Raw genomic sequence first — 254124 nt, 5'->3', positions numbered from 1 at the left:
TGAAGAGGAACAGGCGGCAGTAACTCCAACAGGAACATGTTCTGCCGGTTAATGGATTCGAAAATAAATGTATCCCATCGCCCAGTGTGGATTATTTTCCTCAGACGGCATAGCATGTAGCGTGTTATTTACTAACGGCGTTAAATTTTCACCAAACTGTTCCTTTAAGCTGCAGGAAACTAGAAGAAAAGGGTGGCATAAATTCAACAGAGGCTTCAGAGAGAGAATGGTGTGTGTGTGTGTGTGTGTGTGTGTGTGTGTGTGTGTGTGTGTGTGTGTGTGTGCGACTGAACTGAATGTATGGCATTACCTCTCTCTGGTTCAGGATGGTGCTCTCACAGTCAGCTGGCTCAGCGCTCATCATTAAGAAGCGGTGCAGCTTGTAGGCATGTGCCAGTATTACCCTATATACAAATTCCTGACGGGATTCCCTCCTTCACGGCTCCTGCAGAGGACGCGGCTCCTTCAGACACTCCGAATCCGCGATGATAATTAGCGTGTTAAATATTTACTGGCACATGCCTGGTGGCCTGCGTTCTGAATGAATTCTCCCTTCGTTTTTATTTTTATTTTTTTTATTTTTTTTTTTCCCTCCCGACAGTTATTTGCCCCAAGAGACTGGAATCGTGTGCGTGTGTGTGTGTGCGTGTGTGTGTGTGTGTGTGTGTGTGTGTGTGTGTGTGTGTGTGTGGGAGAGACGTGTGTGTGTGTGTGTGTGTGTGTGTGTGTGTGGGAGAGACGTGTGTGTGTGTGTGTGGGAGAGACGTGTGTGTGTGTGTGTGGGAGAGACGTGTGTGTGTGTGTGGGAGAGACGTGTGTGTGTGTGTGTGGGAGAGACGTGTGTGTGGGAGAGACGTGTGTGTGGGAGAGACGTGTGTGTGTGTGTGTGTGTGTGTGGGAGAGACGTGTGTGTGTGTGGGAGAGACGTGTGTGTGTGTGTGTGGGAGAGACGTGTGTGTGTGTGTGTGGGAGAGACGTGTGTGTGTGTGTGTGGGAGAGACGTGTGTGTGTGTGTGTGGGAGAGACGTGTGTGTGTGTGTGTGTGTGTGTGGGAGAGACGTGTGTGTGTGTGTGGGCGAGACGTGTGTGTGTGTGGGCGAGACGTGTGTGTGTGTGGGCGAGACGTGTGTGTGTGTGGGCGAGACGTGTGTGTGTGTGGGCGAGACGTGTGTGTGTGTGTGTGTGTGTGTGTGGGCGAGACGTGTGTGTGTGTGTGTGGGAGAGACGTGTGTGTGTGTGTGGGCGAGACGTGTGTGTGTGTGTGTGGGCGAGACGTGTGTGTGTGTGTGGGCGAGACGTGTGGGCGAGACGTGTGTGTGTGTGTGGGCGAGACGTGTGTGTGTGTGTGTGTGTGGGAGAGACGTGTGTGTGTGTGTGTGTGTGTGGGCGAGACGTGTGTGTGTGTGTGTGGGCGAGACGTGTGTGTGTGTGTGGGCGAGACGTGTGTGTGTGTGGGCGAGACGTGTGTGTGTGTGTGGGCGAGACGTGTGTGTGTGTGGGCGAGACGTGTGTGTGTGGGAGAGACGTGTGTGTGTGTGGGAGAGACGTGTGTGGGAGAGACGTGTGTGTGTGTGTGTGGGAGAGACGTGTGTGTGGGAGAGACGTGTGTGTGTGGGAGAGACGTGTGTGGGAGAGGTGTGTGTGTGTGGGAGAGACGTGTGTGTGTGTGTGGGAGAGACGTGTGTGTGTGTGTGTGGGAGAGACGTGTGTGTGGGCGAGACGTGTGTGTGTGTGTGTGGGAGAGACGTGTGTGTGTGTGTGTGGGAGAGACGTGTGTGTGTGTGTGTGGGAGAGACGTGTGTGTGTGTGTGTGTGGGAGAGACGTGTGTGTGTGTGTGTGTGGGCGAGACGTGTGTGGGAGAGACGTGTGTGTGTGTGTGGGAGAGACGTGTGTGTGGGAGAGACGTGTGTGTGTGTGTGGGAGAGACGTGTGTGTGGGAGAGACGTGTGTGTGTGTGTGGGAGAGACGTGTGTGTGTGTGTGGGAGAGACGTGTGTGTGTGTGTGGGAGAGACGTGTGTGTGTGTGTGTGTGTGTGTGTGTGTGGGAGAGACGTGTGTGTGTGTGGGAGAGACGTGTGTGTGTGTGCGAGGGAGAGACGTGTGTGTGTGTGCGAGGGAGAGACGTGTGTGTGTGTGTGTGCGAGGGAGAGACGTGTGTGTGTGTGTGTGCGTGGGAGAGACGTGTGTGTGTGTGTGTGTGTGAGGGAGAGACTAGGGTGTGTGTGAGGGAGAGACGTGTGTGTGTGTGTGTGAGGGAGAGACTAGGGTGTGTGTGTGTGTGTGAGGGAGAGACGTGTGTGTGTGTGTGTGTGTGTGTGAGGGAGAGACTAGGGTGTGTGTGAGGGAGAGACGTGTGTGTGTGTGTGTGTGAGGGAGAGACTAGGGTGTGTGTGTGTCTAGAGTTCCGCTTCCCCTCCCCCTCTCTCTCTTTCTCTACTTCATTATTTCTGACTCTGTGAGTTGTCTGGCCTTGCATGTGACGTGTCCGGTGTGTCGTCGTTCAGGAAACTCACGGCAGCACTGCGACACTCGCAAGCGCACGACGGACGGACGGACGACAGGAGAGTACGATCGCACAACAACATAAACACAAGCGCTCGGGCTACGGAGATCCTCAGAGGGTTCGGACGCCTCGGGCCCCCCGTGTCCCGGACAGGGACCCCGGACCTCACAGACGCCAGGCAGAGGACCTTTTTTTTTTTTTTTTTTTATTCCCCCCTGACCACGGCACATTCGGAGCATCACCGACGTCCACTTCTGCCCTCGATCCCCTGCAGGCCCAGCTTACGGACAATGAACCTGAGATCATTGAATGATTTTGAACTGAAGTTTTCTTTTTTTATGACAAACTTTCCCTTCTGTTTCGTTTTTGTTTTATCCCCTTAATTTGTATTTTTCTTAGTGTGTTGTTTTATACTTCCCCCCCCCCCCCCACTGTCACTCCCTGCCAGCAGAGGGCGCTGGGCTTCGTTGGCACATTGGCGTTACGGCCAAAAGGATTCTGTATAAAAGTGGATTTAAAAAAAAAAAGAGGGAAAAAAAATAAATTAATTAAGAACTGTGTAGTGACCCTATGGATCCTGACGCGCTGTACCTAAACGTTTTCATCTCCTTTAGACCCGCTCATCCCCTTCATCCGGTTCAGGATTCTGCTGTAAATAAACGTGACTCTAACTGTAGAGCCTCCTTTCACTGTCTTCACTGAAACAAACACGGGCATCAATCAGATATCTTTTAGACAAATTCCTGAGCCACTTCCTTTATTAACCTTTATAATGAGCAGGTCATCTTTACCACCAGCAGGACTTCAGTTTCTACATAAAGACAGCGATGCAGCAGAGCTTTAATGTCTCACAGATCTCTAACTAGCCCAGGTTCCAGTCTCTGATGTCTGCTTCTACGATGGATTCCTCATGAATGTCACAGAAAAACGGTAAGTGGAGGGGGAACAGATGAGGCTGTGTTTTTAGGCACTGATTGTGAAGTCTTACTGATGATCCTTGTGTTTTAAGATCATATTTGTTGCATCAGAATGGCAGATAATCACTAATTTCTTAAAGGAAAAAATTAAATACCGCACGAACTAATAAATGATCACCATAATGACTTAACATAGCAAACATACTTTGTGTAATAATTAAATGTACAGTCATTTTTTTGTTTGTTTTAAAGGTTATTGGTTTTGATTTTCTTTCCCGTTTACTCCAAGAGCAGCAGCGCTACTGTTACCACATTTAGCCACAAGGCGTCGCAGGTGATGTTTCTCTAAATATGCCAGATTCATTTGCAGTTTTAATTGCGAATTGACGTAATTTAATTTGTAGACTTTTTTTAATCCTGATAGTTACTCTAAATAAACCACCTTACACTTAAGTGTTTGAGAAAATTCCCGTTTTTTTTGTTTTTTTTAGATGAAATTTCAAAAAGATGAGCTGCACATCCATGTTTCTCCATATAAACCAAGTTTAATGACTAGGGTGAGGGTTAGGGCTGACTGATACGTCAAAGTATCCGCCATATTGGAAAGGTCAAGATTATTCTCTGGCCTTCACGCATAAATAGCCTTTACATATTGTCTTGTCTGGAAGTGTTGTGTTGGATGTTTTTCTAAAATGCGACACAATATATTGTAAATATTTTTTGAACTAAAAGTCAATAAACTCGGCTTGTCCCCTTCAGGATGGCGGCGCGATAGTTCCTTTATTATACCACAAGGCTGCGCTATGGGTCCTCGCGAGGTCTTTCTCGCGCGCAGGCAAAATGGCCGCCTTCACGCTTCATACACTTGACAGACTTGACAGTTTTTACACAAAACACTAAAGAAGGAGGAAAAAGGAGCTGTAAAAGCTTCATGATGTCAAAAAAAAAAAATATTTTATACACGTTATAACGGAGCAATCAGTTTAAAACACACAAAGGTGCTCGGAAAGATAAATATACGAATCAGCTTATGAGGGGAAATTGCCGCCATGATGAGATTTCTGTGGATATAAAGTGTTTTTTAGGCCTGTTAAAATGACAGCAATTACAATAAACTTAAAAAAAAACACAAACAAAACATTGACGTTTATGAGCATGTTTATGTGACAAGTGTTTCAAATTACAACTCGGTTTCAGTCTTAAATTTAAAGGGTTTGTAAAATGGGTCTGTCAGAAGTCGGGGCTCTGGGTTGCCAGGTTGGTTGTAACGCCTCTTAGTCCACTTTTGAGTTGATTTGGGGTGTGTGTCATACATGGTCTGTTTCTCAGGTCTTGATTTGGTTCATGAGGTAGTAATATTTTCATTTTAATAAAACCAGGGGGTTTCAGGCACCCTGAAATATTTGGTATTGATGTTTTCACTTAGCGTGTGGTGTTCAGTGGTGTCCAAGTTTTTGTTTGTTGGTTTAAACTCCTTTCATTGACATGTTGGTGTATTTTAACTATCCTAAATGTCCCACAATGCCATTCGATAGTGGTGCAGTAGGATTTAGCCCTCACTTCATCTCTAATAAATAAAAGTCTAGCAGCAGCTCATTAGTCAGTCCATCTCTGTTCATCACCTCATAGATCGCTGACTAGATGAACCATAACTCGACTCTAACTACGTTTTCTACTTGCACTGCATTCTGGAACGTTCAGCTCACTGCTTGTACCAACATTTCCACAACATCTGTATTAGATTTCTCATTAATCTGACATTGAACAACTTTGGAAAATGTCGAACGGGCGGGGGGGGTAGCTCTTGCTCTTGCTCTTGCTCCGTTGCTCTAGGAGCTTACAGTGAAACGTTATCCCCTATGTTTTAGATTGTTGACATTTTTTCTCAGATTAAACACCAGTGTAACCAGTGAGCTAGCAATAACAATGTCTCGCAGCGCCATTGGAGCGAATGGCTCATGGCGATAGCAAAAAATACAGCGCTAACCAACAAACTGGCGCAAGAATCCTTTAAATGCATCACAAACATTTTCACAGCAATGAAACCATTTTAAGGGAAACTGGGTGTGAAGAGTTTTATTTTGTTAATCGGGGCCTCAAAATGATCTCCGAATATTATCTGAATCTTGCCATTAGAGATATACCTTTAAACATACATGGATATTTTGTTTGGCTGAAACAGCTAGCTAATAACCTGTGTAAATAATTACAGTAATCAATAGCAAAGCTAAAGCTACACATGCTGCTATATTGGAGCATCTTTAACTTAATTATGTAGGAATTTCTAAACACTCTGAGGCAAAGTGAATGTTTGAAAACAAACATACACAATGTGTTTAAGTGAAAAAAACCAAGGAAAACAATATATCTTGGAATGTCGGAAGGCATCGTAGCTACTAGCTGTTTCCGTGATTTATCAAATTAAAAAATTCCCAAAATATTTGAAATGATCCAATTGATCTGTCCAATTACAGCACAAGAGCTCAGTTCAGACGTGCTTGGCATTCACGTAAACTCGAAGGTCGCCTCTCAGGTGCTCTCAATCCAATTTAAACCACAAATGTGTTACTTTTATAATTAATTGGTCATTCTGTTATGCTGGACAAGCAGCACTCAAGGCAGTACTGAACCGATCCATTTTTGAGAAATCTGTGTACCCGTGATGCTCAGGAGCCACGGTATCAGGGACGGAGGGGGTTTGGGGTTGTCAAGGTCAAAGCAGAGCCACTGGGACTGTGGAATTTCTCGGGTCCACCCCTGATCACTTATTGGTTAAAGGACCAAAACGCTACTGGCTGGATGAGTGTACAGGAATTCACATGGTGCTGTGGGGAATGAAGCACTGCACCTTGGCACTCTACCTAACCTACAGTATAGAGAAGAACATACATGAAGAGCAAGGGTTTGGGCCATGGGGTTTTCAGAATCAGGAAATTTTATTTAACCATTAGTCACAAGTACAAGCTGCACTGAATTCTACAGACTCCACAAGTTTGTGCAAAACCTTATGAATCCATTTCAGATCAAATCCATCAGATTTTCATACAAACACATGCTTCAGTAGAACAGATTAGACATGAGGAACATCTGACCTTGAGCATGGGTCAATAGCACACATTTGAACAGGGAACTAGCAATAGTACAAAATTCTGAATATTCATATTAATATATGTACATTTACTTTCTGTTTTAATTTGATTTCAAAACTCTAAAGTCTTCCATTTATGTATTTAATTCCTATTAAGAAAGATTTTCAGCATGACCTCAGACTTTTGGACTCCACTGTATTTGATAATAATTTCTACAAATCTTTTTAAGTGGATAAATCACACTGAAAGACCATTTCTATACATATAACACCCGAAATCTTCCCTTTTTTAATTGTTCTAAGATAATTTAATGCTATCCTGTCCGTGTGTTTAATAATAATAATAAAATGTATATACAGATCACATATAATAATTTATTTCAGTGTGTTTTATTTAACCTTAAAAAGAAAATACACAATAAAAAAAAATTAAAATAAATATATGACAACAAAACAAATATTAATACAATAAAGGGGTTATGTTTAAATTGATGACAAATTATTAATCAACTTACAGACACATAAAACAGAGATTTCTTTAAGCTTCTTTTTTGTTTGTTGCCTTTAGATTTTTAGAAGGTATACAAAATCTTCTTAAGAAGTTCTTCCTAATGAGGCAAGAAACGTGTCCGTACGCAGTTATAAAACTCTGTGATTATAGATGACGGTGATATACGTGAGGAAACACAAACACACGGTCATCTTAGTGGGATTAAATGATTAACGATCAGATATCAACCAGGATTTTACTCACAAATCCTTCATTTCTCAGTTAAATCCTTCTCTAGCATTTAGAGAGCATTTTACAGTTTAAAGGGTTGATTGTGGTTTAAGGAAGTTACCCGTCACTTTCTTGTTAAAGATTTGAAGGCATCATCTGGTGATCATCTGGTTATCTTTAGACTCTTTAGGCTTTGTTATGATCCTAAAGAAGTTCTGCTTGGAGACATTGCTAAAAAGGTAAACATTATTACGGGTTTCTACATCAAAACGTTTGACTAGAAAAACCCCTGAAGGTTCTAGATTTTGTTTTTGAGAGCTAAAGGAGTTTTATTTGCAAGCAGCAAAGACTCTTGCCTCTATATTCATTTTCATACAATTATACCGATACAGATAAATTTAAGATCTCTAATTCGATAATGTTTACTACCTGATGAGTCAGCTAGCAAGAATGCTAGTTACCAAACAAGCTAATCTTCCCGCTATAATCTTTTTTCTACTCATGAAGCATTAGCATTTCTTTCAAATAAATAACGCTACTCCAGGTTTTTTTTTTTTCTGTAAAGTAACATTTCTATTCCTCATGCACTCTATTCCAGTGCAAATTCCTAGCAGTGTGTGTACTCATGAGAGTGCGCTGTTATTCCACAGTATGGAAATTTTCTATGCAAATCTCTTTAAGGCAGTTACAGAAATAATATACAGTATATTCCCAACTGTGCAGGAAAAAAAAAATGATTATTTGCATACAAAGATTAGAGATCTGGTCAAAAAGGAAGTAGAATGTGGGTGAATAAAGTACAGTGTTTAATATGTGTTTATTTTTAATAAAGGTTTTGTTATATAGATTTTGGTTATTAGCCAGAAATAAATTCCTAGAGACCAAAAAAAATGGAGTTTGCTCCTGCTTTGTTGATGATTGAGTGTCTTTGTCATGTCTCACTCCACAGTGGTGGTTAATATGATGCTCACATGAACGTAGACACTCAGGACTTTATAGTATTTCTGTTTTTCTCTAGCCTACTAGTGCGCATATATATATATATATATATATATAGAAAAGTTCCAGGGGAAAAACACACGTCTAAAACACACAGAAAGCCAGAACAGACTCGTTTTATATCAGACTCACAGCCAGAACATCATTCATTTAATTACACTGATTGAAAATGTCCCAAAAGTTCACCGGCCCAATGGAACACTAGTGTAAACTGGTAAACATCCAACACCTCAATTAATTTATTCCTTATTCAATTAAATTCAGAAAACTTTTTGTCCCCAAGGGACAAGGGATATTGGCTTAGCCTTTTACAACCAAGACTATGATTAAAAGATATATTCTTTAAAATATATATATATATATATATATATATATATATATATATATATAAAGATATATTCTTTAAAATTCTTAAAGAATTTTATATATATTTATATATATATTTATAACTTGTCACACACGTTAAAGAGTAGAATTACGTGAAATTATAGTGCAAAAAAATAAATGAACACAAAAGTTACATTATTGACAAATACAGTAATACCTTGACTTACGAGTTTAATTGGTTCTGTGACCGAGCTCGTAACTCAATTTGCTCATATATCAAATCAAATTTCTCCATTAAAATGAATTGAAATGCTATTAATCCGTTCCAGCCCCCCAAAAACCACACCAATTTTTTTTTGTTACATGTTTTTAAATAAGAAAAATGTATTTTATAAATAACAAATAATGTATAAAAAACATAATAAAAGAGAATGTAAAGAAATAAACTGGTTTTATTAAAGTGTATTTACGTTGAAGATCAGACGAAGATGCTAGCGGAGGTGGGAGGAGATTGGTGGAGGAGGGTGGCGGAGTTTTTCATTTCGTGCTCTATCGCTTAACTTAACTTACTCGCTACACACTTAATGCTACAATTAATTGCTAAATTTAACTTACACACTATGCTACACTTTATCGCTAAACTTAATTGCTACTTTTTAAAAAAAAATTTCACTTCACTTAATCATCTTCTTCACTGACTTCTGCCTTTTTCGCCACACTTTCCTCGCTTTCCCTTGCAGGGTGTTTCAATAAAAACCTGTTCAAGGAGGTTTGTTTCTTCCTCCCTTTCAAAATGTTTGGAAAATGAGTGAGTTAGTGTCGTTACACAGCGCCAACACACAACCTGGAGAGATAACCACGTGGACTGACCACTCGCTGGGCTACCAAGTGACTGGTGACGTAAGCTCGCTCGCTCGCTCGTTCGCAACTCAGATCTCGGCTCGTATCTTAAAGCAAAACATCGACCGAGCGACGGCTCGTATCTCAGAAAACTCGTAAGTTGAGTCGCGCGTAAGTCAAGGTTTCACTGTATAAGACACTCCGAAGCAACGTATCGCTATATCATACCCTGAAACTGTGTAAAGACTTTTACAGGATTGTAAAACTTTTGCTCACAACTGATCCTGGTGGTTAAATCAGTTAATAAAGCATGCGGTCTGTGAATCTTACAGATATAAAGGTCTTAATTTAACCGTGACACAAACCCCGCCAATGAGCCGTAGATTCCATGCCCGCTGATGAATATGCTTTTATTAATAAGGTTTGTCTTTTTCAGCACTTATCTTACTTTCCTGGGCTTGTTTAAATAAGAATTTCCTCGCCACTGCACGAGATTGGTTTTCCCCTTGAGCCTGTTGCCCTTTGACCCCGTGAACATTCCATGAGTAGGGGGTGAGGTGAAGTGAGGAATTCCTCTGAAGTCTACTTATGGCCTGTTCTTTTTCTTTTTCCTGCCACTTGGGTTAAAATTTTACCGAGAGATACCTTGACTTCTGGTGCTCCAAGGCAGTGGACTGGTGTAATAAACGGATTAGAAGAAGGAAGTATGCACACGTTTTATTAGCGACTGCTAAGAACCTGGTCCGTTTGGAAGGGTAGGAGCAACTCTTATGAGATATCTCACACAGGTGGATAGAGAGAGAATAAATGATGGGTTATATCATCAACCCTCACTCTGATAATGTTTCGATGGAGGTTGATGGATCTATGTTCAGCGAAAAAGAATGCTAATCCCATGCTAACTTTCAACAGAAAACAGAAGGGAACCAATTATTTATTCTTTGTGGAAGACCTTTGAGGATAGATCAGAGCATCTCCAAAACTGCAGCTCTTGTGGGGTGTTTCCGGTCTGCAGTGGTCAGTATCTATTAAAAGTGGTCCGAGGAAGGAACCAGGTGGACCGGTGACAGGGTCACGGGCGGTCAAGGCTCATTGATGCACGTGGGGAGCGAAGGCTGGCCCGTGTGGTCCGATATGATGTATACAGCACACCTAATTAAACCCTTTTAGAAATGTTACGATCATCAAAAGCTGATAATTAAGAAATAAAACACTCAAGTGAAGCCTGATGTTTAAGTCAATTCAATTCAATGGTATTTATATAGCATTTTAAACAATGGATATTGTCACAAAGCAGCTTTAAAGAAAAATATAAATTCAGGATGTAAATTCTGAGGAAGAAATCTTGAACTCAAAAAGGATCCCATCCTCATCTGTCACCAGAGAATCATTTCCTTTCTGTATTATAAAGACAAAAACAATGTGTAAAGCGTTGTTCATCTCATCCCTCAGCATTTAAAGAACGATGTGTCAAACATTTGGGAATATGTTGAGCAAAAACATGACGCAGAGGTTGAGACACGAAATTTTGTCAGGCTTTTTTTTGTAAAGTGTGTAAAGAAGGACATATGCTGTAAATCATTCCAAAATGAACTGTATATAAAGGTTCAGTTTCTCTCTCATTTGTTGTTGGTTTTTCAGATGCCTCAGTGACATTGAATACCACGAGCTTCTGTTATCATTTCCTTATAGCAGAGAGAACCCTCGAAATCTCCTTACCTGAAATACTTTTGAATTTAACGAGAAGAAATATCCAGCAGACCACAATAGCACAATTTCCTCCGTCATCTAACTTTGTCGGAAAATTGAAAGACAGAATCGCAAGACGTTTTTTTCTTTTCTTTGCAGAATATTACTTGGTGTAATTCACAGTCACAGGATTCTTCTATTAAACTCCTACTAGTAAAGACACAAGCAATGGCGTTGTATAAGACCTGCACTCGTGTGAATGGAAGAGAGCTTTGTGATGACGTCACATGAAAGTCTGTGCTAAATTTGAATAAGTGCAAGTTCCTCTAAATATCATGGAGTTTGCTTGATCCCGAAGGGACCGAACGTTGAACGGATTCAAAGGGAACAGCAGGTGAGAACCCACCCGGGATGGTGTGTGAGCATTACATCGTCACAGCTCCAGTAGTGAAATTGGTGCGAATTTACCTAGAGCTCAGGATCAAACTGGGAACTCTGGAGCTGTGAGGCATCCACAGGATCACCTGCACCACCATGTCTCCTTCCTTACTACTGTTTTATTTTATTTTATTTTTTAATAGGGCATTAAAGCATGAATGTTTATTCTATCATTAACTCTTCAATGCTCTTCATCTATCAGTAACTCTTCAATACTCTTTGACATTAGATTTCATCAAGTAATAGTACATAAAAATATTACTAGATGTAATAAATAAAACTAAAAATAATTTCTTCATTTTGAAATCTGAAATTTATTGTTTATTTATTTTTTTTGCTAGGATCAGAATCATTTCCAAAAGCAGCTCAGACATTTCAATCTTTATTATTATTATTATTATTATTATTATTTAAAATTTCTAGTATTAATCAACTAAATATTTAAATATTTGCCTAAATATTTGTTTTCCATGTTATTCCCAGTCTAAAATGGCTCTGAACGTCATCTCTGTATTCTCAAATAATATAAAGAAAAGACTTTAAGACTAACTTGCGAATTAATTCTGTTCTAATTATCATTATTATTACGCTATTATCGAAGAAGGTAGATGGATTATGAGCTGAACGGAGCTGAACACAACACACAGGTTAGGATGGTCATGGCTGAGTTGTTTAACTCTGTTTCTAGGAATCTGTTTGCATATTATGATCCGGAAGCTCAGGTCATGTGAATCGAATTTACGCAAGTGAAACTGGTTTATTCTGTTTTTCAGGTTTGAGTTTGCGCATCACGCCTCAGTCATTATTTCGTAACAGTTTTTCGGTCTTAATTCGTTCGAAAATGTGGTCGTTCCTCATAAGACGTTCTCCGCATTGTTCCTTGACGTCACCTCGAGCTCGAAGTAGTTTGTTTTAATAAACACAGATTGCGTAAGAAAAGAAATAAAAGAAAGTTTTAGAACTTATTTTAAAAGTCACGTCACAAACTCGATTTACAATTGGAACATCGTGAAATTTTATTTATTATTAAAAAACCTTTCATTTATATCAAATAAAAGTCAGTGGGAATTATAATTATTTGAAGAAATATAAAACAAAAATGGACATTTTTTTAATTTTCTTTTATTACTGTAACAGGTGTGTGTTGTTACATAATAAAATATACGAGCCAATCGGATCCTGATATGCAAATACGGCATAACATTTCAATTTGTAAGTCTTTTTTTTTTTTTTTTTGCAAACATCATTTTTTGCAAAGTAGAACATCTTTTTTAACCCCCTCAAAAATGTAAGCGATTTATCGTTCAATATGCAAATGAATACTGTGGATTTTAAAGTGAGGAACTAGTTAAACTAGTAAAGCTAATTAGGTAAGACTACTTCAACTGAACTGAAGTCTTTGCTGCTGTTTATACAGAGGGTTAAAAGCCTTTAAAGGCTTTATATCTACTTATACGTCAAGATCTATTTCAATTCCAGGTAAATATTACCTGTTGTTTATTTTTATTTTTAATTTCTTCTTCTTTTTTAACGAATTAATTTTAACCTCTCATACAATTGTGGCTTTCTAAGAGTTTCTGAGACTCTCTCTATATTTTGTATGAAAATATTTCCTAGTGTAGAATATGGAGTGTCGTGTCCATATCGTGATCTTTCCCCAAGACTAAAAACACATTGCGTAATATTTATTTATCCCGTGTAATATATTTCGATCCTTGTCATCCCTCCTCCAGCAGGGTGTGGGGAGCTTCACGCAGCCGTGTCCGGATTGCGACACTCCACCCTCTCAGTCACGTTCCTCTTGCGAAATTCTCTACCCCCCTCTATAACCCCTCTACCACCACCACCACCACCCCCCCATACTAGGAATGTAAAGCATGTGGTCGGGAGTAAAAAAAAAAAAGAAAGAAAAAAAAGGTGGTGTTCCAAATATAAGTCCAAGAGTCGACTTTCTCAGTCTGATTATCTGCTGCTGGAGCTCCAGGAGAATCCTCTGCTCCATATAAAGAAGTGATGGATGACACCACCGCCGGCGCTATCGATGAGCGAGAAACCTGAAGACGCGGGCAGCTCTGGAAGGGAAAAAGAGTGGGGAGGGGAGAGGTCAAAGGGCACAGGAAGAAGGGAGGAACATTTTTGGAGGAAGGGATAGGAATTAGGTTGGGGTAATAACAAAAGACAAAACCACCCAAGACTCTAATGCAGGATACACACGTAGGACTGATAAGAAGAGCAACAGCTACGAGTAGAAAGTCGATCTTCTGTTATAGACAATCTTCTTCTTTCTTTGTCTTTTTCCCTCTCGGGTTCTTTATTCATGGGGAACGTTTAAAGTTTTGAAAGGATCCTCTTTAGAAACGTTTCGACATTCAGTTCCTGTGTTACTAAAGCATTTCTCACACCCCCCCAAAAAAATCTGTATTTTTTTCAATGTCAAACTGGACATTTCACAGATTATAATTTTTAAATTAATAAATTAAGGATTTTTCATTCTTTAAAAATGAGCTAATATTTATCACTGACAAAATAATATAATAAGTTTTTTTTCTAAACATAATCACAATTTATTTAACATTTCTTTCTGAAACAAATCGAATTTCCCTACAGCAAAAAGATTTCTACTAAAACTCTTACCTAATTCTTCAGTTGCTGTTTTTGGTTATTTATTCTACTCTATTTATTCTTACTTCAAGAATATATAATAAATAAACGGACAGATTAGTCGTGATTTCTCCAGCAACAATCTTTGGAATTTATTTGTATATTTAATCATGGACGTTTTCCCAAAGCAGCTTTACAGACGTCTAAAAACATAGAATAAAAATTATAAGGTTTAAAATGAAGTTATTATTTCTCTCTGACATTTATCTGCTTTCCTTCTTCTAATTCGTCTGTAATAAATGATAAATATTTCTATTTTCTGAAAAGAATCATTTCTTTAGAAATGTGTGGACGTTTCAGTTTTCGTTAGAATCCTCTGTCCGGTTTAATTTCGTTGCTTCCGATTCAATGATTATAATTTTATTTCCTTTTAGCAATTAACGATTTATAAAAGATTCAATTGAATTGTCTCAGATGAATGATTAGAAGCAATCTTAGTAAGCGTAGAAATAATATTTCAAACGATGCAGATTTATATTAAGCAGATGAACTCGAGAAAACCGGTTTATATACGGAATAGTTTATGTTTATTTATGCAAAATCTTACAGAATCGGTGTAATAAGTCTCAGGAATCGAAAAATAATTGTGCACATTTTCCTGAGCTGGGAATTTTGAACGAATTCCTATATTACTCCTCTTCAGAAATAAATTAGAAATATAACTTATTTAGTAAGGTTAGATACACGAACACACATTTTGAAGTGGTGAAAAAGAAAGACCTAATTGAACAGATTTAAAATAAATAAATATTGGTCTTAGAAGAAGAAGGAGGAGAGTTTATTCATCACACATATATATTACAGCACCATGAAAGTTTATATCAGATTGTTAGGAATTTAGGGGAAAGATTACAAAAATAATTGTGTAAAGAAGTTCTCTAGGTCAGTATTTATTATTTTTTATTTGATATTAATTCTTAAAAGTGTGTGTAGGATTGTAAATGTCAGTGTCAGCAACCTTGTTCACAATCCTAATTTCACAATTATACTGGAGGCATTTCTTTCGATACTTCACAACGAATGGAGTGTTGGTTGAATGATATGTGTTCATGTGAAGAAAACGTTCCTCAGGGCTTCAGTGGAACTGTTAAAGGCTTATAGAAATCTATAAAAACAAATTCGTCAACAACAACAAAAACAACAATAACAACAACAACATGTCCACAGCAGAATGGTTTCATTTGAATAATCTTTATGTTTCAGGGACATTAAAATCCGTTTATGATCCATGTTGAGTGGCGAGATCTTTCATTTCATCAAAACTCTTATTTTCCAAATGACTTAATTTATAGTGTAACGTCAATCTATCTGTCCATCTATCTATCTTTTTCTCTTTCTCTTTCTCTTTCTCTCTCTCTCTCTCTCTCTCTCTCTATATATATATATATATATATATAGAGAGAGAGAGAGAGAGAGAGAGAGAGAGAGAACAAATTTATAAAACAATTTCAATTTCCTTTCCTCGTTTTTGTGCTATTTGAAACCAATTCTGATTTGCATTTTAAGTTATTTCTATAAATAAATTAATTAATAAAATAGTCTAAACTGCACAGAGCAACAAGGATATTTATCTATCTATCTATCTATCTATCTATCTATCTATCTATCTATCTATCTATCTATCTATCTATCTATCTATACACACACACACATATATATATATATATATATATATATATATATATATATATATATATATATATATATATGTATATATATATATATGTATATATATGTGAGAGAGAGAGAAAAATTATGAAAAGATTTCCACAGTGGATTTCTTTTCCTCTTTTCTGATTCAAACAGACTCTGTTTGCATTTTAAGCTATTTCTAAAAAATAATTTAATAAAGAAAAATAGTCTAAAGAAATGCTGAGAGCAAAGTTTTAAAAATTGTTAAATAAATTGTTTCAGAGCTTTTTTAGCTCATAAATGAAGCTAAACGAATTCAATACACAAAACAAATAAGTGACATTTAGTCAGCATGTAAGGTGATGCAGAGATACAACAAAAACTTATTAGCAATTAGGAATTCCTTATTAGGAAATTAATATTTCATTTCAAGCAGAGTTTTAAACTGAAAATGTCATTTGAAGATTTAGTTAATTGATGAAATTGAGTTCTATCTATCTATCTATCTATCTATCTATCTATCTATCTATCTATCTATCTATCTATCTATCTATTCCACTGATGTGTTTTTTAAATTTTAAATGAATTTTAAATTCTTAATACGTTTTTAAAATCTGATCAACAACCTGAGAGAGAGAGAGAGAGAGAGAGAGAGAGAGAGAGAGAGAGAGAGACTCATCCCTCCTCTTTTTCTTAGCAGCCTATTGAATTCCTGCACCAGTCTCTCACATCAAACACTTTTTTTTCCCCTGATTAACTGCACAATCAGATCCCTTCAGATGAAGGGAGGAAAAGAGGGACGGGGAATGTGGGCCCTTTTTCCCACCAGACAATACCATTATTTCAGCTCCCTTGGCCAGGAATGCTAGATTTCACAGCCCACTACCCTCCTCCAGCTGTCAGTCAAAGCACAATGAGGGGGAGTTCAGGCGCCACCCTCTTTACTTCGGCCCACCCTGAAGCTCTATAAGCCCCTGCTCGAGTGGACCAGACTGGACCGTCCACTGTGCTCCTTTTAATCACACGTGAATGGTGTTATAGTGTTAAATAATAATAATAATAATAATAATAATAATAATAATAATTATTATTATTATTATTATTATTATTATTATTGTTGTTGTTGTTATTATTACTATTATTATTGTTGTTGTTATTACTATTATTATTATCATTAATATTCCACAAAATATTTGGTTTTAATTCGACTTGTTTGTTTGTTCACTGATGGAGGGTTCCATATATATATATGTATATATATGTTATAAAACTTATAATAAATTGTTTTTAGAAATGGAAAAATAATCTGAAGTTCTGAACACACACACACACACACCATCATGTACCGATATGGAACTTAAAATGTACTTGTAGAGATTTATAAATAATTTGCTATGTCTGAATCCTGTTTATAAAGAAACTGGAATTTTAAATGATACTTTATTTTATCTTTAGTGCACCAGCCACTTCTTAACAAACTCATGTCGTGCATTAAGTGTATAAAAGTGATCATACAACAACATTACACCGACTTTATACCGACAATTACACCGATGCCCATAAATAGTAGAGTGTTTGCTCTGGACCGGAAGTCATGTCACACCGGTGATATGGCCGCTGTTCAGAGAGAGAGAGAGAGAAAAAAAATAAATTTGTGAATGAAACACTCGGCCGTGTTTTGTGTCGTCCAATTAAAATGCGCAGTGGCGCTTGTCGGGTCACGTGACTCGTCCCTGGCACGCCGAGGAGATGAGAATTCGACCAATCGGATCGTCGGGTGGTGAAGACTAGCGCAGGAGCTGGCCAATAGGCGTGCGGCATGCAAATGAGGGAATTCGCTCGGGCAGGGATCTGAATGTCAACTAGTCAAAGATGGAGTCTTAACGCTTTTTGGGGGAAAGGCCGTGCAGCGCGCGCGCAGAGAGATTGGTGCTTTCAACTTGTTTTTCCGACTCAACCCGTATTGGAGAAGATTTCAATGAAAATATGACCAGACTTGCTTTATTTATATAAAATGTTTGCGGTTGAGGAAACAGGCCTAGAGACGCTACACCTTCTCGCTTCTAACTTTTCTTCTTCTTCTTCTGCTCCTGCTCATGGCTCTTCTTCGTTTTCTCCCGTTACCACAGGGAGGCTGTGTCCTAAATCACACCCTTTCTCAAAGGTTTAGGTCAGCTTGAACCTGCTGCTGCTTTTAGTACCGTGTTGTATAGTACGCGGTTTCGGAGGCGGTCACGGTTTTCTTTCGGCGTCGTTTTCCAGTGAGTACGGAAGTGTGCGGTTGCGGACGGAGCCGCGCGCGTGTTCCCTCCCTAGTTAGGCAGCCTACCCCATTCAGGAGGGTGTGGGAGGGAGGGGAGGGAGGTTAGGATTCACTCGGCCCTATTTGTGCGAGCACGGTACACGTTTTTGGAGCGGGAATGGCGGGACCATGCGGGAACACTTTGGGGTACGAATCCAAAAAAATGCTTGAAAATACAGTCACTGAGGCGTGCATGGATTTTTATTTTTATTTTTAAAGAAAGCTGATCTTTTCATTTAAGGCGTGTTGCATGTGTCCAAAAAATATATAGGAGGGGACGAAAGGAAAAAAAGGGTTGTATTTGTAGATGTGTTGTGATCAGGTAAGGCTTTATGTCTAAGATAATCTCTTGAAATGTTTAAGATTTGATATTTCTTATTTATTTTCCTAAAGAGAATTTTTTAAATTGTTTAAATTATTATTATTATTATTATTATTATTATTATTATTATTATTATTATAACAATAGGCTGTGCATATGGTGTTTTAGAAAAAAGCTCTAACATTTGAGTTGCTAAAATTAGTGCATTTTATTTGTCTAATTAATTATAATAATAAAAATAATAATAATTAATTACAGAGCGCAAACAAGCTGTTACGCAAAACAATATTAGAAAAAGAAGCTGCTAGAAAATTGAACGGATTTGCATAAAGTGAGATAAAAATGCAGTGGGTGTTTTAATTTAAATGTAGTGTATATTAAGTACAGACTAAATGCGAGAGGAAAAACCTTTCATACACACACACACAGAGTCAGTGTTGACGCACAGTGACACGCTTTAATGTATTCACCGATTTTAGTTTCATCTAAAGTCACTAAAGTTTGTTTTATTTATTTATTTTCGTCTGGAGAGTGAAAGGAGGATGTGAAAGTGTTGCTCAACTCTTGAAAACGAACCACAGAGAACGTCGTGAGTAGTGGCTTTTCAAGGCTCGTGCCTGTGGACTGGTCTGTTTTCCAGAGTGTAAAAATGTCACCAATAATTTCGTCCTGTTTCATTTTTTATTTTTATCTTTTTTTGGATTGATGAGGAGGTGTGTGTGCTGGGAAATATATACATATTTATATAATAAGTCTGTCATACTGTTTAGAATAATAATATAGATGTGTGTACATGTAAAAGTTTATTTGCATGTCATATATGTATGGAGTTGAACTATGTTCTAACGTTACAGCACTCGTGTTTGTGCCCCCCTGACTCCACCTCCTCCTCTTCTTCCTCCTCCTCCTCCTCCTCGGAGTTGCTCAGGAATGTAAACCGCTGCGAGACCATTGGCTCGTGACAGCACGGAGTTCCAGGATTGGCTGGAGAAACGGCGGGGGCCCCGAAGCACGAGCCCTGTCTTCGTCCGTTGCCCTTTTTCTGTTGTACTACTGTGAGCGTCCAGAAGAGCAGTGCAATATTAAAAGGGCATTGGCTGGAAGATCAGAGACCTCCGAGTCCTCCATATTGCCGTGACCTTTCACCTCCGTGTGCTATGACACGCTGGAATGTGGAAGTGCAGCGAGGGACCGGAGGAGGCGGAGGGGCAGATGCATAGGGGGTAGATATGAAAGGAGGAGGAGGAAGAGGAGGAGGGGCACCTGTCAGGTCACGAGCTCTGACACTTTGAAGCTTTATTCCGTTAAAGACCGAAGTCTCGGATTGTCGAAGACGTCTTTTAGTATTTCTGCAAGAGTTTAATCTGAACCAGTGTATAATTTTTTTTTATCATCAGTAATATTACAGAGGCTCAAAGATAATGGATTACTGAATCCAAACTGATTATGAAGTACTTGAGTGGGTGAAAATAATGTTTAACAAAAGGTTTTCCTTTTTTTTTTTTTTTTTTAAGAGTTTAATCTTTCTATAATCTGAGAAAAAGAATAATAATGAATAATATTTTCTTATTTAGTTATTGAGTACTGGGTTGATTTGGGTGAAAATAATTTTATGAAAATGTTTTTAAAGTGTAAGAGTTTAATCTTAACATTAGGTTATAATCTTTGACACTAAGAATGGATTTGACACTAAAGGAAAATGTATAGAGTTAATTAAGAAAAGTAGTTTAGCTAATTAATGTTATTTGGTTATTGAGTGATGGATCAGGTGAAAATGAAAATGTTTATATAAAATGTTAATATAAATTTTATCATCTTTAATCTGCAAAGTGGATTTGACACTAAAGGAAAAAATGTGTGTGTGTATATATATATATGATTAATAAGTGTAGCTAATGAATAATGTATTGTTATTTGGTTATTGATTAATCAGGTGAAAGTAATTTAAAAAAAGAAAAACATGTGCATTAAAGTTTAATCTTAACTTTATTTTATAATCTATAATCTGCAGAGTGGATTTGACACTAAAGGAAAAAAAATATATATATATATATATATATATATATATATATATATATATATATATATATATATATATATATATATAATTATATATATATATATAATTATAAAAAAAAAATATAAGTAGAATTATAAAAAATATATATAATTAATTAGTTTAACTAATTAACAATGCTTCATGATTGTGAGAGAGGTTTTAAAAAAATGTTTATATATAAAATATATATAATTGTAATTGATACTTTAAAATTGATGATTATCCTGAATCTTTTTAAATAATTTTTGAATATTTTAATTTTATTTATTTTTATATATTTTTTTTAATCTATAAAGTGGATTTGACACAAAGGGTGAAAAACCTTTACACCATAATGTGCTTTAGAGTTTGATTTTTATTTATTTTTATTTTTTTTTAGCATTTAATTAACGAATCCTTGTTTGGGTGAAAAACACAAACGTTTGCTGGAGTTTAATGTTCGGATCGTTTTCATTTCTAATCGATCATCTAAACGGTTGAGACAGAAATGTAAGAGAAATAATGTTTACAGCCAGTGGATTGACGTGTCTATTATTGACTTTTAATTGAATTTATTTGTGATTTTAAATTTGTTTGTTTGGGTGAAAATGATTGTTTTAAACAGTTTAATGTGAACTTTCCGCAATCATTAATTTAGAATCAAGAGAATGGATTTGACAGAAAAGAAAAATACTGATTATCTAAACTTCGTTTAATTAAAAGTCTCATTTAGTTCCTAGATTTAGTATCGAACGTGTCCTCCAATGAAAAGTGTGAAACGTCTCCTGCAGTTTAATCTCCAGGTCCAGTTTAATCTGTGGAGTGGTCTGGACTCTAAAGGAAAAGCTTTTCTACTCAGAAGATTCCAGAGTTTTGGTGCCATATGATCATTTAATACCTCGCTCTTTCTCATTCGTCTCCCATACTTCATGAAAGTTCCCTGGAGTTTAATCTTGATTTTTAATTCATTTGTAATCTGTATAATGAATTGAATTTGACGGAAAACTGTAAAAAGAAGTAATTATATTAGTTCTTTAGTTTTATTTATTTATTTATTCATTCATTCATTCATTCTGTAGTTAAATAGTAAATCTTTGTGTGGCTGAAAAGCACAAAACTCCTCAAAGAGTTATTTCTAATCTACAGTCTATAAAATAAATGATCACATAAAAGAAAGCAGCTCTTTATCTGTATTTCTGAGCGTATTTTGATCGATTTTTTTTGCACCTGGTTTTTTTTTAGCGTTTTAGTCCCTGAGGGTTTGTTTGGTTTCAAGTCGAATCTTTTTTAACCAAATTTAGAATTTATAAAAATTGACTTTCTACGATTTTAATGACCTTCGGATGCAATGTTAAGTGTGTTTTTTTTTTTTGTTGTTGTTGAATCTTAGAAAAATATATATATATACGCTGCAGTTTTCTGGTGCTTTTTTTTTTTTTATTTTATAGAGACAGGAATAAGGATGTGAAAGTTTACTAGAGATTAACCTTCATCCGAATTGATCCGTCATCGTTATAAACTGTAAAGTCGACATTATGGGAAATGGAAGCTTTCTGTTGTGTTCCAGTTTGATTGCTTGATGTATTTGTTTACTTTTTTTCTTGAGCTGAATATCGGAATGTGTCGCTCGTGTGAAAAGGACCTCGAAGTTTCATCGAAATTTAGATTTAAAAGGTTTATATATCGAATTTTTTTGCTGGATAAGAACTGTTCACGAGGACACGATGAAAAGCCACGAATACAAACATCAGATTTTTACTTATTAATATTTAAGGAATGAGTGCAAAGTAAACAGAAGGTTTGATTATTTTAAATATATTTATCAAATATAAATATAAATATAAAATATTTAATATATTAAAAGAAGGATAGTTTAGTCACCTGATGGTTTGCTGTTGGTGTTTGGTTTTCATTTTTTCCCCCCACAATAATTTCACGTATTAAAATTTTTTTCTTTACACTCCGATTCTTTCGGTTCTTATGCGAGAGCCATGTGTTGCATTCCTGCTTTTCGTGTGTGTGTGTGTGTGTGTGTGTGTGTGTGTGTGTGTGTGTACACATACTTATGTGCTGAATCAAGTTTCTATCTCTGAGTTGGAGCAGAAAAACCTCTGTATTCGTAGAAGGGAATTGGGAAGAGTGCCCAGGGGGAAGACGGCGTCCTCCGGTGTTCACGTGCCTGTGTGCTGAGGTCAGCTGCTCTGACGATGTTGCACTACTGTACCATCCATTCTAGCAGTGCAATAGTATTGTCATAGCATTTAACCTTCCGGCTGCGTCCAGCTCGCCGCCCCGCAGGACGGGAGAGGATAGCAGAATAGCCCGTGCTGCGTGTCCTGTACTTTGATTTGGGGATTAATAAAAATTTGAATTCAACTCTCTGTGATTGTTGATTTTTGATCTGATCAGTAAACTTGATGCGTTAGCAATAACACTCTGTTCTTTAGATTCTGTAAGATTTTTTTAAAATGTGTTGGACGAGAACTTTTGGGGCATGTTTGTGTGATCTCATGGGTCATGTGATGACTCCTGGTGCTTGTAGGGAAACCCCGAGAAGAGCAGCGGTTGAGGTGTGTGTGTGTGAGAGATCCTGTTATGTTGCGGCGGTGGAAAGGGTGGGTGTTTTCAGAAGGAATGTGGTTAGGGAAGTCCACTCGGGCGGGCCGATGGGGGAGGGGACGAGGACGCGGCCCGGAGCGGGACTGCCAAATGCCTCACTGACAACCTCCATGTGCTCCAGTCTGCTTCAGCTATATACCCTGATGTATGTGTGTGTGTGTGGGAGAGAGAGAAAGCGCTAGAGGTGCTGTAACGATAAAACGCTGTGCCAGGTCTGTACTTGTCCTGATCCCTCCACTGTGGGAAGTTTAGGGTTTTTTGATGAAAATCTAGACGACTGAAAAGGAAGGATGTTTGAGCGTTTATTTTATCGTCTGCAGGAGAAAGTTAACGATTAGTTATATGGAATATAAGCATTAATCTGATCGATTTTAATAACGATCCTAAAGACAAAAATCATCTAAAGATATCCCAAATATCATGCTTTTGTGCACACTATTAAATACTATCTAATATAAATGACTGATTCTTCTTCATCTGTTTATTATTATGAAGATTAAATGAGGTGTAATGCAGCTGTTCTGTAGGATATTCTGCATTGCTCCTGGACGAGGGCCTGCTTCCGGGTGTGTGGGTTTTTTAAAATTTTTTTATTGATGTGCCTTTTAAAGAAAAAGAGGTGTGGTTCAGTGGAACGTCGTTCTGCGTCAAATCCTTAGACAGCTTTGGATCGCATCCTTAGACAGCTTTGGATCGCATCCTTCCAGTGTTTTTATGATTCATATCTATGAGTTGAAGTTGAAACTGAAACCGGCTCTAAAACAACACACACACACATAACAGAAACCTCACTAAATTATCCAAATAAGTTTAGGTGAAAAAGAAACATAGCTGGATGTAAATTTATTTTTATTTTGTTTCATTTTTATTTTATTTATTTTTTGGGTGGAGGGGGTGTTTTTTGTTTTGTTCTGTTTTTGTTTTGTTGTTTTTTTAAAGAAAAGTCTATGTCTTTATTGTAAATTCCTCCTAATGACTTGGAAAGTATCTCATTTGCATATCAGGTCATGTGACCTCTAACATTTAAAAATCAACTTATTTATTTTTTTAAATCATTTTTATATAACTATATAAACATTTTAACCAATTCCGTGAATCTTGGGGTAAAAATAATCAGGTGTTCTAGACGGCATCCAAATTATGAGCAAATACCTTATAGTTCTTTAATTTAATTTATAGTAACTTAAGATTTTAAAGAAAAATTTCTAGCTTTTTGTTTGTCAAATGAAAAAACATTTTGTTTGTCACAAAAGTGTACAAGGAGTAGAAGGAGCTATCGAGAACAGCAGGTCAGTATTTAGTACATTTTATCTGTTTCACGCTTAATTCATGTCGCCCTTCTGTGGGTTTTCATTCGACTCGCCCTCGACGTTTAATTTGGAAAATGTTCTGTTAAAATCGTGTAAATGAAATTCACAATTTATGAGCCGTTGAGACGATCAGGTGGTTTGTGTTGCAGTTTAATGTGAAGAGGACGGCAGCACAGCAAGGTTCGAGGATATGTGTCAGGTTAAATGTTAACTGGGTTTATCTATAGGACTGGAGGGAGGGTGGGAACGAGCGGAGGGGAGGGAACGCAGCAGCACCCTCGGACACTTCAGGAAAGAATGCAGCTTGTCGGGGCGTGTTTGAAATGGCTGCTGGGAAATTGTGGAATGTGAGGAATGGTCGATGGTGTGTGTGTGTGTGTGAGTAAGAAGCTGTTGGGTAGGACATGTGTAAGAAAACCTAGCATGCTGATAAGAGTGCTATTAATGGACCTTAAAGTGTTGTGTAGGGAAGTTTAAGAGGAAAAAAGCAGCTCAATTTTTTTTAATATCCCCTTACATTGAAATATCTGGTGCGAGTGTATATATTTTTTTAATTTTTCTAAATTTAAAACAGCCTAGGATGAAATTTTTGGTGTCATGTGTCTGGACTTTTTAATCTTACAGTGTAACATTTCTTTTATTTATTTATTCTTTAATTTTCTTTTCTTTTTTCATTTCTCTTTTCTTTTCTTTTCTTTTCTTTATTTTTTATTTTATTTTTTATTTTTCATGTACTGCTGTTACATGTAAATAACACAGGTTTAACTTTTATTTTAAAATCTCATGCATTAAATATTTACAATACAAATTAAATACTGATCAGTTAGCAAAATCTCATTTTCAGTAAAACAATAAGACAACAGATCCAAACTGCAAGGAAATATGCAAATATCTACAATTTTCTTTTTTTATTAATTACGCAGCATGATCATTATGTTTTAAAGGAGAAATTGGAGTTTAGTTCTATACAAAAGTTCAAACTAAAGTAAAAGTTTTAGAAGAAATACTTGCTGAAATTCATGCGAATGTCTCCTGACGGCTCAACAATTCATCAAAAGCTTATAAATAAAAAAATTTAAAGTACGAGATCTTAACTTTAATACACCTTTGTATAACCTTAATCAACTCTACAAAGTTATAATATAATATCTGATATATTCATTAATATCTATTTGTTTCGTTTTGTCTGGATATTTGTCTCATTTCTAATATTTTACAAGTAATTGGATTATATTTCTAAAAGACAAATAACGATTAATACAAGTGTCTATAACATGTTTAGAATATGTTTAGAATTTTCGCTTTCAGTTGGTAGCATTCAATTAAGTGTAAGAAATAATTTGTGTCCTAACACAAATCAAGTTTTTGGTCTAGTAATATAATATAAATACAGTATAAAATAATAAATAGTATAAAATAAAAACTTTGAGTGTATAACACTTTAATCTTATGTTTTAAGTAAATTTGTTTTTTGTTATATTGTGTACCCTTAAATTCTGGTATTTAGTAATTTTTGTTATATTTTTATTTTATTATTTATTTTGATTTCATTTCATTTGATTTTATTTATTTTTTATTTTATTTATTACCTTATTACCTATCTAATTGATTTATACACAAACCTTTAAATTTTTTTACAGAAGTCACCTCGGTTCTTAAATCCTGCATATATGTGCTAAAATAAATATTATATATAAAAAAAAAAAAATATATATATATATATATATATATATATATATATATATATATTAAAATAAAAAAGAACAACGTTTCATGAAATAAATCCAATAGGATCAAAAAAAATTTTTTTATTAAAATCTGGATACACGCTTAATTTTTAAGAAATGAAAACACAGGCTGTAAAAACACACACATGATCTGCTTTGGATAAAGTAATATATAAGATTATATGAATCGTGACATAACACACATCTGAACATGAAAAAATCCTGAGACTCTTAATAATAATAATAATAATAATAATAATAATGGTAATAATAATAATAGATTTATATAATGCCTTTTGAAGACCTGTAGTCACTTTTACAAGCATTAGCTCAAGCAATGGACAGGTTTCAAGATTCAGGATTTTATCTCTTTCTCTCTCTCTCTCACACACACACACACACACACACACACACACACACACACACACACATGCAGAGTTATATACAGTATTATACACATGCAGTTAAAATTGAAACCTCTTGCTTAGACTGTGCCTTTAAATAACTACATTAAAAATAATAAGTGTTCGTACAGGAATAGAAAGAAAGAAAGAAGGTTTTTCCTAATTATAGACCATAAAAGGCAGAACTTTTGGAATGTGGGCGTGTCTTTAAAGCTATATATGTAGTTAAGAGCAGCTGCGAGTGGGCGTGTCTTAAAAACCATGAGTGGAATGTATATATATATAGATATATATTATATATTTAAAGCAATATATACTCTTTTTAGATAGATTTCTGACAGGATTTCTTTTTCAGTCATATAAAAATAGCTCTACATATTTAACGCTAAAATACTTGACGAGAATCTGCGATTCTAAGCAGATGCTCATTCAGAAACGCTTCATAGACGTGTCTTGGAGTTAGCCTATAAGCCCGGTGTTTATCTGTGGCAGGTTCGTCTCTTGAAAAGCTCATGAAGGCGACGTACAATGCACACTCGGTCACCTAATAACAATCGGAACCTGAGAGGAGTGACTTAAGTGGCGCAGCTCTTGCTCGTCCTCGATACGAAGAACGACAGGTTAGAGATGGCTGCCGCAAAACGTGGAAGAAGTTTACTAGATAGAATTGGGAATTTTTTTGATTGCGATAGAGAATTTGTCTAAGATCGATCAGGATGATCTCAATAAAAAAGTCTTGTTACTTTAAAAACAAACAAGTACACGTCCATTTCGAAAAGAAAGATTTGGCACTTTACCTCAAGCTAAATACGCAAAATTCTGACCATTCTCACTACAGAACTTGTGTGCTTTTTCATCTTTTTTGGATAATTATGTAGGAACTGAAGGGAATTGTTTATATTCTTGAGTGTTTTGTCTGGTTTTGACAGCTACATGCTAGCTAACACTGCTAGATCTTCAGCTTCACTATTTAGCTAGCTCGTGCTCTGCAGCCCTCGAGAGCTCGATCCCGTGCTCTCACACCTTTAACCATTTCACTTCTGAGCTAATCAGGTCTTCACCTTCCCGCGTCGGACAAATTTCTTTTAGCATTTACGTCGACGTACGTCGTAAGAGACAGCCGACAGAGAGGAGGACTGTGGTAACGTCGTGTCAGAATAGTAACAGGACGGTATTTCCTTAACGGTTTCTATGGCAACACGCACACCAAGGGACGACAGATCTAGTCACGCTACACTATTCTATTTATCGTTAGAACTGAAAATGTCTGAAGTTGTGGGTCTTTTTCAGTTGTGTATTTTCTGATTGGTCAGAAGTTGTTGGGTAATTTCACCTTGTTGTTTCCATAGTAACAATAATACGGTGGAGTTTCTTAGAACTTTCTGGACGGCGTCTCCAGTGTCAGTGCCTTGCGACGTTCAGTTTTCAGACATCATTCTAAACATTGTTTTTTTTTTTTATTTTAAGAGAGACATAAAACAAAAGTCAATCTGGGCCGAACTGTTCTAGAGAAACGATCCGGAACTTTCCATCATGTGCCATTTGAAATGCTCATTAAAAGGGTTAAAACCTTCACATTCAAGCAGACAAAATGACCGCACAACAATCATCTAAAGAGCTCCAAGGATCAGTTCATCTAACAAGACAGCTCATCATTAACATTAATAATGAGTTATTAAGAGATATACAGCCGCTGAGAGATTCACTCCTGACAGGCTTAATTAGCAAGAGTAGCATTTTTGTATTCCTATAAGGTGGGAAAGTGCAGTTTATTGTGTGGGTTTAACGGTGAAATGTTAAATGTACAAAACGGCGCCGCTCACGTCTCGCCGGTCACGGCTGCGTTCTCCGGTTCTGTTCACAGTTCTCCACCCCACAGTTATCGCCATCACACGGACACCGCCGCTGTTCAGGCAGAAAAACAGCAGATTAATGTAGAACTGGGAACCAGTCGAAAGCATGGATTCAACAAATTATTTGGGTTTGGTGTTTGTCATGGCATTAAAATACTTTTTTTTAATGATTGTAGAATTAACGTGAGGGAAACTCGCTATTTCGCACCTTGATGGATGTGTTTCGGAGGATGGTGGAGATATCCGGGACGGACAGGTCTTTGGTGTGAAGGTCCACAGCTGACTCATGGGGCATCTGATAGAGCAAATTACACGCAATCAGCCTAAACATCCTCACAATGGACATTTCTCTTAACTTTTGAGTTCGTTTTTTGAAGCAGTCTTCTATCAAGTGGATTAGAACTCCGAAAAGGAAGGGTGTGATTGTGTCATAAAACGTAACAGCCAATCACGTCCGATATGCAAATGAAGCAGCAGTTTGCAAGGAATGGAGACTGGGAGGACATGAACGTATTTTGTTATATATATATATATATATATATATATATATTCACAGATCTTATGTTTTCAATTAAATGTGTAAGTTTATGTGGGCAAAAGTATGTGCACCCCTGACCATCACACTCATTATGTGGTTCTTCCTCAAAATGTTGCCGAAAAATTAGGAGCACATAAGGTTGTATAGGATGTCTTTGTGTGCTTGTAGTCTCACACAAAATGGAAAACAAAACAGAATATAAACCACAGTGTGAAAAGTAAAACCAGTGTAAAAACAATATAACATAACAAAAAATATTAATATTAATATTTACATATTTCTTTTTGCATTTGGCTATTTAATAAAAGAAGGGGGTTCTAGTTCATATGTAAAACATGTTCCTCAATCATATGAGATGTAATATACACACTACTTTAATTTTTTAAAGTAATTATTCATATTTTTTGCTTCTTAATTAATGGCTTTTTCTCACCCGATTCTGTCATTCTCTTTGTTATAAAGGTCATAATAAAGACCAAATAAAAACAGAATGAAAATATAATAAATATACATTATGACACTATCGTAGTAACAATTATACATTTAATAAAATGCTGCCAAAATTGTATATGATCAATTTGTTCATTGAACCAGATCAGAATATACTGTATTATCATTATTATTATTATTATTATTATTATTATTATTATTATTATTATTATTATTATTATTATTAATGATGGTGATGCTGGCTATTATTATTATTTTTATTTTTTCATTATAATTATTATTATTATTATCATCATTAATGATGGTTATCCTGGCAACTCTGATGATGATGATGATTATTATTATTGTTATATATTATTATTTTTGATTACCAGGACAAATGGTGCTCTGAACAGGTAGCTGAGTGGGTAGTGCAGCAGGTTGAGGCAGGACGCAGCGTAGAGATCTGCGTATCTCAGCAGCTGGCTGGCAAACAGGGTTTTTGTGGAGCCGCTGCGTAGCATACTTCCCATCTTTCCATAACACAGCTCCATCCCGTACGTCACCGTCTGTAAATCACACACACACACACAGGCTGAAACTCTGAAATTATCCACACTGACCAGACGAATCCCAGACTGTGAGTGATGCAGGACTCACCTTAATCTTACTCTGGATGAGATTAACATCTGATCCATTTCCGAAGTCTGAATCCCTGCAATGACAGTAAGGAGGAGATGCGCGTTAGACTTTCCTGCCATCTGCTGGTCAGTTCAAATATCAGCACTTTCATACTGCTGTGGAATCTGGTACGGAAAACCAGTGTGATGACCACCTACTTATGAAGCTCGGCGAGGTAAATATCCAGCTGCCTCAGCTCCTCAAACATCTCTGAAGAGAGCAAAGACAGGTCCACTGTAACTCAATACAATCAAATACATCCAAGCTGTCAAACAGACAAGATTTGCACTGAATCTATGTGGATTATTAGATTAGGACTAAGAACTACGTTTTTCAGGAAGGAACTTTTTTTCAGTGATCTGAAAACATGTTAAATCATACCTAGCTAGTTTAGCTCTTAATTACGTTAATGATAAAAGTCTTTCCTGCGCCTTTAAAATGGAGCACCGCTGCCAGACAGCTACTCTACTCGGTCCGCAGGCTTGGATTACATCCTGGCATCAGCTGAAAGTCAATTTCCTTAAAAGCGCCTGCCACAATAAACGTTCTTCTAATCACTTCCCCTGCCTTTCCACCTGTTTCGGTCCCGTCCAAAAAAAAAAACAAAACAAAACCACATCTAATAACAACTGATCATCAGATTAGACCTCCTTAGTCAGGAGGTGTTCGTTTTCTATAAAAGCAGCCGTAATAATAAGTAGGTAGGTGAGTTTTATCTATAAAGCACATTTGCAACATCAGTAGTTGAACAAAATGTAATGCATTAATCATACAGATCTGGCAACCGCTCGATCTAGTCCCAACACTAGATAAAAACTCAATCATAAAACTTTTCCTGTCTTCAGAGTAAACAGCAGTTGACAGACAGGGTATAATAAATAAATATTGATTCCCAAAGATAAAATAGTAAATAAAGATCCGAGCAGCAGTTATCAGAGTTTAAGCGCTTTAAGAGATTTAAGTGAATGAGTAAAAAGAATTAATATAATGTATTATTAACGTTTGTGTTATGGGAAGGATTATAATTATTTTTATTATTATCAAATGTGTAAATATTTTAATTGGAGATTATATACGGCAGTGACGCTAGCTGAGTTTCACCTAGGGTTAGTATTTAACTATTAGAAACTACACAGAGATACATAGTTTATGTTATTTAATAATTTAAAAAATTGGGTAATTGCGGTGGTATAAGAAAAATAAACCACTACAGGACTGGACTTTCGATGTGATGACCGAACTCCACACATATTCCTGTTACTGTAGTCGTTTTTTATTTTTATTTTCACTTATATTAATTGTTTGACTGTGATCACTGTTGCACTCACTTTCTAACCCCTCTGTCACAGCTAAAATGTAATAAAACTAACACTGTGTGAACTTTCTATCATCTACACGTCTACGTGAGCGCTCACCATGTTTGTCCGTCCACACCTGCAGCTCCTTGGTCAGCTCAGGCACCACCAGGAAGGTTTTCCAACCCTGACGCTTCTTAGACTTCAGGATGTCTCCGAATATGTGATCTCCTACGTATAGGATCTCTTTCCCCTTCACATCCAGCAAGTCACAGATGATATCTGAGGAACCTGATGTTGGAACACCGCGGAATGTAAATGTAAAAAGATTCATGGAGTCTGAGTTTTTAGTATGATCACTGTGATGCATTAATCATACAGATCTGGCAACCCTCAATCCAGTCAACACTAGATATAAAAAATTAAATCATGAACTTTTCCTACCTCCAGAGTAGACAGTGTCGTGCTGCAGGTGTCCTGTGTAGGTTCCTATCTTCAACTTCCCCGTGTTCTGATACACACACACACACATACATATATTTTTATACTATATATATTTAACAGCTATTTTTCCAGCGTTTAACTAGAACCAGAAGAGCAGTCCTACCGTGTCCACCTGTCTCAGCACCGTCCCCCCGGCAAAAAACAGTGGCTTCCGTGTGTCCACCACCACCAGGTCAAAAAACATCCGCCATGTCTTTTCTGGGTACTAAAAGAAATATATACAACCATTATTTCATTCACAGAACCATAAAGTTATATACTCTCATATATAAATAGATGGATGGATGGATGGATGGATGGATGGATGGATGGATAGATAGATCCTTAAAGTATCCTTAAACTCCTGTAAGTATCCTTTAAAGGACCTTACAGGATCTGCTGTTAACATTTTGGTGGGCTGTTTTTGCAGCCAAAAGGGGGACCAACACAATATTACGCAGGTGGTCATAATGTTATGCCTGATCTGTGTGTGTGTGTGTGTGTGTGTGTGTGTGTGTATATATATATAAAGATAATCTAATCAGTAAGTGTAGCAATTTTGATAGTATTAGGTATTCATGCATCATGAGTATATAATAAAAATACATAAAGGATGAATGGTGCAAACATTATAAAAAAATAATAAAATTATAAAAATATAAAAATATATAAAATGATTACGCACCTTTGAGCCATGTGGAAAATCTAACAAATACTTCATGATGGCCTGTGTAGAAAGAGAAAAAGACATGACATTATGTAATGAGTTATAGAGTAAGTGTGCTCGTTGATATGGAGAGTAAGAAGCTGATCCCAGGTCAGTTTCTCCTGGTTTAAACTAATCCCAGTCCCATGAAACACTGACCTCAGTGTAGTTGTAGTCACTGTTGGTGGCCAGGAACACTTTTGCAACCTCCTTTAGGCGGGTTAGCAATACAGAAATTCGAGGCTGGATCAGAGAGACAGAGAGAGAGGGTTGGGAGGAGACAGATAGACAAATAGAATGTGAGTGAGAGAGAGCAATTGTGTGTGTGTGTGTGAGAGAGAGACAGAGAGAATTTTGACAAGAGAGCGAGAGGGATAAATAGGCAGAAATACAGGCAAACAGAGGGAGAGGGAGTGAGAGAGAGAGAGAGAGAGAGAGAGAGAGAAACAAACAGAGAGGCAGACAGAATGTAGGCAAGAGAGTTAAAGAGGGCGAGACAGGCAGACAGACAGAGAGAGAGAGAAAGAGATAGGCAGAGAGACAGAATGTGAGTGTGAGAGAGCGAGTGTGTGCATGTGTGTGTGTGTGTGTGAGAGAGAGAGAGAGAGAGAGAGACACATACACAGACAGACAGACAGAATGTGGGCAAGAGAGTTAAAGAGGGCGAGACAGGCAGACAGACAGAGAGAGAGAAAGAGATAGGCAGAGAGACAGAATGTGAGTGTGAGAGAGCGAGTGTGTGTGTGTGTGTGTATGTGTGTGTGTGTGTGAGAGAGAGAGAGAGAGAGAGAGAGAGACAGACAGACAGATAGACAGAATGTGGGCAAGAGAGTGAGATGGAGAAACAGGCAGAAAAACAGACAGACATTGGGAGAGAGAGAGAGAGAGAGAGAGAGAGAGAGAGAGAGACAGACAGACAGACAGACAGACAGACAGATGGAATTTAGGCAAGAGAGTGAAAGAGCACGAGAGGGAGAAACAGACAGACAGACAGAATGTAGGCAAGAAAGTGAGAGACAGCGAGAGGGAGAAACAGACAGAGGGAGAGGGAGTGAGAGAGAGAGAGAGAGACAGACAGACAGAATGTAGGCAAGAGAGTGAAAGAGAGCGAGACAGGCAGACAGACAGAGAAAGAGAGAGAGAAAGAGAGACAGAATGTGGGCAAGAGAGCGAGAGGGAGAAACAGGCAGAAAGACAGACAGAGAGACAGAACGAGAGAGAGAGAGAGAGAGAGAGAGAATTTCTTAGAAATAACCTTTAATTAAATGCAACACTTAAAGCAAATCAGGAAGAACAATTAGACTAAGATTTAATGCTCCCTGATTCCGCGTGTCACCTTTGGCAACACCAAGACCTTGAGTTAACATCTACACCTCATTAAACACACTCCAGAGATCATCACTTACATCCCTGATCACGTATTTCTCCAGATTCTGCACCGTTCTCTCCTTCAGGGATCCCTGTGGTTCGGAAAAAACAGGAGAAAAATCCTCTTTTAGCCCAGTGAGGTTCAGCCACATGCCAGGTTGAGCAGAGCGGCACAGAACAGTAGCTTGGGAGGAGTGAAATGAACTGGTTTCACTGTAAATTTATCAGCAAAACTTTATACGGTGATACGTATGATGTAATCGAAGAAATGTCATGATATTGTTTGTCTGAACTGTCAGATAGCAGGAAACGTGAAATCAGAACGACGTCATCGAGTTCAGGTCCATGGAAGCACCCAAGAAAGTGTGTGTGTGCGTGTTGTTAGCAACATGCTAGGTATCTAATACCAGAGATCATGAGTGTATAATGTGAAAACCGTGAACTGGTTACTGTTAGAAGTTTAACCAAAGCATTACGGCCATGTTCATTGATCTAAAGTAAACTAACAACTGTTTGATTTGACGTCACATGCTAAAGGATACCTCGAGAAGGCAATTTCTTAGTCAGAGGTTGGATATGAAGCTATCGTTTAACAGCGGATCAGACAGACAACCTCAAAAACTACATGTTAGAGGAGCTCAATTAGTAACCAAGTCTGTTGCGGTTTGCATGATGCTAAACTGCTAGTTAGCGGCGCCTCCATTACCCTACTATAAGCTCCTGTGCAAAAGTTCTGATGCGAATGACAAGCACAAGGGACGTTTTATTCGTGTGTGTGTGTGTGTGTGTGTGTGTGTGGAGTCTCACCGTGTCATGGATGTAATTCATGGCGTCTCGCACGTCCTGAAACATGCTTTTGAACGACATGAACAGGTCACCGTGCTTAAATCCCTTACGGCAGCTGCAGGACAGACAGACACCAATTAATCCTACATATCTTTTCACTGAAGTGTTCAAAGATCTCAGGAAACGACTGTGTTGGATTTCCTGTGCTACAGAAAAACACTCACTTCTGGTATCTGGAGGTGTTGGTGAAGAAGTCCACGAGGCACGTGTACAGGTACGTCTCTGTTTAGAGAAAGCGTTTACACAGTAAGAAGATGTTTAAACCTTTTTCTTGACATTAACTGAACATTCCTGAAGTTAGTAGTCAGTTTATTCAGTACCCTGGGACTAATGGGACCATTATAAGACCTTCGGATGCCTTTAAACTCGCTGCATTTCATTCCACACTCCTACCATGTTGTTCACCTTGTAACTAAAGTGCATGGTGTGTGTTAATCATCCTCTGATGTGTTTTGTAACTGAAACACACACACAGGCTTTTCACACTGCACTAAACCCCGGATTAGCGTCGTTCCAAACACCTCTTTTAAACCCGGGTAAAGAGACGTTTCACACTTGTCATTTGAAAGCAATGTTAGCACCGGGGTTAAGAAACACTGCTCCGGAGCAGGGGTCAGCACCGCATTTGCGATTGTTATCCCCGCACTGCTTTGCTAAGTTTGTTCAGTGTGAAACGGAGCGGTGTTTGCTTGCTGCTGCTGGACGCTTGGCAACAGACAGCCAATCAGAAATTGAGCAGCGAGGCCCATGTCACGTCAGTAACCGGAAACGTGTGAACACATTGCCTGCTGTTCGTCCAATCAGTGACAGCGACACCGCAAATATGCGAATAGGAACATTAACCCAGGGTTTAGGAAGGTCCACTGTGAAACGTCTGGTAATGAATACCCAGGATTCACAGACAACCCCAGGTATAGTATGAGCAGTGTGAAACGTGATTAAGTTTATCCAGGGTTTAGGATGACCCAGGGTTAACAATTTCAAGTGTGAAAAGCCCTACACTCTATCATAGTGTCTCTCCTGTTCTGAGATCCATCACCGGAATAATATCTGCTCAGCTATGGTCCTGTATTAGATTTGTGGTCCTTTATTCTAACCTCTTTTCATCCATCCATCCATTTTCTATACCCACTTTATTCCTAATTAGGGTCACGGGGATCTGCTGGAGACACACACTCACCCCTATGGGCAATTTAGAATTACCAATCAACCTAATGTACATGTTTTTAGAGTACCCGGAGTAAACCCACGTAAGCACAGGGAGAAAGGTTCCGATTCGAACCCAGGACCTTCTTGCTGTGAGGCAACAGTGCTAACTTTTTGGAAAGTGTTGTTGGTACCTGAGAGGTTAAAGAGTGTGTTGAGGATGTAGAATCGCTCTGTGTCATCTCTCTGGATGAATCCATTGGGGTAGTACTCCTGAATCTCCACTCTGCACATACACACACGTGAGAAATCACATCTGGCTTCCTCATTAGGGAGAATTTTCAATTTAACATGTAGAATTTATTTCCTGAATTTATATATTCCTGTCAATGGCAGTTGTTATTAAAGCGCTATACCAGTTGCATTGAATTGAACTGCTCTACACTAATATTACACCCCAGAGACCAAAACCAAGATTTGTACTAATGACTGAAAATAAACATCTCTACAGTAAAGTTTTCAGCTGTATTCCTGTCCCAAAAGCCCAGAAACTGAATCTGACACATGCAATTCTCCAAAAAATAAAGAGCATATCCACAAGAGCTTATAAGCTCCATAAGCTCGCTCCCAGCTCCTGAAATAAGACTCAAAATTAAATAATAAAAAGAGCAAAGAATCAACGTGACGACTGCAAGCTTCTAATCCCAATAATTATTAATAATTAACTGTTTAAAGAAATTAATTAAGTGAACAAAGAAAACTATTCAATAAATGCTCAAATCAATAAATGTTGTGGAAATAAATAAATAAATAAATAAATAAATAAATAAATAAATAAATTTATGAATATTATTATGTTTTTGTTTAATTATTTAAAATATTTTCTTCTTTAAAATTAATTATTACAGAAAAATTCAATCATAGTCACATTAAAATCTGAAGCAGAGACCCCCCAAAAAACCCAGGAATGGAAAGAAAACCATTCTAATTCTTTACTGGGATTATTGTCTGTTAAAAAAAAAAGCCCTTCATATTGACTGCAACCTCAAACTAACCTTAAAATTCATAGTTGGTTCCCAAATTTGACGCTGGAACCAGTGACTGAAATGAGTGACAACTGTTTTCAAACTGGAACCAAAAATCTTTGCTGGAACCAAAAAAGCTCAGTTATTTGTCTCCTGAGGCTGGAATTCTCACTCTTAAATTAGGAATTTTATTTAAAAAATGTAATAATGGATATTATTTCTGTAGCATAAGATTAGAACTAAAATTAATTAATATTAATTAATTAATTATTAATTATGATTAGAACAGAACAAAAACTCAGATTGTCAGCAATTATAGTCAATTATTTATTCAAAATTAGGATTGGAATCAAAACCCCTTCAAGTCAGAAATAGATTATTATTGTTGTTATTGTTATTGATAATAATAATAATAATATAATAATAAATAATAATTATTATTATTATTGTTATTATTATTATTTATTTATTTATTTATTTATTTATTTATTTATTTATTTTTAATTATTTAGCTATTATTATTGGTTTTTTTTGTTTGTTTGTTTTTTATTATTTTTTTTATTTTTATTTTTTTAGAATTATAGTTCAGGCTGGGTTTGTAACCAAAGAATGAAAATTATAACGAATTGTTTTCAGATTAAAATTAGAAACCAAAAATTTTTTTAAACTTGAAATTAATCTGAATTAGAATTAGAGCAATATCTTTGCAACTTTTGAAATGTGAAACATCAGCACGTGGGAATCGTTAGCTCACACACACACACACACACACACACACGCTCTCATTCTCAAATCCCCGAGCAGCTTATCGGCTCCTGCACAGAAACCCATCTTACGTTTCATACGTTTCAAACATTTGATCACATCTGATCAGACCGGATAGGATTATATACGACGTAAACCCGAGCAGCTGGATGATTTCAAACACTTTGTGTTCCACAAGCACTTTCAGGAATCCAGTGATAATAAACCAGCTCGAGGCTTGACAACTACAGCACTTTGTTCCAGGTTTAACCTGAGAAGATCTTTTCCACACGGCAGAATGGGCTTTAATGAGCCAGTAAAGAAAGTTGAAGCATGAAAACCCTATGGTGCCTCAACGTTACTTCCCTAAACTCCACCTGATACACACCTCCTCTCTCGCGCTGCTCTGTTGCATCACTGAAGATCTGTTATTGCTTTCTTCACATGATTTTCCCATGAGCTCAGCACTAAAGTCTGACGCAGCTGTTACTCACACCGTGTGGTCATTCGGCACACACTCGGATCTCACTCACCCTCGCAGGTAAACAAAGCCGTGTGTGCACACCAGGACGTTTCCATGCGAGTCCACTTTGAGCAGATTCCCGTAGGTCGAGTCATACACCAAACCTCTGTAGAGCAGCAGGAGACACAAAGCAGAGGGGGGAGAATGAAAAGACAAGCAGGTCTGCAGTCTTTAAGGAAATAAAATACAGTGGTTTGTAGCAGAACCGCTAATCTTATCTGATCCATTGACATTTACTTTACATTTCTGGCATTTGGCAGACGCCCTTATCCATACATTTTAGCTCATTTTATACAACTGAGCAATTGAGGGTTAGAGGCCTGGCTCAAGGGCTCAGCGTGTGTGGACCTGGGATTCAAACTCACAACCTTCTGATCGGTAGTCCATCACCACTAAGAAAAGACATTTACGCCACATGGGATTGTTAATTAGATGAGAATAAAGGCTTGTACTTGACCTAAATGCGTCTATTTAAATAATCATTAAAGTGTGCTGATACATCTGCACATGATAACGAAATAAACGTTGGAGAAAGAAGAAACCTAGATCACCCCGCTCAGGATTTCCACTCATTGTTGTTATCAAGCCTTCAGCAGTGGCTAGTTTGCATAATCCCAGTTGTTTTTACAAGACTGAAAGACTGAAACACAGCCTAACAAAGCTCTCTCAGTACTCACCGCGTGGGGAACGTGGGGTCATACGTGTAACGCAGCAGCTCGTGCGGATAGCCGATGGACACCAGTCTGTCTCTCAGCATCTCAAAACACAGTCCTTCATATTCAGGGGATTTGTATACTGCATGAGAAAAGAACGGAGTCGGTCAGGGTGATGAAATAAGATGTCTGGCAGAGGATCTTACGTTCACATCGGTATTTACATATTCATCCACGAGGCACTTTAATAAAATTCAGTTCAAGCTGAGCAGGTTAAGGTTTTGAACATGCTCTAAGTACTACATCAACAACAGCTCTAAACAGACCTAAGCCACTGTTTGGGGATATATTTATGTCCCCTGCCAATTCTCTCTTGTGTCATATAGCTACTAATAAGAAGGCTACTTTAAACACACTCTGGTCTGCATACTGTACTTCCTCACAGAGGCACGTGATTGGCTAGTGTCGCTGTTATTGACAGGGGAGAGAAAGTACAACATCCCACCCAGAGAGTACCCACTCCCAGCTTCGCTCAAGTCTCCCAGCTATGAATGGCACTTTCTAGCCTAAGCCACATTACTGAGGGCTGTTAACATCACAGGTACTGGGGAAATAAAAGTCTACAAGGGTCCAGTTGAAAAGCCTAAAGAGCGCACTCACCAGCGAGAGTGTAGTCCATGTCGAAGCCATAGCACTTTATTTTCTCCAGAGTCACGCTCTTGTTAACAAACACCCTGAAATTAAAGCAGAGACAAAGTTTAAATCACTTCTATGGAGCAAAATTATTATTTTTTTTTTTGTTAGTTTATTTCCAAAAAAATGAACCATTTGGAGTAATGTTAAGTATCTTAAGTGCATGTTAGCAAACAAATGCTATCTTTTCCCAATGAAAGCTCAGTGCCAGTCTGAATACTGAATGTGTGAGTAGAACTAAAAACATTATTTACCCCTGTCTTCAGACAGACAAACGTCTAGGAAAACTATTTTAAACTATTTTGTGATTATGCTAGCATAACTGAAACTAGCATTAAAAGCCACCAGTGTGATTAAGTTTACTAAGCTCTCTTTTGTTCTACATTATTTGGCATGTACACTAGAATACGGATCATTATTTTCCAAAAAATGTAAATTAGCAAAATAAATAATCAGATCTGTCATATATGAACTTCTTGTCTGTCATTTATCGCTACAAATATTTCATGAAAATGACTGTTGACACTGATTCTGCAAAGACTGGCACTTCTGCTCGCTAATGCGCCTCATATCAGGACGCTGCAGTCATGTGGTCCTTATCAGCAGCTTCGCACACGGTGACGTCATCATCAGCTCGCATGAGACCAGTATTTACGGAATTGCGTCATGGAGGGAGGAGCACGTCATCTGAGCATGTAATCGATGACATAACTTCATCTACGGAGCTTCATCTGAGCTTCGATATGACCAAAAAGCGATAGACGGTGAACTAGCTTCTCCTACACAGACTCACACACCTCTGAAGGATTGTCGATGGAGATCAAGTGCACAAATTTTAACAATGAAAGATATCAGGACGTCTTTTAGACCGGAGTTAAAGACAGCAGCTGTGGAGCGGCTCATAGCATATAGAGTTACAGTTAATATTTTACCACACGGCTCCAGTGTCGTCAACCCGGCAAACTCAGTCGAGCTGCAGACCTTTGCTTGCACATGCAGAGCTAAATCTATCTCTACCGTTCAGGATCAGATCCCGTATTAAACCCGAGGCAGAACCCAATCCAAGCACAGGGACCCAACAGTGGCTCTGTGCACTCCAGGGTTTTGAACTTACAACCTTCTGGAGAGCAGAAGGAAATTGTACCCACTGCCAGTGTAATGAAGATGAATCACCTTCCTAGTACCATAAACGCTGTGATTAATTATTCAGGGATTTGCCAACTTTTGGACCAGTGTACACATTTATGCTTAGTATAGATTAACCACACCAGCTGGGTCAGAACCTCACCAAATCTCAAGATGTGTCTGTGGCCGGATACACAGGATGTAGACGAATCACATGAAAATTTTCTTAAAGAAAAATCAATTCTCAGAGGTGAAAGGTTTGTTTCCTTACATCCTGAGCCAAATCAATAATCCTTCTTGACCACAAAGCACAAACTGTGATCACCCTAAAGCATCAATAAGTATTAAAATATTATCTATTCAATAATTAATATTTAATTAAGAACAATAAGGAAATTAATCCAACTCTATATGTTCCTAAGCATTTTTAAAAAATTTCCAAAGTGCATGTTTTTCCTTCCTCATGGATTCTTTTGCTCCTTTAATACCATTTTACATCACGAACTAGAGAACGCATCAAGGTTCGAGCTCCTGCCTTTTTGTCTAAAAGTGTATTTATAGTGCATTTCATTTTCTATAAACATTATTGTATCTTATAGGATGTGTATAATTAAAAGGAAAAATAATAACTCAAATCAAACAGTACATATAAATAAACTGCAATGTGGACTAATAGATAATCTAGAAAAATTAATAATTAGTGTGCAGAAAGAAAATAAGTTTAAAAGAGGAGTAAATGGTTTTGTTTGTGTAGCTTCGTCCCTCATGAGGAGGTTTTAAAGGTTCTCTGTAGAACCACACAACAGTGTTTTCCATTTAATGCAATTAATTTGCAATTAAGGATCTTTAAGGAACCCTTTGAGAGTATTAGTTGTATTATTAATATTAATAAAGGTGTATTATTATTATTATTATTATTATTATTATCATCAGGTGAGTGATTCCATCAGAGGGGATAGTAATGTTCTCTATCTCCCTATCATTTTTCCTCTCCAGTTCTCCTGTTAACTCACACCATGACAGACAGACAGATAGACAGATAGACAGACAGACAGACAGACAGACAGGTGTCTTGTCTCTTCCTCACCTGTGCTGGAGATCTTTCCCCACGAGCACTTCCACGTTTCCATCCATGCTGCCCTGTCTCTGATGTGTCTCTGCCCACCTCTGCGTCCAGCTGCACTATTTAAACTCGAGCTTCACGTCTTCATCACGCCTGGCCGAGTGTTTGCAGTGCGCACGAGCCGCACCGCAGATCTGCGTGAGGCGCCCCTTTCCTCCCCCAACCCCTCCCCCCTCCCACTTAGCACGCGAAGATCGCGGGCCACGCCCACTGCCACACACTGTGTGTGTGTGTGTGTGTGTGTGTGTGTGTGTGTTTTCTCACAGGGAATCCCATCTTCCTGCGTGTTCTAAGCATTTCAAGTAAATCGTGATAAACTCTTAACCAGGCACGTTCACGCGGTTAATGTTTAATAAGGTGTCGATTGAAATGATTTAAATGTCGATGACAATGCAGCTTGACATGTAAAAGTAAAATAAACGTCTCCTTACAAACAGTTAAAATCGAGTAGCATGTTGTCTGTTTATTATCTAGAAACTAAAATAATTATAAGAATAAGTGATTTGATAAATACATATATACATGTACATCCAGTCACCACCTCCATCAGGAAGGAAGTCCAGGTCAAGTTCAGGAGACGTTTCTTCACCACTGCAATCACCCCGAAGAACCTTCATGCTCTAATACAGCAGGACATAGATATAGATGTACACCTGATACTGAGTGGGTCTCCCTTTTGCTGTTAAAACAGCCCTGACCCGTCCTGCACTGTGTATTCTGTCACCTTTCTATCAGAACCAGGATTAACTTCTTCAGCAGTCTGAGCAACAGTAGCTCGTCTGTTGGATCGGATCACACGGGCCAGCCTTCACTCCCCACGTGCATCAATGAGCCTTGACCACCCATGACCCTGTCGCCAGTTCACCACTGTTCCTTCCTTGGACCATTTTTGATAGATACTGACCACTGCAGACCGGGAACACCCCACAAGAGCTGCAGTTTTGGAGATGCTCTGATCCAGTGGTCTAGCCATCACAATCTGGCCCTTCGTCAAACTCGCTCAAATCCTTACACTTGTCCATTTTTCCTGCTTCTAACATCAACTTTGAGGACAAAATGTTCACTTTCTGCCTAATATATCCCACCCACTAACAGGTGCCTTGATGAGATCATCAGTCTTATTCACATTATGACCACCTTTCAGTGGTCATAATGTTATGGCTGATCAGTGTATATGTATCTGATATATATGTATATAGATATTTACATATACGGCTGGTACAGTACACAGTAAAATTAATAAAAACACCAAGCTACAGAAAACAACAGAACTAAGTACACAAATAGAAAAGTGCAAACGTACAAATCGACTTTTGTATCCAATCAGGTTTATGAACGTAGAAAAATCTCCAGAACTTGTCAGCTTTCGTGTCCACATATCCCCTTTTTATCTTCTAGAAAGCATGAGCTTTAGCTAATTTGAGAAAACATACTCAGATTTGAGTAATTTGCTAGCATTAGCCGGCTAGGTGTATTTGACCATGTTAGCCAGTTTTCTTTGCTAATACCAGGTTAGATTTCATCAATTCCTGTAGCTAACATAAACTGACAAGTCAAATCAGCTCATGCAAATCATGCAAAGTTACATGTTTGAGGTGGAATAAGGTTTTCAAGCGAAACATGACATGAATGTAATCATACCAGTTGAAGATATTTACTTTTTAATACGTGAGTACATTTAAAATGAGCAACTCTTTAACTTCCACTGAATGGAGTAAGGTTTCCACACAACATTGATTATAATTGAAGCAATAAGCCCTGATACATCTAAAACCTCCTATGTATATATATATATATATATATATATATATATATATATATATATATTTCTCTTAACAAAAAACTGCACCACATCAGCGAGTAAGTTTTCTAATCTGTTTATTATTTCGAATATGTAAAGCAACTCCTAGTGAGTGCAATCATATAAACACCTGATCTAAATTACAGCCATAGCTGCTGTTATTGAAAACTAATAAACCTTCTGACCAATCAGGTTCAAGAGTTCAGCATCACTGTGGTAGAATAACAAACTGTGCAGTACATCAACTAATCACAGCTCGCTTTATATTTCCTAATAACTCCCCGAATAGTAGCACTATTGAGCCAATATTGTGTTATATTGTATGTGTGTGTGTGTGTGTGTGCTATCAGTGTAGTGGTGACGCTGGCAGTGCGTGAGATGGGCGTGGGTGTGTGAGTGTAATTTGGGCAGAGCGCATGGTTTGCACGTGTAGATTGTGTTATCTGGAAAGCACAGCAAGAACACGCTATTCTCAACGCAGCAATGACACTCGTACCATGAACATCATGTACGTTAACCGTGAGAGTTAATATCACTGCTGTGTGAGAATGGAGTGCCAGCTCCAGCGACCCAGCTCTAGGCCCAGCTCCACGCCTGGTAGTGGTCAGGGTAAAGGTGGGGCTAAATATCATGCAGAAAAATAATTATTTAAAGTATTTTCTATCAATGAGTTTAACTAGTGATGAGCTGTAGGAATGGATTTGGGTACCTGAGGTTTGTTATTGAAAAGGATAAAAACAATATGCAAGTTTTTTTGTTCAAAAACATAAAGTCTTTTGTTGTTTAGCTGCCACCTAGTGGTCATCAGTTTATAATGACGTACCAAAGTGTGGTCTGTGTGAAAGTTTTGTTTTCTAAGAGTATGATTATACTGTCTGGAGTTTCACATGTTCTCACTGTGTCATTGTGGGTTTTTTCCCCCGTTCTCTCACTTCCTCCAGCCTCACAAAACCATGCCAGTGTGTGGACTGTATATACTAAATTTCTCCCTAGCTGTGAATCAGTGGAAGAATGTGTGGATGAGTGAGTGTGTGGAAGAATGTGTGGATGAGTGAGTGTGTGGATGAGTGGATGAATTAATGTATTAATGAGAGTGTGAATAAGTGGATAAATTAGTGGATGAATGAGTGGATGAATTAGTGTGTGGATGAGTGGATGGATGAGTGAGTGTGTGAATGAGTGGAAGAATGTGTGGATGAGTGAGTGTGTGGATGAGTGGATGAATTAATGTATTAATGAGAGTGTGAATAAGTGGATAAATTAGTGGATGAATGAGTGGATGAATTAGTGTGTGAATAAGTGGATGGATGAGTGAGTGTGTGAATGAGTGGATGAATGTGTGGATGAGTGAGTGTGTGGATGAGTGGATGAATTAATGTATTAATGAGAGTGTGAATAAGTGGATAAATTAGTGGATGAATGAGTGGATGAATTAGTGTGTGAATAAGTGGATGGATGAGTGAGTGTGTGAATGAGTGGATGAATGTGTGGATGAGTGAGTGTGTGGATGAGTGGATGAATTAATGTATCAATGAGAGTGTGAATAAGTGGATAAATTAGTGGATGAATGAGTGGATGAATTAGTGTGTGAATAAGTGGATGGATGAGTGAGTGTGTGAATGAGTGGATGAATGTGTGGATGAATGTGTCAATGAATAAGTGAATGAATGTGTGAATGAGTGGATGAATGTGTGTGTGAATGGATGAATGGGTGTGTGAATGAGTGGTTGAATAAGTGAATGAATGAGTGGATGAATGCTTGGATGAATGAGTGCTTAAATGTGCTGAATGAGTGGATAAATAAGTGTGTAAGTGGATGAATGAGTGGTTGAATGAGTGGATGAATAAAAGTGTGAGTGGATGAATGAATGAATGAATGAATGAATGAGTGGATGAATGAATGAATGAATGAATGAGTGGATGAATAAGTGGATGAATAAGTGTGTGAGTTGATGACTGAATGAATGAATGAATGAATGAATGAATGAGTGGATGAATAAGTGGATGAATAAGTGTGTGAGTTGATGACTGAATGAATGAATGAATGAGTGGATGAATAAGTGTGTGAGTTGATGACTGAATGAATGAGTGGATGAATAGGTGTGTGAGTTGAATGAATGAATGAATGAATGAGTGGATGAATGTGTGTGAGTTGATGACTGAATGAATGAGTGGATGAATAAGTGTGTGAGTTGAATGAATGAATGAATGAATGAATGAGTGGATGAATAAGTGTGTGAGTTGATGACTGAATGAATGAGTGGATGAATAAGTGTGTGAGTTGATGACAATGAATGAATGAATGAATGAATGAATGAATGAGTGGATGAATAAGTGTGTGAGTTGAATGAATGAATGAATGAGTGGATGAATAAGTGTGTGAGTTGATGACTGAATGAATGAGTGGATGAATAAGTGTGTGAGTTGATGACTGAATGAATGAGTGGATGAATAAGTGTGTGAGTTGAATGAATGAATGAATGAGTGGATGAATAAGTGTGTGAGTTGAATGAATGAATGAATGAGTGGATGAATAAGTGTGTGAGTTGAATGAATGAATGAATGAATGAATGAGTGGATGAATAAGTGTGTGAGTTGATGACAATGAATGAATGAATGAATGAATGAATGAGTGGATGAATAAGTGTGTGAGTTGATGACTGAATGAATGAATGAGTGGATGAATAAGTGTGTGAGTTGAATGAATGAATGAATGAATGAGTGGATGAATAAGTGTGTGAGTTGATGACTGAATGAATGAGTGGATGAATAAGTGTGTGAGTTGATGACAATGAATGAATGAATGAATGAATGAGTGGATGAATAAGTGTGTGAGTTGAATGAATGAATGAATGAGTGGATGAATAAGTGTGTGAGTTGATGACTGAATGAATGAGTGGATGAATAAGTGTGTGAGTTGATGACTGAATGAATGAGTGGATGAATAAGTGTGTGAGTTGATGACTGAATGAATGAATGAATGAGTGGATGAATAAGTGTGTGAGTTGATGACTGAATGAATGAATGAATGAATGAGTGGATGAATAAGTGTGTGAGTTGAATGAATGAATGAATGAATGAATGAGTGGATGAATAAGTGTGTGAGTTGATGACTGAATGAATTAGTGGATGAATAAGTGTGTGAGTTGATGACTGAATGAATGAATGAATGAGTGGATGAATAAGTGTGTGAGTTGATGACTGAATGAATGAGTGGATGAATAAGTGTGTGAGTTGATGACTGAATGAATGAGTGGATGAATAAGTGTGTGAGTTGATGACAATGAATGAATGAATGAATGCGTGGATGAATAAGTGTGTGAGTTGATGACTGAATGAATGAGTGGATGAATAAGTGTGTGAGTTGATGACTGAATGAATGAATGAATGAGTGGATGAATAAGTGTGTGAGTTGATGACTGAATGAATGAGTGGATGAATAAGTGTGTGAGTTGATGACTGAATGAATGAATGAATGAGTGGATGAATAAGTGTGAGTTGATGACTGAATGAATGAATGAATGAGTGGATGAATAAGTGTGTGAGTTGATGACTGAATGAATGAGTGGATGAATAAGTGTGTGAGTTGATGACTGAATGAATGAGTGGATGAATAAGTGTGTGAGTTGATGACAATGAATGAATGAATGAATGAGTGGATGAATAAGTGTGTGAGTTGATGACTGAATGAATGAATGAGTGGATGAATAAGTGTGTGAGTTGATGACTGAATGAATGAGTGGATGAATAAGTGTGTGAGTTGATGACTGAATGAATGAGTGGATGAATAAGTGTGTGAGTTGAATGAATGAATGAATGAATGAGTGGATGAATAAGTGTGTGAGTTGAATGAATGAATGAATGAATGAATGAGTGGATGAATAAGTGTGAGTTGATGACTGAATGAATGAGTGGATGAATAAGTGTGTGAGTTGAATGAATGAATGAATGAATGAGTGGATGAATAAGTGTGTGAGTTGAATGAATGAATGAATGCGTGGATGAATAAGTGTGTGAGTTGATGACTGAATGAATGAGTGGATGAATAAGTGTGTGAGTTGATGACTGAATGAATGAATGAATGAGTGGATGAATAAGTGTGTGAGTTGATGACTGAATGAATGAATGAATGAGTGGATGAATAAGTGTGTGAGTTGATGACAATGAATGAATGAATGAATGCGTGGATGAATAAGTGTGTGAGTTGATGACTGAATGAATGAGTGGATGAATAAGTGTGTGAGTTGATGACTGAATGAATGAATGAATGAGTGGATGAATAAGTGTGTGAGTTGATGACTGAATGAATGAGTGGATGAATAAGTGTGTGAGTTGATGACTGAATGAATGAATGAATGAGTGGATGAATAAGTGTGAGTTGATGACTGAATGAATGAATGAATGAATGAGTGGATGAATAAGTGTGTGAGTTGATGACTGAATGAATGAGTGGATGAATAAGTGTGTGAGTTGATGACTGAATGAATGAGTGGATGAATAAGTGTGTGAGTTGATGACAATGAATGAATGAATGAATGAATGAGTGGATGAATAAGTGTGTGAGTTGATGACTGAATGAATGAATGAATGAGTGGATGAATAAGTGTGTGAGTTGATGACTGAATGAATGAGTGGATGAATAAGTGTGTGAGTTGATGACTGAATGAATGAGTGGATGAATAAGTGTGTGAGTTGAATGAATGAATGAATGAATGAGTGGATGAATAAGTGTGTGAGTTGAATGAATGAATGAATGAATGAATGAGTGGATGAATAAGTGTGAGTTGATGACTGAATGAATGAGTGGATGAATAAGTGTGTGAGTTGAATGAATGAATGAATGAATGAGTGGATGAATAAGTGTGTGAGTTGAATGAATGAATGAATGAATGAATGAATGAGTGGATGAATAAGTGTGTGAGTTGAATGAATGAATGAATGAATGAGTGGATGAATAAGTGTGAGTTGATGACTGAATGAATGAGTGGATGAATAAGTGTGAGTTGATGACTGAATGAATGAGTGGATGAATAAGTGTGTGAGTTGATGACTGAATGAATGAGTGGATGAATAAGTGTGTGAGTTGATGACTGAATGAATGAGTGGATGAATAAGTGTGAGTTGATGACTGAATGAATGAGTGGATGAATAAGTGTGAGTTGATGACTGAATGAATGAGTGGATGAATAAGTGGATGAATGTGTGAATGAGAAACACACTTTGAGCATACAATGTTTTACATGCTGTAGGTTTAACAGGTTGTGGAATCAGAGTCTGGTGCATTTTCCATTCTGTGTGTTTGCATCTTGCAGAGCTTTGAGTTTGGTCTCTGAGTGTTTCGCTTTGCTGTGCATCCTCTCGAACTCAGCAGTGATCTCCAGTGCGGATTTGTTCCTCGTCTCGGGTACGTTGTACCAAAAGAACACAGCGTTGGCGAAGCAGAAGACGAAGAAGATGAGGAAGCAGAAATAGTCTAGATGCTCCTGTGTGGGAAGAAAAGAAAAGATTGGGGGGAGGTGGGGGTTGATGTAATGTGCAACGAAAACAATACACAATCACTTTGTCTGATCAATGTATGGCTCTGTCCTAATCACAGACGGCTTGCTTTGTTCAGGAAGCAGAAATCAATTCCCTGTCAATTCTAGTAACAAAGGGAAACACGAAAAGCTCTGGAACTGATGCTACTAATGTTCATGACCAGTCTCTCTGCGATCTCATATGTCATCTCTCACTGTGTGTGTATACAGATGTTAGGAAGATAAGTAAAGCTTGAAGGAAGCAGCAGAGATAGTTCAACCTCTGGTGAGTGCACATCGCTAATAAAGTGCATTACAGATTTGATAATCTGCCAAGGAGGTTAATAGAAACCCGAGCATGTAACACAAACGTAAATTAAATGATTTTCACGCTGGTTAGAGGGATATATGATTCAATATACGCTCAGATGAACTACAAGTCACACTTGTGTAGACATATGGATACTGAGGATACTGTCTCCTCTGATTCAGTAAGAATTTTTCTGCATTTCTAACCAAAAATTGAATACACCAATCAGCCATAACATTATGACCAGCTTCAAGTGAAGTGAATAAGACTGATGATCTCCTCATCATGGCACCTGTTAGTTGGTGGGATATATTAGACAGCAAGTCAACATTTAACAGGAAAAATGGACAAGTGTAAGGATTTGAGCCTTGAGTTTGACGAACCTGGACCACGGAGCACCATATTAGGCAGGTGGCCATAATGTTATGCCTGATCGGTGTATATTCTGTGTGTTTGTTCAGTGTGAGAGATTATAAACTCACCACTATTAAAGGAAACACCATTCCCACAAAGAACAGCCCCATCCAGTTGAGAGTGCAGGCCACAGTGAAGGCTGGTGACTGAAAGGACTGGGTGAAAAGCTCTCCAGGCAGGGTTGCTGTTATACAAGCTGTTTCACACACAGAGAGAGAGAGAGAGAGAGAGAGAGAGAGTGAGAGAGAGAGAGAGAGAGAGAGAGGTGAAGAGGGAAGTCTCTTCTGAGTGTTTACTCTGAGAGATTAAGTGACATGTAGTGCACTGTTAATATCTATATGATGCGGTAGAACCACGATGGACACAATTCCAAATGCATTACACACTAACGGTCATGTAAGTGCACTTAGTCCGCACATGGTCCGCTGCAGAAGGAGATGATGAAGACGAAGATGAGCACCATGCTGCAGTACGGCATCCAGGACACGTGCACCTTCAACAACACACAGAGTCACAGCGTGATGAACACAAAGGAGAGAGGAGAGGAGAGGAGAGGAGAGGAGAGGAGAGGAGAGGAGAGGAGAGGAAGTGAGATTAGATAAAGGGAGGAAAGAAGATGAGAGGAGATGTGAGAAGAGGAGAGGAAATGAAAGGAGAGAGAGAAAAGGAGAGGAAATGAGAGAAGAGGAGGATAGAGGAAATGAGATGAGAGAAGAGGAGAGAAGAGGAGAGGAGAGGAGAGGATAGGAGAGGAGAGGAAATTAAAGGAGAGGAGAGGAGAGGAGAGGAGAGGAAGAGAGAGGAAATGAAAGGATAGGAGAGAAGATGAGAGGAGGGGAGGGGAGGGGAGAGGAGAGGAGAGGAGAGGAGAGGAGAGGAGAGGAGAGGAAGAGAGAGGAAATGAAAGGATAGGAGAGAAGATGAGAGGAGAGGAGAGGAGAGGAGAGGAGAGGAGAGGAGAGGAGAGGAGAGGAGAGGAGAGGAGAGATGAGGAGAGTTGAACTGACCTGCAGGTACAGCGTGAGTGTGAGAAGGAGCAGTGTAACAGACATGCTCATGTAACCCCGAACCATCAATAACTTCTTCCCTGTGTGCTCAACCACCAGCCCCTAAAACAATCTCTTGATCAACATTTGTTGTCATTATATTACATAAGCTACCACCTTTCTGAAACGTGTGTGTGTGTATGTGTGTGTGTGTCTGTGTGTGTGTGTTTGATCAGCATACACAGACGACTGCAGTGGAGAATTCACACAACCCCGTCCCCAGAGTCACATAGCGCAAGTTGTGTGCTGGGATTCCTGCAGCGCGGAACACGTCAGAGGCGTAGAGATAAACCTGCAGAAACACGGCACATGCTGGACTGAGGTCAACAGAACCGGACCAAGACTGTGATGATCTTAGAATCGATTAGAATAAGCTCTATTATTATTTGAGAACTGAGAACTACATGTATCATTCCCTAGGATGTGGTAGCTTAGTGGATGGACTACTGATCAGAAGGTTGTGAGTTTGAATCCCGGGTCCATCAAGCTGCCACTGCTGGGCCCCTGAGCAAGGCCCTTGTGTAAAATGAGATAAAATTGTAAGTCGCTCTGGATAAGGGTGTCTGCCAAATGCCAGAAATGTACTCAGATGACATTCTCTATATCTTGTATAACCAGTAACACTGTCATTATGGCTCTGTGTGTGTGTGTGTGTGTGTGTGTGTGTGTGTAGGACTCACAGCATTGATGCCACACAGCTGCAGTGTGATGAAGGTAATTAAGATGGTGTATAGCTGCCAGCGGATGGAGCGGGCGAGCAGGAGCTCCAGCACGCTGTGGTTCCTCACACTCTGCAGGGCCACACACTCCTCCAGCATCTCCTCCACTTCTGATGTGAAGTCAGCATGAGAACCTCTCAGCTGCCGCAGAGCTAAAGACACACACACACAGAAGTCAATTTTAAACAGGCTCACCACACAATTCAGTGTGTGTGTGTGTGTGTGTGTGTGTCTCACCCTTCTCACAGGCAGATTTGTCTCCCCGGTTTAAGAGCAGGAAACGTGGAGACTCAGGCAGGAAGTAAAAACAGACAAGCTGCAGAAGACCAGTCAAGGCACTGAAGGCCAGCAAGAAAGGCCACAAAGCTTCTGTTCCCAATATCTCACTACACACACACACACACACATCGATGGTATACAGCAATATATCATTTACACTGATAGAATTTTGTCACGTTACAGAACATCCATGTAAGCACCTCTTGCATGACGATGTAATGATGACAAGAAACAAAAATGGCTAAGAGCGGTCATCTGTAATGGTTAGCTGCATTACACAATTAATGTTAAAGATTAAAATAAAACCCTTTTTTTTTTGTTGCAACAAAATATAATACCGTGATAGTATCAGGGCAGCATCGTGGCTTAGTGGTTAGCATTGTTGCCTCATAGCAAGAAGCAAGAAGGTCCTGGTTCGAATCCCAGGCCTTTCTGTGTGGAGTTTGCATGTTCTCCCTGTGTGGGTGTACTCTGGTTTCCTCCCACAGTCCAAAAACATGTACATTAGGTTGATTGGTAATTCTAAATTGCCCATAGGAGTGTGTGTGGTTGTCTGTCTATATGTGTGGCCCTGTGATGGACTGGTGACCTGTCCAGGGTGTACCCCTGCCTTTCACCCAATGTGTGCTGGGATAGGCTCCAGCAGATCCCTGTGACCCTAATTAGGAATAAAGTGGGTATAGACAATGGATAGATGATATTATCATATGGCAATATCACCCACCTCTAGCAAGACATCTTCAAAGGTTTCTTTCTACTGTAAACAACGATGAAGTCACATGACTCACCTGATGCCAAGCAACTGGCCGAAAAACTTCCCCAGTGCAACAAAACTGCCCACAGAAGCACCGACCATCCCTCTTAAATTTTTGGGGGCACAGTCCAGGATATACATGGTGTGGACTGACAGACTCACACCTTGCAACACACACACACACACACACACTTAGTAAAGTGCTATAAAACAGATTTACAAAAGTTTCTCTGATTTTCAATCACATTAGCCACGCCCATTAAACTCCATTTTCAAGCTCTGAAAATAACATGCTATCTATTTCAAACTGTCCACATTCTAAAACATAGCCCATCTTAATCATCACATTAGAAGAGATCTTGTTTTTGCAGCAGCCGACCTGCGTTGATGCCGTAGATGAAGCGTCCCGCCATGATCATCTCGAAGGAGTGTGCCGTTTTGCTCAGCACCATCAGCACGGCTCCGCAGATGGCCACCACGTTGTTCAGCATGAGGCATATCTTCCTGATTACAAGAGCAACAGGATGAGAAGCCGAATTCGAAAGCCGTAAACAGTAAACATGGAAATAGATACTAGATTCTGTACAGCAGGGGTTCTGGTCTTGTGGTGCAATATTAAAACACAATTTGTGGTGCTCACATAGTGTAGATGGAGGAGGATATTCAGTTATAATTTTTAATACTTTGAAATATGGCATATAGTAGAAGACATTTATACACTATACAGATACACTATATTGCAAAAAATTTTGGGACACCCCTCCAAATCATTGAATTCTGGTGTTTCAATCACTTCCAGGGCTACAGGTTACCTAGGCATGCAGACTGCGTCTACAAACATTTGGGAAAGAATGGGTCACTCTCAGGAGCTCAGTGAATTCAATTTCCTAAATATTCCATGGTCAACTGTTAGTGGTATTATTATTAACAAAGTGGAAGCAACTGGGAACAACAGCAACTCAGCCACGAAGTGGTAGGCCACGTAAAATCACAGAGAGGGACGGGCGCATGCTGAGGTCAAACTGGTCTGGTCAAACTGTGAGAACCATGACACCATAATGACCCTAAACTCCAGCCAGACAAATCCGACACACTTTGCCTAAGATTCAGAGATCAGCACCTGGTGGATGTTTCATTGTGCTCCTCCGTATTAAAATGCGATTTCATGCCACCGTGTCACGTCTGACATCGATCGGGAGAGCCGTCTCAGTGAATTACTCTCTGCTCAGCTGCCAGAATTTACAGCTAAACCGCATCCAAGTGGCTAAAAGATTCACAGATTAACACATCATCTTAATTATTACTTAATCTTCCTCTCATACGTACTATGTCTGTAACTTATCAATGCGACTGTCTCACACACACACAATCTCTGAGCTTCCAGTTTTATAGCTGCTACTATATCTTCCGCATGCATTATCTGCTTGATGGTTGCCATGCTAGTGATTCATTCTGAAATGGTAGGAGCGCTGATTAAAAATGCTACACCAAGAACGGTATTTCAATCATAAACCCCTAACACCAACATCCTTCAATTCCCATGACATTAAAGGTGCAGTTCAGCTGTATGCAGCTCAGGCAGGAGCATGTTCGGTGATGTTAGCGTTTATGTGTTGTAGGTAAAGCCATCAGTTTAGCAATATACAAAGTGCATGTGTTAATAATTACACGCTCATCAGTAGCCCAGGTCATGGTAGCTCTGGATCACAATGACCCACATCCATTGTACGTTATGGATATATGGGTTAGAATATAGAGTTAAAAAAAAAGAGTTCTTCAGTGGATTTTTAGAAGACACCACTCCCACATCACTGCAATCTCCAGTGCATGAGAATGAGATCATGGAAATGGATCATTTTAGCCGACTCTGGAGCTCGAATTCGGATGCATCATTTACACTCCTGCTCTAGACGTCATTATTTTTTTCTGTTAACAAAGTGAGTGTTCACCCATAACGGGATATTTTTACCTGCCATAGGTGAAAGCGATGTGCCCAGCACACAGGGAGCCCAGCAGACCCCCGATGCAGTACATGGAGACGATGAAGGACCAGATAAGCGAGAGCTGCCAGTGCTCCAGAGAGAGGCCATATCTCTGCACGCATGTGCTGTTCACCAGCTCTTTAATGTACTGACAACACAAGCAAAACCATTCATCAGAGCAGCCATATTTACTTTATGCCTCTTACATAAATTTAAAGCGGCAGTGTGTGATTTTTAACACCATCTGCTGGCTGAATTGAAATGATATAATAATAAATTAAGTGAATCTATAAAATTAGCAAATACCAAAAACCCAAAAAGTAGGTTTTAAGGATGCTTGACCAAATCCTTGAGCATTTCCCTCATACCCCCTTTAACGAACTGATAAAACAGACACAAACGCTACAGCTGTTTTCTCCTCTCCTGAACAGAAACACACACACTGATACTCACGGCTGACGGCGCAGTGAGGACAGAAATGTGGAAGCCATATTGGAACGTCCCCCCAATCCCTGTGACCAAAATGACTGCAACAAGCACAGGGCTCTTCAGCTGATCACAAACAAACAAACAAACAAACACACACACCTGAAGCAACAGGATTCGTGATTTTGAGTGAAGCAAGTGGAAAACTTACCAAACAAACTTACCAGAGATATTACAGCGTTCGTCATGGCACTGCGTAGGTTTCATCTGTGAATGCTGAGAGAATTCTGACACAGCACACCAGGGAATGTCTAACTGGCTTTGTTAAAATGTAACTCCTCACGGACAATTGGTGAAAAATTAGATAAGTCTGGTGTAACGATGGAAGATCACGAGATGAGATGAGACAGTGAAATGAACTCTTTACCTACTGATATGGTGGCCAAGAAATCATCAACCTGTATACCTGATTTTCTTAAAAGATCTCACAGTAGTGTTTTCTAATTGCAGCATTAGCAGCACACATCCAAACAATAGAGAGGGATGAGGTTACTATGGGTAACACTGTAGAGATGATATCCAAAGCTGATACACTTATATTGCCAAAAGTTTTGGAACACCCCTCCGAATCATTGAATTCAGGTGTTGTTTTTCAAGGGTTGGGCTCGGACCCTTAGTTCCAATGAAAGGAACTCTTAATGTCTCAGCTTCATACCAAGGACAATTTCATGCTCCCAACTTTGTGGGAACAGTTTGGGGATGGTTCCAACATGACTGCACACCAGCGCACAAAGCAAGGTCCATAAAGACATGGATGAGTGAGTTTGGTGTGGAGGAACTTGATTGGCCTGCACCTCAACCTGATAGAACACCTTTGGGATGAATTAGAGCGGAGACTGCGAGCCAGGCCTTCTCGTCCAACATCAGTGCCTGACCTCACAAATGTGCTTCTAGTTGAGTGGTCAAAGAATTCCCATAAACACACTCCTAAACCTTGTGGAAAGCCTTCCAAGAAGAGTTGAAGCTGTTATAGCTGTAAAGGGCGGGACAACTCTATATTACATTCATGTGCATGTAAAGGCAGACGTCCCAAAACTTTTGGCAATATAGTGTATATGCTCTTGCCCAATATGGTGTAGCCTACAGCAGGTTATGGTCACTGAACTACCTGGATGTTCAAGTGGTACTTCGAATACAAAGTGGACAAGGCTGGTTTGTTCGGGCAGGATGGGATCCATCTCACTCAGGAAGGTGCTGCTTTACTTTCTTGCAGCATAGCACATCGTCTCAGAACAGACCTTGTAAATCGGTGACCACCCACAGCCAAAGACAACAGGCTAAACCGACCGTCTGCTAGCTGCACTGAGTTCCACAATATCGAGACTGTGTTTAATCCCTGAGTTAAATAGAAACACTCAGAAAGTGTTTTAGTAACTTGATTAAAATAAAATGTGATTATTCTGACTGCACAGCCAGCACCTTTGATCAAAAACTAGGGCTGTTAAATATTCACATCTATTTTCAAGTGCTTATTATTAAAGAATTTATTATGGATCGGAGGTTAGAGGTACTGTATTTAACGCATCAAATGAACTAACTCTCGCAGATACATTTATTTACATGATTCTGTGTTTAACAGACAGAGGCAGGGATGTCATTTATATTCCGGGAATCACACAATTTATATATATATATATATATATATATATATATATATATATATATATATATATATATATATATATATACACACACACACACACACACACATACACACTGATCAGGCATAACATTATGACCACCTGCCTAATACTGCCTAAAACCTTTCTGCTGCCAAAACAGCCCTGACCTGACCTGCACTGTGTATTCTGGCCCCTTTCACATGCTGCAGTTGCATCACATGCTGCTCTAAAAGACCTCGGCGTGATTATTGACTCCAGTCTTTCATTTGAAACTCATGTAAAGCAGATAGCCCTTTCCTAAAAACAAAGACAATAAAAGTTAAACTTGTGTTAATACATTTATTTACAAATTTATACATTAAAATGAGACAAACCATGAAAAAATAGATGGACTTAGACACCAGTGGTGATGTGAAGGACAACTTCAGAACAAGTGTACAATGCTATTACAGGTGGAGCTTAGACTGAGCTCTAAAGATGCTCAGCTTGATTTTGAGCTCATCTGAGGAGCCTTAGGAGAACTCGAACAGCAGCAGTTGTTTCTGCACATGTAGACCCTAAACCGCTGTACGCCCCTCTCATAGATACAGCTCAGAAACAAGGACAGTGTTCTGACTTCTGGAGGATCATAGCAGCATGTAGCGTGTCAGACCACCTCCTCGCAGCTCCTTCAGTCTCTGGCAGTGTCTCAGCATGTTCAACATTCCCACAAAACGCTTATCCACCTTCAGCTGAGCCAGATCACGCAGGTCCTCCTCCACCACAAAGAACTGACCTGATGGAAGACAAGTGAGAGGAAGAACAGAAAAGCCAGATGAGTAAAGAATGATACAGTTCTTTATAAAATTGAGTATCCCCCTCCCACCCAGAGAACACTTTGCAACAGTGAGATACACTATACTGCCAAAAGTTTTGGGACATCTGCCTTTACATGCACATGAATGTAATATGGAGTTGGCCCGCCCTTTGCAGTTATAACAGCTTCAACTCTTCTGGGAAGGTTGCACAAGGTTTAGGAGTGTGTTTATGGGAATTTTTGACCGTTCCACTAGAAGCGCATTTGTGAGGTCAGGCACTGATGTTGGACGGGAAGGTGTGGCTCACAGTCTCCGCTCTAATTCACCCCAAAGGTGTTCTATCAGGTTGAGGTCAGGACTCATCCATGTCTTTATAGACCTTGCTTTGTGCATTGGTGTGCAATAATATTGAAACAGGAAGGGGTCATCCCCAAACTGTTCATGAAATTGTCCAAAATGTCTTGGTATACTGAAGCATTAAGTGTTTCTTTCACTGGAACTAAGGGGCCGAGCCCAACCCCTGAATTCAATGATTTGGAGGGGTGTCCCAAAACTTTTGGCAATATAGTGTATAAAGCTGTAACTAATGGCACGTCCCAAATCACATCCCTTTATCCATTTCCTAGTATAAATAGTGTGAGTAGTGAGTTCACACTAATAATTCCAACAAGAAGGAGTGCACTATCAGTACCCAGATGAGTGCACTTATTCAACCTGAAAGAACGGAGGGGCGGGACTACCATGTGCTGACGCTGTATTAGGATAAAATTTTAAGATAGCTGACGACACTTGGGTGGACAAGATGTCTATCAATTCAAATGTCTTTCAATCAGCCTACATTGTGATTTATTGTTCAACATTTACAAAGTATTATTATTATTATTATATTATTATTATTATCATTATTTTATTATTATTATTATAAACACACTGCTGTTATACCAAAAAATCACCTTGACAGAGAGAAAAAGGGAAAAATTAAAAGAAAAAAATAATCATGATAGATCACCACTTACAGCTTGTTACGGCATCAAGTAGAATTAATGACCTTGGTTAGGAGATCACTTCCACCCTTTCACGCATCTACAGTTTTTCTTTCGCAGGAAATGAAAACGCATGGTGGTCAAGCAGGCCGATCTGACCCCCCTGACACCACTGTGATACAGACCACTGTACCTGTGTTAGATTTATATAATGACCCTCATTAGTCTTGGGGTTCAGGTGATTATTAAAAGGGTACCTTTAGTGTCCTTGGTCTCCTGGTCTTTAAAGCGCTGGTGAAGTTTACGGGCTGCGTTACTCAGGCTCTTAACAGGCTGCTGAAGGATCTTATACTTTTCAGTGACGGCCATGTTGATGTTTTTTACAGCGGAGTTCAGCTGGTCGTAGGTCACTCGTCCCTTCATGTACCTGTCACGGGTTGTCAGAGAAGTGTCACTTAAAACTAAGACAGAAAAAAATATTATTTCTGTCGATTTAAAGAAAATAATCAAGATTTAATTTTTGTATAAGAGATGGAACTGCAGAGGCAGAGATAAACATAAAGATGCTACACATGTCATATCTCACATAATTCATTGTTACCATGGAAACAAAAACTCCTCGTTCTGATGGGATTTTCACTTCTCTGTATTTGTTTTGGCACAGTTGGTCTGCGATAAAACAAACTTGCTGTCTCATTGTTAGAGACATTTTAAGCTCAAATAAGATTCATTACATTTTTTAAAAACTTTCTAGTATTGATTTACTACTTAAACTCGGGAGTGTGTCCCTGGAGCTCTTATCGCGGTAAACACACTCAGGCCAGGATGTATTTAGTCCTGAATTTAAATCTGGTCCCGAGCTTGCTGTTTTTTGTTAGTGTGAGTTCAGGGCGCTCGTGTGAAACTCACTGTGGGATGTTGTCGAACTCCTGCACCGTGATGAACTCCATCTCTTTAATCAGCCTCCGTGGGGGCTTCTTGGACTGTTCTTGCTCCTGGGGGGCCGAATTCACTTCCGCCTGCTTGCTGGGAGCCGCCGTCTGTCCTCCTCTGAGAAAGCAAGAGTGAAACAACATATAGACCTGTACTGAGATTCCACTATTTAATCATCTATTATTCGTTCATGATACTGTAGACTACATGGGTGTAAGTATCAACTTATAGCATATACAGATACATGTGCCGTCCCATTAAAGAGTGTGTGATCTTACTGAGCTGTTGGCTGTCCTCCTCTGCGAGGCATGTGTGAAGGGATGTTCTTTAATAGGTGGAGTGCGTTCTGCTTGTCTTCCTGGAAGAACATATCCAGATCCTGCAACGACAAAGCACAGGCATGGTAATATATACGGCAAAGCTGGATGAAAGTGGAAATTCTTAAATTATTACGATGTAACCGGTGACAGTATTAAACCTGCAGATGCTTCAGCAGGTCCTTCTGCTGAGTGACGTATCTCTCGAAGTGGTCAAGAAGCCCGTTTATAGCATTGACATCCTGCTCGATTTTAACCAGATAGGGTCGCTTATCTGGATCTTTTGCTGAGAAAATAAAAAAGCCAGTAAGTTTTTCAAAATTAAAAGACAAAAAATTTATGCTATCCAATCCGTCAGAAGCATGATGAGCCATACCTACTGCTCGCAGCTCTAAGAGTCTCTTGACAAGTGAAATCTTGTCATTGATGTGCTTCGTCACCTCTTCCAGCTCACAGTGACTCATTGTGCTGAAAAGCAATATAACACTGAAGAGTGACTTATTAAAGCACAGAATTTTTCTCATAACCCACATGTAGGTGTCTCCTTCAATACACATGTCTCTTGAATCTATTCTCCTGTTATTTTATTAATGTATTATGTTGTATACCAGTGAATGCTTTATTTACCACAATTTATGAAGTATGACATTTTAAGACCTTGAGGAAAGTAAAAAAGAAAGAAAGAAAGAAAGACATACACCAGTCAGCCATAACATTATGACCACCTGACTATATTGTGTTGGTCCTCCTTTTTGCTGCCAAAACAGCCCTGACCTGTACTGCACTGTGTATTCTGACCCCTTTCTAGCAGAACCAGCATTAACTTCTGGAGCAGTTTGAGCAACAGTAGCTCGTCTGTTGGATCGGATCACACAGGCCGGCCTTCACTTCCCACGTGCATCAATGAGCCTTGGCCACGTGCATCAGTGACCACTGTTCCTTCCTTGTACCACTTTTGATAGATACTGACCACTGCAGACTGGGAACACCCCACAAGAGCTGCACTTTTGGAGATGCTCTGATCCAGTGGTCTAGCCATCACAATTTGGTCCTTCATCAAATTCGCTCAAATCCTTACTCTTGTCCATTTTTCCTGCTTCTAACACATCAACATTGAGGACAAAATGTTCACTTGCTACCTAATATATCCCACCCACTAAGAGGTGCCATGATGAGGAGATCATCAGTGTTATTCACCTCACCTCTCAGTGGTCATAATGTTATGCGGGTTTAAACTATTAATACTTTAAAATAGTAGGTGTAATATGACATTAGTTAATTACAAAACATTAAAAATGCGTGACGTTTGACTTTAAAAGCAGTTTGCAGAAACATTGTGATGATTTTTTTTTTATTCCAGAAAGACCTGCAGCATCAAACAATCAGATTATTGATAACAATTCTGATTCTTTTCACTGAGTCGGTTCAATCGGCTCGACTCACCTATAAGAGTCGACTCTTTCGGATAAAAATGACTCGTTGCTTTCTATCACAATACCGGACATAATGCCGTTTGTTATTTTTCACTTAACCGGTGACCGACTTCCTGACTGAACACACACAACTGTTTTTCTTGACCAAAAATCTAATTTATATTAATTTACTAACAGAAGAAAAACTGTAAAGCTAACACTAGCTATACTCGAGCTGCATGTTGTCATGGCTAATACTAAAGGTTACAGAGAATATTTAATTTTTTTTTTAAACAATGTAATCGCTGTTATCATTGAAACGACAAACATTACTTACGTTTATTAAGAATACTCCTGGACATAAAACCTGACAGTTATGATAAATAATCTTTTATTTTCTAATCCGTGTATCTTGTATCTGTTTACTCGGCTCGCGCCAACGTTCAAATGAGTCACAAAGACCTAGCATGTGTTTGGGTATTGCACTTTCGTCACGCCGAGTACGCGTTCTCCATTTATGATATATTTAATATTAATTATTATAATAAATAGTTTATAATAAACATAACTAATGTCTGCTAAAAGAAAAAAAATCAGTTTAATTCTTTAAAGGTTTTATTTTAAATAATGGTTAAAATTGAGGTTGCACTTGTGATCGATGGTGACACATTCGCCACACTGTATACGCTGTCTCTTATCATAGACTAGGGAGACTTTATGTTTTATTTATTTTTTTATTTTTGGTATATTTTGTAATAATTATAAAAACTTTCACCTTATGATCAGGGTTTTGCATTTGATTTTTTATTTATGATCATATTGAATACAGTATTGATATAGGATTGAGGTTTTTACTGCAATACTGTTAGTGTTTCTTTTGTACTACTTAACAACTCAATAATAAACGTTATAACTGAATTCAGATAGTATAAATTAATCCGGTGGTGTCCAGTCTTATCCGCAAAGGGCCGGCGTGGGTGCAAGCAGGAACCACACCGGATTCCACACATTTAATCAGTTGACCTTGGCTTTCAAAATGTTTCTGCATGGTTGGAATGAAAACTTACTCCCACACCAGCCCTTACTGGATAAGACTGGACACTCCTGCAATAATCACTGGACAATCATAGTGCAAATATGTATAAAAATACGTCTTGCATTTGGGATTGGATATACAACTCAAAACCTGTTTTCCCTGATATTTCACTTTCACATACAGATGATGATGATGATGTCTATTATTATAATTAGTAGTAGTTATAGTAGTAATGTAATACAAAACATGAGTGTGAAAAATTCATACTGTGGTTTTACTCTTTTTTAATACTTAAAGTTTTGGCAAACACAGAAAATAAAAACAGTACAATACTTGATAACATTCTGAAACGGATCCAAAGACCATGGTGCACTGTCTGCAGAATGCTGGAGTCTTCCAGAGCATGTGCATTTGTAAACTCAGATCTCTAGTATAAACGTAAAGGATCAGTGCACAGGATCTTTGTGTTACAGTACTTCAGTCAAAATGCAACAGAACACGCTCACAAACAATAATCTTCTCCATCTGCATCTCACAGTCCCAAGGAAGCTTTCAGAAGGGAGGCCATGTCATCCGGAATGGTGTCCTCGTCACCTGGACGGAGGTAGAAGGTTAATCCGGACGTCAATCACGTGGGCATTTACGCGGTTAAACAAACTCATGAAACTGTAACAGTATCCGGTCGATCAGAGGCTGTCCTCCGATATGCACTCAAATATAAAAATAAACACCTTCATATAAAAGTATAATGCTGTATTGGTGTTTATTAGATTAATCTGTGAGCTCACCTTCCTCAGTGGCAGTCATGTCCTGCTCTAGTTTCAGCTTCCTCTGACCGATGCGGAGCATTGCGTCCTCTATGGAGTCTTTACTTATCAGCTTGATCACCTTAACATTCCTGCGTCAGGTTAAAAAGAAAACGCTGATTATAACGCTTATTTATAATGAAATTGCTAATTACACAGGTAAGCTATTATTATGTACAGGACTTAATAATATTATAATAATAGGGCTAATAACCCCTAGTAGCCTTTATACAGTAGTTAGTATTTTGCTCCTTTTCAGTGTTTAAACGTCTCTTTTATCCTAAGATGTAACCATTGTAGGTATCATGTTAAGTATTCTCTGAACCGTTCATCACAGGCTCTGACCTGGTTTGTCCGACACGGTGACACCGGTCCTCTGCCTGCTTGTCGTTGTACGGGTTGCAGTCGATGTCGTGCAGGATGACGACGTTAGCTGAGGTCAGGTTGATGCCGAGTCCTCCAGCTCTGGTGGAGAGCAGGAACACAAAGATGTCCTGGTCCGTGTTGAACTGGTCGATCAGCACAATCCTGTCATAGTAGACAGAGGAGAAGAATCTTGAGATGGGTCTAAATGTCTGCTTAAAGTATCGAATGCTTTTCGAGCTAGGAGTAGCTGATATTTACAGGAAGCTCTCTATTTAAATCATCACACACGGGTCTCAAGCGGCTTTCCTCATCAGTTTAATGTCTAAATAGTTTACTAATGCAAACTAGTTGACTAATGTAAACTAGCATCACCACCTGAAAGCTCCAGTGCTCCTGAGCTTCATCCTGAGCTTGGGTTACAGTCTATTAGGAGTTTCTCTTTATCTCTGTAGGTTTCCTGCATGTTCTCTGGACTGGCTATAAGTCTGTGAGAGATCTGCCTGGACTGTCCATTCAGGGTGTATTCTCACCTCACACACACCTTACACACCACTGTCACTCAGATCAGGATAAAGTGCTTACTGAAAAATTTTGCCGATACTACTAATCACGATTCAGAGCCATCCTTTTAACTAGATAGTTGTAAATGTCATCATGTACGTGTGGCCAGAAATAGCTGTGGAGAAGGAGAGGAGACACAGCTGTGACATTTACTATAAGGTCTGAGGGCCACAGATATCGATGGTCTTTTTTTAATAGCCTTTATAAAATGCAAATTTCATATGAAGTACACATTGCAGCAGTGAGCCTGGGATGTCTTCTGATAGAGCTGTGTGATTGCGCTTGTGAAGAGACTCACCTGTCACTCATTGGCGTGGAACCGTCCATTCGGATGTACCTGTGCTTGTGGTGTTTGAGCAGCACCTCTAGGATGTCCAGCATCATGGTGAACTGGCTGAAGAGGGCCACTCGGTGACCCTGAGGAGGACACAAGCGGTTTGGTGGCAGATTCAAATCTTACACTGGGGATTGAGTTACATACAATGATAGCAACCACACTGGAAACTCCTACCTGTTCTTTGAGGTCTTTCAGAACATGTGTGAGAAGGTGGAGCTTCCCCGAGTCCAGCAGCTGCTCTGTGTTCAGCTGATGGTCGTGAAGCATAGGGTACTGCTGGCACAGATGATGCAGCTCGAAGTCTGACATCACCGCCATGTCCTCCTCGATCAGAACCGGGTCCGAATCACGGTGACTGGGCTCCTGTGTGTCCACAAAGCACCAGATAGATTTAGGGAGCAGGATATATCTGAAGTATACTGATTAGAGACTGGTAACATCACATATGTTATATTTTCACTTATATTTTCAGTTCAGTCAAAAATTAAAAGGTAAAAGGTATTTTGCCCAAATTTCAAACTCATGCTTGTCTAATTAAACCTTCCTCTATTGTCTGTTACAGTATTTTATGTTTATTTCAAGCAGAAAATCTGAAACAGGATTTATATGGTCATTCATATTATATATATATATATATATATATATATATATATATATATATATATATATATATATATATATATACGTTATATAATGAGTATAATAACTCAGTCCCCTGATCTGCATACTGCTTAAATTAAACCTGATGGATGGAAAGGCTGTAATCATCTTCCGCTACATGGCCTGGAGATATTCTCAGGTTAGGATTAATGATAGACCTGCGCACCTTGAGCATGAGTCTGCTCATGGCGGAGAGACGTCTGCTGGTGTAATACTGCCGGTGCAGGAGCGGGTGATTGGCCATCTTCCTCAGCTGCATCATGACATTGGTCAGTTCTCGTTCTGGGTGAGGATGAGAGACAGAGACTTATGTAGAGAATGAGGAGTATGTTTACTGTGTAGGTTTTGCCTCAATTCTAATTAATTACTGTGGTCAGGATGATGATTTAGCCTTCCCATTATTATTTTTTTCCTTTTAAATTGGTACAAATTACAAAGCAATTATATGCAGAACCCCGGTAACTCCAGCTCTCCAGAGAACCTCGCTCTTTTCTAATGAGGGTAATGATTTTAGGAGCACAATGTGAAGTACGAGGCGTAAATATCTGGTGTTTATCTAAGACCTATACAGACGTCCTCCCAGTTGAGGTAAAATGGGCGGGGCTTATCACAGGGAAAGCTTGCGTAAGCATCTTTTTTAATGTTAACATTGTAAGAAAATACAGCTTTCGGAAAAAAATCCTTGATGTTTTTCAGCACATTTTGTAGAAACTGAAGCTAATTCCCTTTCTTCATCATCATCATCATCGTCTTCCTCCAACATACTCTCTGTGTTGCCGGAGCTCTTTAGCTTGCTGAACAGAGCGTCATAAAGCTTCTGTTGTTTCTCGCTCATGGCACAGAACTCGATCTGCTCCTCCTTGGCAGGCAGCTGCTTCAGGACCTGGTGAGCAGAGCAGAACAGAGCAGAGACATTCACTAAGCCTCCTGTACCTCAGCAACACGGCAAAGATTCAATTTTTTACAGAAAATCAGGAACCTGTCATTTTTATCCATTTAGAGTTACATTTGATTTTGTTGTGGAATGGTCCAAGGCTAGTTCCTGAGCTCACATATATTATAGCAGATGTAAGCAGATGTCCTTCTAATAGTCTTTCAGTAGTTTCACTCTATTTAGGTTAAGAATGAAAAAGCTTTACAGTTTTACCTCGGACTGTTAAAAGTGCTGACACTGGAGACTCCTTCCAAAAAAGTTTTTCTTTGCTAAATCGCAAAACATTTATTTAAATCCTTCGATTATCTGATTATCTGATTAATGATGGCAGACGTTGTTGCTATAGAAATGAGAGCATGCTAAACCAATGAAGCCGTGGCTATTAAACGTTCATCGACTCATTCTGACCAATCAGCTTCAAGAATTCTAAAATAATATAATTAACAGCAGACACACAAGATTAGTCAATTACTCTCCATGAAGCTTCACGCATACACTGACATGAGCTGAATTGTGTATCAGAGATAATCTCTCACACACAGCATTAGCTCACAAGCACATAGCGGGCTGCACAGTACCTCGCTTTTGATACGCCGCAGGATGAAGGGTTTCATAATGAGTTTGGCGTGAGCAATACGGTCCTTCTCAAAGCTGCTCTGCTCCTCTGAGGATTTCTGCATACACATGCATATGCATACAAACACACACACAAGCTCAAATCAGCATTGCTGTTGTATTGCATTTCCATTCCTGATCCTGCACAGCCACATGTCTGCGTACATCTTTTCCCTGTTTAATTAAAGTCTTTGGGGAATCGGTCAGGTGTGCTGAAGCATGAAAAACATTACCCAGATTTATAAATCAACACAATTTATGCTCTATTTTGCGCTGAGGACGACAGGAAAAAAGTACACGCCCAAATCTTCATATAATCACTCCCAACCACATTGTTAAGCTACTTAAGCTGTTCAAGCTGCAGTGTATTAAACAAAAAAACAGAGCAAATAGAGAGAGTCTACTTTAAAGATTTCAGTTCGTGGTGGAAGAGTATATTAATATCTGAATCATTTTCTGGCCAGTTTTTGTAGTACAATTCTGTCCACGAGCTGCGATTGTACACGAGGCTTACGTGGCATTACAGCATTCAGTTGTTGGGTTTGATAAATGAGTTGTGAACCACCGTGTTCCGGCTCTGAAGAACTGCATGTGCTCCGAGGCAGAAACCCTGGGTTTTTTTGTGTTAGAATTCCAATACTTGGTGCTTACATTAGGCGCACAGCTTCAGTGCAAATCTGCTTATGTGGAAAAAGAGCAACTTAAGATTTATTTAAACATTTGTGGATGGTCTATGTTTAGCTTCTCACTGATGTGGAAATTGCATTAAAGTGTGATGCATTAGGAAGGCTGTGTAAGGGTAGGGCTGCGGTTCTCCAGAGATCTCCAGCTTTACTATTCGGTTCTTACAGCATTCATGGTAGTTAAAAATATCGGCGAGAATCAAGGGGAAGGTGTATAAGACAGTGGCCGTGCTGTATGGTTTAGAGGCGGTGTCGCTGAGGAAGAGACAGGAGTCAGAGCTGGAGGTAGCAGAGCTGAAGATGTTGAGGTTCTCTTTGGGAGTGACAGGATTAGGCACGAGTATATCAGAGAGACGTCTCATATTGGACGAAGTTAGGGAGAGGCCAGATTAAGACAGTTTGGACATGTTCAGTGTGTGTTTCCTACCATGGAGAACATCTTGGCGATCTGCGAGGTGCTGCTGGAGAACATGTTGGGCATGATGAAGTTAAGCAGAGACATCAGCTCTAGCAGGTTGTTCTGCAGCGGCGTTCCAGTCAGCAGCAGCCGATATTTTGCCTGTGGAGAACACACACACACACACACTTTTAAAGACGCTCTGGACTAACCGGCATAGTGGCCATGCCTCCAGGCAAACCTTTACACTTACGTTGATGCCCATGAGGTGGCGATAGCGCAGCGAGCTCATGTTCTTCAGCATGTGACCTTCGTCAAACACTGCGTATTCCAGCTTGAGTTTACGGAACAAGCTCCGATCGCTGGAGTTCCCAATGGTCAGGTTGTATCTGGAACCCGAAAACAAAAACACAACCAAAGCTTCACCTTTAAATGAAGAGGATCCTAATGAGCAGACTGTGAGAAACACCCACGCTTTATTAGCAGGTATAATGCACACCAAGGGCTCACTTTACCTCATCCTGATTCAGCAGGCATTTTAGTGTTCGAGCGTTATTACTCCTTCTTAGCACACAGCTAGAGGTCCTGCGTTGATGTGCGCGATTATTGAAACACATGCTTGCAGATCAATCTTACAGCCGTCGATAGATCGATCCCAAGCGCCGCACTGGAGTCTGCTGCTACGCATCATTATCTTTAAGCACTTTAGCAGGGTGCTCTTTTATAACAGCATCTGTTTGCTGAATTAATTCAACATTATTAATGTAAGTCATTGCTAGGAGCTTCTATATGAACCTATTCCTGATCCTTTCATTATTTTCTTCACCTTATTCTCCATTTTCCAAAACTTTAACCTACATAGCGACACATGGGCGGGGCTTTGGATTCATCGATTCAAAAGATTTTCTCAGATAGATACAGATTTCAACACTCACGTTGAGACAATGATGTTATAGTCCACTTCTTCGTTCAGGATCTCGTAGCGGATGCACTTCCGTTCCTCGACAGACCCTAGACAGACGCTGTGGGTTAGACAACTAGACCGCTCACAGATTCACGTCCATTATGTCACGACAAACCTTACCGTAGTAAACCAGCACTTTTAAACTCGGGCACCAGAGGTTCAGCTCTCGAACCCAGTTATCTGCAAACAGGAAAACATTCAGATAAAGCGCAAACGTCTGAAAGCTACAGAGGTATGCTTAGCGCTAGTCGCTCCACTCACCGAGCGTGGAGGAAGGCACAGTAATGAGATGCGGCCCTCTGTTTCCCTCCTGATATAAATGCGCCAGAAAAGAGATAACCTGGATGGTTTTTCCCAAACCCTGCAAAACAAAATGTGCATGACTGAATTTCGGTAGGTTCAGGCAAATCAACATTTTATTTATTGATCTGGAACTTTCTCAGCACACATCAGCCTTTTTCCTTCTATTTAACAACTAGAAAAAGAAACTGGTTTGTGCTGCCATTTTTTTAAATTTGATATGTATTTTTAATGCATCACACTCCAGCTGTTTTGTCATGGTGGTGTTAGACACTTTGGTGAAATAATCGTCTATCTGAACAAAAAAAAACTTAATTCTTTATCACTCAGATTTTACGTTATATGACTGTACATGGACGGAGAGAATAAATTAGAATGGTGAGAAGAGTGTGTGTGAGATTTCACCATTTCATCTGCCAGGATCCCACTCAGCTGGTTCTTGTGAAGCAGAGTCAGCCAGCTAAGACCAATCAACTGGTACGGTTTCAGCTTGAACCTGGAAACACACACACACACACACAAACATACACACAGAGCATAGAAAATTATGACATAATTCGATTAAGGCTTTATTTAGAAATTTTATGCACTGGATGTGTATAATACAGACAAGGCTGCTTTACTGAACACACACACACACACACAGTCAACGCAGTAAATGATCGTCCTGCAACAAAAACGAATAGGCAAACACACATGCTGTTAAGGATGTCTGGCTGCCTCATAGATCCCAGTCCCTTCTGCACTAATTCAGCCATCTTTCTGGAAATTTCCTCGCACTTGACCATGAGCCCCTGTACCACCTCTCGCTCCCTGAGGACCTCCCGACACCCGGTGAGCAGCTCTGCAGAGAGGCCGTTACCTCTGTGTAGGACATCATCCTGTGGAAAACGAATACGGAAGCATTCGTATAGCATAGCATGTTCTGCATCATTCACATGAAATGCTAGCGCTCTATAAACTCTAGATGGTTAACTGCTCGGTTAAACGAGCCGCTGTCTTTTATTCATTGTTCTGGTAGATGAACTGATAAAAGGGAGCGAAAAGAAAGAGGAGCCGCTCACCAGATCGCTCCACTTTTTATACGGCCTCAGCTCGATGATTTTCTGAGCCTTCTTCAGAGAGCAGCCAGCGATCAGCGTCAGCTCGTCGGCCGTGGCCTTCTGGAAGAAATCCAAGATCTGAGCCTTCAGCTTGGGAAGCTTCTCGTTGGCCTCGTCCGAATCGGAGTCCAAGTCTAAGGATCTGGGCGACGCCTCGAAGTCGCTTGCGTTGTCTTCTGAGCTGCTGTCTTTCTTCTGGATTTCTCTCGCGTGCCGTCTCCTCAACGTCTGTGTCTCCCGATCTCCATTTAGGGGTCTGTGGGGTAGCTGCTTTGTTGCAGACGTGCTGGGGTTTGGAGTCGGGTTTGTGCTTTTGCGTTCAGGCGATGGAGAGGGTTCCAAGTCAGAGTCATCAGTGCTGCACTCCACCACTGAGAGAAAGAACAAGGAGATAATTATGATGTGAAAGCAACTTATTTATTGTAGTATTGCAGTCATAAAGACTGTCCTGTGCTCATCCCAGGTCTTTTATTCACAATATCGTTTTGTATATAGATCAGTTTTCTGGATTTTGCATGGTAATGGACTTTGTGTATGTAGTGAAAATGTTTACGTTATGACAGAGTCTTTACGGCTTAGTCGTTATGACAGATTGCACCGTTTTTGCTTCACTATCACACGGTAAAGGAAACTGTCTACAAAATTTTATGGTAAGATATCTCTAAATGTGAAAAAATGCATATCCGCCAATTCCCGCTCTAAAAATGGCAGATGGTGCAATCAAAATCTGTCTATATAGCACAAAAAGAGATATCTTTTTTTCTTCTGTAGTATCTTCTACACTATCTTTGTAATTTTCTTTAACAGCACTGGGCTGGGATTGCATTCTGTTGAACCTGTACGTCACTTTGGATAAAAGCATCTGCTGGCTGAATAAATGTAAATGTAAATTTCTCTACAGCGCTTCCACACTGTACTGGAGGAAGCCAAGCCATCCTTTTTGTGCTGTTCCAGCACCAAACAAATCTTGGTCGGTTAATCAAAACTGCACGGCCCTTGATGACCTGCCTCAGGTGTGCTGAGAGCTGGAGCAAAACCAATTTAGAGCAACCGGGTTCAACACCTCCGTCCTATTATGGTGAAATACGCTTTATTAAAGTCCCTGTCAGGAAATGCTGAAACAGCAGTGCAGGTGCTGCGGGAACAGCTGAGCTTACGAACGCCGAGTCGGGCCCGACATACAAATTACAGCCGCTGCAAACGTTGCTCAAAAGTGTCTGTTATTACAGCGCCATGCGCTCTCAGATCTTCATAATGTAGACCGTTTCTCTTTCAGGCTGAAAGAAAGCAGCAGATAGTCTTTACCGTGTTCAGAGAACATGCGCAGTGCCTCCAGGGCGTCCTCGATGACCCAGCTGTGTTCATGAAGCACGTCCCTGAGCTCCTGCAGGAACGAGCAGCACACATATCACATTTAACACATTGATAACACACACATTAGTACAGTTCAAGCGTCAAAAGCACAGAGGCTAGGGGGAGGATTAGATGTCTGAAAGATACATCAGTAAAATACTATGTGATTGTATTTGTTTTAATTTTATTAAACAAAAAATGAGGACACAACTCCTTTATTAAGACTGTAACACAGAAGCCACACCTCCTTCACTGCAACTGTAATAGGCCACACCCCCTTCACTACGACTTCAATGCCAAGGCCACACCCCCTTCACTATGATTGTATTACTGAAGCCACAACTCCTTTAATAAGACTGTAATACTGAAGCCACACCCCCTTCACTAAGACTGTAATACAGAGGCCACACCTCCTTCACTAAAACTGTAATACAGAGGCCACACCTCCTTCACTAAAACTGTAATACAGAGGCCACACCTCCTTCACTAAAACTGTAATACAGAGGCCACACCTCCTTCACTACAACTCTAATACTTAAGCCACACCTCCTTCACTAAAACTGTAATACAGAGGCCACACCTCCTTCACTAAAACTGTAATACAGAGGCCACACCTCCTTCACTACAACTCTAATACAGAGGCCACACCTGACCTCCATCACTATGACTGTAATACAGAGGCCACACCTCCATCCTTATGATTATAATACTGAGGCCACACTTCCTTCACTATGACTGTACTACTGAGGTCACACCCCTTCACTACAACTGTAATACTAAGGCCACACCTCCTTCACTATGACAGTAATAATGAAGCCCCACCTCCTTCACTACGACTGTAATACAGAGGTCACACCTCAGTCACTCTAACTGTAATACAGTGGGCACATCCCCTTCATTAAAACTGTAATACAAAGGCCACACCTCCTTCACTACGACTCAAATACAGGGGCAACACCCCCTTCCTTACAACTCTAATAAAGGGGCCACACCTTCTTCATTACAACTCTGGTACCGAGGCCACACCCCCTTCACTACGACTGTAATACAGAGGTCACACCTCATTCACTCTGACTACTAGGAGCAGCAGGTCCAGAGGAAAAATGATCAGGTTCTACTTTACACTCTTTATATTTTCTCCCAGAGACACAATCCAGAGAACGCTTTATGATTCTGAATCATTATCATTCATCGGTGGAGTCAGAAAATCACTGAGACGTAACACAATATTCAGACAGCTCGAGAGTAATATTACTGTACTGCGATATTATATTGTGAAAAACAGCACTACACAGAGTCTCATTTCCCAGAAGATTCACACAAATTCAAACCTGCTGAGCAGATCCACGGTGAGAATAATTAATCGTGTGAGTTCGGAGAATTGAGTCGTCCAGACACACCGGTCACTCACCTCCTTGTTGAGATGAGGGAAATTACGCCGCAGCTTCTTCACCATGCTCTCCTGCTCCCTCCAGCTGGGCTCGGGTCCCTCATCGGCCGAATCGTCAGTCTGTGGGAAGTAAAGGAAACTGTCTTATAATGCACACACCGATTTAACTAATGATACCGTTCGGCCTGAAAGATCAAACCTGACTCCTATTGACTCATATTACTTTAAAACGTCTTCAGTGCTGGTGCTAGCCAATTTATTATGAGGTAGTAGAAGCAGCTTCCTGTTGAAGTGCGACCTTGGTGTGAAAAATTTTTTCAACAGCGTCTAGACCAAACACTATTTTAAGCCGGATAGAATTTTAAGGAGATAGAAAACGTGGACTGAAGTGGCAGATCACAATCACTCTAGATGTCTTGTTGATTTAAATTCAATTTTTTTAGCACCCTTCCATTTTGTTCTAATGCTGCATTCGTGGTACCTCGTAAGTGGTTATTTGCAAGTTGTAATAAAGTCATTTCCCACCATGTCACATTTGACTGGAGGGAAGCTTGCCTTTTCGCTCTGTCAGAGCTTGTAAAGCTCAAAAATACCTACTTTAACTGTGCTTTCACACACATGGCTCCAAGTGGCTATTCGTTCTGATCTACTGTCGTGAACTTCATGCAACATTTTGGGCAGAAATCGTAGCACAGCAACGTCAGCCACAAGCTAGCCACTAGTTATACGAGTGTTAAAACTAATGTGTTGATTACCTCATCAAAACAGTGACTAGTATGGTGAGTGTAAGATATCAGATTTAATAAATACAGTGTTTGTGTGTTAATTGGTTGCAAATGACACTTTAAAGCATAAGGGTGTACAAACTTTTGCACTCGCATTAAAAAGCACGCTGTGAGTAAGAGAGAAAAGCAAGTTTATAAATTCTGTCTCAATCCCATCGTTCCCATAGCTGGGCAACCGAAAACACACCCACACAGCGTCTCCAGGGTACTCAGAATGACAAGTAACAAATAAGCCGACCAGGCAGCCGTCCATCACCGCGAGGGGGAAAAGATTAACCGTTAAGCCAAGAGCTGACATGACGGAAAAGCAATAATGTTTCTGTCCTTGAGCTGTATTTTTTAATGCGATTTTCACATTAGCAGCTTTGTAGTGGAGCACTCGCAATTTATCTGATCAGGAAGTCCACCGTGACATGATAAGACATGGGGACGGAGAACGCTCTGTAGTCATGAAATTGAATCACAGGTTCAGACTGAAATACTAGTGGCTTTAAAAAATGGAAGCTAGCGAGGCGTGAAAATAGCCCCAGTTCTACGGAAGCCACGTTTAGGATTTCTCGGGAAATATTTTTCCAGGCCATATGACATTTGGTAGACATGAAGATAAAACCTGGAACACAGCCTAACTTTCAGCTATGAAAGATATTTCAGACAAATTTTCATGATTCTACTAATAAGTCAATCATTAACACGTCGAAATAGTGCTTGTATATGTAATCTGAATTTTGTTGATGTCTCACGTAGGGAAATGTCACACTTTCCACCATTTTGAGGCGCCCATAAGGTAAATAAAGGCCCTCTGTGGTACGATCGAAGCATTTCGACAGATAGAAAATAAGTCTCTCTTTACGTCTGCCAAATTTCACGTGGCTCGATGTAATATTTATGGAGATATTAGATCAAAAACTAAGCATAGCTTCCTGAAGAAGACGTTTTTTATGGGTGTTGGGACAAAATCGGAGATTTGCAGCAACAGCACTGTCTGAATTGACAGGGTATGACCCTAATGCGTTCAGTCTGGGGTTCTCCAGAGCTCTGATTTAGCAGTGAGAGCCTCTGAGGTGTATGTAAAGACAACACAGTAGCGTTAAGTGAGCTCACCAGTGACTCACGCCTCTTCTTGCTGCTCTTGTTGCTCTCTGAGGAATCGTCACACATCTCCTCCTGCCTTCTTTTACACACTGGATCTGAGAAAGAGAGAGAGAGAGAGAGAGAGAGAGAGAGGGTAAAAACAAACTTGTCAGTTCACATCCTTGAAGCCAATCCATTAACGTCACTGAGACGATGCTCGAGATGTTAAACACCACTTCTAACTAATCACAGTTCAGCATCTGGACAATATCAAGAAGGGAAACAAGCAGCACACAATGTATGAGCAACTGAGTGAATGAATCATCACCTCCGTTTCCAGATGTCTTTAAGGACGAAGGATGTTCCTGTTTGGTCTCCTGAAAGAACAAGAACAAGAACAACACCATTAACAGACACAAATGTTCACAAAAAGACTGTCACACTTACACTAGATTGCCAAACGTTTTGGGACACCGCTCCAAATCACTGAATTCAGGTGTTGTTTTTCAGGGGTTGGGCTCGGCCCCTTAGTTCCAGTGAAAGGAACTCTTAATGCTTCAGCTTCATACCAACATATTTTGGACAATTTCATGCTTGTGGGAACAGTTTGGGGATGACCCCTTCCTGTTCCAACATGACTGCACACCAGTGCACAATGCAAGGTCCATAAAGACATGGATGAGCGAGTTTGGTGTGGAGGAACTTGACTTCAACACCTTTGGGATGAATTAGATCAAAGACTGCGAGCCAGACCTTCTCGTCCAGCATCAGTGCCTGACCTCACAAATGCGCTTATAGAGGAATGGTCAAAAATTCCCATAAACACACTCCTAAACCTTGTGGAAAGCCTTCCCAGAAGAGTTGAAGCTGTTATAGCTGCAATGGGCGGGACAACTCCATATTACATTCATGTGCATGTAAAGGCAGACGTCTCAGTTTTGGAATGGCTCACAGTCTCCGCTCTAATTCACTGCTTTGTGCACTGGTGTGCAGTCGTGTTGGAACAGGAAGGGGTCATCTCCAAACTGTTCCCACAAAGTTGGGAGAATGAAATTGTTCAAAATGTCTTGGTATGAAGCTGAAGCATTAAGAGTTCCTTTCACTGGAACAAAGGGTCTGAGTCCAACCCCTGAATTGAGTGATTTGGAGCGGTGTCCTAAAGCTTTTGCCAATATAGTGTAATCATGTTGAAATAAAGAAAAACATTTTGAATCTCGCTCTGGATCTGTACCATCTGTCGTTCCTGTCCGTCCTGTTGCGACGTCTTCATCTTCACCACGTCCTCTTCATTGGAGAAGATCATGTCCAGAGTCAAGGTCGAGGTCGCAGTAGTCTTTCCCGGCCTGGTGAACACCACAACGGCTGTAGGTCATACGTAGATGTGACAAAATTTCAAAAGTGTTGACTTTAATTCACCATCTTACCCCAGTGAGATCATAGAGCTCCCTGATATCTCCACTTCTGAGTCAGAGGACGAGTCCACCGGGACAGAATCGGGGGCTTTGACAGGACTGGGTTTAGATGGACGCTTGGCCTCAGGAGTTTCCGGTACTGTGTTGTCTGAAATAAAATAAGATTTTCATTTCGGGCATATGTGGAAATCGTGTATTAGCTTACAGTCAAATTTACATCAAAATTTATCAAAAATTAAAAAATATCACTGGACGATGATAACTGGATGAGGTGAGGCTTTTGATGATCTTTGAACTGGATTAATTTTATTTTATTTTACTTAATAAAGAATAAACGTTTTTATTACCATTATCAAACACACACAAAAAATCGAACATACCCTCCATCACCACCTGATTTTATTAAATTGTATATTATTCAATTCAGATTTATTCAAAGCAGCTTTACAGAAATATAATAATTTAGAATATAATTCCCAAAGTTATAATAAACTAAACACTAATATAAGTATAAATCAACATGAAAAAACGTCCTTTTACATAAACCTGCAAAAAAGACCTCTTCCAGACAGTTAGCTGGGATTGAGCCAGGGGCTGTATCCCAATTTACTCCTCATTAAAACTCTAGAGCACTACATAGAGCGCACGCGCCCGTTAGGTTGTTCCCTTTGTAGTACACTTATACAGACATTCGCGCTCCATTTGGGATAGGGCCAGGGTCTACCTACCGGTACCATCCGCAAGAATTTCGGGTTCATCTTTGTTCCTCATTGTTTAAACTGCACACATTCAGGAAAAAATGCCGCGCGAATATTAGTAACGACACAAATGAAAAAAATGTCCGGACGAAAACGTCAAGAAAACGAACTTTAAAAAGCTCCTTATGGCCACAATCCACGGAAATTAGCCGGCTAGCTAACAAAGGCTGACATATTTGTAGCTTAGCCACCAAGCTAACCACCAGCCAATACACCTGGCAACCTAGCAAAAGCTAAAACCTTCTTATTTGTGCATGCATTTGTTTTATTCCATGCTAATATCATCCGTCACGCAAGGCCTTTTAGGACATACTGAACTGAGAACGTTTTATTGTGGAGACATTTAACTAGAGAAAGAAACTAACACACTATGAGCCGCACGACTGATTATGGCAAGGTTGCCAGATTGGGTTCAATAATCCACATCATTCATGTTGCAACCTTTGACGTTATAATATTCACACGACCAGTACATAGCTGGGGTTTATTATATGAGCAAATGTTTATGGAGTCCTGACTATCACAGCCATATATGCTTTTTTGACCATACCAGTCCAGATTTATTCCCCTCTTTGCTGTTATAATAAGCTCCACTGACCTGAGAATGCTTTCTACAAGATGTGGGATTTGTTAATATTTATCCACAAAAGCATTAGTGAGATCAGACACTGATGTTGATGATAGTGAGGAGGTCTGGGGTGCAGTCCCAGAAGGTGTTCAGTGGGGTTGAGTCAGAGTCAGAAGGCTCTGTGCCGGACACTCAAGTTCTTCCACTCCAACCTTAACACACCATGGAGCTCTGTGCTTTGTTCACAGGGGAATTATGCTAGAACAGGGTTAAGTTGTCTTTATTTGTCACAAATACATTACAGTGAAATCCTTTCTTCGTATATAGCCCATCTTTGGGGGTTGGGGTCAAAGCACAGGGTCAGCCATGATACAGCCCCCCGGGAGCCTTGTGGGTTGGGGGCCTTGCTTAAGGGCCCAATGGTGGCAGCTTGGCAGTGTTTGGACTTGAACCACGATCTTCCAGTCAACAACCCAGAGATCATTTTTTCCATTAACCACTTGAGCTACCAAGTTTGGACCTCTTATTCCCAGTGAAGAGAAATCTTAATTGTACAAGACATCCTATACCATTGTTTGCTTCTAACTGTGTGGCAACAGTTTGGGGAACAACCACATATGGCAGCGTTGTTGGTTACTTGGGGTGCAAATACTTTTGCACATATAGTGTCAGTTTCAGTGGGAGATGAGGTTTGAGTCATTTGCTAAATTAAAGCAACTCTTTAAATGAAATGTAAAGTTAAATTGATAAGAGAAGGTAGTGGGAGCAATGGTGGTATTAAATTATTGAATTAATTGAATAATTCAATCACCCGATAGATAGATAGATAGATAGATAGATAGATAGATAGATAGATAGATAGATAGATAGATAGATAGATAGATAGTTGATTTTACACATAATTAAAAGCAATTTAATATATTTTTTTATTAAAAGGTATAGTAACATTTCATCTAAAAATATTAATCATATTTTGGCCAAGAAAATGTGAAAATACAATGACTCGCTTAGGAGCCGAAAGAGTCGACTCTTATTTCTTACCTGAGTCAAATAAGAAAGGGGCCGAGTCTCATTTGAACAATGAGCGTGTAAAGTTCCCAAATCTGGCAACACCCGGACTAAAGGAAGCGAGCGAGTGTAACCTTGGTAACTACGGTGGCCGCGCTGACATTTTTTAACATAAATAATAATGAATACCGAAACAGACAGGCGAAGCAAAAAATACTTGTTTCATAAAATACTTTTTTATCTTTTCTGCACTTGCTTTAAAGCAATTTCTGCTGTATTTTTAATTTATGAAAGCCGTTACATAAATACACTATTTTTACAAAAATGGCCTAATGTGCCCCCCTCAAAAAACACAAAGTCCTTATTATTAAGATTTGCTATTCACCATTGTATAACTAACACTTCTGGAGCTTTTGTAGAAATATGTATAAAGAGGAAAAGAAAAAGAAACTCCATCCATCTTCTATACCCACTTTATTCCTAATTAGGGTCATGGGGATCTGCTGGAGCCTATCCCAGCACACAGTGGGCGAAAGGCAGGGGTACACCCTGGACAGGTCACCAGTCCATCACAGGGCCACACATATAGACAGACAACCACACACACATGGGCAATTTAGAATTATCAGTCAACCTAATGTACATGTTTTTGGACTGTGGGAGGAACCCGGAGTAAACCCACACAGGCACGGGGAGAACATGCAAACTCCAGGATTCAAACCCAGGACAGTCTTGCTGTGAGGCGACAGTGCTAACCACTAAACCACAGTGCTGCCTGTTCTGCAACAAATAAGTACAAGTAATCGTTGGCACATTACTGCGGCATAAGAGGAATAAAAATCCTTGACACATGATGTTATCAGGGAAAAAACTCCACCCCATCAGCGATTATTTTCCTACACCAGCACACCCCAAAGTCCTTACCTAATGACTTGTTTGGCCCTAAATGATAAAAAAATCTTTCAATCTTGACGCCTTGGCAGCCTGGTTTCATTATTAAGCATTTCATGATTAAATGATTGAACTCCTGGGCTTTGGAAATTGATGGCGCTTGTAGTTGCTTGTGTCAATAAGCCTTAGTAAGAGAATAAAGTGCTTTTGAGCGCGCATGTAATGCGTGTCAAGGGAGACGAACGGATGGATTTACTGACACACGCCAACAGAGCCGTCCGTTTCAGACAGATCAATTATAAGATATTGACTCAAAGTTCTGCAGAGGGGACGGGGGAAAGTGACAGTCATGTAGGTGAAAGATAATAGAGCTCCATATAGCCTTATAACATACTTATTATCTTGTTATTATCTTTTTACAGTGGTTAGTTTGGAAGAAAGGAAGCTGATCTGCATCATGAGTGCTTTGGAAGCATTATGAGTGCTTTTAAAAACATTGGAATAATGTTTTTTAAAAAGTTAAGAAATAGTTTGTTTGCATAGAATAAATCTGTCCTTAGAGTTTAGCATTTTGTTAGTTTGTTAGTTTGTTTGTTTGTTTGTTTGTTAATTGACTCCCTGAATGTAAAAGGTCCTGAGATCCTGTGGGCTAGACCATGCCCACTTGTGGTTTAAATATATCTGAATCAGAATCTTTAGGAATATGGAAGAAGAAGAAGAAGAAGAAGAAGGAGGAGGAGGAGGAGGAGGAGGAGAAAAAGAAGAATTAGGAGGGGGGAGAAGAAGAAGAAGGAAAAGGAGGAGGAGGAGGAGAAGAAGGAGGAGGAGAAGAAGAAGAAACAGAATAATTAGGAGGAGGGGGAGGAGGAAGAGGAAAATGAGAAGGAGAAGAAGGAGGAGGCGAAGAAGGAGGAGAAGAAGAAAAAGAATAATTAGGAGGAGGGGGAGGAGGGGGAGGAGGAGGAGGAAAAGGAGAAGGAGAAGAAGGAGGAGGACAAAAAGGAGGAGGAGGAGGACAAGAATGAGGAGAAGAAGGAGGAGGAGGAGGACAAGAATGAGGAGAAGAAGGAGGAGGAGGAGAAGAAGAAGAAGATATGTTAAATGTTTGATGATGATTAAAAATGCCCGAAAAAGCATTAAAGCCCAGTTTCATTAAGAATGATGTCCTAATAAAAATCCATATCTAAAGTACTACACTTCAGGGAAACACTTGAATTTACTGTACAGAAATAACAGCAATATATTATTTCTCTTTTAAACCACAGAAGGATTTGATTCAGTTTCTCAGTCAGCAGCTGTGACAGTAGATCCAGCTGGAATTCAAATCACAGCTTTATAATAATGTGTTCATTTAAATACTGTTTATTGCCATTTCTATAGTCACAAGGGACTAACATAAGTTTCTAACACTGTTGTTATTAAATGAGAAAAATGCACATTGATTAATATATGATATGATGCACTATATTGCCAAAAGTTTTGGGACACCGCTCCAAATCATTGAATTCAGGTGTTGTTTTTCAGGGGTTGGGCTCGGCCCCTTAGTTCCAGTGAAAGGAACTCTTAATGCTTCAGCTTCATACCAAGACATTTTGGACAATTTCATGCTCCCAGCTTTGTGGGAACAGTTTGGGGATGACCCCTTCCTGTTCCAACACGACTGTACACCAGTGACCAAAGCAAGGTGAGAGAGTTTGGTGTGGAGGAACTTGACTCCAGCAGAGACTGTGAGCCAGGCCAAAACTGAGACGTCTGCCTTTACATGCACATGAATGTAATATGGAGTTGTCCCGCCCTTTGCAGCGATAACAGCTTCAACTCTTCTGGGAAGGCTTTCCACAAGGTTTAGGAGTGTGTTTATGGGAATTTTTGACCATTCCTCTAGAAGTGCATTTGTGAGGTCAGGCACTGATGTTGGACGGGAAGGTCTGGCCTCGCAGTCTCCGCTCTAATTCATCCCAAAGGTGTTCTGTCAGGTTGAGGTCAGGACTCTGTGAAGTTCCTCCACACCAAACTCTCGCATCCATGTCTTTATGGACCATGTTTTGTGCACTGGTATGCAGTCATGTTGGAACAGGAAGGGGTCATCCCCAAAACTTCATTTCACTGTGTACTGCATCAGCTATATGTGGTTGAAATGACAATAAAGCTTCTTGAATCTTGAATCATCTGGTTTAAACCTCAGCAATGAGCTTTGATGGGACGAGACATCTTTCAGGCTCGCTAATGAAACATAATAAAGCTGAAAGCTTTAGGGTCACTTAATCTAAGAGCAGCAAAATCTCTGTATGTTGTGAAAAATCAATATTGTGTATGGTTTTAAAAACAGTATTATATTTATAATGCTTTACATGGTGGAGTGCACCGTGTCTGTTATGGTTTTCCTTTGTATAATTATAGATATATGGACAAATTATTCAGGACAAATCCTCATAGTGAAAATAAAGTGCACTAGAGAGGGTGAGAGAGAAGGCTTTATTTTCTTTATTTGGGATGTAGCCATGATTTTTTTTTATTTTATTCATTTATTTATTATTAATGGAAGGGGTTTTCCTTCCTTCGTGCTGCAGCTCGTGCTCAGTGTCCCAAGATGACGTGGCGAGTGACTGCAGTGCAGGACTGCGACGTTTCCCGCGCTCTTCTTCCAACAGCACGTGCTCGACTCGCCTCACTGTCCCTTAAGGTTGTAATTTTTATTTTTTTTAACTAAACCGACCCGAGTTACATGGCTCTGAGCTGTGATCCGCTATGGCTGGCGGGATTTACACAATAATAACCCAATAATCCATAAACCTCCTAGTGTTGGGATGCTGCTTAAGAGTTTTATTTACATAAAAATCCAGCCTTAGACAAATGAACACTGGACGAGTTGAGTCAACAGTTCCACTGAAAGCTTTTATTTATTTTTAATAGATGCTGTGACTAGGATCATTTAACCTGTGTTAAATCGCCATGTGGATTTCCTCTGGGATCTCCAGTTTCCTCCCACCTTCCAAAAAAAAAAAACACCAGTAAATGAACTGGTTAAGATATACAGATCAGGCATAACATTATGACCACCTGCCTAATATTATGTTGGTCCCCCTTCTGCTGCCAAAACAGCCCTGACCCGTCAAGCCATGGACTCCACTAGATCCCTGAAGGTGTGCTGTGGCACCAAGATGTTAGCAACAGATCCTTTAAGTCTTGGAAGTTGTGAGGTGAGGCACTTAAATGATACTCACAGGACTTAAAGGATACTTTTGATGGATACTGACCACTGCAGACCGGGAACACCCCACAAGAGCTGCAGTTTTGGAGATGCTCTGAGCCAGTGGTCTAGCCATCACAATTTGGCCCTTCGTCTAACTCGCTCAAATCCTTATGCTTGTCCATTTTTCCTGCTTCTAACACATCAACTTTGAGGACAAAATGTTCACTTGCTGTCTAATATATCCCACCCACTAACAGGTGCCATGATGAGGAGATCATCAGTCTTATTCACTTCAGCTCTCACTGATCATAATGTTATGCTTGATTGGTGTAAATTGCCAGAGAATGACTCTGTGTGTGTACAAAGTGCTTTGTAATAGATGGATGTCCCATCCAGGATGTATTCCTTCCTCATGTCTAATGTAACCCAGGATAGAGTCGGGATCCACCATGACCCTGATCAGGATAAAGCGAGTGAGAGTAAAGGACACAACCAGCCAAATAGCAAATAATCTTCATCAATCTGAATTCACTGCTAATTTATATTTCCACACAATAAAACAGATAAAAAAATAAAACAGTGTGAAAACCCTATCCAGAGCCTAATACACCCTCGATGCATCATGCACACACTCTTTCACAATAAGGCACACTTAAGTGTATCCAGTTCAATCCTGGCACGTTTTTGGGAGATGGGAGGAAACCAGAGAACCTGGAAGAAACCCAGACAGACGTAGAGCAGACATGTGAGAGCATTGGTACACATTAGACCACCATGCTGCCCAGAGAGAAAATATGTAGTTTCGATATACATCATAGACTAGTATTTTTAACTCAAAATCAAAATCCAATTACTGACAATGTTGTACAGACTCACATTAGTGTTCCTGAGCTTTTATACAGACGTTGATGCACCAGAGCAAATGCTTGTGTTTACCTGGCTTGAGGGCTAAATAAATATATTTACAGAGTTCACAGGTAAATGTGTGTGTTTCGTTTAATTAACTGCTGGAAAGACAGAATGTAACCAGCGAGTGAAATCTGTACACAGTCGAGCTCAGGCCTACAGCAGAAAACGCTCACCATTTAATTATGCTGTAAAAGTCAATTGAAAGCCTGTGATGGGTCAAACCATGCAGCTCGCCCTGTGGCCTGTGACGATATATTCATTCTGTATCTGGGATAAGATGAACGTCGGCGTATTTGCAGGCGGTTGGGATAACGAGATCATCTGGGAGGAGTTCTGAATTTGCATATCTATGCATATTCATATCTCTGCCTTATTTCTGGATAATTGACTACAATGGTGTAAACGGGGTACATTGGTGTACTAGGAGTACAATTGTTGTGTATAAAGATTGTAAAATTACGAAAAACTATTAAAGGAGGCCATGTGGCTTAGTGGTTAGTCACACACCTGTTCTCTCCGTGCTTCAGGGGTTTCCTCCAGGTTCTCTGGTTTCCTCCCTCGGTTCAAAGACATTTGTTGTAGGCTGACTGACATCTTTAAATGGTCTGCAGTGTGTGAATGGGTGTGTGAGTGTGTGTGATTGTGCCCTGTGATGGGTTGGTACCCTGTTCAGGTTGTCAATGCCTTGGATATTCCCCTGGGACAGACTCCAGGTTCCCTGCGACTTTGTGTAGGCTACAGAAGATGGATGGATGGATGGATGGATGGAGGGATGGACAGAAGGATGAATAGATGGATGCATTTATATAGCACCTTTCCTACACCCACGGTTGCTTCACGATTGAAAAATTGCACAGGGGGAAAAATGTAATTAACACAAACAAACAAACAGAACTGAGTTATATAAGATACTGTTATTTGCAGTTCTTAAAGTAGGATCCAGAGATCTCCAAGCGTAGCCAAGGGGTCTTGATTTTCTAATTTTGTTGCAGTGCAACCCACCATTACCAAAGTTATTGTGCTTATAAATAACACCAGCTGGAAACTGATAGCAATTGTAATAAAAAATAAAACCTATTGGGGGGAAAGTTCATAAATTAGAAACAGTATAGCTCAAATCAATAGGTAAATGATTATTGTATTGTATTTAAATAATGTGACTAATTTTTTGATAGTTTGTTTCTAAAATAAATTCCTTACATCCTGGGATTATATTACAGTTAATGGGCTTCCTGACTAAATTGTTTGAGATCCCCTTGTTATGAATATCCACCCACTGAGCACTTTATTAGGAACAATCCTAATACACCCACTCATTCATGCAGTGATCTTATCATCTAATCATGTGGCAGCAGTGCAATGCCAAAACAGACCAGGAGCTTTGGGTAATATTCACATCAGTCATCAGAATCGAGAAGAAGTGTGATCTTAGTAAATTTTGTTAGTGGCATGTATAACATCTGGGATTTTTTTTTACACATAACAGTCTGTAGAGTTTATTCCAAATGGACGGGAACGTTTGGTTGATGAGAGAGATCAACGGAGAATGATCAGACTGATTGGAGATGAGTTGGACTAATTATATCCAAGTTCTATGAAGCAAATCAAATATTAATCCCATAATTTTTAAAATATTAAGTAATTTTATTTATTTATCTATCTATCTATCTATCTATCTATCTATCTATCTATCTATCTATCTATCTATCTATCTATCTATCTATTTTATTATATTTTTTTAATTTATTTTTTATTTTTTGTTTTTAATCAATAGCTCTACAATTTCTCTCTGTTACATGAAGTTACATCAGATGGCTGTGCCCTCTGGGTAAATTCCTACAGCCTACAGTGAAGCTAACTTGATTCCTCATTTAATGAACTTCTAAAGTCATTTAGTCATTTCATCTAAAGTCATTTCTTTCAGAAGAAATGGTTCTTTTTTTAAATTATAGGTTTCCTAAAAAACGTTCCAGAGAAGGTTCTAGGTTCTGATATGGAACCCACTTTTTGTTAAGAAGGTAGTAGATGTCCTAATTTTGTTCATTAGATGGCCACCAAGTCGGCATCCTTCCCTTCTGGTTTACCTGGTGGCAGGAAAAAATTAAATTTCAGTTCCTCCTGCAGGATTCCCAGATGCTCCCAGCCCGGCTGTGTGATATAACCTCTTCATCTGCATCGGGCTCGAGGTCTCCGTCCAGTGATTCATGATTGCAAGGTCCCCCAACCACCTCAACTGACTCCTTCTCCGAGGGTCACCTGGATTGTCAAGCTTGTCATCCTATCCCAGAGAGTAATTCTAGCAACCCTGTGGAGTTCTCATCTTCATTGCCTGTACTCACAGCCTTTCTGAAAATGCAATTCTTGACTACGATCAGATTCTCGATTTAGTACTAAATTGTGCTTTTCCTTGTCCCTGGGGTGGTATTCCCAAACGTAGGGTACATCTTTTGCACCTATACAGGGTTCATGTGCCATTAAAATGATCTTGGATATGTAACTGGATCTTTAATTAGCTTTTAGAGTAATACCTTAAAGGTATGCTCCATCAAGACAAGTAGTTTTTTATTGTTATTGTAGATCAGCTATCAATCACCCAAGGAAAGTAAATACACTACATGCACCAAGTGAATGATTTACAATAAAAGTATAAAAGCTGTATCCTTGAGGGTTTTTATATAGTATAGTGTGGATAAAGGTGAACCTGATCGAAAGGTAAATTATACATTTATAAGCTAGGTGTAGCCTACCTAACAAAAGTGGCCACTTAGGTGTATTTCCTTTGCACAAGTTGGCATGCACGACTATCCCGTGGCTGTTTGTTTGCTCCAACCTGACTTGCTGTCAAAGTAACCATGGCAACCAGGAGCGCACTCAAGCTGGGAACGCCCACCAGCGCACACCGTAGCGCGCAGTCGGTGCGAAGCGGCGGCACTGGGATGGAAAGCCCATTACAGCCGCAGCGTCGCTTCCTCCTACAGCAGCGCCTCCAGCCGCAGCACTGCGCACCGCGAGAGGAGGAGGAGGAGGAAGAAGAGGAGGAGGAGGAGGAGGAGCGCTCCGGCGGGCGGCGCGACCCCCGCACCTGCACCTGCCACGCGCGCAAAAGCCTCGTTTGTCACGGGACGTCGTCTCAAACGCAACTCGGCACTTCAGTAAGGACGCCGTCCGTCTCGTCTTCCCCGAGGCAAGGGTGCCGGTACAGCGCGTGTGAGCTCACGCCTTCTAGTCATGGTAGTTCATCCAGGCAACATCACCACCGCCGCCACCACCACCATCACCACCACCACCACCACCATCATCCGCAGCAGCCGGGAAGCCCGGTCGGCGAGCCCCGCCGCGAAATAGCCGCCGTCGCGATGAGCGGCTGCAGATACAACGGCGGCGTGATGCGGCCGCTGAGCCGCGCCGGCTCGTCGCGCCGCAACCTGCACGAGTTCGACTCGGAGTCGCAGCCGCTGCAGCCCGTGTGCGCCGTGGACGCGAGGACGGAGAACCGCGCCGGCGCTCCGGTGCCGTACTCCACGGCGGACGGCGCGGGCGGCGGAGGAGGCGGCGGCGGAGGAGGCGGTGGAGGAGGAGGAGGAGGAGGAGGAAGCGGCAAGCAGGGCAAGAAGAAGAACCAGAACATCGGCCAGAAGCTCGGCCACCGGAGGGCCCTGTTTGAGAAGCGGAAGCGCCTCAGCGACTACGCGCTCATCTTCGGCATGTTCGGCATCGTGGTCATGGTCATAGAGACGGAGCTTTCATGGGGAGCGTACGGCAAGGTACAGAACCGCGGGCAAGAGCATGCCAAAGTGCGGCTGATGTTGATACACTCTCAGCAGGGACAAGCAGAGGAGTAGTTTCACTGCAGATCACACGGGCACACATTTTAGAAATTCATGAAATGTGATTGATCAGACAAGACATGTGGAGACAGTTCAGTGGGGAAAATCTTCCCAGAGAGAGAGAAATTTCGTGTGGGTCAATAGTTTGGAGCTTTAATAATGCAGTAAAAAAAAAAAAAAGAAAAGAAAAGAATGAAAGCCTATGACCACCAATAAGCACTGTACAAACTGCAACACTATCAGTGGCATGACTTGTTTAGGTAATTTAGGAAATTGTGTATTCTAAAATAACAACAATTCTGTATGGGAAGTTTCCGAAGAGGTTTGGTCTGTCAGTGCGTGTGAAACCTCATAACTAAAATCTGAGATTAGACTACTTTAGAACTGTGCATGATGCTGAGTGCTGGTCTTAAGCATTTATTAGTTGTTTAGAGATTTTCAACTTCAGTCTCAGGCACCCAAATCTATCTAATTAAGGTTGCTGCTAATTAGCTAATCCGTTGGATCTCTGTGTACACAGTTAATGTGCTGCTTCTTCTTCTTCTTTTTCCGCTACAAATGCCAAAGTGTCTTATGGGTTTTCTGTACCACTAAAGCCACGCTGTTTGGACATGAACCTACAGCAGTGTTTTGTAGCATGTCACGAGCACACATGATACCGACACTACACACCTTCGAGTGAATCGGATGTGATTTCAGTGCAAAATTAAAGAAGCAGCACCAAACATGTCTTGGCTGATTGAATACAGGTTTAAGCTTGAAGTATTTTCAAGTATTCCAAAGTGTCTCCATTCAGTCCTTAGACACCAGAAACCAGTCCATATTATGTATTCTTATCTAGTTCCTGATACACATGAGCATGCAATTAGCATTCTGTCACCTGTCACCTTTACAACCTGCTTAGCCGAGTCAACAGCTGGTACCGAATGAACACATGGTGTGTCTGAAGGTCTTTACGAACCTCTGGATTAAACTGCTACCTGCAGCAATGTTTACAGCATGGTGGTCTTGATGTTAGCTAGATTGTGTTTCGAAAGAAGCCGGCTAATGTTACAGCAAAGCATTGTAACTGGAGTTAACATAAAGTTATGTTAGCTAGCTATGATCATGAAAATATGAGGGTGTTATATGTACATAGATGCTTTTTCAGGAGTCATAGCTTTAGAGCAAGGTATTACAATTGATTGTGATTAGATAAACATCCGTCTAAATATTATATATAATAATGTATTAAACAAGCTGACATTAAACAGAAGCAGTGCTGCATTACAAAGCTAGCTTAATAGTAAGCCAATATTCTTCTCTTGTTGAGAAGAAACTCTATTTTAATAAACTACATAATTAGCTTCTTCTTGATTCGTGTATCAGCAACGCATCTGCATAAATCGTGTAGCTAGCTAGCTGTATTTTGTTCTTCAAGAGGCATCACAGCAGTAGCTAAACATGAGCAGCATAAACTATATTGCTAGCTAGCTTCATAGTAGACAATTTTTCTTTTCTACTATTCCAGAAGCAAAACATTATTTACGAAAGCCCTCTAGCTGGCTGGCTTGGTCATAAGCTACTATTTATCTATTCTTTAAGAGATATAACTGCTGTAGCAAAACATTATCGAGAAAAATTATGTCGCTAGTTAGCACATCACTTCACTAGCAATAAACTACAAACCAAGCCGTTTAGCTGGCTAATTTGGTAGTAATCTGTATCCTTCTGTTCTTGGAAAGTCCTCACTGCAGTAGCTAAACATTATCTATCTAAACTACATAACTCGCCAGCTAACTATGGTACGGTTCTTATATTTTTGAAGAATCCTCATCACACTAGTCAAACATTATGTTCATATTCTTACTAGCGACCTCGCTCGGTTGTAAGGCACTAATATTTGATTCTTCACGAGGCATCACTGCTGTAGCTAAACATTATTTACATAAACCTCATAGCTAGCTAGCTTCTCAGGTTGCAAAGAGACGCTGACCCGGTGTTTATTCGAGGACCAGCACTGGGCCATAGTTGAGCCTCTTTGGCAAAGGTGGACATTTCTTAACAAAGTCTTCTGGCGCTGGTGACCCAGTGTTGGCTCAACGGACAAAATTACATTAGCCGTCCAACGCTGAGTGACTGATGCTGGTCCAATAGGTGCCTGAATACCTATCAGACCTGCTGGCTTGATGTCAGTTTGCTTCAAGTGATAAGTAAGCCACCATTCCTTTCCTCCTCAAGAGACATCAATGCAATAGATAAATATTATTTACACAACCTAGAGAACGTAGTGATCAAGCTCAACAACTAAAGTGGGGTCCTGAAAAGTTTAAGAGAGCAAATCTTTCTCACCGCCATGTGCGACTTTGTAGGGGAAATTATCAGCTAATGTAAACAACAAAGCATGCTAATTAACCAAGTAAACATATGCACATAAATATTTCAGATCAGAGCATGGGGTAGCACAGCTGACCTTAACATAGCACATGCCACGGTTACCTTAACCCCTGAAACTCTCAGCTTTAGCTTTATCAAGTAATTCATTCAGAAAGCATATTATTCAGTAGTTTATGAATTATTCAGGCTACATTACAAAAAAAAAAAACTAATAGGAAAGATATGTATTTACAAGAGAGGGGAAATGTAAGTACAGACCTACAGACATGTCCTGGAAGTTTCTGGGGTTAAGCGACGAAATGTAAATGACTTTTCTTTTCTTCTTTTTCAGGAGTCATTGTATTCATTAGCTCTAAAATGCCTGATAAGCCTTTCTACAATCATCCTCCTTGGCTTGATTATCATATATCACGCCCGGGAGATTCAGGTAACCCACACACACACACACACACATGTGCACACACACACATTCTTTCTGTTTTGTATGAAGTCCACTGTAAATAGTTTTTTAAAAAATTTTTTATGAGAGGGCAGTGTGATCTGTGTTGCATCGTTCCTCCTGAAAACATGTTCAGAAGGGCACTTAATGTGGTGGTTAATAATACACAATCAGATTACATCGCCTTTGGAGTGTATCCCATCCCTTAATCAAATTATCCGCTGTGAAATCCGCTGGCCGTCTCGAATTGTTCACTCCAGAGGGATGTCTGCGAAATGAAGTCTTTTTTAAAAGCATCAGTCAAAAAATCCTATATAATTTTTTTGAAACTGGGAAATTTCGTGTAGGTCAGCCCCGGTGCTGAATTGAATTAGTGTCGTAGGGGAAACCCCGACAGAAACTCATTTCTAGTCGGAGAACGTGACCGTTCTCTGGAGGAGCGTCGCACTGTAGGTGCTAATTCATCACTGCTGATTTTACTGTACGCACCGCCACAGCCTCGGCATTCTCGTCCAGCGTAATCGTTTCATTTTCGGTCATTTCAGCTCCTGAGAGGGTTAAGAGAACACTCTGGACTCTCGGCTCGCCTGTGCAGTTCCCTGCACTTGGAAAAAGCTCAATTTTATGACCTTGCGTCAGAGATTCTGCGTTCAGTTTTTTTTCCTTTTTCATCACGAGTCCTGATTTTGTATATTGCTTCGTTCAATAGGAAAAAGAGGAGGAAAAAAAAGACAAAACAGAAGCAGGCTTATAAATGATAATATGATTACGGCATGTTTTTTTTGTTGTTGTTTCCTTCGGAGAGTAGTATCAGCTCTCATAGCGAGATCTCACTCTCTCATTTCATCCCCTACTGCAGTCACTAAGTGCCGGATGAACGCTCGTGTCTCATTCTGCTTTCTGTGATCTGAAGCAAATCAGGAAATGACTAAAAAATACTGCAACGCTGTCATGACGGAGATTTTATTTCATGCACACCGGGCCGGCGGTGTGAGGATCAATATCGAATCCATGTTTGCATCCTCAGCTTCCAGTCATGATAGGAGAAACTCGATGAGTTGTTTAAAGGTGTTACATTTCAGCAATTTACTCGATCACCAGGCCACCAAGCAGGTACTTCACCATAAAGCAAAAAAGCCTGTTCGGTGCAGTGCACACTATCCATGCATCATCATCATCATCATCATTTTTTTTTTCTCTCATTAGATGCTCAAAAGGTCCAATAACACGGCGCTAGATTGATTTAACATTCGCAGCACTGCATTATTCCAGCTACAAGTGAGCCTATTAGACCGTTAAATTAGTCCGGCGCTTCTATAGATAACTTATCGTTAAAACAAATTGATCACTTTATTAGCAGGACGGTTTCTTTCGACTTGCGTCCACGCGGCCACATGCCGCAAAGCTGACCCTACAGTCGGTCATCCGTGCCGTGATTAAGCGAAATCGCAGAGAAGGAGCTTTGATGTGTTCCAGAGATAAACCAGTCGAGGTGTTCGGAGACATGAGATTTCTCTGATAACCTCAAAATGTCAAGCGCCTGCAAAACTCATCTGACCTTCATCCATCATCACACTCGCATTTTCCGAGCGCCCCAGACAACGGATATGATTCGAATTCAGAACAGAGACGTGGATTTTGGAATTTTAATTAAACTGGAAATAATGAGTGGTGTTCCTAATCAGCCCAATATAAGAAGATATTAACAATAATTCTAGTACAGTAATTGGAAATTCTTGACTTTCTCTCCAGGTCATTGAGAGAGTAAAGTGAAGATAGAGGTACAAGAGAATTTTGATGTAAGATGTAGCGTACGTCTTTAATTTTGCCCTCAATCTACGTGGATTATATCGTGAACGGTTAAAGGAAGTGTATCGCTTATCGATTCAGCATCTAAATAATCGCAAACCATCAGCGCCAGCATGTGCTTCATGAGAATAAATCTATATTTATTAAAAAAATTTATTTATAACGAGCAGTTAAAAAAAAAGCATTATCACATAACCGAAAACAGCAGTTTTTGTACACAGGAGAAAAATGAATGAGACGCGCCAATAGATTTTAACCAATCAGGGCACAGAGGCGTGGCCTTTCAGAAAACTCCGCCTCTCGCTCTAATGTTCTCATGTTGTAACATCCAGAACTGTCTTTTTTTTCCTTTTCTTTTCTTTTCTTTTTCATTTCTTTTTGGAGCTCTGGAAGGTACAAAATTTCAGATGCCATTGCGTGAAGACAAGATTTTCTGAACAGCTAGCCATGATAAAACGTAATTTGACAACAAAAAATTGGTCTAAATTTCGATAATTTGTGTCAATTTCTTCTTAGATTTAGACTTTTCATAATGGCCTGGTGCATCAGTATAATTTTATTCAATCGTATAATTCCGTTAGATAAGTTAAGGTGTGAATCTGGCTGCTTTACATAAGTAAGCAATAAATAAACAAATAGAAATATGAATGTTCTTGTGTGTGTACAAAGATGGCCGATGTGACAGTAACGTGACGTATGAAATTTACGTTTATTACGGTAGTACAGGCGAGAGTAAGAGATAACATTCAAAGCGGTGTCCTGATATTATAAAATAACAGACGAGCCAAAGGGAAAGAAGATGATGATGATGATGATGAAGATGCAAAATGGAAATCATTCCATTTGAATCCTGCTTCACTTATCTTTCTTGTATCACTTCTGCAGAAAAACTATAAACGATTCGCTTTCTTATCACTGGATGATACGAAGAGAGCAAGCATATTTTATTAAGCTAAGATTCCCGGCCCCTCCCACCTTCCACCTATCAGTGAGCTACCTTTGTAGTTTTGTTGCCATGGTTACATCCCAGCAGAGACTTTTTCTCTCTCTCTCTTCTCTTTATTAGAAACACATCCTCGCAGTGAAGCCCGGATATAACTCCCTACTGTGTAACGTTGTCATTTTTAGCCTTTTTATTTATAAATGCGATAGTGTAATTAATATATATATATATATCGGCTTTGGTTAAACCATTATTTATCCACCGAGTCCATTCATTTAGACTTGGGGTTAAATTTTTGAGTGTCCTAATATAAGAAAATTCTAGAAACTTGACAGCCAATCAGAAATAGGTATTTTTCATGGCCATGCTACAAAAAAAAGAAGGAAATTAGCATGAATTCAAGCAATAAATAAGCTCCAGTTGTGCAATCGGTTAGTGTGTGGCTCCTTTAAGACAGTATGAAGCAGAGCAATGCTGAGGTTGGGAGTTCAAGCCTCACCTCGAGCAGTATATTAAGGATAATGGTGTCTCAGAAGACTTTGAGGTGTTAATCATGAGGTTTAGGATCAAGCCCTAATACTGCTAAGCTGTTACTGTTGGGCCCCTGAGCAAGGCCCTTGACTCTCCCTGCTTTAGGGTGCTGTATCACAGTGATCTGACCACAAGCTGGGATCTGTACTGTGATGTGTATGTAACTTCTAATTCTTTTAATAAGCATTTGGAAATATATCTCAAAATGGAAGGATCTGTAATGTTTTTTCTTCTCCTTTCTGTGATTGTTAAAGCCAAAAATCCTCGATCTTGCTGTTGGGGTTTTTTTTTTTTCCCTCCTCTTTTGTCCAGAATTTTTGCGAAGCAACTTCTTCATGCTATTTTTGTGCAAAACTGCTTGAAGATTCTTTTTAAACTCCTACCAGTGAAGCCACATATGTATTGACTTTCCGCGAGAGCCGTGCTCATGTTCCACACACGTCAAATGGAAGAGGGATTTGGCTGAATGAGCGATGTTGTGATGATTTCATCCCACACGTCTTCAGAAATCTGCTGGAAGTTCAGAAAAATCGGAAGCTGCTCTGAATATCAAGTTTGCTAGGTTTTGTTAATGACTAGAGGGACTGCTTAATGATCATCACATGCTCGCTGCTAATGAGACATGGCATGTTGGACAAGAAGAAAGAATTGGACATTCTCGGTCTCGTAGCGTGATTTTCAACCCCGCCCACAACGCAAGCCTTTAAGCTTTATGTCTTTTTCAAAGGCCAGTAGAATTGTTCCAAAGACAATTTCTCCACATATAACTTAAAGCATGCTAACAACCAGAAGCTGGGTGTGAAAAACTGAAGTGCTAAGAGAAATTTTTTCTTTTTTTTTTTCTAAATCGGAATGCCAGGAATGTTTACAATCTGGTGCTAGATCTCTAAAATAATACTAAAATAACAAAGACTCATAGAATTATAAAATAACAAAGGCTGACTTCTTGACAGACAGGAACTGCTGTTTTATTTTATTTTATTTTATTAATTTTTTAATTAATTTTATTATTTTTTTATGAGCATTTCCAACATTTCCTGCTTTCTTTAAACTGCATGTTTTGAGAGCAGCTTTGAAACTTGAGTCACTCTTTTCTCCTTCGTCATCTTCCCCCTTTTCTTTTAGTACTTTATGCTCATTATATCTCTATAAAAGCTTGCTCGAGGGCGAGAAAGAGAGAGAGAGAGAGAGAGAGAGAGAGAGAGAGAGAGAGAAATGAGCATCTGTAATAGCCTGCTTACAGACATGCTAGGAAATGGCATGTGGTGTCGTTTCCCACCTTCGACAAACATTCGCAGATAAAGTCGCATAAAGTCCCGCCTTTGAGAAATAACCTACACCCTGATAACTCAACAGCTCAACAACCTTAACTCCGTCTTGGACACGTTTGCTACAGATTAGCATTAGAAAACGCTCCGGGCGGATTCCCAGCGGGAGCACAAACACGTCTTTACGCATCATATTAGCGCTCATGTCATCTTTATCTTGTCATCAGGACTGTAAAATATATGCGGAAACCTTTCCAGCATTTCAGAAGCCCGAGTTCATGTGCAAGGGAATTTTTTTTCCCTCTTGTATTTAAGGCTTGCACGTCTCAAAGGAACATCGATCTTCTGAATGGTTTACCACAAGAAAGGTGCTGCCAGTGTAAATGGCACACACACACACAGACAGCACAATTTTACACACTGCATCCATCTCTGCTACACGGGAAATATTTCCTAAAAGCATTTTTTTTTGCCTGTTATTGTTACGAAATGTGACGAGTTAGCTGGCACATAAAGCGCAGCTCATTTCCAAGCTTCTCGTTTTTCCATCTTTAATTCAGCAAGCCGGAAGAACCCGAAGAGACCAGGCGCTCGTTCAAAATGTTTAGCGCATCAGGTTTGTTTATTATGTGTCAATAGCTCCCGTGTGAGGCAGCAGAGGAACGTTAGCGTGGCCTTTTTTCAGGACCGCCCCGGCATCACTGCTCGTGGATTTTCACCGGCAATCCGTGACTCTAAATTCTAATTTTATAGAATTTTATATCAAGACGTTATATCGAGCTGCTTGTTCCATTACTTTCTCATTATGTCGATCATTTGCTATAGCCGGTGGCTATTATTAGCTCGATTGTTCCTCTAATCTTTTTTTGATGTTATCACACTGTAAAGTTGTTACCACTTTATTACCACCAGCTCTGGCGGTTGCTGAATCATCTACTTTTCCACCAAGATGGAAGTTATTGGATTGTGTAGGCTTGTGACAGCTCATAAAGGCTGGGGGGTCAGGCAGGCTTCAGTGTAATACACTGTAACATACAACCCCGGTTTAAGACGAATCCTGAGAAGGAAGACGGCGCCGGCATCATTTTATCTCCAGGTCATTTTGATTGTGATGCATTTTGTGTTTGGTCAGGAAGAGCTTGTGTTTGGTCAGTCAGGGTCACACACACATGGCTCATTTCAAGTCTTTTCCGCTGTTCCCTCTCCGAAAATGACAAGCAACATGTGGAGCCTTGGAGAATTATAAGGTACTGTACTCTGTCCTGACATTTGGACTTTGATAAGAATCGTCAGGTTGGGGTTGTTGAATGAATGTCTCTTTCAGAGATAGATCGAAAGGACATGCCTCCTTTACTGAGAGACACAAACAGACGACACGCCTCCTTTACTGAGATATAGATGCAGAGGACATGCGTCCTTTACTGAGAGACACATACAGAGTACACACCTTATTTACTGAGATATAGATACAGAGGACATGCCTCCTTTATTGAGATATAGATGCATTGGACATGCCTCCTTTACTGAGAGACACACCCAGAGGAAACGCCTCCTTTACTGTGATATAGATCCAGAGGACACACCTCCTTTACTGAAAGACACAAACAGATGACACGCCCCCTTTACTTAGAGACACATACAGTGGACATGCCTCCTTTACTGAGAGACACATAGAAAGGTCACGCCTCCTTTACTGTGATATAGATACAGAGGACACACCTCCTTTACTGAGAGACACAAACAGACGACACGCCCCCTTTACTTAGAGACACATACAGTGGACATGCCTCCTTTACTGAGAGACACATAGAGAGGTCACACCTCCCTTACTGTAATATAGATACAGAGGACACACCTCCTTTACTGAGAGACACAAACAGACGACACGCCCCCTTTACTTAGAGACACATACAGTGGACATGCTTCCTTTACTGAGAGACACATAGAGAGGTCACGCCTCCTTTACTGTGATATAGATCCAGAGAACATGCCTCCTTTACTAAGAGACACACATGAAGGACACGCCTATTTTACTGAGATATAGATACAGAGGACACGCCTCCTTTACTGAGAGACAGACACGGAGGACACGCTTCCTTTGCTGAGAGTCACATACAGTGGACATGCCTGCTTTACAGAGAGACACATAGAGAGGTCACACCTTCTTTACCGAATATAGGTACAGAGGACACACCTTCTTTACTGAGAGACACATACATGGGACATGCCTCCTTTATTAAGATGTATATGCAGAGGCCACACCTCCTTGGCTGAGACAGACATTGACAAGACCCCTTCATTAATAAGAGACAGAAACAGAGGGCACACCTTTTTACTAAGAGGCAGATCTAGAGGCCATGCCCCTTTCACTAAGAGACAGACCTAGACAACACGCCCTTTACTGAGAGACAGACACAGAGGCCACACCTTCAGAGACCACACCTCCTTCAGAGAGGCCATACCTTCAGAGACCACACCTCCTTCAGAGAGGCCACACCTTCTTCCCTGGTGCAGCATCATGTCTCAATGCTGTTGTCCATGTTCTTGAACGTGTGTGTGTCTTCTCATGTGTGTGTGTATACTCAAACGTGTGTTTGTGTGTGTGTGAGTGACAGTGTCAGTCTACAGAGGATGTGTCGGATCTCTAATCTCATGGTGAAACGTTTCCTCACTGACAAGGCAGACAGGTGTCTCATTTCCAGTCTTCACCGCGACCTTTGTGTTTTCACTGCGCTGACGTCTCCGGGACAGAATTACAGTCCAGATACAACACGATTAAACCTACAACCCTTTTCCGTAAAGATTTACCATAGCGCTCGTGGGTTATCATTAGCTAATCTGTACCTCACGTCGAGCATAGGTTTACCCGTTAAACAGGACCGGCTATAACCTTTACGTCCCGCTAATGGACTCCGGTTGATGAAATACGCCGAGACCGTAGATCTTCTCAAAGTAACCTGAAAGCACAAAGAAACCTCCTACAGAGTCAGAGGGGATATAGAGTCAGAGTTCCTATTTCCTATTGCGTGCATCTATTTATGCAAAGTGGTCTTTTACCATCTCTCTCTCTCTCTCTCTTTGATATTATAAATAAACCATGGCGGTCATTTCTAATTGAGGCGAGCCTCTCTGGCTGTAATTCACTAATGAGACGGAGCGATTTCTTTTCCCAGTGACAAGATATATGCTCCCATCTCCGCATTACACAGATTAAATATTGAGCCCCGCTCCATTAGTTATATTGAGCAGGCTTGAAACCAGTAACCGGTCTGCACTGCCTAGCGGAGTGACAGATGCCGATGACCGTTGAGTCTCGCGTCAAATCCTCTTCAGCCTCGGCCAAAAAACTTCCAATCAATAGCAACACAAAGTCTAAACTCATAGGAAACAGAGGACATGGAGTGTCAGCATTTGTCAGACCCGTCAGCGTGATTGTCAGGCTTAAGGACGAGTGACGGCCACGCCGTCCGGCATTTTATCACCCGTTATCTTTTTTGCGAATCATTTTAAACATTTTTTTTTTTAAATCGATGCAGATTTCTAAATCATTTAATGTCGTACACGTCTGAGAAACGACTAAAAATAACATCTCTCCATCTTCACCCTCATTAAAATCCATGAAGATGTGAAATTATGCAGTTTGGAAATATTCCATCTTCGTCTTCCTGACTGCAGGGTTGCCAGATCCACAGCTATTTTTCCACGATTATTTTTTTCTGTCCAGAATTATTACATTTAATAGATCGCTACATCATTTTGAGGTTAAGTAGGTAGTTATGGTGCTGTTACGAGGGTATTAATGCTGTTGAAGACATCTATGACAAGCGCTGTTGTCAAATCTGATTGGTCAGAAGCTCAGCAGATACGACAACTGTCTTGATATATTTAACAACGGAAAATGTACAGGTTATCGGTGATATTGTGAGGTTTTCTGTAAGGAGATGTTTATATAACACTTATGGAAGAATCTTCAGTGTTAAAGCGCTTTGTAACGGACAAGACAAATCTCCAAGGCTGAAGTTTTTACTCTTTGCTGAGATGAAATGGTTTATTTGTCTGTTTTCAAGTGAAAGAGGCTAGTCATGGAATGGCTCTCGTTTACATGGACACCGGATATTAAATAAACAGATCAAGTGTACTGTTAAAAGATGTTATAGGAATATAGGATGTAGTTGTTATAGGAAGCTTCCAGGTGGAAAAATCTTCTGAATTCTTGCTTTGGTGACTTTAGGAGACTCTAGATCTAGAAGATCACCTGTCCAGTCTTGGCCTGATGCTGTATGATTTATTTATGCTATGAGCCTCCAGGAAATCCTCTTGACCCCTTGGGGTTTCTTTGATTCATTCGTTCCCGTGTGTTGCTCAGGTCAGCTTGGTTTGTTGGCCGTGTAACTTAACCTACACATGTATATGCGCGGTGGACAAACGCAGGAGCTCTACCCGCCCTGGCGGGTCTGACACTCCGAGCGGAATATCTGATGTGCGGAGGTGAAGACCTCTTGAGGATTGTGTTGCAGGTTGTCCATTACCATAATTAGTTTTACCTAGCGAGTAGCTTTCCTTGCGCAGCCCACTCTAAATGTTTAATCACCGCGCTTTGGAGTAACAGACTTTCGGAAAGCACTTTCGTGACAGCCGATCACCCCTGGTAAACAGACGAAAGCTTTTTATCCCCCTTCCTCGAGGACACTTTTGCTGCCTTGAGGAAGATCTGAATTTTTATTTCGTTTTTTTTCCCAGCTCATCTCTTTCTGTTTAACTCAGACTGAGCTAAGCGAGCGTGGCTCCAAGCACACAGTCGTCTGAGTCGGAGATGCTGCATTCCTCGCACTTGTCAGAATTACTGAGAAACTGGAGGACTCAGGTATTCCTGACACCGATCTCCGGTCTATCTTTGACGGCTCGGAGCCGTGCAGCATGTCTTATGAGAGATAACAGGACATGAAGTTCAGAAAGGGAAAATCGAACTCATTAATTATACAGCTCTGACATATTTGTGTTTCCTCAGGGAAGCAGATCAGGCTTTTTATGGCTTACTGTATCGAGGCATGTCCTGATATTCATGTTTGTTTGTATCACAACATGAAATTTATCATTCCTTTCAATCATTCATTATTATTTTTTAATACATTTATATATTGTTGCATCCCGGGTGTGTTTCCACGTCGCACCCGCATTTCCCACGATCCACCGTGACCCTGAGCAGGATAAAGTGCTTACCGATGATAAATGAATGAATTAGAACTCTAAGGAGTGACAGCTGAAAGAAGGTCAGATTCCTTAAGCCTCACTTTATCCAGAATATCAGGAAATTCAGCTCACTGCAATATTTATTTATTTATTTAACAATATAAATTAAACTTTATTAATTTATTTATTTATTTATCTAACAATATTTATTTATTTATTTATTTATTGAACAGTATTTATTTATTTATTTATTTATTTATTTATTGAACAGTATTTATTTATTTATTTATTTATTTATTTATATTAACAATATATTTATTTGTTTGGCTTTTTATCCATCCAGCATTATGGAACATTCATGATCCATCCTAAAGACTTGTTATAAAGTTTAAAGGAAAAGCTTTGCATTCACTACTACTACTAAGATGAAGAAGAAGATGAAGGACACCACATTTCTAACCTCAAAAGGAGTGCAGCACTACAGAATAAGAAAAAGCCTAGCAGCAGCCGTCTGGAAGATGCAGGACATGTTAGATATAAAAAGTCAAACAGACAAAAAAGAGGAGCCCTAAAAACTTTTAAGGATTACTGAATTAAAGTAGTTTAAAAATGCAGCGAGAGTATTTTTATATGCTGTGTGTGTGTGTGTGAGTAAATGGAGATTTGTTGTGTTATAACATGATTATGTGTGTATGATTAGTGTGTGTAGGTGCAGTCAGGGAGCTTTAATTTTGTTCCCTACGGCATGTCCTTGAGTGGAACGCATCGCCTTAAAGCCCCGAGATGTGTGTTTCTGTTTGAACGATTCGTGGTTTTGTAACACGCCACTACTAAATATACAATCTGGGTCATTGATCCCATTTCACTTCCAGTAATGGAACAGAGGCATTTTTTCTCTTAATGGAGGGGAAATATATATATATATATATATATATATAAATTGCTGGCAGAGAGGCGTTTCATAATTTGAGATTCTCATTTATTTACCGCTGAGTTTTATATGGTCCTTACGTCCTCTGAATTATTGAAGCATATCCGGGGCCTTTTTCACGCTGATGACGCTCAGCCGAGTGGCAGGGAGCAGAGTGAATAATTAACGGCGGAAGGGGACGGGACTTCTCTGAATCGGCTCTGAATCAGAGTGCTTTGCGTGAGTGAAGGTTTCGTGCAGGCGATAAAGGCTTGAGGTATTCGTTTCATACCCTTCACGCCCCGAACTGATTTCACTAATGAGCTCTCGTGCCTAACAAAGGAGGGGAGTTAACTAGTGAAATCAGGCATTGTGCCGCAAGGTTGGATCAAATGCCCCGTAGCCTGTGACGAATGGCTGCTGTTTAAGACTCTGCATCAGGAAACCATGTGGACTTTTTTTGCAGTAAATCAGTGCTGGATTGAACCAAAGCAGTGTGGAGGTGGAACACAATGGCGCTGTTTCTATCTGTATCTTAGGTATATCTGTATCTGGATTTAAGAGGACTTTAACCTTCTTATGTTTTTGGGTTTTTTTAGTCCAAAATACAAGCAAACTACTAACTAAATTTAACACAACCCTGACCAGGCAGTTACTAAGGATGAATAAATGCCCAGTGTAAACACTTCAAGCACTACATCACGTTTATGCTAATAAACATGGTCTTTATTTGTTCCACAGGCTGCCTATCTATCCATTCACTTGCACTTTATAGAAGTAAAAACCAAAAGGTAAGATAAAAGTCTCACCAGTTGCTCCATCAATCTTTCCGGAAATGTTTCTATAATACAAATAGGGCGGCTTCTATTTATTTCTGTAATTGTAGCCATTTAAAGCACAAGGGAGGACGGAGAAGGGTTTGTGGTTATATTCTTGAGGGAGAAAACGTTCCATGTAGCACCTGAAATTCCCCCAAGGGAAAGAATTAAGTGTTGCTTTTCACATTTAGGAAAGCTTTTAACCAGAACCTTGATAGAAATTATTGATAGATTATCCAAAGACCTTTCGAGGACCACATTCTGTAATATGGAAGGATTAGGTTTTTTCCCCTTACAGATTCAGTTCAAAAGCCTGCGTTCCCATATATATCAAGCAGTTTAAGGATCGCTTTTTTCTACCCTCTAAGAAAGAAAGGTTTAATCTGGAAAGATTCTTTGGTTTGTCCCCAAAAAAATGGTCTTTGTGGAACACATGAATGATCCAACGATGGCTTCCCCATTCATAAACTGTACCAAGTAGAACCTTATTAGGCAGACAGACCCACTGACCAGCCAAAGAAACTTTAAGGAATGCATTGTTCCACAAAATATTGAAAGGTCCTTTGGTTTGCTCCTTAAATATTGTGTGTGGAACACCATAACAATGACTTTCCCATTCATATAATGTGTCACATAGAACCTCATTAGAAAGACTGACCTACTGACCTTCCAAAGAACCATTGAGGAACCCATTTTTCTACAAAATATTGAAAGGTTCTTTGGTTTGTCCCTTAAATACTGTGTGTAGAACACCATAACAATGACTTTCCAATTATAAAATGTATCAAGTAGAACCTCATTAGAAAGACAGACCCACTGACCATCCAAAGAACCTTTGGGGAAACATGTTTTCTACAAAATATTTAATGGTTCTTTGGCTTGTCCCTTAAATATTGTGTTTAGAACACCTTAACAAAGACTTCCCCATTCATATAATGTGTCACATAGAACCTAATTTGAAAGACAAACCCACTGACCATCCAAAGAACGTTTGGGGAAACATGTTTTCTACAAAATATTGAATGGTTCTTTGGTTTGTCTCTTAAATATTGTGTGTAGAACACCATAAGTATTACTATCACATTTATAAAAAAGGTACCAAGTAGAACCTCATTAGAAAGACAGACCCACTGACCATCCAAAAAACCTTTGTGGAACCCATTTTTCTACAAAATATTGAATGGTTCTTTGGTTTGTCCCTTAAATATCTAGTGTAGAACACTATAACAATGGCTTTCCCATTTATATAATGTATCACCTCATTAGAAAAATAGACCCACTGACCATCCAGAAAACCTTTGAAGAACTCATTCTTTCTACAAAATATTAAATGGTTTGCTGGTTTCGTCCCTCTACATCACTGACATTCAAGTAGAATCACATTCGACAGACTAGTGAGAAATGTTGTCTGTTAAATCAAGAATGTTTCTTTGGTTTGTCCGTTAAATATTCAGTGTAGAACCCTGACCCGAGGATCAGGAGAATCTTCCATATCTGCTAGTGTATTTACCTTGCAGATGGAACTACAGTCAGAGCTGCTATTCTAGAAAATGTAGCACCTTCTGACCAATCAGAGCAGAGAATACAGCCGGTCTGTTGTCGAAAACACTATAAAGAACAACACAACAAGAATTCCATTTGAAAAGAGCCCGTAGTCTCGTCTGCCGGTTGAACAGTAAACCTATTACTCCGTGAGAGCCTTCAGAATGCACAAGCCTCATTGAAATTCATGGCGTCAGGAGTTTATGCTTTCCTCCTGTCGTATCTGAGAGTTGCAGACACGCCGGATAGAGTTGAGAGCCGAGAACGAGAAAGAAAGATGAAGAAGGGGAACGGTGAAATATGTGGCGCTGACAGAGAACGCAGAGTGGACCTTGAGGTGACAGACAGCTCAAGGAGGAAGCAGTGAGGGAAGTTTATCTGCGCAGATTATCAAGGAGGGGAGCCGCTTTGACAACGCACCCGTTTGGGCGGGAGTTATTTATCGAGCCCGAGGTGGAGGCGAGTCTTTTTTTGATGGAGAAGAAGGAGGGGGAGATGTTGAGTGGTTCCCAGGCATGAGCCAATTGCAGAGAAACATGGTGGCAGAGCCTGAAAGATGGGCTCGAGAATGAACAGTGAGGGATGAGTGCTGGCACGGGCTGCTGAGCCCAGATTGAAATTGCAATGTATGTGAGTGTGTGTGCTGAAAATCGCAGAGTATTTTTCTCATCCCGGCGGAAACAAACACGGCGCTGAAGAGAAATTCCCGTAAGATTACAGCACAGAGATCAGAGTAAAATGGCAAATATTAATATGGTGATGTTTACACACAAAGATCCACGTCGACCTATTGCGAACTTCACATAGCTGAATAATCTCAACCTAACTTAACAGCCATGAAGGTGTCGGCGTCTTATCGTGTCTTTATCAGGATGATGTCAGTTTCAGCAAAATCTCAGGTGTTCCCCATGTTCTTATTGAAAAGACAGCGGGAGAGACGTTATTAGATTCCCTTCCCCAAATCCAACCTCGCAATTGTTTTTAACCTTGTAAAAGATGCACTATTAAATTTGTTTCTTCTGCTTTTTTTGAGCTTGCTAAATTGCTCGTTGTGTAACATGATGAAAACGCTTCCATAAACAACGTAAGGTGAAAGAAATTCTTGTCTGTAATGGATTATTAAAGGAGAAAGTTAACAGTAATGCCCAGTGTGAAAAGATCACCTGACTCCGCCCCTTTTTTTTTAAAAGAAACAAGAGCAGATGCTTTTCATGGAACATTTTTAGAAAAATAAAGGGTACTAATCTGTACCTTACTTGTCACTGGAATGGTTTAACTTTTGTGTCTTTAATATGCATATAGTGTACATTTTGAAAAAGATTTAAGGTCCAGAATTGTTTTAGAGTAAAGCTTTAAAGGTAAATCATGTGGACTTTTTTCATGGAAACGATACCTACTTTCTTTGTCGTCTTTGAAATGATATAAATTATTATGAATATACTGTAGAAACACTTCTCAAGTTTGGAGTTAAGGAAAGGAACCTTGAAGGACAGATGGTAGTGGACTTTTCTAAGAGGATGGACATGGCTGTGGTTAACACTTATTTTCAGAAGAGGGAGGAGCATAGAGTGACTTACAAGAGTGGAGGTAGGAGCACACCAGTAGACTACATCCTATGTAGAAGAGGCAATCTGAGAGAGATTAGTGACTGTAAAGTGGTAGTGGGAGAGAGTGTAGCCAGACAGCATAGGATGGTAGGATGACTTTGATGGTCTGTAAGAAGAGGTCAAAGATAGAGATACAGAAGAAAACCAAGTGGTGGAAGCTGAAACAGGAGGAATGTTGTGAGGAATTTAGACAGAAGTTGAGGCAGGCTCTGGGTGGGCAGGTAGTGCTGCCAGATGACTGGGAAACTACAGCAGAAGTGATCAGGGAGACAGGAAGTAAGGTGCTGGGTGTGTCATCTGGAAGGAGGAAAGAAGATAAGGAGACTTGGTGGTGGAATGAGGAAGTTTAGGATAGTATTCAGAGGAAGAGGTTAGCCAAGAAGAAGTGGGACATGGACAGGACTGAAGAGAATAGATGGAGAGAAGGACTTGTACAGGTTAGCTAGGCAGAGGGATCGAGATGGGAAGGATGTGCAGCAAGTTAGCGTTATTAAGGATAGAGATGGAAAGGTGCTCACAAGTGAGGAGAGTGTACAGAGGAGATGGAAGGAGTACTTTGAAGATCGGATGAATGAGGAAAATGAGAGGGAAAAAAGAGCTGAAGGGGTGAACTCAGTGGAACAGAAAGTAGATAAGATTAGAAAGGATGAATTCAGGAAGGCTTTGAAGAGGATGAAAAGTGGAAAGGCAGTTGGTCCTGACGACATCCCGGTGGAGGTCTGGAAGTGTCTAGGAGAGGCGGCAGTGGAATTTTTAACTAGTTTGTTTAACAGGGTTTTAGAGAGTGAGAAGATGCCTGAGGAATGGAGAAGTGTATTAGTGCCGATCTTTAAGAATAAGGGTGATGTGCAGAGTTGCAGCAACTATAGGGGTTATAAAGTTGATGAGCCACACAATGAAACTATGGGAAAGAGTAGTGGAAGCTAGGTTAAGGACGGTAGTAGAAATTTGTGAGCAGCAGTATGGCTTCATGCCCAGAAAGAGCACAACAGATGCAATTTTTGCTCCGAGAATTTAGATGGAGAAGTATAGGGATGGTCAGAGAGAGTTGCACTGTAGACTTGGAGAAAGCGTATGACAGGGTGCCAAGAGAAGAGCTGTGGTACTGTATGAGGAAGTCAGGAGTAGCAGAGAAGTATGTCAGAGTGGTGCAGGACAGGTATGAGAGGAGCAGGACAGTGGTGAGGTGTGCTGTAGGTCAGACAGAGGAGCTCAAAGTGGAGGTGGGACTGCATCAGGGATCGGCTCTGAGCCCCTTCCTGTTTGCTATGGTGATGGACCAGTTGTCAGAGGAGGTCAGACAGGAGTCTCCTTGGACAATGATGTTTGCAGATGACATTGTGATCTGTAGTGAGAGCAGGGAACAGGTGGAGGAAAACCTGGAGAGGTGGAGGTTTCGCTGGAGAGAAGAGGAATGAAAGTCAGTCGTAGTAAGACTGAGTACATGTGTATGAATGAAAGGGAGGGATCTAGCTCCTCCCACCTTGGCGAAGTTGAACCAGAAGGTTGAGACGTCTCTTTGTTTCAGGATGGATAAGTGCGAGTGTTGTTATGTTTATACCACTAGTCGCTACCACAATCGCTAGTCTAGTGCTGTGACTGCTGGTCGCCATAGTAACAAAGCATCAGTGGTTAGGTTTTAGGATTATAAGAGGAGTTGGATGAGGTCCAGGTCCAGCTCCACCCCCTGGAATATTTGTTTAAATATTACTTGTGTAAATATGTGAATTATAAGTTCTCAAATTAATTTGAATGATCTGAAATATTAGTCTGTGTTCAGATTTGTTTTTTTCCCCCCTCATCACCACACAGCTGTTTATGGTAGACAACGCAGCGGACGACTGGAGGATAGCCATGACGTACGAGCGCATCTTCTTCATCTGCCTGGAAATCCTGGTGTGCGCCATCCACCCCATCCCGGGCAAGTACACCTTCACGTGGACGGCACGCCTGGCCTTCTACTACACGCCGTCCAAGACGGACGCCGACGTGGACATTATCCTGTCCATCCCCATGTTCCTGCGCCTCTACCTGATCGCCCGCGTCATGCTGCTGCACAGCAAGCTCTTCACGGACGCGTCGTCACGCAGCATCGGCGCCCTCAACAAGATCAACTTCAACACACGCTTTGTCATGAAGACCCTTATGACCATCTGCCCCGGCACCGTGCTGCTCGTCTTCACCATTTCCCTGTGGATCATCGCTGCCTGGACTGTCAGGGCGTGCGAAAGGTGTAGCAGCTCACACACACACACACACACATGCACACAGACACACTGTTTAGGCAGGGTTTACACTCCAACACATATGGTTACTGTTCGTATTTGTCATTGCACCCTGCAGCGTAGCGGAGTGGCATTAAAATTCTGTTTACGTTCCACGCTAGAAAGAGCAGCGCTAATTAAAACAGCATTGATTGGGCCTACAGCGGTGACACATCTGCTGTCGGAAAACAGTAGCATGTTCGCTTGTCAGTAATTTTTGTTTTCCATCGTCAGTCTGCAATCTAAATTAGTCGTTCCTCTTTCTCCCCGAGGGACGCTGACAAAGTTACAGACAGGTACGCTGAGACGAAGGTGCTATAACGCTGTTTAGTATATACAGTATAAACACGCCGCTTCTCAGGCTCACTCCTGGGAATTCCTGCACTGCAGATATCTGGTTTTTCCTACACCTGACTCATCTAACGAAAGCCTTGATAATTACCCGATTAAGATAATTAGGACTACAGCAGAGGTGCTGTGCTGCTACGGAGAAAAAATGTCACACTCGTCTGAAGTGTGAGTCACGGCACTGTACGGCACGAAATATTCTTTTCTTGGGGGGAAAAAAATGTGTGTGTACACTGCAGTGTTTCCAGTTTATTAGGTATAGGAATTAATAAACAGTCGTCTTTAAACATTCGCCTGAAAGGGAAAGGCAGAGAAATTTCCATCACTCTTGCCACACTTCTGTCTTCTGTGTTGTTGACAATTATTAAAAGATCAAGGCTACTATCTTGCTAACATGTTTACTGAAGCTCTATAAAACTTTACTCTATCTATTTTATATCTGTTCATATGCTAGTGTAAGAAATTTTGCTAATGTCTTTACCTACAGCTGACAGTTAGCCCTTTTTTTTTTTTTACTGTGGGACAGGACATAGCTGAGCGTAACGTGCTATCTTAGTAATATTTCAAGCACTGGCCTGTTTTTTGCTCTCTGACCACTATGTTTCCTCTAAAATCAGATCCATGCAGTTGAGTTCAATTCGGTTTGCAGTGCTTTATCCAACAGGAGAGGAATTTTAAATTTAAAAACACATCCTTAATGTACGAGGAATCCAGAGGCGACAGTGGTGAGGAAAACATCGCCGAGGTGAACAATATGAGGAAGAAACCTTAAGAGGAACCAGACTCCAAGTGGAACCCATGTTCATTTGACGTCATTTCCTCTTCTATAACTGTATACTATAAAAAGCGTGATTGTGTACCCAGTAAATTCATTGCAGTTGAAGTTATCAAAGCAATTGTAGCAAAATTGTTTGTATCAAGTGCAGTCCAAAGCCATCTTCATGGTTTCTAAGTAGTACAATCCACAGGAATCTCAGGTATGTCCAGGATGTCCATGTGGAGCCATCCTCAGCTAGAGGTGTTCAGGTGATGTGTACTCCAACCAAAAGTAGGGCATCAGGATTGATCAGGCAGGTCTGGAGAGGTCACAGGGATGTCAGGAGTACAGAGTCGCCAGTCGCTGTAGTATAAGTCACAAGTAAGAATTTGACTGCAGGTAGCCAGAGTAACGTAGCATTAGTGGTTAGGGTTCAGGCTTATAAGAGGATTTGGATCAGGTCAAGGTCCAGGTCCAGTTTCACCCCCTGGAATATTTGTTCTGTTGTGATCTCGATTATTAGACTGCATGTAAATATGGTCATTATAAATTCTCCATGTGGAGCCATCCTCAGCAGCGAGAGGTTTTCATGTGATGAGAACTGAGGGCATCAGGATGGATCAGGCAGGTCCACAGAGCAGAAAAGGTCAGGATCACTGGGACCTCATGAGTACAGAGAGTCGCCAGTCGCGGTACTATAAGTCACAAGTAAGATTGCGACTGCAGGTTGCCATAGTGACATAGCATTAGTGGTTAGGGTTCAGGCTTATAAGAGGAGTTGGATCAGGTACAGGTCCAGTTTCCCCCCTGGAATATTTGTTCTGTTGTGATCTCGATTATTAGACTGCTTGTAAATATGGTCATTATAAATTCTCCAGGATGTCCATGTGGAGTCATCCTGAGCAGCAAGTGGTATTTATGTGATAAAAACTCCTATCAGAAGTAGGGCATCAGGATGGATCAGTAAGATCCAAAGAGCAGGAGAGGTCATGAGAGAGAAACATTCTCATATAATGGTTAAAGACACTGTACATTGTGTACAGAGCGAAGCAAGGACTCCAGCAAACTAACTCTAAGAAGGTAACACTGACATGAAGGAGCCCTGGGATATAAATCAGCCAGCCAGTCCACCATCAACAAACCCTGAGTGACTGTGTGAGAGACACAACATCCGGACATCCCACACACTGTGTCCACGAACCCTCCAGATCTGCTCCTTTACCTAAGAGAGAAGACATTTTGGCTCCACCCCAAAGAAGAAAATAGTGAAGCAAACATCAGTGTAGTTCCTAGTTATTCATTACCTTGAGATTTTATTTATAGGGGAGCTGCAGCGTAGCCAAGTGTCAGCTGGTGTATAGACTACATTTCACCGAGCTGTGTGCCTCAACCACTCGAAACCGTGGTGTTTGCTTGTGTTTTGTAATACCGTTAAGGCATTAGCGGCTTGTTTGTATTCCTGAGCGATTGACGACACCCAATATCCTTCTGTATAATTAAAAATCATTCAGCTTTTCATTTTATTATAAGCAAATCCAAATGATTGGCTCCTGTAAAGGTGGATATATATAAAGTCCCTCCATTCTCTACTCTAACAAATTCAGCTCTTATGTGTGTCCGGAATCCGTTCCAAAAAGTAAGAAGAGCATAAAACGGTGATGATTACTGAAATATATGTGCACAAGCATCAACGGTTGCTGAGACAAGAGACAAACTCGGAGCAACACTAATGACTTGGCACTTGCAAAACGTCGGATTAGTCACAGCGGCAGTAAACTAAAGAAAAATCATCTACAGTCTTGAAAATGCGTTAAGCCGGACTTTGAAGTAGCCCTGAATTCTGAAATCTGTATCTTTTTAGATAGATCGCATTTTCAGTATATAACTGGATTGTTTAGATGCATTTTGTGATGTCACTACATAAACTCTGATCAGTAATGTTTGACCAATCATATTTAATATGCAAATTATTAGTGGATTATGATGCCTGTGAACTTTTAGCCACAGAACTTTTAGCCTGCATGCTAAGCTACATGCCTGCAAATGCAAGCTAGTTTACTACCATAGCACTCGATAAGAATGAAAAAAAAAAACATATTTTTAGCACAAAATGACATGAATTTTTTAGCATTTTATTCCTGGAGCTACTTTCTGATGATCGTTTCGAGACACAGCCTGTTTAGCAGGACGCTCAGAAAACCAGTACAAACGTCTGTCCAGTCACCCTGATGCTTTCACTTAGCGTTTTCAAAGCACACACTGGCGATCGGATTAAACAAATCGGATGCTACAGATGGCAGCTCATATCTGCACCACGCATATTAAATGTTTTAATCTAATCTCTCTGGTTAGCTTCTCTTTTTTTCCCCAATATAGCCGCATTCGTTACGAGAGAAAAGCCCGATCCTCGAACCTTAAATCAATACAACGCTCCAGAAGCACGTTGCTGCCGTCCATGAAGAGAAATCTCAATCAGTATTTCATTCATTTGAGCAAACTTGCTTTTCTTCTAGCAGAAAGTCTCATGATTACAAGAAAAACATCTTGTTATTGTGAAGACCTTGCAGTCCTAACAGGAGAAAATCTCATTTAGCAAAAGAAAATCTTGTTTCTCGAAGAAAATAGCTCATTGTTATAAGAACATCTTGTTAGTATGAGAAAACATCTCAGTGTTGCGAGAAAACGTGTTCGTAGCGATTATTCTAAACGTATCTCATCGTTGTTATGAGAAAGAAAAACATGTTCGTATGAAAATGCATTTTGTTACAACGACAAACGTTGCATTAGAAGGAACTTTCCTGGTACCATCAGAAAACATCCTATTATCGAAAAGGTTTCTTGTAATAACGAGCCATGGCTTGTAGTAAAGGAAAGGTTTCTCATAATAACAGAACGATTCATTGTTGATGTTTTCTTCTAGCAATGAGATGCTTTCTCATGACAGTGAGATATTTTCTCATAAAAACAAGATGCTTTCTTATAAAATGAGACATTTCTTATAAAATGAGACCAAGATGCATTCTCATAAAAATAGATGTCTTATAATAAAAACAAGATACTTTCTCATAAAAACAAGATGCTTTCTCATAAATACAAGATGCTTTTCTCATCAAGTGAGATGTTTTTCTGATCAAATGAGGTGTTTTGTCATAAATTCGAGATGCTTTTGTCGTCAAATGAGATGTTTTTCTCATAAAATAAGATGTCTCATAAATACAGGATATTTCTTACAAAATGAGACGTTTTCTCATAAAAACAAGACGCTTCCGCATAATAAGAGATGTTTTCTCATTTAAAAAACGAGATACTTTCTCATAAATACAAGACGCTTTTCTCATCAAATGAGATACTTTCTCATAAATTCTAGATGCTTTCCTATAAAATGAAATGTTTTTTCATAAAATCGAGATACTTTCTTATAAAATGAGATATTTTCTCTTAAAAACAAGATGCTTTCTTATAAAATGAGATATTTTCTCTTAAAAACAAGATGCTTTCTCATAAAAATGAGACGTTTCTGCATTATAAGTGGTGTTTTCTCATAAAAGCTGAGATGCATTCTCATAAAATTAGATGTCTTATAATAAAAGCGAGATACTTTCTCATACATACGAGATGCTTTTTCTTAAAAAACTGTTTTTTCATAAATACAAGATGCTTTTCTCATCAAATGAGATGTTTTCTCATAAATTTGAGATGCTTTCTTAAAAAATGAGATAATTTCTCTTAAAAACAAGATACTTTCTTATAAAATGTTTCCTCATAATAAGAGATAAAATCCAAGATGCATTCTCATAAAATAGATGTCTTATAATAAAAACAAGATACTTTCCCATAAATACAAGATGCTCTTCTCATCAAGTGAGATGTTTTTGTCATCGAATGAAATGTTTTCTCATAAAATAAGATGTCTCATAAATACAAGATATTTTCTCATAAAAACAAGATGCTTTCTTATAAATTGAAGCGTTTCCTCATAAAAGTGAGATGTTTCCACATGAAAAGAGATGTTTTCTCATAAAAACTGAGATGCATTCTCATAAAATTTGATGTCTTATGATAAAAACGAGATACTTTCTTATAAATACAAGATGCTTTTCTCATTACATGAGATGCTTTCTCATAAAACAAAATGTTTTCTCATAAAAATGAGATGCTTTCTCCTATAAACTAGATGCTTTCTCATCAAATAAGATGTTTTCTTATAAAATGAGATCTCGGGCTCATTCTCAGTCTCTTCTTATAAAATGAGGTCTCTTAAATACAAGACGTTTTCTCATAAAAACGAGATGTCTTCTCTTAAATACAAGATGTTTTCTCATAAAAATGAGCAGCTTTTTGCAAAGATACGAGAGGCTTTCTCATAAAAACAAGACGCTTTCTTATAAAAATGAGATGTTTTCTCATAGAATGAGATGCTTTCTCTTAAAATCAAGATGTTTTCTCGTAAAAAATGAGATGCTTTCATATAAAAAATGAAATGTTTTCTTCTAGAAGCATGCTGTTCATGTAATCCCGAGACACTTATCTCGTTATAACAAGACTCTTTTCTTGAGATGCTGCGTGGGCTTTTTCGTGTTTCCCTACAATACCAATTCCAGATGAGTTTTGCAGATTTTTTTCATCCTGTGTGTTCCTCATGTGCATGCTGTAGGTACCACGATAACCAGGATGTAACCAGCAACTTCCTAGGAGCCATGTGGTTGATCTCAATCACTTTTCTAACCATCGGATACGGGGACATGGTCCCTAACACGTACTGTGGCAAAGGGGTCTGTCTCCTCACCGGGATCATGGTGAGTCTGATGAGTCTGGTGAGATTACTGTTTAGTGTGTGTATATTTTTCTGTTATGTTCCTTTGGGATTCTAAAAGCATCTCTGTGCTTCTATAAAGGTGTGTATCTTGCTGATATACCGTTACGGTGTTATAAAATACAGCGGATAATGTGATAGTACTGTTTATTTTGCTGCAGGAAAACAAACCTGAGGCAATATTTAATGTTTATTCTCCGTCTAACCCATCTTCCTCCCCAGGGTGCCGGATGCACTGCTTTGGTGGTGGCCGTGGTCGCAAAAAAACTGGAATTAACCAAAGCCGAAAAACATGTACATAACTTTATGATGGACACGCAGCTGACAAAAAGAGTGAGTACATTCAATTCTATCCACATTTATTCGTATAGACGTCGCCACAAAGCAGCTTTCCAGAGAATTTAGATTTACAACATTAGAATGCTTTCCAGAGAATTTATATTCACAACATGTCAGTAAACTGTACGAATAAAACCAAAGGCAATATTGAGAGAACTTGTCTTTGTTATACTATTGTTTTATTGTAGAAAATGTTTGTTTGGATCATGAGTCGTTCTTAACTTCTCAAAGGTTTCGACTCACTTCATGTCAGGTCACATGATGTGATCCCATCATTGATTACTTTTCTATAACAACACAACCCAATATCATTTACCACAATTTTATTTATTTATTTATTTATTTATTTATTTATTTATTTATTAATTTATTAATTCATTCATTCATTCATTCATTTAGTTATTTATTTATTTATTTTTAATCATTTTTAATTGGTTTAATTTATTCATATAAAGTTTCTACTTTTTATAATAAAATAAAAATAATCTATATTTATGTTTTTATTTCTATTTCAGTCACTCAATAAGTTGTAAATAGAAAAATAAGTGATAAAAAATTATATATATATTTTTTAAAAGCACCAAATATTACGATTTATAATTGGATATTTTCACATATTAAATGGATTTTTTTATTGTTGTTTTATTTCAGAATATTATAGCCACTGCTAAATAATAATGAATACAGCGTTTCGCAAATAAATTAGTCACATTTCAAGGAATTCTGATGGGAAAATTCTGGTATTATGATCATTATAATAAAAAATTCTAAATTTTCTACGAAGCGTTTACATGGCTAATTTTTTTCCTAAATAATCAGATCATTTCAACACTACACCCAGATATATTGAGGTGTTTCCGTGAAAGCTTTTCAGTCAGATTGACCACTCAATCCAGTTACAGTACGGATTCTTTGGTTCCATGTAAACCTACCTATATAAAACATGTAAAATTCCAACCAAGGATTTCTAACATCATACTCCACACACAGTTGTTAGTGTTTTGCGCTAGAGCTCTGAGGCTAGCGTATCTCACAAGTCGTGTAAGTCTGCCTCACCCCGGAGCCACGGAGCTGCAGTGTGAGTCACTGTGTCTTCTCTGTCAACTTCAGGTGAAGAACACTGCTGCAAACGTTCTCAGGGAGACCTGGCTCATCTACAAGAACACCAAGCTGGTGAGGAAGATGGACCACGCCAGAGTCAGGAAGCACCAGAGGAAATTCCTCCAAGCCATTCACCAGTACGTACCGTCCCTGTACCAGTACCAGTGTCTCACGTCAGTCTGCAGTTGCGTCTTCTCTGTGACGGAACTACGTTCTGAGCTCTGAATTGTTTGACACCTGTAGCGCAGGGTTACAGCCATGACGGAAGCGTTGTTTCTAGAGGACAGCTTTGTTTCAGTATCACCCTTGATGAGTTTGAGTTCGGTGGTTGGACAGGACAATGGCTACTGGTTCTGCACTGGGGGTGGGGTTATTATCTGTACGGGGTTGTGTTTTCTCTGCTCTGGCACACTTATCAGGTATTGTTGATGGGTTTCACGAGCTGAATCGCGTGTTAGGAATGAAAGTTTTATTAGCATTCGGTACAAGACTCCCCTGACCCACAGTGCTGAGGTTTGAATCCAGTCCTGACTCTGGAGACAGCTATACAGGGTGTCCCAAAAGTCTGCATACATACTGTGTGCCTCTGTCAGTGGATGTTCAGTTCTCAGTTTGTTCGAAACACTTCTAGTTTTCCAGTCTTTTTAATTGGTTTGTGAAGTTGTGAAGATAACGGCAACAGAGGCATGTGTGATGTGTTTGCATTGTTAAATGTTGAAGTCCATTGCAAGCTTTACACTGATAGCTTCACAAGAGCAATGAGAATGATTTCAATACCTTCTTTCTTTGTTCAAAAGCATGTGTAAAGATGAGCTATAGAGAAGGATCAGGCATAGCATTCTAAGCACTGACAGGTGAAGTGAATAAGACTGATGATCTCCTCATCATGGCACCTGTTAGTGGGTGGGATATATTAGGCAGCAAGTGAACATTTTGTCCTCAAAGTTGATGTGTTAGAAGAAGGAAAAATGGACAAGTGTAAGGATTTGAGCGAGTTTGACGAAGGGACAAATTGTGATGGCTAGACCACTGGATCAGAGCATCTCCAAAACTGCAGCTCTTGTGGGGTGTTCCCAGTCTGCAGTGGTCAGTATCTATCAAAAGTGGTACAAGGAAGGAACAGTGGTGATTCGGAGACAGGGTCATGGGTGGGCGAGGCTCATTGATGCACGTGGGGAGAGAAGGCTGGCCCGTGTGATCCGATCCAACAGACGAGCTACTGTTGCTCAAATTGCTGAAGAAGTTAATGCTGGTTCTGATAGAAAGCTGTCAGAATACACAGTGCAGGATGGGTCAGGGCTGTTTTGGAAGCAAAAGTGGGACCAACACAATATTAGGCAGGTGGTCATAATGTTATGCCTGTATATTAATATATAGACATATATATATATATATATATATATATATATATATATATATATATAGTGAGAGAGAGAGAGATTGAGAGAGAGAGAAAGATATAGATAGATAGATTGAGAGATACTTATAAACTAGTTATGAAAAATTTCCCCTACATAGACTTCTGGGACGCCCTGTAATGATGTGCAATGATGCAGTGATGGCTGTTGTTGATCATCAGTAAACCACATTAGAGTGATAGAAACAGACTACAGAAAAATGTTCACACATTTGACCCACATTTTGATCGTGCTGAATTTTAGCTGCTCAAACAAATAGAGCTGATTTACTTCTTTCAAAAGTATATTTTTTTCTATATATCTTATCTGCTTATCCAGCAGTGGAGCTTAGTGGTGCTGGGGCTTGAACCATCCTGTCGATGATAGCATTGACCCGGGCACGCTAGGTTAAAATCGATTGTGTATTCTCATACTTAAAAAAAAAAGAAAAGAAAAGTTGTGAAAATCTGAACAAAATATGTTAAAGGTGTGAGAAAATTTTATCTTCAGTAGATACCAGGAATAGGAATTTTAGGAACACTGGACGGTAGATGGGAGTTCATTGCAAGGCAGCATGCACACACACATTCACTCACTCATTCACACCCAGGGACAATGAAAAGTTGTTCATCCGCTGCATACATGGGAGGTGAAAGGAAACCGGAGAACGTAGAAGAAACCCACACTGGTAGAACATGCAAAACCTACAGGAAGTAACCTGAGCTCAGGATCAAAATGAGGACCCTGAAGCTGGGAGGCGACAACCTCCATGCTGTCCCCCTAAGAATCCCACCTACACAGAGTTTACACCTATACAGTTGCGTCACAGCTAAGAAAACACTACTTAGCAAGAACTTTGAGCTGAAATCTTGTTACATCTCAGTCTTCCACAGAGTTATCACTGAGCATGCGCTTCCCTCGCCTGTCTGGACTAAAAAAAATTTTAAGTGGAAAATACCCATTGGCCATGGGATATGCTCCATTTCTACTCTTAATTTGTGCTCAGGAATCGCAGTGGGAGCCTGAAAGTGACTTCTAATGTGTAAATCCTGCATTAGTCCTACTGTTTAGCACCAACACACACTTTACTTGACATTTATAGGACATCTAAAAGCACTGGCGCTCCCTGTAAATGTCACTCTGTTAACTCGAAAGATCTAGGATGTTGTGTGTGTGAATCTCTGTGTGTGTATTTCATTTACTTTTAAGGAAGATAACCGAAACCTTAATTATGAGCGATGTAAAAAAAATCTTAATAAGGAAGCCAGACTGAAATGAAAAAAAAAGATGGATCTGGAACAGGGAACATTTTATTTTTTTTTTTTTTTTTGGAGAACATCCTGAAGCTCGTCTCGTCCTCTCTTTCTCCTTTCTATTCATAAGGGACCATTTTCACCTCCTTTTATACACACACTAAAACATTTTTTTCCTCTTTTTTTTTCTCTTTGCATGCTCCATGATTCCTTTTTCTTTCTCTCCCTCTCTTTTTCCATCTGTCATTTTTTTCTTGTCTTTTTTTTTAAATCTGTTTATTCATCTCTTGCCTTCTGTTCATCTGCCATGCACCACTGGCTTTATGTTTAATGTGATATTATCAGCAAACACCGTGGGATTGTAAATGACTTGCATTTGAAGTTTACTGTGTCTCTTCTGACCCTGGTGACAGATGTTTAAATCAGTAAACGTTATGGTAAAACGGTCAGAATATCAATTTATGACAAAGCCATTTCCACAGTACGCTAACTAGTGTGTTTGTGGTGGTCTGGGAAATCCCTACACAAGTTTTTAGTGCATTTCATGACTGAAAGACACATGCTGATTTTTATAAAAGCAGATGAATTTAATAGCGTTTAATTGCCTGGTGTTCTTCGGGTCTCCTCTCACCTCCCAAAAACTAGTGTAAATGTCTACACTGTGAGTATGTGTGTGAATGGTGCTATGATGGACCTTATCATTACTTCAGGCGAATAAATAAATATGACCACAAACCTTTTGTTAAAATCTATATACCCACCTTTATTCATATTATACATGTGTTTATTAAACTAGTTCCTTATCTACTACGATATAAACTATATACACACCGATCAGGCATAACATTACGACCACCTGCCTAATATTGTGTTGGTCCCCCTTTTGCTGCCAAAACCCGTCCTGCATTGTGTATTCTGACACCTTTCTATCAGAACCAGCATTAAGTTCTTCAGCAATTTCAGCAACAGCCTTCTCTCCCCACGTGCATCAATGAGCCTTGGCCGCCCATGACCCTGTCGCCGGTTCACCACTGTTCCTTCCTGGGACCACTTTTGATAGATACTGACCACTGCAGACCGGGAACACCCCACAAGAGCTGCAGTTTTGGAGATGCTCTGATCCAGTCGTCTAGCCATCACACATTTGGCCCTTCATCAAACTCACTCAAATCCTCGTTCATTTTTCCTGCTTCTAACACATCAACTTTGAGGACAAAATGTTCACTTGCTGCCTAATATATCCCACCCACTAACAGGTGCCATGATGAGGAGATCATCAGTCTTATTCACTTCACCTGTCACTGCTCATAATGTTATGCCTGATCAGTGTATATAATATGGTAGCATTGTTTTGGTGAAATATACAGTATATATATATAAATAGTATATATGTTTTCTTAAAGTAAGGGTGTCAGTGTATGTTATAGGCACACTATTTGGGTCTCAACTGGATTTGTCTGTTTTTTTGCTGTTTTCTGGCCAGAATTTAGCCGCTGTAAGATCCAGAGGGTTTTCACAGACCACCATACATCACTATAGATGTATAACTGTCTAAGTCCATTTAGCTACTTTATACAGTGATCAACCATAAAATCATTAAACAAAAATAATCTAATTAATCATCATTTCAATCAGATCCTCATATCAAGTTTAGATGTCACTGCTATGCTTATTTTCATTTGTAAATTGTGTACTAAAATAACTTTTTGGCCTAAAATGGAGTCAATCAAGCTAAATATTTCTGGTGCCCATGGTTTGTTCTCTTTAGCTTTGCAGTACAGCTACGAGGCTAATGCTGAAACATGGTTAGGTTAGCACAATTAGCATGTGTGAATAATCACCTCAGACATCTTTATTGAGTCGTTCAGTATCTCAGACTGACTTCCTGTGTAGCTTCAGTCCACTGTTAACTATAAAAATGTTCAAAAGTTTTAGAAACTAGAAACTTAGCTAATATCAGTTGTTTCGGGTCAGACTCCTAGGTGGAGCTGCCTGCAGTTCTAATTTATGTAATATATAATATATATTACATTATTATATAATAACTGTGCAGTGATATCGTATTAATGTGTAATAACTGAAGCTTCTGAAACGAGTAAACATTCAAAGTCACCGTCAACTACAGACGTTCCATCCATCGATTCCATCGTGTTTTCTAAAAGACATGTCGCCAACTAGAGGACTCATATCTCCAAGTGTTTCCCAGTCGTAATTACAACTTTTTGTTGCCGTCCACGTGCGTTCAACTCGTAGACACGATCTTAGCGCCTTGACTTGAATGCACCCGGAGTATACCGTGCCAGGCAAATGAACAGACGACAGAAAGTGACTGCGATGAGGACGTATTTCGTGATTAATGATGGCAATCAGCGCAACGCAGACAGCACACTGTGCTCTGTAAAAATACCAAGCAGAGGAACTGCAGCATCTTCATGCAATACAAGTAACCTGATAAAAACCCATCTTTCTAGCCTTTTAACAGTTTTATTTAAATGCAGAGAAGCTGCTGCGCGTGTGAGTGCTGAGACCTGCATGCTTCATTAATACCAACAAAAACAGAGAAATAAAATGTTCCATGCTTTGCTCTGGAAACGTGCCAGGTTTTGATTTAAGCACAAATTCTGCACAATGCTAAACTTTTAACAATATTAGCCTCGTGAGCAAAACCAAAGAACTAAACACCAGACACCAGACGTCTCAGCTGCATTTTGTGGTAACAGGAGATATTTGTGTACGATTTTTCTTGGAATAAACTGTTCCTTTAAAGTCAGCTGTAGATGATGCGATACGACAGGTCCTGGAGAGATAAACAGCTGACAGCTACTTAGCGTTAGCATTCCATTTCCAGTTTATTTTCTTTTTATTAGCTGCCTTCTGTACTGCTCATTTGGTATGTAAAGCTGCCGCTGGTTTATTCAATGTCATGCAAAGTTATGCTAAACCTGACGGACTGTCCTTCTGCTACGGGACAGATTTAGACCTCTTTAGGAAGTTAGTTGTCATAGGTTAGGAGTTGCTGCAAGGCATGTGCACACGCACACACACACACACACACACACAAACTATGATTAATGGGAATAGTTAAATTCTGTCTGGAAAAAAATTATCTTTCTTTAGTGTGTGTGTGTGTGTGTGTGTGTGTGTGTGTGCGTGTGTTCACGTTCATACTAATCGATATGGTTAGACAGTGTGTATATATTAGCCTTATGCGGCCTTTCCATGATTCCTGGTAATGGCTTTTGTGTAAAAGAAGAAAAAGAAAAAATGCCTTAGATGTCATGCAGATTGTTCATACTAACAGATGCTAGCTCCTCATTTGCAATGAATGTAAATTACAGCATGCTTATTAGAGGCTATTAGCATTCACCTTGTGCTAGTCATGTTAGCCTTCTTGATTTTATTTATTTAATTTCCACACGCTTACACACAAACGCCAGAACACTGTAGTGAAAATCTTTTCAGATCCAAACTCCACAACCCTTTTTCATCCGTGCAACTTCTAGACTAATAGACATTGAAAACTTTAAAAGCTAAATATTTTGATGCATCAATACCCATGCCACATTAGCAGGAAGCTAATTAGATTAAGGCAGTGCACATAAGCTAACACAAGTCTACAGAGAGATGTCTTTACTATGATTAAATCAGCAGTAGCTCAGTTTCTGTTTAACCAAATTGAACTTGTTACAGATGTCATTAATGGGTACATATCTCATCCGATATACAGTATCTGCACCGTTGATCATTTCATCACAGCGCTAGAACTGCAGCAACGCAGCAATACCAGGATATAGTTTGTGACATAAAACCACCAAGCCTACAATTTGCATTAATTATATAACATAATGTTAGCTACAGATAAAGCTAAACCTTGGTTACAACCAGTCACAACAATAACAAATATTAAGAACACCAACTGAGATCGAGGTAGAAAAATGCTACACATTATTATATGGTGTATGTTATAATAATTTTCTAAATCATTTACAAGGTAGTTATAGTTTGTGAATGGAATTCTTACCACTGATTGGACGAGGGGGCAGCATGGTGGCTTAGTGGTTCGCACTGTTGCCTCACAGCAAGAAGGTCCTTGGTTTCAACAGACAAGGGCCTTTCTGTGTGGAGTTTGCATGTTCTCCCGGTGCTTGCGTGGGTTTACTCCGGGTACTCCAGTTTCCTCCCACAGTACAAAAACATGTACATTAGGTTGATTGATAATTCAAACATATTTATCTTTATAGGAAAATAGAATAAACTTTGAGGAAGGACGTTCATATGCTGGGATTTTGGATATACTGATAGCTTATTGTGGCATAAAGATTAGTTTGCGATTTCTAAAATCACTCCTAAAAAACGCAGGTATGTTTTGAAGACCAAACAATTCCAGATTAAACGATATAAGGAGCATTATAAGAGCAGAGCTGCATTCATATACACACAAATGAACTTTCTACTCCCGCAGCCTGCTGTACATCCTGTATGTCTCGAGTGACAGATGTCTTGTCCAATCAGCTGTAAGAATTCCATTCGCAAGCTATACCTACCTTACACTAACAAATATTAAGAAAACTAACTGAGGAAAAAGCTACACAGTATTATATAGTGTACGTTATGAGAATTTTCTCATTTCTATTGTCCAGTGGTGCTATTTGAACAGGGTTAGAGTCTCTGGATGACGTCTGTGGTAAAACATTTCATGTCTAGACGGCAGGTTCGTTAACACAGGACGAGTTTGTTTCCACATGGTAATTCTCCTACAAACCAAGATGCTTTACCTCATTTGCATTTCCAGCATTTGGCAGACGCCTTTATCCAGAGCGACGTACAAAAGTTCGTGGTCATAGGTTGTTTTATAACGTGTGGTCAAAAGTATGTGGACACCTCGATATTGAACATCCCATTCTGCAGTTCTTTCAGGTTCCAGCTGGAACAGGATTAGAGGATTAGTTAGTTATTTTAACACTCTGGGAAAGATTGTCTCACATATGGATGTGTGGGTCAGGAGTCCACATGCTATATAGTTTATTTGTCACATATGCATTACTGCACAGTGAAATTCTTTCTTCGCATATCCCATCCTTGGGGGTCAGAGCGCAGGGTCAGCCATGATGCGGCACCCCTTGGAACAGAGAGGGGTTGGGGGGCCTTGCCCAAGGACCCCAACAGCTTGGCGGTGCTGGGGCTTGGACCCAGATCTTCCAGTCAATGACTCAGAGCCTTAACCACTTAAGCTACCACCATGCTACCACGAATATTACTGGGTCATATACAGTTATTTGAATTTATTTGGCAACGTCTAACGTTATATGTTTAAAGAACTGACAACCACTCGTTCATTTATTTCTAAAAACAAAAATAATCTCGAAGGATACCTGCTATTGTGGCATAAGTCAGGACCTGTCAAGTCATGTGATGCGTGATGTCATCACCACACACGTTCAAGCCAAAGCCTCTCTAATTCATATGCATCGAACATGAGTACAGCTATCATAGACATTAATGTCTCATGTGTCTTCACTGGTAGAATCCTGTACTTGCAATTTTATTTTTCATAAAAATCTGGAGCAAAATCAAGCAGAGGCAATCACAAAAAAACTCCCTAAATCCCTGACAGGATTGTAAAGCGGCTTTATACCTGTATCTGTCATAATAATAGCTTATCTAATCAGCCTGCGGCTCATGCGTTTCATATTTTGCTATTTCTGATAACTAGATAACTATATACATTAAACAGCAACATTTTTCCAGTGGTGGAAAATCAGGAGTAAAATGATCACAACACTACCGAATAAGTAGGCAATTTGGTCAGGATGGAAATAAAATCACAGAGGAGCATCTGCAAAAGATGGAATTATTCCCAGGTACCCCTTTGTGCAAAAGCAAATCCTATAGTAGTAGGACATTTTCTCTACAATCTCTGAGAAAATACACTCTGTTTTGGTCATTTCATTGTAGTTTGAATAGATATCTCTGTAAAAAAAATAAAAACAAGCTGCTGTATATATTCATCTCCAGAGATTACTTAAAATCTAAATGCTTATTTCTTCTGTTGCTCTAATCGTTTAGGAGCTATGTCATTTACAGTGTGGGATTTCAGCTTCAGGGCCGGCTGTGGACTCATCCTTCACTGCACAATCCGGTGTTTTCCCTGCTCTTACACAGCTGACTCAACTTATCAGCTCATTAACAAGCCCTTCAGGAGGTTAAAATGTGTGTGTCAGCGCAAGGAAACACTAAAATCTGCACTGAAACAGGGACAATATTGCAGAACACTGGTGTATGTTATTGTTCTGGACTGGCATTTGCTAAAATGGGTTTTAATTCGACGTTTATATTCTGTCTCTTTTTTTTGTTTAGCAGTGTTTTACAGATCCGCTTGGCATTTGGCTCCGAAACGGTTTCAAAATGGCGTGCCTTGTTTCTGCAATTCAGTTTATGTAACAGAATCTTCAAATGCTAAAAGTTCAGCACTCACAAACAGGTCAGAAACATGAATTATGTATGCGTCTTCCTCTTTGAATTCTGTAACACCAGGCCAGATTGAAATGAACTGTTTCTTTAAGGCAGTTGGCACATTTCCATTGCCATAAAGATCGAGTGTGGGTTACGAGTGCGGCAGCGTGCAGGGATAAAGCCTTCAGCATTTTGATAATTTGTTCAACTCGGCCCTTACCAGCATTCACTGCATCACTTCACGGAATCAAATCCATTGATTCTGATTGGTTTTTGTCCTTTTTGTCTGGCGAAATTGCCTCATACAGGCAGCGGAGAGCGATAAGAGGATGTGGAATAGCACAGAAACGGGTGCATGAGATAATCAGGGGGAGAATACAGCAGCTGTTCTCAGATCAGTGAGGCACCGGGGGTGATGGAGCCGAAGGAAAATTTCTAGACCTTTGATTGAGTCTTTAGATGAAGTCTAGATTAGCTGACCTTAGATCAGTGTGTCTTCAAATGAGTGTGTGCATACAGGAGCAGATCTCAAATCAGTCAGTTCTGAGAAGGACCTTGTAGAAGCAGTGAGTTATTAGGGGCTGGTGTGTACTGTGCATTAGCTGACCTCGGATCAGCAAGTGCTTCAAGGCAATTTGAATGCAGAAGCTGATCTCATAGTAATGTGTCATGAAATGGACTGTGAAGCAGCTGATCTCAGATCAGTGAGTTCTCAAATCGAGTGCAACAGCTGATCGCTGATCAGAGAGAGTGCTTAGGAGGTGTCTAAATGAGCTGATCTCAGATCAGTAAGTTATAAAATGAGCCGAGACCAGTGAGTACTCAGAGTGAGTGAATTTCAGACATTGCCGGGGAAGTAAAGCAAGTGTGCTTTATCAGACCTTAGATCTGTGAGTGCTCAAATGCACAGAACAGCTGTGGAATGCTAATGAGTCTAGAAATTAAGTGGAGTAGCTGATCTTAAATCAGTAAGTCCTTAGAGCATATGATGGGTAATACGGCAGCTGAACTCAGCACAATAGCTGATCTCAGGTCAGATGATTCTTCATAAGGTCAGTATAGAATAGAGTCATGGTTTAGAGAGTCATTAGGAGAGAGGATAATCAGATGAATAAGTACTCAGATGCACAGATTTGAATGTAGAAGCTGATCTCATGTTAGTAAGTTGTAGAAAGTCAGGAATAAAAGGGGCTGACCTCAAATCACTGAATCTTTACGTCTTAAAAAACATGTAACAGCTGATCTCAGATCAGTGAGTCTTTAAGGGGAATGCTCTTTAGCTGATCTGAGATCAGTGAGTCCTCAGATTAGCTAATCGGTGAAACCTCAAGACAGTATAAAAGCTGCTGATCTGATATTATTGAGTCTGTAAGGGTGAGTAAGATAACATTATCTCAGTGTCCAGCTTGTCTCGGTACTGTAGCTGATCTCAGAGCAGTCATTTCTCAGAGTATGTGTATTGTAGCTGACCTCAGATCAGCAAGACCTGAAATGGTGTGTACATCCTATAACGACATATACATTAGCTGATCTGGGATCAGTGATTTCTCAGAGAGTGTGTATTGTAGCTGACCTGGCTCCACCAAGTCTCAGAGAGTGTTTATAACACCTGACCTGAGATCAGTGATTCCTAAAATGGCCCAAAGACAGATCAGCATGTCCTCAAAATGTTCTGAAATGGACAGGAGCTAATCCAAGGTCTGTGTACTTTTTGGTCATTCTATTTTTGTGCGTCAGAGAGCTGATTTAAGCTATGTTCAGCACAAAATCTCCTAATAGTCCTTGAGGAAAAAAAGGCTTTTGCTTCACCACCATCATGCGACAAAATCTGATATCTTTGTGGAGGACAATCCTTTCCAAAGCCATTACCTAAAGCTAATTAAAAGCAAGAGCCTTAGGTGTATTGGCTGGCATTGACCTTAATGATTTACAGCCCTTATTCTAATTTAGTTTTGTTGACGATTCCAAACCAAATAAGCATTCAAAGAAACATTTCCATGGCATGAAAACAGAACGAGCAACAGATCCAAGATCAGCAAGTCCTCGGATGGACCTTATACATTTGCAGCTGATCTCAGACCAGGGATTCTTCAGACTGCATTTGATCTCAGATCAAGACAGGAATGGGGTGGTGCAGATGATGACAGCAGGATGCAAGGACGGTGACGTTCCAGGGATGAAGGTTACCTGTCACATTGTTTGCATGTTGCCAGAGCAGAAAAAAAAACTGTGAAAGGAGAGTGAATGAAGGAGTCAAAGACAAGAGGATGTCAGGTATCACTCTGAATACTCAAAATTCCACCGGGCCATTAATATTGCACAGTGACACTGTAAAGCCGTGTGTGTGTGTGTGTGTGTGTGCGATTCTGCTACTCCACTGCTGTTAAAGTGTGTGTGTGGCTGTAACTGATGCCTGTGTGTGCAGCGGCCCATGCACCACCTGCTGTGTCTCTAAGCCTCGGAGGAACATTAGAGAAAGCTCCAGGATACGCGTGTCTCATTTATCCGGTAAAACAACTGCTTCTGTTTTCGGTTTTCCGAAGGTCACGCAGAAACACTCACACGCTGATCCATTTTTATATCACTTGATGCCGAATTGTAGTTTTAATGGTATTGGCTGGGGTAAAGTGCGCTGTGCCAAATTGGCAGCCAGGGTGAACACTGCATCTAATGCCAAAGAGCAGTTAATATTAATGTAGTATACTATATAAAGTATGTGTGTGTGTGTGTGGAATGAATTGAATGAACGACCGAACGATGTGATGATTCATTTGTCTGTTTTGTTTTCCCTCCTTTCCTATGTGTGTCAACCCAACCCAATAGAGCGCGAAAGTAAGTGCCTCGTGCCTCCAGATAAACACCTGCCGTGTGCATGCGTCTGAAAGCTTGTCTTTCTACCCCGACAGTCTGAACACACCGCAAATGGCACTCCCTCACTCATTTGATAAGTGAAATTCATCCTGTTTCAAAAGGTTTGTTCACAATTAATTCTGTAACGGACACCTCGGCTCCCTTTCTGTTGCGCCATCCCTATATTCTATATATTCATCTGACACATTCACGCTGCAAGAACCGACCCTTCAACACATTTCTTAAATGTTTGGTGATAAATCTGCACAATTCCACACACTATTATCCAAATGGAATCCAATTAAACAACCAAGATACATTACAGCAGTAATACGGCTGAGGGAATGGAAGTCTATCTAAACCAGAATCTTTTTTATTTTGTAAATATCCGCCTCCAGGAAGCCCCCTAGTTGCCACCTATTGCAGTTTATATAGGAATCCAATAATCATCAATTGACCAGAGACACCCTAGGACGTCAGTTACTTTGCCAGCTAGGGCCTGACTTAAATCAGTCTACAAAATGAGATCCTGAGGAAATTGTGTCTCACAGCGACTCTAGGCATTCCTCAGAAGCTCATGTATGTGGAAGAGGGCAGAAAATTTATATTTTTTTAATTTATTCGCTAAATAAATTTTTTCTTTGGGGCCGCACTGAAAAAAAATCGATCTTAACCTGAGAAAAAATCTTGAATAAGTGCAAATTGATCTAATTCGTCTCATTATGAGATTATAATAAATCAATCAATCAAATCTAATATTTCTCAGCTTGTTTTTCCTTTTTAATGGTCTTACTATTTACTGTTTTATGCTTTAAATGTTCTTAATCTATTAGCAGATATTTTTGCGTCTTTCCAGAAAGAAATTTTTAAAATGATACATTTTTAAAAAATTTATGTGCCAATAGAACTACACTTTAAATAGCTAATAAAAGTAGAAAAAAAAGATTTAATCGTCATATATTGGGTTTATTTTAATTGTATAACACTAAATAGAATGAATTATTTATGTTTAAGATACCTTAATTTTGCAGTATTTTCTAAGTTTGACATTTTGAAAGTAATTTATTTTCTTCATTAAAGGGCCGAAACTCGGACTAAATTTTGTAAACACAACCTCTCTCTATTTCACACATGGTCTCTTTCAGAATGAGGTTACATTGCTTAAAGAAAGTATTTACAGAAAAGATTTCAGGTGAGATAAACTTCCATTCCACTTGAGCGCAACAATAAAGAAGAAAATAAGATCGTATAGATTTCATTTTTTTCTCCACAGAACCATTCCATTCCAGTACCTCCCAGTCCAACACACTCCACAGACCACACTATTGACCTCACTGGTTTTTATTTAAAAAAAAAAAAAAAACATCTTTACCAAATGAATTTCAATTATTAATGACGGAGGGTGTTTTTCCTACCATTGCTGCATGAGTGTGATGATCTGAATCCTTTAATCAGGTAGCTACTGATTAAACCCGGGTTTGCTTCCATGAACCGAAGGATGACTGCTATAAAGCTTAAGCTCTACTGTTACCCATCCCTCTGATTACACACATTTATCCACCTTACAATCTAAGAAACAAAACAACAAAACAATACTATGGTGGTTCATCTTTGGGCTCGTGGAACCAGATGTGCGCCTGGAGCTCCATCTGCCTTTGACTTTCCTTCCATATTTTCCTCCTCGGCAGCCCCTGAGAGCCAAGAGAAGGGCGCCTTAATGATGTGGAGTTTTGTAACTTCCTGGAAGTGCTGCGAATTGTAATGTTGTATTGAAGGGCTGCAGCACATTTTATGGGCAGACTATCAGATGAAGGGAATGAGGTCTGGAGGCTCTATGACTCAGAGTGTGTGTGTGTGTGTGTGTGTGTGCATTTGAAGGTCAGAATATGCCTGAGGGTCACCCCTGCATGTCTTCGTCCATTTCCCAAATCCACACCATTCTGCTTTCGAGCCAAAAACGAACAGCTTTCTCTCTCAGCCGGCGGGAACCAGCTCACTCAAGCAGCTCTATAATTTATATTCCGGATCAACTTGGATAAACGCAGCGCATTTGAGCGCAATCTCACCGCATTACCGTCCCTGATTTCCATTGACTCAACCGCTACGTAGTAATGTTTTATGCTATAAGACCACGAGATTAATGGCCCTTGAACTCCAACACCTATTAAAGCGGGATATAAACCTTGTAGGTGGTCAGTAACTCCAAAACATACCTAATGGTCTGTGAGAGCCCTACTCTTCCATTCAGGAGAGGCTGTTGTTTTCACAAACACAACAAATTCAAAATGGCTGCCAAACAGCAGGATTAAAGAACAGAGATCAAGTCGCAGATCAAAACGTATGTTACTTTACGCGATGTCTAGCCAGGCAGAACCTCAGAGATGTTTGCAGTCCAAAGTATGTGAGACTTTATGTAGCTAGCATGTGATGTCACACAGATCTGCCAGTGTGGTTTAGGACACAGCAGGGAAGTTAGACTCCACTCTATAGAAATGAATAGGACAAAACTCTATAGCGACAGCCACGTAGGATAACGGAGGATGTCAGTCCCTCCAGAATTTTCCAGAATTTTTATAATTCTTCAAAATTACCAGATTATTCACAGATTTTGTCATCACAACACACATTTAGCCAAATCCCTCTTTCATTCATGTGTATGGAACATGAGCACAGCTCTCATTGAAGCCATTATATTTTTTTTTTCACTGCTAGGAGTTTAAAAGAAGGATCCTGTGCTGATGCAGGTAGTTTTCTGCAAAAGAGGCACAAAAAACCCTTGAAATATTGGAAAAAGCCATAGCAAAATCGAGCATTTTTGGCTGCTGTGTCTCAAAAATTTTTAAAACAAGCGGTAACTATTATAATTATTTGCTATTTTACAACAGTATTTATTTGAAAGTGTGATTATTTGCATTAACATTGTCGTTGTGGTAAGTACAGGAAAATTCAAAGACAGATTTATGGAGATTTATGGACAGGTTTTTTAGAAGAGTATCCCTTACTTGTTTCCCTTACTTTTAAATCTTGTCAGTGAATTACCAAGACTTTTGCTGTGAATTTGCTATAAAGTACCAAAACGTTTGTTATAAATTGATTACAAATTTTATATACTATAAATTTCCCCCTCTAATTCAGCTTCCACAATCGTCCTGGATTTTATTTTATTTTTATTTATTTATTTAGCATTATGGTGAAGTTGGCGCCCACTGCTGGCACTTCCTGTCATTACAGCTCAGGGGGTTTCTGCAATCCAATCTCTCAAAAATTGCTCCATCTGGTCCAATCCACCCTGTATTTCCCCCAGGCCTTGACAGCGGGCTCTCTCTGATCTGTGTCATCAAATTCGCACGCACTAATTAGAGCAAATCTCTCTCCACAAATCAATCCCGGGAACTCGCCTTCAATAGAAAAACACGAAACATGTAGATGTGTTCCAGCCCTTTCTCAGCACCCCCCACCCCCGGAAGCTGTGTAAAGGCCACTTAAGCAGCCAAGTGGCTGGCAAACTCTCGCTCGTAACTCAAAGCGCATTCCAGCGCTCTGCTCGCTTTTCTGCTTTCCATGCCCTTGAGGATGAAAGGGGACTGCACTTGCTTTAGTTAAGATAAGGAGCTCAGAGGAAACGTAATTGAATGGAGGATTTGAATAATTTATGGAAGCTTTATGGATCAGGCTGAGTGGGGTTGGTTTAGCAAAGAAAAAGAAAAAAAAACTGAATACAAGCTACCTGAAAGGTTTCGTAGAATCATTGATTTTCTTTCTTTTTTTTTTTCAATCAGACGTCTTAGAAAGGTATTAGGAGTTTTCGTTTCGGATAATCCTAGATCTGCAGTGTGATGGCTATGAAAGCAGAATCTGTGCTCTAGCGCTTGGTCGAAAAATGACACAGTATTCACTGTGAATGCACTACTTTAATATTTTGTGGTAATATTGTGAGCGGAATTTAGCTGTAGACCAGAATTACGCGTGTAATACGGTACCGCTATCTATTTTTGAGCTCCAAAAGCTCATATCGATACCTATAATTCCAGATTTAATCTGGATTCGAAGTGGGCCTGGCCTGAGGAGGAAGAAATGTCAGCATGGCATGTCAGCAACTCTGACTCTGACACTTTTCCGTTACGATTTTTAAGCAAAATCTCACACTGTTTTTTATTTTTATTTGTCTCACGCTATATTTAAACCAGTTTTATTAGCTCTAGTTCCACTGATAAAAACCTAGTTTAAACTTGTCTGATACTGTGACATCACCTTTTCTGTATCTTTAGACTGCATTATCAGGATTAATGTATCTGGTTTTGTTTACATATCGAATAAGAACAGATAGTGAATAGGAAGTGAACTAGTCATGAACTTCTGCCACAGTCACTAATTATATAATTAAAGGATCCTTTACACATTAATTATGTTTATATCGATATATTAGAGGCTGATGCTAATTTGTGGCTTGATGTCATCATTTCTGTGAGAATTTAGCACTTGTCTGTCTCTCTGACGTCGCAATACGAGGATGGAATTATCGCTAACGTAGTTACCGTGATGTTACATCGGAGAAAAACTTCAAGAACCTCAGACATTAAAGATAAACAGCAAGAGCTTCTTTTCTTGCACTCCACTTTCCAGCAACGTTCAACATCATGTTAATGAGAAATAAAACATAGAGACTTGCGAAAAACATCGGGCTCTTTGAGTCTTCTGCTCTGAGGCGATGAGCAACAGTTGCATCGATGGTGGGATTAGTCAAAGCTGTGGAAGCTGCTCGGTTACAGCAGCATGTATAGATGAGGAAATGAGAGAGCTGGACAGACTAAAGGACTAAAGCGCTGCCACATCGCTCTTTTTAGGTGGAGATGGGGGTGGAGCCTAAATCCCACTGCACCATTAGCATGCATGGTGAAACTGCATTATGGGTCATTTTTGAAAGCTCAATGAAAGAAGCTTAAACTTAATGTGAACTTTATATGAAATAAATCTTGGTTGCTGTTGATGTTTTCATTTAAAGTGTGAAAATATGCAAACATGTTAGTGGAGGTTTTTCTCGTTGGTCATATTGGCAAGGTCCCTCGATGACTTTGATCTTTGTGAGAAGTACAGGACAGTCGCTAGGCTGTCTTACAGATTAGGGTTTATGGGTGAACTCTGCCGCAATGGATTCAAAAGTGGACACTTGCATGCTCTCAGGCCGCCATGCTCCGCCCCTTCCTCCATGCAAGCCTTGCATCTTCCTTCCATTTCCTTCTGTGCATGTCCCTGGACTGCTTCTGCTGCCTTCAGATTAATGCACCGTGCCTTGAAAGTGGAAACCTACAGATTATGAAAGTATTGAAAGTATATATATATATATATATATTTAACCTGATGATCACTGACCACTTGCCTGTATTGGGCTCAGATTAAGAAGTGTTAAAATGGAGCAACGGAAGCTGAATGACCAAGCAAACTCTCTAGTGGACCTCGCAAAGGTAAGCGTGACCACAAACCCCGCCTTCCCTTCCTGCCACACCCTCCCCCAATGATCCAGTTAATGTCCGATGATCTGTGAGTCGGTGTTTCTCCTGCATGCTGTAGAGACTTTCTTTTAGGTTTATAATCAAAAGATGTGTGAGTCTACAGGTGTCAAATGAACAGCTCTTTATGTCTCTTATTGTGGTTAGTGTCTTAGTGTTTGTTTGAGGTTTTCACTTCCTTTCTCTCTTGTTTTGTTCCGTCGCGTACCTTTCGTTGTTTTGTCTCCGTCGTCCAATACCGTGACGCCAACACGGCTCTGAGGGTTTTTGTTTTTTTGTTTTTTCAAAAAGATGTGACCCAACTCGCCGAGCAGCAGGCACGCTGCCCACCTGACTCGGCAGAAATCGCACGACAAACTGGGAAAGCAGACGCTCAGCGAGCTGATGAATCAGCTCAAACACAGCCACCCCCACTCCCTCTTCCCCCACACACCTCTCTTTTTCTCTCTGAGCTCTGACATTCAGTCGACCCCATCGGTCACGTCCCAGTTAGCCGTGTCCAGCATCTATGCTGTGTGAGTCATTAGCTAATGTTACCCTGTCGTCTCCTTTCTCGTGCCACACGTCCCGGAGAAATGTAAGAGGGTGACATTGAGTGAGCGAGGCAGCGAGGCGGAACTCAGACTCCGACTTCACACCATCTTTTTCTCGCTGCCACGATCGCCTCTCTCCATCAGAGGGCGACGTAGCATTAATCCTGACAGCAGATGCTGCCACCGGCAGAAGCCTTGTATAATGAAGCTTAAAATAACTCTGGCAGCTGCGCAACTTCAGACTCCTTTAGTCAGCTTTCTGCAATATAAAAGCCTCCCTGATGAGCCGAGCGTCCTCATTCTCTTATAACCGGTGCGGTGTAATTTACTTTTAAAAGCCAAAAAAGTGCTACGAATGCCAATAAATGAATAAGGTAAGTAACAAACTCGATCGCCTGCCGAAAGTCTCTTTTGATTTCTTAGGCAGCGGTCATGCTCATAGTCGTGACTCTAAAGACCTCACGGAAGCGCACGGACACCTGAACTGAGCACCGACCACGAATAAGAAGAATGTGGTGAAGGTTGCACAGTTGTTGCGCGGGTGCTGCAAACCCCAGTTGCTGCGAGTTCTGCAGTGAAATCCGTGTCCTGTTTTGATTTCGAAGTGGTTACACAGAGCCTCTAGAGAAAGATCTATCCGCAGATTCGGCTCCGTCACGTCTCTGTAATTATTTGATTGGTGAGGAGTAATCGACTGATCAGACTCCACTGCAGTGAGAGGTAATAGAACGAGCAGGCAGGTTGGGCAGCAGAGCGTTTCTCACTGAAACTCCATTAAAGCTGCAGAAAACGCGAGCTGAATTGTTTCCTGGGTTTGCCGAGCGTCAGGCTTCGCCGGGTCAACGTTCAAATCCAGTCAGTCAATCACAAGCGTGATGATCCGGCATCAATACAGTCATGAAGCTAGTTTTAATTACTACTTAGACTCAGATACCGCTGGACAGAAAACACGGCTAATTAAGAGGATTATTTATCGGACTGAAAGTGATATCAGGTGAAAACGTTCAGCTTGTCATCAGAGAGACTGCGAGCTCCAGTCCAGGGAGAGTAAAATTCCCCATGTTCTCTGGATGTACTCTCACTCTCCTGTCAATCACAGAGAGTGTATGTGGAAGAGGGCAAATAGCTCTTTCCTCCTTAAGCTGGATTCACCTGCCGTGTTTACCGAGTTGTTCCCTTGTTACCGAGTCTTGTCAGATTATTTTTGTCTTCTGTCTAGAAATCCAAATGTCACTAACAGACACTGCGAATGATGATTTCTAGAAGGAGGAGGCGGTTTTGCAAGAGGGTCGACATTTGTTTTAATCAGAGGCCTGGCGTCAGGCCTGTGATTACATCATAACTCCTAATTTGCATGCACATAATGATTCACATAATGACCACTGATTAAAATGACACCCTTTAATAATTTACAAGTTGTGATTTCAAAAATAAATGAATTTCATGTACTAATCGATTTCCTAAATAAATGTATTTCATATGTAAATCAATATTTGAAAGTTTTAGCTTCTCTTACAGTAGTTTGTGAGTGGCTGATAACCTAAACTCCGCCCCCTGGTTATGACAGGCACAGACAACAACAAATCCAAACGATTTGATTCAGGGGTTTTGATTTCATTACAAGATTTGTGAGATTAGCCGTCGGAAATGGTGTTACTGTGTGTTGCATGAGTCTAATCATGGAACAAAAATAAAGAAATAAGGTTTTAACCAATCACAAACGGCTAACTGACTAATGCTTCTCTCTCCTCTTCCTGCTCTCCCCGTGGCCTCAGACTCAGAACATCATGTACGACCTGATCTCGGACCTGAACGAACGCGGCGAGGACACGGAGAAGCGCATCGCCGTGCTCGAGACCAAGCTGGAGACGTTGCTGAGTAACCTGCAGGCTCTTCCGGGCCTCATCAGCCAGCTGATCAGCCAGCAGCAGCGTGACTTCCTGGAGGTGCAGCTGCAGCCATACGAGCGCTCGCAGTCTGTGTCTCGACGGCGCTCTTCCTCCACGGCGCCCCCTACGTCATCAGAGAGCAGCTAGAGACCCTCGGAGCCCCCTCGCAGAGACCCTCCGCCATCCTATGGCCGACGTGCATCTTACTGTAAAGCCTTACGGTGTCTCAATAACGCGTCCTCCGCCTCCTGATGACGGTAGCTGAAATGGCGTACAGCTTTTAATTTGTACCTCAAGGTTCTCTTTTCTCTGCTGGCAGGTTCTCAGAGAATTTTTTTCCTCAGTATAGAAGGCGGGGCTGTCCAGAAAACCCGTCCTCACACACTCATCAGGAGAGCAGTGTCACACAACCTCCATGGCGCAAAATAATACTGTGCCAGAATAGTGCTTCCCAACGGACGTCCTGCTCTTCCTGCGTGTACGAGACTGTATGAGACTGAGTAATTCCTCAAACCAGCAGGTGTTAAGACTTTTTGTTTCATCCAGCAGTCGATAGGGGACTGACCCCCGCTGACCCCTCACCCCCTCACCCCTGTCCAGAGCTAACATATAGATTTACACACCGGAGGAGAAATATATCTATATATATTTTAGGTTAGAAACAGCATCAGATATTTACGGTCTTCTTCTTCTGAAGCCGCCCCTTCCGAGCTATTCTCTTTCCGGGGGCCAAACGAGATAACAAAACAATTTATTTTATTTTATTTTATTTTTTAATTTCCAAACGAATGCATCTAAAGCTATACTTGCACTTCTTATGCACTTCAATGCTGACTGACTATTATATGAATTTACGTTGCTCTTTTAAAAACAAAAATAAAAACACATTTAGTCATTAGATCACGGCCAGAATGTACGACTGCGTAGTCTTAAAGCAGGATACGTTAGCAACTAAAAGCCCCTCCTTATATTTAAACGGGACCTCAACCTAAAACTGTGCTTATTTCCTAGATGTTAGACCGCTGCTATTACTGCTGCATCATCCTCAATCTTTCAAGCTCTTCTTAAAGGGATCATTTGGTGAGGAATGGAATTGCCTTCTCAACCGGTGTTTGATATCCACTTCGTTTAGCTTTGCACTGTAGCTAAATCTGTAACTATGATACTTCACACACTGTATGGTTATGTTAAAGAGGCGGCCATCTCGGTGAACCGTAAATTTCCTTCTACAGCGCAGTTTGGCGATCCCGTGGTACTGGTGGTTCGACTTTTCTTCATTTCCCCACTCAGAGCTTCAGTTCCTACCTGCAGTTTTATAAACTTCTAACCATGGTCTCATCTAATTCTGTCAGATTATACTTCTCAAAGTTTGAAGATGGGTTTTCCCATGAACTAATAAGACAATGGCTCTCAATTTGGCATAATGTTCCAGGGCACGGGTTCCAGATCTACAGCAACCTCATACAATCAGTGTATTAGTATAGAGATGTTAATTAAAGCATCTTTGAATAGACTCTTATTACGTCCATACGAGCAAGAGACAAAGCCACAAACACAAATTAGGTTCAAACGATCATCCGAAATGATTCCTCTGGACAATCCCATGGCGCCTGATGTCCGACTTTTCTTCAGTTTTCTACACAGGAACTTCAGTTCCCTCGTTACGCTTCAATATGCGGAAAATACTAGAGAAACTAGTGGTTTCATCTTATCTTGTCCTCTCCTGGACCTCTCATTTAAAGTATACAGAGGTGTTACAAAGCTAGGAAGGCTGTAGTGGAGATGCTTCACACTTAATACAGTTAGCTTGCTTTTGCTAATCTGGCACTGGAGCTAGTACCAAGCCTAGCATGTAACATGGAAATCAAACAAGTTAGCTTTAGAAGCTGTGGACATGATGCGGTTTCCGATCAGGAATGTTTAAAAAAGAAATAAATAAAAGTCACAGGTTTGTGCACGCCCACAAGAGACACGGTGTTAGCGTGACTTGTTAGCTACGTTGAGCCTCATAGCTGCAGTGCAAAACTAAAAAAGCAAGTCTTGAACGATCGATTGTTGAACAAATTTTGGTGTAACTGGAAAAACAGTTTCTTGCCAAACTATTCCTAGCAAAATGCATCCCTCTCTCTCTCTCTCTCTCTCTCTCTCTATCCAGCAGCCGAGAACAAGTTGTCAGCTTAGTGTTCTGTTCGTCTCCAAAATCTCAATGAAACCCACATTCACCACCGGATGCTATTTCTGGATGTATCACATCTGTCTAAGAGCAGCAAATAACTTTATTCGGAAATGCCTATTTTTATACTCGTGAGGACAAGCACACCACCGAAAATCCGTCTCTGTCAAAGAAACACGAAACTGTGGCCGAGAGCGAGGCTGGCGATCGGAACCGAAGCTGTGAAAACCTGCGAGAGCTCGACTGACCCTCCGACGGCTTCCTGTAGGGATCCCGGGGAAGACCATCCCGAGCTTGTGTCCCAGTGTAGCAGCATAACACCATGACACTACTGTGACTTTAACCGGGACGAGTCGCGTGAGCGTCACGCAGAGATTCACGCGGCACATGACTGCCGCAAGCCGCTGCGGCTCACGGGATGGAGGAACAGTTTTCCACCCGGGTTCGGTCTAGCCTCAGACGACAAAATGGAGCGGATCTCGCGTTTGTCTTTGTGTGGTCAGCGCAGGATAGCAGTGATGTCAGATGTACCACGTCTTTAACGTATTTTTGTGTTCTTTTACATGAGTGCAAAAGTTTGCGTCCCCTGTGTTTCATACATATCCAAGAAAGACAAACATACAACTTTTTTACTGTCTTCAGCCACAGAACCTTATTTACATTCCAGGCGTTTGGTAGACGTTCTTATCCAGAGCGACATTTTCTCTCAGTTTGAGATTTATAGTTAGATTTAATGTTGTGACGCGTCCATGAGAGAGTGATTCTGTCAACACTTACCTTATAGAAAAGATAAATATTAGCTTCCTAACCAGATTTCTGTCTCTCTCTCTCTCTCTCTCTCCTATTTTCTCTAAACCTCTCTCTGTCTCTCAGTCTCTTTTTCTCGCTGTCTCTCTCTATCTCTCCCTCTCTCACTGTTTCTTTTTCTCACTGTCTCTGTCTGTCTGTCTCTTTCTCTCGCTCCCTGTCTATTTTTTTCTGTCTCTCTCTTTCTCTGTTTTTCTCTCTCTTCCTTTTTCTCTTTCTATCTCTCTCCCTGTACCTTTTTCTCTCTGTCTCTCTCTCTCACTCCATCTCTCTCTTCCTTTTTCTCTTTCTCTCTGTCTCGCTGTCTCACTCTCTCTCTCTCCTTTTCTCTCTTTCTCTCTCTCACTGTCTTTCTATTTCTAACTCTGTCTTTCTCTTTCTTTCTCTCTTATCCCCCCCATCTTATTCTCTCTCTCTCTCTCTCCCTCTCTGTCTCTCTCTCTCTCTCTCTCACACCCCAAAAGTCTTTACATGAATCTTAAACAAACATCTTCTAACACCGAGCTTCACCCCAGCGACAGTTTCTTTATTAAACATCACATTATATTTAATCTATTTATTATTCCTCTTATATTAAGTGGAACGTTCACGACAACAACGCCTTGGAGGAGCGTATTAACATAAACGCATCTCAGTGTTACAGACAGAACGACTCCCTGAGCCGTTAAATATAACTGAATTCACGCCAAACGTCTAACCAATCAGATCAGAGAAGTGAGCTGTAGCGTAAAGACTCGTAATGTCCGTGTCTCATGATGTTCATGTGCGTCTTCATTAAGCTTAATATTCGAGAATGTTTACATCGTCTTCAGAAAAACGGGAGGGATGCAAACTTTTGAACTCGTACCATTTTACATCTTTAACTGTTTATATTTTAAACCACACCATTTCTTCTTTGTCGCAATGAAGGAGTTTATTCCAGTTTATCCGCCGTATCGATCTGTCTCACAATAAAGACTTTATATTTGCTTTACATTTGTACAAAAACCCCGGACGGCTGAAATGATGCTAAATTTCAGCTCAGATGGCTTAAAGGTGCGGTTTGTCATTTTCACACAATAATTCTAGACCTGCTTTAGTCATGATACTTTCAAGAGAAACAGTACAATCATGATGTAATGAATTTGGATGGTTCATTTCTTCCAGGATTTTATTTGCCATATTTCTGAACCTAGCTCCTCTGTAGCTCAAACGTCTCAGCTTCGTTTCTACTGGTACTAGCATGTTGTATTTGTGTGATACGGACGGTACAGAGAGGGGGATAATGGGTAAATCATAGCACACAGGGGCACAGTGACAAGCCAGACATGCACAACAAAATCTTTACAGCGTAATCTACGGTGCTGTGCTTCAAACAGACTTCAGGTAAACACAGATCGTTCGAGGTGAGCTCGCGTACCTGGAAACATCACCACAAGATATCGTCATTTCATTGGAGGAGAACTGTTTTGATCCGTTTAGTTTTTTAGTGCTTTTTTTATGCTAGTCGAATCGGTGAAGGCGGAAGCACAGATCATTGAAGACACATGCTATGACTTTCTGTGAGAGCTGAATTCATGCGCTCATGGAAGAGGGATTTGGATGAATGTGTATCGTAGTGATGTCACAAATCTGAGGGGAAAAACGTGCAGCCATTTTGGAAAACCTGCAAGCTTGTGTGAATATCATTGAGTTTGCTTGGTCGTGAAATCCCGGAAAGACTATTTGCGGCATCTGCAAGTGCGGCGAAAATGATAAAACGATTGTTTATCTCAGATCTGGATAGCGCTTTTAGCAATGGACAAATGTCGCAAAGCAGGTCTATAAATTCAGAATGTAAACTCGAAAACATTGCAATTGATCACATTTAGTATTTTCTGCCTTCGATCAGTGAAATATAGACTCATTGAGAGAAATATCATTTATCTCTTTAACATATTTTTAGCTTCACGTCCTCAAAGCCGTTAGCTTTCTGTTTACTGTCAGTTTTGCTTGGATTCATGCAACACTGCCCCCTAGTGCACACACTTAGAATGACATCCTAGAACGCACGCTATTAGACACGTGTAAATACGTTATTAAACACGTGTAAATACGTCATTACACACGTGTCAACACGCTGTTAACGGTACGTTAATGTGCTTCGATGGGGGGGAATGAAAATTTCCGAGATGAAATGAAGATTTTGTACTTGTGCTGTAATGTCACCTCACATCCACCAGAGGGCGCTGATTACACATTACAAACCGCACCGTTAAGATCACGACTGAGCTTTCCAGATTTCAAATCCTTCTTAATCACTTATCTAATTAGGTTGAAGTAATGTAGGTCAGACTTTCATCGTCTCCTATCCCAAATCCATCCATTTTGAGTCTAAGGCTAGATCTAATCTGCAAGCAAGCAGCTGGGATCTGAGAGCTCTGTGTATTTCACTTCTTTCCAAGAGACTCCTGTTGTCTGATTCCTGGTGGTCTGTTGCAAGTTGCTCGCATGTTACGGACTGTGATCTTTTTTTTGGATGCCCACTCATCTGATGGCCTGAAGCTGGATGGATCAGAGCGAGAACACGTCCGACCTACGAGATCGGTGCTGGATCCAGCAATTTCACCAACATTTGAGTGATAATAATGTATGCAAAATGATTATGAATAATAAAAAGAAACTATTTACCAAACAAACAGCTTGTGAATTATTATTAGTAGTAGTAGTATTATAACACTTTTTATCATTATTATTGTTGTTGCTGTTTCATTTATCCAAGAGGCATTAGTGGTAGCTCAGGTGGTTAAGGCTCTGGGTCATTGACCGGAAGATCAGGGTTCAAGCCCCAGCACGCCTGTGAGCAAGGCCCTCAACTTCCCCCTACTCCAGGGGTGCTGCATCATGGCTGACCCTGTGCTCTGACCCCAACCCTCCAAGGATGGGATACGTGAAGAAAGAATTACACTGTGCAGTAATGTATATATGATAATTAAAAAGAACATTTTTTAAATATTTCGGTCTCACATTCAAATTAGAAGATTTGGTATTTTATTATCAATTTATTATCAGTTTATTAATAGCAGGCAAAACAACTTAGTCACACACACACACTTCGTTTTATTCCAAGTATAAATAAATTATACTGTCAAATATATATATATATATATATATATATATATATATATATATATATATATATATATATATATATATTAAAATGATAAAATAAAGAAAATCGCTGTTGAAATTATTATTTTAAATTTTTTATATATTTTTTTAATCTATACATATCAAATTTATATTTTTATATAAGCAAAATAAAGTATTTTTCATGCCTTATAATTGTATTTTTTATGCAAATAATTTATTATTAAAGCCGCGTGTAAAGACCAGAGAAACAGCCATGGTGTTTTTCTGCAGTGTGACTCCTCACCAGCAGGCGGCGATACGTGGCTCGTTACTCAAGCACGAGACCGCTTTTTCGCCAGGAGCCGCTCGCGCGACGGCATGACAGCGGTGTGCGGAATTACATTAGCATTGAGCTAACGACCAATATATAACTAAAGACAGGGGAGAAAAACTCCAATTCGTCTATATTATTCCTTTTACTTCTTGAAATACTCCTGCGGAAGGACCAACCTCGGAAAAAAAATGAGTTTACTGGCCAAAATCGCCGAAATCGAGAACGAGGTTTGTGTGAATTGCTTGTTAGCTTGATAATCAGTGGCTGAATCTCAAATCGCTTCTAATTCCCTAGAGTCGCGCACTTCGTAGGGCGTTAAATGAACGGGTACACTGTCCTATTTAGTGCACTTGGTTACTAATACGAAGGCGTTTAGGACACGCTTCTGGTTTGAGCTCCGACAACCATTGAAACCGGGGCCGCGATTTAACGTTAGCGATTCATTTTCACAGTTTACCAATAACTCCGGTTTATGAATTAAAAGTAGAGTCAAACAACATGCCCACCAATTTCATTCGGCTCGATTCGCTACTTTATTTTTAATTGACTTGTTTAACATGAGAGTTTGGCCTAGTGTAAACTTAAGTTAGCTTGCTTAGTTGGCACTGATAGTCCAGATGCTTAGCGCCAAACTCATTTATACTCAAAAAAACAATAATAAAACAGGTCAAGAGCTTACCATACGAACATATATAACATAAAAATTTATAGAAAATGAGTACACGAATCAGACAACCTCGATTAAAAACAGTACAGATTGCAAATGTACATGAGACTGGGGGTTGTCAAAAATATCATCTCGCGATACTTTTCACGATATACGGTATATCGAAAAAATAATAATGATGTGACAGCTAAACATCAGCTCTCTATACAATAAATCTTTAAATCTATATATTTCAGTAAATGTTAATTTCCAGTGTGTCAGACATCGTCACACACACACACTAACTATATATATATATATTACACACTATATTCATAACATCTTTGGGATAAATTAGAGCTGAGACCAAAGCTGGGTCTCCATATAATATGGAGTTGTCCCGCCCTTTGCAGCTACAACAGCTTCAACTCTTCTGGGAAGGCTTTCCACAAGGTTTAGGAGTGTGTTTATGGGAATTTTTGACCCATTCCACTAGAAGCACATTTGTGAGGTCAGGCACTGATGTTGGACGAGAAGGTCTCTAATTCATCCCAAAGGTGTTCTATCAGGTTGAGGTCAGGACTCTGTGAAGTTCCTCCACACCAAACTCACTCATCCTTGCTTTGTGCACTGGTGCACAGTCATGTTGGATAAATATATATATTGGATCTGAGGCGATACCGGTCCAAATCACCGTTGTGTCTGATACTTTCAGATTGCCATGTTGTCAGATCCTCTTTATAGTAATGAATACCTTTTTTAAGAGAAGTACTGTATTAAGGCATTGTGTTTTGTGTCCTGGTGGACAGATGGCTCGTACTCAGAAGAACAAGGCCACGGCGCATCACTTGGGCCTGCTGAAGGCTCGACTCGCCAAACTGCGTAGGGAGCTCATCACTCCTAAAGGAGGCGGCGGAGGAGGACCTGGAGAGGGTATGTCATACAGGATGAAGGAACAGACATGTTTAAAACAGACGGACTGCTATAAAACGTAGCAGGTCTTGTATTAGAAGGAAATATTTTAACAAACTATTGTTCATTATTTGTCACATTTCTGATTCACGTGGATACATAACATATTTCTTATGTACATTTTTTTGGCTACAGCTCTCAGGCTGTTGTTGAAGCAAAACTTTCGGTCCAGAATGCATGTTTATGTTTGGAAGCACCTTAATAAAATGTACATTTTAGTGAACATACTGGCTTAATGAGACTACTGTCCACACTACTTCGTGAGAGTATTAGCATTTCCAAAATATGCATTTTAGACAGAAGACGTTTTTGCCCTTGCTGCAAATTCTTTCTGTATTTCAGGTTTCGATGTCGCAAAGACAGGAGACGCGCGTATCGGCTTCGTGGGCTTCCCCTCGGTGGGTAAGTCTACCCTGCTGAGTAACCTGGCTGGAGTGTACTCCGAAGTGGCCGCTTACGAGTTCACCACTCTCACCACGGTGCCGGGAGTCATCCGCTACAAAGGAGCCAAAATCCAGGTTCTGGGAAAAAATCAGTCGCACTGTTTTATTTAGATTTTTGTTTATTTATGTTTGGGATCATATACAGTTATAACAGACAGGTTTTATAGTTTTTAAATACAAATATTGCGATAAATAAATCCCAACCTGTCAGGAATCATCACAGAATTAGTGAGATTTGATTGAAAATAGTTTTATATTTCCCTATTTATTTTTAATTAGTATTGCTATAGTTTAAAGTTGTACAGTTGATGCTGACGTCTTCTCTCACTGTCTGCATTTCAGCTTTTGGATCTCCCAGGTATCATCGAAGGAGCCAAAGATGGTAAAGGAAGAGGTCGGCAAGTTATAGCAGGTAGAGATAGCGAACTTTCTTCCACACACACTCACGTTTTATGCCTTTGTTCACATTCAGCTCATTGCTCTTGACGTGTGTGTTTCAGTGGCTCGTACCTGCAACCTGATCCTGATCGTCCTGGATGTTCTGAAGCCTCTCGGACACAAGAAGCTGATCGAGCACGAGCTGGAGGGCTTCGGCATCCGGCTCAACAAGAAACCTCCCAACATCGGCTTCAAGAAGAAGGACAAAGGAGGCATTAACTTCACCACTACTGTACGGCACACACCATGCACTCACTCGCTTTTACTTATCAGGCTGCAAACTATTGTACTTGGAACTCTAGGAAAATAAAATAAAAGATCTCTGACACAGAAAGGCGTTGAACTCATTGGGAAGAGTTATTGATAAGACTTTGCTTTGGATATCCATGGTTTTATTTTTTTCTGAGATGAAGCTGAAGCACACATTTAGATCAAAACATGGGACACTGAAACATTCAGTAGATTGCAGCATAATTTCTGGATTTTGTGTCCTTTTGTTCTGTTTATAGAGCTGTAAAAGGCCAAATCTCAGACTAAAAATATATTATCGCTTCAGAAAAGTTTCTTTTATCCCATATAGCCTTGGTGTTGTGTTACAAACACCATCTCACCCTTGGACACAATATTCATGACACATTTAAGTAAGAAATCCGAATGACCGGCTCGAGTAAATTCCCAATTCCTATTAATTGTCAATGCTCCAGTCACCACTAGGTGACACTGTGGAGACATTCATTGTATGTTTTTTCCTTTACCGCTCTCAATTATTTGGTTTTGGAGAAGCAACTGCTCTGGACGTTGTGTATAGAGTGTTTGTTCCCTGCTCTAACACACCTGATTCAACTACACAGCCCTTTCTGAGCTGAACCGGTTGTGTGTGTGTGTGTTAGAGCATACTCTATCACTCAGATGTTGGTGAAAGTGCAGGCTCTGTTCTCTAAATATAGACATTCAGGGGTGGGAGGGTGTCTTGTATGGTTCCTAAAATGTGGTAAAGGAATACAGCCGTTTGTGCGCTTCTTCAAGGGCAGGTTGAGAGTCTGAGTTTTGTTTATGTTGCACTCTCTTATCTGTTTTATTTCCATCATCACCGCTTCTCCTCATGTTTCAGTGTGCACAGAGTGAGCTGGATGGTGAAACTGTGAAGAGCATTCTGGCTGAATATAAAATCCACAACGCTGACATAACGCTGAGGAGCGACGTGACGGCCGACGACCTCATAGACGTAGTGGAGGGAAACAGGTACATAATGACTGTAAAGCAGTGTGGGAGAGGTGACTGACCTGCTGTGACCTGCTATTGAGTCCTGAATACATAGCTTTTATTTCATTTATTCAACTCTTTCTTTCATTTCGTTCTCTCTTTGTTTCTCTTTCATTCTCTTTCTATCTCTTTTTTTTTTTGTGCGTGTTTCTCTGCCTCTTTCTCTCACATTCTCTCTTCTTCCTTGTTCTCTCTGTTTCTGTCTTATCTCTCTTTGGCTCATTTTCTCTCCTGGTCTCTTTCTTTCTGTCTTTATCTATCTCTGTCTCTCTTCTATTTTGCGCTTTTTCTGTCCTTCTCTTTTATTCTTTCTCTCTTTCTCTCCTTCTCTCTCTGTCTCGGTTTCTCTTTTTATCACACCATCTCTTCTCTTATATTTTGCTCTCTCCTCTTTGGCTCTCTTGCACTCTTTGATTCCCTTTTTAACTCTCTCTCTCTCTCTCTCTCTCTCTCACTCTCTCTCTCTCTCTCTCACTCACTCTCTCTCTCTCTCTCTCTCTCTCTCACTCATGCTCTCTCTCTCTTTCTTTTTTTTTTCCCCCCAGAGTATACATCCCCTGCATTTATGTCTTGAACAAAATTGACCAGATCTCTATCGAAGAGCTGGACATCATCTACAAAGTCCCTCACTGCGTGCCGATCTCCGCTCACCACCGCTGGAACTTTGACGACCTGCTGGAGAAGATCTGGGATTATCTGCACCTCGTACGCATGTAAGGAAACCACGTAAGCTCTCAGAGCAGAAGCCATACGGAGGAGTGCTGGGGTCTCTGCTTTAGAGTAAAACGTATCGTGATACAGGCTTTTTAAGACCTCGGCTCCGGCCAGAAAAAGCAAATAAAATTCACGATTGTAAAGCATTTAAATTTAACAATTCAGTAAGAGAGATGTTTTATAGCGTTTCCATCTGTCCTTCCCTGTGACTTGTGATATTTACAAGACTGACAGCTTAAAGAGAGTGAGAGAGAGAGAGAGAGAGAGAGAGAGACTGACATGATGATTGATGATATTTCACTAAATATCTGTTGGCAGTAATGTTAATACTGAGGGAATATTTCATGAGGTACACAATCGTACATGTTTGCTTAAATTGTGTTCTCAAGGCTCTTTTATTACACAATTGTTTCTTTGTTTATTTACAGTGTTAATTAGAAAAGGCTTATATCTGATTACCTGATAGTGATTGTCTTTTTTGTTTATTTGTTTCAGCTACACCAAGCCCAAGGGTCAGCTCCCTGACTACACAGCTCCTGTGGTCCTTCCCGACGGACGAACATCTGTAGAAGATTTCTGCCTGAAAATCCACAAAAATCTCATCAAGGAGTTTAAATAGTAAGCAAACCCACATATTTGTAGTGCAACTTTACATTTAGGGGCACAAATTCGCTCAGGACATGCCTGAAACAGTGGATAAGTGTGAACACACTATATTATATACGGTATTGTATGTAGATAGGGAGATCTTTTTCTATGTAGCTCTTATTAAACAAAATAAGGGTTATTTGTAACACAAGCACTAGAATACCATGAGAGCTGATCCGGTAAGTGAGGTGGCCACTAAATGACTAATCACTGGGTAGTGTATACAGCATGGGTACATTTCTTTCATCCCAGAGAGCACAGACCCGGTTAACATTCTTCAGCGTAAGGGAATTTTGAAGAAATGTCCCCAATGCTGAACATCACAGCCTCAGGTCCCCTGTGATGGGTGGGAGGGTGTTTGGCGGGGGTGTGTGTGTGTAATGAAGGATGCAGGAAAAGCCATTATCAGGTCTTGGATCAGAGCTCTATGAATAACTTGTACAAACTTTCCTTTCTGCAAGCTGGTAGATTTCCAGCAGTAGTGCAGGACCTCTCTGATGTAATGTATGTGAAACACCAATCATAAATCACAGCTTTAATGGAACAGAGCCTGACTTTTTCCCCAATCCTTCTTTCCAGCGCGCTGGTGTGGGGCTCCTCCGTGAAACACAACCCTCAGAAGGTGGGCAAAGACCACGTGATGGAGGACGAGGATGTCATTCAGCTGGTCAAGAAGTAAAAAAAAGACTCAAACACTTTGCATGAACAACTTGCTTTTTACAAGCGAACGGTGAGAGACGGCTTTCGAAAGACCAGACGCCGTCCATGACATCGAACCTCGTTGGGGGCTTCTCGTTCTTTCCTTTGGACGTCATCAGATTATATATGAACACTGATACCGCATTTCGCCTTTCCGACACGTGTTGAACCACGCATGAGGTGAATGCTGTTAAAAAGGAAAACATATTGTATCTATAGGTTTAAATAAAAGGCTTAAAACTCTTTATTGATGCTTTTCTTCACATGTTCTCCCTGTGCCTCACACCTTCTAAAAACATGTTATAGATCAAGTAGTTGCAGTGGTTAACATTGTGTGTGTGTATTTACACAAACCTCTCCAGGATGTATTCCCACCTACTGCCCAGTTTGATGCTGACATGCACCAAGGCCATGCATCCTTTTTGAGGCTGACATCCACATAAGCCACACCCCCTTTTTTGATAATAACCTTCACATAGGCCACACCTCCTTCTTAAGACTGACATCCACATAGGCCATACCCATTTTTTCATACTGACATGCACAGAGGTTACACCTCCTTTTTTGAGACTGACATCCATATAGGCCACACCCCTTTTTTAATACTGACATGCACAGAGGCCACACCTTGAGACTGACATCCACATAGGCCGCACCCCTTTTTTGATACCAACATACACATAGGCCACACCCCTTTTTTGATACTACATGCACAGAGGCCACACCTCCTTCTTGATACCAACATACACAGAGGCCACACCCCTTTTTTGATACTACATGCACAGAGGCCACACCTCCTTCTTGATACCAACATACACATAGGCCACACCCCTTTTTTGATACTACATGCACAGAGGCCACACCTCCTTCTTGATACCAACATACACAGAGGCCACACCCCTTTTTTGATACTACATGCACAGAGGCCACACCTTTTTCTTGATACCAAAATACACATAGGCCACAGCTCACACTAATAATTAAAAGCTGTGTGTTTTATTGGATTCAATTAAAATTTCTTAATTTAATCTAGTTATTTTCATCATCAATACATGACATTTGATGATTTGTTCACTTGGACCTCCAAGTTTATTCAAAATGCTGTGCTTTAATACCTTATCATTACTAAAGTTACCTTTTTTATATTTTTTCATATTTTATAATATGCCTATAGGTCATGGTTATTGTAATAATTTATTTATATTCTGCCCAAAGATGACATTGCATCTTCAGAGATATTTCATTTATTGCTAAGCTGTTTTCTAAAATGTTACATGACGATTTGCCTGACCAAGACTCATTGAAAAAGAAAGGATTGAGGCGGTCACTCTGAGGTGTGAATGAAAGATACAAGACCTGGAACACATCATGTATGAAATCTAAGATTCAAAAAAAAAACTTTCTGTACAAGAAGAATGTCATGAGATGAAATTAATTTAAATTAATTTGTCCTGGTACACACTATTCAGTCTGGTCAGTCGAGTAAATGCCCGAAATCGAGGCACATATTTAAGTCTTGGTCATGTTCATTTAAATACTTGAGAATTCAGATCAGATGCTCTCAGCATTTTTCCTGGTGCAGTGAAGGTATGGTTTAAAGAGCCTCTCCTCCTCCCCCTCGACCTCCTCCTGTGTCCTGCAATAAGTCACTCTGGATAACCAGATCACTTAGTGAATGAAACACAGAGCAAACGATCGACAGCAGCACAAAGGCACAGATGTGCTTCATTATCCACTCTGAGCACAGAGATGAATGATACTGAGGCGTTCCTCGTGCAGCCGCCTCATCGGTTCATCAGCTAAAAAGCATATTGGGGGTTTTTTTCTGTCAGAAAATCTGCTTTGTTTGTAATATTTTATTTTGTAATAGAATGAAGCTCGGACCGTCTGTGTCGTCCAAAATGCTCTTTTAGTTTTTACTGTCATTTCTTCAGAGCATTATTGTCTCTATGCTTCACTGTTTCATAGCTGAGATCCAAAGTGTTTCCGTATAGATTTAGATATAGATGTGACATTGAGGATGTGCTGCACTGACGCAAATCTGATACACGCCCTGCAAAACATAGTAAGAAAACCATGAGTGTCACATACGCACAATGGGGTTACAGAGTCTGTACTAAATATAACACAACGAGAGATGGAGGGATAAAAAGTGATTTCATTGGGTGGATACAGCTATAGACAAAAAGAGATGTATAAGATGCATAGAGCTAGATAGAGAGATATATTTAATTTTATTTTATTTGTATAATGCTTTTAACACTGTCGCAAAGCAGCTTTCTATATTTCATCTATATATAGATAGATAGATAGATAGATAGATAGATAGATAGATAGATAGATAGATAGATAGATAAGCAGGTAATTATAGACTTCTGCAGTAGGGTGTATAGATGGTTCAATTATGATAGATAGATAGATAGATAGATAGATAGATAGATAGATAGATAGATAGATAGATAGATAGATAGATAGATAGACAAACAGACAGACAGACAGACAGGTAGATAGATAGATAGATAGATAGATAGATAGATAGATAGATAGATAGATAGATAGATAGATAGATAGATAGATAATTATAGACTTCTGCAGTAGGGTGTATAGATGGTTCAATTATGATAGATAGATAGATAGATAGATAGATAGATAGATAGATAGATAGATAGATAGATAGATAGATAGATAGATAGATAGATAGATAGATAATTATAGACTTCTGCAGTAGGGTGTATAGATGGTTCAATTATGATAGATAGATAGATAGATAGATAGATAGATAGATAGATAGATAGATAGATAGATAGATAGACTGCTTAGATAGATAGATAGATAGATAGATAGATAGATAGATAGATAGATAGATAGATAGATAGATAGATAGATAGATAGATAATTATAGACTTCTGCAGTAGGGTGTATAGATGGTTCAATTATGATAGATAGATAGATAGATAGATAGATAGATAGATAGATAGATAGATAGATAGATAGATAGATAGATAGACTGCTTAGATAGATAGATAGATAGATAGATAGATAGATAGATAGATAGATAGATAGATAGATAGATAGATAGATAGATAGATAGACTTCTGCAGTAGGGTGTATAGATGGTTCAATTATGATAGATAGATAGATAGATAGATAGATAGATAGATAGATAGATAGATAGATAGATAGATAGATAGATAGATAGATAGATAGATAGATAGATAGATAATTATAGACTTCTGCAGTAGGGTGTATAGATGGTTCAATTATGATAGATAGATAGATAGATAGATAGATAGATAGATAGATAGATAGATAGATAGATAGATAGATAGATAGACTGCTTAGATAGATAGATAGATAGATAGATAGATAGATAGATAGATAGATAGATAGATAGATAGATAGACTTCTGCAGTAGGGTGTATAGATGGTTCAGTTATGATAGATAGATAGATAGATAGATAGATAGATAGATAGATAGATAGATAGATAGATAGATAGATAGATAGATAGATAGATAGATTTTAAAAAGATGGTTAGATATAGACAGATAATTTGCAGCAGATTGTATAGATGGTTTAATTATAGATAGATAGATAGATAGATAGATAGATAGATAGATAGATAGATAGATAGATAGATAGATAGATAGATAGATTTTAAAAAGATGGTTAGATATAGACAGATAAACAGATAATTATAGATTTCTGCAGCAGATTGTATAGATGGTTTAATTATAGATAGATAGATAGATAGATAGATAGATAGATAGATAGATAGATAGATAGATAGATAGATAGATAGATAGATAGATAGATAGATAGAACAGCTAGAGAGATAACTCGGCTTTTGGCTTTTTAGTATTCTGAAACGTTCTGATGGAAATGATGCTTCATCACGCTTTTTTATTACTGCTTCTCTCGTTACTGTAGAACACTGCAGTTACTCTCTGGATTCTTCCAGATGGACAGATGAACGAGTGAATGAGTGTGTGAGTCTGCATTTTGGTATCAGAGTTGAACAGAGTACAGTGTAGTTTCCCAAAAATGATGCACCAGTAGATGAGCTCATGATGATGTCTGCATGACGATGCTTTCGGCAAACCATCTCAGGAATTCTCAGGAATGTTTGGTATTCAGAATCGTTGTCACTTGTTTTACGCGTATAAATCACTCCTATAATTCACTCAGCACATGTAAAAACAAGTCATTGCTCTAATCCTTTTCCTTCTTTATGAGTTTAAGTATTGAAACATTTCCTGAGGCCAGCTGTACTTTTACACACTTCCAGTACAGATACAGATCCAATAACCCAGGCTGCTGAGTGACATTGAGGAGAGCTACGCTGATGCTAAGCTGATGCTAAGCTGAACGTCTCAGGCTAAAAAAAAAAATTGTACGAATACCATCAGCATCCTATTCATCCACCAGGGTTACTGAGTTCATTCGGAATGAAATGGAAGCAGAAAGTCGCTGGACGTATGGACAGTGTGTATTGTATGTGTGTGGCTGAATGGTGTGTATATGGGAGACTCCTTCAGATAGCGAATGCAGCACTCCTCCATCTCCACCCTCTCTCCCCCATCTGCTGCACTTTCTCCTGTAAATTATAGCGGCACTTTAGCTAATGAAAGAGTTGAAGTCCAGGCACTAATAAAATCCATTAAGCGAATAAAGCACTTCCCCCTCTAACAAAATTAAGAAATCTGCCCCCCCTTTAAAAAAAAAAGAGGGAGGACTCTATATTAATATTTATGAAATGCGGAATGGACCCCTTTACCCCTTCATTCCCCCCTCCCCATTTAGGGGGCCCAATCTTTGCCCCGCCCCTGTCCAGCATCTTTTCAGCTGTCCACCTATCCCTGAAGATTTCGAGTGACCACGCCTTTAAGACGTAGGAGGGACAAATGATGGAGGGATGTTGGAGGAGAGACGCCCAGGAGAGCCCGTCTTCAGTTGGGGTCGGCGGGACAACCAGCGGGACAACCAGCTCTCCTCTTTGTTCTTCATGCTAAGACCCGAGCTGAGAACCACCATCCTCGTATTGGGTGACTTGTTGGACAATCTCGATGAAAGATCCGAAAGAAAGGTATGAATTCAAAAGACCAACGATGAATGTCTAACTGGTTTTGCTTTTCTTTTCACAGAGCCGTTTTGAAAAGACGCTGGTTCCTGAAAGTTCCGTTCATTAGAAGCAAAAGAGGTTGGTGGATTAGGGAGTTTAGAAAATAAAGACAACTATCAGAGTGTGTAGAGAAGATCTTCGGTACTAGGAAATGGGTAAGACGTAGAGTTAGAATGGTCCAGATCAGGTGTTTAAAGGATAGGAAACTAGAAAAAGGTCAGAACGCGTCATTGAGAGGTCTAGACTCATCCTCAAAACTACGGTAAGAGCTAAAAAACCTCCATCCCATCACTGGTCTCATTCCTGCTTTGATCCAATTTTCTACCTCATTGAGAGATCTTCCTTTTCTCACCCATCTCTCAAACCATCATCCCCATCGATACATTTGTCCTCTTCCTTTTCATCATGCTAAGTGGTCTAGTGGCCAGACCTTTAGAGTTGATTAGCGCTCCCATCTCTCCTATTCTGACTAAAGCATCTCCAGGGAATTGACAAGTACGGGAATAACGGGATTATCCCCTAGATGGATGGTCAGACTGAAGTCCAGCTCGGTGTCCTTACTCAATAGGCACTTTGTGTACAGATGTACCATCCTTTTAGGGTGATGATCTCTTAGGGTCGGCATCCAAAATTGCAGTCTTTTGATTAAAAGCTGTGTTTTTCTATTCCTGGCCAATGGACCTGCATTTGGCCCTTCCAAATTAAGTCTGAATTGGCTATGTCCCATCCGTCTTCGCCCTTGAACTGTTCTAAGTAAGACGACTAGACCTTTAGAGTCTCTTTTTCTTATTAAGATTCTCTTAACAAGATCACCATCAATCTGGCAAACTTGATTTCTATTGATTGTTTTAAAAGGAAGAAAACTAAGTAATTCATTGGAACCATTCTGTTTTGATTACCAATACCACTAGATTTTTTTTTTTTTTTTTGACATTGTTTAATATTTGATAATAGTTTTTAAAAATTAGCTGATTCACTAGTCATGATGATAAAGGAGGTGCAAGATTTTAGGAGCGGGCGGGGTTTGACGCAGTTTTGGCGCAGAAAGGGCGGTGCCCACGTCTCGCCGCAGTGAAATTGTGACCTATGACTAATTTTTTTGCAGATGTCCTAAGACGCCCAGCTTCTTGGACACTTCCCCTTTGGCTCCACCAACGGAGACAGAGCTGCACAGGTCCACCACCTGTCAAGACCTCCCCGAATCTCAGCTACTACAATATTCGGTTCATCTCCTCTGTTAGGAAACGAACAGCAAAAGGGAATGGATATGCTGTTTAAACCGGAGACATTCCTTGAGGAACTCCGCTCCCTTCATTTTTTTTCTTCTTACATCCATTTTGTGAATGTTCCATGGATATACCTTCCATCTGCCAGTCATGCACTGGATTCATTTAGCCATCCTCATCTGCATTAAACCATACTGTATGCCATTGATGAAGATCCGATGTGATGTTCTGTTCGGACCGGTCCACAGGTTGAAGATTTTGCTCACATCTCTGCCCAGGACGCCATTGTGCTTGATCTAACCATGCAGTTCCTCTCAGGTCCATGGTTGTGCCAAGCACTTTGGAGACTTGAGAGCACAATCGTCTGGTTTCGTCCGTCTTCATCTTCTCGGTATACGAAATCATGAAAGCTTGACCTTTTTTGAGTTCATTTCATTATGTTATCATTAGCATTCATTAGCATCTTCAGAAATAAAGAATCTTACATTGTTGTGTTTATTAATCAGAACCGAACCAATGGCATGGAGTGTACAAATATGATTGATAAAATCTGCCATCATTGACATTTATATTAAATGCTGCACCTTTGTGAAGTCTTGGTGATCTTTTAGGAATCTTCATTGTTTCAAAAGTCAGATTAAACCAAGAAGCTATGATCAACATACGATGATACCGGAACATTGTGTCATATCAAATGAGTATATGGATTTCAGTTGCCATATGGCTTCATTCTCAAAAGCACTCAAGAACATAAAAAGTGACAATCGGTTCAAATCCCTTCCCTATTTCAGCCTGTCCACCAAACATCATACGCAGTCATGAATGAATCGGCAGCCAATCAAACAAGTTTCCGCCGATATAAAGCTGATTTCTTGTGACACGATGAACGATTTGCTTTATGAACAGAAAATAAACCCACACTGACATGACTGTGATGAATGAAAGTCACGAGAGGCGGAGCTTTACGCCTTCGAACGGGTCTCAGACCGCTATAAATGCTGGAGGTCATCATGTAGCTCATAAATTCGTCTCAAACGTCTCTCTCCATCACTGATATGTTGCGGTTCACACACGCAATGAGTGCTTTTATTATCCTGCACTTTAACTCGCTAACAAACCTGTAAATAAAATGAAAGCATATCACTTTGGGCGTGGCTTCTGTCTTTTGTGTAATAATGCTTTATTTTAAGCATGGCTATAGCTTGAACCCTCAGCTCAAGCATCTCTCTCTCTCTCTCTCTCTCTCTCTCTCTCTCATCATATCCTTCAAGTGTATTCAATTTAATCATAATTTTCTCCAGTTTATACTGAGTTTTATAGATTTTCAACTGGTATTATTCAGTATTGCAAATTCTGAAGGGAAATGAATGGATGTCAGAAGAACTATTTTGTAAAAAAATAAAACTGGACATAGATAAAATCTATTTCGATAGTCTTACATTAAGTATGCAAGAGCGGACGCGAGTGTAGAACACACCGAGACTCATCATTTTTGTACGTCGCTCTGGATAAGGGCGTCTGCCAAGTGCCAGAAGTGTACAATGTAAATGTCACCGTAGTCTGTTCACAGGAGGCGATATCATAACTGAATAATAACCGTAGTCACAAAGTTAATTTGGATTGAACCCATTTAGCAGCTATTATACCGGGCATATTTGAGCATATGAATGTTAAGGTCATCAGCTTTTTTAAACACATGCAGGTTTTTAGTTAATGACAGAATCTAGATGTAGATGGAAAATGTGCAGATAGAGCCACTGGGATGACGCCGGTACTCCTGTCTTACTTATATTGCTTATATACATATTCAGTGATTTGACATAACATTAAAACCACTAATAGATGAAGTGATTATCATTGATTATCTTGTTCAATGGCACATCAAGGGACAGTCAGTTCTCAAAGTCGACCGGAGCAATGTATCAGCTAGACGAGTGCGTCAGAGCATCTCTAAAACAGCTGGTCTTGTGGTGTGTTATTGGTATGCAGTAGTTAGGACCTACCAAGTCTGGTCTGATCCCATGGAAGAGCTACTGTAGCACAAACTGCTAAAACAGTTAATGCTGGCTATGACATTCAGATTCAATTCAGGATTGGTTAGAATTTGGCACATCCGTCACATTCAGATTTAATGCCACTTGAGCTGGCTTGAGACTTGTATAAAGGTTCGTATAAAACCTGATCCATGTTAGATCGAATCTATGGATAAGAAATAACCTTAGCAAAAAATAATTTACAACACATTTCTAAAATTTACTGTTGAATAGAAAGGTAATATTTGCTTGTTTTATTTTCATCAATTAATAAAATTGTTAGTTACTTTGATGATGATGATGACCCTTCCATCAGATACCTACACCGACCAAGCATAACATTATGAGCGGTGAGAGGTGAAGTGAATGAGACTGATGATCTCATCATGGCACCTGTTAGTTGGTGGGATATATTAGGCAACATCCTCAAAGCTGATGTGTTAGAAGCAGGAAAGATGGACAAGTGTAAGGATTTTAGCGAGTTTGACCATAAGGGCCAAATTGTGATGGCTAGACCACTGGATCAGAGCATCTCCAAAACTGCAGCTCTTGTGGGGTGTTCCCAATCTGCAGTGGTCAGTATCTATCAAAAGTGGTCCAAGGAAGGAACAGTGGTGAATCGGCAACAGGGTCATGGGCAGTCAAGGCTCATTGATGTACATGGGGAGTGAAGGCTGGTCCGTGTGATCCGATCCAACAGAGGAGCTACTGTTGCTCACATTGCTGAAGAAGTTAATGCTGGTTCTGATAGAAAGGTGTCAGAATACACAGTGCAGGACGGGTCAGTGCTGTTTTTGCAGCAAAAGGGGCACCCACACAATATTATGCAGGTGGTCATAACGTTATGCCTGGTCGGTGTATATTTGCATAGACACTCCATTCTCCATGTCTCCTGCAGATGTCTCCTAATCCTGCTGCTCAGCACTGGAACCGCACTAAAACGTAAATGACAACGACAATGTAAATATATCCGATTACACAAACCATCGCTGGCAGTCGATCGATGATCAGCTCAGATGATGACTGATGGACATTGCTCTGGAGATGAGCTAAAAAGCAATGCGCATTAGTATTCTGCGCCGGAGCTTCAGCTTCTTTATCGCTCTGAATAGCGATGACTTGTCTCTCTGTCTTGTCTCTCCATAGCAGCAGTTACAATATTGTTGTATGAGGATTAATCAATATTTCAGACCCTCTGAGACCTTGAGTCTCTGCTTTAGACACAGAACCCTGTTCGAAAGATTTCAAAGGAATAAACTTGGGCTTTTCAACCAAATCTCTATCCGTTGTATTTGTAAGGAAATAAATTGACACTTTATACAACAGCCGACTGATTCAGTTTGACAAGCGACGTTCCTAGCGGGCTTATTTTTAGCATAACCACTAAAGGACATTTCGTTGTTCGTATCAATCCGCTCAATATTAAAACAATAATCCTACTGAATCGGTTACTAAAGTAGAAATAGCAAAACCATCACATATCAAACAAAACAATTTTTCATGAATAAAACTATAAAAGCTCGTCAGATGAAGATGTAAAAAGGAAGAAGTGACACTAATTTCACCGGAAGCAGCTTTAACAGGAATGTGGGCTAGCTAGCGAGCTAGCCAACAGGCTATCAACGATTGTAGCCTCTTCTGGATCTATTTCAGCTAGCGGAGCTAATTTTTTCTGCAAATTGTGTCCGAAATGTCAATTACACAATACTCATGTTTTTTATTCATAAAATTGTTGAATGAAAGCAATATCGAACTTAAATTTGTCTAGTGATATAATGACTAGCACCATGGCTGTTTACCTGCATGATTAAGCCGAATCACAACCGGGCTAACATTTAGCATAACTGCACTCTTGCTTGTGCGATATTGCTAACTTATCGGTTTTGAAAATTGAACTGAAAAGCTGTTCAGTGCCGACTTAAAAGATTTACGTCACTATTTAGTGGTGTCAGGTTTAAAAATGCTGGAGTATTTCTTCAAAATGCACATTAAAGCTTCACCGAAGCTTAACGCTTTATTAAGACATGTTATTCAGTGGAACCTCGGTACATGAATTTAATTGGTTCTGGAGGCAAGTTCTTAAGGTGAAAATCTGTATTGCGAAACGGATTTTCCCATAAGAAATAACGTAAATGCAGATAATCCGTTCCAGCCACCCAAAAATATTCCCAATACGAAGTGTATGTAAACTGTATGGCTGCTTACAAAGAACTGACCCCAAGCCAAGCATTCAATGTCAAGGCTCCTCACAGGAAGTCGTGCCACTAAGCTTGGGCTAAAAATAGAACAGATCAACACACCACAGATCTGTCAACAAAAAATGCCCAGAAAATCACCTAGCTTTTGAAGGCATGCCGAAGGCAACGTTGGTATCGTGCGTTGAGTCTTTCCAAACAGCTTTCACTGCCTGAAAAAAATTTGTAAACTCACTTTGACTTTCGCTTTCCACTGACGCAAACCAGTTTTGAACGGCTCCTGGACGTACACGCAACTTAGCCACCGTTCAGTTCGGTTCGTTCGGATGCCAAAAATGCTTCGTATGCCGATGCTAATTTCTTGCAAAAATTTCCTTTCTTAATAGGCGAAAATTCGTATGCCAAAGTTCCACTTTACTGGTGTTTTCCTTTCATTTGTTCCAGCGTATATATAAAAAGAACATCAGCAAACAAATGACAGCACACAGCAAATGATAACGGAAATTGTTGTATTGTTAATAAACGCCAGTGTAAAGTGTAACATGACAGAAAGAAAAAAAAAAAACAGCATACAGGTGCCACTTCCTGCTCATTCATGTGAAAGGAGAAATTTTACCATCATACACACACACACACACACACACACACAGAAAAAAATGAACAGAAAACCGACCGCTCACAATTTCAGTCTGGAAAAACCTGTTACATTCATAAGCTGAGCATTATTTTTCCTCCCCCATGTTCAACTGAATAGAGCTCAGTTAAAGAAAGTCAAAGAAATGTACACACACACTTCATGCTGAAAGAAGTATGAAGCAACAGTTTCCTGAAATGCAAATCCATATTTACCACATGCTTTAAACAAGAGCTCATTTTATGCTAGCAGAACTTTAGGGAAAAGACAACATAAGTACTTTTAGAAACAAACAAACAAGTCAAAACTGATAAAAAAAAAAAAAAAAGATTATTATTATTATTTTTTTGGTTTTGGCCTCGATTTATTTCAGACAATCTGGGTTAAAGGAGTGCAAATTATAACAAAAAAATATAACAAAAAAAAAGACAACTCAAATTTATTAAATTATAGTATTATATACCGTTCCTTTCATGATAAATAAAAAAGACTATAAAGGAGAAAAATAAAAAATAAAAAAGCAAAAAATTTTCTCTATGACCGGCAAACCAATATTTCCAGTTAAAGTATTTGTTTTATTTATTTATTTATTTTTAAAGAAATCATTATCATTTCTGCACATTAATCACCAACATTTAATACACATCACTCTCATCCTCCCATCACACTGTTCTTTGCCTTACTACATAACACACAGAGTTCCTGGTTTGTTTTTGGCAGGTAAATGAGACAATGAAGCATTTGTTTTTAGGTATTTCTTTAGGAAACGGTGCCTGAATGCAAGACAATTGAACAGTGATTTTTACAGCGATGTTTAAGCGATGGTGTCTCTGCTAGTGTAAGAAAAAGAGATATTTTTATCAAAAAAAAAAAGACTGGCCTCACATTCATTTCCTTTACATCCTAAACAAACAGAGTAATGTCGATTATTCTCAAGAAATTCAGTGATCATGGTCATTCATGTTGCTTCGTAGAGCACTAGGAATGCTACTGATTCAACAGGATTCACAAAGAAACAGAAATCTGTGAAGGAAAAGTGATAAACTGACCATCAAAGCCTTCAACTGAACACCAAACTGGGAAAGCTTCAACGTTTAGCTTTCACAAGGACCTGCGTTACATTGACCTCACACTGTATCTGCCTCATAATGGCATCTTCACTAAGGATATATTTAAAAATTAACACATTATTATACATATATAGATATAGAGATATGATTCATCTATGCCATTTAAAACATTATATCTGTCATGAAAAGGTTCACTCAGGATATCAAAATAACCTGAGGACTGGAAAAGTGTTTCTATTCAATCTTTATCCAAATTCTTTAATAGCGCAAGATGATTTACAGATATTTATTCACACAGATTTGAATCTGATACGAAGGATGTCTTCACAATCCCATGTTAATAGTCTGTAGTATCTTTACCCTGATGTGGAACTTGTATTGAATTGAAGGAATATCCTCGCCACAACAAACTTAAACATCTTTCCCCGACTAATAAAACGGAGAAAATCTGCTCTCTCAGCTTAAATACTGATGCTGTAATAAAAAAATACAAAGAAATGTTCAGAGAATCACCGACGCATTCGAGTCTGATGTATCAGAGTTGATTATGTGAAAAGAATTGGAGGTGGGATTTAATACCGCTCAAAAGTTTGGGAACACTGAAAAATTTGATTTATGAGCATTTTTCATTTCATTTCTCTCTTGGACACGACAGGGTTCGAAATCAGGACGCTTCACCCTGAGCAAAACTTCACCTTTGTGTTTCAACGTTAAGTTTATTTTAGTTACTGTTAAGAGGAGGCACAGTGGCTTAGTGGTTAGCACTACAGTTTCCTCCCCCAGTCCAAAGACATGCTTTTGTAGGCTGAAGGGCATCTCTAACTTGTCCATTGTGTGTGTGTGTGTGTGTGTGTGTGTGTGATTGTGCCCTGCGATGAACTAGCACCCTGTCTAGGACATCCCCCATCTTGGATAGCAATAACAGGGTAAGTGCTACAGAGGGTGGATGGATGGCTGTATAGTTACTGCTTCATTATATGTGCTTATGAACATAAATAAAAGTATGTTGTTTATTTAGTTCAGAAATGGCTCTCCATCCCATTAAAACTTAAACCACTGGTATATTAATGTTCTTTTGATTAAAACGATCTCAACTGACTGTTATCGGAAATCATTGACACTGCCAGAATACTACTTATAAGCATCCCGCAAGTAAACGCTCCTGGAAGTAAGCCACGTCGTCCCCTAGCCAATCACCAGACAGCACCCAGTGTTCAGCTCAGCATTGATGACGCCGCGTGACGGCAGTTCAGGAGAAAACGGTAAAACAAAACACAGCTCTGATGCAGCAGAGAAAGAGGAAGTGTGGCGTGCAAGTGAGGACACCGCAGTCGTTAGAACACGTCCCCCACTTCCTCAAGAGTAGCTGATTTGAGAAATGCGAGGACCAGAGTGTCAGATTGCGTGTGAGTGAATGAAGCAGAACGCGAGAGAGATGACGTGAAAGCACGAGAGTCATGGACTTTTTTCTTCCGACCCCAAACCTCTTCTCCGGGCAGAAAGGATGTCGATCAGTTACATTCAACCTGTCTCGCAGTTTGCTGAAAACATTTCTCCATAGATGAAATGTTTGTACATCTCACCGTTACACGAAGGTAGAACATGATGTGCAAAGGTTTGCGTCTCATATGGGAGAAATAGGAAAATGTATTCAATTCAGAGAATTGTGTATCCTGAAAGACGTCAAGCTAAAATGTCTCAAGATGTGATCTGCAGAAGGCAGCGTCTGCTATCTGGTTCAGTTAGAACTACAGGGTGTCCCAAATGTCACCATACTTTGGGGGAAAAGAACACCTTTAAGCAAAACTTTAGCTTAAAAAAACATCCTTTACAAGATTGCCATTTCTTTGTAAACACAGAGCCGTCTCTTCCAGATCCATGATGTTATTTGGTGTTATTCTTTTTAAATTATCTTCCAGCTACACCATAAACATCACGTGTTCTTCTCTCGTCAAAGGCATTAAAAGGCATAAAGGCAACTATGGAAGACATTCTGCTAAAAAAGTGTTTATTTTCCCTAGGTATGAAGACTTCTGGGCCACCCTGTAGTTTAGATATAATTAACAGAGAATATAAATATACATATTAGAAAGGGGGGGGGCACAAACTTTTGAGCACATTGTTTCTTTTCCACATCCTGAAATGCTCAGGTTGATCATTTTTGTTACTAAAGGAATACCTCTAGAATAAAATAAACTGTCTGACAGGTGTACAAACTTTTGCACTTAATTGTACGTTCGGTTTCGACTGATGTTTATCGCACGTTATCTGCTTTAAAGAGAGAACGTCCGGCTCTGAAAGGTCAGCATTACAGCTTGTGTAAAAGAAACAGAGATATTTTAAGCACATAGATGTTAAGTGTTGCGAAATGAAAATCGGTGAAATGGCGACAATGTGAATTAGGACGATTGGACGGTAAGATTTTATACCTGCTGATAGCTTGGTGAGATTGTTAAGCAGAGAGAGAGGGAGAGACAGATAGCTCTCTAACCTCCTCTCTGGTTTATTTATTAATTCTTATTTATCCTTTCTTTACTGAGAAGAAGTTTGAGGAAGTAAATCTTCCAGAAGCAATAAACAGACAGCTGAGTGAGTGCATGCCAATTTTTCCCATTCTGATGCTCTCAAAAAAATTCCATGTTTACCTGGTTTCACACACACACACACACACACACACAGAGTGTAGGAAAGAAACAGTGTTTTTGGCAGCAGCGATAGCAGCAGCAGCAGCATGTCTCTGAATCTCACTCGCTGTCTGCAGGTTCACAGTAAGAGGCAAAGCTCTCTCTCTCATTCTCCTCAGGCTCCGTCTCGCCGCTCGTCACTCCCGTCCTCGTCCTGAATCAAACCCAAGGTTTTTTAGGTCTTATTAATTGCCCTTCACTCACACGTAAGGCCAGCTGTTTTCTCTCAGGCATAAATACGCGAGGATCCCGCCACATGCGCTTCCTCCTCCAGCCGATCCGGAGAGGCCTGCTGCACTGGCTTCATCACGCCCACGTAGTCATGAACGCCGACCTCGTGGTTCTTTGCTCGGAGAGCAGCCGTGTGAAGCTTCTCCAGGAAATCAGGCATGCCTGAGACGGAATTCAAAAGAAAAGCGGATGTTAAAGGAAAGAGAGATGGAAAAATAGATGATAGAAAATGAAAACAAATGCAGAGATAAAAAGAAATATGAATGGACAGACTGATAGATCTACAAATAGATGAGATGGACAGATAGACAGATATATAGATAGAGAGATAGATATTTTGTTATACAAATGGATGGATGGATGGATGGATGGGTAGAAAGGGAAGTTGATGGACGAATTATAAAACAAAAAAAAAGAGTGAAATATTTATATATAATGGAAAACAGACTGATTGAGAGACAGGCTGATCGACAGACAGACAGATTAATCAATTAATGGATTAATGATGTGTCATAAAACAGATGGGAAAAAATAAACTGAGAAACATTTGAGAAATAAAACAGGAATGAAAGGTGTACAAAAAAAAAAAAGAAATGAAGATGTACAAAATGAAGAAAGGCAGAGACGAGGAAAAATAAAAATAGATAGAAGCTTACGGACAATCAAGGAATAAAAATAAATAAATAAAAATAAAATAAAATAAAGCACAAGAATAATAAATAAATAATAAGTTATTAAAAATGAAAGTTAAACCAAAATAATAAAATTAAATAAAAAATAAAAAAAAGTTGTTTATAAATTGAATCCACGTGTCACTCACCGCTGGACACCATCCAGCTCACGCAGTATCGAGGGAAAACCGTCTGAGGATCATCGCTGTACGTCAACAGATAGTCGAATCCATTCTGAGGAAACGTGAGGATCAGATCAGACCACATCAGACTGAATCAGATACAACAGAACTATCAATCAATCTATACAGACCAGTGAATACATAGAAAGATAGATGAAGAATAAATAAATAGATAGATGGATAAAAAAAAATACATGAATAAATATAGAGACGGTGTTTGTATGATCCGTATCAGATGGAAGGCTGGACGGATAAAACAAGCGACAGGAGTGATAAATATGATTACAGGCATGATCAGGCAACACTGAGGCAGATTTATGGAGAGGCAGACAGATGGTTTGATGGACAAACATAAAACAGAATGAAATAAGGCAATGGAATGGATTAGACAGATGGATAAGCAAACAGATTAATCAGATTAGATTAAATGGATAGGGGGATAAAAGAAGAGATATATACAGATAGATAGATGTATGCACTGAGACAGAGAGACTGAAAGAGAGATGTTCATAGAAAAGAAAGGATGGATCGAGGACAGAGAGAGACAGATGGATAAATGGAAGTTAGACAGGAGCCTCAGGGATGGATGACACAGAGGGACAGAAAAGGATGGATGGATGTAGGGAATAAAGATGGATGGATGGATGGATGGATGGATGGATGAATGGATGGAAGATAATTACAGTGTATGTATGATAGGGAAACAGATGATGGATGGATGGAGAAAAATATGGATGATACAGGGCAAACAGATAGAAAAAAAAATGACAGACAGGTGGAGGATAGAGAAAAGGACAAATGGATGAATCGGTGAACGAAGGGAGTGATGGATAGAAAGAAAAGGATGGTTGATAACAGAACAGAGACAAATGGTGGGATCAGTAGAGATAAGGACAAACAAATACAGGGACTCAGAGACAGACATATGCACAGATAGATGGATGGATGGATGTTTATAGGACAGACTAAGAGACAATAACAAATAGAAGAAAGACTTAAGAATTAGACAGATACACAGACAGAGAGACCGATGTTTTGTTGGACAAATGTAGACGGACGGATGGAAGGACAGTGAAATGAATAGATGGATAAAAGTAAAGACATATCTTTAGATAGATATGATAAAGGGAGAGGATGGATAAGAAGCACAGAGAGACAGAGCGATAGAACGATATGCGATAGCTGGCACACAGACGGAGAGATGAAAAAAGGATGAAAGGATAGACATACATACACACACACAGGTCAACAGACGAACAGTTCCCTCACCTCATCGAAGGACTTGTGTGGTCGGATGACCATCCTGGAGCGATACGAGTGAACTCGGACAAAGTCTTGCGTCTCAGGAACTCCAGGATGTTTCACAGCTCTGAAACACACACACACACACACACCCCACCTCAATAGAGCTGCTATTTCACAAACAGACGCTGCATAATGCAGTCAAAAGTGAAAACACTCACCTGGACACCAGGACCATCAGGTTGTTCTTTACGTCCACTTCGTAGCGCCGCACATACACGTAGTCTCGCGAGTACATCGGATACTGTGTCAGGGAAAGAATAAAAAGACACTCGAGGACCTAAATGCAAGGGGTGTGTCCCAAACTAGGGCCTAGTCACTATCCTGTGTGCTATTTACTACATTTTCAAGTAGTCAAGAATATCAGGTGACAAGCCAGAATACCCATAATGCATTGTGATGCAGGTCTAATTCACACACACACACACACACATCATACTACACCATTTCACCAGGTAAGAGGAGTGTGTGTGTGTTTAAGATAAGCCTTTCTTTTCCCTCCTTTCCAGTGCTAACACAATTAGACTGCACAACACTGATAATCCGATTACACACGAAAGCGCCGCTGAAATCTCGATTCTGATTGGTCGGAAGTGCAGGGGGGGTTATGTTTATATGTGGCGCATAACCTGATGATAAAAAAAACCTGTATAATCGTTTATATGGTGAAGTGCTTCATGCCACCCAGTTGTTGATTGTTTTCCTATAACAATCTATGCTATGTTGTTTCTCATGAGCTGTGCTAAAATGTCATAAAAAGATGCTTCTTGCTTACAGGGAAATGTGTTGCCCAGTGGACCACCTCTGACCCCGTGGTCTGGTCCCGGTCCACCACGTCCAGTTTGATCACCAGTGCATCCCACTTCTTCCTGTATTCAGTGTCCAACTAGAGCAAAGGGCAAAGTAAACACAAAGAGGTGTGTAACTCACACCCGCTGAAGAAAACACGCACACATGCAAATGTTACAACCATAAACAAAATGCTCAGGAGATGATTTGTTTATAATGGAGGGCTTTATTAATCGAAGGAGAGAAGCACCTGAACGTTGAAGAACTGTCTGGGAGTAACATCGGTGTAGGAACCGAACACTGGAAGAGAAGAAGTGATGAGGAGAGCATCAGTCTGAATTTCAGCGTCAGTTGATTGCATTACCAATAGCGACATGCTCGCTATTGACGCTCACCTCTATACTCGAACAGATGGCTTCCTTCAACCGGTCTCCTCCACACTTTAAAGGTCTTCTTCTCCATCACAATTTCCCAGCCACTCTCAGCCTGCAAGCTTGCCTTCCCCGTGGTGGTCTGCTGCTTTACATCATCCAGAGCCTGGAGCTCCCATGCACACCTAACACACACACCTCAGTATCACAAATTCCAAACAACTGGTAAATCTCAAAAGAGAAAAGGGAAGTAAAACAGGAAGAGGGAAATGGAATAGGAAATGAAAAAAAGGAAAGAAAGAAGCAAAGGGTAACATGACGGATTTAAAGAGGAAAGGAATGGAGGAAGGAATGAGTAAAGGAAAAGAAAGACAGCTAGAAAGAGACAGTGACAGAAGGAGGAAAGCAGCACAGAAGACATAAATGTGGGAAGGGAAGCAAAGAAAGGAGGGAGGGTAGGTAGGAAGGTAGGTGTGCAAAAATAGAAGGAAGGAGGAAAGAAGGAAGTGGGATGGGACAAATGAGGGAAACTTGGGGAAGGGAAAAATTGTAAAAGCAGGAAATTTGAGATAAAGAGAGAACGTGTGAAATAGGGAAACAAAAGGGAGGGAGGGAGGGAGGGAGGGATGGAAGGAAGGAAGGAAGGAAGGAAGGCGGTGGAGAAGGAAGGAAGTAAAGAGTGAAAGTAGGACACTAAAGAGGAAAAAAGGAAGGAAGGAAGGAAAATATGACACGAAAGAGGAAAAAAGAAATAGAGGAAGGAAGGAAGAGCAAAACCTAACGGTGAAGAAATAATATTAAAGGGGGATGGGAGGGAAGGAAGGAAGGAAGGAAGGACAGAATAAAATTCAATACGTTGAAAAGAATGAGGCAGGAGATCTGCTCATTTAGCTGTAAAACTCATACGTCTTGAAGACTAACCTCCTTATCTCATCATCTCTTATCTTCTCGTCCTCCCACATGAAAACCCCAACGAGGGCAGCCAGCAGTTTGCCAGTCGGGGCTTGCTTGTTCTGCAATCGCCGCCAAATGCTGCCCACCAGCGTCCACCTGCTCCTCTCTGAGTACAGGTTCGAGTAGAGCTCAGCGATCTGCAACGCTCGCCTCAGTCTCTGTCCGGTCACAAAGCTGCAGTGGTCAGCCAAGATGGACAATAAACCTTCTCGCTTCTTCTTTCCAGGACTGGTCTCACCATAGCCTCTTCCTGCTTTCTGGAGCCACGTGAAGAGAGACTCGAACCATGTAGACCTGCCAGGTCCTGCTCCACTGCTGGAGTGTCTGAGAGCAGGCGTGCAATGTAGACGTGCAGCACGAGAGCTCATGCTGCACATGGGAGCACGCTGGAAGGATTTAAACATGTCTCCTGCAAGTGCGCGTGTGTGTGTGTATAAGTGCACCTTAAGAGGTATTTTGTAATGAGAAGCAGGGATCACAAAGCTTTGGAGATTTCCCCCCAGGTTGGACAGGTTCCCATGCAGGATTAGGACAGCTAGCACACAATGTCACGCACTCCACATGTGTATATATATACACCACTTGCTAGCACTTTATCAATGCCGTGACCTGGACTCGATTGCAGATTAAATTCTAAATATCAGTTAGATTATTCACAGGTTTCTTTATTCATCCAGATTGAATCCAGAAACCAGAATAAACACGTCATGGAAGGTGGAACAGTTTGACATTATCAAACTAGCTAGCTTCCTAACACTGCAAAAGCCCAGAGGAAGTGCTTCAAAGAAACGTCCAGATCTACAGCGCGTTATATTTTTTCAGACAATGTTTGCGTTCGTTTAAGGTGTAAAGTTAGTTTGATGAAGTCTTCTCACCAGATTTTCTTCCTTACTTTTTTAATCCTAACTCTGCATTCCTGCCGTCCTCATGTTCTCAGGGGCAGCGCGCACGTCTGCGTCCATATTGTTACGCCCGCTCGGTGTTATGAAGATTCTGATTGGTCCAAGTGAGTGTCCGTCAACGTTTCGCAGTGTACGCACATTCCGGTACCGCCCATATGTTGTTCGAACGATTCTAATTGGTTGTTTCAGCTAATCGTCAAGATTACCGTGAGTGTGTTGGGCTTCTCTGGACTTCTACATTAATTTAGCCCGGTTTAAACCAGTGATAAAAGCGCTTTAAAATAAATTATATATATATATTTTTAAAACATGAACACAAATGTAATTAAATAAATAAATAAACAGGTTTGAAATGAATAAAAAGGTCAAAGGAAGGACTGTAACTGACTTGAAGGTTAAAGGGTCAAATGCATGACCTGCTGACGTAAACATAAACAAACCTCATGTCTCTTACATGTGATATAACGTGCAAAAGTGACACTATGACAAGTGCATATTATTTTGTAGATCAAAAATGTATAGTTCTCAAGCTTAAAAGTGCAAAAAAAAGTGCACAGATACGTACACTCATTCGTACCAAGGGCAAGTCACTAATTAACCTACATGCATGATTTGGGAAATGAGACGAAACCACAGAACACAGAGAAAACCCATCCAGGCAATGTGACCGAACGACCCAAGACGTGAAATTCAAGCCAGACAGTGACTCAAGCTCAAGGTCGAACCAGGGACCCTAAAATAGTGAGGCATTTCCATCATGCTGTCCATTACAGGAAGTGTAGGACATAGTTGCTTCTTTAGTACTGCACTGGTGTAGCTAACAAATGACGCATGCCTGTATCTTTAGCATTTGTTAAACTGCAGGTCAGGAATTACAATCTCACCTCAAATGACAGTTTCAGTAACGTCATGTGTCAATAAACATGTTATAAATCATCTGCGTTCAAATAAGCAAGCAAGAAAGAAAGTTAGGACTAACTTACGCTTCTGCTTTAAATCTTTGAGTCATGCCTCATTCCTGAGTCTGATGCTGGTGCCAAATGACCATGAAGGAAACGATTTACCTTCAAGATGGACCTACGGTCAATTTTCGTCGATAACAGATCAACAGATTTATTGAAACTCAACACAACCACTTGAGGGAAATGTGTAATAATTTACAGATGGGTGACTATTTAAAGGAAGAAATGCTGCCTCTGGGTTGTTTGGCTCCACTCATTCCTCAAGGGTGAATTATCGATGCAAATCAATACTGCAGTTGTTCTGATTGATGAAACATTACAATCCTACTTCTATACACTGGTCTCTCTCTCTCTTCCAGTCTTTTTTGCTCAGTGAATGGCTTGATGAGGATGTAAATGATGTCTTTATATACTATGCTTTTCACAGTCAACCAGTTTAACAATTATAAGAAGTTGTGAAGGGATGTTAGACAGAGACCATCGTCATCAGGTGAAGGAAATAGCTTTTGGAAGAACGGTCTCGGTCCATCCAGAGACTTGCAGAATCTATGCCAAGGCACATTGAAGCTCTTCTGCCAGCTTGTGGTGGCCTAATGCATGACTAATTCACTTTTCCTTTAATTTGTCACCTGCGTATGGTCTACATGAACTTCATAACTGCAAGTGCAAAACTAGACACCAACCATATCTTGCTTACAGCTGGGAACAGTGTGTATATTTAATCATTTCTTTCAAATTCTCATGAAATATTTCAGATTTAAAACATCTTGTTTCCAACACTTTTCCATTCCTTTTTTCTACTTTTTTTTGTGCAGCTGTTAGATTAGGTTATAGATATGTTATATGCAGCTGTTAGATTAGGTTATAGTTAGGTTATATGCCGCTGTTGTAGAAATAAAAGGTTTATTTTAATTATTTATTGTCATTATTATATTCATGGTTATTCGTTGGTTTTCCTCTTAATAAGTTCTTTATATGTCACATCCTTTAATATATTGTATGCTGTTTTCTCTTCTACTGGAATGAAGAAAAATGCAGATGTATGCCCTTTTCAAATCTCAATTAGAGCATAGATTATATTCTATTATGTAATACGTATAAAATGGCAGATGGTTGTGGATTAGCCCTAAGCACCAAAGCTATATTTTACACTGACCACCAGGGGGCGTAATGAGTTCTCCTTTCACTTCGCTGGTGTAAACAGTTCTAACAGCCCCCTTCTAAAAGTTTCTTTTCTAACTCAATGTATAAGGTGGACATAGATTTAGGGGCTTAATAGGGCAGCACCATGTGCTGGGATGTGGACACTTGTGTTCTCTAAGATCTGGTCTAGAATGTTCTACTAATCTAATCATATTTTGATCCTGTAATAAAAATGATTAAATTAGTGACTTAATCTGTTCATTTGTGCTTCAGTCATATGACCTAGTATATGATCTGCTGTATGTAATAATCACATTCAGTATCACTGATTTCTCTGTACTGCATGGTGCATACAGGAAACATCCTGGCACATTTTGTACTGCTTATCACAGAGTACAGCGGGTCTGTACACCCCAGACACTGCGATACGCTCTCTCTCTCTCTCTCTCTCTCTCTCTCACACACACACACACACTCACACGTGTTAGATAACCTCATGCTTAAATTCTGAGAGAATTCAAGAGAACTGAATCCTCCCTTTGGGTTAATGTTTTATATTCCATACCAATATAAATGGTGGTGTAAATGGTGTTAATAATAATACTGATGAGTTAGTTCATTGCAAACTCATACTTCCTTTTTAAAGTGCAATGGAAAATCTTTTAGGTGAGCCCAGGTAATTGTTAACTGCTGTGTTAGGACACATCCTGTTGTTGTTGTTTTTTGCCAGAAAGATTAGGATTATCCAAATATATTTAAAAAGCAATAATAATAATAATAATAATAATAATAATAATAATAATAATAAAAATATTTACCATCTATGAGTTAAAATAAAACCTCTGGTCAAAAGACGAACCAGATGGTAAAAACTTGTTTTAAAGACATTTACCTGATATCATGATGTGTTGAGAACTTTATGTAACAGCTTAGGGAAGTTACGCAAGAGCAGAGTGTTTCTTTAAACCTGGGTTCAGGATACTGAGTAGTTCAGGAGGTGCTTAAAAGAAAGGGTGCAATGGGGGAAAATAGGGGTAATATTTTGCTGAAATGAGTTAAATGTAATCATAGATTTCATACGTCAATAAAATCCTGAGTACCAAAAAACTCGTCTTTGCGCATATACATGAATGAGACACTTTCCTAAAAACTTTCCTATTTATAATAACTAATAAATAAATAAATAAATAAAGCCAGTTCTGTAAATAAATGTTGGGATTTACTTCAAACCTATATATTATCCTTATATAAAATAATCTATTCATTTTCTTTCAAGGTGTTGTATCATGTATCATAATTTCTATTTCTAGAAATAGAAATTATGTATGATGAGACTACCTAGCATTAATATTAAACATAGAGCTGGAACAAGCTTCTGACCAATTAGATTTGAGAATAAACCAGTAGTGCAGTATAGTATATAATATATATACACTATATTGCCAAAGGTTTTTGGACACCCCTCCAAATCATTGAATTCAGGTGTTGTTTTTCAGGGGTTGGACTCGGTCCCTTAGTTACAATGAAAGGAACAATTAATGCTTCAGCTTCGTACCAAGACATTTTGGACAATTTCATTCTCCCAACTTTGTGGGAACAGTTTGGGGATGACCCCTTCCTGTTCCAACATGACTGTGTACCAGTGCACAAAGCAAGCTCCATAAAGACAAAGATGAGTGAGTTTGGTGTGGAGGAACTTGACTGGCCTGCACAGAGTCCTGACCTCAACCCCATAGAACACCTTTGGGATGAATTAGAGCAGAGACTGCGAGCCAGACCTTCTCGTCCTGCATCAGTGCCTGACCTCACAAATGCGCTTCTAGAGGAATGGTCAAAAATTCCCATAAACGCACTCCTAAACCTTGTGGAAAGCCTTCCCAGAAGAGCTGTTATAGCTGCAAAAGCTGGGCCAACTCCATATTATGTTCATGTGCATGTAAAGGCAGACATCCCAAAACTTTTGGCAATATAGTGTAGTATGTGATAACATTTTAATTTATATACTCTTTTTTTATTGCATCATATTATACACTTTATATTCTTTCCCTTAATACTTTCTAAAATATTTTCGGTATGTTAAAGGGTACTTGAATGTTGACTAAAAAATATTGTGAGATCAGTGATAATAACACAGACAGTGAATTCTACTGATCCCTCATTGTTAGTTCCCATGAAAGAAGTTGAAGCTCAACCAGATATTAAATCCCAGTTTAAGTCCTCAGCTACTGTACACAATAATTACAGCGAAACAGGTATTTTGTGTAAGTTTTATATAAATCCGCTATAGTTTACTATGGATTATCTGTGGTACTGTATGATAATCATGGTTATTACATTCTGAACTATAATACTACCATAATATTGTGGTACTTTTAAAAAAATGTTATATTATTTTCATTGCACTACCATTTTAAAAGTATTAGTTTGATATTGTACAATATTTTAAATAAATGAAGGAACCATGGTTTTTTTCTGACCTACCATGATAAGGAATAAATCATGATTTTTTTTATTATTGGATATAGGACAATAATCAACAACTCAAAGCTAATTGCCATACTTTTTAGCAATTTATACGTACATAGTACTTTATAGTAAGATATAGTAGCTAACAGTTGTTCGTCCTCTGGGTGCTCTTGAAGTTATAAGACAAAAAATATACAGTTTATCGCTGAGAAACCTCAAAATGCAAATTCCCAAGTCAGTAAACTTCATGGTACAGATTGACCGGTTCTCCATTTCAACAGATGGTTTGAAAATGTGTTTTCTCAGAAATAATAATGTATTAGAATTTGTGTTTTAATGTAAACATTGTAGTATTAGACCAGCTGTCTCTTCTTCTTCTTTCGGCTTTTCCCTTCAGGGGTCAACACAGTGACTCCACCTATCCCGATCTTCTGCATCCTCAACAGTAGCTTCATATCCTCATTAATGACATCCATATACCCCCTCTTTGGCCTTCCTCTTTGCCTCCTGCCTGGCAGCTCCATGTCCAATATTTTCCTACCAATATACTCACTCTCCCTCCTCTGAACGTGTCCAAATCATCTTAATCTGGCCTCCCTAACTTCATCCAACATGAGCTGACCCTCATGTATTCGTTCTTGATCCTGTCCAACCGTGTCCCTCCCAAAGAGAACCTCAACATCTTCAGCTCCAACTCCTGTATCTTCCTCAGTGACACTGTCTCTAAACCATACAGCATGGCCGGTCTCACCCCTTGCCGTACTAGGCTGTATTAATCAATGCCTTCTGACCACTCAGAATTAACAGTGCTATGGTGTAAGCTAATTTGATTTATTCACAGTAAAGTAGTGGCTGCCGTAAATTAAACCATTTGCAGCCATGCACATGCAGGGGTATTTTTACCACACCTTTTTGGTAGCATTTAGTCCATTTCAGTTGTGTTTACCTAGAGGGAAGACAGAGTAAACACAGTAATAGTGAAACTATTGCAGTTACACCATAGTGACCACTAAATAACCACAGTTTACAAACATTGGTTTCTTTTTGTTCCCAGAAAATTGGATGATTTTCATAATGGTAGTTTTCAGTAATGAGTTTGAGACAGAGATTGAGACGGACAATATTCGAAAAACGCAATATTGTGAAATCATGTTTGTAAGTGAGTGAAAGTGTTTACTGAGAGTGTTACTTTTAAATTCTACTGTGTAGTCTGAAGCTATTCGGAGTTACTAATGTGTACTGTCTGGGGTTATTTTTGCTTTAGCATGGAGAAACTGATGGCGAGGTTTTAGCAGACCAGCCGATGTGGAAAGAGCATGTGCACTGATAGGAAGGCCAAAAGGGAGGGACAAAGTCTGGCTGACCAGAGACTGTACTGGGACCGTCCGTACAGCTGGGTTCAACCATCCTGTGACTTGGTTTATAGTTTAACATTGCTTCTCAGAGACACTAGAGTCCTCCATGAACTTCTTTTTTTGTATTGTTTATAGTGAACCCGGCTTTAGTATTCCAGCTGATGTAGGAAGAAAACATGTCCTGATGGAAAGGCTGAGTGGCAGGGAAAAAAAGGTCTGGTACAGGAAGGTTCGACTGTCCCGTGACTCAGTTTAGATTTTAACAGTATTTTTAGAGTGAAAGAAAAATCATTAGTAACTAATAACTCAGTATTTCTGATACATGTCTGAGGGTTTTAATAAAACATGTGTCTCCTCAAAATATAAAAATTGATAAATGATAAATAATTCCCATAATTTGTGGGGAACTGAAATATAAATGACATTACATCACTGGTGTAGGTTTGAAACGAATTGGATAAGATAGCTACATAGACAGATGTATGATAGATAGATAGATAGATAGATAGATAGATAGATAGATAGATAGATAGATAGATAGATAGATAGATAGATAGATAGATAGATAGATAGATGGATGGATGGATGGATGGATGGACGGACGGACGGACGGACGGACGGACGGACGGACGGACATACAGACAGACAGACAGACAGACAGACAGATAGATAGATAGATAGATAGATAGACAGACAGACAGATAGATAAATAGACAGACAGATAGATAGATAGATAGATAAGACAGACAGACAGATAGATAGATAGATAGATAGACAGACAGATGATAGATAGATAGATGGATGGATGGATGGACGGACGGACGGACGGACGGACATACAGACAGACAGACAGACAGACAGACAGATAGATAGATAGATAGATAGATAGATAGACAGACAGACAGATAGATAAATAGACAGACAGATAGATAGATAGATAGATAGATAAGACAGACAGACAGATAGATAGATAGATAGATAGACAGACAGACAGACAGACAGACAGACAGACAGACAGATAGATAGATAGATAGATAGATAGATAGATAGATAGATAGATAAGACAGACAGACAGACAGACAGACAGACAGACAGATAGATAGATAGATAGATAGATAGATAGATAGATAGATAGACAGATAGATAGATAGATAGACAGATGGATAGATAGATAGACACTAACATACAAAGAAGTCGATAGATATATCAGTTTGTGAGAAGAACAAATACTATTAAAGATATTCGGGATTTGAAAAATACAAAGTAATTGAAATTATTATAAGATATAGTGATAGATGTGAAGCACATTTCAGACGTTAGATAGCCTGGAACCAGTTTAGTCCAGTGCGGTGCAGAGTTGTTGTTTTTTGGGGGGGGCGGGGTTTTCAGTCGTCTGCGTCACGTTACTGAAAGAAAAGAAGACTTCCGCCTTCGTGAAGCGCGTGGAAGAGAGACCTTATAAGAGCCCAGCTGAGCGAGCTTCCTCTTAAATCGGAATTTTTTTTAAGACTTATTTCAGCAGTTTGAAAGTAATCGAGCGACGCAGCGTGTAGTTTTGTATTTATTTCTTGCTTCTGTTTATACAACCGAAGCCGAATTTATTCCGTGTAATTTTGATATTTGGCTAGTTTAATTTTGAAATCTTCAGCGCGCGCACCTAAAACGTTAGGCGGGCGCGCGCTATCTGTGAAGGGGGAAAAAAAAAAAAAAAAGAAGAGACGAGAAGCTCGCCTTAATCAGTCTTTTAACGTGGTAAGATATGTTTTGTTTAATATTATACGTTACGTTATTCTTTTGTTTACTTGTCATGCAGTGGTATTTTGGTTTAATTTGTGAAACTGAATGAATTTTGTATGGGTTGTTCTTGGCGCGAGCTAGGCTAACCGTTAGCTAGCTAGGCGCGCCTGATTACTTAGGAAACGCAACGTGCCTCGATTCATTTACGCGATGTTAATTGCGTACGATTTAATAAATACCTTTTTTACATTTATTAAGTTACAATTTGGTGCGTTTCAAGGTCCGACCGTCTGTTTGATGTCGTTTCTTTTTTTTTAGTGGTTGTCAATGTCACGTGTAGAAAGTGAATGCCGGTCCGGGTTTACGCAATAACAGCAAGATTTATTATTATTATTATTATTATTATTATTATTATTAACAACTTCATTATCGCGTTTCAATTCATCAGTGCAAATTCTCAAATTATCTGCAATTCGCACCAAAAAGCGAGGTATTAATATTAGGTCTGAACTAGCAATTCATTGTTCTAATGCGTGGTCGCCGATTCTTTGAGTCGACTCTCCTTATGACACAAGGAACATATTCCAACAAGTCTTATTTGATTTCATTTTTTTCTACAGAAAGGATTTTAACATATCCGGTTATATATTTTTGTACAAAACCTATATGTTAGTAACTATTAAGACTGCTGGAGAAAGCGCCAATGAAATCGTAGCTGAAAGTCGAATTTTCTGGTAAAGTGAGTCAATTAGATCTGACTCGATGTGAGGGGCTGGAATTCCCATCACTAATTCATTGTGCGTTTTAAGAATACGAGCTGAACACTCGATGTTCATATTAGTATAATAAGATCAGTAGTTGCTTTTACTGATGCTACAGTGCATGGGGGGAGGAAATATAAGAAGTTTATAAAACAAACTGGCCGTGATTAAAGAATGGAATTAGCACTGAGCCGGTCTCGTGCTCCGTAAATTAGCCGCGGTTAGCTTCCGAGTAACGGCTAATCCGGATTATCGAGCTCCGACACGCTGATATAGACATTCTGTTCCTTGCTTTCCTTATCAATAATATAAGTGACAATTTCTGCAAAATGTTATTCTTAGAGTACTTAAACGCGAATTAAATATGGGTGGGGGGTTGGTGACGTCAGCTGCCTTAGCCGACTAGCCTGCATTAAGGGGAAGTGAACAGGATGGACATGGCTGTTTGCCAATGTTGAATTGCGGCTTTTATATTATTGGGAAATAACCATAGCGATGTGACCACCTCCACCCTGTTTAACTAATGTAGTGATACGTGTTTTTAGACTTTTTTAAATTCTACCCTGGTGGTGAGGTAATCTCCTAGAAATGCAAATCACTAGTCATGTCAATGTGGCACGTGGGAGATTGTGGTATTTTAGGTTGTAGGGCTTGTTTATTCCCATAAATTAAACCCTGTAGGTTTGTGAGTTAAGACACATTTTCAGTTTTAATTCACAGATTAATTATGCCTAATAAGAAATACAAGTATAGACCTACTGGTGTTTTAAAAAAAAGCACAGAAGCCATCCTGAGGATCAGGCCCAGTCCTGATGCTGAAATGTGAAGGGCATTGGGTTAAAACTGCTCAATATCATCTATAAACCCACCCTGGAAAGTTTTAATTACATTTCTGGCCATTTTAAACTTAAGCCCTTATTTACCAGCCTTATGAAAAAGCTATTAGTGACACAAGACCAGGCACAATTTAAAACCTCACATGGTCCCAGTGTCACAGCTGTGCAGTTTTTTACTTTAGAGATATTTCTTTGAAAGTATTGCCTCTTGTCTAGTGGCTTAGTTTATTGTTTTTTGTTTATAGATCAACAATTCAGGGTTCTGACCGGGTTGTTGAGTGTTGTTCGCCTTTTGTGAGACGTTCATCAGCATGTATTAATTCAAAATTAAGTCTGGCTTGTATAACATGCAAGTGTTCAAGTTGTTGTCAAAGTTTATTCTCCACTGATACATGCACTTAAAATCTGTTTTTGTGGCCCAGATCCTTAATTTTGCTGTTTTCATTGTCTGAAAGTCTCTAGAGTAGAATATTGTTTAACAAAATGTTCTTAAGTGTGTGACGATTCCACCAGGCGGCCTAGTTAATTTTCCAGCTGAAACTGGAACACAACAGGATAAACATTTATAAGTTTATTATTCCCTAGCAGACGTAAACATGGAGGCGTTACATGTTGAGAACTCCAGGTGTTGTGGAAAATCTCTCTCTCTCTCTTCACCCTCGGCATGTGGTGACGCTCTCTCCGAGTCCAATCGCCTCCCACACGGATGTTACCTGTGTGTTCCAGGCCAAACCAGAGACTTTACTTAGGGTCTTCTGTGGTCATGACGCATGTTTGCCATGTGTCTCTAAGTCCTTGCTTAGTCTACACAGTGTCTGTTATGGCTGGATTCAGACGAAGGCTGTTTTTAAAATACCCAACTAGCAATCGGACTCAACGAGACAGGAATGAAATGTTTTATTGTTGAGCTGTGTAGGAAGTAGGTTTGAGTGGGCGTTAAATGGTTATAATCACATTTAACTCCTTGTGTCCTGGCTACCTTGTGTACAGGTCTTATTTTCTGTTAGCCCATGCCTTCTTTTCTATTCACTTCTTTGGTACAAGTTATTTCTAGAGATTGAAATTATTTGCAGAGCTCTGGGACATGCTGCTTGAAATCTGAGCTGCCATTTGCTTCTTTTTTGACCAGTCACATCGGGGTGAGGCTTTGAATGCTTGACCTCTATCATCCGTTGCACCAGTGTGAGGGGGGGAATGAGAAATTGAGAACATGTTAAAATAGGTAGGCGATGCCTTCCAAGCCTGTTTGTACGTTTCTTACCATTTGGCATGCTGAAATTTTCATATTACAACATTGTAAGCTGTAGCAAATAGGGTCAGGGTCAGTTTTTATCCAACAAATTGTTGGCTAAAAACTAACAAGGTTGAATCGTGGTCGCTAAGTATAATAATGTTGGCTTGTTGATTGTATTAATACAAAGTAAACCTTTTGTTTCTGGAATGGTGTGTTGAGTCCTCCCTAAAAAGTTGGACAACTGGCGTTTCTCCAGTGAGATATTTGATGCTGGTTAGCAGTATTATGTTTGTAGGGTAACAGGTGGTGTGATTAAGGACAAAACACGTATCAGATGTTACATTTACAGCCACAAGGTGCAAGAAAATAAAATGGATGCATATTTTAAGTCAGTGTGTAATGGTGTCTGCTTTTTAGTTTGCGTATCCTGGTTCTGGTTTGTTGATGCTGTTGTCTGTTAGTCTGCCAGTCAACTGTAAATAAAGAAAAGCAAATAGTCCTGGACACGGTTTATGCTTGGCCAAAGTGCCAAGTGGGTTTATTTTTTCCTCTTGTGTAGTAACTCATGTATGTGTTATTTATTTATATATCTTTTAAAAAAAACATTTAGCCTTGTTCTTTCAACCCCCCCCCCTTTTTTGTTCTTCATTCACTTACTTTAAAATTGGTCAAAATTGTTTCACTTTCGAAGATGGCAGTTTATCTGCAGTTTATCTGCCGAACACAACCGTAGGGGTAAAAACCCAGGCGCTGCGTATCTAAGCAGCCTACTCCCAAACAGAGCACTTAGAAGCTGGTGATAGTTTAAGTGAAGTGTACACGATGTTACAGTACACCTGAACACTGAAACCCGGAAGTTCAGGAATGTTTCCATGGTGATGTGGGTTTACTGTGTAGAGTTTTCTGAGATGAGGAAGTATGATACCCGTGCCTTAAAACTAAAGAATTGTAAAAATGTATTCCCTTTGTGCGGCATTTTTTCAAAACTGAGTAAAGTCCAGATTTAATGAGCAGAGGAAGGCATTCAACAATAATAAATGCCGACACTATCACATTTATCATTATCGCATGTTTTTTAAGCACAAATGACACTGACGCTTCGGTCACACTGTAGTATTGGTAAACTCTGCATGTTGTTTATCTTTAAACTCTTATGTAACATGGGGAAACCTTCCCTGTTTTTCTCCTCTCTTTTTTTTTTTCCTTTTCAGGAATGAGCTTCCATTCATCCACCCTGTCTGTTGCACAATGGATGTCCGTTCCGTCTGCCTAATCGGCCAAACTAAAACGCATTGTAGCAGCGCTAGTATATTCAGAGGATAGCAATAGCCCCCTCACTCCACCCTCTCCCTCGGCATTACACACCAGTTTACAACTTACAGCAGTGCAGATTCTCTCACTAGTGTCTGGATTTGCTCTAAATTGCTGTTTTAGCAGAGGGCGAAGGTAGGTAGGTTTGGGGAATTTCGGAAAAAATCTTTAGAAACACTAGTACCTCAGTTATTTAAATAATTCTAGTGTGCTGCTTGAATTAAGGGCTTATTTTATTTGAAGTAAAACCCTATAAGATTGTGACGCTATTTAAAACTTGAAAGAGAAGTATAAAAAAAAAAAAAAAAGCTATTGCACAAAATGGTGTCAACAACGTTAGCTACAGTAACCCTGATGAGCACTGTGGCGCTAGTCGCCCAGGGCCCATTGACCGACTACTTGTGGCTCCTGATTGTCGGCTTCATCATAGCCTTCATTCTGGCCTTTTCTGTGGGTGCTAACGACGTTGCCAATTCGTTTGGCACTGCCGTGGGCTCCGGCGTGGTCACCTTGAAAGTCGCCTGCATCCTCGCTACCGTGTTCGAGACCCTGGGGTCAGTGCTTCTGGGAGCCAAAGTCAGCGAGACTATACGCAAAGGGATCATTGACGTGAACATGTACAACGGCACAGAGCACGTTCTCATGGCTGGCTCGGTCAGCGCTATGGTTGGTAAGTGGCCAGCGTTGTTCAGGTTGATGTGTTTTGACCTTTAAAATGTTTACCAGTGATTTCTTTTAACCGTATGGCTTTTTTTTTTCAATCTCCAGGCTCTGCTGTTTGGCAGTTGGTGGCTTCATTTCTCAAATTGCCCATTTCTGGTACGCATTGCATTGTGGGAGCAACTATCGGCTATTCACTGGTGGCGAAAGGCCAGCAGGGTGTCCGATGGTTTGAGCTTCTGCGAATCGGTAAGGCTTTCAAGAACTGATGTCCAGTGTGTGATTAATAAATTGATTGTAAATCTGAGTAATGCTGAAATCTCATGCAAAACCAAATCAATGAGAAACCGCTTACAATGGATGTTTAAGGGTAGTTACTGGATTTTTTTTCAACAGATATTTAAAATCTAAATTAGTATTATATTTATAAGTTTCAGAAACATAATGGACAAAATTAGTTAATAACTAAAGTTCATGAATATTTTGTGGTTTCCATGCACCATATGATCTGTTGGTAGTCACAGATTCTTGCCTTGCCTGCTCCTTTTACAGATAAAAAATAGTCTTGTCTTTTAAAAGGATTGTACAGGTTGATAAATATTCATTTTTATGCCCTTGAACTTCCATTCACAGTGAGTTTTCAGGTTTGGTGTGTCCGAATTACATATGATTAATCTGAGTGTTACTTTAAATCAATGTATTGACCGTGTTCTGCCCGATATTCATGTCCTGTTTTATTTTCTTCCCTTCAGTTGCGTCTTGGTTCCTTTCCCCGCTCCTCTCTGGCTTTACATCTGCCGTTCTCTTCTACTTTGTCCGCATGTTTATCTTGCAAAAGGTAAGCACAGGAAACCTCTCCCTGTTCGCTCTCCATGAGTCACGTACAAGGTTGAATTAGCATAATGGCCGAGGCGCCACAATGAGGACATTCTAGACCGGAGAGGCAGCACGGAAACAGACGACTGTCTGATTTTCACGGCTGAAGCCACTCTGTGATTATAGATATCGTTTCTATGCTTTGTATTATCATCAAGATCATTTTTTTTCTATCATTGTTTTTGTTTGTAGAAGGATCCAATTCCCAATGGGCTCAGGGCATTGCCTGTCTTCTATGCTGTCACTATGGGAATCAACCTGTTCTCCATCATGTTTACAGGCGCACCGAGTGAGTATTATCCTCCTGTCACATCCATCTCTCTTTAATTAAGCTATTTCTTTAACTCAAGGCCTAACACTTAATACGCCACACTGTGTACGGCGTTAAGATTACTAACCAAGGGAAGCTCAATGGACGTGTTTTTTTTTTTGTTTGTTTGTTTTTTGTTTTTTGTTTTTTGTGCATTCTTGATCTCTGCATCAGACTTTGTCCTTTGAACACAGAGGAAAGAAAAAAAATATCAAAGGAGTACACTTGTCGTCCATCAAACTGAATCTCCATAATAGTAGCTTCCTTTCTTTTCCTTCCTTTTTTTTTTTTTTGCTGTGTATACTTTTTTTTTTTTTTTTTTTTTTTTTTTTTTTACACACAAAATTTTCGAATTATATTAAATGAGCACTTTTTTGCTCCTTTTTTTGTTCTCTTCTACCTACAGGGATCAACAATGCAAGAAGTCAGCTGGCCTGGGCCATATATGAAGGCTACAGGCCAGAGTATGACGAGATACACAGATAGGAGTGTGTGTGCACTCTTATTAGGCACGGGAAGGTGCATCATATGCACGTACACCACCAGGCCCATCTACACACATTTTACTCCTTTCTGCAGGCGGATGTTTTAAATCAGAGCATATTTGGTGGATGATCATTAATATATTTGAGCAGAAGCTAGTTAAAGCTGGTCACTCAGTGGCCCAATTTGAAAAAATTCTTTTTGCTTAATATCTAGAATAAGGAAGTATGATTTCATACTGGAATTTTCTTCCTTTTTTGTAATGAAAAGTACATTTGCTCATGGTCACCGTCTTGTATCATTGACATTATGACCGCTTTAATATTTGATAAGTCTTGAGACATTTCATTTCTAATTCAGAGGAATTTAGACATGTCCTCTAGCTTTGTGATCTTTGATATTCAAAGCAGACTTGCATTTAATTACATTTTAACTAGACAGGGTTATGAGACCTGCTCAGTTTTAAACCAAGTCATTCCACCACACACACTCAAGTACACACACACACATTTGGACAAAGTCTCCTGCTCTGGTGTCGACCCGTGTAGTCTCTGGTAACGGAACCAGATTATTGTGAGGATTAGCCCCTGAGCTTCGGATGCACTCTGCTGACTTTGTCGTATTATCTGCTTCTGAATTAGCTTCAGGATCAGTAGATCTTCCTTCATGATGAAATGCCCTCAAGGCACAGATTACTTGGGTTCATTGTCATCAATACTCTCGACCTGGGGGGCTGGAACATTTTGTTTTCTGACCCAAGTGTGCTACAGGACATCTGCTCCTGGCTTTATTTATTTATATACACACACAAATGACCTCAAAGTAGTGGCTAGATTAGGGTTGAGCCTTTTTATTTTATGGGCTATGATATCTCTAATAAAGAGAGAAAGTACACCTGATTCCGTTAAGTGTTAGAGCTGCCACAATACAGGAATTTTAATACCCTGATCACATGAGAGATGTACATGGCAGTTTTTTGAAGCGTTACAAATCTCCCATCGCTTGCCAAGACCTGAAAAGGACTGCAATCATTTCCACCATTCGAACACGTTGTGCTGATGCCCTGTGGGTTTGGGAGTGAGGAATGTTCTTGAAGCTTAATGCAAATAACATGGTTGCGCAAAAACAGCAGCTTATGAGCACTGCCACATGCCGCGAGTCGTCATTTCACTGCTCTTTGTTGAGTTTGAAGTGGTCGTCTAGTTAAAGCCTATAAAAATGCAGTCCAGTAAAGAGAAAGCGCTTCCTCGCTGTGGTAAGTCTCATTTCTCGACACAATCCCGCCCAGCTCTGGCTTTTATTTTAAAACTCATTTACTGTTCTAATGCCCCTGCTGGGATTGGCTTTGCCGCTGTTGGTAAATTGATGGGAATCCTAACAGATCCCCCCCCTCTCCGCTTCCGCAGCATGACCGGATTCAACAGCAGTAGTTCTGCCTGGAAAGTTCTCCCCTGGCGCACAGTCCTTTCTTTTTGTTATGCTAGAAGGTAAATGATCCTTCAGAGTAGCATGGATGGCTCACTCGGCTCTCCGGGCTTGTGGTGTTTGTGCTTCACGTGAATATGGTAGCAAGGTTCACCCTCAGCCAGAAAGAACCTGTTTGCATGTTCTCATTTGCATAACACTGAGGAGAGCCTTCTCAGATTTCAGCTTGCCTTCAGCAGCACTAGGCTTTTTATGAATTTTTTATTTATTTATTTTTTAAAAAACAAAAACCAAACTTCCCCCTAGCCAGGATCAACAGCGTGACCTGGGGCTGTAAAGTAAATGGAAAAGAGGTGACTGACCTCCTGTTTGGTTAGGATGGTTGGTTTAGTGTCACTTTAGATCTAACCTGGTGACCGTGCTTTAAGTGTCTGGCAAAGCGATTATAAAAACATACCAGATGATAAAGTATCACACAAGCAATACTGAACTTTGTGGATCATGATATAGTAATTATAAAATGTATTCAAGTGGAATATAGTTTAAAGAAATGCTAAATGCAAATGAAGACACCAAATTATTCAAATTTATCCCAAGTGACTTGTGTTGGAGAACTGACCTCCTGCTGATCAATAGAATAATGAGCTGACCCTTTACAGTACATACCTAGTTCTTAAAATCTCGAATCATTCCTCTGCGATAAATCCATAATTTGGTACATTTCAGTTTTTATAGTTAAGAGAATAGAGCACAGCTGTATATTTGGCACTCAAATGAAGCTCTTGTAGCTTCTAGTGTTGGGTTGAATAGCACTCCTTTTAATTCATTTACAAGATGGAAAAGAAATCTAATGTATATGTTGCTTTAGTTATATTATGTAATCGTTCACTTCATTTCAAATCCCTGGGCTGTGTGAGGCTTTTATAAAAAAAAAATATAAAAAAATCCTGTGAGGTTTCATGTCTTTGCCATGCCAGTTATAATGCTTTATAACTGGTCATAAAAGTGAAATGGGCATGAAACCACGATTGACTTTGTTTCTTATGAAATATTCCTTCTGATTGAATAGGAAGCCATGGGGTGATCAGATTTACAATTTCCTGTTGATAAGCTCGTGGAGGAATGCCACTGTTTAGGATAAGATTCGCTTTTCTTTCTTTCTTTCTTTCTTTCTTTCTTTCTTTCTCTCTCTCTCTCTCTCTCTCTCTCTCTCTCTCCACACGTTCACACAGTAGTAAATACGACTCAAACACATTATACAGGATTATACTTTCCCACAAAGTTAAAACGACCACTCCCTTTTTTTTATTTTATTTTTTTCCCCGAACTGAATCATAAATAGTCATCAGACAGTCACAGCAATAAAATACGGCACTCCACCGACTCTGAAAACAACTCTTATTGTGTCGGAGCAGCCGTGGTTTAGCCGAGGGTTTATAGTTTGTGAAAGCGGTATTTAAGTTGAGCTGCGCACATTTTTCTCTCCGTTTATCCCACAGCGTGGTTGTGGCACGGTGGCCTCTCTTGTTTTTGTAGTGTTCTCGTTCTCACGTGATGAATGGTACATACCTTTCTTTCCCTTTTTATTTATTTATTTTTGCTAAACTAAAACCGCAGTAAACACTGGGCATGCTGCTACTTTTTTTTTTTTTTTTTTTTTTTTTTTTCCCTCTCCCCCTCTTCGTGTTCTTTTCCTAACAAACTCTAAACAAGGCACTGACATTCCCAAAGTCTTAAATTTTAGCTTATAATAATTATTTTTGGTCAACTGATGCTATCCCCGATCTCCTCCCACTGTTCTCACACACCTGTTAAACCTTTTCCACGAGGCACTGAGTCATTACCTGGCTGTGAAAGAAAGGCATTCTACCTTTACCCTAAAAAAACAGAAAAGAAAGAAAACCCACCCACGGTCCGTCCTTCTTCTTTGACTAGTGTAAGTGGAACACGTTGCAGCAGCGTGCTGCAGGAGCACGTGAGTCAGCGCAGGAGGCGGAGAGCCACAGGGCTCGCTGCAACCGGTCTCGTCTAGAACATTTCCACACACGTTTACCTCTTCCCCTCCCCTCTGTCCTCTTTCATTTTTCTTCAAACCACGCTTTGCTGACTTGTGTTTTTGGTCCACACATCGCAGAGTTTAATCTACCCTCCTGTGCCAGCATTTGTCTTCTCAGTATGCTGTGGTCATATTTGTGTTCTGCAGTCTTGGCACTGAACTGACTCAGCCCAAAAAAAAAAAAAAAAAAAGTGAAGACATATATTTAATATTTTTCCCCCTCACATTCCAGGTTCTTTTATATACACTCGTGAAAGTTAAAAGCTTCACTGACAGATTGCAGGTTAACATTCAACATGGCCCTTCCTGTACCTGTGCCTTTTAAATTCAGCATTCCTCTCTAAGCATGCCGTTTAGATTTGTTGACCATGAGTGGTGCACGTTTTCTCCCCTCCGACCTTCCCGTCCTGACGTCCACTGAGCTTTACAGTGATCTGTAACCCTGCGTAAGCCTTTCTAGCAATACGTCCTTGGTGTATTGCTGTGCCACTGCAGCATTTTGCCGCCATTCGCATTTCACCGTCTCCTTGGTGGTTGCACCAGCCAGTCAGACGCTTGCACTTCGTACCTAACTGCCACATTCGTCACCGGGTTGCAGATGACGCTGATGGCTTTTAAAGTAATTTGAACTTGCTAATCGTCATTTCTTCTTTTTCTTTTTTCTTTTTTTTTAATAACAGCATAGGTGTCATATGATTTCTAAATATGTCCCTGTCCTTCAGTTACCCAACCTGACCCCTTTTTACGCCCGTCCCAGTCCTAACGTTACTAACACAAGTGTTATATAATTCAGTCCCATCCTTGAATGATACCTTTTAAGAAGTCTATTCTGGTAGCACATGCTGCCTTTTTTGTCTCAAAAACACCTTTCGTCTCTCTCTTTCTCCATTTCCCCTTCGTCCCCTTCCCTGTCCCCTGTGTCCCCTGTTGACGATGGATCTGCAGTGCTGGGATTTGATAAACTGCCCTGGTGGGGAATCCTTCTCATCTCGATCGGATGTGCCATCCTCACTGGAATCATTGTCTGGTTTGCTGTTTGCCCCTGCCTCAAGAGGAAGATCGAACGTGAGTAAAAGTTTCCATATATTTCTCTACACTTTGTTTTGGATGATGGGGAGCTTGTTGTAGTTTGCTTCTAATTAAGAATACAAGGTGTTAATTATTTCAGCCCACACAGTACTTTAACTAACAAATGACCGGGCAGTTTCTTAGCTACAAATCATGGAGGTCAAGCAGCATTTAGAAGCTCTGTGGGCTGCTTTTAAATATTCTCATGCTCTTGGTTAATTATAATTTTAAAACATGCTTATTTATTAACATGGTGTTCTTTCCATAGTCATCTCTGTTGTCTTACTTTGCTGTGAATGACACTACATCTATGGTATATGATTACACTGATCCCAATAATGACTTGTAAACACTTCAAATGATTTTAAATTATTTAGCATGAATTTATGTGGCTGGCAAGGGCCCTTTTCAATCATATTAGCTCTGAAAACCTTAGAGCCCTTGCTTTGGGATGTTGAAAACACTGCTCTGCCATGTCGTTGTTTAGTTTGTGTGAAGACTGGGTCAGTGATTTCAGAGTTATCCAGTAATTGGAATTTGCCTGGAGGATTAGAATAGCTGTTCTTGAGACAGACAGTAACCATGTTAAGGCTCTGGCTCCATGTTGATGTGTCTGCAGGCTAAAGCAAAGTGTAAGCCGTTTGATCACACGTTTGGCCGCGTCATATGATCACGCGCGGCTTGGATGCTAGACTAGAGTTCATGTCAGCCTGTTTGACCGGCCTTGATAATTGGTTGAAGCGACCTGCCAAGCAAACAGACTCGAGAACAGATTCCAGCACGGGATTAGAGTCTAAGAGAGAGGATCAAGGGGTATTTTTTAAAATCAGTTTAGTTTTACAGTCTAACAAGGAGTATTATACTAATGTAGTGTCAAATCTGGTCTTAAGTAATGAAATGAAATGAGACAAAATGCAGGGGAAAAAAAGTTAAAGCTCAACACTAATGGATTGACAAATATTAGAGAAATTGGGAACAGTGTGTAGTTTCCTTCTACATAATGGATAGAGTCCTGGTTAAGATGCCAGAGTTCATGGAAAACTACAACGCTTTTCATGTTTGGCCCTGTTCCTTTTGGCATCTGTGTTTGATTGCATTTGCTACACACCCATGATGACTCTTGAACCTATCTGCAATGAGTACAATCCCAAGCGGAGGATCACGCAATGATCGTGTGTGTGTGTCGGGGGTTAGGAATGCATCCTAATCTTTCCATCTTCCTTTTTTTTTTCTTTTTTTTTTCCTTTTTTTTTTTTTTTGTTCTCTGTAGGTGAAATCAAGTCTTCCAGCCCCTCAGAGAGCCCCCTAATGGAGAAGAGGGAGATGGTGGAGGCTCACTGTCCTATCCTCAAATCAGTTCCTGAGAACACATCCACCCTTACCTCCAGCACTCCTCAATCAGCAGCTCATTGTGAAGAACGTAGAGTAACCTTCGACATCGGAGACTCTGATGACGCCGAACCAAAAGAGGGTGAAATCGGCAACGGGAGCGGTGAGTTTTGAGGCAGTGACATGAAGGAACATCAAAGTAGACATGAAGGAAAACAAATTGTCACCCAGATATACTTTTTTAATGTAATTTAATAGAATAGAATAAGAAATATTGCTTTAAAATAAGCATACAGAATTAAAGGAAACATTTTTTTCCCCTTTTTGACCAGCTTCCAAATCAGTCCACGTTCAGTTCAACACCGGCCCCACCCACGTCCCCAGTAACGGCTACAGTCAGTACCACACTGTCCACAAAGACTCGGGTCTCTACAAGGACCTGCTACACAAACTGCACCTTGCCAAAGTGGGTGACTGCATGGGTGAGGGTGGAGACCGGCCCATCCGCCGCAACAACAGCTACACCTCCTACACCATGGCAATCATCGGCCTCCACAGCGAGTTCAAGCCCCGGGATTCGGATTTCCGCGCCTGCGAGGATGGAGACAAGGACAAGGTGCAAGAACGCAAGAGGATCCGCATGGACAGCTACACGAGCTACTGCAATGCTGTGGCTGAGAACGGAGCCCCCGAAGATGGCATCGGAGACGGAGAAGTGACCCTCGAGTTGGCCGAGGAGGATGGAGGAAACAACACCTCGCTGGAGGAGGACAGGGCCGAGGCAGATAAACCCGAAGTTTCCATACTGTTCCAGTTCCTGCAGATTCTCACTGCCTGCTTTGGCTCCTTTGCCCACGGTGGAAATGACGTCAGGTATGAGAGTTTTGGAGCTAAATGCAAATCTGACACCTGACAGTCTGGTTTTTGAGCTGTACACAACCATGGTTTAGTGTAGAGTGACATCATTTTTCCTTAACATCCGAGTAGTTACTAAAATGTAGTCATTTGTGAAAATTAAGTTTGTAGGAAATTCTCTGTATACAAGGGATGTACATATCTAATTCAGTTTTTCTTCTCATATTTTCATCTGTAAGCGAAAGTGTTTTTATTGTGTACTGCTCACATGTTGTCAGGGCAGTAAACAGGACCATGTGTGCTTGCACTGAAATCCTCCAGGATCATGTACTTCAGTCTGATTTGTTGTCTCTCTCCTTCTCCTGCAGTAACGCTATTGGTCCATTGGTGGCGCTGTGGCTGGTTTATCAAAGTGGTTCTGTGGAGTCCAACGCTCCGACCCCTCTCTGGCTGCTGCTGTATGGAGGAGTGGGCATCTGCATTGGATTGTGGGTTTGGGGCCGCAGAGTCATCCAGACCATGGGCCGAGATCTCACTCCCATCACTCCTTCCAGGTGTGTGTTCATTTCTGTGTATTGTTGATTTATACACTGCTGCTTTGGTTATTTAAATTTTCTACTTAATTTTGCTGTTTTTCCTGTTTTTGTTTTTCAACTTTTTCTTTCACTTTTCTTTTTTTGTGTCTTGGTCTCTGTCGGTCTTTCTCTGGCTCTCACACCCCTTTCCATTTTGCTTGCTTCCATTAATTACTACTTTTTTTTCTTTTCTTTTTTTTTTTTAGCTTTGTTGCTCAGTCTGAATGATGCCTGATCTTTTTTTTCTTTATAAAGCATCTTAAGTGATTAATCCCTCTTCCCCCTCATCTCTCCACCATGATAACGTGGTGAACGTCTCCACATGTAGTAGCATTTTCCACCAAACTTGTCCTGAGCTCAGTCTTGTTGTCATTTCAGTGGGTTCAGCATCGAGCTTGCTTCAGCCGTCACTGTGGTCATCGCCTCAAACATTGGTCTGCCTGTCTCCACTACCCACTGCAAGGTGAGCGAGTCACACACACACACTATGCAAACATGAGCTGATGCAAAGCAGGCCAATGGCACAGGTCCATTTGAATGGGGTGGAGAAGTCCAGACTGCCGTGTGGGTGGATAACTACAGGGTGCACACTGGAAGTGTGTTTGTGTGTCATTCTGTCAGTCTTGTGGTAGTGCTGTCTGAAGAAGTTGTTCCTTTAACACCTCTTTTTGCAATTTATATTTCCTTATCGTTTCTCCTAACTAATATAACAACCTTTCTATTTTTAAAACTATTTATATCATTTTACATTACATATATAATTATAATTAATTTGCACACACCCCAAAGCAGATAAAGCTGCTTTTGTGATTTGATGTTTGCTTTAATTCAGGTTTATACAAATGGCTTGCTACAGAGTATAATAAAAACATGAGTTAGTCATGAGGTATAAAGTAAACGTGGAGCAATGTGCATCGAGTCCATTTGGCAGGTGGTGGATAATACTGCACCTGTCCTTTTTTAACCTCTGATTTTAATACGTCACAGAAGATGATGAGTGCTTCATTTAAGTGGAAATTTAATAGTCTCTTTAGTAGAAATGGCATGCTACCGATTCTTTCTTTTCTTAAACAAGATACCTCGCATATCAGTCGATATTGATCAAGATCATCCATGAAGTTGTCTGAGATTATCATTAGAGCGAAACCTCAGGAACGAAACCAACAGTCGAGTGTGTGTTTGTAGGAATTGTTTGTTAAATTACAACCAGGAGATGAACTAAGAAGATTTTGGAATTGATCGTTAAAAGGGTCAAGGTCGGAAGGTGTTTTTCATAAATAGCTTCCTTGTTGTTTGAAGTGAATTTCTTCGGGGATTTCAGGCATATGAATTACTGAAGGAAGAAAAAGCACTAGTCATGGTGGTAGTGGAGGCATATCAAGAAGAGAATTTCTTACAAATATTTCTGGATAGTTTTTGTTTCATTCCCAGCATTTGTTACATAGCAATCTCTTGGATTAGAGAAATGTTCGATAGTTCTCTACATCCGACTGAAGGAATGGTTCACAGCACTGGGAAAGTGATCTCATTTGACTAAAAAAAATACGTCACAGGACATATTTACCAGATGAGAGTGAGTGGAAATTGCCTAATTACCCCTCTCTCTGTCCCTCTCCCTCTCCCTTCCCTAGGTTGGTTCTGTGGTAGCCGTGGGTTGGCTGCGTTCCCGGAAAGCCGTGGATTGGCGTCTGTTCCGCAACATCTTCATGGCCTGGTTTGTGACCGTGCCCATCTCTGGTCTCATCAGCGCCGCCATCATGGCTCTCTTCACCTACGTCATTTTCTAAAGCCTCAGAGCCTGCTGTAATGTAGCTTCCGCCGTTTGCAGCTAAGAACGCAAAAGAGATGGCCATTCTGCTGTCTCTCACTGCCTTGCTACCCTTAAAGCTCCACTGTCCATCACTGGGGCTTTAAAGTTATAGATTTTTTTTTTTTATTATTTTTTTTTTTTTAATCTAGGGCTTGTGTTTCTTAGCTTGCATCACGCGTTGACAATTCACCCGTATGTTCTCTGAGTGTACCCCTGCACCAGGGTTCACATGACAAGGGAGCAGGAAAAAAAATCTATATATATTTTCACATTTTTGTTTCCCTTTATCATTCTCTCAATAGATGCCATGTATACATACTCACTTTTTTGTAAATAATTGAGCAAAATAATTTTTTAATGTAATTATGTACATATAACTTTTTTTTTTCTTTTTTTTTTAGTTGACGGGGTGGGTGGGTGGGGGGAGAACAATTACAGTGCAGTATTAGCCGCCTTCTACTCTCGCATCTCAATTACACGCAATTCACTGAGACAACACTCTGCCTTAGAGCAGTATTTAGATGTAAACAAGGTCACCAGTCTGTTTAGATTATTGTTTTCTCTTATTTTCCATTCCTTATAATGATCTGAAGCACTCGTGCCAGTCTTGATGCTTTCCCTTTGCTAATATTTAACATGCCATGATTCCATATCTGGGAGCTTTGTGGAAAAATTTCAGGTCATCAGCTGGATTTTTTTTTTTCCCCTCTCCCAGATCAGCGTTCAGCTAAAATACACAGACACATATATAATATATAATTTTCTCTCCCTTCCCTGCGGGGAAGATCGTTGCTGTTCCTCTGCTTTATGAATTGATTCACTGATCTTGGATCTAGAAATGCACTGAACCCTTTGTTTCCTTTTTGTTTGAAATACAATACAGTGCTGCAAAAATATAACCATATCTCTCTGACTTGCACTAAATTCCGTCTTCTGTACTGTCAGGACGCAGGTCGGCTCCGTTGTTAGTTATAAAGGCAAAGATGAACTGATTGGATGTTCGAATCGTTTCTTTTGTAAGTGTTAGAATTTTTGATCGATGTTTAAATGTGCCACTGCTGTTTTGCTGGAATTTTTCACAAAATCGATACTTCACTAGGTATCGTGATGTGTTCGGTTTCGATATATCGCCCCACCTTTCAATATAGTACTCATTGTATCGACTTATTTTTTCAGTTCATCAATAAGATGCTGGATCATTCCAAACTATCTTGAAATGGAAATCTGAGCCAAGCTGAAAAAAAAATTGCATGAAATCCTGATTAAATCCACCGAATCCTGATGTAAATTAGACTGTTACGCCCATGCTTACGCCCATGCCAAGTTTATGAACTCGGCGTCAGAAACAGAGCTGCGTCATCGCGTAAGCCCTCTGCATCTGGCGGCACTCCGATCAATTGGAACGTCCTCTAAACGTTTCCAGTCTCCATATGGTGGTTACGTGCTTTGTGTTGCGTTGCCATGCAGCGCTCTTGTTGAATGCTGATGATGTGTATCCAGGCGACCAGAGGCCTCACACACACCACCAGCCTGATACGAAGCAGCCGCTCTCAATGACCCCGACATGCATAGGGAGACGTTCTTAACGACGCACACTTAATAATCTCCCTCAGCTAAATCTCTACAGTTTTCCTAAAGGAATCTCCAGAAACAAAGAAGCAGATTTTAAATACGGGACCACTAAAACCCCGACGCTAGCTTTCCATCGTTTCACCGACCAAAGTGTTGCGTCGTAGTAGTAAGTAGAGCTGAGGGATTTCATCTTTATACAAAATTTACCCTGGTGGTATTCAACTGATGAGATTAGCCCCGCATTTTTCATTTTCATAGCTTGTTTTATGTAACCAATTCTGTTTATTTCTACCCCCCGGCTTGCTCTGATTGGCTGCTGAGAGCAAGGGGTGGGGTGGATGGGGGGTTGTTTCGAGTTATATTCCAGTGAGATATTGTGGCTCATGGTAGCTTCAGGACCAGTGTGTAAACACTCAAATAGTACAACGTAAAATTTTCTTCATGCTGCAAATGCAACCTTAACATTCTCCTGTAAAACTTGATCAAAGCAGGCAGTTCAGCGCTTATTGTTAGCACCACATGCTAAGCTTTAGCTTGCCTGTTAAACCTTTAGAAACCAGATGAGCTTGATTTGAGCTCGCACGTAAAGTAGTGTAGTTTATACACGCGCGCGCACACAGGCCAGGGGTTTGATACGATGCGCTGCTTCTTAAAGTGGTAGTCACATCACACCATGATTAGCATATTGTGTATTACATAATGCTAATCAGTTAGCTCTTTGACATTTTCGGTGTGTCTTTCTTCTGAAGCAGGAGTGTGTAGAAAATCTGCTGAAACAAGGAGCTCTGTCTGGGTTTATTTTTATTTTTTTAATAAATTTTATTTAATTTTTAATTATCGCCCCCTGTTGGACTGATAGTGGCCGTGCAGTTACTGCTGTAAAACCCCGAGTTAGTGAATGAGTGGCGATTTCCGCTGCTGTGCATTTTGACCTTTAGATTTGCTGTAGTTGCCTTAATATTGTTCTGTATTTTTTTTTTTTTTTTTTTTAGGTACCAAAGAAAAACCTGTTGGTGTGTATATTGTAAACATATAATCTTTTGTCATGGAGAAGAAAAAAAAAAAAGATTTGTGGGTGGGGAAAAAAATAAATAAAGCTTTTTTTTGGGGGAGATTTGCCTCATTGCCTTTATTGATGTTTTATTTTTAATTTTTTTTTTAAACACAACCTCTTTAAGTATTAGTTCATTATTTTATCAGTTAATTGAAAACATTAATTTTTAAAAATATAGCTCATATTCTTAATGACAATTCTGAGCAAATATGAGTAATGTATATTAAGTGTATTATACTATATATTTTATATAAAATCTGATTATATATCTTGTTTGTGTTATATATATATATATATATATATAAACATACATACTGTTAATATATATTTTTTTATCTAGTTTAATAGTATAGGACACCATCTGGGATATAAAGATGCATTAGAGACAATTTAAAAAATAAATAAAAATCTGTAGCATATTTTATAATAAAAACAACAAAATATATAAGGTGCTGCTAAAGCTACATATTTTTTAAAAAATGTTAAATTACAAATTATACTTGTAAATATACAACTAAACAGCATTAAATACGGCAGAGACATAATTACATGTACTATTTCTTTATTAAGTATTGGAAGTTCCTCATGGGTTTCTTCAGCCGGTCATGAGGTCGGAAACCCACTCCTCTTATTCCACTGTCGCGTCTCTTTCACCTGTTGAGACATTTTATGATGAATATAGACTTTAGAATTGATTCTGTGAGCTTATAGCTTACTAAATTTATCAGTCTGATATGATTGATTCCTCTCATAGGGCCCTGGCTCGCTCTGTTCCTCCTCACTGACTCTGTTACAATGCATCTTCAGTCCTAAAATAAAGCAGGACGATGCGGGAGATATAAATCAAGGCATGTGGTGTGGTGTCACTGCGGCTCTTAGAGAGAGAGAGAGGAAAAGGCAGAGTGGGAGAGAGAGAGAGAGAGCTTTGGCCTCGATTTCTGGCCCACATTCGCAGCAGTACTGCAGTGTGACGCTGCGGCCCAATAAAACCAACAAACAGCTTCTCCGACAGTCTCAACCCAAACCACCGAGCCAAAAACAAGCACTGTCTGGGTTCTTAAAATAAAAAATCTCCCACATCGTGTAACACTTTGGGGTTTTTTTTTACGTGTGGATGTTTAAAATGATGGGATTTGGATCTTCTTTTGTTCCAATTATACATGTCCTTAATTTAAGTTGTCGTAGACACCGATCAGGCATAACATTATGACCTCTGACAGGTGACGTGAATAAGACTGATGATCTCCTCATCATGGCACCTGTTAGTGGGTGGGATATATTAGGCAGCAAGTCAACATTTTGTCCTCAAAGTTGATGTGTTAGAAGCAGGAAAAATAGACAAGCTTATGGATTTGAGCGAGTTTGACAAAAGCCAAATTGTGATGGCTAGACCACTGGCTCAGAGCATCTCTAAAACTGCAGCTCTTGTGCTCACAACTTAAAGGATCTGCTGCTAACATGTTGGTGCCAGATACCACAGTACACCTTCAGGGAGCTAGTGGAGTCCATGCCTCGGCAGGACAGGGCTGTTTTGGCAGCAAAAGGGGGGATCAGCACAATATTAGGCAGGTGGTCATAATGTTTATGGCTGATCGGTGTACAGCTATAGCCTAAACTAACAGCCAAAAAATAAAATATCAAATGCAAAATTTTGCCATCAAACTAAATGTGGTAAACAAACCAAACCTTTGTCCCCTCTGGCTTGCTCATTAGGGATAGATAGAAATATAGACTTCAATAAATCTACTTTTCAACAATTGTTAACAACGCCATATAAATAAAATGGAAAGAATTGTGAAGATGTGAAAGCCTAAATTTGGTTTCTATGTAACATAACCAGCTTTTTTATTTTGTCTCATTAACTTCATGACTTTCTAGCAGCTGTAGATGACATTCCAAACCATTAAACGTAACTATAAATGGGTAAAAATTAGTTGCCAAATCACCAGGAACAACACACTTCAGCCTTCATGTTGTGTTGTCTCAGGAAAATAATCAACTTCAGGGTGATGACAGTAACTCCCTTTAACACTGGGGATTTCACATCACACTGTCACACTATTATTATTATTATTAGTGTCTATTATTATTTACGTCTAAACATCAAACATTAAAAAACCTTAACAATTAGACATATTTAGGGCCCAGAAGACCGAATCTGAACCATCGGAATAACGATGAACGGACCAGCGTCCAGTGTTTTTTAAGCCCTGAGTAAAGTCTTATAACAAAGTCCTGGATGTTTGGTCGAGAATCACCGAGATGTTTTGAAGAATTTCATCATCTGTTATCTTTATCTAATATAAAAATCCGTTGATCTTTCCATCTCAGGCCTATTATTATCAGATTTATCGTCCTGTACGTACCTGCATGTTTAAGCACCTCAATGTCATAGCGTTCTGTAAACAGAAACAGAGTTAACAGTTTCACAAAACCATCAGCCTGGAGTGTGTGTAGGGGGGAGAGAAGATATTTACTGGAAAATAAGGTTGTTTTATGAAACGTGCATCTAGAAATCCATAACCAATATGAATCCCTGTGTTTGATCAGGGTTATCTTGAGTTTATCTAGAGTGACCTCTAGTGGCCACGAGTGGTTACTACAACACCACTACCTCACCTTCTGCCTCGTCACTGTCTTCTTTCGCCATGTCTGAGGAAATTAAACAAGAATTTTCAGTGTATAATATAGTATACACATCTCACTTTAATACAAACAAACAAAAAACAAATCAACCCCTAAAATTAAATAGTGCACTTACCCATGATTTGCACTTCTACTCTCGCTTCAGCTCCATCATCTGTTCATTAGACTCTCTGGTTAGACTCGCATCACACACACAACTAACACACACTTAAAGCACATTTTAGACATATTCTGACTGATATTAACGATATAATCTGATATTAACGATATAATTTTAATAGTTTACAATAAAAATTCGCACGACTGTCTCCTCATTGAAAACCCGAATGATTAGCAATGACATGTTTGGTGTCTGATGTTTGCATTTATTTTGGTTGAAAAATACCGTGTCACAAAAATATTTTTCTACAAATTTCAGCCTTATATTTTTTTTTTTTTTTTACTAATATCACAGAATTTCACTCAGGTGGTTTAGCAAACTGTCTGATTTACAGTACTGTAAAAATATGAAGAAAATATCACTGGGTATGTTAATAAACAGTGGACCGCTATGGAGGCGGCCATTTTGGAAAACCAGACTCTTTTCATAACCATTAAATTTTGTTGAATATAAAGTTTAAAGGCAAACTTTTTCTGCTAGTTCACTAATTTTAGATGATAATTATTCAATAAAGACTGTAATTAGAAAGATTAAAGTCAGAGTTTTTTTAATCCTGGGGTTTTGTCGTGGCTTTGCAGGGATCATAAGGGATGAGAAAGCCCAAAAGGACCAAGAATAAAAATATATTTAACAATAAAAATAAACAATAAAAAGATTTATTTTATTTTTTTTTAGCTAAAAATCTTTTTATAATTGATCAAAACATATGTTGAAACATCACACATAAATATAAAAATAATATATTTATATGTGTGTTAAATAAGAATTGGAAAATAGACCTTTATTTTATTTTTTTTTAAATATTATTTTATTTTTTATTTTTATTTTTTATCAGATTTTTTAAGGCAAATCATTTAGGTTGGAAAGTTTCAACTGAAAACATTTAAGAAACTCTGACTAAGTCGAACAATAGCATTTGAAGCATAAGAATGAAGGGTTTTTTGTGAGTGAGACATAAATTATTCAATAAGACATCCTTTTCCCAAACAAATATTCCATTGTTAATAAAATAAAAATTAGAAAATGACATTTAAAGCTAAACTTTATCGCTCTGAAGAAAGCATCATCTTAGTTTCGAAAGCAATTGGGTTTAAAATATTGGTATTTTTCGAGAAAAGATGATATTTCAGAGGGTCAATGATGATAATATTGTTATATACAATGTATGGTATTACTGTTTAGATGTCTTACCTTCAGACTTCACCACTTTTGTACTCATCGTCTCTGTGTCTCGTGTCACTTCTGTACAAAAAATAAATGAAAAAAAAATAAAATAAAATAAAGGCTATGTAAAACCTAAGACTGTATACACCGACCAGGCATAACATTATGAACACCTGGGCACCCTGACTAGTGTGCGGCTATGCAGCTCCATATGCAACAAACTGTGATGCACTGTGTATTCTGACATCTTTCTATCAGAACCAGCGTTAACTTCAACAGTAGCTCGTCTGTTGGATCGGATCACACGGACCAGCCTTCGCTCCCCACATGCATCAGTGAGCCTTGGCCATCCTTCCTTCCTTCCTTGGACCACTTTTGATAGATACTGACCACTGCAGACCGGGAACACCATCACAAGAGCTGCAGTTTTGGAGATGCTCTGATCCAGTGGTCTAGCCATCACAATTCGGCTCTTCGTCAAACTCGCTCAAATCCTTACACTTGTCCATTTTTCCTGCTTCTAACATCAACTTTGAGGACAAAATGTTCACCTGCTGCCTAATATATCCCACCCACTAACAGGTGCCATGATGAGGAGATCATCAGTGTTATTCACTTCACCTGTTACTGCTCATAATGTCATGGCTGATCAGTGTATATTTACAGTCCTGAGTGTATAATTTTATATGAACAGTTAACCACTACTTTGAGGTGTGACGTAACAATAAAAAAAAAAAACAATACCTCAGGCACTGCCCAATTTCTATCTCTAGGTTTTAGCGCCTTCTGGTGGCTGTGGGGGAGTTTTTAATTCCATATGGTCTCACCTTCACTTGATGAAGAGGCAGTGGGGTTAAACGTCTGCTCAGTTTGATCTCTTTCAGCCTCTGTAAATAAAAATAAATAAATAAATAAATAAATAAGTTTAAAAAATATAAATAAATAAATACTTTTTTATTATTATGCATAGCATCATCTATTGTCTTATACAGATAGACAACAGAATTGAATAAAACAGTAATAGTATATTCATTCTCAGGCATTAAATAAAATGGTAAAGACTGTAACTCACTATCAAAACAGTTGTCATGCACCATTTCTTTTTCTGTAAGCCAATAAAGAAATATTTAAATAAGCTTACATTCTTATAACAGCATTATACAGAGCATCTCGAACGTGTCCATACTTTAAAGAGACCTATTTCCAGATCACTTTGACAAAAGAAGATCGTATTGAAATCGTCCTCATGGCTAAACCTGGAAGCTGACGCAAAAGATGCGATGGACTTCAAGAGACATGAAACATGACAAACACATCACTGACGTCACTGTGGGCAAACTGGGAGCCTGTGTGAGTGTTTACAAAAAATAAACGCCAATAATGTACATGATGCTTTGTTTGTAATGTTATACTACGCATGGAGATTTTTGTAACATCCTGTATAACTCTTTATACCACAGAGCTGCTGTAGGATCCATTCTGATTGGTCAGAAAGTGTTGATTAATTTCCTGCTTTGACAGCCGTGTAATTATTGTAATGGGCTTGGTATTATTTCTACAGCGTCGTATTACATTGATATGAAGAAGTTTTCTGTAGATTTTATGTAAACATTTATGGCAATAGTCTTCATTATTAGTGCTTAATAACTGCAGATTTTCCGCCATAGGAATCTCTCCAGGAAAAGAGAATGTTCTAGATCTTCAGTATTATAACAAGGTGATTTTTTTGGTAGCCTTAAGACAAGTGAGACCTTAAGACTTAAGCCTTAAGACTGCTGGAGCCTATCACACATTGGGTGAAAGACAGGGGTACACCCTGGACAGGTCATCAGTCCATCACAGGGCCACACATATAGATAGACAACCACACACACTCACACTCACTCCTATGGGCAATTTAGAATCACCAATCAACCTAATGTACATGTTTTTTGGACTGTGGGAGGAAAGCAGAGTACCCAGAGTAAACCCACACAGACACGAGGAGAACATGCAAACTCCACACAGAAAGGCCCCTGTCCTGTTCGAACCCAGGACCTTCTTGCTGTGAGGCAACAGTGCTAACCACTAAGCCACCGTGCTGCCCCTAAATAGCAACTATAACCGGATAAAAATTGTATCGTGTTTGTAATCATTGTTAAATTGCTGTGGCTTTATCACATCCTCCCATCATTGATTATTTTTCTATAACAGCTAACTCACACGAGTTTTATTCCTTCATTTGCTAATAAGAGCTTAATAACTAATTACCTTCTGAATTTACTTCAGCCTCACTCTCATCTGAAAAAAATTAATAAACAGGAAAAGGTTTTAGTTTCTCACTGAGTCATGAAGTTTAATTCACATTTACACATACAAAAAGATACAGAAATTTCTAGCAAAGAGATGTGTGGTGTGTTAGTGTTTATAGATTCATTATAGTATCATGAACATGTCTCTGTAAAGCAGGTGTAACTTTATGTCGTTAAAGACTAATGAGTTCAGTCAGTGTGTAAGAAAAATATGGAAAAAGTATTCATAATTGGGGACATACCTGATTTCTGCAGGTCACTGATCTCCACTGTTAAAAATAACAATAATAAGATAAATAAATAGTGCTCATCAGCTCATCATTATATTTTAATCTATAGGTATTCAGAATAGGGATTTTATTATTATTATTATTATTATTATTATTATTATTATAAAATTAAATAAAATTAAATAAAATTAAAATAAGATTAAATAAATAGTGCTCATTAGTTCATTGTTAGATGTGAATCTATAGTAATTTTAAAGTATGGATTTTATTATTATTATTATTATTATTATTATTATTATTATTATTATTATAAAATTAAATTAAATAAAATGAAATAAAATTAAAATAAGATGAAATAAATACTGCTCATTAGCTCATTGTTAGATTTGAATCTATAGTAATTTTAAAGTATGGATTTTATAATAATAATAATAATAATAATAATTATTATTATTATTATTATTATTATTATTATTCATAATAATAATAATAATAATAATAATAATAATAATAATAATAATAATAAACCATATTACCTCTCTCATCAGACGCATCCTCCTTTGAATTGACCTCCAAGGACGCAGAAAACACTGCACAAAACAGGTGGGAAAAAAGCTTTGATCTGGTGTGATAACCTGCAACATGACGTCAATCACGGATCACCACCCATCACACAGGGATGGGTGGTGTAAGATGGATGCTTCACATGAACACCTTCTTATAAAAAGTTGTGTAATTGTGATGTGGTGAAGTATTATTTTGTTTATATTAATGTTTATATTAATGTTATATTAATTATATTAATAATTAATATTATATTAATGTTTACATATATATATATATATATATATATATATATATATATATATATATATATATATAATGATCAATATTCCACAGCATTAAATTTAACTATAAATTGATTTTTAAAAAAAACATATTACGCATCATTCCTAAAAACAAACAAACAAACAAACAAACAATTGTAATGATTGGGAAAATTGCTGCTGTATAAGAGGAACAAAAGACTTCAGCATGTGCTGTTAGAGGAAAACAGTAAGTTTAATTGATGTCAAAATTATTTTCCTACTGCAGTACAACCTCCAAATGTTTTTTTTATTTATTTTGTTAAATATTTTTAATATTATTTAAATATGTGTTATTAATATTATTATTTTAATTTATATTACTTTTTTTTAAATTCTGTTTGTTTGTTTATTTATTTATTTTGAGTAAGAATTTAGTTATAAACTCTTGCACTGTGTCTTTGTAGGACTTTATAAATTCAGCACAAGCACTTTATCATACATAGAAGCTCTCAGCTCTCAGCTCTCTTTATGCACAAGACAAAATCTAAATCTTGCTTATATTTATTTCTGATTCTCATAAGCTGATCAATGATTACTTAAAGAGCACAGATAATGTGGATCAGTGATCATCTCTTACCACTCTGACACCCGGCGAGCGCCACTAAGAGCAGGACAGGACCAGTGGCTCTCATCTCGGAGCGATTTTCGATCAGGATGAGTTGAAGGATGATGTTGATGATCTCAGTTGTTGTCGGATGTGTGTATGGGGTTATTATAGCACCGCTGGGCATCACATGCTCAGGGTGAACAGACGGCGCGTCATGCTCTACCTGCCACAAGCACAGAGCGGCTTTATCTCGGCGCTGAACGAGCTCCATTGTCCGGGTCAGATGTCTCTCTTTGGTGCGGGCCGGAGACTGGTGTGTGCTTGGAGAGAGGGGATGTTTTTGTAGGCGTACTGCCAAAAGGGAAGGTCCTTTCCTTTCTTTAGTGAACGACTGAACACTTCTAAATGATCAATACTGATCTGAAGAGGATGGAGATGAGGAGTGCTGTTCCACTGAAGTGGAAAGGACTGTTAGACGTGCTCATGCAAATATTTCTGATTAAAAATACAACTGTGAACTTATAGTTTCATTTGTATGGCAATGCAATTGAAGATTAATAAGCTGACGTTTTAAAATCCAATACTGATGAACGCGGGGATCGAAGGCTGGCCCGTGTGGTCATCACAGTTTGCTGTGTATAGGGCTGCATAGCCGCAGACCAGTCAGGGTGCGCAGGTGGTCATAATGTTATGCCTGGTCGGTGTATAATAGCATTATAGACCATAAGTGGTTTACTACACATCAAGCACAAGGAAGTTAGAGGAACTGTGACTTTTTTAAATTAGCAAATTGATCTAACTCATCACAGGGCATGATCAGACACACACACACACAAACACACACTACATATAATGTTGAGATTATGAGGGAGGAGACCAGAATACCTGAGGAAGCCTTCAAGTGCTCCCAAGCATCACATTCTCATTCAGATAAATAGGAAAACATTTCTTTAAGGAGTAGAACTTAAGTATTATTATTATTATTATTATTATTATTATTATTATTATTATTATTATTATTATTATTATTAGCCTGATGAGCATTTTACCTGTCAATTTAATTCCAAATGAAATCCACAAAGCCTTTTAGCTTTTAAGCCAGTGGTCATACTCGGAACACACTGAAAAAAATTAAAAAATATAACATTTATTTCATCAAAAAATAAAAGATAAGACCTGGAAACCTCCACAATGAGCAACAAGGCAGGAAGGTGTAATAAACTGAGCAGTAACACGTACACATTTGATGAAACACAGCATCATGTGGCATCGGTCTTAAAACTCAGTTAAATAAAACTCTTATACACCATTTACAATGAATCATATTTTATTGAATGTAAACAGTGATCCATTTCATTTGACAGTGTGTTTCATTTGAAAAGAAAGAAAGCTTTCTATTAAAAACTTTTTTTAGTAGGATTAGTACGAATCACTCAATTGTTCAAAATAATCCGTGAAATAAATACACAACACTGTAGAAAAGAAAAAATTCTTTGATTATTTTAACACTGAATGTTGTTCTATACAGCGTGTTACGGAAAGAGATGTTATGACTGGTCAGTTGTGCAAAAATACAAACACACTACAAATATCATTGCTGTAGGAATGTCTGTAGAGTAAAATCTATTTAGTTCATTTTCCATAATCATTCTAAAGTACTGGTCATGGACTTTCTCTCTGCTACCCTCTTGGAGAAAAAAAGGGACAATTCATATACAATTACATTTTTATACCTTTAGTTAAAGGACATTTAGTGGTCATTTAAATTGCGTTAAAGATAAACAGCTGAGGAAAACGCGTTCCTGTAATCACTGACGTCGTAGCAGCTCTAAACAGTCCTTCCTTCACCTTGAAACGTTATCAGATGTACTTCGACGTGCAGATTCGAGAATGTGACGGCGCTGGAAGACTACATCTCTGAACGCATGATATACTTTCATTATACATTACACCGATCAGGCATAACATTATGACCACTGACAGGTGAAGTGAATAAGATCTCCTCATCATGGCACCTGTTAGTGGGTGGGATATATTAGGCAGCAAGTGAACATCTTGTCCTTAAAGTTGAAGTGTTAGAAGCAGGAAAAATGGACAAGCATAAGGATTTGAGTGAGTTTGACAAATGGCCAAATTGGATAGACGACTGGAGCAGACGATTTTGGATCATCTCCAAAACTGCAGCTCTTGTGGGGTGTTCCCAGTCTGCAGTGGTCAGTATCTATTAAAAGTATCCTTAACGTCCTGTTAGCTGCGAGGTGGGGCACATGGATGACTTAAAAGGATCTACTGCTATCATCTTGGTGCCAGATACCACAGCACACCTTCAGAGATCTAGTGGAGTCCATGCCTCAACAGGTTGAGGCTGTTTTAGGCAGGTGGTCATAATGTTATGCCTGATCGGTGTATAGATAATCTGGGAAATAAAAGGTTTACCTGGACAGCAGTTTATTCTGACAGTGTTGTGATTCTGGAGGTAAAATACTGGTTCAGTGAACAGCTAAAGTTCTTTTCTGCAACTGTGGAAAGAGGAATTAAGAAGACAAACATGTCATGTGACCTATAGATCGGGCAGAAATTAGTATTTCAAGCATTTTCTTTTTCTTTAAGAAGGCTCGCCTTCCTTTTATTAGTTTTAAAGGTGAAGCTGAATTAGATGAAGCGCCAGTGGAAGCCGGTTCACATATTCACGCTGAGTCTCAGCTTAATAATGTTTAATAACTGTTCAAAATGAAGCATTAACGCATCAGAAAAACAGAGACAAAGCCCCAACTACTGTTCACCACAGAGGAAACCAGAGAGCTGACTGAGACGCACCCATAATGATCATCTACATCTCTACAGTGCTGCAAATATTTATATCTATAATCAGGAATTAAACCTGAAGTGGGTGTGGCATAAAGCACCAGAAAATTAATAATTTATGCCTGAGTCATTTTCAGTCCCACCCACATCATTTACTCGATTTGTTTGTACATGACTGATATTTCCTAACAGATCTGGTTACGAAAATATAAAGAAATGAGTAGCCTAACTAAAGCCAGGTTTACTAAAGATGTCCGTGTTGATGACCGTGTTTTATGTCCACTGAGCTTCCTATTGGTCCGCTTGCTCATGTCTAAAGAAAAGTAAAAACCTGCAATTCGCATTTTTTATCCCAGAAATGCACTAAGAACCTCCACTTACATCCCTTTAATTAGCTTTCTACTCAATACTGCCAAAAGTATGCGGACACTCGAGTTCTTCCACTCTGATCTTAACACACTATGTCTTCACAGACCTTGCTTTGTGCATAGGAGCATTGTCATGCTAGAACAGCTCTGAGCCTCTTTGCTGCATTAAAGGGATAATTGTAATGCTACAGCACACACAGACATTCTGGGGAAGAACCACATATGGCAGTGAAGGACACTGGGGTGCACATACTTTTAGCTGTATAGCGTGGATTGCTTCAGTGCATTATAGAACAATGACAGTTGTGTAAGGGGAGGGATTTCATTTGGTCGAACTGTTCCTGTAGCTTTAGCTTGCATAGTTTTTTTTTTTAATTATCTGCAGCAATATATAATAATATATTGCTTAATAATCTGTAGCAATAAAAGCTCTAATATTGGGAAAAAAATCAAAAATTGTTCATACAAGTCAACCAAAAAAGTAATGAGAATAGAAAGCCTCTCTGGCATCTTATTTATAAAATTAAAAACACCACACACACACACACAAACACACACCACACACTTCAACAGCCAGTGGATTGTAAATTTCTTGGTTGTCGTTGTTAAAAGCATCTCTCGTGTCTCTACAGCTCCCCCCGGAGGCGAGCGTGCAGCCCCTCCTGATCCACCTTCGCCGTGTGTCCATGCCAGCGATGGTATGCGAGCAGCGCTATGTTTCGTGCTGAGAGAGCGCTCATCTCCATCGCCGATGCGACCCACTCGATGGGGCTTAGGTAATAGAGGTTGTGGTGGAGGATGAAAGGTGGAGGTCGGCGCTCTGGAGCTCTGTATGACGGATACGCCAGCCAGCGCTTCTCCACCACGTGCTCTTGGGAGATGAACAGTGTCTTTAGCTGCTCCTCGGTCAGAGGCTCGGGAGAAAAAACCTTCCACACTGCAGTCTGGTGGGCCAAAGGGCGCGAGTAGCCATGCGTGATGTGAACTGGATCCAGGGAGCTCACGCTGGAAATGCCCAGTTTCTCGTTATCTGTCGTAAAAACGTCTGAGACGAGAAACTCGCTTGGTTTCCGTTTGGTGTCCAGGTAGGACACGTTCAGACGACCAAGGACTAGCGTACTCACGGTCTGGTGGTAGCGCCCGGGAAAGTGTGAGGGCAAGGATGGAGAGAAGCCTGAGAAAGCGATGTCGGACAGACCCTGGTGGAGGGGCGTGGCCAAAACCACGATATCGTAAAGGCTGTGGGCGGGGCCTGAATCACCGACGTAGTTCACTTCGTAAAAGTTTGTGATGGTGCCTGAGTGAAGAAGTACAATGAGGTACAGAAAAAATCGAAGTCAGGGTGATTTTACAATCTGTAAATACGTGTGCGCAAAAGTTTGTAGACAAAATTAAGCAATTCTGTACCGCTTTTAGAGGGCCTTGTTTTGAGAGCGATGTTGGTCACACGTGCTGCAATGAGTTCAGCTTTGCTGTGATACAGAAGCCCAGAGCAGACTCGCTTATTACCTCCATCCACAGACCAGAGGCCCGAATCAGCACCAGCCAGAGACACAGAACCTACCCAAGAAGAATTGTGGGTAATTACTGCACAATGGTAATGTTTAATGTTTAGCTTTAAGGTTAATATAGACAAATATATGAAATATAGACAAAAACAGCCACAGCAATACTTAAGGATCCTCGTCTAGTGTACCGGCGAAGGCGTGCAGGCGAACGCTCTGGCCGTAATTAACGCGTGATATCGGGGTGACGATTTCATTAATGAAGGTCTGAGAGAAGCCGTGAGCCAGCATGGCCTCCTCCAGGGTCTTGTTGAGAAGAGCGAGAAACTCGTCACCGCCCATGGCGTGCACCAGTCGATCAGCACTCGAGAACGAGTAGCTGAACTGCTGGTACTGATAAATCCTGTCAGGACGAGATGGCTGTGTTAAAAGAACAAAACGGCTCATCCTTTTACAGTACAAGTAACCTGATTAAACTGTGTCTGAACAGTATGTTAATTATGAGTATCAGTACCAATCAGTACCAGTATTCATACCCACTCAGTTCACCCAGTACAGTATACACTATATAGAGTTATATAGAAATAAGTGTGCTTTATAATTATAGAAGAGAAGGTTTCACCTCATAAACTTGTCCAGAATCCCCTCCACCCACATGTGCATGCGCAGCGCGTTGAAGCCGTAGCGCCACAGCATGCGGAGGAAGTTCACGATGAACCAGTCGCTCTCCTCGAACATCAGCTCCTTCCCGTCAAAGATGGCCATTTTTGAAGGGACATCAGCACGGACTGACAGACCTGACAGATAAACAGTGCACTTCAATATTCACGTTTAGTAGTTTGAGAGACAGACAGAGTGGGAAGAAACAGCATTAGTTACAAGATAAAACATACAAGTTAGAACAATCAAAACTCGCCTAGTCTATCCACAAAGTGCTTCATATGCAAATTCAGCGGGTGTATAATGGAGCCTCCCGTTTCATAATCACGCCCCTCGATGTTCTCTGTCGCAAGACGTCCTCCGACGGTGTCTGCTTCGTACACGTCGATCTTGACGCCAGGGCCGAACTCCTGCCTGAGGAAATACGCTGCTGCTGTTCCTCCAATTCCGGCTCCAACGATGGCTGAAAACGAGAAAGCAAAGGCACAGTTAGTAAACTCTCTCAGTATATACACCAACCAGTCATTATGACCATGCTTAATATTGTGTTGATCCCCCTTTCTGCAGCCCTGACCCATCCTGCACTGTGTATTCTGACACCTTTCTATCAAAACCAGCATTAACTTCTTCAGCAATTTGAGCAACAGTAGCTCGTCTGTTGGATCGGATCACACGGGCCAGCCTTCACTCCCCACGTACATCAGTGAGCCTTGACCGCCCATGACCCTGTCACTGGTTCACCACTGTTCCTTCCTTGGACCACTTTTGATAGATACTGACCACTGCAGACTGGGAACACCCCACAAGAGCTGCAGTTTTGGAGATGCTCTGATCCAGTGGTCTTGCCATCACAATTTGGCCCTTCGTCAATCTCGCTCAAATCTTTACACTTGTCCATTTTCCCTGCTTCTAACATCAACTTTGAGGACAAAATGTTCACTTGCTGCCTAATATATCCCACCCACTAACAGGTGCCATGATGATGAGATCATCAGTGTTATTCACTTCACCTCCCACTGCTCATAATGTTATGCCTGATCGGTGTAATGCACAGGAGTGTTAAAGCTGAGGGATCGTTTCTCTGTTGTGTCACCAGTCAACTTGCACAAAAATACATTCTTGAGCAATCTAGCGAAAAGAAGAACTGAATCCAGTTTGACACGAAAGCTTTCTGGTGGCACAGACGTCTATTATACTCGCTTCTTATCTTCAGAAGCAAATGTCAAACTACAAACATGCTTTGACTGACAGATTAGTGTCATGATAGAGATTAGAGACATGATGTGAAGTGTATGGAACAGAAAAAAAAGAAACCCTGAAATACAGAACCAGCTTCACTCTACATGGAAAGATAGGAAAAAGTTGTATACCAATTTTCTTCGGTGGTTCTCGTAGATCTGGGGCAGAGGCGAGTCCCCGGCGTCCAACCTGACACAGTCCGAGGAACAGAAGAGCCTTGAGTGAAAGGGTTCTCACTGACATGATGAGGGTTCAGAGCTTCACAGGTACAGACACCTGAGAGGGGAAATGAGCAGAAAAACAACATGTAAGTGGGGATCAGATAATAACTTGCATGTGAACTCCTGGATAGCTTGATGACTGACACACACACACACACACACACACACACACACCACCTGTATGTTATCTATATCCATAGTCCAGACTTTTCTCAAAGGTCTCAAAGGTCAGAGAAACCTAATGTCTTCTGAAAATTCACTTTAACTATACATTAACTTTAAATAAATAATACATTAAAGCTGCTTTCGGTTTCAGTCAACATCTAAAAATTAAAGGGTAGGTTTATTTTGTGTCTGTATTAAAATAATCAATAAAATCTCAACCTGTTTTCAGTCACACAAGTTACAGTAAACTAGCATGACAAGTTAGTTAGCGAGCTAGCTAACTAACCTAACTTACCCAAATTTCTACCTCTAAAGCAGGAGATATAGTGTCTTTTGTTGCATTCGGATACTTTCCAAACGGATTCCAGCGACAAACTGGAGAAATCTGATGATCTTTGTACACGGAGAAACGAGTTAGGGAACTGTTTAACTTATTTTTTTCCCCACCTGTATTCCAAAAGAGCCCGCCTTTCCTTCTCTAGGATTGGCTAGTCTTGTCGAATACCAACACTACGATTGGCTAGTCTGTCATAGTACGACAACCGAACAACCAATCACAACGCAGTTGATATATTCCATAAGCGTGCACGAGGGCTACTGTATACGGATCTTGGGTTTACATTGTGAAAATGACGGGATTCTTTTTATTTTAATTCATTATTTTAGTCATTTTCCTTCCTCCCTTTAGAATAAACACCACACACCCTATACAATGTATACGTGTTTTCGATGCTCACTATTCCAGTCCAGTTGGAGGCAGAAATGAACTAAATACCAGCTGAAATGAACAAGACGAAGAAGTAGTAGAAAGCGAAGGGCGGAAGTAACGTGTTTATAAATCCGGAAGCGGCATGGTCTAACCCTGTCCCTCATGCCTTCGTCTTCCAAGAGGTGACCTTATATGATATTTATCAATAATTTTAAAAAAATCGATTTTATTTAATGTCATTCTGTCTGATGCAGTAAACACTACATTGTGTTGCTTATTGTTTACTTCCCTCTTAGGGAATATTACCTTAACGACACGTCAAGACTGATCAGTTTTATAGACAGGTCTATACAGTTAATCCATCAGTTTAATAAGAGTAATAAATAGGGAATAATGGCGGAGGCGCAGCAGGCACGAGTGCAGAACGCGGTGGAGGAGATGGTGCAGAGTCTGGAGAGGAATCACATCCGGAAGATGCAGGTAACATCACTCACCTGGGGTGATTATTATACACTCAGCTACAGACCCACTGTTAGTGCTGTAATCCTAGCAGAACCATCATCATCATCATCATCATCATCATCATTATCATTATCATCATGATCATCAATATCATCATCATCATCATTATAATCTTCATTATTATTATCATCATCATTATAATCATCATTATCATCATTATAATCATCATGATCATTATTATTATTATTATTATCATCATCATCAATATCATCATCATCATCATTATTATTATTATCATTATCATCATTATCATCATCATTATTATCATCATCATTATGATCATTATAACCATCATCATTATCATCATCATCATTATAATCATCATGATCATTATTATTATCATCATCATCATCATCATCAATATCATCATCATCATTATCATCATCATTATCATCATCATCATCATCATTATTATTATTATTATCATTATCATCATTATCATCGTCATCACCATCATCATTTTTACCATCATCATTATTATCATCATCATTATGATCATTATTACCATCATCATTATTATCATCATTATAATCATCATGATCATCATTATTATTATTATCATCATCATCATCATCAATATCATCATCATCATCATCAATATCATCATCATTATCATTATTATTATTATCATCTGACTGAATCTGGGTGCAAAAATAAGCCCTTATAGTTACACCTTAAGGCTCTGGGTCGTTGACCAGAAGATTGCCCCAGCCACTGTTGGGCCCTTAAGCAAGGCCCCTAACCCTCCCTGCTCCAGGGGCGCTGTATTATGGCTGACCCTGCGCTCTGACCCCCAACCCTCCAAGGATGGGATATGTGAAGAAAGAATTTCACTGTGCTGTAATGTATATGTGACAAATAAAGGCAACTTGACCTTGTATACAGATACAACAAACACGTAATAATAATATTATTCTGAATGTCGTCTAAGCTGTTTACATGTTGCTTTCAGGGCCGGATGTTCCGGTGCAGTGCAGAATGCTGTGAGCGCACGACGGACTCTATGAGTCAGGTTCATGAGTGTATAGAGCGCTGTCACACACCTCTGGCTAAAGCGCAGGGATTCGTCACTAGTGAGCTGGAAAAGTTTCAGGTAAGCACACACACAGGTGCGTCCACGCAGCGGCGTTTATGTGACGCACTTATAGCAGGAAATGACCACATTTCATCCTAAATCAATTTCAACAAACCTTCTACAAGCATTAATACATTAAGGGATGAAATATTTATGAAGGGCATATCCTTCATCATCGACTGTTTGCCTTTCAGGATCGACTGACACGATGTACTATGCACTGCAATGATAAAGCCAAAGACCTGTTCGACTCTGGGGCGAAGGAGCCGGCGGTGCGCGCTCTCATGGATAAGTGTGTGGGCAGTTGCGTGGACGATCACCTCAGCCTGCTGCCCAGTATGACACGCAGACTGAAGGAGAACCTGGATTCTATACCACAGTGAGCAGTCAGATTTTAAAACACCATCAGTGAGGAATATGTGAAGAAAAATGCCAGAGCTTCATGGTGGACTTCTTCATCAGCGTTTAGTGTACCGTGACCCGTCAGAATTGTACCGCGTCTGCCTCAACTGCTTGTTTTTGTACAGACAATAAAAGCAATAACTGTGAAATGAAACGATCTGGCTGTTTGACTCTGTAATGTGAACACAAACTGATGCAATATTTTGCGTTAAATTCGAAAACCTTTCAGAACAATTGTTCAGCTTAAAAACAAAAGCTCGGAAATATAAAGCTGTGATTTGATCATGTGGAGATTTTACATCAATTTGAGCGAAAGTAATAAAGCCCTTAATAAAGGAGGAAGTTTCATTGTGTCTATGGCAACCTGAGGCGCTGCAGTGGCTGAGCTGCGTTACTGGAAAATATTAGTACATGCAGCAGTCAGTCCACTGAGCTTTACCTTTTATGGAGTTTTGTCAACAGCTTAGGTTTATCTCATCTATACAAATAAGCAATTGAGGGTTAAAAAAAAGACCCCAGAGTTTTTAGACCCTTGTCTAAAGACCCCAGATCAGATTTTTTAAATTTTTCTAAGAAAATGACCAATGGTTTCTCTAGATATGAGTTTTCTTCCTCGGCTGGGATCGTTTAGAGCTGCATGTAAACTGCATCTTGGAAGTTCAGACTCGCGGGCATCATTGAAGTCCACTATATGGAGAAAAAAATCCTGAAAGGTTTTCCCTCAAAAAACATCAGATAGATAGATGGATGGATGGATGAGATAGATAGATAGATAGATAGATAGATAGATAGATAGATAGATAGATAGATAGACAGATAGATAGATGAGTTGGTGTGTAGGTAGATCAAAACTTTCATCAAAACTTTAAGGAAACCTTCGGTCAGTCTTGTGTACAAAGCACTGACGCACAACTGAAATCATATGTAACGTAGTGATCTAGCCGTCCTCTGACCTGTACATCACCTGTGGGTTTGTTCTTGTGGATTTTGGAACTAATCCAACCAGAGATAAAGAAGCGGGTACAAACGGACAGTTTTTTTTACATCATTTTATTTTTTTGAGATTAGGCTCTCGTCTGATCTGAACACCAGCCGGAGCTGATTAGATCCTCATGCCTGAATGATGATGATGTCATTTTGGTCCATAATGCACACATCATCTACATTTAACCAAGACTCACTCGTCATCATCATGTGTACATATTCACAATATAATATAATTCCACAATTACAGAAAATATGTAATGGCCAAGTGCTGTCTATGTAAGGTGACGTGAAGTGAGAGCTGCACTGGAAGAAAAAGCAACCTGTATATATTTTTTTTTAAAAATAGCACCAGTTTCTTTTTCTTTAAACAGTACAAAACCGCCGAATAAATAGGAATGCCTGGCAGAAAAAAAAAATCCGAGCCACGTACAGTATGAACAGACGCGGAAAGATCCGACGGTTAACGTCATACGAAACAACAGAAAGAGTAAAACTAAAACATACACACTCACTGTGGCTGGGGATTCTTTTGGGTTTAATTATACCAAAAATCATTAAAAAAAATAATAATAAAACAAAAATCCAAATAAATATAAAAGTAAAATAAAAACAATCCGTATACACTTTTAAAAAAATAACACAAGGTATAGAAAAGTGATGGTAAAAAAAGTGAGTGAGTGGTGGGAAGTGATGATGTCATAAGATCAGGACGGAGCTTATTGGCCAGGAGGGTCACGACTTGCCGCGGGAGCTGCTTTCCGATTCGTCGGCTCGGCGCTCGGGGGAGGGGGACGTGTACAGGAAGTTACAGCAGACGTAGAGCGGGAAAGACAGGAGACGGCTGTCCAGGTTCATCACCACGTACTCCTACACACACACACACACACACACACACACACACACACACACAGAGAGTAACACACTTTAAAAGTCACCCAAGTCTTATTTAAATAGTGAATGTACTGTATTTGCATACTGAAACCTGATTGGCTCATACTGTATGATGCAATAACATGCTTTTCAGCTTCTCCTATTTATTTTGTTTTCATAATAGTGCCCTTCTGTTGTAGCTCAGAGCGCTACGCATTACCCATAATACTCTGCAGGCTGTAATGTACAGCAGGCTCCATGACAAGGTTGTGAGAAGTTTACAAATCATTGAAACGGCTCTAATATGTACCATGCACGTAGCTGGAGATCATGTCTTTAGCATAATGTGTCTGATTTCTACAAATAATAATTAGCTGATGTCAGATTTTTAATAATAATAATTAGCTGATTAGCATGTTGTGCAGGTGATTAGCATGCTAAATATTCCTCTCTATCAGCTCTTTACCTGCTAGTTACTATGTACATGATCCACACGTTCTTGTTAGAAATAATCTGGATAATGAATGACATTATATAGTAAAGTCTGTGATCATTTTAACATGTGTGTGTGTGTGAGAGAGACACAAACCTGATCTTTCTCCAGAGTGAGCAGCTGGTACCCTGTAGATCGACTGCAGATCAGTTTGCCACAGCTGTCGAACGATGCGAGCCGTAACCTGTCCAACAAAGGAGAGAGAGAGAGAGAGAGAGAGACACACCATGTTAGGCAAGACAAACCTCGCCTACACCCCCACTTACACCAATCAGGCATAACATTATGACCACTGAGAGGTGCCGTGAATAAGACTGATGCTCTCCTCATCATGGCACCTGTTAGTGGGTGGGATATATTAGGCAGCAAGTGAACATTTTGTCCTCAAAGTTGATGTGTTAGAAGCAGGAAAAATGGACAAGAGTAAGGATTTGAGTGAGTTTGACCAAAAGGGCCAAATTGTGATGGCTAGACCACTGGATCAGAGCATCTCCAAAACTGCAGCTCTTGTGGGGTGTTCAAGGAACAGTGGTGAACCGGCAACAGGGTCATGGGCAGCCAAGGCTCACCGATGCACGTGGGGAGTGAAGGCTGGCCCATGTGATCTGATCCAACAGACGAGTTACTGTTGGTCAAACTGCTGAAGAAGTTAATGCTGGTTCTGATAGAAAGGTGTCACAATACACAGTGCAGGACGGGTCAGGGCTGTTTTGGCAGCAAAAAGGGGACCAACACAATATTAGGCAGGTGGTCATAATGTTATGCCTGATCGTTGTAAACGTCACAGTTTTAAAAGTGAAAAGAACACCAGAACCATCTTACCTGAAAGCAAGGTGTCTCCGTGGCTGTAGACTGACCGCGCCCCCACACGGCTGACTGAGTGTATTCCTCTTGAACACGATGAAGCGGTTAGTGTAGGTCACCAGCAGGTCGAACCCGTAATTAAAACCCGTCCATCTCCAGCAGTACTGAGGACGAGATTCTCACATTACCTCGTTTCAACTCTTAACACCGCTGTAAAATTACGACATAGTAATTTTAAGTAAGTAATTAGCAGACTCACATCTCCATCTTTGTTCAGCTTTCGGCCGCAGCGCATGCTGTTCTTCTCAAACTCCTCCTTATTGGCCTCTTGGGGTCTAATGCATTCAGAGACACACAGAGATGTCGTTACGGTCAGTAAACTTTCTTGTGAGCCTAGTCTCTGGTCCGATCAGCTTCCTTCAGATAAATAATTTACTTTCAAGCATTTGATATGGAAGCTCTGCAGAATCGTGCTCAGAAAATCAGTCACTAGACTAAATACTGAAACACGCCTTTATGTCCACAACAAGTTGATGACGTCTGCTGGAGCCTGTGCTTGGCTTGTAATTTGAGGTCTGCTCCCACTCACCCGTTGTCATTGTCATGCTCTGTTCGGAGCATGGCGAACCACTGCTGCTTGTATATCCTGGACAACCAGTCTTAAAATAAGAGCAGACAGAACAAAGGCAGGAGGATCACATCATCAGGTAATCAAGATTTTAACGTTAGATGCATTGAAACCCGACCTCTTAAGTGATTACGGTGAAGGTGTAAGGAAGGATCTTACCAGGTGGAATGATGTTATCCCTCTCGAGGATGCGGGCCGAGGCCAGGTCGTTGATGATGTACTGCAGGCGGATGTGTCTGAAGACAGGGGTAAAAGGCGAGCCTTGATCCGTGCACAGAAACGGCTCATCCTCTCCAAGCTCTGTAGGAGAAGCCACACGGTGAGACCATAGAGAAACTGATCCCAGACTCAAAAATATATAAATAACAGTGAAACTCCTGCTCAAGCACTTGATATTTAATAGTACTTTATTTTATTGTTGCTGTACAGTGCCGAGTCCTTCTAATATTTAAATAAGACCCTGACCAGCAGGGGGCGCTAGTGCAGAGTTCTACAGTCATTTTGGAAAATAAATCAGAAATCCATTACGCATACACACCGCTTCTCCTTTTACAGAGCCACGTATCTGCATCGACCAGAAGCTGTTTGATGGGACCATCCCAAGACGAATTGAGCTGCAGGAACATCCACTGTATGAACACAAAATAAGAAGAGGTTCATTAATACGTATTTGACATTGACCAGATCTTTTAACTGCTTGTTTTAACATCAGGACAGACGAACCTTCTTCAGAGCGGTGTAGACGTCCATCTCCACTTGCATGACGAACAGATCCGACGACTGGATCAGCTGCTCGATGATTTCAACCCTTCAAATAATAATAATAATAATAATAATAATAATTAAAAAAGTTAAACATTCTGAATACGTAACAAAGGCCAATGTGTTGAATTACAAGAGACGGGAAAATACCCCAGCTCCTTCATCAGGTCCACATTTTGGTGTGTCATGAGGTTATTGAGAAGCCACTCCAAACACCTGCAAATCACAAAGACGTGGATTGTAATGCAACATCCATCCATCTTCTATACCTGCTTTATTCCTAATTCGGGTCAGGGGGATCTGCTGGAGCCTATCCCAGCACACATTGGAGCGAAAGGCAGGGGTACACCCTGGACAGGTCACCAGTCCATCACAGGGCTTGTAATGCAACATATGGGGGGAAAAAAGAAGTGAATCATAACGATAACTAAATAAATAAAACTGACTTCTTCGTGACGGAGTCCAGGCCGTACATGTTAGCAGCGGCATAGAATCCACACACCGTCTTCACGCTGATGTTTTCCTTCATGGTTTCCCCACATTGCTGGATAAGTCCATCCTGTGCATGCACACACACACACACACACACACACACACACAATAATAGAATTGGTTACAGAATTGGTTACAGATTATAAACGATATCATGGCACAATGTCATTCATTTGAAGCAATCGAACAATTAAAAAGTACAACAACAAACTGATGATCTTCATAAACTGTGTATTATATTATATTATATTATATTACATTACATTACATTACACATATATATATATGGGGGTCCTAGAACACGGCACGTCCGGCTCACGTCCTGCGTTAACATCTGCTCTATGGTTCACGTGGAAGTGGACCAAAACCACCTGATTGATCAAATGTTTTGGACTGCAGCAGAGTGTGTGTGTGTGTGTGTGTGTGTGTGTGTGAGAGAGAGAGAGAGATGCTGAGACTTTTAGACACACACTCGCACTACAGTGTACAGTATGAACACATACTACTAAGTAGAAACATTAGTGAGTGAGTGTGTGTGTGTGTCCCTGTATGGCAACTACACAAGAAAGACAACTGAATTTCGTGCACGTGGAATGGTGATGAGTTTCTGTATTAAATGTAGAAGAATCACAATAAAGTTCACTGACCAGCTGGAGCATGCAGGCAGCCGCCAGGATACTGACAACTCGACTGGGTTTGATCAGGACGTCGTCTCTGTAGAGGGAGCCAAACACCACCTGAAGAGCTACACACACGCGCACACACACACACACAAGCTTCCTGATTCAGCTTTGAGCCAGCAGAAAGAAGACCGTATGAAGTGTTTACCGTTTTCATGTCCTCTCACCTTCAGTGTCGATATTCTGATCTGGGATCTCCAACTGGATGACCATCATGTTGGATTCCTTCCAGGAGCCACTGAACATGCTGGAGAAGTATCCCGACTGCACGGAGAACAAGACACGCACCATCATATTGTGAACATTTCAGCTTGGTGGTTTCTGATATTGTACATGACAACATGTGGACATGTGGCTTCTCCAGATTGGTCAGCATTTTTAGCTGGAAATGAACCTGACCAGAATCTCATTTTTTTTTAGAAGAAGATCTGAGGGGATGAAGCCTTTATTATCACCACACATACATTACAGCACAGTGGAATTCTTTTCTTCGCACATCCCAGCTGAGGGAGTTGGGGTCAGAGCGCAGGGCCAGCTATGATAAGGGCCTTGTTTAGTTGGCCAACAGTGGAACTTGGTGGTGCTGGGGAGATTTGTTTTCTAAGAAAGCCATCTGACTTCCTCTGACATGTCACCTGTGTCCAGTGACGCAACAAATTTGAGATCGAGTTGAACTTTATGCAAATATGGAACGACCTGTTGCAGCGACGACCAATGAGAGTGAAAACAGTAGAGTGTATGTGATGGTGGCGAAGAGCACACAGCTCCGCCCACTGAGAAACTTTATTACCATGGCAACCAGTAGTAGAGTAGGCCAGTTCATAGTACAGAGACTGGAGACTTACAGCCGTAACATATCACTGTAGGTGTGAACGTAGCGCAAGATACGCTGCCATGTTGTATGATGGCAGAACTGTTGTTATAGAAAAGCTTCTGACCAATCAGGATCGAGAATTCAACAGTGCTGTTGTTATAGGAGTCAGACACGATGAAGCGGGCACTGTACCTGACACAGGTAAACTTTGTGTAGGTTCCACTCCTGGCCCAGCGCACAGATCCGGATGTCGCTGTTCTCCCCGTTCAGGAACAGAGTCTGATAAATGTACTTGGACGTGCTCTTCAGCTTCTTCCTGTTACAGCGAGGTTGGGGAAAGCAAAGAGGAAGTCAGAGGAACAGGAAATCATGAGAAAATGATATTCCATATTAATCAGTTGAACTGTTAGATGATCGCTCCCACCCTCTGCCCTTATTTTGGAAATGGAAATAAGTTATAACACACATGAGGAGTAATAACCAACCAACTATCCATCCATCCGTTAATCCCTTTAGCCTTCCATTCAACCATTCATCTGTCTATCCACCCAAAGTTCTATCTATCTATCTATCTATCTATCTATCTATCTATCTATCTATCTATCTATCTATCTATCTATCTATCGTTTGTGGATTGTAATACACCGCTAATAAAACCACAACATACACCAGTATATTATTATTATTATTATTATTTTGACAACAAATTTGAAAATCTGTGAAACCCAATGCAGTATAAGTGTATGAGGGTGTGCAAACGTTTGCACTGAACATACATTAACTTTATTTTGACGTGTCTGCCAGTGTGGGTTTTAATAATTTTTACTGAATTTCTGATGAAAGACTTTCTCTGTTCATACTAGGACTATTTATTAAAGTTTGTGTATGTGTGTGAGAGAGAGACCTGCACGGTGTGTCCAGCAGACTGTCCTCTTCCTCTGGTTCGCTGTCACACTCGCAATGTGAGCTTCGTTTCCTCTTCTTGCACTCACACACGTGTGTACTTCCTGCGCAGTGGGGTTGGGGCGTCTCACCCAGGCGGCGAGGAGAGGCTTGGAAACGACTCCCGAGTGACCCCATCCTTCTCCGACCTGCCGAAAACACACACACCGCCAAAACACCTGTGAGAGTGTAGTAATGTATGAAAATACAGCTCCAGCATCTGAGCTGAGGATCAATGAGCTCCTGTGATCTATTGATCATATATAATTCTCAGTTAAGTTGTCAAGTAAAAATCCTTTCTTCGTATATTCCACCTGTGGGGGTTGGGGTCAGCCATGTCCCCTGGAGCAGGGTAGGCTGGGGGCCTTGCTCAAGGGCAAGTGCTGGGGCTTGAACCCCGAATCTTTTGGTCAGCGACCCAGAGCCTTAACCACTAGAGCCTTACCACATGGTAAGGCGTGGCATTTGTCCATTTCAGGAGAGACCACTTGGCGCTACCTTAACCAAGCAGTTTTGGCATCATGAAATTTCATTCATATTAAACAGAAATTTCCCCAAAGTTTAATATTTGTTGAGTGTCTTCACAGTTAAATAAACATACTCATTCTACCATCGACAATAAAACGGCTATTATTTTGATTAGTTTGAAACGCGCGAATTAACATATTCAAATATGCAAATGAGCTCATTTTAATATACAAATGAGCTCATTTTAATAGCCGAAGCCTGAATTCATTCATTTCTTTCAACAGCAAATGTTCTTGCACGAATATCAGCAATGAACTGATAAATTTGTGGTATTGTTTTAAAAATGTGTAGTAACTTGTTTTGTTTTTAAAAAATACTTTTAAATACTTTTTGCCCATGATATTTATTTACACCTCACCTAAAGTAATAGAGATGAGCTGGTACCCTTTAGTTATCCAGCAAAAGCACATAGAATACAAGGAAAATGGATAAAATGTGCATCTTAAAACAGTTTTCTAATAAAACGATGTGAATGAAAATAAAATAAAATATAAGTTTAGGTTTGTTTCTCACCTGGAACTCCACAGGAGGAAGAAACACTGCGATGCTATAAAACCAAGCTGGAATTTCCTCTCACTCCTGAGCACTAAGCTACACCGCTCCCTGAGACTTATTTACAACTAAATTACACATTTAGCAATTCTCTGACAGTGCAAATTGTTTATAATAATTTATGTACACTGCTGTCTACATGACTAGAAACCCCAAATGTCGGTAATATTGAACAAAAACACCAACAAACACAACATTTCCTCGCTTATTTCTACTGAAGAGTGTGCAACCGTCTGCTGCCACCTACCAGCCTGGAGACGTTTTAATACATATTTACTGTACAAATATATATTTTTTTTATTTATTTAATATTTGCGTTCATGTAATCGGATTAAATTGTCTTAGATGATACCCTAAATGTCAATCATAAAAGTGTGTAATTTTCGAGAAATCGTTCTGTGGAATCGACTCCGGGAGTCGACTCCATATCGATGCTGACTCCCTGAATCAAATTTGGATCCAAAACAGCACTACGTTTTTTCCCTCGCATTTTAATAAGTAGTAAAAATAAATCCAAAACGATAGATACAAAATAAAAAAAAATCAGATTAACTTGTCTGATTATACCCTATATGTCAATCATAAAAGTGTGTTATTTTGTTGTTTTCGAGAATCGAGAAGTCGTTCTGTGAAATCGACTCCGGGAGTCGACTCCATATCGATGCTTACTAACTGAATCAAATGCCAAAATATTCCAAAAACAGCCCTACGTTTTTTTTTCTAGCATTTTAATATGCAGTAAAAATAAATCCAAAAAGATAACTACAAAATAAAAGTAAAAAATCGGATTAACTTGTCTTAGATTATACCCTAAATGTCATAAAAGTGTGTTATTTTGTTGTTTTCGAGAATCGAGAAATCCAGCTAGAAACTAGAAATATTAATATCGGTTATATATTTTTGTGTTCTTTGTAAGTTTTTGATATGATTACGTCTGAAAAAACGGGGAAAACTCTAGTGTCATTACTTATTTTAACCACAAGAGGCACTATTGAGACACCAACTGTCATTCGTGGGCGTGGCTTTTCACCTGACACCAGCCAATAAGCGTCTACAAAGATGTCAAATTCCTTCCGGCTGTCTGTATACAAATAACCAGCATTCCATCTGTGCGGTTTATCCCACCCATATTTAACAGACAACCCCGCCTCTCGCTCTGTGATTGGATAGAAATTCTTACGCTCGACCTTTGGATTGGACAATTGAAATGTCTTAAACGTTTTTGTAGCAACTAAAGGCCACATTTTTACCGGAGCAATTTGTAAACTGTGCTAAAACGTGTCGAAAAAGCAAACGTATTATTTTAGCTTAAAATTTGGTCAAATTAATTTTACGTCTTTATTTTATTTTACTCAATTAATTTTTTTTAAATTTCAAATGCAAAAATACATTTAATTTACCCTGCATCGTTTATTATTATTATTTAAAATTTATTATTATTGTTATTTTAAATAACTGAGTTCTAAAAAAGCATGTAAGAAAGCATATTGCGTGAGGATGTATTGAACTCTGTCATATTCATGACCTTTCCAACATGGCGGATCTCACGACGTATCGTTTTAGCTAGCAACAATACGGCTAGCCTGATGGAATGAACGAGGGCGGGATTTGCCACAATACGGGTAGGAAAGAAATGAAGGGAGTTCAGGTAGAACTGCTGCCGTTTGACACGTAGACCATCGGTTTACGTGTCCAGAGCATATCCAAGCGCCGTGATTTCAACATCCGGTGCACGCGGGTACAATGGCAGCAGGCACGAGCGCAGGTAAACAATTGTAGCGCACATATGCGTAATAAAAAATAGCATTACACGTATGCACTGAATACTGTTATATTTGTTAGCTAGATCCTCTTTAAAAACCACTTATTGACCAACAATGATTTATTATGATCTTTTGCATCATTTTCTTTTGTGTGAAAAAGTTGTTTACTCACGTGCAATTTGTAGAAGACAAACCTGACATTATTTTGCATGATAATGTTCAGTGTAATCATATACATTTATATTTCCTCCATGAATGTGTCTACAATTACAGGTGCTAAGCAGTCCAAAGCATCAAGTGGAGGAAATGGAAGTGGAGGAAACAGCAAAACAGCCACAGACCCACAGGTCAAGAGCCGAATGCAGCGTCTCTTTGGCTTTGAGAAGGAGGACCTGTCCACATGGCACCGCTTCGTCTGCCTCCTGAATCGCCCCACTGACCCGGCATCGCTTGGGATCTTCCGCTTCCTTTTTGGTGAGATGGTGATCCCATGATTTTGGACCTGATTGAGGTTTTTCAGACTCAGAAGCAGACAGGTTCAGGTCTTTCCACTGAATTCTCACAGTAGCTTAAGTTTGTAGAATGTTCTCCACCTGCCTCTGGTTCTCAGTGGGGTCCATGAGGCACCACCAAGGGGGTCAAACTGGTTAAATGAAATCTGAATACATTGAAACTAATATTTAATATACTCGTACTGAAATATTTATCATGAAGTAGTGTTGGAGTTGAGTGCTTCAGACTCAAATAAACTAGATACAGCATTGTGCAAGCGTCCTAAGATTCCAGTGGGATTCCTCATTTCATGGAAAGGAATGTACACAGATCAGGCATAACATTATGATCACCTGCCTAATATTGTGTTGGTCCCCCTTTTGCTGCCAAAACAGCCCTGACCCGTCAAGGCATGCACTCCACTAGATCTCCAGAGGTGTGCTGTGGTATCTGGCACCAAGATGTTAGCAGCAGATCCTTTTAGTCCTCTAAGTTGCGAGGTGGGTCCTCCATGGTCCCACCAATTTGGCCCTTTGTCAAACTCGCTCAAATCCTTACGCTTGTCCATTTTTCCTGCTTCTAACACATCAACTTTGAGGACAAAATGTTGACTTCCTGCCTAATATATCCCACCCACTAACAGGTGCCATGATGAGGAGATCATCAGTGTTATTCACTTCACCTCTCAGTGATCATAATGTTATGCCTGATCGGTGTATTTTATATGTTTTGAGCTTCATGATTTAGTTTGATGTTCCTTCTAGCTCCTCTCATATGTGTGTAAATGTACTAATAAACACACTGCCCTGTTATTCCCAGGTATGCTGATGGCTGTGGACATCACACAGGAGCGCGGCCTCAGCCACCTGGACTATAAATACCTGGATGGGGCTCCTGTGTGCCGCTTCCCTCTCTTCAGCTTCCTGGAGCCTCTGCCTATGGACTGGATGTATCTTGTCTATCTGGTGATGTTCCTCGGTCAGTCACAAAACTCAAACTTATGAGTCCTGCTGTAAACATTCTTCCAGCTGTTGGCTACTAGCCAAAAATAACATCGATCTTCACTGTGTATTTGAGAAGTTAGCTTATCTTCAGCTCAGAGCTCTAACTAACAGAAGTATAACTTCAGAAACTTAGTCTTAGTCTAAAGAAAAGTCTAAAGGCTAAGCTTGTGTAGAGAGTTGAGAAGAAGCGGAGAAAGGATGGGGAAAATGAATACAAAGGAAAGTGGACTATAGCAGGGTCAGTCAGGGAGCGTTATCATCTCTGACCAAGGTGTGTTCCTCACCTTACCCAAACATAATGAATAAGAAAAGCAACATATCCACAAAAATAAGCCATAAGAGTAAATATGTACTGTTTATGAGTTAGATACACAAGTCGTATTTATTATAAAGTTTTAATCACATTATATAATACGTTAGCAACATTAGCTAACCTAGTCTGCTTCCTAAATAGGCGAATGATAGCCAGATTAGCTTAGCTAAACCCAAACATTAGCTCCCTCATAAATTTCTAGGTAGCGGATGATAATGCTAGCAAGCTGTTTTCCTACCGACCAAACTACATGAATTTATACAAAACCCTAATTAATGTCGAATTTAATGGGTCATAATGCTGACCAGCTGAAATAATTGTGATAACTGACCATTGTTTTAGTCAGACAAAATGTTTTGATTCAGGATAGCCTCAAAGGTGCAGCAAGTTCGATAGCAATGTAGCTACCATGAGGCAAATCCATTTAAACTGAATTCTGACTAATAAGTCCTTGGTTTATCCTTTAGCAAGCTAGCTTATCTCAGGAAAATGATCTAATTGTATAGGTGTAAAGTAAAATATGTAGCTAGGTTCGCTAGTTAAGATGAGGCAAACTAACTGAAATAAATACTCTGTGTTTTAAAACTACTATTTTACCTCAGGAAAATGATTTAAACAGATAGGATAGGGCAAATAAATAGCTAGCTTAACATGAGGCAAAATGATTTAGTTCTGTAGTTATTCAGTATTTAAGTTTCTGCTAACAATAGATTAATTATCATATTAAATAATTACCTTAAAGAATTGGGCTAAGCTTTATAGCATGCTAGCTAACATTAGGTGAAATGGGTATTATTATTGTATGAGTAAAACAGCTGGTATTTTATGCTAGGTGATCTGAAGGAGAAAAAGCATGTGGTGATATGGTCAAGTTTGCAAATGGCTGATCAATCTACCTGTGTGTGTGTGTGTGTTACACAGGTGCCGTTGGTATCATGCTCGGCTGTTTTTACCGCCTCTCCTGCCTCATGTTCATCTCCACCTACTGGTATGTCTTCTTCCTGGACAAAACGGCCTGGAACAATCACTCGTACCTCTACGGGCTCATCGGCTTCCAGCTCACACTGATGGACGCCAACAGATACTGGTGAGACGTAGATAACTATCTGTAACACAGTACTATCTGTAACAGAGTCACCTGCAACCTTTGTCATCCGTCTGTGTAATAATGCATTCTAGCTTCAAGTGAATTTATATATGAAGGAAATCTCATCTGTGGCCTTTTCTGCTGGGCTGCAGGTCAATTGACGGACTCCGTAACCCGAGGAAGAGGAACGCACACGTCCCGTTGTGGAATTACACTCTACTCAGAATGCAGGTTTGGGTTTCAGTCAATGAAAGTGACATTCTTCATTACACTGATGCTCTGTGTGATGCGTCGTTAGTAAGACGATACAATGATGCACCGTACTTTTTCTTTTGCTTGACAGATCTTCATAGTCTACTTCATTGCCGGGGTGAAGAAGCTGGATGCTGATTGGGTGGAAGGTTACTCCATGAAATATTTGGCTCATCATTGGCTCTTCGACCCTTTTAAGTGAGTCGGATAACATTTTCAGGCTTTTTATTTTATTTTAAAGTGTAATAGTTTGATATATCACACATTCGTCACACGCTTGGGGAGACGGGAAGAACGAGAAGCAGGTTTAAAAATAGGAATGCACTTTCACGTGTATGGAAATATTTATGTGGACTTGATCATTCCAAGTGGCCAATTTAATAAACCTGACCTAAAGGAGAAAACACACTCTTAGTGACTCCTAAGATGGTTTTTGCTCTGAGGTTCACTTCCGTCACCAGCTGATCAATTCATCCATAACAACATTAAAATATAAACCCCATGCTGTTTTATTAGGGTGATCCTCCCTGTGGAGTTAGTCAGTCTCATGGTGGTCCATGGCGGAGGTCTCATCCTGGACCTCACGGCTGGCTATCTGCTGTTTTTCGATGTCACTAGGCCGGTCGCTATGTTCTTCGTCAGCTACTTCCACTGCATGAACTCGCAGCTGTTCGAGATCGGTAAGAGGCTGAACACAGGGGGTCACATTCAAAAAATAATAATTGTATCATGTATATACATCTGTTAGAGAGGAAAGATGTGTTCTAGACTTGAGTGATGAGTTTAAAATGTCAAAGTATTTGATACATAGAGCTGTTTTCACAGTGATGTGCAATTCAGTGTCATGAACAATTTACCATTTAATCAGGACTCATGATTAATATAATACATTTTACTTCTTTATATAATTATATTACAGAGATATTGATTGGCTCACTTGGGAGATGAAATACATGATAAATGATCAGTGTTTGTAAATCTGAAGCAAAATCATGATTTTAATGACCTCTAGTTCCACTATGTCACATTTTATAGCTGATAATTTGCGACAAAGAGAATATATATATATATATATTTTTTCCCCCCCACCCATACAGGAATGTTTCCTTACGCCATGCTGGCTACGAGTCCCCTGTTCTGCTATGCCGACTGGCCCAGGCGATTCTTCGCCCGCTTCCCAGAGTTCCTTTGGCCCCTCCTGCCCACGGTGACTCCGCCACCTCAACCGAGCGCCTCGTGTCTGTATCCCAGTCTGTCAAGTGGCTCGACCGAGAGAACAGACACACGGACAGTCCCTAAACCCTTCACACAGCGCTTCAGACACAAGATAGCCACCATCTTCACCATTGTGTACATCGCGGAGCAGTTTTTCATGCCCTATTCCCATTTCATTACAAAAGTAATTTCTGTTTGTTATACATTGGGCAAAGGACTGCATAGAGTTGTGTCTGTATTCAGGTGTGTTATGGTTTATAAAATGGTCCGTACAATCAGATGTTATTTGAAATGGTGTTGTATTTATCCTTGGGTTCTTGCAGGGCTACAATAACTGGACTAACGGGTTGTACGGCTACTCGTGGGACATGATGGTTCACTCTCGCTCTCACCAGCATGTCAAAATCACCTACAAAGACGGAGTAACCGGAGAGATCGGCTACCTCAACCCTGGGGTAATTTTCCCGCTAGTTAGTGGAACACATGGATGTGCAAACTGAAATGAATGTTGCATTTGGTTTTGATGAATAAATGATTAACAGTAGACTTAGACTTTAAGACCGCATTGTACATAACAAAACTGCTCACTGTCCACTTCCTTCCAGACCATGCTGCAACAGTGTCATTTGGTATGCTGCAGGTCTTTACACAGAGTCGGAGATGGAAGGATCATGGAGACATGCTGAAGCAGTACGCTGCCTGCCTGAGTCGCACTCTACCCCACTACAACATCAGCGAGCCCCAGATTTACTTCGACATCTGGGTGTCCATTAATGACCGCTTCCAGCAGAGGTACGGATTTAGGGATTGAAAGAGGATGTGATTAAATGGCATCAAGTGTTAATAAAAATGTAGCTTGATGTTCATTAACAGGAACTGGATCAAACATGGCAACTAGAATACAACTAAAGACAGGACCATAAACCAACCACCATTGTAGTGATTAACAAGAGAATACTCTGAGATCTTGACAAAATGTCTGACCAATCTCTTCAAGTACCTCCAGAAATCTTACCCAATTTCAGCAAAAGATGATTTGACTTGTATTTGATATTTTTTCCCTCCTCTGACTGTAGGATATTTGACCCCCGTGTTGATATCGTGAAAGCAGACTGGTCTCCGTTTCGTACCAACCCGTGGCTCATGCCCCTGCTGGTCGATTTGTCCCCATGGAGGACGAAGTTCTCCGAGATTGAGGGGACACTGGACAACCAGACTGAGGTGGTGTTTATAGCTGACTTCCCAGGTATGCACCTGTCTCCATACTCAGTTACTCAGGAGTATGATATGTTTCTGTGTCTCTGTATATACAGGTCACTGTGTTGTATGAGCCACAATGAAAGTATCTTACCATGCACTTGTATTGACCTTTGTGGTATTATGTTGGCAGGCCTCCATCTAGAGAACTATGTGAGTGAGGATCTGGGGAACACCAGTGTTCAGGTACTGCAGGGTACCGTGAATGTGGAGATTGTGGATGAGAAGAAGAACTACACACTCATTCCAGGGGAAAAGATGCAGGTACACACACACACACACACACACCCTTAAAGCACCTTCTCGCTTACTGACACCAATATCATCCAGTAATAGTATATCTGCCTATACTTGACCAAGGTCAATCGCCGTTTAATCACTTGTGTGTATCTAGCTTCCTGCTGGAGCGTATCACAAAGTGTTCACCATAAGCGATACCCCATCCTGCTACATGTACATCTACGTGAACACCACCGAAGCGGCGTTGCAGGAGAACCTCACCAAGCTTATGGAGCTTAAGGAGAAAGTCCTCAATGGGACAGGTCAGTACTCGGAAGCCTCGTAGCTCCAGTGAGAACTAAAGGAAGGACACCGAAAATTCCTTAATATAGAGTTCCATAGCATCATGCAGAACATGGGTCTTCTTGTAAGAGGCTTTGAGAATGAATAAATTGGGATTGTAGTGGATTTGAGAAATGCTGATGGATTTGACTGAAATGCTTTACATTTGATTTTTTTAAAAATTTTTTAGAGACAGAGCCTCTGCCCCCAGAGTTGCAGCCAATTATAACTGGTCTTGAGGATGATGGGTCAGAGATCAACGCCACAGACCCGCTGGTTCGGCTCTTCCTCAAACGCCAGAAGCGCATACAGGAGGTGAAGAAGCGGCGAGAGGCGCCCCTGCTCGAAAGGTTCAACCGATTCGCCACGAAAAAATACTACATGATCCGACGAGGGTAAGATTGTTCAGATAAACCTGGAAGTTTCATCAGATATCTAGACTATCTTGGTCTAAAGCATAGAACAGGAGACGTTTCTGCCAAATTAGCGCGCTAAAGAACTGCATTCCCAACATAGGACACTACTTATAACTTTATGAAGTTATCAAAGAGCAAAAAGAGAAAAAGCCAGCTCTCAGTAATCTCAGGATAAAGCCTCAGAACCCATGGCAGTTCAGTTAGCATTTGATGCTAACAGGGTAATTTTAGTCCTTCTGAGGCACTTTCTAATAATTCACCCACAAGTATGAGGTAAATATTGCTAGTTTTGTCTTATATTCATCGTCACTGATCCGTTAAATTGCTCCTATGTTGTTCAAAACAGCTGTGTGCTAACTGTTAAACTGTTAGCCTCAGGTTTTAGCTAGCTTGTGCTTGGCTTATATGTTGCCTAGCCTCAAAACCTTTCACATTTATTAACAGAATTGGAATGATACCGTCTCAGAGCCACAAGTTTCTCGCTTGGGTCATAGCAGCTATAAATAGTAGTTCCTTCACCACTTTCAACTTTCCTTCTGCAGTAGGCATTTTTCAATATGGATGATATGAAGAACATGATAACAAACAGGAAAAGTGGATTAAGTCCCTGAGAGATCCGTTTTTTGGTCCAGAATTTTATTTGTGTTTGGATTCGCCTGCTGTTAATGATCTTAGAGACACTCTACAGGCCACCGTAGATCTAACAGGTGGATCTTCATCAACATGATCAGAAATCAACACATAAAAATGACGCTTCATCTCATGTAGGTTTCTAATGACGGCCATCGCGATGAGAAACCTAGCCTTCGGTTTGCCTCCTCTGGAGCAGCTCAAGAGGGAAGTAGACTACGCCAACATGAAGGCACCCGAGACGGACGTCAACCAAAACGAGCAGGTCAAAGCCGAGATGGGACACGGAGAGCTGTGAAATCAAGCACTGGAGCTACCAAAGGTGTTAGAAGTGTCAAATATTTGGGAACATTCCAGATCAGTCTGTGAAAAAAGGTGTTATAATAGTGTTTAAATTTTATTAGCAGAACACCATTCCAATCTAGACTACACGTTAGGTTTAATGCTTGTATTGTTATTTAAGAAAATGAAATCAGGTACAATGTTACTGAGTTAAATGATTGCACCCCCGAAACACTAAATGTTACACACTATGCAAACTAGACAATGCATTACGCCAGGATAGATGTGCATTATTGTGCTGCTGTATTTTTATCCTTTAACAAGCTTCCGTATGGATTAGCTGGTTTGTTTACTTGAGAAATCCCCTTGAAGCAGTTCATGTGAGTGTCTGATGCTGAAATTGTGTGAATATGAGCAATGATGAACAATTTTTTTAAATATACAAAATAATTTTTTAAAATAAAAACTATGAAGCATAGCGTCTATCGGTCTTTAATGGATGTGAATGATCAGTTCTACGCTATATTGGCAAAAGTTTTGGGACACCCCTCATTCAAATCATTGAATTCAGGTGTTGTTTTTCAGGGGGCTCCTTAGTTCCAGAGAAAGGATCTCTTAATGCTTCATACATAGACTTTTAGGACAATTTCATGCTCTTTGTGGGAACAGTTTGGGGATGACCCCTTCCTGTTCCAACATGACTGCACACCAGTGCACAAAGCAAGCTCCATAAAGACATGGATGAGCTAGTTTGGTGTGGAGGAACTTCACTGGCCTACACATCAACCTGATAGAACACCTTTGGGATGAATTAGAACAGAGACATGAATGTAATATGGAGTTGTCCCGCCCTTTGCAGCTATAACAGCTTCAACTCTTCTGGGAAGGCTTTCCACAAGGTTTAGGAGTGTGTTTATGGGAATTTCCAACCGTTCCTCTAAAAGCACATTTGTGAGGTCAGGCACTGATGTTGGACAAGAAGGACTGGCTTGCAGTCTCCGCTCTAAATTCATCCCTAAGGTGTTCTATCAGGTTGAGGTCAGAACTCTGAAGTTCCTCCACACCAAACTCGCTCGTCCATGTCTTTATGGACCTTGCTTTGTGCACTGGTGTGCAGTCATGTTGGAACAGGAAGCGGTCATCCCCAAACTGTTCCCACAAAGTTGGGAGCATGAAATTGTCCAAAATGTCTTGGTATGAAGCTAAAGCATTAAGAGTTCCTTTCACTGGAACTAAGGGGCCGAGCCAAACCCATGAAAAACAACACCTGAACTCAATGATTGACAGGCGTCCCAAAACTTTTGGCAATATAGTGTATATATGATGCTGGTAACACATGATGATGATTTTTGTCTCTACACCTGACTTCTCTTCATGAGGATGCTGGGAACAGGCTTAAAAAAGGTTCTTTGAATCTTATAACAGTATTAAAAAACAAAACACACACTTTGAGCCTGATAACCAAACCTCTGGTGAAGGCCTCATTCTTTTTTTTGTCATGTTCTTAACACGATATTCAAACACATTTTCGAAATAATAGAAATAAGACTAATGTGTATCAGCCTCCAGCCAATGTTTATAAGAACAGCTGGACAGGCTACACCCACAAGCAACAAAAAATAAATAAAAATGAGGTGTCCTTCAGGTCAGGTGATGAAGGCAATCCTGTATTTCCTATAAAAGTGAAACTATTTTGCAATGACATGAGAAATGAATATTTTCTTAACATTTATTAACTATATACAGTACATAATGTTTTACCAAAAAAATAAAAAAACAGGACTCTTTTAGAATGTACTATTTTATTGCTGTTATTTTTTTTAAATATATATATATATTATACAGTTTATTAACAATCATAATTCTGTCTAAAGTGCTTAACACAGGGTTCAAATTCGACATTAACCAGGAACCCTGGGCTTCCGAGCATCATGGCACGTAGTACATACATACAAAAAAAAAAAAAAAATATCAGATATGATAAACAGAATTGCCCAAAATGTTAAAACATTTTCAACCGAAACAAAATGTCAGCGCTAAATAACCTGTTAAAAAATTCGTTAGTGTCGCGTCGCATTTTCAGACGGCTCGACTGATCAGATACGTCAAGGACTAGTGTTAACGCATGCGATTGTTTTCATTTCGATGCTGACATGGTTAAGGTCGGATGAAATGGGGAGTAAAACTCTTGGGGATGTGCTGCACTCTGTCCCAATGTGTTTTATTCCTCTTGTACCACAGCAATTTTCAAAGTATTCCCATTTATTTTATTTACTCATAATTCTGTTAGTTATAGTTAATGTTGTAAAAAAATTAGTTCATTCCTGTTATCACTTAGGTTATAGCAGCTATAAACCTTTTCCCCTCACCAGCCTCCCTTTTTTAAGTTAAAAAAAAACAATGAGAAGACTTTCCTGGATCAGAAACCTTACTGACTGTAACAAAGTGCTGACGCTGTAGATGCCTTTCGTAAAAATGACGTATCTCCTTATAGAAAAATTCACAACTAAACGTTTATACGGACTGTCGGCTTTAGCTGTTACTTCAGAAATGAGAACATATCAGAACGACGCAGACGTCAATATAAACCTGTGATTTGCAGCTGCACTAGTGTCCTGTTAAAGGAAATGGTTCAACACCTTCTGACCAATCAGAATTGAGAGTTCCACAGCACTGTGGTACAAGACAGTATAACAGAGTCACAGTATACAATGCCCGTCTCAGGGTCTTGTCTTGGGTCTCGTCAATACGTCTGGTCTCCATTGATCTGTTTGGATACAATGGTGGATTTTCACGTGTTATCACTTCCTTTATCGTCGGGTTCCTGATGAAACGTTTGTATAGTAGCTCTGCTTTTTTAGCAGAACCGGATATTACGATACATGAAACTGCTGTCATGTAAGAGCATCACGGTATGAGGTGCCCACCCTTACACGCTGTGTACCAGTTAAAAATGTAATTATCATGAGTCTGTTGCCTGTTATTTAGCATAATTACACCTAAAGGAACGACTCAACAACAAAAAAAACCTATTTGGACTTCCTTTAAATGTAGTCAGCCAAGACGCGTTTTCTTCTCTAGTTCTGTGCACTGGAGCTATGATGCTAAACAAGTACTGGCACTCCATCACCGGTCATCTACATAAAATACATGGCCAAATCTTCATATGCTTGCTTCTCACAACTTGTGTTAGTCTGGATCAGTAAAAGGTAATTTATTACAAGGAAATAGAAAATGTAATACCTGCTACCATCCGGTTTTCTACTAGAACTGGGTCTATGGCACATAGAAAAGGCCATTCCAGTTGTTTGATATGGCTGTCCTTATAATATTCCAGTCTTCCTTAGATGCTGTGTACTGCTCAAAGGTGACTTGTAATTCCTAATTTCCAAGTAGGAAAAACCCCTCTCAAATCGAAATTCCTACTTTTCAACTTGGGGTGGTCTTCTCAACTACGAGTTCCTTCCATGTTTACGTCGTGACGTGAAACAAACACGGCTTCTAAACATCACAGCAACAACAAAGCAGCACTTCTTACCTGTAAATAAGTTAGGGCGTATATATACAGTACAAGGATTTGCTTTAAATCAATCGACATACAGACGTGTGTGTGCTTTGACTACAGTTTGCTTTTTAAGAAGAATGCAGCATTGTCGGCTTTGCGTTTGAATGCACTCGAGGTTGCAAAAATGACGTCAAATCACACGCAACAGCAGATTTTACGCCTACTATGTTGGCCTCATAGCTCCAAGCAGCAAACAGAAGACACCAAAACACATCTTGGCGGAGTGGCTACATTTGCCGTGCATTTTTTAATAATTTCCCCCCCAAATATCGTTTTAGAAGACGACATTTGATTCCACACACCTGAAGTGAACGAAGAAGGAAGCGAATCCTGTCTCTAAGAGTCTCACTCAGAACCGAACCCTTACTTTTACCTCATGTAGAGCTGGACCCCGAGACCAGTAAACTATAGACTGGGATAGACTTCTCTTTCACAGTTTCGAGCAGCTGCAGTAATTCATCAGAGATGCTTAAGAGTTCCCTTCTTCATATAAATACCATGATTGCTGATACTACAGTTGAGGTGAGTTCTCCAAGCTTCGTCAGAGAAAGAATGTTTAGTAGAAAGGCTCAGTAAACACTCTGCGGGTTTTTAAAGTACGTTTGGTCCAAACTGGAAATATTTCCCAATCCTCCGGTCAGTATATCTCTTTACTATTTGAACAGGTACGGGTTGTGATAATTAGGCTATGTTAATGATCTGTGAATTAAGCACCTTTTTTTCTTTTGGACTATCAGACAGAGCTGGGTGATAATCAGTATTTAGCAATACCCATAAATCTGGTATATTTTTATACATCTATATCATTTCAATTCAGTCATTTTCTCGAATGAACTCTTGATACAGTCTTTCACACGTTTCGCACCAGCAGCCAATCACAGCATGCGTAGGGTAAACCTAATTGACTGGTTTGGTGCACTGGCCAATAGGGGAAGAAAAAAGAAAAGGCGGGATTTCCTGTATCATGAGTCTGATGCAATTCTGAAGATGATTCAATTCCAAATGTTGCCTTTTAACCTATATCTGCATATTTTCTGAACGTTTAAAGGAGCAGTCTGTAAAATTTCAGCACCCTCTGTTGTCTGTAAGGTGAACTGCACTCACAGTGAACACACTGCCAATCATTTCACTCTCCTCCTCAACCTGCTTCAAGCACATCTGCCACGTGAGGGACGTTTTAAGGAAAATGCACAGAGCTGACCAGCTCTATTCAAGCCAGTGGGCGGAGGTAATAAATATTTTAACAGAGGTCAGAAATAAAGAAAATATCCAGATCCAGTGAGTGTAAAAATTGCAAATGATATGTATTTTGATATACCTGTGTGGTGATGTGATTATTCCAGGTCTAGAAGCACTTTTAAACATTACAGACCGCACCTTTAATATTTTTTTTGTGAAAAAATATCAATAATTAATGGTAGATTTATTGAATTTATTCTTATCACCCAGCTCAAGTCTCAGATTTTTCAAAGCGCAATTATGCTCTATAAACTCACAATGTTGGGCCGTGTACATGAGAAAAAACTCAATCATAGTGTGAGGATTTTGTGACTCGGTTCTTGTAGTGTTTGTTTGTATATGATTAGAGTGTGAATGCCTCTTTGTCCATGAACGTGAGATGCTGTATTTTGGCTGGAGAGCGCTGGTCTACCTCGGCTGCAGGTCTGGGTAGAATATTCCATGAATCACGCCTTCGGTGATGACGTTCGAAAACGTGTCTGGAAACAAAAAAAAAGAAAAATATTTGTAATTGAAAGACAGTGAAGCTGCATGAGGTTAAAGGAACGCTGATGTTTCTGTATGATGAATTAATTTACATAGCTACTTATTAAAAAAAAAAAAAGGAAAACTTTATCCTGAAAAACATTAAATATGTTCATAGTGAAATACACCGATCAGGTATAACATTATGACCACCTGCCTAATATCGCATTGCTCTCCCTTTTGCTGCCAAAACAGCCCTGTACTGTGTATTCTATCAGAACCAGCATTAACGTCTTCAGCAATGTGAGCAACAGTAGCTCGTCTGTTGGATCGGATCACACGGGCCAGCCTTCACTCCCCACGTGCATCAGTGAGCCTTGGCCGCCCATGACCCTGTCTCTGGTTCACCACTGCACCTTCCTAGGACCACTTTTGATAGATACTGACCACTGCAGGCCGGGAACACCCCACAAGAGCTGCAGTTTTGGAGATGCTCTGATCCAGTGGTCTAGCCATCACAATTTGTCCCTTCGTCAAACTCGCTCAAATCCTTACTCTTGTCCATTTTTCCTGCTTCTAACACATCAACTTTGAGGACAAAATGTTCACTTGCTGCCTAATATATCCCACCCACTAACAGGTACCATGATGAGGAGATTCTGGTCCCGGTTATTTGCCTCACTATGACCACATAAGTACATGGTTGTTGTATCGTTGTAACAATTCTACTGGTGTTTAACAGGAGAAAAACAATCAAACAGAAGGGATAACGGTCAGGTGTAAAGTACTCTTTAATATTTCCCATTAAAATTGCATAGGAAAAATACTATTATTTAATCACAGAGTCCAGTGGGCAGTGGTGGCTCAAGCGGTTAAGGCGCTGGGTTGTTGATGGGAGGATTGGGGGTTCAAGCCCCAGCACCACGAATCTGTATCACTGCACTGTATCATAGCTGCCCCTGCGCTCTGACCCTAACTTCCTCAGCCAGGATATGCGAAGGAAAGAATTCCACTGTGCTGTAATGTATGTGTGGTGATAATAAAGGCTTCATGCCCTCAGATCTTCTTCAAAAGTGTGTTTTCCAAATTTACTTTACCTTCAATATCATTGTTCCCTTTTTTTTTTTTTTTTTTTTAAACCTTTTCAGAAAAGTGCACACAAAAGTTATTATTCAGCTGGCTTGTTTATGTAAATAAATGTTACTGATAATGTAACATGAGTAGCTCTTGTCCACCTTCATTTTGTCAAAGAGGGGAAAAAAAGGGTGGAGTTCATTTCAGGTCACCTGAATTCTGAATTGAGGATAAGGCTGATGGACGTCTTAAATAATATTCCAAGTGATGTGTTTTTGTACCATTAGTGGCAGGAAGCAGATAGGGGTCCCTCAGGAAAAGCAGGGCCGGCTGATGTGTCAGTTTACTGCAGAGAGAGCGGAAACAGAGTAAAACGATATGAGGAAGGAAGGAATGCGGGACAGAGGGGAAAGCCAAGACATACATGACTCATTGCAACGTTTCTATTTCTCTGCCTGCGTCACACAAACTGTTGACGCTGCAATTCGAGGACATTTCCGCAATCGTTATGCTTACAATGCAATGGACATCTGTTTAAACACAGTCTCTTAGTGAATTCTATATATATATATAGCGCTTAAATTACATTTCATACAATGTGAAATTACAGCCGTACCATGAGTCTTCGGATTCGGTTTCAAACGACCTGCAAGCAAAAGAAGAAACCATTGGGAGGAGGAAAGAAAATAAAGCTTGACAGAATCAAACTGGCGACAGGGCTCTTTCAACATTTTCAAAATTACACGCTAGCAGTGGCGGCTCCTTACCCACAACTCTCAGCCTTTGGCAGGGATGGGAAGTGGCGGATGTTGAGGAAATCCAGGAATATTTTAGGAAGGACCTCGTTTTCCATGATTATAGTCTAGAGGAAAAACACCACACATCTATACGGTCATCGCAGAAGAGCGAGAAGTGATTGAAGCCTTACATCTAGCAATTTTCAGGGTTCAACACTTGTTTGTGTGTTCTCCACCGAATCTATGAAGTTAATGTAGCTAGTTGAGTATCTATCTAACTGTATTCATAAACACACTTTCCTCAAACGGTGTTGTTGAGGATCTAAAAACAGGTTCGTTTATTTGGATTTCGGCTCTATGACATCTCTTAAACCGAAAAAAAAAGACCTAAAAAAGGGACTGCGTGGATGAATCAACATCAGATTTGACCACTGGGTTGTATAATGAATGGCTGAGATTATAACAATATACTAAATGTACTGGATCCTAGATGCTGAGAAGTATTCTTTAAAAATCAACAGGCCCATGAGAAATCTTTTGTATGTAATAATCATGGATGATGTGTGTAAATCATCTCAGATAGTATATCTCCGTCTAAAACATCATTCCGTACCTGAAGGTAAAGCTCAAGACCGTGTCGTCTCTGCTCCAGAACTTTAGGGATCCAGTTTCTCACGTGCTTTGAGGGAAGCTCCGGAGGTTTCATGATCTTTTTTAGCTATTAAGAAACAAACAATGAATGAACAAATCCACCAACTGATGCTGTACAGTGCTGCGATTTTTCTGTGATTCGAAATTTGCCATGCAACATGCAGAGGTTTTCTTTTTGGTGTGTAAAACCACATGAGATTGCACGAACAGAACTCCTACCAGTGAAGATACATATATAATTACTTTCTATGATAGCTGTCCTCATATTTCATGCATGTGAATCGAACAGAGCTTTGGCTGAATGCGTGTTAGACGTGATGACATCACACAACATGCCTCGGCCCAAACCTGTGGAAAATCTGCCATCGAGTAAACTCTACAAGATTGCAGAGTTTACTCATTGTTGGATTCATTTCTGTGATCCGAAAATCGGAAATTCCAAGAGGGCTGCTTGTTGTCGATCTTTCCACTGCTCCCTACGTGTCTGAGGGGTCGCCACAGCGGACAAATTGGTCTGAACAAAAAACCTTCCCATTTTATCCGGGCTTGGGATCGGCACTGCACCCAGTGGATGGGATGGGGTTTGTGCACTGGTTGGGAATCGAACCCGAGCCTTCCGCATGGAAGACAAGACACCTAGCACTGAGCCACCAGCGCCAAGAGGCACTGGCAGTGGTGGCTCAAGTGCTTAAGGCTCTGGGTCGTTGACTGGAAGCTCAGGGGTTCAAGCCCCAGCACCGCCAAGTTGCCACTGTTGGGCCTTTGAGCAAGGCCCTTAACCCTCTCTGCCCCAGGGGCACTGTATCATGACTGACCCTGCGCTCTGACCCCAACCTCCAAGGATGGGATATACGAAGAAAGAATTTCACTGTGCTATAATGTATATGTGACAAATAAAGGCTATTTCTGCTTGTACTGCTGTGTTATTGTGTTAGAGCTACATAATATTTACCACCACAAGCAGAAGTCGAATAATGTGCACGTTATCTGACCGTTTCTGTTACTTTTCACAGTGATGATAAAGGAACATCTGGTGAAACCATGTGTGAAAGAGTAAGTCACAGACATTACTCACACACCCATGCTGATAATTATACACTGCCGCACACTCGCAGTCATCGGGCTGCACGTCTCATAATCTTCTAAGGAACACTTTAGCATAAGTCAAAACCCAAAACAAAATTAAAAAACCTTAAACAAGGTAAAATCCCCAAAACAGTATGGTTTAACCTGAGTAAATGGCTGCTTATCTCTCCGTCTGAGACGATACAAAGAGCCTCTCGAAATTTATGAAACGTATATTTAAGGCAGGCGAGCCGTTATGTCATGATTTGGAGCTGTTTAAAGCAAAGAATATAATTTAATGCTGTACAAGGCTTCAATTCTAATGGGACAACGTGTTATATGTGAGGTGTGGGAGGCTACGTCTTCTTCACTGAGACTATGAGAGGGAGAGACAGGGTCAATTTAGTTGCTTTTGCCTTCCTATTTTGGGCTGAAACACAGTTTTTTTTATCTTTGCAATTCTGAGAGCCCAAAATCCCACCCAGCCCAGTGTGTGCGTGTGTGTTTAGAGCACTAATGGCCATCTGTAGTTATATTAACAATATGGTGAATCTTACACATGATATGCTTATACTGATCCTCAAAGCTTCACAGTGTGGTTGTGGCTGAGAACAGCATCATGTTTTTATTTATGGTATACTGTCTAGTTTTAACCAAAGTTGTGGTCAGATATTTGGGTCAGTTTTAAAAGTCTATGTTTTTATTTTTAAGTAAACACACCGCACTAATGCTGCAAACACAGGCTATGGCAATCAAAGAGGAAATGTAAGTCCAGGTAGTGTGTCTATGATGACCAGAATGATTTCAGTTCTACTGGGAATTACACGGATATTAAAGTGAATCAAGTGGAAATGCCTTGGCTAGAAGTCATGTTTCCGTTAAAAGCATGGCGGTTTGTTGTTTCTCCTGATGTTATGTAACGTTTGGGAGAGGGAAAAGTGGATTAGGGGTTGTATTGTGGAAACAGCAAATGCAACTAAGGTGTGCAAAACCATTTATATTCATAAAGAAAGAAAAATGATTAATGCGTCTCAGTTATTTTTGGGCTGATAATCTTGAGTCACAATCTTCGTTGCCAGGGACACTAAAAGGTGGGCCAGCAAGGGCAAATGTTATTATTATTTTTTTTATACATAATGTGTGATGCTTTCAAAGCTATCAAATTAAACAATTAAAATGTAAAGAATTTTCCTAAGCTATAGGTTTCACCAACCTTGTTTCTGAATTAAAAATCTACGTTCAGCAGACACAAAAAGGGTGTTTTTTAGTACTGACTTTATGAGCACTTGAACACTGCACAAGAATGCAGGTGTTTTCACCGGAAAACCACATACAATGCACTGCAGGTAGAGATAGCACGTACAGCGTGACAGATGTACACTAGTGAGTAAAAAATGAAAAAGCTCACCATTTTGTGCAGAGCATGAAACTCGCTGTAACGCTTCTCCACAGTGTGCTGCCGCCCGCTCGTTAACACCTCGATCTTGAAAACCTGATGGAGCCAAAAACAACACAACACATAGGGTTAATGAACGCGGCACGAGTTTTCGCGTCAATTCAAGCGGAATAATCCAGAACGCATAATAAATCTCAGACCAAAGCACGCGCTCTGGTGCATTCGCTGATTTAAATCCATAATCGGGGTTGTGTGTCTATTTATGCAAATATTTAGATTTATTTTTGCTGCGCAAACACAGCCTGATAACCAAAATTGCGGGTTAAACAGGTTTATAAATACTCACAGTGTAGCCTTTTTCCGACGCGCTGTCTTCGGAACGGAAAGACGGTATGGACACGGATACAGGATGCATTTCACTGGATAATTCTAAAAAAGTGGTTTAATAATAAAAGGAAATACGGAGTAAAAACGTATGCCCTGTTGACCGTTTGCTGGCTGTCAGGATCAGTGGCACCGGGCGGGCGGCTGGTACGAAAACAAGCCGAACAGATACGAAATAGTCGCGCATGCGCAGTCTACAGCACATGAGTACTCTAGGCTGCAGTGGTGTCCGCCTGATTTTAAATCAGTTTTTTTTATTGCGTTATTATTTATACGATAATAAAGGAACAAACCTTTGTCAGTATTTAAGTATAAACGTTATTCAAAGATGCTGTGTAACATAATAATATTATTCGTAGACAAACATTATTCAGAGATGCGCTGAAATATTGCTAATTAATACATTCAATACTAAACATAATGATTGTTAATAATGTTTACATAATAACAGTTATATGGCCTAATGATTGCCCTCCTTATAGTGGAGCTCTTATAGTGACCTCCACTTATGGGAAGTCTATTATGGGAAGTCTTTCCACTAGATTTTGGAGGGGCGTGGCTCTGGTGTTTTATGATCGTTTACTTACAAGAGCATTAGTGAGATCAGACATGGGTGAGGAGGTCAAGGGTGTTCCAGTTCATCCCGAAAGGTGTTCAGTGGGGTTGAGTCAGAGTCAGGGCTCTGTGCCGGACATTCGGGTTCTTCTACAGTAATCTAAACACACCATGGACCTTGCTTTGTGCACAGGGGAATTGTCATGCTGGAAGCCTCTTTGCTCCAGTGAAGAGAAATTGTGATGCTTCGGCACACAGAGACAATTTATATAATCATACAGCAACAGTTGGTGGATGAACCACATATACACCGATCACGTATAACATCATGAGCACTGACAGGTGAAGTAAGTAACACTGATGATCCCCTCATCATGGCACCTGTTAGTGGGTGGGATATATTAGGCAGCAAGTCAACATTTTGTCCTCAAAGTTGATGTGTTAGAAGCAGGAGAAATGGGCAAGCGCAAGGATTAGAGTGAGTTTGACGAAGAGCCAAATTGTGATGGCTAGACCACTGCAAAACTGCAGCTCTTGTCGGGCGTTCCCGGTCTGCAGTGGTCAGTATCAATCAAAAGTGGTCCAAGGCTCATTGATGTACGTGGGGAGTGAAGGCTGGCCCGTGTGATCCGATCCAACAGACGAGCTACTGTTGCTCAAATTGCTGAAGAAGTTAATGCTGGTTCTGATAGAAAGGTGTCAGAATACACAGTGCAGGACGGGTCAGGGCTGTTTTGGCAGCAAAAAGGAGGACCAACACCAAGGCAGGTGGTCATAATGTTATGCCTGAATAAAGAGGCAAGCTGTTGCTAAAATAAATACAGTATTTGCTGCTAATGAAATACCCCAGTATCTAGAAGCTGAACACTGAGATATCTTAGGTTACTCAGAATTCCACTTTATACGAATAACAATCTACAGTTTAATGAAAGTACTTTTGGTTTAATGGATGATAATCTTTCTATTTTTCTTTGTTCTAAGTTCAAGAAACTATCCTCTACTTCATAAATCAACCAACATTTGTTGGCGAGTCCAGAACGAAACGGTCTGAATGAATCGTTCAAGTGAAACGACTGAACGAATCAGAAAGTCAATTTACTGATTCATTTTGCTCTTTTGGTTTATTTTGGAGGACAAAAAAGGTTTTTAATATTTGTATTTTCGAGATCTAATAGTCAGTGAAATTTAATTCAGTGTTGAAAACATATTCACTATTTCACTTAGCCAAATGTGATCATTAAGGTGTGTGTGTGTATGTGTGTGTTGATTCTGGCATGCAGTCACATGAAGCTTGCTGGTGTTCGTAAGCTGCCATTACCTGTTAGATACCTTGGCGTCATAGGAGCAAAGTATATACACAAATCTTACAGTTGGATTACCTGAAGCTGATTTGAGGTAAGAGGAAAATCTGGATAATGTTTAAACTCCAAACTACTCCTTTATGGCATTAAATCCATAAATTATTTTCGTAACCACTAAGTAAAACATAGGATTCCACATGAAGTCATGGCTCTGGCTGTTGTAACGCACACAGTTGATGTCCATAATTTGTTTGCTTTACTTGTTTAATTGCATCTCAAACTAATCCAAAGAAATGTTTCAGCCAGAATCAGAGAATGAATATTTATTCAAGTCATTTTCATGTAATACATGTCTTGCAGTAATATGAGCGTTTGTTAAATAACAAAATATAGCGTCACGGACATCCTCAAAGAGCTTGATTGTCGTCCGGCGTGGATCATTTAGTTCGCCTCACTGTGAAGTTAAACACGACCGTGTAGGTAAATAAAACTGCACTTTCTACCAGGGCGGCCATTTTATCTTCAGCTGGAACTTATTTTATTTTATATTCTTTATTGAAAATATGTCTTATCATCTTACATGAAATAACAAATCAATCCAAAAGGAAATTAAAAAAAAAAAAAAACAGGACTGTACCTAAGCTTCGTCTCGTAATATGCGCTAAGTTTCAAAATGATTGATATCAGAAATATCGTCTTCAGTCTTAACGTGGAAATCCACAACTTTTCTTCACGGTTGCTAACGTTAAAGTCGTCTCAGTTGTCGTCTCCTCGGTTGTGAAGTCAACCTGAACATGTTTTAATACCTGAAAGAGAGCGGATCACATCAGGGTTATTACAATATTGGTTCTTTTGGTTGAATCCTTTAAGGATTTAACTCAATACTTTATATAAGGTAGTATCTATCTATCTATCTATCTATCTATCTATCTATCTATCTATCTATCTATCTATCTATCTATGTATCTGTCTGTCTGTCTATCTATCTATCTATCTATCTATCTATCTATCTATCTATCTATCTATCTATGTATCTGTCTGTCTGTCTGTCTGTCTATCTATCTATCTATCTATCTATCTATCTATCTATCTATCTATCTATCTATGTATCTGTCTGTCTGTCTGTCTGTCTGTCTGTCTGTCTGTCTATCTATCTATCTATCTATCTATCTATGTATCTGTCTGTCTGTCTGTCTGTCTATCTATCTATCTATCTATCTATCTATCTATCTATGTATCTGTCTGTCTGTCTGTCTGTCTGTCTGTCTATCTATCTATCTATCTATCTATCTATCTATCTATCTATCTATCTATCTATCTATCTATCTATCACTCAAATATCTGAGTGATTTAATTTCGGCCTTATTATGTAACAGATATGTGATATATTGAAAAAGTACCAAATAAATACTTGTAAATGTCAATATATGTACCATTTTCCACTTGTATTCGAAACATATTGTTCACATGCATGAAAACACTATCACGTAAATTCATATGTGGTTGGGTTCGAATGAATACGTTATTCAGAGGTCATGTGGTCAAGCTCATCTGTGTAGAAATGTATAGAAATATGACATGCTACGGTTATGACAATGAAAGTTATGTCATGTGACTGTTCAGTTAAATGATAATAACAATAATCTGTATATTATAAAATATCCCACTGTATATTGTTTATAAAAACAATAAAACGTTTTTTTTTTCTGCCAGGGATTTTTGGAGCTGGGATATGATTAACATCTGTATACTGAAACTCTGGAAGGTTATCTGATCGACTCTGTAGTCACAGCTGACGCAACTTCCTTGATGTCATGAAGACATAGAAGGAAGTACTGACGTCACTATCACTGGGCACTGAACCTTAATTCTGGTCCCTGGCTCAGGAAATGAGGTCAGAATGAACACATGTTAGAATTTTGCTGATTTTTTAGTAATTAGGCCCATCAATGTTTTATCAAGCCTTTAAGGAGATGAATCAGATAAACAAAAACATGAATTGTGCAAGGAAACAAATCCGCAATACTGAAATCACGACCTCTGTGTTACATGTTCGTGGGGTGATATGACAGAAATATCATTTGACAATGAATAATGAATAAATTAATAAAATAAGTCTGAAAAAAGGATTATGTCTACAAAAGACTGAAGTCTGAAAGAAGACTGAGTACACAGGGCACTGACATGTGATGACCTTCTGAAGATCCTGAAATGATTATTTCACAATTGTGAAATTTAAGATGAGACACAACAGGCAAAAAAAAGCCATTTTTGCGCATACTGGTCAATCAGTTTTCCGATTTTGGTCCATAACTTGTTTTATTTCATGCTGATACCATCAAAATGTTTATTTTTAAAAAAAATAAAATTTATTTAGGCTTTTGTTGTCCTTATATATGTCAATTTCCCTTAACTTGGCACTTTTCAACCAGATATATCTTCCAGACAGCTGTTGAACACAGTAAGTGTTTGGTATCATTAACTCATTCCCTCTAGAATATCAATACAGCTGCTCTAAACATCATTCCCGCTTTAGAGCTCAACCATCCTACACCAGAAGACAGAATCTCATCGTCTAACAACCTTTAAAGTTTATTTCTGCCGATGTTCATCACCAAAACGCATCACGTGATGTGTTCTGCTCTCGGACATCAGAAATCAATACAGCAAAAAGAGATGAGGAAAACAGAAAATGGATGGATATTAGCTATCTATGGCTCGGATAAGTAAAGAAAGTACATGCAAAAATAGACTCTGTTCACAAGGACAATGCTGTCCATTGTTCATTCTTAGTTACACCCAGTGAAGAAAGTGAGAGAGAGAGGTCTTGAGAGACAAGATTATACTGATTATACAGTATGTTACTGAGGATGTGAGTCAAAGTAAGCTCATGAAGGCGGCTATAGATTGCTTAGACATCTGGCGTGTGTTAGATGTTCAAGCCATCTTGATATAACCTTTATAGAGTATTAGTTCCAGCTAAGGTGCTACATTTAAATCCAGCATAATTCCTACCAAATATGATCATTATATATTACAAAAGTGTGATAATTAGCATGGATCGTGTGATAATCCATGCACAACAGTCTTTGCTTAGCGTTCAGGATTCTATGCTACGCCTCTGATCAGGATTCCAATGAAACCAGCATTTTAAAACATAGTAAAGAACCGCAAAAGGCACTCACGGCGACAGCTGACATCCTGAAACGTAGACGTAGTTGCCGGTGTAGCGAAGGTCACACCGCACGATGTTGTTGTTATAGTCGGATTCTTGAACCTGATAATTGGGGTTAACGCTGATCTAAAAAACAACAAAAAACATTTATTACTACCAGTGACTGTTATAGTTTTTTTTTTTAGATGCTTTGTACATGTTATTACGGTGCCCTGTAATAAAATATGGCAACGGCAAAGCTCAAACCAAACACACACACACCACAGCCAAACATCTGACCTAAAGACACCACACCAAGTGTGAAAACACAACATGAACAAGTTGGCTACAGCATGTGTTTGTCTGAGAGACTACAGAAACCAAAGAGCTTGTAGGATGATTACAATATGAGACTGTGTTTATGTTCATCAGTGACATCCATCTGGGACGCATATAAACACACACACACACACTACAGACAATTTACAGATGGCAATCAGCCTACAGCATGTCTTTGAAATGAAGGAGGAAACCCGAAATTAAGGTGAGACACATCAGGCAAGCCATTTTTGTGCATGAGATAGATAGATAGATAGATAGATAGATAGATAGATAGATAGATAGATAGATAGATAGATAGATAGATAGATAGATAGATAGATAGATAGATAGATAGATAGATAGATAGATAGATTTGGACCCACAACAATGGAAGTGTGATGATAGATATATAGATAGATATTAACACGCCATATCTGATCAGTGATATGTGTATGAGGAACAATAGAGACCTCCCCTTTCCCCTTTCTAAACCTGCTTTTGTGTTTTAAGTATTGTCTGTTCTGAGTTACTGTAGTGTTTTTAGTTTGTTGATGCCTTTTGCACTTACAGGCCACCGGATGCTATTATGTGTCTCTGCACCATCCTGGTATTGAGGTTCAAAATATATGTATATATACCTCATATCTTGTTCATGACACACACCTTGAGGATGTAATTCCCAGGTTTCACATCTGTGATGTCGATCCACTGACAGTCAATGTCGGCGTTGTAAGTGTCGTAACATCCTGGACTCAGACCCTGCAACAACAATATACACACACAAACACAAACTCTATCAGCATGCTCTTGTCCCTGTTCACATGTTGCTTTAAGAGACGATAACAAGATCATTTTCAAAACCACACTGATCCATGTTGCTGATGTAAGGACTTAAACACTTGGGGGAGCATGCTGTTATAGGAAAATAATCAACAATATAGTTCTTCACTCACCTGAACTTCACTACCTCAACAATGAAGAACAACATGCTCTTTAATCAAATCAGACACCGAAAATCCTTGTGAACATTATGACCACACTGGTCAGTAAAAATTGTCTTGATTTTTAAAAAACAGGAATGCTTCAGTAGAGTACTACTAAAGTAAAAAGCCGTGGACTCTCATCAAAATTCCAACCCAAATTCATTCATCCTGACTCCCGAGGTGGAGCTGCTTCACCTGTGTGTGAGCGGTACAAGCAAAGCGTCTGTAGTAGCCGTAGTCGCAGGACGTGTCCTCCAGGCAGAAGCTTGCCTTGTGTCCCTCAGCCACACGGGAGTGAGAGCTGGAGTCCAGCAGGTCATAATGGCTGAATTCGTCCATGCTGTGGTAGTGCCTGTGGATACACAGACAAAAGAAAGTGTCAGTGTAGGAATTATTATTTTCTAATGTCTCTTGAGTATGATTTGGGGTCCTGGAAAATGAAATGCACAGAGATGGAGATGTCGAAATGGAGGGAACATAATAGACACTTTATCACCATGGGACAAAGTAAACAAAAGCATTGATTTGTCATACAGCATTGAAATTCTTTTCTTTGCTTGTTAGGAAGCTAGGGTCAGTGTGCAGGGTCAGCCACAATGCCGATCCACCGAGATACACAGGTTTAAGAGCTTTGCTCAAGGGTCCATGGTGCTTGAACCCCTGACTTTTTATTCAGTATGCTGGATATGATACATAAAACACTTTATATAGATTCTTAATCAAAGCGGTAGCTCAGTGTTCTTCAGTCTTGTCCACAAATGATCGGTATGGCTTCAGGCTTTCATTCCACCAGAGCAGGAGTCGCACCTCATTCAGATTGTTCATCTAATCAGTTCATCTTGTCTCCAGTCAACTATTAAGTTTGCTTCCTATCTGTCTGGAATGAACGCCTGCAGATAAAAGTGAAGACCCGGATCTTTGAGCAAATCTTTGACCAGTTCATTTGTATCCAGTCTCAATGGCTTTAAAGTCTATTTGGATAGAAGAGTCAGCCAAATGAATGAATGAAAATCAGTAACCAAGCTTAGGTTGGGTATAGAAGGTAAAGCCCCTTAGAGGAAAGTTACTGCCCAGTGTTTAAGGCTTTGGGCTCCTTAGAAGTTTATAAAGTCCCACCCTGGCCAATCGACCCCTATAGGGTGCTTGAATAAGATTCTGAACTCTCACATACTCATTGTTAATCCTGTCTCTGATAAATTAATCAGTAAAGGATCACATGTAAATATAAACTTGGAGCTCAGCGGTCAGGCTCGTCTCGCCTTAGGCTGGTTGAGCGCCACAATGTTAATTTAAGGCTTAAGGCTTTCCTGCCATTTTTCTGCGAATAAAATTCTGCAAAAGAGGCTCATGGTCCCTTTGGGGAGAAAGGCCATATGTAGGGATGAGTGCTGGTTTACAGACTTTCACACTGAAGCCAGGTTTCAGTTCATATATTTACTGAAACGAACATCTGGAAAAAGTCAAAGTATGCAATGCTCTAAAAATAGCTTTCAAATGGCTCGATCTGTACGTTATCTCCATGCATTACAACACTGACCGAACAGACGTCTTTACTCTTCATTAGTCCTTTATGCTTTTTCCTTCTGAATGCATGTAGCAAGAATTAAGGTAATGGGTTGACAAACCAAAAACAATTTTTTATACAGGTTACTATTACACCAAATGTAGATTTTTCCTAAATATTTTTTGATGTCAATGTAGCTAACAGGTCAAGTCTACATACACCTGCTCTGCCATGTGGCTTTAAATGAAAGATGTGTACAAAAAGGGAAGCACTTTATCATCCGTATCACTTCAGACTCTGGGAGTGAAGCCAAACTGTATTAAAATTTTTAAATAAATAAATAAAGATTGTCCATGATGGACGCCTCTATGGTCATGTTTCTAAAGATCAGTAAGCCCCACAGTGGCCTAAACCACATTGACTCATTGTGTGTGAGCATTTCAGAGCTTTACAGATTTACAGACAAGATTTAGAGTGTGACAGACTTCCACTATTCATTAGCGACATTACAGACACCAGAGACAAATACACCTGTGGTAAAAATGAGATTTTTTTCTTTAAAGAAGAGTCAGATGTTTGGCTAACTGAACACATTCAGATTCTGTAAAATAGTAAAAGAGTAAAATAATAATAAGTAATAAAACAGTAAAATAGAGTAAATATCTTTGTATCCTATGGTGGATGAGAAGTGCAAAAGAAAATAACAAATGAACAAATTATAACACAGCAACCTCGTCCAATCAGCAAACTATGCCTGCCTTTTCTGGTTTGTCTAAACTGTCTTTGTTTTTAAATTTCTTATTTTGTTTTCTGATTTGTTATTTTTTTTATTTGTTATTTTGTTTTCTGATTTATTATTTTGTTTCAGGATTTGTTATTGTGGTTTTTTTTATTTGTTATTTTTTTCTGATGTGTTATTGTGTTTTTGAAATTGTTATTTTTTCTGATTTGTTATTTTGTTTTTAGATTTTTTTATTTGTTATTTTGTTTTCTGATTTGTTTTTTTTATTTGTTATTTTGTTTTCTGATTTGTTATTGTGTTTTTAGAATTGTTTTTTTATTTGTTATTTTTATTTATTTTTTTATTTTTTAACTTTGTTTTGCACTTCTCAGCCACAGTAGTATCTCTTGTTATATGTTTTATTTATAATTCCTATATATATTTTCCTTTCTTATTTCTATAGAGAGAAATTCTGTTTTATGTCATTTGTATTTTATTAGATTAATTATTTTATTAAATAAATATTATTATGATATAAATAAAAAAAATTTTTTATTCTTATTGAAAATAAGAATCAGATTTAAAAAAATAAGTATTTTTTAAATTTGTTATTTTGTTTTTTGATTTGTTATTGTGTTTTTAGATTTGTTATTTTCTGATTTGTTATTATGGGTTTTTTTTTTTTTATTTATATTATTTTGCTTTTGTTTTGCACTTCTCAGCCACCGTAGTTTCTCTTATGTTATATATATATGTTTATATATATATATAACATATATATTTTATTTTTTTTTTTTAATAATTCCTATATATTTTTTCCTTTCTTATTTCTATAGAGGGAAATTCTGGTTTATGTAATTTGTATTTTATTAGATTAATTTATTTAATTATTGTATTAAATAAATATGATTATGATATAAATCATAAATTTTTTTTTTTTAATTCTTATTAAAACATAAATATAAAAATAAAAAAAGCATTTCCTTGCACGTCGTCCTGTAAAAGGTTGCGTACGTGACCAGTCGCTAGTAGGGGGTCGAGTTTGTGAAGTTGAGCAGAATGAACCAGAGCTAGAAATCCACCTTTACATATCACCCAGAACACACACATACAGTTCAGCACTGTACTAAAAGGGACCGTAATGTGTGAGATTGTGTGTTAAGTGGAGCTCGGCCACATGTACTCCATACATGGTGGTGAAACGGAGCTGACGTCAGTGTAAAACTATGCTCCGAAAGCCATTAGAGTGTCTGGAGCGGTGGAGAATGCAGAGCAGACCTCCACACTGTTTTCCTTTAGACAAGACCACAGACAGTTTTCCTGTAGCAGCACCAGCACCAAAACCCTGACACACTTAGCGCAGAGGAAGAAGTTAACGCAGACTCTCACCCAATAACATCCTCTACACTGTTGTTCATTGAACTTGTTTATTAGTCAGCAATGACAGCTCGATGTGAAATTAAAGCTGTGAACCGTGTATATTTTTACGTTTAGGAATACTGACTGGAAACCACATAGGCAACAATGTCTGTGCTTCTTCTTATTATTACTTCTCTTCTGAATAAGAAAAGCTGTGGTCAAAACAAAACGTCTAGCTGTGTCGTCTGTTAATTGTGGAATATCTTGCAAAATGTGTTCTTCTGGTTTCTTTTCCAGAATGATTTATTGAGAAATTATTCATCAATCATGTTTTGTCGTATTTCAAATCCACCTTCCTGCTACCGCTGATGACATGTTGACAATAATAGATATACAAAAATCCAGATTTTATACCAACATGCATTATTATTTGAAGCTACCTTGACTAGAACCCCAGTCCCAGGTGAAGAAAAGCAGCCCCAAAGCATGAACCACCGTGTACCTTGGTCTCATCAGAGACTGATAACACATTTTGTGACATTTATTGAAATTTTCCTTACTTGTTAAGCCCCTTACGTTCTCCACTTCATCATTCATAATGTCCTATTCATATAATGCACTTCAGCAGTGGACGAATCCCAGAAAATGTCAAAGAAAATCCAATTCAATTAGATTGTATATCTATAGCACTTTTAATAATGGACACTGTCACAAAGCAGCTTGACCGCAATAAATTTATCCCCAGTGAGGAAGCCAGAGGTTACACCGGTCTGGAAAATCTCCCCTGAGGCGACGTGAGGAAGAAACCTTGAGAGGAACCAGACTCAAAATGGAACCAATCCTCATCTGGTTGACACCTGATCATATGATTATAAATCATTTTCCTTTTAGAACTGTGTAATTTAGTGTCCTGTAGAAAATCTTTATTTGTGGCTAATCACAATGAAGTTGTCAGTCATGATACTTGAGTTTGAATGTGATTGGTTCATTCTGATCACATGCCCCAGTGTAAAAATAGTGTGCACAATTATGCACCCAGTTTATTGTATATTTTATTAATTGTGTTTTCGCTAGGGCAGTGCAGTGGCTTAGCGGTTAGCACTGTTGCCTCACAGCAAGAAGGTCCTGGGTTCGAACAGGCAGGGGCCTTCCTGTGTGGAGTTTGCATGTTCTCCCCGTGCCTGTGTGGGTTTACTCCGTGTTCTCAGGTTTTCCCCACAGTCCAAAAACATGTACATTACATTGACTGGTCATTCTAAATTGCCCATAGGAGTGAGTGTGAGTGTGTGTGGTTGTCTGTCTATACGTGTGGACCTGTGATGGACTGGTGACCTGTCCAGGGTGTACCCCTGTCTTTCACCCAATGTGTGCTGGGATAGGCTCCAGCAGATCCTCGTGACCCTAATTAGGAATAAAGCAGGTATATACAATGGATGGATGTTTTTTGCTTGAATTTTGTTGGTTGCTATCTGGTTTCTTAATTTCAAAAACCTACATATTGCAGCTACTTCTAGAGAGCCACAGCTGGAGTCTAATATCCGTAACGTTCACCTGCTCACCTCTGCGCTTGGACTGCTCTCCACATCACTCTGAAATGAAATACAAGTTTCTGCCAAAGGCTCCTTCACTGTGCCGTCCAGCAGCTGTAACAATCCAACAGCTCTCGAAGGAGCAACACACACAGTCTGTTTATTGTAGGCCAACTAAATATTGTATGAAAAGAGGTTTTGTCTTGATCTTCCCTCAGTCTCCAGATATGATCTGAATAAGGCTTTGTATCACATCTGGCAGAGTTACAGTGGAAATGTCAACTGAGAATATGATCATAAGAGCTGCTCAGAGGATACGAAAGAGGATGTGTGAGAATATTTCGATCACATTCAGAGCGGCGGATGCACACGTCTGACCTGATATCATAGCATTATTATATCTAAACATAGATATAATAGCTTTGCTATTTTACTTACGTATTTAAAACCCGAACTCACTAAAAATCTTGGCATGTTAGAAATTCCTTTGTTTTAAGGCTATGCGGTCAACCGTGTAGACATCTGTGTAGATCTATACGCATGTCATTAAAACGCAATTCAGATAAGGAATGGGTATAAATGAAGTAAAATCACAACTTCTAGCTGCCACGGTAACTCCTAAAAGCAGTTTCCCATCGCATGTCCTAATCGCTGTGCCTCATTCTCACCCTTGATTATCACCCTTATATAAGTTCCTGTGTTTGGGTGTCTCTTAGTCAAGTGTTTGTTGTTCTAATGGTGTCATATGTGCCTCAGTATCACCCACAGTCTTTGTTTTTGCACTCTATAGTATAAATAACTTGTACACTCACACCCATGATCGCCTCCTCATTATGACACTAGTATACTTTGTACACTCTTCTGGCCACAACCTTCAGGATCATGCGTCTGATTCTTGGCACTGAAATAAACTTTTGCGCGCTGCAACTCTTTTCTGCCAAAGATACAGTCACTGGTTCGACGGAACATGCAGCCCATCTCTTAAGTAATTTACAAGACTTGTTCAGCAGTGAGTAAAAGTGTGACTGGCTGCTTGCCAGTTAACCATAATTCAAATATGACCATATTTTCCAGTAAAACCAGGCTGTTTTTGGCTCCGTTTACCCCTGAGACATATCAGACTCTCTAACAAAAAAAAAAAAAACAGACGTCTTGGCTTGAGAAGACCGAATGATAATAATGTGCATGTAGCTAGAATAATAGCAACAACAACAATGCACACATGGTTTTTATCTATAGGCTATTCTCAAAGTGCGCCGACCTTTAATTAAGCATTATTAAGGCTTGAGGCCCATTAAGATCTGAGAAACCAAGATTTGGGTGTAATTAACAGTGAAAGGACTGGACTGTAGGAGGAGAACGTGCGAGGCGGAAAGATCGGTGTGATGTATCAGAGTCATTTCGATTTCATAGTAATCACTTCAAATTCCCAAACTACAGCTTCTTCAAGAAAAAACACATAATTTATCAGATCTAAGGCAAAGAAAGTTCTAAGAAATGTAATCATCTGACTTGCCAGAAAACCCTATTGAGTAATCCCAGTTAAATCCACACATACTGTACAGTTCAGTTCTGCTGACATGGCAAGAAACAAGCACTTACTGATGGCAGCTGTGCCACTCCCAGGAATAGCGTGGCCGGCTAGGCAGGAAGTCGGACGTGCCCTGGTTCTTGACGCGCTGTGGGAAGCGCAGCAACATCCGCGTGTCATAATCTCTCATGCTGGACCTGTATGCCGAGCTGCTCGCGACAAACAAGACACCAAACACAACATGTCATCAGACATCCCCTGCGGTTCTTAGAGAGCTTGGAAAGTGTGTTTTTGGAGGAGCGAATGCAGATAAATAAATATTGTTGTGTTGTTGTTGTTTTTTTTTTATCTCTCTCTCTTTGGATTTAGACGGTTTGAGTATGCTTCGGTAATCAGTTGAAAAGTCTGCTGATGATTTTTCCATGTCTTGGAGTCAGCTATAGCAAGAGTTCAGGATTTCCTCCCTCTTTTCACAGAACTGGCTTGAATTATAGGAATTTCACAGAGATCATCATGAATCATCTGGTAAGCTGTTATCAGTCATACTGTCAGCTCTCTTGCTCTCTCCCTTAGTTGCTTAAATTTACTTTATTCCTCCTTGCGAAACGTCCAAGCTAGGCATGAAGAATGTCGACGGTTTAAAGACCAAAACTGACCTGACATATGAATACTGACACAATGATAAATGACAGACGCAAAAACACTCACAGAAGCGATAGAAACTGGATCGACTTTACACAAAGCTAAATATCACGCTAGCAGCTTTGAAAACAAGCACTGTTAAATTGGCTAGCTAGCTAACTCGAGAGGCATCCCTAGCAAGGACACTTTAGTGCTGTGTTTTATTTCACTTTTGATGGGGATTTGTGTTAGACCAAACAGAAAGATAATGTACAGCGAGATCAAATCGAAATGAAGTTAGAAACACTAGGTGTTTAGTTATTTAGGAAGCTAGCTAGTGTAGGAAAAACTAGCTAGGTCAGATTAGCATAATTTTAGTATAGTAAATAAAGATATTATTTCGAAGAATGTCAAGTTGGACATTTTTTCTTTTCCTGATTTAATGTTTTGAGGTCATGTCAAAGAGTTTATCAGTTCACTCTCATGATGCATGCGCAGTGCTAATCCAATGCTAATCAGTTCTAGATACAGTAATATATCAGTGAGGTAAAGAGATTAATGATTGAACAGGAATGACAAGACCGCTGCCAATGCAGTCTAATCTCACTTAATCTAGTCAAACAGATGGATTATATCCAGATGATGGTTTTCTCTAGTGTTAGCTAGCTAGGTTGTGATAATGAACTATACTTCTGTGAGTTTCTGGAATGTTCTACACCAATCAAGACACCTTCCTAGCTGTAATGCGAAATAAAATGGACAGTTTAGTAGATAAGTTAGTTCTAAAAAGCTGAACTCTTGTGGTTTTCTTGTGCAATACCTGGCCAGGCAGTTCTCCTCTGCAGCACATCGGAGGTTGTACATCGGCACTCTCTGGACATAGGTGGAGGCTTGAATGTAGTACGGATCTGGCACGAGGTCAGGCAAACCTGCAGAACATCTCAACATCTTATCCCAAGAGCCAATGCAAATCTAATCAGCATGAAACAAACCAGATAGGAGTTGCGGAACGTTCACTCATGCATTTTCCTTCAGGATTTTGTGTATATTGAATTGTTAGTTCTCTTTATTGTAGTAAAAAAGCTGCATTTATCATAACTAGTGCTTTCTCATCACAGTCAATGAGATCCCCTGATAAAAAAAGGAAAAGTGATAGTGTGTAAAAGCGTGCACTTTTAATCTATGAAGCCGGAAGAGGTGGAGCGATTACAACCGGCTATGGTTTGAATCTTCCATGATGGACGATGAACAGAGAAAGAAGACACTTAATGCAGATACTATGCAATTTCTGGCGGCACTCAATAATATGAGATGTGCTAACCAACCTGAATATTATTCGTATATAAAAGATGGGTTGCATGCAGACTTTCACAAAATCCGTAAGGGAAAATGAAATGTTCATAGCTAGGTATAGCTAAAAGTATACTATTCTGCTGCATTGCACTTGTGAGACACATTTTTTAATGAACTGAAACTGCAATAAGTGCAATAATTCAACAGAATAAATAGCCAAATGTATAGAATTGATCAAAATGATCAGAATGCTCACAAAACACTTGTATTTGTACTTATGTACATGTTCTGTGGGAAGATCCCAGATTTTCTGCAAAAAAAAAAAATGTAATACCTGTCTTTTGGTTGTATTTATAACCTAACCTAAAAAAATATACTGTAGTGTTTGTGATATTAGTATTGTAAGGCTGTAATGATAACAATTAATGGCATTGTATTATCCAGTTCTTCAGTCTCCTCTTAGGAATCTTTAAAGGTACTAAATCGTATCACTTGTCCAGGGCACCTTTTTTATCTTTAGCAGGGAGGGTGGGTGTAGTATTAAGCTACACGTATAAAAGTACAAGAGTGGCCCTTAAGGTCCAGTTATGCCCCTTAAATCATGTTAAGTTACACTGCATTCACGTGACCATATAAGAATGCTAGACAATGAAAGATGAACCCTTGAGAGCAAAAAAGAAACAACATTGAGCAATGACAAAGAAAGATCCATTTTAGTGCAGTTTTTTTCTGTCGCTGTATTATAACTGTCGCTGAGCAGTTATAATGATGTTTCATGAATAAATTGCTTATCAGTATGT

General features: G+C 39.7%; 15 protein-coding genes across 22 annotated transcripts in view; 5 read left to right on the top strand and 10 right to left on the bottom strand.

Annotated features, from left to right (window-relative positions):
• Window positions 1-26611: 26611 nt before the first annotated feature.
• Window positions 26612-41908, bottom strand: nt5c2l1 (5'-nucleotidase, cytosolic II, like 1). The gene is given in 19 exon segments (XM_058412493.1): window positions 26612-28390; window positions 28393-28443; window positions 28600-28686; window positions 29751-29927; window positions 30019-30073; window positions 30198-30249; window positions 31455-31625; window positions 31779-31845; window positions 31942-32043; window positions 32503-32544; window positions 32683-32766; window positions 33930-33983; window positions 34699-34792; window positions 34902-34959; window positions 36078-36169; window positions 38186-38281; window positions 38853-38970; window positions 39489-39562; window positions 41734-41908. Coding segments are annotated over 19 exon segments (1554 nt in total). The 5' UTR covers window positions 41781-41908; the 3' UTR covers window positions 26612-28357.
• A 6724-nt stretch (window positions 41909-48632) lies between these two features.
• slc2a11l (solute carrier family 2 member 11, like) lies at window positions 48633-55359 on the bottom strand. Of its 2 annotated transcripts, XM_058412341.1 has the most exons (12): window positions 55241-55358; window positions 55044-55142; window positions 54578-54738; window positions 52988-53112; window positions 52643-52772; window positions 51813-51961; window positions 51537-51727; window positions 51038-51148; window positions 50818-50919; window positions 50228-50303; window positions 49879-50006; window positions 48635-49053 (listed from the first exon to the last, which is right to left on the bottom strand). In XM_058412341.1, the coding sequence occupies exons 1-12, from the start codon at window positions 55262-55264 to the stop codon at window positions 48838-48840; spliced, it is 1512 nt and encodes a 503-aa protein (XP_058268324.1). In that variant the 5' UTR covers window positions 55265-55358; the 3' UTR covers window positions 48635-48837. The 2 variants fall into 2 exon arrangements, with proteins under 2 accessions (XP_058268325.1, XP_058268324.1); XM_058412342.1 differs by lacking the exon at window positions 50818-50919 and having other exon boundaries at window positions 48633-49053; window positions 55241-55359.
• A 1670-nt stretch (window positions 55360-57029) lies between these two features.
• On the bottom strand, window positions 57030-61608 carry ska1 (spindle and kinetochore associated complex subunit 1). Its single transcript, XM_058411242.1, has 7 exons — window positions 61478-61608; window positions 60105-60196; window positions 59890-60014; window positions 59690-59790; window positions 59388-59528; window positions 58736-58905; window positions 57030-57473 (listed from the first exon to the last, which is right to left on the bottom strand). Exons 2-7 carry the CDS (start codon window positions 60190-60192, stop codon window positions 57325-57327), a joined length of 774 nt encoding a protein of 257 aa, XP_058267225.1. The 5' UTR covers window positions 60193-60196; window positions 61478-61608; the 3' UTR covers window positions 57030-57324.
• Window positions 61609-62443: 835 nt separating this feature from the next.
• Window positions 62444-77069, bottom strand: smarcad1b (SWI/SNF-related, matrix-associated actin-dependent regulator of chromatin, subfamily a, containing DEAD/H box 1 b). Its single transcript, XM_058412766.1, has 23 exons — window positions 76642-77069; window positions 75926-76061; window positions 75733-75844; window positions 74830-74878; window positions 74532-74617; window positions 72667-72765; window positions 71208-71286; window positions 69864-70273; window positions 69496-69680; window positions 69205-69295; window positions 68761-68860; window positions 68620-68679; window positions 68471-68546; window positions 67789-67924; window positions 67566-67697; window positions 66419-66514; window positions 65672-65789; window positions 65073-65188; window positions 64421-64609; window positions 64208-64326; window positions 63328-63510; window positions 62965-63074; window positions 62444-62770 (listed from the first exon to the last, which is right to left on the bottom strand). Exons 1-23 carry the CDS (start codon window positions 76682-76684, stop codon window positions 62709-62711), a joined length of 2787 nt encoding a protein of 928 aa, XP_058268749.1. The 5' UTR covers window positions 76685-77069; the 3' UTR covers window positions 62444-62708.
• A 9107-nt stretch (window positions 77070-86176) lies between these two features.
• On the top strand, window positions 86177-139632 carry kcnn2 (potassium calcium-activated channel subfamily N member 2). 3 transcript variants are annotated; one of them, XM_058412334.1, is made up of 8 exons: window positions 86177-87004; window positions 89775-89870; window positions 106313-106731; window positions 112524-112665; window positions 112905-113015; window positions 114132-114259; window positions 131468-131537; window positions 133891-139632. In XM_058412334.1, exons 1-8 carry the CDS (start codon window positions 86177-86179, stop codon window positions 134149-134151), a joined length of 2055 nt encoding a protein of 684 aa, XP_058268317.1. In that variant the 3' UTR covers window positions 134152-139632. The 3 variants fall into 3 exon arrangements, with proteins under 3 accessions (XP_058268317.1, XP_058268318.1, XP_058268319.1); XM_058412335.1 differs by lacking the exon at window positions 131468-131537 and having other exon boundaries at window positions 133891-134058; XM_058412336.1 differs by lacking the exons at window positions 86177-87004; window positions 89775-89870 and adding an exon at window positions 102746-103601.
• Window positions 139633-140413: 781 nt separating this feature from the next.
• On the top strand, window positions 140414-146474 carry drg1 (developmentally regulated GTP binding protein 1). The gene is made up of 9 exons (XM_058411006.1): window positions 140414-140635; window positions 141864-141987; window positions 142369-142544; window positions 142812-142881; window positions 142970-143139; window positions 144019-144149; window positions 144716-144883; window positions 145380-145502; window positions 146112-146474. The coding sequence occupies exons 1-9, from the start codon at window positions 140597-140599 to the stop codon at window positions 146209-146211; spliced, it is 1101 nt and encodes a 366-aa protein (XP_058266989.1). The 5' UTR covers window positions 140414-140596; the 3' UTR covers window positions 146212-146474.
• Window positions 146475-157298: 10824 nt separating this feature from the next.
• Window positions 157299-166807, bottom strand: stard7 (StAR-related lipid transfer (START) domain containing 7). The gene is made up of 8 exons (XM_058412268.1): window positions 165662-166807; window positions 164765-164925; window positions 164620-164669; window positions 164356-164466; window positions 163742-163824; window positions 163548-163647; window positions 162246-162330; window positions 157299-161587 (listed from the first exon to the last, which is right to left on the bottom strand). The coding sequence occupies exons 1-8, from the start codon at window positions 166096-166098 to the stop codon at window positions 161421-161423; spliced, it is 1194 nt and encodes a 397-aa protein (XP_058268251.1). The 5' UTR covers window positions 166099-166807; the 3' UTR covers window positions 157299-161420.
• Window positions 166808-173952: 7145 nt separating this feature from the next.
• Window positions 173953-192531, top strand: slc20a1b (solute carrier family 20 member 1b). The gene is made up of 11 exons (XM_058411326.1): window positions 173953-174274; window positions 178302-179071; window positions 179170-179310; window positions 179814-179899; window positions 180130-180226; window positions 185157-185276; window positions 186550-186771; window positions 186941-187481; window positions 187832-188017; window positions 188417-188501; window positions 189670-192531. Exons 2-11 carry the CDS (start codon window positions 178723-178725, stop codon window positions 189823-189825), a joined length of 1983 nt encoding a protein of 660 aa, XP_058267309.1. The 5' UTR covers window positions 173953-174274; window positions 178302-178722; the 3' UTR covers window positions 189826-192531.
• Window positions 192532-193019: 488 nt separating this feature from the next.
• LOC131366680 (uncharacterized) lies at window positions 193020-200670 on the bottom strand. 2 transcript variants are annotated; one of them, XM_058411327.1, is made up of 11 exons: window positions 200412-200670; window positions 199502-199555; window positions 198978-199004; window positions 198695-198724; window positions 197517-197549; window positions 197272-197331; window positions 196472-196522; window positions 195236-195274; window positions 195094-195126; window positions 194841-194873; window positions 193020-193128 (listed from the first exon to the last, which is right to left on the bottom strand). In XM_058411327.1, the coding sequence occupies exons 1-11, from the start codon at window positions 200650-200652 to the stop codon at window positions 193103-193105; spliced, it is 627 nt and encodes a 208-aa protein (XP_058267310.1). In that variant the 5' UTR covers window positions 200653-200670; the 3' UTR covers window positions 193020-193102. The 2 variants fall into 2 exon arrangements, with proteins under 2 accessions (XP_058267310.1, XP_058267311.1); XM_058411328.1 differs by lacking the exon at window positions 197517-197549.
• A 1020-nt stretch (window positions 200671-201690) lies between these two features.
• pcyox1 (prenylcysteine oxidase 1) lies at window positions 201691-207796 on the bottom strand. The gene is made up of 7 exons (XM_058412190.1): window positions 207640-207796; window positions 207090-207234; window positions 205976-206182; window positions 205682-205856; window positions 205251-205462; window positions 204962-205114; window positions 201691-204851 (listed from the first exon to the last, which is right to left on the bottom strand). Exons 2-7 carry the CDS (start codon window positions 207199-207201, stop codon window positions 204181-204183), a joined length of 1530 nt encoding a protein of 509 aa, XP_058268173.1. The 5' UTR covers window positions 207202-207234; window positions 207640-207796; the 3' UTR covers window positions 201691-204180.
• A 418-nt stretch (window positions 207797-208214) lies between these two features.
• Window positions 208215-210300, top strand: fam136a (family with sequence similarity 136 member A). The gene is made up of 3 exons (XM_058412191.1): window positions 208215-208533; window positions 209528-209668; window positions 209845-210300. The coding sequence occupies exons 1-3, from the start codon at window positions 208447-208449 to the stop codon at window positions 210031-210033; spliced, it is 417 nt and encodes a 138-aa protein (XP_058268174.1). The 5' UTR covers window positions 208215-208446; the 3' UTR covers window positions 210034-210300.
• A 1135-nt stretch (window positions 210301-211435) lies between these two features.
• On the bottom strand, window positions 211436-218834 carry gmcl1 (germ cell-less, spermatogenesis associated). 2 transcript variants are annotated; one of them, XM_058411030.1, is made up of 15 exons: window positions 218566-218834; window positions 217487-217703; window positions 216775-216898; window positions 215936-216032; window positions 215736-215833; window positions 215043-215155; window positions 214747-214812; window positions 214558-214642; window positions 214373-214463; window positions 213994-214134; window positions 213796-213865; window positions 213466-213541; window positions 213225-213370; window positions 212499-212586; window positions 211436-211906 (listed from the first exon to the last, which is right to left on the bottom strand). In XM_058411030.1, the coding sequence occupies exons 2-15, from the start codon at window positions 217660-217662 to the stop codon at window positions 211772-211774; spliced, it is 1506 nt and encodes a 501-aa protein (XP_058267013.1). In that variant the 5' UTR covers window positions 217663-217703; window positions 218566-218834; the 3' UTR covers window positions 211436-211771. The 2 variants fall into 2 exon arrangements, with proteins under 2 accessions (XP_058267013.1, XP_058267012.1); XM_058411029.1 differs by having other exon boundaries at window positions 217487-217673; window positions 218566-218833.
• Window positions 218835-220212: 1378 nt separating this feature from the next.
• Window positions 220213-228354, top strand: ggcx (gamma-glutamyl carboxylase). Its single transcript, XM_058411201.1, has 15 exons — window positions 220213-220369; window positions 220641-220841; window positions 221679-221837; window positions 223098-223263; window positions 223416-223494; window positions 223607-223713; window positions 224032-224195; window positions 224613-224914; window positions 225054-225185; window positions 225371-225522; window positions 225807-225976; window positions 226121-226251; window positions 226382-226529; window positions 226739-226943; window positions 227733-228354. Exons 1-15 carry the CDS (start codon window positions 220348-220350, stop codon window positions 227890-227892), a joined length of 2298 nt encoding a protein of 765 aa, XP_058267184.1. The 5' UTR covers window positions 220213-220347; the 3' UTR covers window positions 227893-228354.
• Window positions 228355-229660: 1306 nt separating this feature from the next.
• Window positions 229661-238641, bottom strand: snx24 (sorting nexin 24). Of its 2 annotated transcripts, none has more exons than XM_058411204.1 (7): window positions 238415-238641; window positions 238081-238164; window positions 235570-235674; window positions 234987-235081; window positions 234836-234865; window positions 234432-234565; window positions 229661-233159 (listed from the first exon to the last, which is right to left on the bottom strand). In XM_058411204.1, exons 1-7 carry the CDS (start codon window positions 238481-238483, stop codon window positions 233089-233091), a joined length of 588 nt encoding a protein of 195 aa, XP_058267187.1. In that variant the 5' UTR covers window positions 238484-238641; the 3' UTR covers window positions 229661-233088. The 2 variants fall into 2 exon arrangements, with proteins under 2 accessions (XP_058267187.1, XP_058267188.1); XM_058411205.1 differs by having other exon boundaries at window positions 229662-233159; window positions 234501-234565; window positions 238415-238635.
• A 1975-nt stretch (window positions 238642-240616) lies between these two features.
• loxa (lysyl oxidase a) overlaps window positions 240617-254124 on the bottom strand; it is a 14413-nt gene continuing 905 nt past the window's right edge. Inside the window, exons 2-7 of one of the 2 annotated variants that reach the window (XM_058411202.1) lie at window positions 252852-252960; window positions 251482-251619; window positions 244962-245118; window positions 244447-244542; window positions 243494-243609; window positions 240617-241114 (exon numbers count right to left, since the gene is read on the bottom strand). In XM_058411202.1, coding sequence (XP_058267185.1) covers window positions 241108-241114; window positions 243494-243609; window positions 244447-244542; window positions 244962-245118; window positions 251482-251619; window positions 252852-252960 — 623 coding nt within the window. In that variant the 3' untranslated portion in view covers window positions 240617-241107. Of the gene's footprint in view, window positions 241115-243489; window positions 243610-244446; window positions 244543-244961; window positions 245119-251481; window positions 251620-252851; window positions 252961-254124 lie in introns of those variants that run through there. The other variant, XM_058411203.1, reaches the window with a different exon arrangement.

Source organism: Hemibagrus wyckioides, linkage group LG16 (genome assembly GCF_019097595.1).
Source record: "Hemibagrus wyckioides isolate EC202008001 linkage group LG16, SWU_Hwy_1.0, whole genome shotgun sequence".
Lineage (NCBI taxonomy): Eukaryota > Metazoa > Chordata > Actinopteri > Siluriformes > Bagridae > Hemibagrus > Hemibagrus wyckioides.
The sequence above is the reverse complement of the archived record's forward strand: the minus strand, read 5'-3'. Positions and strand labels throughout refer to the sequence as shown.

Coding starts and splice junctions, on each gene's coding strand:
- slc2a11l (XM_058412341.1), bottom strand. CDS start 55,264: ATGACGAACGCTGTAATATCTCTG. Junction 54,739..55,043: donor TCCTCACTGCGCCGTCAGCC/GTGAGTATCAGT, acceptor TTGTGTTGTCAG/TACATTAAAGAGCTGGTGAA. Junction 51,962..52,642: donor GGCCAGTTGCTTGGCATCAG/GTGAGTCATGTG, acceptor GTGTGTGTGTAG/TGAGATATTGGGAACAGAAG.
- ska1 (XM_058411242.1), bottom strand. CDS start 60,192: ATGAGTCACTGTGAGCTGGAAGAGGTGACGAAGCACATCAATGACAAG. Junction 60,015..60,104: donor CTTAGAGCTGCGAGCAGTAG/GTATGGCTCATC, acceptor TTATTTTCTCAG/CAAAAGATCCAGATAAGCGA. Junction 58,906..59,387: donor GAGTTCGACAACATCCCACA/GTGAGTTTCACA, acceptor AACCCGTGACAG/GTACATGAAGGGACGAGTGA.
- smarcad1b (XM_058412766.1), bottom strand. CDS start 76,684: ATGAGGAACAAAGATGAACCCGAAATTCTTGCGGATGGTACCG. Junction 76,062..76,641: donor AATTCTTGCGGATGGTACCG/GTAGGTAGACCC, acceptor ATTTTATTTCAG/ACAACACAGTACCGGAAACT. Junction 68,861..69,204: donor GGATCCTGGCAGATGAAATG/GTGAAATCTCAC, acceptor TTTGTTTTGCAG/GGTTTGGGAAAAACCATCCA.
- kcnn2 (XM_058412334.1), top strand. CDS start 86,177: ATGGAAAGCCCATTACAGCCGCAGCGTCGCTTCCTCCTACAGCAGCGC. Junction 89,871..106,312: donor ATCACGCCCGGGAGATTCAG/GTAACCCACACA, acceptor ATCACCACACAG/CTGTTTATGGTAGACAACGC. Junction 113,016..114,131: donor ACACGCAGCTGACAAAAAGA/GTGAGTACATTC, acceptor TGTCAACTTCAG/GTGAAGAACACTGCTGCAAA.
- drg1 (XM_058411006.1), top strand. CDS start 140,597: ATGAGTTTACTGGCCAAAATCGCCGAAATCGAGAACGAG. Junction 140,636..141,863: donor TCGCCGAAATCGAGAACGAG/GTTTGTGTGAAT, acceptor CCTGGTGGACAG/ATGGCTCGTACTCAGAAGAA. Junction 142,882..142,969: donor AGGTCGGCAAGTTATAGCAG/GTAGAGATAGCG, acceptor TGTGTGTTTCAG/TGGCTCGTACCTGCAACCTG.
- stard7 (XM_058412268.1), bottom strand. CDS start 166,098: ATGTTTAAATCCTTCCAGCGTGCTCCCATGTGCAGCATGAGCTCTCGT. Junction 163,825..164,355: donor ACTGGGCAACACATTTCCCT/GTAAGCAAGAAG, acceptor TCCCTGACACAG/TATCCGATGTACTCGCGAGA. Junction 162,331..163,547: donor CACACAAGTCCTTCGATGAG/GTGAGGGAACTG, acceptor ACGTTTCCTCAG/AATGGATTCGACTATCTGTT.
- slc20a1b (XM_058411326.1), top strand. CDS start 178,723: ATGGTGTCAACAACGTTAGCTACAGTAACCCTGATGAGCACTGTGGCG. Junction 179,311..179,813: donor GTTTGAGCTTCTGCGAATCG/GTAAGGCTTTCA, acceptor TCTTCCCTTCAG/TTGCGTCTTGGTTCCTTTCC. Junction 185,277..186,549: donor CCTCAAGAGGAAGATCGAAC/GTGAGTAAAAGT, acceptor TGTTCTCTGTAG/GTGAAATCAAGTCTTCCAGC.
- LOC131366680 (XM_058411327.1), bottom strand. CDS start 200,652: ATGGAGCTCGTTCAGCGCCGAGATAAAGCCGCTCTGTGCTTGTGGCAG. Junction 197,550..198,694: donor GGCTGAAGTAAATTCAGAAG/GTAATTAGTTAT, acceptor ATTGGCTTACAG/AAAAAGAAATGGTGCATGAC. Junction 194,874..195,093: donor AGACAGTGACGAGGCAGAAG/GTGAGGTAGTGG, acceptor TTCTGTTTACAG/AACGCTATGACATTGAGGTG.
- pcyox1 (XM_058412190.1), bottom strand. CDS start 207,201: ATGTCAGTGAGAACCCTTTCACTCAAGGCTCTTCTGTTCCTCGGACTG. Junction 205,463..205,681: donor ATTCTGGACAAGTTTATGAG/GTGAAACCTTCT, acceptor TCGTCCTGACAG/GATTTATCAGTACCAGCAGT. Junction 204,852..204,961: donor AACAAGGCCCTCTAAAAGCG/GTACAGAATTGC, acceptor TTCTTCACTCAG/GCACCATCACAAACTTTTAC.
- fam136a (XM_058412191.1), top strand. CDS start 208,447: ATGGCGGAGGCGCAGCAGGCACGAGTGCAGAACGCGGTGGAGGAGATG. Junction 208,534..209,527: donor ATCACATCCGGAAGATGCAG/GTAACATCACTC, acceptor TGTTGCTTTCAG/GGCCGGATGTTCCGGTGCAG. Junction 209,669..209,844: donor GTGAGCTGGAAAAGTTTCAG/GTAAGCACACAC, acceptor TTTGCCTTTCAG/GATCGACTGACACGATGTAC.
- gmcl1 (XM_058411030.1), bottom strand. CDS start 217,662: ATGGGGTCACTCGGGAGTCGTTTCCAAGCCTCTCCTCGCCGCCTGGGT. Junction 214,135..214,372: donor GCTCTGTAAAAGGAGAAGCG/GTGTGTATGCGT, acceptor CTTCTCCTACAG/AGCTTGGAGAGGATGAGCCG. Junction 213,371..213,465: donor AGCTGAACAAAGATGGAGAT/GTGAGTCTGCTA, acceptor TCTCGTCCTCAG/TACTGCTGGAGATGGACGGG.
- ggcx (XM_058411201.1), top strand. CDS start 220,348: ATGGCAGCAGGCACGAGCGCAG. Junction 220,842..221,678: donor GATCTTCCGCTTCCTTTTTG/GTGAGATGGTGA, acceptor TGTTATTCCCAG/GTATGCTGATGGCTGTGGAC. Junction 225,186..225,370: donor TCGGCTACCTCAACCCTGGG/GTAATTTTCCCG, acceptor GGTATGCTGCAG/GTCTTTACACAGAGTCGGAG.
- snx24 (XM_058411204.1), bottom strand. CDS start 238,483: ATGCATCCTGTATCCGTGTCCATACCGTCTTTCCGTTCCGAAGACAGC. Junction 235,675..238,080: donor TTCATGCTCTGCACAAAATG/GTGAGCTTTTTC, acceptor GTTTCTTAATAG/CTAAAAAAGATCATGAAACC. Junction 234,866..234,986: donor CCAAAGGCTGAGAGTTGTGG/GTAAGGAGCCGC, acceptor TTTTGCTTGCAG/GTCGTTTGAAACCGAATCCG.